This window comes from Tachypleus tridentatus, chromosome 10 (assembly GCF_004210375.1).
Source record: "Tachypleus tridentatus isolate NWPU-2018 chromosome 10, ASM421037v1, whole genome shotgun sequence".
NCBI classification, from domain to species: domain Eukaryota; kingdom Metazoa; phylum Arthropoda; class Merostomata; order Xiphosura; family Limulidae; genus Tachypleus; species Tachypleus tridentatus.
The window spans coordinates 53951165-54239522 of NC_134834.1; the positions used below are offsets into that span (position 1 = coordinate 53951165).

The 288358-nt window shown below is 33.7% G+C and overlaps 3 protein-coding genes across 5 annotated transcripts; all 3 read right to left on the bottom strand.

Annotated features, from left to right (window-relative positions):
- Nucleotides 1–26399: 26399 nt before the first annotated feature.
- LOC143229297 (uncharacterized) lies at nt 26400–125742 on the bottom strand. 2 transcript variants are annotated; one of them, XM_076461429.1, is made up of 10 exons: nt 125275–125742; nt 105625–105700; nt 50848–50879; nt 47169–47256; nt 45359–45438; nt 39756–39802; nt 35216–35276; nt 32054–32100; nt 28060–28129; nt 26400–27728 (listed from the first exon to the last, which is right to left on the bottom strand). In XM_076461429.1, exons 1-10 carry the CDS (start codon nt 125298–125300, stop codon nt 26873–26875), a joined length of 1383 nt encoding a protein of 460 aa, XP_076317544.1. In that variant the 5' UTR covers nt 125301–125742; the 3' UTR covers nt 26400–26872. The 2 variants fall into 2 exon arrangements, with proteins under 2 accessions (XP_076317544.1, XP_076317545.1); XM_076461430.1 differs by lacking the exon at nt 50848–50879 and having other exon boundaries at nt 125275–125336.
- A 36522-nt stretch (nt 125743–162264) lies between these two features.
- On the bottom strand, nt 162265–196166 carry LOC143229298 (lysyl oxidase homolog 2-like). Of its 2 annotated transcripts, XM_076461432.1 has the most exons (9): nt 195455–196166; nt 181453–181652; nt 179169–179348; nt 177638–177794; nt 175103–175246; nt 167943–168060; nt 167012–167264; nt 164488–164626; nt 162265–162604 (listed from the first exon to the last, which is right to left on the bottom strand). In XM_076461432.1, exons 1-8 carry the CDS (start codon nt 195825–195827, stop codon nt 164504–164506), a joined length of 1548 nt encoding a protein of 515 aa, XP_076317547.1. In that variant the 5' UTR covers nt 195828–196166; the 3' UTR covers nt 162265–162604; nt 164488–164503. The 2 variants fall into 2 exon arrangements, with proteins under 2 accessions (XP_076317547.1, XP_076317546.1); XM_076461431.1 differs by having other exon boundaries at nt 162265–164626.
- A 52722-nt stretch (nt 196167–248888) lies between these two features.
- Nucleotides 248889–271910, bottom strand: LOC143229299 (homeobox protein notochord-like). The gene is made up of 3 exons (XM_076461434.1): nt 271380–271910; nt 257633–257805; nt 248889–250726 (listed from the first exon to the last, which is right to left on the bottom strand). Exons 1-3 carry the CDS (start codon nt 271765–271767, stop codon nt 250469–250471), a joined length of 819 nt encoding a protein of 272 aa, XP_076317549.1. The 5' UTR covers nt 271768–271910; the 3' UTR covers nt 248889–250468.
- Nucleotides 271911–288358: the final 16448 nt, after the last annotated feature.

Genomic DNA, 288358 nt, shown 5'->3' on the forward strand with positions numbered 1-288358 from the left:
CATTGTTTCTTAGATCTGTTAGAAAAATATTTTGAAAACTAATGCGAGGATATTTGGATGGGTGGTAACTTATTTGTATGTTCTTCAGTTTTGTTTTAAGGCAGTGAACGAACAGAATATTTTTTAACTTTTTTTTAAGTTTAATATCGTTTGCTAACAAAACACTGCTCAAAAGTGTGACTAAAAGGTTTTTAAAGCGTTTCATGAAACTTCGCACAATTTGTAACCAGATAACAAAAGTGGAGCTGTAACGTCACAGTTTAGAGTTCTTGATCACTCTGTGTCAAACCTTATGATTCTTTAATTAGCAGTTAGGGTATAGTCTGACTTGATGTGAAGTTCCTAGATAAGAAAAACTGGTTTTAAGTTGTAACTCTAGTTTTAGATTGGCGTCTATGTTCACAGTGAAGCTTTTTATTCATACAAGAAGTTCTATATCAAACAGAAGATGCTGATCTAAGAACTCTTGAAGGATTGTTTCGGAAGGACATGAATGTTTTTTAAGTGTAACTGACAAAGTTTCTTTCTCTGGTGTTCGTTTTACTACGCGTGACAATAAATTTCCTGGTGTTGTTCTCCTGTCAACTTTTATTGACAAAACGTCTGAGTGCTCACTTTATTGAGGTGCCGTTGAAGCCTGGCTCCAGCAGAGATATCTTGGATGACTGTGGAAAGTGCAGACAGGCTAATAACCATGCATGTGCACGGTTAGCATCTGCGACATACGTGACGCATGCTGCGGTGGGTCGCATGTTTTTGATGAGGCGGCGGTGCTGACGCAGGGTCTCGCCGCAGCATTACTCACCCGGTCGGCAGTCTTCCTTGCTCCGCCTGGCCTGTTCAGATCTGACACCCCGTGCTCTGTAGGCCGACAGCCTGTCATCAAGCTTGAGAATGCCCTCTTTAATATGCACGTACTTGGTCCTGTATTTTCTAAAGGGGCTGACAGATCGAGGGGCACCTTATGACCGACAGTAGCCACAAATTCATCTCAGCTCCGAAAGATGGCCCCCAGTTGTGACGTATATAGCCCACCTGTGTAAGATGATGTTGAAAAACAGCATATTTATTTTTGGTGTTTCAGGTCTTTCTCCTGACAATGTTTTACCTAATCCCGCTGTTTCAACAGATATCGCTGAAGGTTACTCAATACTTAAAATTCCCTATCACTGAAGTTTGTTTTGATCTCTGGAATTTGATCCCTGATAACCTGACCTCGTTGATACATACATGTGGATGCATTTCCTACAGAACAGTCCACACTCAACTATTTTAACCTAGTCGTTAATCAGAGTTTGGTTCTCTTTAACGAATGTAAAAAATCCACCTTTGTTTTATCCTCCTTAATAACATCATTAATTTCTAGACCGAACAATTAAAAACTTCGCACATTCTACTCTCTTGAATAATAAATATTTATCAGCTTCGTTTATTTTAGCAAGTTATCATCCACCACCATCACCAAGAACATTGCGTTGACCTTTGTCATTATGTGATAATTTTATTGGCTAATTGATAGAGCATCATTACTTGTCGTATATGATAACTACGACATTTTCTTTTTAGTAATGGTTTATGATTGCTTTTAAATCTCGTATTATTTTCCTCTGTACAATGATATTCCTTGTTTATAAATACGACTACTTGTATGGTGATATTCAATTTTTAAAATTTTGACTTTCAAATTGAAATTTTCATTTAGTCTTCTTAGGTCTTCTACAAATCTTAAAAGTTGAGAATAAATACAAACAACATTTCGAATCTTTATAAAAAGTTATACAACATAGTGAGACGTAAACTGTCATAAGTACGAAATAATAATAAAATATATATACTGGAGGACTACCTGCGCTAGCTATCCATGATTTTGAAGTGATAAACTAAAGAGAATACAGATGGTCAACACTACCTACAACCAACTTTTGGACTTCTCTTTTACTAACGAACAATGGGATTGATCGTTAAATTACAGCGCCCCAACAGCTAGAGACGTTTTACACAAGTTTGGCGGTGCCTTGTGACAATATATGAACGTTTCGCAAAATTTGCACGTGTCATACATGTCGGATTATTAATAGGTGTATTGTTTCGTTAACATTTCCAGTTATGGTTGTAACTGAATGAAATATATATATATATGGTGGTAGTAGTCACTTGTTTCTTACAGAAATACATAGTACTAGAAATATTAAAAATATAAGAAACTGAACAACACACATACTCAAGTTGATTTCTACAGATTCGTAACGAAAATACGTTATTGGTAAAAGAGTAGATAATCCAATATACGTTCATGGAAAAAAAGGTTGTGGAAAATGAAGATCCTATTTTCAGTGCTCAAGTGATAATGAAAAACCCAGTGAGGTCCGTTATATTCATAAGTTGTGTGATCTTTTACTGGCATAATCAGCAATAGTTGCAACACCGTTGGTCGGCTGCATTCTTCATAGTTCTGGCAAAGATTGACGTTGCTTCCAGTAACTGACAGAATCGTATCTGGAAAGTCAGGATGATCATGTCTAGTGCAATGTATTATATTTGACTATTCCTGTTAAGACGTGGGATGACATGGATACGAAAAATGTCCTCCTACGATTCATATCGAACGTATGTATGGAATTAACAATATTCTGAGACTAGAAGGACAGTATCTAGCGTCATACTACTATCATTATGATTGACTATTATAAAAAGTAAAACAAATCACAAATATAGACTGGCTAACAAAAAGTCCCAGAGTAAATCCCACAGAGGCTCTGAAACCCCACTGAATGCCGCGGACGCCAACGCATGACGTCATTGACGTTACGTAGACTGAGAAATGAGTCAGTAACTTTCATAACACGTTTACCAAATGATAGCACGGATTCGGAGATATGTTAACTCTGATACTAGTAAATTTGAAAGTATCTGAGATAAGTTAAATTTTACACTAGTGAATTTGAGGGTATCTGAGATATGTTAAATCTGACTCTACTGAATTTGAGGGTATCTGAGATATGTTAAATCTGACACTAGTGAATTTCAGGGTATCTGAGATGTGTTAAATCTGACATTATTGAATTTGAGGTTATCTGACATATGTTAAATCTGACACTACTGAATTTGAAGGTATCTTACATGGGTTTGAAACTGATAGGATATTGTCAATAAAAACTAATTATCTGCACTCAACGAATAAACAATCGGGACTATCACATCAGCTCTTTAGTAACTTAATAATTTGTAAGATAATCAAAATCCAACAAAGTTTTAGGTTGTAACCATGGGCTTCCTCATAAAGTTTCCACGGGTGGGTAAGGATAAAGCAGAAATCAAGGAACATTGGACCCACTTTCAAAGTTTTACAGTCAAGAGAACTGGCAAACTCCCAAGGTCAGATTGGGTGTGTTTAATATTTGTTACACTAGTTTAAGCCATACTGCAGACTTGTATCTATTTATATATATATGCTCCATAACAGAAAATTCTGGTTTGGTATTTTTAGGTTCTTAACCCTATAGAGTAATTTCGCCTGATATAAAACAACTGCTTATATGAATACAGTAATTTGATGTTACATAAAGTGCAATATTTCGATGGCATTAATTTCTCTGAGAGATTCTAAGGTCCTCAGTGTACCAGTAAAGTGTTTCCTTTATTTTAATTACTTCTATAGCTACCCCAAAACACCAATTCTTTAACTGATTTGTCTGTTGCCTTTTCCCGTACTTTATTCAACTCTTTTTTTAAAAAAAATAGCTTCTCAGATTCCTTTTTCCTGTGTTTTCATTTAAATTTTTTCATTCTCCAATATTCTCTGATTCATATTTTTGTTCTCCTTTTCTGTTGCCGTTTCCCAAACGTAATTGAATTCAACTCTTTTTAGATTCTCAGATCTTACAGGTTTGCACTTGAATTCTTTTCACGTGCCAATATTATTTAACTGTTTTGTTTGATACCTTTCGCAAATGTACAAACTACTAAAGCCTTACTTTTTAAACCAACTATTTTTATTTTTTCATTTTTTTCTGTCTGAACTCTTATTAAAAATTATCAATACTTTTCCACTGTTTTATTTGCAGCCTTTTCCCAATCTTAATTTAATTTAAGATTTGGAAAATAATAATAACAATTTTAGCTTTTAAGATCTATTTTTTCTTACTTTCTCTTTTTCGCTAATGCATATGTAAAGTAATTTCAACTTTATTTTCTAATTTTATGACCCAATTGGCCTGAGGCTGGCACCGTTGCAGTTGTCATTTGTTGAATTTAAACAATAATGTAAAGTTACATATTCAGAATTCGTAAAACAAACTCTGTTTTTTGAGTGTTCGTATACAATCTGAGACCGATAGGCTGAGAATTGCATGAATGAAAGAAAAATTAAAAATTTTCATCACTTTGTCTTTTCATGCGCCAAAATTCTTTAACTGTTTCGTTTGATGTCATTTCCCGAATTGTTTTTTATTTAAGCCTTTTTATTATCCTGAAGGTCAGTTCCATGAATTTTGGGAGGTCCTGATGCCTTGTTTTCCTCCATCTTGCGTTTGAAAGGCTAAGAAATATTTTATCCCATATTGTGTTGAATTGTGTTTATTTTTAGTAAAATATGTCTATTTTCTCCCAATTTTGTAAGTTTTTTACCATTTTGTTCTTTTAAACAGTATTTGTTCATTCAGAAAGTGAGAATTTGGAATCAGGAAGCAGAATTATGGGGCTTAAGAGAAAAAAAATCACCAAAATTTTTTGAGCAAAATAATTCTCAGGTACACACCCCCAGAACCTTCTTAGTATTTGTGCAAAATTTCAGGTCTCTAAGTTCTTTCCTCTTAGAGGTATGGCGGTCACACACACGTACACAAGGACAGGCTTTTTTATTATTATAGACGTTTAGTAATACCAACATTTAAGATTACTACACTAATCTACACATTATTTAGTGTCTATAGTAAACACAAAATTTAAGGCTGACAGACCTTAATCTAGAAAAAATAAAATAAAAATCCTTTTTTAGAACGTAAGTAACAGCAAGTTGTTTCCTCTGTTGAATATGAATTAAATCGAACTTGATGTAAGATTAAGTCTGAGTGTTACATTAAAAACAGTATTAAATGTGTTTTTCTTGGATTTCAGAATAGTATTTCATTACAACTGAACCTCATTCATTTGATTTATCAGTTTCTCAAAGACAAACATGATCATGAATGGCATAACATGTTAACTGAAAATATACCATAATTACATAGAGGGATGCAAATTTAAAAGTCAGTATGTATTATAGGAAACTAAAATATTAACCTAACCAATGCTGTAATGAGTAGTGTGAAACTGTGAGGTGAATACAGGAACGCGTAAATTCATATACATGCGCTGAAAGAATTATGTTTCTCATTTTCCAGGGGTAAACAAGTTTATCCTTACCTCAGCCCCCTGGGGGCTCCAACGACTGTAACATTGAGCAGCTTGTTCATCTTCTCACGTCAAATTTCCCTCTAGACAGTATCAATGCAAACTTCTCAATTAAAAAGAAAATACCTAAAACAATATGGTTATGTTTAGTAAAAGCAATCAGTTGTACTGCTGTTTCAAGTCGTTGCAAGTCTTAATTTCCAAACCTGCTGTTTCGTGTTTGACACTAAGGCACTTCTGCCATTAGTCATTATAATTAAACGCTACGCTATTGTTGTTGGGGTTTTTTTTCAGTCTTTAAAGACTTATAATCTAAGATTAGAAAAGCGAATAAAAATGAATGGTAAAGATTCTGGTTAGTTTGGTTGTTGTTAAGCGCAAAGCTAAGCAATAGGCTATTTGTGTTCCACACACCCCAGGTATTAAAACCCCACTTTTAGCGTCGTAAGTCCACATACTTACACATTGTTTAGTCAACGAGGGACCAGGTTGTTGGAAGAAAAAAATGGTTCAACAATTGAAAAATACAGTATAATTATTAACAGTACTTTTCCCTAAATATAAATTCCAAAAACCAGTATTAAGGTCCTAACAATAATTCAGTTAAATTTACATTAAATATGACAAAAGGATTACACTTGGTATTCTTTCACTATTTGCTATTATTACGTTTATATTTTACGTTTTTTTAAACTCTATCGATTAGTTGAGCTGTGTTTTTAAGTGCCCTTTTTATGTAGTATCAGATTACTTATTTGACTTTAGCACTAACTTTTGCAGTGAGACAAAATGACTGACATTGTGCGGCACTGAGACTTTTTGTGACACACGAGAAATAAATGAGCTAGATAATGTGAATTAGTTAAACGTTTCTTTATAATTAGAAAATCATACGTTATATGAAATGGATTTTTTTATAATTTTTCGAAGATTGTCTTTCATCTTTCTGTTTTGTGTGTGTGTTTTTTTCTAACAATGATGTTAAGGTTATATTCTTCAGTCAAGAATGTTATTTTGTAGTAAGGTTTTGAAGTTTCAGTGTGTAATTTGTAAAAGTCTGGGTCAAAATTATTTTACGATCGTGAGTATATTCTCTCTTTTTAAGGTTTTAATAAATATTTATTTAATTAATGATGCTGGTAGTAACGATTTAGTTCTTGTCAACAATAATAAACGATCCGTTAGAAAGTCTATAGTAGCTATGATGTAGGTAAGGTTCCCCTACTTTCTGTACTCTAGGTAAGACCAAAACTTTAGGCCCGGAATGGCCAGGTGGGTTAAGGCGTGTGACTCGTAATCTGAGAGTCGCGGGTTCGCATCCCCGTCGCACCAAACATGCTTGCCCTTTCAGCCGTGGGGGCGTTATAATTTGACGGTCAATCCCACTATTCGTTGGTAAAAGAATAGCCCAAAAGTTGGCGGTGGGTGGTGATGACTAGATGCCTTCCCTCTAGTGACTCTAGTCTTACACTGCTAAATTAGGGACGGCTAGCGCAGATAGCCCTCGAGTAGCTTTGCGCGAAATTCAAAAAACAAACAAATAGACCAAAACTAATGTATTGTAGATTAGCTTAAAATCTCGCTACTTAAAATGAATCTTGGTTAGTCCAATAGAGTAGGATAAAAACTACATGCGTATCCTAATATAGGCCTAATTATTAACATGCATTTCTTAAATTAAAGCTTTTATTTTATTATTCATTAAAGTAATCACAACAGGAATATTGTAACAAATTGCAACAATTTATATTGAAAATTAATCATGTAATGATGACATTGACAGTCTCAGAGCAATTAGAAATATTTTGGAAACGTATAACCTTTTGAATTAAATCGTCATTTTGCGATTTGTAGAGATACTTTCAATCTAAGTTCCTTTTCAATTTCCTTTTCTCATTAAGGCATTTGAATGAATTGTTGTTATTTTCCATGAATAATTACTGCGGGAACATAAATTTCGTTATTTTACATGTATTCAAAAATAAAGATTTTTGTTACTGACAAAGATGTTACTAAAGATTTGATCGCACAAATCATCTAACATTTAGATTCTAAATGTTTAATGTATTAATATATAGTGTATTTTTGAGCATCTAAGACGGAGATTTTACTGTTGAAACAAAATTAATGTGGTATACTCAGATCAACTGAATACACGTTTGAGTTATCAGATATGTCTGATTAATAACAGGAGATTCGTTAAGATATTAATAACGAAGTTTGGCTAAAACCGAGTCTGTGTGAAATGAAACAACAATACAGGAAACAAGTAATACACAAAATGAACAGTTTTTACTAATACACAAATACAGTATATGTGTGTACTTCTTTATAGATCAAAGACAAATTAAGCAAGCTGCTGTGTCCACCATGGGAATTAAACTCCGGATTTTAGCATCGCTTTAAGCATATTTCTTTGGTCAAAACCCAATTCTAGACTATATAAATGCCAAATTGATAAGTTTTCAAAAGACTTCGCACGTACTCACAGAGTTATGCTTTACCTGCATGATTGGTCAATTCCATTACAGTATGAGTGGGGCCGTAACCTCTTGATGTCAACTGAACAACCCCTGAAGAGCAATTTCATATTAATTAAGCAATGTTATCCCTTGCCTGTAATAGGTATTACCTATCTCAAAAATAAACAAACAAACAACCATAGCTTGAAACAAGATCCATTTAATGGATTTTTGACCATGTGTTACGTGAAACCTACACATATACTGAACAAATAATCAATTCAAGAAGACAGAAAATAAAAGGTAGAACTTTCAAATACCACAGCAGTATATAAAAGTGCTAGAGATAGTGACAGATTAATTTAACAGACTCAGTAATCTCATTCTTATCTTCTTCACCTTGTTTGACTCACAACCTGAGGTTTGAATCCCCGACGCCGAACGTGCTCGACTGTTCAGCCATGAGGGCGTTATAATGTGATGATCAATCCTATTATTCATTGGTAAAATAGTAGCTGAGGAGTTAACTGTGGATGGTGTTGACTAGATGTCTTCCCTCTGGTCTATCACTGCTAAATCAGGAACACTAACACAAATAGTTCTTGAGAAGTCAAAGCAAATCGAACCGAAATTTCCATTTGTAGCTAAACAAGTAATACTTTCGCTGTTCCTATCAGGCTAAAAAATATATGCTTCACGCTTTGTTACCGTGGAAACGTTATAAGAATGACTGTAAAATATCGGTATTCATTCTTACAAAATTAGCTCAAGAGTTGGCAGTGATGGCTAAACGCTTTTTTTTCTTCTAGTCTGTTTCTTCAAATCGGGAAAAGACGAGCCCGTAGATATTCATCATGTAGCAGAATTCAAAACAAAACGGCATTCCTTCTGCTTCTCTGATTAGTTTATTTCTTGAGTCGATTGCAACAAAAAACAAAGTTATATTCACTTGAGTTTAGAACGACTGTAACAGGACAGGATTTAATTAATTATCTCAATGCTGCTTAAACGAAAAAAAAAAGAGTCTGGAAACAAAATACACTGACCAGAGTTTATCTGCTCTAATATTAAGTGTAATTTTTGTTATATAAAAAAGTAGACTTTTATTTTTCTTATTCTCGTTTTATCCATACGCATTTCATACCTTTATAATACTGATGTTACTATGTCTTGATATCTATCAGAACACACTAAATACCTTTGTAATACTGATGTTACTATGTCTTGATATCTATCAGAACACACTAAATACCTTTGTAATACTGATGTTACTATATCTTAATACCCATCAGAACGTACTGAATACCTTTATAATACTGATGTTACTATATCTTGATATACATAAAAATGATACACATTAAAAACTTTTTGTAATACTGATGCTACTATATCTTGATACCTCTTGCCCACTCAATAAACAGACGTTGCTGTAATTCTCATGACAAAATTTAGCTTATTTATTACCTATGTACAATACTATTTATGTGGGGTTTTATAACCATTTCAAACGAAATGTTGTTAAGAAATATAATGCTTTTCCATTTACTATCTAAATCGTTCCAAATTTTGACTATTATAATGAGGTAAATCTTATAATTAGATTTTTTTCATTAACGTCATTACTTGCTACAGCTTTTGTGGTTAAAAAACGTGTTAGAGCTTCGTTTGAAGTCTCTTTACCTTCACTGAAACCATGCCAAATTCTTTCAGCGCTTTATTTTCTGGATCAGAAAATTAACATACCCGCTAAAACTGATTTTAGAACTTTGTTAGATAACCAAGTTAACTTTTTTACGAGTTCTCCTGTAAACTGTTAACTAACTTTATTATTATTTTCTAAGTCTTATGACAATGTTTATTTCCTGCAAAATATTTCATTGTTCCCATTTTTATTTCAGAAATTTTAATAAATGTATTTAACTAAATTAAATTTTGGTTACACTCATTTTTATTCTAAAAAAACTGTGCGTAATGTACTGGACACGATAAATACCAAACAAATATTCATGCAATTTCACACACTGACGCTATTAAAATGTTTAATTCTATACTTTTTTTTAGGAGGGTGTGGGCGTTGTAGGTTATAAATCAGTACTAATTAGTTCCCTTTTTATTCTTCTTTTGCACTTTTGTAAACATTCACGTTTGCAAAAAGAATGCATCTTAAAAGCAGTTTACAAATTACGTGACATTTAACGAAAAACTTTAATTTTAACGATGTTGGCATACAATATTGAACTGCATCGTTTACAAGAACATTGCCTCATAAATTGAGATCACTGGATTGAGGCTGGCGTCAATATATTGCTTTGTAATAACATATTACAAAAATCCATTAATCAAGACTTAAAAAATAACATTATGTACCATCTTGCAATTACTGCGAACGGGAGCTCTGAATAACTACAGGTTTTTATATGAATAGTGCTTTAAGACGGTAAAGAGAACTTTTACTTCTCAAATGTTGCAAGCTCTTCGTCTCTACAGCTACGTGTGGACTGCATGAAACCTGCAATCAACAAACTTCTAAGCTTCGCCGAAGATTAGATAAAAATCTTTCCATTCGAATGATTACTAGGATTGGTGGTTTGTCTAAGTCTCTATCAGGCTGTCCGTGGTACACATATGACAGGTTGGTACTGAATGTTGCTGTTGGACATTTACTTCGTATGATAATAAAGAAGAAAATTTATTTACGGAGCTCTGTTCTTATATCGAGACCAAACAAAAGTAGCAGCATTTTCAGATAAGGAATTTCTGGGTGAACGTTTCTGATGGTTGTTAATTAGAAACTAAATGTTATTTAAGAACAACAAATAAAACTGTTTTAACAATATGCAATATAGAAGTATTTATAAGACTCGACATACAGCAATCTCTCAACTTGTCTTGACCCCACCCTTAAAACTTGAATGCTCTGAACTGTAAAAGAAAAATTATCATCAGCTAGTCAAGGCCAGTCTATTCCTTTTCGTTTGTAGATGTAGTGAGCAATAAGTGTGTGTTTTCTATGTTGTAAAGCAGTCATAATCACGTTTTAAAATTGTCAACCTTTGAATAAGTATTATTTGTTATTTTATTTTCATAATATGAATCTATTTTTAAAAAAAATTGACTGCCGTTAATTTGGATGTTTTTCTTTCGGTGTATTAATTTTTTCATCTTATTTTAGACATAAAGGCGTTGGATTTCAATACTTAGCAACTTATTCTGCATTTTAAACATTTGTTGTTATTAAACAGCAATGAACAAACATTAATGGTAGCAATACAATTCCACTGAATTAAAGTATTACCAGTATAATTCGTATATTTAAATATATATACATATTCTAAACAAACAGCTAATTAACAGAAACACTTCTCTACTTAGGAAACAAACAAATAGCTGATTCCTTGCTGCAGACACAACGAAAACAGTCCAATTTTTAGCTCTGTGCTTAAAAAAGTATTAACCAACAAATTTTCTGCTTGAATTGGTCTCATAGACGCTTAAACTTCCACATCAACAGATACGCATAAAAACAATGCAGCCTAAATATAATTTTTAGTATTTGAAGCAAAACTACACTACATACTGACAATGAAAAGAGTATACTTTGTTCTTTATTATGCATTTTTTGCTGAAGGCACATTTAGCTTGCGTGAGACAAGTGTATTGTCTTCGGTGTGATAAAATTATGAGCTGACATACCTTCCAAACATCAGATAACCTGACCCTTCTTTTAGTTCTTAATAAAATCTATTAACATTAGCATTCCAGAAGAATATTTATTTTTTGTATAACTTTTGTATACTCGTATTATACAACTCCATTGAAGTAAGTTGAATGAAAAAATCGGAAGTAGTATATTCATAATGATTGAACGGATTCAATGCGCTAGATTTCCATTCCAAAAGTAAATGCATTGGAAAACATACTATACTCGTGCAAGTTAATTTTCAGCAGGTTCAACTTTAAAAAAATGGTCATATATATTCATGTTGAAATTACATTGGATGTTAGAAAACAAAATATATTTAATATAAAACAACAATAAAAACATGTTCTAAAATAGGGGAAACAAGATTTAAAATATGAAGTTAAGGTGTAAAATATTTTAGTGCCCTGGAAAAAATAAAATTTTCTGACATAAAATACTAAAAAAAAAAAAACGAAGAAAGAAACAAACTAGAAAGCATAACGCTAAGTCTAGTCAAACATTATTTTATAATTAACTACTGTTGTTTTCTCAGAGCTAGAGCAATGAAGTTTAACGTTGTGAGTCCGTAAACTTGTCTCATTAGACTTTAATAATGTTCAATGAATACCTCTAATCTATGATTCACCGATATTACCCATGTAAATTAAAATAAGTGCATAATATTGGAAACCTTTAACTTTCACACTAAGATAATATAGAAATAGTGATTAAAAAGATTGTTAACTTATGATAACACTTCAGTGAGTAGCGTGAAATTCAATATGCAGTAGTTCAAAGGGTCACCTAATGAATAACTATTGCAAAAGGTGTACGAATTTTACTCAGTACAAAAATCCGTTTTTTTAGAAAATGACAGTTGTGTTTCTCTCTGTGTTATCTACACTCGTTCCGATGGCTCAAAGCAAGCTTGAACTTATAACACTAAAATTATGGGTTTGATTCCTGTGATGGGCTTAGCACATGTAGCCTATTATGCATCTTTGTGTTTAACAAGAAACAACCAAATCCCCCTGTGTAATGTTGGCAAGGATTTGCCCAACTTTTAAACCCTGGAGCTATAAATATTCATTCTACATTGTTCAAGCCGTAGACTAATTAAAAACGGAACAAATCAAAATCAATTCTAAAGCACGTTATTACCAGAACTCAAATTGTGACTATGAATTTCCACAGAGTTCCATCTTTCGAGGTTTTTATCTTGTTATGCCACATAAGAACAATTTACTTTTGTTTTACACAACTTTGTTTGTTTGTTGCTATTAAGGACACATTAACTTGGGCTATGCATGCTCTACTGGTGCATTTGTTCTAGGGCCCGGCATGGCCTAGCGCGTTAAGGCGTGCGCTTCGTAATTTGAGGGTCGCGGGTTCGCGCCCGAGTCGCGTCAAACATGCTCGCCCTCCCAGCCGTGGGGGCGTTATAATGTGACGGTCAATCCCACTTTTCGTTGGTAAAAGAGTAGCCCAAGAGTTGGCGGTGGGTGGTGATGCCTTCCCTCTAGTCTTATACTACTAAATTAGGGACGGCTAGCACAGATAGCCCTCGAGTAGCTTTGTGCGAAATTCCAAAAAACAAACAAACAAAAAAGCATTTGTTCTAACAGTGTTCAGAAAGTGACCGTTCTCTGGCATATGTAATTATCGTGGTGGCTATGCCGTGCTTGCCTGCAGCAATATTTGACACACCAAGTCCTTCGCAATCATAAAAGTGATAATTAACCCCAAAAGAACTTGATAAGGTTGAGAGGAAGGGGAGTAGCCGTTATATTATATCTATCTAATTCTACAACACCCTTTCTACACGAGAGGGCACGCGAGCACGCGAGCATTGGTGCTTAACAACTATCGTATAAAATATCAGTAAATCAAAAATTCAAATCATATAACACGAAAATGGAATTATCAAACATATAATTTTTTAAATCAATATAAAACAGCCATAATAATATTAAAATAACGAAATTTAAGTAAACGTAAAAATATGAAATATAAATAAAATCCACTATAATTATAACCACTGGATAACTTTGCTACAATGCTTAAAAAGAATAATATTATTGAATTTGAATTTGTTCAGTCATTATGAATACACTAGTTCCTATGTTTTCATTCAACTTACTTCAAAGGAATTGTATAATACGAGTGTATATACAGTATTTCAAGAATAAAACTGCTACAAAAATCTGATTCACGTAAATACAATGAATACATCGTTAACAAAACTGTTTACAAACAACAACAAAATGAGGAAAAACTGAACTTATTAAAATGCATTTCGATCGTTTTAATAATATTATATTTTAATTTCATGGCATTATGTCTAAACAAAGATAACAATGAAAAACCTTCTTATGTTCAAGGCGTGGTGTGAAACTTTTGAAGTATATATTAGAGCATTAAACATTTTTTGCAACTAAAACACATGAAAGTACAGAAAGTTATCTCCAACGCCCTATACCAGTAAGAACGGTTTTTAAGAGTGATTTAACAGACCATTAGACTGCACTTAAACCGTTTTGTTATTGTTAAGATAGTTGTAGCTCAAAATACAAATTCTTTTTTCGGAATTCTTTTCCTTTAATTTATTCGTGGATTGTAATATTAAGAGAAGACCTTTAATCGCCACAATTAACCGCCGAATTTCATAGGCAGCAATCAACTAAATAATGATTACATTAGAAAAATAAAAACAATGTTGTGGTCTGGCATGATCTGGTGATTACGGCACTTGACTTGTAGTATGCGGGTCGCGCGATCGAAACTCGTCGCTGAATATGTTTGCTCCTACAGCCGTAGGGGCGTTATAAAGTGAGGAGAATCAACAGTAGTATTAGTTGGCGGTGGGTAATGTGAACTAACTGCCTTACCTCTAATTTATCACTTCAAAATGAGAGTCGGATAGCGTAGCTGGTCCTGAGAAGCAAGCAACGAGACATAACACCTGAATGTATAGTGATGTTTAACTTTGGTATTTTTCGATATTTTGTTTTCAAAACTGTCTTCACGTAATGATCTAAAAATGTTCAAATGAAAAAAACAATATAATTTGTTAGAAATACTGTAAATGTAACACATACAGACCAGTTTTCAAATTCACTACAATAACCAACAACCTGGAAACTACTTACTTCAGCCTTTCGTTTCCCCCTCCAGTGCAACAGAGGTATGTCTACAGACTAACAATGCTAGAAAATGGGTTTCGATACCCGTCATGAGCAGAGCAAAGATGGCCCATTGTGTAGCTTCGTGTTTAATTACGAACAAACAAAACAGCACTTTCATATTAAAATTACGCAAGAAAAATACTAAACAAATGTTATTAATTCATATATTCTCTCTTATTTAGCAAGTATGGAAACTATTTCGATTATCGATTTATGCATTACTGAGGAATTCTTAATGTGAATCGAGTGTCCTTCTTAAAAGGTATGAATATGGTTGTTACAGTTACTGACCTAGCATAAAAAAGCAAGTCTATAATCAACAGAAGGAGATCACCTCGAACACTTAAGACTAAATATCAATATAGTTAAAACTTTAATATAAAACACACAAGGATCAAAATATTCGGAGAAACGTGGCGCCAGGTAATTAACATTCACAGACGGAGTTATTGTTTGAGAAAGGTTATCATTAAGGAAATCTAATTATCGCTTTTATTTTGGATTTTAGTGACAAGTATGTAGACATACACATAATATTGAAGAGATCAGGTGACATGCAGTAAGAGTTAAAATGTGCTTTTCTGTTTATGTGACTGAAACAAAAGATTCCAGAGCATTTAATAATAATCATACTTAATTATTTCTCATCATATAATATAATATATTATAATGTAATATCATATAATATATTAGCGTAAGTTCTTCGCTTATAGAAAAAAAAAACTCTTTTATAGTAATCAAATATTTTTACCATATTTTAAGGTAGAAAAAAACAACGACACGTGAAATACATTAAAAAATTTAATAAAATAACATACAACTTGCTACCATTCAATTGATGCTCCGCAGTGGCACAGCCGTATGGCTACGGACTTCCAACGCTAGAATCCGGGTTTCAACACCCGTGGTGTTTCTTGGTACTTAACTTCAAAGAAACAAACCATGCAATTATAATATATATATATATAAAGCAAAAAATATGTGATAGAGCCAGAGATCATGTTGGATATTCAATACTAGAAAACTGTGTTGTTTTTATTATTATTCACATAATTCCAACTAAACACGTCAATGCAGTTAGTAGATTAATGCGTGTGTGTATGTTTTTCTTATAACGAAGTCACATCGGGCTATTTGCTGTGTCCAGCGACGGGAATCGAACCCCTGATTTTACTGTTGTAAATCCGTAGATCAGGGGGACTTGATAATACTAGCAAATGAACAAATCGCTTGTATTTATGGCAAACCTGCAAGGAAGAACTTTGCCGTGATTTACCAATTACAACTGTAAAAGGACTTATTAAAAGAATGTGAAAATAATGCATATTTTTACATTATTGTACTGTATGCGAGATATTATTATATAACAGTATCATATTGTAATCGGATATTTTACTCTAGTTCACTACAACGACGATGCATCCTTGCTGGCCTTAAATTGTGCTTCGCATGCTCATAATTGAAAATTGGTGTATTTGTTTCACCTAACAAGTATACTCTGATTAATTTCCATATTTAACAGGTTAAATATGCACTGACCACTTTCACACAACTGTGCTTTTAGTATCTCAAGTTAGACTGTGACTAAAATAAAATCAAAACCTTAGGTTTACGAGATATCACTCACACTAATTATACATCTAAAATTCTAACGTTTTCATTAGTGTGGCCCTAGGCTTACTCATAAGTCGTATATTTAAGTCTAGTCAATATAGGAGGTGCTGTATAGTTGGGTAACAGAAAATGCAAATAGCCTAATTTCACTCTCAGGCCTTGAAGTGAGATTGTAGGACAAATTAAATACATTGTTTGATAAATACAGCCTAAAATTAGTAAATTGTCAAGTTTAGGCTTAACAGTGTTAACAACTGTCTGCTGGTATTTAATCATAGTATCGAGTGTTTATTTTAAATCTACAAACAATAAAAATGTTTAAGACTAGTTTCAGGATTAAGCGTTCCTGTTTCTTAGATGCGATAGATGCAACAAATTGATTTTATTTGGGAACTCTGAACTACTATACACTTTTAAGGAAGCTAGAAGTGAAGATGTTCAATTTATATGTAGAGTTTGCAGGTTGGATAAAAAGGTGGAGGCTAAAGATGAGGAAGTAAATAAAGAGAAGTTTAAACTGTAGGAAATGGCAAGAGGAGTTCAAAAGGAACTTAAGCTTTCATGTAAGGGAGGCATCAGCTAATATTAACAATGACATTCAAGATGTTAGAAAGGGTAGTTTTAAGGTTAAGAATAGTGAACTTAATTGTAACGACCCTATTCTACTGACGAAAAGATTTCAGCCCTTGGCTTATGTAAACGAGGAACTATTGAAGGGAGGAAAAACAAAATGAATAGAGATGGACATGGATAAGGAACTTAAAGAGGTTATAGTTATAGGAAATTCCTTGACATGACATGTAGATAGAATAGTCTGAGGGGTAAATAGGAAGAAAAGAGTAACATTATGCTACCCTGAAGCATAGGTGGAAGACAACTGAAAGAGCAGGAGATATGATGAAGGGGGCTTGTAAAGATGCAGTCTTTATTATGCACGTAGGAGCTAACGATATAAGGCAGTAAATCAGAAGAGCTAATTAATAAGTACGAGGGCTGTTCAAAAAATACGCGGACTGTTTGAATTGCGCGGCTCCAGTTGGTTCCATGGGAATCCGCTTGGTGTCGCTAGGTTTGCACAGATCAGCTGATTACGACGCCATTTCCCGATTGCAGATATCTTTATTTGTGTATTAGCTACGCGGTTTTAAGTGAAGTGCGATTTTTTCGTTTGGCGGATTTCAGAATGAATGACCTGAAGGAGCAACGACTTGCTGTGAAATTTTGTGTTAAACTTGGAAAATCTGCGACTGAAACTTTTTGCTATGCTTAACACGGCTACGGTGATGTTGCTATGAAGCGTACGGCGTGTTTCAAGTGGCATGAACGTTTTAAGGATGGTCGACAGTCCATTGAAGATGATAAGCGTCCTGGACGTCCTTCCACGTCAACTGACGACCCACACGTCGACAAAATCAACACCCTGGTGCGGGCAAATCGACTTCTGACTGTCAGGGAGCTTGCTGAAGAGTGTGGAATATCAGTTGGATCTTGTTACGAGATTTTGACCGAAAAATTGAAGATGCACCGCGTTGCTGCGAAATTCAGCCCTCAGAACTCGTGAGTTTTTGGCCAAACACTCGATCACTGTTCTCCCCACCCCCCACCCCTACTCACCTGACCTTGCTCCTTGCGATTTTTTATTGTTCCCCAAACTCAAAAGACCCTTGAAAGGATGAAGATTTGAGACGATTCCCGAGATTAAGGCAAATGCGACGAAGGAGCTGGAGGACATTACAAAAGAAGCGTACTAGATCTGTTTCAACAAGTGGAAACACCGTTGGGATAAGTGTGTGCGTTGGGGAGGAGAGTACTTTGAAGGGGTCCCAGACCTGTAACTTCTAAATAAAGTACATTTCTTTTTATGACGTCAGTCCGCGTATTTTTTTTAACAGACCTCGTACAAGTGGTTAGCAAAAGCCTTTACAGATATATGCCACAAATTAATTTTGTCAGAGATACTGCCAAAAAATAATTGTGGAGATGAAATTTTGAGTAGGTCACTATATGCTAGGCTGAAATTAATATGTACGAATGAGCAGGTTAGCTGATTAGACTTGTGAGATAAGTTCAGTGGGTGGAGAGAACTTTTCGGAATGGATGGTTTACACTTTAGTAAATAAAAAGGGTCTGATATGCAATAGCTATTAACTCAGCTGTGAGATGAATCTTAAACTGGACTAGATAGTGATGAGGGCAAAGATAAACTAAATGAAACAAAACTGAGATGTAGAGGAAAGATTAGCATAGAAAATCTGTATGAATCTGTGAAGAATAGGCTTAATTGTTACTATGGTAATGCTAGAAATATAAGAAATAAAATAGATGAACTTAGGACATTGGTAGGAACAGAAGTTTTCGATATAATGGGAGTAACCAAAATATGTTTTATATTTTGATGATTATGAGGAAATTTCCTTGAAATACCTGGTTGTAAATTATTTAATAGAGACGGAATAGTCTGGAAGGAGTGGCTCTATATGTAAAGTGTGAGTTACATCCTGTTGAAGTTGAGAATATTAAGGATAACAGCAAGGAGACTGAATTCATTTGAGTTTCTGTTGGTGAATATCAAGGGGAAAAGCTTTTAGTAAAAATTTGTTATAGACCACCAACTAAAACTGATGAGATTAAGATTTCAGCTGTTGGTTAAGTCATAATTATGGGTGATTTTAATTTCACGTATATTGATCGGGAAACGCTGGAGTCAAACTATGAGGGAGAAAGGTTTCTGGAAACTGTTCAAGATGGACTTCTTCACCAAATTACCAAGAAACCTACTAGAAATAATGCTACTTTAGATTTATTGTTCACTTCTAATATAGAAATGGTTGAGAAAGTGGAAATTGGAAAACACTTGGGTACAAGTGATCATTTCTGTATTATATTTCATGTTTTCCTGCATGTGGAAATCAGGAATGATGATATATTTATTCCAAATTTGAAAAAAAAAAGTAAATTTTGAAGATATGCAACAAGAATTATCTATTGTGAGTTGGGCAGCTGAGCTATTTGGAAACATTGAGCAAATGCGGAAATTTTTTCTATATTGACAACAAATTTATCCCTTACAGAAAGAAAAGAGTAGTTGTAAGTAAAAAAATCTAGGTTGGCTTACAAATAGTACAAGAGATAAAAATTAAAGAAAAGCATCACAAATTTAAGAACTTTAAATTGACTGGTATTATAGTATTATAGAATATTTAGATCAAGAAAGTTGGTCAAACAGGAAATTAAGATATCTAAAAGGGATGTATGAAAAAATTGGCTGAAAACATAACAATTAATAGTAAGGATGTTTTAAGTACATTAGGAGTAAACAAAATGTTAGGATAGAGATAGAAGACTTGAAGGATGACAAAAGAAGGCTTGTTATATGATGATTATTAAATGCCTAGGTTATTAAATTCTGTTTTTTCTTTAGTTTTTATTAATGAAAACTTAAGTAGTATTCCTCATCTTACACAACTGTTTGTTCAAATAAAATTGGGAAGATTAAAGAATGATAAGATGCCTGGGCCAGATGACATTTCCTCGAGGGTTTTAAAAGAAATTAAAGATTGGATATGTGAGCTACATGCCACAATTTTTTTGTAAGTCTGTGATAGTCAATATTGTTTCATTAAGAGAAAGTCTTGCCTTACATATATTTTGATATGCTTTCAAAATGTTACTGCATATGTTGACATGGTTAAAGATGTGGATTTAGTGTATCTGGATTTTTAAAAAAGCATTTGAAAAAGTGCCACATAAAAGGCTTGTACAGAAACATATTTTTATAGGTGTAGGGATAAGTTGACTAATTGGGTAGAAGAGTGGCTTGAAAGAAAACAGAGGGTTGTTACAAATGAAGTTCAGTCAAATTGGTTGCAATTGGTGTACCTCATTTTTAGGATCATTGCTCTTTTTGATTTACATTAATGACGCAGGTGAAAGAATGGTAAATAAATTATCTAAATTTGCTAATTATCACAATTTTGAGAGTCGCTGGCTGTGAAGAGGATGCTGTTGCTTTGCAAGAGGATTTAGATCATTTAATGAGTTTAGCAAATAAATGACAGATAAAGTTTTAATTGCGATAAGTGCAATATATTGCATGTGAGTTATTGCAATTTGAATTATAATTATAATTTGGATGGGAATAACCTTAACAATGTCATAAAGAAAAAGTGAAATAGATAATCGGTCTCCTTAAGCCATCCAAGAAGTGTGCTGTTGCCAGTGGTAAGGCAAATAGGATTTTAAGTTGTATCTACAGAAATATTGATTACAAATGTTGGGAGGTTATAATTTCATTGTATATATCATTTTTCAGAACACAAAAAGAGCATTGTGTTCAGTCTTGAGATACTTACCTTAGGAGAGACATTGAATTGTTGGAAAGGGTTTAGAAAAGGTTTATTAAAATGGCACCTGGGATGGAACGGTTGTCATATCAGGAGAGATTAAGATTCTTAAAATTGTTTTATCTTGAAGAAAAAGAAGTTACATGTGATCTGATTGAAGTGTTTAAGATTGTAAAACGAATTTATAATGTTGATGATTTAACATTTTTCATACTTAACCACGAGAATTATAAAACGAGTGTACACAAACGTAATTTAGAAAAGGTGTAAGTCGTCTTCTGCTAAGACAATTTTATTTTTCAAGTAATGTGGTTGGTCTATAGAATAGGTAGGTATCCTTCGCATGTTCTGAAGGCAGTAAATTTGAGTGAGTTTAAATGAAAACTTAGTAGATATATAAATGATAAAGGCCAGCTCTTTTAAAATAGTTTTAGTTTGGCTTAGAGGATTGGACAGCCAAGATGAACTAGCAGGTCTCTTGTTGCCCCTAAACATTATGTTGTGTTAAATACACTGCTAGCCAAAATCTTAAGGCCAATAAACATAAAAAAATATGTATTTTGCGTTGTTAGATTCAACCAATTATTTGAGTAGATCTTCGAAAGATGAAAATACGAAAAGGAAAAATAAAACCTTTTTAGCATTTAATAGGGAAAATGTGAACACCATGAAATTAGCCTAAATACTAGGTAGTCAAAAGTTTAAAACCATATCGAAACGAAGCGTTAATCGGTAAATACGTAACAAAATTTAGTCATTTGTGTTCAAGCATTAGCATTGTCAACATCTCCTACTGACATTTCCTGTGTTACATTGGGTGAAAACATGGCAAAGGCTAAGAAGTTGACGGAGTTTGAACGTGGCAAAATTGTCGAGCTGCAAAAGCAAGGTCTCTCTCAACGTGCCATCGCTGGTGAGATTGGGCGTAGTAAAACTGCTGTTGCAAATTTCTCAAAAGACCCTGAGGGATATGCAACGAGAATTTCAAGTGGTCGGCCCAAGAAAATTTCGTCGGCGTTGAGCAGGAGGATTCAACAAGTTGTCCAGCAAGACACCAGTCGATGGTCCAACCAGATTAAGGCCCTTACGAATGCAGAATGCAGCTCAAGAACAATAAGACGGCAGCTAAGAGATAAAGGCTTTAAAAGCCGTAAACGTCTTCAAAGGCCGCGCCTCCTTCCACATCACGAAACAGCTAAGTTAAACGTTGCTGAGAAGCACCAAACATGGGAGGTGGACGAAGGTTTTGTTCTCTGATGAGAAAATGTAACCTGGATGGTCCAGATGGCTTCCTACGTTACTGGCACGATAAGGATATCCCACCAGAGACATTTTCTACACGACACAGTGGAGAAGGTTCCATCATAATCTGGGGTGCTTTCTCCTTCCATGGAACAATGGAGCTTCAGGTTATACAGGGGCGTCAAACAGCAGCTAGTTGCATTGGTATGTTGGAGAGAGCATCCTTATTGACTGAAGGCCCTCGCTTATGTGGAAATGGCTGGATCTTTCAGCAGGACAACGCTGAAATCCACAATGCCCGCAGGAAAAAGTACTTTTTCATGACGAATAACGTGACTCTTTTGGACCATCCAGCGTGTTCGCCCAAACTGAACCCCATTGAAAATGAGAAGTCTATAGAAATGAACGTCAATTTCAAACAGTGCATGATCTTCGTGAAGCCATCTTCATCACTTGGAATGACATTCCAGTCAGCCTTCTGCAAACGCTTATATCAACCATGCCAAAGCGAATGTTTGAAGTTATTCGCAATGACGGCCGTGCAACTTATTACTAAGACCTCTTGTTGGGCATTTTCTACCCTGTTTAGGACTTCTTTTATGGTCTTAAACTTTTGACCAGCTAGTATTTAGGCTAACTTCATAGTGTTCACATTTTCCCTATTAAATGCTAGAAAAAGTTTATTTTTATTTTCCCTTTTCTTATTTTCATCTTTTGAAGCTCTACTCAAATAAGTGGTTGAGTCTAACAACGCAAAATGCATATTTTTTCTTTACATTCACTGGCCTTAAGATTTTGGCTAGCAGTGTATATTACTTGGGACCTGACAATAGACATATCTTACAATAATACGGATAAGACTGCTTTTATGTAAATTATGGTGTGTTTTTCATTGATGATGTGTTGGATGATAGGCCCGAGTCTGATCGTAAAAACCGTTTTTTCTTATGGTAACCTTTGCAAATGTCGCCTCATTCCTCCTTAATTTTGAAGTAAGGTGATATATTTCCAGTATACAGCATAAATTTGCATAGATTAAAAAAGTAAAACGACATAGCCGAAATACAAATATATGCATTACAATTTGAATCATGATAATCACTTCTTCGCCTCAAATTTCTTACTATAAAAATAGTACTATTTGTATTTGTTTAATTACAAAGCACAAATTTGATTGCCATGGTACGCATATGAATTTCAATATAACGCCTTTAGAAAGCTGACGTTTTATTAAATAATTAGAATTTCATTTAAAGAAGAGGTAGAAACCTTTGAAAATGGCATTGAAAATGTGCTCATGTCAAAATGGGTGGTGGGTTCGTCATGGAGGAAACTTCCACCAGGTGCAGAGTATACTTAATTAGGCTTAAGACCTGTACCTCTTCTTTCATAATTACTGACTAGTAAACAGTATTTCTGAAGCATTATTATGTCAATGTGTACTCTTAGTTTTGATGTAACTCCTTGTTATAAGAAATGAGAGATGCACTAGAGTTAAAAACCTTTAAATAAATATAAAACACGTACGTAATTTGTAAGAACAAATTAGCATAATTTCAAGGTCTACATTCGAGTAGTACTAAAATTAATTTTCAATTGTGTTTTTAGGAGATATGATATTCACAAGTAAAAATATAAATGGTCAGCATCGAACAGTGTGTGGCTGTGGTTGCAAAAAGTTCGTTTGTCCATGGTTTACAGTGCTCTTCGCCATCTATTACGTGTTCAACCTACAATATCAGCCTGATGTGGAGACTACACTTGAATTTGTTCAAAGATATTTGTTTTTACAAATAAATTTCACCATAAAGAATCTTTTTAACTTCTTCCTTGTGATGAACAAGATACATTATTTTCTGAAATAAAATCACGATGAAGTATTTGAGCTTTAGTTGCTAGGTTTATTATAATAGTAATAACGTCAACTTTTTAATAAAAAAACTTCATTTTGCTTTACTCAGATTGTATATTCCCATAGAAAACAATAAAAGGACTTCGTTTTCTCTTCCACAAGATTTTATTACAGCTGGATCTCAATTATTATGAAATACAATAAACAAAATAGTTCACCTAAAATGTAATTTACTATAAATCACAGTGCTAATGACAGTTAAGCCAATACGCGTTCCAACATTGTACTTGACTACTATATCTACATATAAAGATAATTTTTAAAAAGGAAGTTAATGTATGGATGGTTAATACCAATCCTTCAAAAACAGCGCAAATTAGATACTATTTTTAAAAGATTGGTATTAGCTAACCCAACATGTACTTCCATTATTGAAATTTTTTCTTTACTTGTTCCTTTATTTTTAATGTAGTGTTTCAATAGACATAGGAAGGTCGTATTTATAACCAAGTTCTAAATACAGTGAGGTTTGTTTGTTTTTGAATTTCGCACAAAGCTACATGAGGGCTATCTGCATTAACTATCCATAATTTAGCAGTGTAAAACTAGAGGAAAGGCAGCTTGTCATCATCACCCACTGCCAACTCACTGACCAACGAATAGCGGAATTAACCGTTGAATTACAATACTCTTACGGCTGAAAGGACGCTCATGTTTGGTATGACGAAGATTCGAACTCGTGGCCCTCAGATTACGAGTCGAGTACCCTAACCACCTGGCCATACATGAGGTTACTACTGTAATATGTATCATCTATTATAAACTATAAATTCCCGTTTCACTCCGTACTTGAAATTTTTAAAGGAACACCTAATTTCTATATGAAAACTAATTTCAAGGTGTGATGAATACGTCGATTACACTAGAATTATGATTATTTTTTTAGTCATCACTAATTAATAATACTTATAAAAGCGAGTACTCCGAAATTATCACCTCAGTGAATTTGTGTGACAACTTGATTTGATTTTTGAGTTACCGTATAATAAAGAACAAGAAATTAAAACGTTTTACTACGATATTTAACAGTTCCAGAAACTCAATAATTACGTAGATACATATTGTTATAAAATAATATAATTACTGTATAATAAAGTTATGATGCCCTATTAAAGAGATATTTAAAATACCCATTCCTATGAACTACCTGCCTGATACATCTTTACTGTCTAATGTTTCAAGCTCATAAACTATGAGAGAAGAAATCAAAGAAGCTGTGTTAAAAGAAACCAAGCATAAACTGGTGCAATAACTGATTCTGTGCATCTACCACCTTCTTGAACACGTTGGCTGATTACAAGTGAAGAAACTGACCTCAGAGAACTATCAACCTAAAATACGTTCCTTTTTAAATATTTATTTTAATTTTTTTAGATATTTATTAGTTTGAGGCACGCATGAGGAATTGTAGCTTAAGATTCACACTTTGTTGGTTTCTTTATTGAAAGTTATTAGACGAAAAAAGATAAAACTGCATTGTTTAGAAGCATTTCAAAAACATTAAGTTCATTGTGTTTTTAAGATTATTATATTTCAATATTTCACTGAAAAGTAAGTATTAACTGTTAATTTGTATCCTAATAATTTTATGTTATGATGCTTTATACTGCTAGACTATTTTTTTTTTTTTTTTTGCGTAACAATTCTTACTTATAATATGAAATTTTATTTTCATACGAATAAGGACTTCGTGTGAATAAATCGACTGGAATTAGATGGACTGAAGTGAGTGCATTGTCTGATGCATTTACTAAACATTGTTATCGAACAAAAGTTGTGTTTTTTTGTGGTAGTTTACTGCAATTTACCCAAACTAATAAGTACCACTAGAAATCACTTAATTGCACGTATCTATTTTGCAGTATTATGAAATAACAATATTTCAAATTTATGGCAATAAATTTAAATACTGTGACATGATGGAGCGGGTGACCATATAATGTAAAGTACCATAGATAAAAACGGTAAAATCAGTGGCTATTGTCGACTTAACAGTAATTTACACACACACAAAAGACGGTAACCTACTTGCACTGATTATTTGCAATTAAGGAAGAAGCTACACAATCGAAACTCGGTTTATAGAAGTATGAGCCTGTAGACACGCCGCTGTGCCACTGAGGGCAGTTTACTGACAACCAATAAAACAGAAGTTCAACAGGATTGCTTTTTCACAGTAACTTACCGGCAATCAATATACCAATAAAATACCCTGAACCTTATGGTAAATTGCTGATGTAGCAACTGGCAATACATCACCAGGAAAAGCTATAAAAGTACTAAAACTATTTGCTATTGTCAATAATTTTCAGCTACTGACCAGAAGGAAAGCAGCCAGTAACCAGTAACGTATCACACACCACCGCGTTAAAAAATTGATTGTCTTTATTATAACACTCCCATAGTTTAAAATGCGAGAAATATTTTTATTTTATGTCTTTGAATGTTCAACAGCGAGACATTAAAAAATAAAATGGGTAATTAGTTTGTTGTTCATACTATAGATTAACAGTTTGTAAAGAGAGCCTCAAAAGTATTTTAGATTTAAAAAAACAACAAAAGAAAATATTTCATTCAGCTAAGTCTTTATTGTTGATAATGTACATGCGCAGAACATATCGTAAGTTAACGCCATTTTTGTCGCAAGTCATTGACAACGATAAAATATCTTCCATAATTTTAATTTCAATGTGGATTTCGAATACTATCACAATTTTTTCTCATAACAAAAAAAAAACTAAACATATATATAAAAGCAGAAAATTACTGCATTTGCCCTATCATTAATAATCATTTTACAAATAATTAAAGGCAAGCTATATTTTAAAACACTTTGAATGTTGTTGTTTTTTTCCCTTATTACAACCAGTAACTTATCATCATAATAAAATATCCATTCGTCAAAGATAACATTTTCAGTTTATTTGCTATACCTGCAAACTCTGTTCTCCAACAAATCAAGTTGGTCATCTGTTTTTCTTTTGGTCTTTATAAATTCGTGATAAGTATTTTATAAAGAAATATTATTTAAACCTGAACATTTATTTCCGTGGCCCTTCTGAGACACCTTTGTAAAATCTTCTATGTCTTCTGGTCTTCGTCGAATCGAATGAATTTTTCATTCTGTAAGTATCTTCATACAAACGGTCAAGAGTTGTCAGGAGTGGTTTATCTGTTTTTAAAATATCTTCATTTGATCTTCTTGACATAAATGAGTGCTGCATTTTGTTGACTGCCTCGCGTGATCCACTAGGTTGTTGATGAAAAAAATTCTGGTTGGTGTAATACTTTTCACGACTTCTGTGGGGTTGCCATTGTAAGGATTTCTGTATCCCGTATGTCACTTTACGTGACCCAAGATCTCCTGTACTCCTGTAGGTTATCTTAGATGATCCACTAGGTCGTTGTAGTGTGGAGTTTTGTGTTATATACTGTTGCATATCTGACTTAACGGGGTGGCGAGAAAACGACTCCTGTATTCCATAAATTATCTTAGATGATCCACTAGGTCGCTGTAGTGTGGAGTTTTGTGTTATATACTGTTGCATATCTGACTTAACGGGGTGGCGAGGTAACGACTTCTGTTTTCCATAAATTATCTTAGATGATTCACTAGGTCGCTGTAGTGTGGAGTTTTGTGTTATATACTGTTGCATATCTAATTCAGCAGGTTGCCCAAATAACGACTCCTGCAGTCCAGATGTTTTCTCACGCGGTCTACTAAATTTTCCATAATAAGAGTCTTGCACACAGTTTGGAATTCCAAAATATTTTTGCTTTATTTCAATTGGCCACTTTGATGGCTTAGGTTTTGAATAGTGATTTTGAAATTGTGCAGACGGGATTTCTAAGCATTTGCCATTTTTGGTATTTAGATTTAGATTTTGGTCATCAGCACTAAGGATATAAAAATGTATGAGCTGATTACATTTCCACACATTCTTTTTAAACACAAGTGATTTATTAGTTATGATACACATTTAAACATTTCACTAAATAGACAAAATTTTTTTCATGAAAGTTCAATAATTAGAATATGAATTTTAATCGAATATTTAGTATTAAATATTTACGTTATGTCCTTAATGACACACACATACAATATCTTTTCATTTTATTGCGATGCATGAGAATTTTACAAACAAACCGAAGATCCGTGTGAACACAAGATATCAATATTATTATAAAATTAAAAGAATGAAGTTACTATATGTGGTAGGTAACTTACAAACTGTTTCCAAGCAAGCTGTTCACGTACTCTTTTCTTTCAATTGGATAACCTCTGGCTAATTGAAAAGCTATAAACAGAGGTCAAAGGAAATGAAAACTTTCGAAATGTATAAAGTTCGTATAATTAACAACAGTAAAAACGATCATTCACCTTCAATACAGGAAGGTTCGACGTTAAGAGTGAGTTGAGATCCACAATTTATTTCACTTGATAAAAACATTTCCTTTGTTTCGTAAACCGAAATCCCACAAAAAACTATTCCAATCCAAACTTATAAACAGATGTTACATCAGACACCTTAGAAAACACAATGTTTCTCACTCTAAAACTAATACTGTATTCACGCTATAGACTATACCCTTATAATTAGCGAAATCAATTGCTAAGTACTTAACATCTCTACTTTTTTTCAGCAACTTATTATTTTTCAACGTAGACGTGTTGAAATACAGACAAAATTAAATAAGTATTTATAGGATCAATTATTCCAAATTTAGATTTAGTTCTTTAATTTACATAAAAACTATTTTCAAGCTGAACATTATCTCTGAACCTAATATTTTCCTCTGTCACAAAATGTAATTTATTTCTGCCTACTGTTACACATATAACAACTTTGTCAAAACTTCAGTGCCTTAGTTTTCTTTTTAACAGTATTATTCGAAGATATGAACATTAGCATGAGTAACGTTAACATTTAAAATAAATAAAACTAGGACAGGCTGACTAACGTCTTATTTAAATCAATAAATCAGTTTTGGTGAAAAAATAATTGGGTTAATAGGATAGTTACCGTTTCAAGTATTAATGATAGCAAAGATTGTAAACTGGTGGAACAACGTGTAAGTATTATACAAAAACATATTTATTATTATTGGCTTCTTCATCCACACAGCTGGTGCGTCATAAACTCTAGATTTAATTGACCTGCTAAAAACGCTATGATAAACAACTTCACTTAGCAATACGTATACATTTTTATATTCCCAACAGCCGCTATGTGGTAACAAGTACAGCAAGCAGCAAACATGTTTGTACATGTATTGAAAATGCATACTTCTGATTGTACTTAATGTTTTGTTAGCCCCAATAAATCCTGTGAAATGACAAGACTCTCCAATAATTTTCTTTACTAAGGGCAAACAAGTGAGAAAAAGACATAACAGAATATAATAAAGAATTTGTTTCTTTATGTTTACATAATTATTTTGAACAAACATGAAATTGTGTTTACATCAAAAAGGAATGGCGGGATTCAGCGAGAGGGAGATTTTAAATGATTTAACCCGAGTCACAGATTCTATGAAAAACAGAAATTCAAAAGAAATGAAAATGAGAAATGATTTACTTAGTTTGATTTTTGCACAAAGTTACATGAGGGCTATCTGCGCTAGCAGTCCTTAATGTTTCAGTAATAGACTAGAGGAAGAGCTGCTAGTCAGTACCATCCTCCACCAACTCTTGGGCTACTTACTTCTTTACCACTGAATCGACCGTCACATTAAAATGCCCCCACATATAACAATTGACCCAATGAAAAATATTTTGAAATCCAAACCGAAAAAATAATCAGAGATTGAAAAGAGGTCTCTCTTTGTCTTGAGTAAGTACTGGAGACCAGCTTACCAGTTATCGGTTAAAGTGAGTTTAACACTCTAGGTTTACCTGAACATATCCACTAAATTCTACGATTTCACAAGACAGACTGACCTTAAGTGAATTATCTATCTATTCATTTACAGATGAAAATTCCAAATACCTAAAACATTATAAAATATGGTATGCTCCACTCTATTAATAGAGGATTCTTAGCAGGTTGAAACGCTAATGTGCTGGATTTCATTACGGAGTTCAAAATCCTTTGCTAGCTTTTCTTGTGATTACCTTCAGATTTGACAATAATAAAAGAATAATATTTATATTCGTTACTTGCAAAAGTTTCATACAATGTTTACGATGAATCATTACGTTGGTCAAGCTTACTATTATTTGTTTACAATGTTGATACTTTTAACAGTACAGGACTTAAGGTTTGTGACACCTTTGACAAAACATGTTATTGGGTAATTGCAAACTAAAGCTAAGCGAAAATTACAGCATTAAAGATAAGACGGACTTATTTGCTCTTTTAACACTGCAATTTTTGTTCAAAAATTAAACGTCCATTATAGTGGGGTAACATTTATAAAGGTAAAAAAATTGTAAAACAGTCATTTAAAGTTCAATCGGTATGATAGTGAGGACAGTAAAACTATCTATTAAACGCTCTAATGTCATCTTGGATCTTACTTAACTTTACAGTAGGTTTGGTTGTGATAAGCTTTTCTTTCCACAACCAACGTGAGTGACATCATAAAAATCCTCAATGCATAATATAAATATAACAATACAATGATTTCGTTGTTAAGCAAAAAGCTATACAATTTGCCAATATCCACTCAGGGTATCTAAACTCAATGTTTGCTGTTATAAGCCCTCAAAGATAGAGCTGACCCATCGAAGTGTTAGCACAGATATAATATTATTCTCTACTGGATATTCTATTTTAGAGTTTCTTAACCAATGGATCACGACCCAAAACTGGGTCCTCAGAATGTGTGTGAACTAGTTGCAAACAGACTCTGAAAACATATTTAATTAGCAAGTATTTTGTAAGCTAGATAATTTTGTAATTAAAGCTATTTAATAGGTCATGAATAGCAATTAATTTGTACAAATGGATCTTGATCCAAAAAAAGAAAGGTTAAGAACCACTGTTGTATTGCATTAATTGGAGTCACTCCAGTTGGGATGTTTCCTGCCAATGTTTTAACAGACAACAGTAAATAAAGATAGGAAATTAAACATACTGTTAACAGATGTCAGAATGTGTCTTATCTAACCAGATCCTTTAACAATGGACAAGATTTTATTATCTATAGTAGTACCATATGAAAAACCTTATAAAATATGTTATATGACAGACACCTACTAATACAATTGGGAAAGAAATGGCTTCTGTTGTGGTTATAATGCAAAATATAGATGGTGAATTACTACAAGCATGTAATGCTGTGTAATATATTGTATTCACCCTTAAGTAAAAATTTAGAGAAAAACAGATATACAAAGCACTTCACTCTGTTTATCCTGTCCTAAGATTTTAAGTGTTTGGAAGTGAAGTAATGGTGTAGAAATTCAGTTGTTTGATTAATTTACAAGAGGACAAGTATCAAGCTGAGTGTTATTACTGCTCAATATGGAAACAATACATTCATATTATCTGAAACTAGGTTGAACAACACAATAGTGATTTGTAAGTTCATTGTTTATCTGGAGGATAAATAAATGTGAACCTGCTATAGACTATACTTCTTGATAAGTTGGATGTTGATATCTTATGCAATCTATATCACAAGAACCAAAACTCTTTAATGAGATGAATAATGATCAAAACATAGATTCACTAAAGTTGGATCCTAATAAAGTAGCCAGTTGAGGCAAGTCAACTCAATGATACTCTTGTGATAAACAGAGAAAAATAAAACAGTGAATATTTTTCCAAGGGTGAATATTATAAACTGAAGATAGATTTATCAAAGCTAGATTGAAACAACCAGTTATTTGTATTAATATGAATATATCAGTGGCAACTGGTAGACTGTTAAGCTATAGGTCAAAACATAGATTCACTAAAGTTGGATCCTAATAAAGTAGCCAGTTGAGGCAAGTCAACTCAATGATACTCTTGTGATAAACAGAGAAAAATAAAATAGTGAATATTTTTCCAAGGGTGAATATTATAAACTGAAGATAGATTTATCAAAGCTAGATTGAAACAACCAGTTATTTGTATTAATATGAATATATCAGTGGCAACTGGTAGACTGTTAAGCTATACTTTATTACCACAGAAAATATTATAATTAAAATAAATATGAATAAAAGAATATTTACTACCATAATGATATTCTGTAAAATATTATGAAGTAGGATACATGAAGAAACTTACCTTGAATAGCTTCGTGTGGAGAGAAATTCATCCGATCAATCATATATCTGTAGAAAAATGTATCTGGTGCTTAAAAAACAAAATTTATCTTTTGGTCATAAAATTAATAGTTCACTCAATACAAGGTTGAAATTTATAGGTGTTATATAAATGTACTACATAATGTAACTTAATGTTGGTGGTTTTTGTGTTTCTTAAACTTTTCATCCCTAATCTTCAACTGAAAGACAAGAAAGAACATAGCTAGTCAACAACTACCACCAGAAATTCTAGGGTTAATCTAAGCTAAATGAATAGGGGAGTTTCAGTTATCAATCTGATAGTGTCATTTAATGTAATTTGAAATTTTTCTTACTAACCATGGCAGAAGCCTAGGGAAATGATTAAAAACATACAAGTCATAACTTTTATTTATCATTTTTATTGTGTATCACTCATATATTTTTATTTTTATTAACCAAGTTAACTATATATTCATTTCTGTCTTTCAGTCATTCTCTGAAGTTTATTTGGATGTTCAGTTTTCAAACAAATGGACCTACAAACATTAGATTAACATTTGTTAGGATGCATAAAACACTTGAAGGTTATAGTTTTCTTTCTTTATGAAGCTTAATGTCACATTTTTGAATGTCAGGAATTTAAACCCTATACGATTATCCGGTTATCCACATATGTTGGAAAAATAGTGTCTATGATGACCTATATAAAGAAGTTCATTTCCATACGCATAGTTTTCACGAGATACTTTATTGATTAAAAACATATGTATGTATATGTTTTCTTATAGCAGAGCCACGTCCAGCTATCTGCTGAGCCCACCAAGGGGAATCGAACCCCTCATTTTAAAGTTGTAAATATGTAAACTTACCACTGTACTAGTGATGGAGCAGACACGTGTATAATGCATTCTTTTTTCTCCACAGACAGACTAGAATGTTAGATCACCTGTTTAACATTGCAAAATGTCCATAATTTAACTCAAAGCTACCACAGAACTATCTGCTAGACATCCCCAATTATGAACTAATACAATAGATAAAAACCAATTAATCAACACCACCTGCTGCCAGTTTTGAGCTATTCTTTTACCAACAAATAGTTTATTGACTGTCACATTATAAAACCCTTCAACATAAAGGGTGAGCACATTTGGCTGTGGGTTATGGTCCCACAATACACAAATTGTGAGTCAAGTGCCCCAATTACCAGCCATGTCAGGCCTGTAAAGTGTTCTTTATAAAAAAAACAAGAACACTTGAATTTTAAATTGCATGTCTTTTTCAATTACAGTAATAGGAGATTAATCTGAGAAGGGTACTTAAAACATCTTTATTGAAAGTATGTTAATAAGTTAACATCCATTTAGTATACAGTGAGATACAAGTTCATCTGACAATTATGCACACTAATACAACACACCCTCATAGCTAGTTTCAGACTTTTAACTTTGAACAGACAGAAATTAAATAAAGCTGGTCAATATGTTTTCCATGGAAACAAAAGTGAAACTGAAACTACATGTTGTCTGTTGAGGAAAAAAAGTAGAATAATAAGCCATTTCAAAGGGAGAACCCTTGGTTCTCTATTGAATAATATAGATAATATATGATTAAAAGTCAGAGAAAACTCTTGGCAAGTTCTGAAAGTGAAAATTGACAAAAGTGTTAAAAAGATCTAGATCTTTCTTTCTCAGAAACATTGATGAATAGTTCAAACCAATTTTACAGTAAGCAGTTGTGACAAGCACAAGTTATTCATTCAATATTTTCGTATGCCTGACTGAAGCTTGAGGTCATATCGATAATGAATTGTGTAAAAGAAGAAAACTAAAGCTAGATATACACTTCTAAAATATTATGATGTGCAGAGAAATGTGAAATTTTGAAAAAAGATTCTATCTCCTATAGCTTTTAATATTTCGTTAATTAATAATACAATACAAAACTCAAAACATTCTCTCTTGTTATGCTGTTTCAACATAAAAAACTGTGTATTATGATCACAATTGTTCCATTTGCTTGATTTATTAGCTCTACAAACTGGTTAAACATATATAACAATGCTCCATAAAGCTAATCAAATTTCATAGTACATTTCCTAGAACAAATGGATAATTGCATATATCCATCAGTTTCTCTTAAGTAATTAAAGTACATTTTATTCCAAATGGACACTTAAAGCTGAGTGATCACACTGAGTATCTCACAACACTCATTTATCTGTATATGTTTACAGAAGTTACACATTAAAGATGACAAATAATAAATTTAGTTTTATGCCAAGTTTAGTATAAGGACATCTGTGATTCAATGTTTTTTATTTATTTATTCATAATGAAATATTTATTCAAACTGCTTGATTTTCCTAATCTTAATGCTAATCTATAAAGTAAAAATTTTATTATTTAAAGATATTCTCACACACAAAGTTCATAAATTTCCAAATGCACGACTTCCTACCGGACTACAATTATTTATTATTTTTTTTAACATGTGATTCAAGAAAATTTTTGACTTTATTTTAACATCATTATTTCAAATAACTATTGCTGAAAAAGTAAAATTTTATGAAGGAATGTGAAACAGCAGAAAACCAAGTTTAAGCCTATTAAGCTCACAAACACATTCTATACACAAAATGATAATAAGCAGACTAGAGCATTTACTTAAAATATCCTGAAATAGTTGAAAAAAATATTTTAACCACTTTTGTTTATCCTATTTACCATTATATGTACTTCCACTGAATCAGTGTTTTTTTTTTAATAATTAAGAAAATGTATATGACTTTTTGTTAGTCTTTTAGAATTGTTATAAGTTCTAGGTTTCTAAAAAATCAAAATTTGATTGTCAATAAATATTCTTTACTATTGTAAGAATACAATTTATAAAAATATGTACATGAAAACAAAGAAGAATCATACACAGGTAATTTATAATTTAACTTTGTCATCAGATTACTGTAAATTTAAAAATATATAAGTTTTTACAATTACTCTGCTGTGTTTATATAAACACATACAGGTGACTAGATACGTTAATAACCTTTACACAATACATTAGCATAAATGATGCCATTATTATTTTCTAAATCCATATTTCATGAAAATTCAAGCTTACATAACTCACATCAATATGAAAAACTAACAACAACACATACCGACAAATTAAATAACCAGTCCTATTTAGACCATGGGTACAATGGACTCCAATCAGTTTACCTTTGTGGAAGAAACATTAAGTAATAATACCATATTATAGTGAAAATCAGAGTGTAAATTTCATAAACACAAATCTAATAAAATATAACATACATACATATATATATATATATATGTAAATAAATGTTAATATATTTCAGTATATTGAAAGGAAAATATATAATCAATAAAGAGAAAGTAGAGATCATTTATATAATTCACAATATAAACACTTATTGTTGAATGGCTGTTTACTAATATACCAATAAAGTCCAAGTCTAAAATGTCATGGTTGCTATACAATTAATGATGCCAAAATCAAAACATTATCACAACAGTATTATATTATATGTATGCACAACTAAAAAATGCAACAAATAAAAACTAATCATAATCAAATATAATATATTATTGTGAACTGACACACAAGAAAGACAACAACTAGTTAATAGCACCTACTACCCTCTCTTCAGCTATTTTAATCGTATATACTTCCTGAGTATGGCATTAAATTGCATCCAACTGCAGAATAATGAAATGTCAAAATAACAAGCAAAGTATAACTCCCAACAGCCTCCCTTAAGACAACATCAAAGGAGACCTATTCAAGTTAATTGAGCAACAGGAAATAGCAACCTATTACAGTATTTTACCAAGCATAATCCACCATCTTTCAGAAATCACGGTAAAACCACAATGGCATGAAGGTGGTCCCCATTAGAAGGAGGGAGGACACCCAATCCAGTAAGAAAAGTCATGTGTGACAAATGATTCCTGACTGACATTGCACCCAGAAGAGAATAGGCCAAATGGAAACAAGGAATGTAAAAACTATACATCGTATTGAAAAACTGTTTAATGTCAAACATAAGATGAAAATATTAAAGATAAATATTGTAGGCCTGTATAAAATGTACTGTAAAGATGTTGAAACTACTGTTTCAGAATATATGAAGATCATTTATTCAGGAGGTCAGATGCACACAAGAGTTGGGTTGATTATAGATGAGGAAATCTTAAAGAAGTTGTATAGATTTTGGACAACATCTGATAAAGTAACTCTTATGAAAATACAGGTTAAACCTTTCAACATTGTCATAATACAAATCTATGCACAGACAGTTGAAACTGAGGAAGAGGACACTGATTGTTTCTACAACACTTTGATAAAGCAAAAATCAGTGAAAACCTCAAAAAATTGTCATACTGATAGGAAATCTAAATGCAAAACTTAGTTGTAAGCAAGTGGATAATATTGTTAGACCACATGGACTTGGAGAGGAAAAATAAAAGAACATAGAAATGGTTTGGTAAGGTGTTGCAAATGATTAAGTTATTATAAACAAATTGTTTGAGCACCACCAGAAAAGAAAGTATACAAGGAAAAATACTGAACATAATGTAAGAATTCAAAGTGATTACATGACCATTATTAGAAGATTCAAAAAATGAGGTACAGAATCTTACCCAGAAGTTGACTGTGAAAATTACCATGTCCCTTTAGGTTATATTAAGGTTAAAAAAACTTAAGAAGCCAAAAGCAAAAAAGAAGCCAATTGTACAATTCTAACAGAAAACCTTCTGATGTGAGAAAAGTATACAGTTGCAGTTTAAAGCCATTTTGAAATATATGAAGGTAAAGAAAATATGTCAAAATGGGAAATTTTTTAAAGAAGCATCAGCCAAGAAGGCTGTTCCATTAAAATTGAGGCAACAGGATATTGGAGGAAATCCTTGAACCAATAGGAGACAAAAGGAAGATGAAAACCCATAGTATTGAAGAGTATAAGAAACTTGACAAAAGATTTTGATCAACATGAAATGAACAAAAGGAAAAGTGGCTTAATGAAAAATGTACAGAAACAGAAAAACAAAAGGACAAAAATATTACATTAATGTATAGGAATGTCAGAGACATCACAGGTAAAGGAGGATGCACTGCTTGAGGATGTATAAAAGCTAAGAATGGTGATGTAATTATGAAATGAGAACAAATATTGAAAAGATGAATAGAGTATATCAAACACTTATTTCATGACTGTCCTGAAGATAAGCTATGTGCTGAGAACATGGATAAATTGAAAATTGAGCCAAAAGCACAAATAGTTATCAAGAGAATGAAAGCTAATAAAGTTACAAGATCAAATAACATTAGTGTAGAACAAACAGAATGTTTTTAAGAATTTTGTATAAAAAGTTAATAACTATTATGAAAGAAGTTTATGGAATTGGTGAAACATCTGAATATCTCAGTGAATCAAACTTTCTTGCACTCCCCAAAAGACTTGGAGCCACTGAATGTGAACAAGGTTGAGCCATCAGTTTAATAAGCCATGCAACAAAAAATATATTAAAGCTGTTGATATTGAAAATTAGAGGTAGAATAAAACTGTAGACTGCAGAAGCTCAATGTTGTTCGATCAAAGATCCTGGTACAAGAAATGCTATCATCATAGTACAAATGATTTCAAAGAGGGCAACAGGAATAAAGAATTATTTCTTGAATTTTTTTATGCTTTTCATAAAGTCTGGTGTACAGAGTTAATGAAAAGGCCAGAAGAATTGGACAATGATGGTAAAAACTTGAGAATTTTAAGAAACCTCTATTGAGACCAAACTGCAGCAGTGAAGATAAAAAATGAATTAAGTGATTTTATCTAAATTAAGAGAGGCTTGAGGCAAGGCTATGTCTTTTCACTCAACATGTTCAACTTTTACAGTGAGAAAATCCTGAGGGAGATTGATGATATACCAGGACTGAACAATGGCACACAGAATTTGAACACACTGTATTATATTGATGGCACAGTTTTAACAGTTGATACAGAAAAGAAACTGAAAAAAAAATTTAGATGAAATTGTTAGTGAAAATGAAAAGAAGGATTTAAGTATTAACTGTAGGAAAACATAATACATGGTAATGATATAAAAGATCATTATTGTAAGCATTGTCAAAGTAAATAAGAAACAGATGAGGGAGGTCAATAAATTCAACAAACCAGAAAGCTGAATAACATCAGATGCTAAATGTGATTAAAAAATGAAATTGAAAATAGAGATGACAAAAGACACATTTCTTAAAATGTAAAAAATACTGAAAAATAGTAAACTTTCTAAGGCGATGAAGTTAAGAGTTTTGGATTGCTATGTTATACCAATTTTCTTGTATGCAACAGAATGTTGGACAATATCATTCAGTATGGGAACAAAAAAGGTTTAAGCAGGTGAGTTGTGGTTTTTAAGCACTTCTTAAATGTGTGTTGGTCAAATCATACTTCAAATGAAGATATTTTGTCAAGAGCTGGTTAAAGATTGAAGCTACTAATTAACATCAGTAACAGATTGATGGAATTCATTATACACATTATGAGGAAAGAAGAAACTGAAAGTTGGTTTGTAAATGGAAAAACTTAAGGAAGAAGAGATAGCAGAAGTCTATGGCTGACTTATGCCAAGAGTCTATCTAAATGGAAAAAACATAACAATGGGAATTCCGTAAAATAATGGTTAACAACATCCTGTTTGGATTTGGTACACAAAGAGATATATATAGAAGACCATGCTCACTAATGTCCTGTTTGGATATGTTACATAAAGATATCTGTGGAAGACAATCACCAATGTCCTGTTTCTATATGCCACATAAAGGTATCTGTGAAAGATCATAGTCCCAAATTCCTGTTTGTACATGCTACATTAAGATATCTGTGGAAGACCATGGTCACCAACATCCAGTTTGTATATGCTACATAAAGATATCTGTGGAAGACAACAGTCACAACATCCTGTTTGGATATTGTACTTAAAGATATCTGTGGAAGACCATAGTTCAAACGTCCTGTTTGGGTATGATACAGAAAGAGAGTAGGATGACCATCACTTATAAAACGCACACATGGACCAGAAGTGGAAAGTGCAATTTTGCGACAACAGGACATGAACCATCGATCCTCAGATTCACAGTCCAGTGCACAAACCACTGGGCTATGTCTTACTCAGCAACAAGCCTATACAAAAACCTATTATATCATCTTTTTACAAGTATCTGCAATCATAATTGCGTAAATATATTATTTAAACGATTCACAGGTTGGTGAATTTTGCACAAAGCCATACGAGAGTACTATGCGCTAGCTATTTACAATTTTCAAGTGATAGAAGAAGGGGAAGAGAGTCAACACCACCCACCATCAACTTTTGTGAGAATCAAGGGTGGGATTGATAGTCATTTATATAATGCACCCATGCCCGAAAGTGGGGAGCACAATTTTTTCTATTGGTGATAACGGAAAGTGAATCATGGGATATCTGCTAAACCGTTCAGTACGCTAACCACTAGATCCAAGAATTCACGGATACTAATTAAAAGTTTCATCACTTTCTCCACCTCCAAACCTTGATTTAAGGCACAGTAACTAGCAATAAATAAAATAACGTCAGTCACAAACCACCCATTTATTTACATTTTATAAATAATATAATAATTAAAGTGCTTCTTACCTATTTCGCCTTCGGTCTTTTGAAAATCTTCAACAGCCTTGAAGAAACTAAACGGTAACATATATGATATTAACGAATTTATCGTCCGTGAACTATCAATAATCAATCTCACACTCTTTTAAAACTATACGATAACGCTAATAGTTTCGATAAAGCCTCTACAAATCGTGTAGAACACTTAACACATCAAAGACTGATATCAATTTAATATTTGTTTGTTTTAAAGTAATGGTTAGAAATTAAAATATGTTCTGAATGAAACTTTGGTAGAAATTTCCGCCCCACCTTGCATATGTACTTTGCTTTATTCTCACCGGTAGATTTGTTACAAGCGCAACAGTGCTGCTACCTGACGATGTTCGCTTATTTACACGTCAGTTGATCGTAACATACTTTATTTAATTTACTGTAAGCATTATACAACACACACACACACACACACTTGCGGCCGTTTTAATCCACATACACCAGTCAATCGTTTAAGCATGCGCCTACCCCGCATAATATTTGTTTAAAAGCATTAAGAGCTGTTTATATTAATAAAAAGGTAAATGAAGAGAAATAATTCATGAATTATTCAACAATACGGAGATACTGACTGGTTTCTAGTGGAAGGTGTTGATAACTATCACTTCCCTCAATTTCTTAAGCGTGGGGTTTATTTTCTTTTTAATGTTTTTAAAGATTATCGCGTACCATAGGGCAAAAACCAGTGTTTCATACTGTAATACACACACAGTGAGTCGTAATTTAGAATTAATAAATAAACGTCAAGATTTAAAATGACTCATGAAAATTAAACACAGCTGAGTTCAGTCAGATATTTTAATAAATTTGTAAAAACAGTTTTAATGTTTTCTTCCCCGACTCCAAAATTTCTTACTTTACATGTCATAAGTTAACGTTTAAGAAAAGCCACATTTTATTAAAATATAGCAATTTGACTTCGCTGTTGATTTCTAAAACTATACAGCGGGTTAACCACACTGTCCACTCACTCGGCGTTGAAAGTAGGTGAAGTTTCTGTTAATCTTTCTAACACAACTACGACCAGTAGCAACGAAAATCACAGTTAATACTTTTCTATGACCTTCAAGAACCTATATAAATTCCTTATAAATTAATATGCACAATATTCCAACAATAAATAGTTTAAACGTACAGATACAAGCATATATATCCACCATTCATTATACCACTTGCTTTGAAGGAATTTTCTGATAGGCGCGTAATGTTTCATGTTTGTGAACATTTGACTCCTTTAAATAAATTAACACTGTAACGATTACATTATCCAGTACCACAATTTACTATACAGATCCCGCGAAGGAAGGCTGAAGAATGAAATTCTCTCGGCATGTCCGAATATACATATCTATAATTTAATTCAGTAACACATCATTAAAAACAAATATCTTCTCCTGACATTCGGTTCCGTTTCTTTGTAATCACTATAGCACCTCAAAACAAATTTGAATGCAATTTGGGAGAATAGCCTTTTTTTCCAAAAAACACATTTGTTAATAACTCAGACTCACTTCAATATCAATGTGACTTTTGGTCTGTATGTTTCAGAATCTTCTCAAAAAGGTACAAAAAAATAAAACCAAACCAAAAGGCTACTCGATTGTAGCCGTCCCTACTTTTGAAGAAATGCATTAGAAGGACGGCATTTAGTCAACGGCACCACTGCCAACTCTTGGGCTAATTTTATCTGACTGAACAGTGCAATTTCACCGTCATTTTTGTAGCGCATACATTCACGGCCCTAAAGTGAGAAGCGCATTTTTTGCGGTAATGGGTCATGAACAAGGAATCATCACATTCACATTCCATGCACGCTAACCATTAGGCCATGAAACTTTAGATTATAATAATGAGTATGTTGGAATGAATTTCACAGGAACCTAGACGTATTTAATATATACACACATTGAATTATGGTAAAATAATTAGATCGAATTTACGTACACTGAAGCACATTGGTAACAAAAAATTTGTAGTTAAAATTCTGTTAAGAGTTTCTCGAGCTTCATATATATTATCATTACGACGCAAGCTCTACAAAAACAAGGTAATGTCTCATTCAAAAATGGTTAATACGTTTTCAGCCTACATTATGTAATACATTATAATAGTATGGTAAGAAAGGTGGAAGATAAAAATAAATAAATATATATATATATATATGTTTATAGGTTGAAGATACCAGAGCATCTTAAATCAAGTTACATGTCGCTTGCTGAGGGTCTAGACAGTTATGAATTATGGTTCAGACAGTACTGAATCAGGCGTTATCAACACGAAGAAATATTGTACACTTTGTTTGCTGCCCGTCTTAAAGAGGTCACAGGGTCGAGCTCGGATAGACGCCGGTACACTGTGATGATTATCACCACGTTTTTCTTAAGGGGCTCCTGTCACCCACGAAACCTTAAGAGATCAATAAGGAACCCCCTCTCTCTAGTACCACAACGTCCCCATAGAACCCCTACCATGAATCAAAGAACTCAAAGATCAGTCTTCGGAAAAAACACAAAATAAAAAGTATCTCCGGCATCATATAAATCAAACGAAGGAGAACCATCAGGCCCTGACCATTCATACAATTACATAACATGCAAAGTTTGCAACTTCAGGCCCATATACTCCTGCAATGCTAAAATAAGAAAAATGTCTCCCATAACAAATGATAATGACCAGATTTATACTCTCCACAACAGCTGTACTACGGTGACCGATATTTTGGTATCTTCCGTGGTTGACAAATTCAAGAGATTTCCTATAACGTTTACCCACCAAACTACAGCTGTCGTTCTGAAAACTGTAAATGTAATGTCACCCTTACACAATTTATAACACTGCATCAGACACAGCTTTATAGACTAATGAAATAGACATTTGACTGGTCATTTACTGCAGCAATGGCTAAATGTCCATAATACCAAATACAGTAATTCTTGATATAACTTAGACACCGTATTGTATATATTATTGTAATTAAAGGTGATAAATAAATTATAGAAAATGATATATATTTACTTTCTGCTCACCTGTAATGTTAATATACTTTTATGAATTCCATGTAGGCTTAGACTGAGTGTAACTATATACAGATACCATTTTTAGTTCTATAAGATGTGAACAAATTTCTTAGCAGCTTTGACAGCAAGTGTTTTGCTATTAGCATACAAAGGGGACAAAAATGTAGTTTTGTATGAAGTAATATATTGCATGTATTTCATAAACTTGGAATTCGCAAATATAATGAGAGAAAATAGATAACGTTATAGTTTGTATTAGGATATTAAAGAGGAGGTGGGTTGAATTATCGTCTTTCACTTATATAATGACTTAATAATACGTAATGAATAAAGTAAACCTCAAATATTGCACAAAAGTAAAGAAAAAGAAGTACAATGCTCACCGAGACACATGGCTGTTATTAAGGGGCTGGAATGTCACCGTATCACCCATGATAGTTTATTATTATAAATCTGTTTTACCAGGAGCAAATATCTTTCCACAACTGGTTGCGCACAGCGAATGATAGATTTAGGTATCCACATATGGTCCTATATTTGTATTATAAATTTGAGAATAAAGGTTAACCCTGACAGCGAGCATCCACTGCTCTGTATGCGTGTGCTGCACCCGCAGATACACTTGCTAATATGGCACATTATAACACTCCTAATTGATTGATTTAGTGTTTTATGGCACAAAGCAGCGAGGCTATCTGCGCCTAACACTCCTAAACCGGAAGTTTTAATCAAGCTGTAATTTCGTTGTTCTAGTTCATTTAATTTATAGATATATTATCGATGGTAAAATATGTTATCCTATACCACTATTTACTATTTAATTATTCAGAGTTAATTTTTGTTTACACACAGATATACAATTCTAATAAATCTCTTTCCCTCAAGTGTCAGCCAATAAAAGCTCGTAATCGCAACATCAATACGTTGCTAAGTGATGAAACAAAGAGATTACTTCTCATTAGTAATGTACGTGAGGGACACCAAAACGGTCACAAGAAATACACAGATAGGGAGATGGACATACGATTGAACAGAGACACATAGATCATTCACTTCACTACAATAGCAATTTTTATTCTGGGTGGTAATAAATAGTATATTTTGTCAACGGTTTGTCTACCGCAGGCTAAGTTGCCTGACAAGCATAATTTACAGAACGCTCTTCGTCAAGTGGATTACCACCCAGTTTAGAACGGCACTTAGCGATAACGGTAGCAGAGTTTTCTCTTGTGGAACAGCAAGTAAACGCAAGTTTCTGTGGCGATAAACTGTACAATGAGTGACGTCAACTTTTCCTAAATAAACATTACGCAATCAAACACTTTATGAGTATCAGCTACTTACAAGCTGATTGTTTAATTTTACAGGGCATTTTAAGTTCAAAATACACTAAACACTCAATGTTCTCTAAGAAACGCTGAATATTAAATGTATGTCACACGGACATTTCTTTAAGCAGTTTGTAAAATAACGAGAATTTATCTTGTAATCAGTTAAGACAACATACAATAAATTTTAATCAACATATATTTTAATATATAAACATAACATTCTAAACCACTAAATAATCAATCGTACCTAAAGGCAGACAGAAATCTAATACTTAGACACTTCAATTTATTCAAACATATACGTATTAGTGCGACATAAAAGTTTTAGCACTTCAAGAATACGTTCTTCCCTCTTTACGCAATAAAAAAAAATTGTTTAAACTTCTTCGTTTAACATTTATTCGTAGTTTCTGTTGCCTATCTGAAAGCATTTCTCAAGAGGCTGTCTTAAAAGTTCGAACTCACGCTGAGCAGCTTACGAGCCGTGCATACAAAAGCGCTCAGTCCACGAGCAAGCACGTCAACAATAAACACATCCCGACAAATTTTTCCCTGACAAAAGAATCAAAACAGCAAACTTTCAACGTGTTAGTTGTGTCTACAGACCGCGGGAGATTCTTCGTGACTGGTATACAACAGACCCAGAACTAACGAATTTTGTCGCTAAGTCTTTGTAAAAACATTTTAATGAAGGAACTTTTATTTGTGTACCTAAGAAAAATACGTAGAATATACATAAAAAAAAGTTTCAATCAGAGTTTCAGTCACACAAAGAATCGCCTCAAGAGCAGAACTGGGAAATTTGAACTTCATGAAAAGACTAGAATATTGTTGAACGTATACATTTCACAACAAAAACATGTAATCCGTCATATATTTTGTGGTTAAAAATATACAGCACCTTAATCTGAAGATGACCCAAATTGAAACGTTGTTCTCTGCTTATCAATAAAAGTGTTAATACCCATACCAGCCGTTCTGAGATACACTTTTATTTCAAGTGGGTTTCTCGTCGTGATGAAGGGCAGCACAAAACCATCTTTACCTATAGAAGTTGTTAGATACGAACAAAACTGCAAACAAATTAATATACAATTACTATCAAAAACCACATATTTTAAATGTTTAAATGGCAGTTACACAGCCACAAAGTGTAATAGTTTATAATAAGATAGTAGAACCCGTTGAAATTTTCTATCAAACGTAATGAAAATAGTTACGACCATACCTTGTTGTAACCGTACTGCTGGGTATCTGTCGTCCTTCACAAAATATCTTAAAATACTTTATGTTCTTTCTCTCTAGTTCCTAATGTGAAAATTAAACAGATTAGTTCACATTAAAACTTACATCTAACTCATTTTTATGATATTGAGATAAGATTCCCTTAGAATCTAAATACCCCAAAACTTTTGTACAGGGTGTCCATGTATAAAACTCCACATCTGAAAGAACTGTATCGCAAAAGTTAGTGGTTACAGAAGAGCTGAAATCTATCGTAAGTATATTAAGAATTGTAACTTCACACACAGTGTTAAGTATTTCAACATCACACTTTCTGGACACTTCCATCTTACACTCTTACTTTCAAAACAATATTCCGTTAAAGGAAACCTCACAGCCAAATACATTTAATTTTATAACATTCTTAGTGAGACTTTCTTCTCTCAGTAACTAAATTTTGATGAAGTATTAATTGTTTTTGCACAGACATCTCCAATCTCGTGCCGTCAAAAGAAAAGTCAATGCTAGCTTAGGAGTAAACTACATAGGCATTTTGAGCTGTGAAACACCTTACGTATGTCAAACCTTTTTCAAGTAAAACCCACATTACCACTGATGAAATTGTTCCCTGAAACAAGTAGTTTTTAAAATATCATTGCGTGTTTTCCTCTCTTGATGTTAAACTTATAAACGTGATTGCTAGAAGATGAATATTCCGCAAAATTTAAGTTTTTAAACATAAATGAATAATATTTAAACCATTCAGTCAGTCAGTGCACTGGCTTTTACTACACATTAAAACAATACATAGCTACACTTCTTTCAGTTTATTTTCTTATAATTTTAATACCCAACCTTAAGGTTCTTGCTGTGAAAAGCTGCAGTTTTCCAAACGTTCATATATTATTGACACTCAACAAGAAATAATTATTATTCTGCCTTAATTTTTAATAATTAAATATATATATATATATATGTGTGTGTGTGTATATAGAAGATTAATTTTCAACAATCAAGTAAAATGAAATATAATCAAAAGGAAGGACTGCATTAAACACAAGTCCAAACCTCTAACTAATAACATTTTTAATCTAATTGTTTTTGTTTATTGGAATATATACATAAAAGTTATATGAAGTTAACTCAGTGACGAGTTTAGGAATTTTTATCAACTACTTAAAAATAACTTAATAAACAATAACAGTGGTTGCTTTTTGTTCATTTGTTTCTAATATTCGTACAAAACTACACAATAGCTATTTCCTCTGAATGTCCTAATTTTAAATTTGTAAACTAAAATAAATGAAGCCAGGCAATGAAGCCTACCATCAAACATTGGGCTGACGTGGGTTTTGATACTCACTCTTGTAAGACACTAACGGCTCTAAATTTCTGACCGCGATTTTGGAGCAACGAATCGTAATTAACGGACCTTCAGATCTACAGTAAGTCACGCTAACAACTAGGCCAGGTCAACCTGATATTAACTCTGCAAAATACTCTTCTTATTTACGAAACAAGTTTTGAAAAGGCTACTGGCCTTATTTCCCCGTGTATCCTAGGCCTGTATGATGTCTGCTGATGTGCACTTTTCATATTTTATGCGTTACATTAGTGTTATCACACCACTACTAATCATCATCACGATAAAAAACGAAAGAATAGCAATATGCATTCACAATAAACGTTCATAAGTGTTACACTGTTTCTGTTTTACAGCGTCCTTTTACTTTGCCTTATGTTTAATATGTTATATATTAAGATGAAATCTTCTTAAATATATATATATATATACACACACACACGTAACTTACCTTAGAGTTGTAATACCGTCTTGTGTTCGTCAGATCTATGACCAGACCTAAGTCTTTCACATTCTCAGTCAACATGCTAGGCGTAAACCTTTAGAGAAGAAAGGATCAGATATTTCCTGACTTTCACATAGTTCTTATATCTGGTTAGATTTTTGTAACATATCGATGCAGTATCAATATTTATAAACAACAAAAGAAAACGTGTAGTAAAACAATACATACGGTTATCCTTAACACGAGAAGAATTCTAATGTAAAAACAAGAATGAATTATGAATGAGCCACATTTGGAAATATAAGATGTTTGAACATCACCAACTTAAAAATTCAAATTTATGTAAATATCGTTCAATACAACAACTAACGTATCAAGATCAACTTTACTATTAAAAATCGTTTATCGTACATTAACGAAACGTCACGATTACTTATTTTTATCAAAAGCAAAGAAAACTACTGAAACTTGTTAAACCCAAAAAATCACGAGAGGGTTGGTTTAAGCAAAGCATTTTAAAATAGTTAAAAAACATCGATAACAGCATTAGACACACGATTTTTTAAAATTATAATCATAGCAAAGATAAGGTGACAGAACAGTAGACGGTCATAAACATTTCTCAAATATTTATCATGGAAATTTTGATTTTTTTCAGTGCAATTTAACGTACGTGACATAATAATTTTAAATGTTTAGTTTGATTTGGTTCTCTAAATTTTGCGCTAAGCCACAGGAGGGCTATTTGCGCAGCCGTCTCCAATTTAGCTGCGTAAGACTACAGGGAAGGCAGCTAGTCATCACCACTCATCGCTAACTCTTGGACTACTCTTTTACCAAAGAATAGTGGGATTGACCGTCACGTTATAATGCCTTCACGGCTAACAGGGCGAACATGTTTAGTGTGACGAGGATTTGAACCCGCGACCCTCGGATTACGAGTCGAGTGGCTTAATCACCTGGCCATGCCGCCCCTTTATATGTTTAAGTACTCTGTTATTATAACATCAGTTCAGTACTCTTCGGCCCGGCATGGCTAGGTGGTTAAGGCACTCGAGTTGTAGTCTGAAGGTCGCAGGTTCAAATCCTCGTCACACTAAACATGTTCGCCCTGTTAGCCGTGACCGTCAATCCCACTATTCGTTAGTAAAAGAGTAACGTAAAAGTCGGCGATGGACGGTGATGACTAGCTGCTTTCCCTCTACTCTTACACTGCTAAATTAGGGACGGCTAGGGCAGATAGGCCTCGTGTAGCTTTGCGCGAAATTCAAAACAAACCAAACCAATACTATTCCTAAAATTCTTTGAAAATACAATTACTGAAACAGTAGCATATGCCCCTGGAAACAATTTAACAGTAAGTTTCCTAAAACCACTAGTAAAGAAATAAAACAATGTGTTGCCTTGGTTCATAGCAAATATGTAATCTGATTATACAGTGGATTTTTTACAGCCAAAGGAGACCGACTACAACGTATTACTGTTAAAAATGTTCCGTTTTCGATGCAATGGTTAAATTTAGCACGACAGAGTGCCCAAGGTTCGCCAGGTAGCCGCGAGGATTTTATTTTGGTAGATATCACCGTTCCTTGTCATTTTACTGAGTGCAATAAAAGACCGTTATCGGAGTAATCGTTTTTTGGCAGTTGTCATTTTTTTTCTACAAGATCTTCCAAAGGAGGGGTATTCAATAAATTCAAACCAATTTATTCGAGATGGTACAATCAAATCACACACACACACACACATATTAACGAGAAAAACTCACCTAAACTGAGCAACAAGAAATGTATTCTCAGACAGGAGCGCCTTATGCGTTTTTACTTTCGTGCTCCTATTTTCGAAATATTTCTTTCAATCAGACGGCAAAATTCCTGTTTGTTGTTTTTTTTTTCATGAAATTCCCTCAAGAAAATATATTTTTATTTTCAATAAGTTTGTTTTTTTTCAGCAGCTTAACAATTCCACCCAGATGAACACTGGCGGATCCATGTTGATATCAATACGAAATTTTATGAATTGCAAAAATTCAGTAAACTTCTAGTAATGTACTCTTTCTGATATATATAGACAAACAGGCGAACACTTGGGTATTGTGTGTGTGTGTGTATACATATATACATACTTATTTATACATGTTTTTAGCCGCCTGTAAAATTATCTTTTCTGCATAACAGTGGGGTAATGATGGAAAATTCAAAGGCAGGGGAGATTAAACCATTCTTGCATACAATATTTTTTCTTAACACTGGGAATTCAACCTACATTATGATAAGTTACTTTTTTGTGTGTTTTATGATTTACAATGCTTTTAAATTTTAACTCATTCATTTTAGGAGGACTAATAAAAGTCTAATGGATAAAAACAAAAAAGAAGAAAAATTCTAGAGTGAACTTAATATTCTACCAACCACAAGTGCTTTTTAAGTGCTGTTTACGACAATATACATGATACTTTAGTAACATACTCGACAGCGATTTTCTTCCTGTGAATAACTGACACTGTAGTTTAGTCGTCATCTTTCATTTGTATGGATTAGCCTTTAGCTATATCAGTCAAACTTAAGTAAAGCCAAACGTTTGAATCAGTAACAACAACATTAAAAAATAAGCTATAAGAACTTAAACTTCTTATCCATGTTTAATAAGTGAGGAAAATGACTAAAAATAAAATCGATATATGATTGTTCATCGTTACTTTTAGAAATAACTTTTCACAGTGATACTAATGATGCAAATTAAAGAAACATAAGACAAATATTTCTAAACAAAGTACCTTTTACAAATCACAAATAAAAAATACTGACAATCTACGTCTGATGGAATGTTTTACTCTAGTATTCCTCATGGCGTGTGGTGAATAAATATAGGAATTTTTATCAAATAAACAAATCACTACCACAAATACAATGATGAGTATATTAATCTGGTAAATTAACTGTTACACATCACATAGTTTTGTAAATAAAAAGCACCCAATACAAGAAAAACAGCAACGCAAAATATTCACATACACTGAACATTTTCCTTGTAAATACTGACTGGAGACAGCTTTACGTTATTTTCCTCATAAACCATTCTGAATTGTGACTATTTCATGATTATTTCTCGCCCAAATGTACTACATTCATGCAAACAATAGTAAAAATAAGACTTCACAAAAAACCTAAAGTATTTGATATAATACAAGATGCATATATATTCATTTTAAAAAGACCATTTTGCAAATAAATTAAAAAGTTTAGTTATACATGTATAACTAAAATGGTATGAACAACTGTCGTACTACAAGAGTTTAAATTCGCTTTGAGTATCTGTACTTACTCAAGAGTTGTGTATATCACTTGAGTGACATTAAAATCGAATCGCGTAAAGCTATTAATTGTCACTGAAAAATGCGTAAGTGTCCATGTATAAAATGTTCTAAACAAATCAAAATTTCAACTAACAAAACATAGTTTTTTGTTTGTATATTATAAAATGAATGAAAAGTCGTCATTTTGTTTATTCAGATGAACTGGAACTTTTAACGTTAAATGTCGATTTCAAAATTGGGCACACGACGCTTCAAACTTTACTTCTCTCTGGATAACTACTTAAGACAACTCAGTTGACTTCATACCTTTAACATAAAACGTTACAAAATTATAAAAATAATTAAAATGTATATAAATGTTTTCCTTACCAGCGATCATGTGGTAACTTTCGACATATCGCCTGCAATAAGTAAAAAATAAAATTAAAACTTTAAAAAATAACAGTACACGATCGTTGTCTCTAAGTGTAATCACACATTTAAAAACCTTCTGTCTTTACTTCTTAGATTCATACAGTTAGCAAAATAAACAATATTTTCTTCACAGTCACTTTGAAAGTCAAACTGCACCAAAAAATAGTTTTAACCCAGAAACCTATACTACTGTATTTTAAATCTTCAAATACTTCAACTGTATAGGTTTTGTTTCTTTTTCTTCTTCGGTTTACATAATTATAAATGTGATCCTTCATACGAGTCTATTTTATTTTTCGTATAATGACATATTCTAGGGCATATTCTACGTTAAACACAATATTTTCTTTAAGTACCTGGGTTGTAAAATTCCTCATGTTACGAATAAGGCCATGAGCAATAAATGAAAACAAAAGGAAAAGCTCTGTTTATAACCTGGATATTTTAATATATGAATAATAATTTCAAGCACCATTTTAGAGAAAATTAGTCAAGTATTCATGAAGATCATGATTCAAAATGAAGACGTAGAATGTTTATAACTGACGCTACAAAATAAAATCTATACTTTTTTTTAAATATAAAAAAAATGTCACAACAAAAATATTGAAAATCTGAAACTTCAATGAATCGATCACACAACTGAACAAATGGTTTTCAACCTATTTCGTTTCACAAAACCGACAAAATGTTTGTAAGGTAAACTATAATAGTTTGTTGGTTCGTCAGCTGTTTCTGATTGCACTGTACAACAAAGATTTTGCTTCTTGAACACTGTTGTGTGTTCCTTATAGATTTTTGGCTGCTGATCACGAAAATCACATCCAAATTTGCCCATCACGTACAGTTTCATCAAAATCTTCAGTTTCACCAAGACACTGCTACAATGGAAAAACGATATCAGGGCAACTGGAATCCGTCAATGGTTGCTGACTACAGTTGGACACTGCCACATGATGCACCGGACATTGAATACAAATGAAAATCAGGAGCAAAATACTTTTAATTATATTAAACTTAATGGCGTATTAGAAACATAAACCTAATTTAACACGTTATTGTCGGTAGTAATTTAACTGTCTATTTCTCAGAGTTCCTACGTGATGAAGCAAAACCAAAACTATATTTGTGCATAACCACCAGATCACAATCAGCAAAAACTTTTCAGGAAGCAAAACTTTTCAAAAACATTGTTTTGCAGTGTTTTTTGTTTTATAATTTCGCGCAAAGCTACACGAGGGCAATCTGCGCTACCATACTAATTTAACAGTGTAAGACAAGACTAGAGGGAAGCCAACTAGTCATCACCACCCAACTCCGTTAACTCTTGGGTTACTCTTTTACCAACGATTAGCAGGATTGACCATCCCATTATAACGCTCCCACGGCTAAATGGGCGAGCATGTTTGGTGTGACGGAGATTCCAACCCAATATCCTCAGTTTACGAGTCGAGTGCTTTGTCCACCTGGCCCCAGTTTTCCTGAATGAATATTTTAATCCAAGTAAAATTAACAAGCAACAGTAAGAATCAACTTGGAGTTCAATAAATAATGTCTTTTTAAAAATTCCTTATCTTAATTTTGGCGTGTAATGGGTTAAATAAATTAAAAACGATATAGTTGTTGTCAAGCAGTTTGCTGATTTTAATAGCATCTCACCTAATACTACGTTTTTCATACTCCAATCGACTTGAAGAGTCTTGATATTGAGAAAGGCTTGTTTGTTTGTTTATTGAATTTCGCACAAAGCTACTCGAGGGCCACCTGTGCTAACCGTCCCTAATTTAGCAGTGCAAGATTAGAGGGAAGGCAGCTAGTCATCACCACCCACCGCCAACTCTTGGGCTACTCTTTTACCAACGAATAGTGGGATTGACCGTCACATTATAACGCTCCACGGCTGAAAGGGCGAGCATGTTTGGCACGACGGGGATGCGAACCCGCGACCCTCAGGTTACGAGTCGCACGCCTTAACACGCTTGGCCATGCCGGGCCTATCGAGAAAGGCCTCGTTAACATTGAATATAGGAGATAAACTGTAGTTGTCTCAGTATTATACACTTCAATGTCACTCAGACAATTTTATTAATAACAGCACATGACCTATAGGTATGAAGTACACAAAATGTAGATAGTTCAGTTTTGTAAGTTTGAACTATTTAGATTTTTAATAACACGAAAGCTTACTTAGAAATAACTACACGTATTTTTTTAATTATTACAATTTTTTTTTTCCACTTGGTGCTTCTAGAGACTGACAAACCGTTCACATCGATTTTTAAATACGCTTCATCAAAAATACTGGTAGAAAAATAAGCTAAAAACTGCATAATCTCGCAGACTCTGTAATGTAACAAATGTAAATATATGGTTCCTAAGATAAAATTCATTTTGAGCACATGGTTATTAGTTTACAGTTACACTACGACACCCAGCACCGTACTTCAGTAGAACAGTGACACTACGGAAAACCAGCTTTTCTATATCTTACAGTAATGGAGCCATACCAATTTTTATTCATAATTATGGCTTCAAATTTTAAAGAAAGTTATTGAATTTTTGTAGCAAAGATGTCAATTAATAATTTTGTCCTATCTTTGTTCAAAAATTCTATAAAACTGTGTCAGTGGAGTAAACCTTTAAAAACTAGTACTCACTTTTTGACCTAAGCCGTGTCATGAAGAATTAACCCACACAGAGGGCAAGTATTTAAATATTCATGCAAGAGACTAACTAACATGGTACACATTTTATATGCTTTAAGCTCATATATTACATTTCATGTACAGTCGTGACGATGTTCTGTTAGATAGCTTTTGATCCAAGCACGGTTACTATCGAGTTGGCGCCATAAAGGTCACTCAAGGTCTCCATACACTTTTCAAATGATTATTTTTATTCTCACTAGTACAATCACTGAAAACATTAATAATCGTTATATAAAACATACGTTAATTTTACCTAAGTATAGATGTTTATACTTTTTAAGTTTCATATCGAGTGCCAACAACCAAGGTGAGGCAGTTACTGAGTACCGATAAACATACGTTAATTTTATTTTAAATCTATGTGCTGATACTTGTTGAGTTTCACACTACCTCCTATTATAAATTTGACACAGTTTGACCACAAACAAGTGATTCATTCCATAACGCAGATACAAACTATATAAGGGAACAGTATATTTGTATTTCAATAACATCTGTTTTCTCTGTAAGTAATCTATGTTCGAAAAGTCAATAATTTTGAAACAACTAAAGAAAATAAGACTTGTTGCAATATTGAATAGAGACGTATCTTCATCTTGTAACGATACGGAACACATGGAAATCGTATTTTTGTAAAACACTGGAGGCAAACTACGTTATCTAACACAGCGCAGGAAAAACAAGGAACAGGTCTTCATGTCGACACTTGAGATTTAAATGTAGTAATTTTCTTGTTTTCAGTTTTCCCTCTGTTATTTATGTATTTAAGGAAAAACTATGTCTTCGTTTTATGACTTGAATCACTATATCGTCACGTTTATGTCCTGACCTCTGGTTTTTGAACCGAACGTGACATCGTTGAACAAGCTGTGTCAGTAACCAAGGTGAGGCAGTCGCCAAATATCGAGAAAATAAGTCTGGCTTATATATATAAAAAAATGAGATTGAAGAGAAAATATTAAGAGGCCGTTGAACCGCAAACTACATACTTTCCCGCCTTATTAGGGCAATTTATTTAATACTTGTTATTACTAAGCCTTAAGAAACACTTGTACTTCCATACACAAGGCACTGTTTCATACGTGAACTAGCACATTTCAGCAAGAAGAGTGGAGATGATGCGTGATCAAAAACACTGAAGAAAAAAGAACACCTCTAATTTGTCACGAAGGGTATATGCTGGAAATGTACAATAATACAGATATTTGGAATATATTTTCGTAAATGTAGTTTTTTCAAGCAAGCATATACCAACTGAAAGAGCCCGGCAGGGCCAAGCGTGTTAAGGCGTGCGACTTGTAATCTGAGGGTCGCAGGTTCGCATCCCGGTCGCGCCAAACATGCTCGCCCTTTCAGCCGTGGGGGCGTTATAATGTTACGGTCAATCCCACTATTCGTTGGTAAAATAGTAGCTCAAGAGTTGGCGGTGGGTGGCGATGACTAGCTGTCTTCCCTCTAGTCTTAGACTGCTATATTAGGGGCGGCTAGCGCAGATAGACCTCGAGTAGCTTTGCGCGAAATTAAAAAAACAACCCAAAAAACAAACCAACTGAAAATATTCTAAATACGTCAGTGTTTTACTTTCTATACTATGTTTTAAAACACTGTGATGGTTTATTACTGACAACAAATCTAGATTATCATTAGAAGGACTAACGTTAAATTATCAAAGTAAATGTTTTATGAATACCCAGGTTAAAGACTTGTAAATTTACGAGTTCTCGAATGAGAACTATTGCCGCAATTAATAGATCCTTGGAAATAAAGTAAAAAAAAAACGGTTTGTTGATGAAATACGGTTAAGAAATCAACTGACAGTGAACATTTATTATCGGAGAGTACTCTTAGAGAGTACTAAATGTGGGAATGATACAAACGCCTTTATTAAATCAATACAAAAGTCATTTGGATTTTCTTCTCTACAGATCATCAGAAGCGAGATATGAATAACTACCTGGCATAGCCCTTCTATTTCCAGGTATATGCTGTCTTTAGTTATTCAAAGTGGCAAATAATCAAACAGAGATTTTTTTGTTTGTTTTCGTCCTCTTCCTTCAATAGGCTTAGCGTTTACCTGGTTCTATCAGTAACTATAATTTTATAATCATTTGATAAAGTAAAACATTCTTCATCACCGCGGACTATTTACTTTATTATTATTATATGCAACATTTATCAAGCTTTAGCATACACACTATAACCTAGTAACCCACGTACGCCATCTAATGAGAAAAATGAACAAGTATAAGGAAAAACAGTTTATCGCTAAGTAAAAACGCTATGCAGGGCTGGCTGCTCAATAATAATAATAAAAAAATCCAAATGAGATAGGGATAGAAGTGGACATATCACTTAGTCAGCTGATGATCAGATAACAGACTTAGTTGTCTCGACTTTACATAGAGAATAAAATCCTACATTACTGACTTCTTCACTGTCAAAACAAATAGGACAAGGTTTTCCAACACTAAAAAACTACAGTATTGTATAATAGTCATAAAAGTAGTATTCTAAATTTAATTAAAGAAAAGGTACAGTGTGTGTGCGTGTGTTTTCTTATAGCAAAGCCACATGGTCAATCTGCTCAGTCCACAGAGTCGAATCGAACCCCTGATTTTAGCGCTGTATATACGTAGACTTACCGCTGTACCGGCGGGGAACGGAAAGGTACAATGACGAAAGCTGAAATTATATTCAAACACCACGTTTTCAATAAAAAAAATGTAGAACCTAGTAATGTAGGAATTTGATTCTCCGCGTAAAGTCGAGACAGCTTAGGCTGCTATCAGATCAGTAGCTGTATCAAGTTATACGTCCACTTGACCCTCTCTCCGGTTTGGTTCCCAATTCAGTATAAAGACAAACGGTAGTGTTTTCGAGGTCCAGAACAACCTCCAGGACACCCTGTTTGTTAGTAACCAGAATGATAGTTTAGTAATTTTCTGTAGCTAGGACTTTAGCAATCCAAACTATCACATATTTTCGGTATATGTATACTGCCGGACCATTACCACATATAAAAAAAAAAAAAAAAAAAACTTTAAGGCAATCCATTACGAAATACACGATATAAAATCTTAAATTTTGATTACAATTCTTATTAATTTTTTCTTAGCACCGAAAGTACGGAACGTTTATTTGATAGAAAAACACTTAATATTCATAATCTGTTTATACCATAGAACTTTACAACCTACAGTTAGGGGTAAAATATAGGTTAAATATGAGCCGCATGTGCACAGTTATTCAACAAGTAGCCCTCAAATTTGATCAAACGATTTAGGTAAGCCTACGCAGAAAGTCACGTGAGCTTTGGGTATGAATTTTTTCACTGAGAATAACGTTGGACCGTTTTAACTTTTTTTCCTGTCATCGAGTTAAAGTTGGCTGATCTACGGCAGTAAAACTATACGGTGAAATCACGAACAGATACGTAAGTGTCGGTTAGGCCAGGCAAACTAGATTAGCAGTTTCTAGCTCAAAATCTTAAAAGAAGGGTGGACGGTTATTACTCGCCGCCTACTTTTTAAGAACCACTTTGCTAAATGTTATAAAATTCTCCTAAATAAAGAAATATTAATGTCACATGATATTAGCTTAAGCAATTACAGCAAATATTCATTCATTAGTTAGCTAGGCCGTGTATTGTGTTTTACCAACCATTATGTCCAAAGTTGAACAAAAATTGCGACATAAGAACTAATGAAAGGATATTTGCTATAAAATATTCATCAATGCTTTAAGTGTAGTTGCTAGTTTACCCACCAATTTTGATTTTATCGCTTTAAGTCACACGCTTAACACTTTTCTGGACGCAGTTTTGGTTTTTTTCTCACACATATAGCGCTTCTGATCAGATTTACCGATAAAGGTTTGTTTTAGAATTTCGCGCAAAGCTACACTAAGGCTATATGCGTTAGCCGTCCCTAACTTAGCAGTATAAGACTAGAGGAAAGGCAGCTAGTCATCTACAACCACCGCGAACTCTTGAGCTAATCTCTTACCAACGAATAGTGGCATTGACCGTGATATTATAATGCCCCCACGGCTGAGAGGGTGAGCATGTTGGTGCGACGGAGATTCGAACCCGCGACCCTCAGATTAAGAGTTGAGTGCCTTAGCCACCTGGCCATGCTGGGCCGACTGAAAGAGCTCCACCACAGGGCTTACTCGCGTACCAGTAGTAGTATTGGTAGTATTTTAGTTTAGAAAAGTCCATGAAATTGCAGAAATATTTATTTTTTCTATTCCTTTTATCCAATATTAAAAAAAAAAAAAATGGGAAGGGAATTGGACTTAGAAATAATCTGCGTGGGTACACTTTATAGTTAACAGTTCCACTGCCGAGTTTTCCAATACGACAAAAATTAACGAATACATACATTTTACACCTTGACAAAATATGAAGGACATCTGTGCGTGCGTGTTTATAGTATATTAGGTTAAAAAACAGACGAGCTTTAAAAGATCTGTTTGTGTTTTCTTATAGCAAAGCCACATCGGGCTATCTGCTGAGCCCACCGAATGAAATCGAACCCCTGATTTTAGCGTTCAAATCTGCTATACCAGTGAGGGGCTAAAATATCTGTATAAAATGTAATAGATGATAGAGAAAAGGCTAGGATAAGTACAGAATATATATGAAATTTAGGAGAATAATCTGAGAGAAACAGAGAGAGAAAAAAAGGCAATTTGTTGGGCAAGCAGAAAACGTTGGAAGTTCCATGTCGCACACGACCTAAAGAAGTCTAGCTTGCATTGGAACAGATATGGAACTTCACGAATCGGAATTTCAAGACCTAAGTAAAATGTGACAGTTCCGTTAAAATAAGAACACTTCATGCTGTATAAGAGGTTGTTTGTTTGTAATTAAGCACAAACCAGCACAATGGGTAACCTGTGCTCTGTACACCACGGGTATCGAAATCCGGATTCTAGCGTTGTATAAAAGTAGAGTAAGAATTAAAATTTAAAAGCAGGTGGCTATACGATGTTTCAACGACAAAGTAAAAACGTGTAATAATTTACTGTTTTGTTTCAGAATTATGATATATGATCAATTTCAAGTATCTAAAAAAAAGCTATAAAACTTCAGTAAAAGGTGAAAGAATATGTTAGGGATCAAAAGTCAAGTGGAGAAAACAAGTATTCCCTGAAAATTATACTTATTGGTGGTCTTATATCATAAAGTAAATTAAATGTCACAGGAGATTCTTCAGTAGAACCTCTTCTTACTGTTAATAGATAATAACAACCTAGGGTGGCCTTTCTGACACTGCGCGGTTGGCGCAAGTGTATGATATGTGTTTAAATCAGACCTTGGAAACACGATGTACCTGTGCTCTTCCCGAGTAGCTTTTGAAGTCCGGGAAACTTTAGAAGGCCTAAGTAAAGCACGGAAACCCGCCAGTAAGAAGTGGGTGGCTGGATTGTACGTGTCAGCCCTTGGCTGACCCTATATACTGTTCCAGTCAAGTCGGAGCCGATCTTTTGCTGAAAAGTCAGTGGGTGGCTCCGAGAATCCCTCTACTTATATTGACTTTATAAGGAGATCTTAGTGTGCATAATGCTTGAACTTAAAAAATAAATAAACAATAAAATATAATAACAGCCCCTACTAACACCTACTATATGAATACTAAATAAAATTTGTACGCTTGATAAAAATAAATTACACCACAGAAGAGCCGACATTTCTAAACCAGAAGAATATAAATAAATAGCGTTCTCAGTCCCACACGCAAGATAATACATACCAACGTAAATCTTATTTATATATACAAATTATCTGCTCAGAATCCATCTTATATGCAAAACCTTAGAAAGAACGGCAGCACATAAAACAGAACATATAGAAACAAAGGCTCAGGGAATTACAATTTTGCGTCATTCAAGCCTTTCGTTATGGAATTCAAATAGCAATTAATTTAGGTAGTATTTCAAATTGTTTAGGTAATGGAATGCTACAAGATGGTAAAGCAAACTGCAGTCACAGTCTCCTGAAGCTTATTCGAGCAACATTTTGAACTGTAACCTCGCGGAGCTTCAAGTCTTAATAAAGGCATAAACTAACAGATAAAGTCGTTCTTCAATACATTTTTAGAACAGAATATTATAAGACTGATTAAACTTTGTGACTAATTAATTATACCTAGTTTCAATTTAAATATTTCATTAATAGCTAATGGTGTAAAATTTCATTTGTTAAACTTTTATGTAATGCATGTGCAGCATAAGTGTTTACGCAAAATGTATGAAATTCGCACTAAAACATGAGATGTCGAACGTTATTCGACCGCACAAGCATGCTTTGGTATCAAATTTTGAGGTTAATCTATACGGATTTTCTTTATAATTAAACATTAAAAAAAACTAAGTTTAAATGTTAAAAACATCAAATTTGCTAGTTCTTACGCTTTGCAGAAAACCACAACTGTAATGTAATGATAAAACGTTTAACGAATTGTTGATTAAAAACCGAAGATCGATGTCACATATTAAACAATCGGAGAAGTTTGTGTTTCGCATATTTTTAATCTGAAAAGCACTTAGGAAAAAAACGAAATGGCCAGGTGAAAGGCCACAAGAACTATTAACCGAATAACGGAATTAAGTGTTAAGAGTAAGAACTCCACATCAGAAAGTGTGGAGCTTGTTGTATAGCATGCAAACGCTCAGGATGGTCAGATGTTTAGGGCACTTGATTTGTATTCCGATGGTCGCGGGTTCGAATCCCCGTCATACCAAACATGCTCGCCCTTTTAGCCATGGGGGTTTTTTATGTTACGGTCTTTCCCACTGTTTGTTGGTAAAAGAATAGCCCAAGAGTTGGCAATGGGTGGTGATAACTAGCTGCCTTCCATCTTGTCTTACACTGCTAATACGAGAACGGTTAGCGCAGATAGCCCTCGTAAAGCTTTGCGGGAAATTCAAAACAAACAAACAAGCATGTAGAGGTGGGAGGAAAAAACACAAGAAAACGAATGGAAATATTGAAAAAAAAAACTTTAAATAATGAAAAAAAGGTTAATCAAGACTATACATGGACATTGTCTTGAAAAGAGCTTGAGTACTGGGTAATACTCTGGCCCAAAGTCTACCTAATAACACACTCCAACAAGTAGACGACATGAAAGTTAGGGATGGAGAAAGAGGTCTCGTGCACCTGATCCTCCTGGGTATTCAAAAATTAGCCTACCCAAATACCCACACAGAAGAAGCGAAGGCTCGGATCTTGAGCTTTTCGGCATCCTGCCAAGCACGCTAGCCATAAAGACAAGTTAGGCCTGAAATTTGTTAAAATACCGAGTATTAGCAGGGCTGTCAGCATTTAGTGCATTTTCTGTTTACATGTTTGCAATTTGTATTGATGCAAAGCTACTAGGATTATCTGTCAACGTTCTAAATTTTAAACTATTGACCGAAAAAGGCGGCTAATAAGTAACATCTTACCACCGACTACTCAAACAGAGGTACTGAGTGTCACTCTTATAATGCACCCAAAATTTAAAGCGCGGGGAATATTTTGTGGTGTTTCACGGGTTTGAATCCGGTTCATTAGCTCTGAAATGCAGAACACAACAACAGGGTTAACCCGCGCCCTGCAAGCCAGGATTCTCCTGTACGAAAAAATGGATTTTATGTCAAAATATCTCTACACTGTTTAACATATAGTAGTTATTCAGAAAAATAGCTATACTTAACCCTCATACACACGGTGGGGGTCAAAAATGGGCCCACTTGTGTTTAAGTTGTTATAGAAATATCAAAGGTGTGACTTTCGGGCCTAAAAATGTACCTAATTTAATCTATACTAATAACATACTATACTAATACGTTTAACATGTATTTTATGCAAATGGGGTATTACACCCCTTGTCTAATGTCAAAATTCACGTTTTCCACATCGGGGGTCATTTTTGACCCCCGTTTAAAAAAACTCAATTACATTTCTGGTAAACAATCAAATAATATATTGATATGAAATTTTGTGTTCTAGAACATTCTAGAACACTCTATAAATGTTCTCGAGCATTCTAGAATATTCATATCTACGTTGCAAAGAGAGCCCTCAATCGATGATGAATCAGGAAAACCTGAAATAATATCATACTATAACTCCACCAAAGGAGGAGTCGATACACTAAACCAAATAGTTAGATTATTTTCCACAAAAAGAAAGACCAGAAGGTGGCCAATGGCACTATTTTATAACATTCTTGATGCTGCCGCATACAATGCTTACCTTCTCTATCCCCAGCGCCATCCAGAATTCGCATCAAAGTACCAAAAAAGAGCAAGACGTGAATTTCTGAAGTTGCTTACTGATGAATTACTGCCTGAAGAAGATACAAATGAAGTGATCCCTCCAAAAAGACAAAAAGTTGCTGAAGAGAACGTTAGGAAATGGTGTCAAATATGCGCACGTGATTCAAGGAAAAAAACCTTTTTCAAAGTGTATCAAATGTAGTAAAATGGCTTGCAATGACCATAAAGTTACCCAGAGTGTATGCATAAATTGTATAGAATAAATATTGTGTCCAAATATATACTTTGCTTATATGAAAATAATTTTTTTTAAATATTTTTGGCGGGGGTCAAAAATGACCCCCAGTGTGAGCAACGTAATTTTTTTGAGTGTGTGTACTAGGGTTAATGAAATACATGCATTGTTATATTTCCGACTTGAATTCTCAAATAGTTGATGTAGCTGAGACACTTTTGATTTCTTGATTAACTAAATTATAAACTGATAAAAATAAAAACCCTAAAAGATTTTTAAAGATAGATTTAACCATAAATTTATAAGCTGATTTACTATTACAATGATTTAACTTTCCGTATCTATGTCCACATAACTTATCATTTTGTGCGCTTTACTGTGACTTAATTTAAAATAATGCTCGTAAAAACTCTTTCCTAAAATGTCCATAAAAACAAAAGTAAAGGGTCAGAATTGTTTAACCCAAAGGTCTTGAACTTTTCATTAACTTATAGGAATAAAAACATTTTTTGCTGAATAATTAGTTACTCAAGTAATTTTCGGCATCACACACTGGACTGTCTCGGCAGGCGGTCAACAGGTCAAGATATCATTGGTCCTTGTAAGACTATATACTCTACAAGCCACCTGGATTATTGGAGACTTTAACGGTAGGGGGTTCTGCCTCATGAGGGGGGCCATCTGTTGTAGTCAACTGCACCCAAACGGTTATATTTCATTGTCAAAAAGGACTAATTTCTTAAGTGCTTTGAGTTCAAGGTCAGTACGCTAATGTTTCTATCCATACAGCGGGAATCCAATGAGTCACGAGAAACCTATTCTCAATTCCACGTTCATAGTAGTTTTGACATTGAACTGAGCTATTTATACAAACATATATATATATAATATATTTTATAAGTAAAAGCCTGAATAATGATTTGCATAATGTTGAAATCAGTCTGGCAGTTCATGGATATTAAAAAAAGTGACAGCTGATCTGTCAGGGAAAAAAACAGGAATAGTACAATTGGCGTACTGGACTTTTCTTCATATATTCGGAAAACCAATCATTTCTTAAGTTCAAAAGTCATTAAACGTAGTATACAGGCACTTTTTTTATATATTCTAGAATTTTTAAACTCTTAACGTAAAAATAGAATGTATAACAGAATTTTCTTTGAATGTTTTAGAAATAGGTTACACTTCAAAATAAAAATATCATCATATATTTTTTCACGTGTTTTGGAAATTGAATATTTTGATCTGTTCAGCCCAAAGACGTGAATAATACAGGCCTGCGAATTTAAACTTCATAAAAGTTGTTTCGGTTTTAATAACGGATTCTCCACAATTCAACTACGCAGACGTCAAAAAATATTTTTAAGCACGTAAGGATGTTTTTATAAACCAGTAATAAAAAAATTAATACCTAGGTCAAATTATTTTTGGGTTCTAGAACGGTCGATAAGATTCACGTCGCGATTTGTCTAGAGAAATTTATATCCAGCAGCTGCCACATTTTAAGCATAACAAAATGTGACCAGATTTCAATGAAAATTATTCATTTACGTAAAAGTACATAAGGCGTTTGGTGAAAAAATCTGTACTTGATAGAATACAATGTATATTAATTTCGGATTCAGCGTACAGAAATTACTGTAGAAATTTCAAGACAATAAAACCATCGCAGGTCTATGTAATAGTTGCAGACATCAAAATTATTGATAAATACAATCAAATGTATAACAAAAAATAAATAAAAAACAGTTTCAGAGTTCAAAAGTTTGTACAAGGTAAAACTATATTACCAACATATGGTTCGATACATTGTTTCGCGTATTTTCATTAACAGTCCCTGGTTTTAACATATTGTTTACAGGTTTGTAATAACATACAGTAAAATATTGTATAAACATAATATTAACAACAACTTAAACATTTACGTCTGAAACAGATTAAATAAGACAGCTAATAATGTAAGATGCAAGCTTCAACACATCTTGTATAAAACTGTTCTTTACAGTAAAATACATATTTTTGTGGTAGGAAAGTTTCAGATGAGAAACGTCATAGTCCTCGGCACCCATACCTTCAACTCTTTTAATACACGTAAGGCTTGAGTGCAGATTAAAACATGTCGCATAACTCCACGGAATGTGTTTATACTGTTTTTTACTATGAATACCTTCTCATTCACAAATAGTATCAACCCTCTGTCTTTTCATACGCGAGTCTTCTTCGTTCGCTGTAGTTGTCCAAGAATTTAATAAATCTGGTAGTGTAACCACATGTTGTTGAATTGCACTCTCTTTTCTTCAGATTCTAAAATTAGCGCAATCGTTGCGTTAAAAAAACAAAACTTACTCAGGTTAACAATAACCTAAGCTCACTTAAGTACATTTAAAAGGTTTATCTCTGCGGATTGAAAACGAATTAAACTAATAGCGCAGGGTTTTATTCATTGTTTGTACACGTAGCTTTAGAATTAGAAACTACAAACTTTACGTCTACACAATAACCATGAATATAGAGTACAGACACAGAAACCACGCCGCCACATACCCCTGCTGGTAAAGGGTTACAGCACCACATACTTAGCTTTTCACCCCATGCAGCTTCGGTTAATGTTATGGTGGTCGTATATATCAAGCTTGACACTTCATTCATCATCTGTGGCATAAGAAACAGATGTTGTCACTTTAAAAATGACACAAAATGCGAAGGTAGAATTGTTCTAGCACTATACAAAATCAATTAATAAATGTAGCACTTATAGTTATCCACAAAGATTAAGTACTATTCCACAAATACAAATTATTAAAAAACAGCGAAAAAACATGTTGCTTAAAACAGCTGTAAAGGAAAGCGTGCGAGCAAGGTTATGGCCATACAATTGACCTAATCATTGACCATATACCTCTTTCCTTTACGGTGATTTATATTTCGTTGCATTTTCTGCCTGGAAAATATTAAATTTTATGTTTCAAAATAACGTTAATACGAACAACGCGAAATAAGATCTTAAAACACGTTCACAAAATATTACACACAACATTAGTTTACACTAACAAACAATGTACGTTAAATATTTCAAAACATCAATAAGCATTCTGGTGATATTAGATGACTATCAAAGAAGTTATTAAATACTGGACATAATGAAGACGTTTGTAACACACAACGTTCAGTGAGAAAGAAGACTTCACATTCGGACATTTATAAATCTAATGGTACATTTTCCTTGTTTTTTTTATGTTTTATAGCAAGCATATATGTAATTATATCCCTATTTGTGAGCAACATAAACAAATGACAACAGCTAATATCTGGTCTCATTAACCACCAAAAAAAATAAACTAACATTTGTTAACCTTGACATTGATACATGCACAATATATCCACTGTAAAGAGAAATGTAAGAAAAGAAAAAAAGAAGCGATTTTTACGATTTGTGAAGGAATTTTTTCCTATGATTTTCGTAACAACACAAACCACAGTGATGTTGGAGAAAAATAGCCCATTGTCCGCTGCAGGTATCGAAACCAATTTTTAAAAGTTATAAGCTCTTAACACTAACTATTGAGCCACTGTGGATCCACGAAAACAGAAAGTACAACTTATCATTTTACAGAGCACAGGTTTACTACTCCCAGCTTCATTTTCTAAATATTTTTTTAAATGAAACAAAATCATAAATATAATTCGGTATATCAAATGCTTATTAGTTTGCTGTACACAGTTTGGATTTACAATTTTGCCAATTAAAACTTTCAAACAAACATAAAAACTGAAATTCATGTACCCTATGCCATATTTTAATTCTCCTAACTGAAAGTTTTGAAATAAGCGATATTGCGATTTTGCAGCTTCTAGAACACTTATAATGTGATTTCACTGTAGTCCATATATTCGTTTTTTTATTTACACCTTTGTTTTAATACTGCTTTATACCACATTTTAGTCATTTTCGTTTACCTTGAAATACACGTTAACACTTATTTGTATATTACGTTATAACTTATAAATGACGGTAGTATGACAACTTATATTTTGCCAATTTAACTTAGACTAACGTTTGACTGCTTTTTAAGTTAATTATTTGTTAGCAAAATCACATGCACTTTGCAGCAATCTGTGTGTTTTAGGATATTCGCACAGCTACCCAAGGGTTGTAAACACTTTCCATTCCTCATTTTGAACTGACACATTAGTGAGGGAGAAGGCAGCAACCACAGCGAACTCTCGTCTCGTCTAATAGTTGATATTTGACCGTCACCCTTATAACGCGCCCAAAGTGCAGCGTGCAATTTTTTTTTTTTTTATTTTACAGTAAAGGAACGTGGACATTGGATTCACATATACTAATCACTTTGTAAGTAAATATTCAAATTGAATTAAAATATTTTAGAAATGTAGCACCTGAATTCTCATTCAACCAAACCTGTGTGATTAGTTAACTTTTGTCAAATTTCAAATGTAATATGACCAACACTTGATGCTTACAGATTCTACCTCAATAATTACTTACTCATGAATAAATTTGTCTTGAAGATCATGATTCCCACCTGCTGTGTTTCTAAAACAACTGCCCCCCCTATTCCTTATGGAATGCTATATTCCTACACAATTCTAGATTTCATTTCTCTGCTGTAAAGCATGAAACTTTCATAATTGGGCAACTGACATACAAAATGCCATAAAATCAGCATACTGTACTAAGGTACAATATCCTTAGACATAACAGTGGCAATGACATAAGTGAATACTAAGTGTGAAATAACTATTTTATTTGTGTGTACATGATATATATATCTTAAGAGATTGCAAGCAAAATGAGTACTAAAACCTGTGTTTTAAAATGTGGTTTTATGCCTATAACTGTAATAATGAAAATTGTTATGCTCTACATTATTATTGTTGAAATAGTTATCAGCTTCTTTATATAAGTAAAAACTTGATTTTTTAACAACTAAGACTCCAAAAAGTTGAAACTGTCTCAAATAATAAGTAAGGTAGTTTTGGACATTTACCAGATTATTAGAAAATAAGTTAAAACAGTTGTGTATATCACAGAACATAATTTTAAGCAGTATTCCAAATATTAAGCCTACCGTAAGTTTCCCTGGTTAATAATATATTGTATATATATACATGTCACATATGACCACTAATCAATAACTTTCTTTTGATTATTTGATAAGTGTTTTGTTTACTACAGAAGTGTATATGATTACATACCAATATTTCTTAACCAATATGTACAGTATTATTGGCTTCATGCAAAAATCAATAATAACTATTTTTCCATGTGGAGTTGTACTAGAAATTACAAGCCTATAATTCATTTCAAATCTACATGATACTTGTTAAAACAGTAAGACAAGTTGGACAACTAAGAACGACCCACTAGTGTACTGACTTGACTTTTGTGAACAATTCTGCTAAGACTTAAGTTTGTTTGTCACTAAAAGTCTCAAAATGATAACAGCAACCTTTTTTAATTTGAACACAATAAAATCATCTTTTCATATAACAATCCTCAATTTTTCTCAAAACATGGATATGTTTATGTCCATCCTTCAAATGAATTTCAAGAGTGTGAAGAAATTAATGAAAATTGTACACAAAATATTATAGAAGTGTATATGTACTAACAGTGAAAGCAACAATAATGATAGCATAAGATATTAACGAGCTAAGACTGTTTTGGTATTTGTACAATATGGCTTTATTTTATGCAAAGCTGTAAGAGGAACACCACGTTCATACTTCTATCATTAAAATCAGGGTTGATGAGCTAATATTATTATGTAACTCAGAACCATTTTGTCTTAGAACAAGTATGAAAAAAGTTAATGAATGTAGAACTGACAAATGAAACTACAGAACACTTACAAGATGAGATTAAAAATCAGGATATATTTTTAAATGTTCACAAAAACTGAATACAGATGCATTGTGTTCAGCTCACTGAAGATTGAAATTCTACAAGAAAAAAGTGTATTAAGTAGAACTCATAAAAAACCAATAAACTTGACATAGAGGAATCTAACACCTACAGACACTATTACCACACTTAAATGAAAGAATCCTTATAAACTCTTTTTACTGATATACTAGTAATGTAACAGTACATTAATGCACTAAAAGAAAAGATCAACATATGTGATTTTACTAATACAAGTGTGTATATATTGTGTTTAGGGATATAAATTCCTGAAGTTCAGCAGAAAAAAAAAACACAACCAAAAATTTATAACAAATTACAAAATTTGCAACCTTTCAATAGATCCAGAACTGAATCTATACAGTTAATTAGTCTTTATACAGAAATAATTCTCAGTACTTTGGTTAGAATCTTTTTCCTTTTAATGATAAACTTCAATGGCATTGAAAACAATGGTTCTAATTACTAAACTCAGACAGAAGTGTTACAGATATTTTTGAGTAACACTCTGGAGAGCCAATGTGCTGGCAAATTCATAGGAAACTTCAGCAGTACACACTATCTGTGCAGATTATGCTTCAGTCAAAAGCCTACTATAAGACAAGGATATAACAATGCTGAACACAGAACACCAAAAAAGTATATGGCTGTAACAATAAATCTGAAATAAGAAAATACAATGATTTTTTAAGAAAACATTAAGATGTACTCTGAATTCAATGAAGTATGCTAATTCCATGTATGAAGTACAGGATTACATACTTGCCTTAGATGTGGTCTTTTGGAAGGCACTGTGCAATATGAACAAAACTTTATATTCGGTACTTGGTAAACACAAAAAAGTGGTTTACTTATGAATATAGTTTTTGAGAACAATGATAGCTTGGAAGTTATAGGTTTGAGAAAGCAAATGATATCAGAAATTCAGGACTTAATTAGGTGGTCATGCTGTCCAAAACTGGAGCATGTTGCAAATGTTTCCTTGGGGTATCTTCTAGCTCCACATTTTTGAAGTTCATTACTCCAACAAAGGATGGGTACCTGATATGAAAATGATTTGAAACCTGTACGCTTTCAAATATCTTTAATACATCTTATTCCTTGGAAATGACTGTATAATAACACAACCAATATCATCATGAAAGAATCTAGAAATGGCTCTCCAGGATCATCAATCTTTTATGTAAAGAGAGAGCAAAAGATTGGAAGTTGCAGAATTATAATTATTACAGCATCTGAAAGAAAGTGGGAGAACCTGCAGAAAATGATCAGTAGGTGAGTAGGAAAGCACTCAAAAATAAATCATTGAGGTAGCCAAAAACAGCTTTTATATAAAATTATTTCAGGAACCAAACTTTCCAAAAGATGAGACTGAACTTTCTCAAGAAATTAAAAAAATACAGATTGTGACGTACAACTAAATTATAATAAGCACATTGTAAATGACAACATGAGAGCCACATATGCCTCTCAAACAAATGTTATTTCAGAATTAAAAAAAAAACACTAATTGGGAAAGTAATCAGAAATTGACCATTTCTAATAAAATTACAATGGTTTCTTCATCATTTCCATAATCCAAAAAATGTAAATCCATCATTCAAGCTCCAGGATGTAATTACACAAAAAAAAACAGCTTGAAATGTTCATCACTACTGTTGTATACATAGGAAAGAAAGAGCCAATTCTCAAAAACTCCTGTATCTCTTAGTATTATCTATTAGAGAGAATAGTAATTACTTGGTCTGTTGTAATCTATTTGATTGTTGTTGTTTTTCTCTGAAAAGATTTATTTTAGATCATTCAAATATAAATGTTTTGTTACCCACACATTTCTAAAGATCAAATGCTTACAAACAAGCATATTATTTTTACTAATATTTCTAGATAACTAATCTTCTTCCATGTCAATTTACAATATTTTTCCTTTATTTAAATTATTTCCATTACTAATAATCCATTGTATTTTACATTTCATGCTAACAAACATGAAAGAATATTAAAATGGATATTATACAAATCTGTGTGTTTTTAAGTATTTTTCTAATAATCCTAAACTAAAAGCATTCTAAAGATACAAAGAACCTAAATAAACAGCCAAGGTTAAATTTACCAATGAAATCACTATAATAATCACTTATGTTTTTGTTAGACATACATATATTTGTAACTACTTGTGGCAAATACACTGTTTATTTTTTAATGTAATTATCAACCTAACAGCAATTTTCAATACCTGCCAAATATAAAACACTTTTGTGTAATAAGTATTCTTCTTTATGACAGAAGAACTACAGTTATGAAGAATGTTCATAACAATGGGACAGAATGTATATAAAAAACATATAAGTACATACTTCTGCTATGAAATCCTAACCCAGCTGCCAGACAACTGGGAAATTAAAGTTCACTGCATTCATACTACTAAATTAATACAACAGTGTGAAAATTATAGCCTTGCCACAGGCTATCAGTATTTAGCTAATCTGTTAAGCATTCACATTTTGATATTTTCTTTATTTATAACTAAAGATGTTTCCTTGAGACCATCCAGATGATTTACTATCCAAGATTTTTGGATTAAACATGCTGAAAAAGTGCTAGTTTCTAAGGTCCATGTAGCACTATGTCAAGCAATCTGACAAATAGCAAATTAAGTTGAAGGATAATGACACTGTTTCAGAGAAACATATCTTACAAAAAATAATATAACCATTATATTATTTAAGTTTGAGTAATAGGACCTGGTATAGATTAACCACAATGCAGGAATCCAAGTTTTTATAGAAGCTACACATGAAAAAGTGCCACAGTAGTGTGTTGTTTCAGGATGTAAAAATATAACAAACATATTTTCTTCAGCTTCATTTCTCTTAACTGCCCTTCCACAACAAATGTCAGTTTGTACTTGTAATTTAACTGGCAATATGATACCCTTTATGTTATATGTATACGTATGTGTAAGTTAGAAAGTATTTTATTTTACGGTACTAGATAAAAAGTAACTCCGAGATAACCGAAAGTTTTTTCAAACTGTCTTATTTATCATTCTAAAATGCACAATGAAACACGAGTAGGTTAAAGAACTTTGTGACACATCCTTTGTGACAAAGAATACGACATGAAACCCAACGAATTATTTTGCCAAGTATTTATAGGCAGTTGCCAGGCAACCTTCGCCTTCGTAAGTACATGATAAATGGTCCTCTACATTAGAAACACAGATGGTCGTCACGATACTAAGTAGCCTAGTTTAGATTAGAAGGGAATGACGTTACCGTGTGCTCCATGTTTGAAATATTTTATATCCTTACTGTAAAATGAAATATAACACAAATTAAAAGTACATTCTGCCGTATATTTTGATTTAAAAAAAATATTTTTTGTCGTTAGATAGGAGGGTAAACCAATGATGTCCTTAACAAATACTCTTAAGTCTTTTCATGTTAACAAAAAGTCGCCTGTAATCTATTCCTTGATCTAAGCATGAGGCATGCAGGGAGATCTGGTCAGTTTCTTTAAAGCATTTCTTGTTTAAATTGATATATGAAGTTGTTACAACACACGGTGAAAAACAAAACTTTCTGAATTGCTTCAGAAGTCCATTTTACAACAATCATGGTAGGTAGGCTACTACGTGAATTAAGACACTTCTTTAAATAATCACTAATATCGCGAAACTTAAAAAACAAGCCACAAAGAAAAACATATTTTAATAAAATTATGAGTCGTCATAAATTAGATTTCTTCGTGTTTTATACGATTATAGGAAATTGCGTTCGCTTATTGTCTAAATTATAATTACAACTACTGTCACAACGTACCAAACAGAGCACAAACAACACAAACATGTCTTAAAATGCCATATGTTGATCAGAGTACACAAATGTTATAAAAAAAAAACTATACAAAAACAATATTACACTATAACAGCTACGAAACAAGAATTAAGGTTCAAGACAATGTCGTATAAGCCTTCCACTAAATGTTATTTTATATGTACATTGGCAGTCAATGAAAATGCATAATGTTTTGCTTCAAAAATTCTCCCCACGATTGAAAATATCAGCTTTCTATTCCACGTGTAAACGCCTGAGGTCCATCCAATATGAAATTACTACCCCTTTACACTTTTAGCTCCCTGCATTGAATCCTGATCACCATATGCCAAATCAGCCCATTTCTGTGGTCTACTATTGGGCGTTGTCATGCGTATCGCCCGTAGGGATGGAAATGGGAGTTTTATACTTGCGCAACCTGAATACCGTTTGACATAGTGATTACAGAAGATCATGCCATGTTTATCATGTAATGAACGTCACCCTGCTGTCGATATGATGAAAAGTGATGGGAGCAAGCAACAAGTTGCACAGAAGATGGAGTGCAATCAGTCGACCATTATGACTCTGGTTCACCTACACAATTTGACAGGCTAAGTTGTTAACCGATAGCGTCCAAGATGGCAAAGCGTAATTACGCAAGGTCAAGATAGAGCTATTCACCTGATACAACTATGTGACAGATTCCGGACTGCCAGTCAGACTACATGTGATTCACCAGGACTACTTGACCACGGTATAAGCAGTCCGACTTTACGTCGTCGCCTACCCCAAGAGACGTTTGACACACGTAGAACTGTTAGGGTCCCAGACCTCACTCCAACACGTCGCCAAACCAGACTAAAGTTGTGTAGGCAGCATGAGGGATGGACTCGGAAAGGTTGGAACATGATTATTACCTGAAGATCATCACAGAACACGATTCTGTTTTGTACTGACGGGATGGGGCTGAAGGACGTCAACATGTCTGAAGAAGAAGATGGGATGAACGTTATGCCAACTGCTGCATCAAAAAGACCAATGCTGTGTCGATCCTGGTGTCATGGAACGTTGAGGCATTTCAGGCAACCACAGAATACCTCTGATAGTTATTAAGGGCAACTTCAATGCATAATACTAAGTCAACAACGTCTTAATACCCCGAGTGGTCCCCTTCCTCAGAAACCACTGTAACACTGCACGTGTTACCATGGTCTATCTTCAGGCAAAATACGTTGATTAACGCCATGACCACCAAACTCATCCGGCCACAACGTCTCCAGAAGTTATCAGAGAATAGACATCGGTTGGTCCAGGCACTGCAAGGTTAGTGGCAGGGAATTTCCCAACACAGGATCAGACGTCTTGTAGCAAGACGAAAGACCACAGCATGCTTTGTAGCAAGAGGTGTACACACCCGTTATTAAAGGACATGATAACCTAATTTGGTGGGCTTAAGTGCTTGTTACAAACACTTTAGCTCTGGGGCATCGTAGTGATCATTTGTCCCAAGTCTCCTTATCCATTAATAACCACATACATCTAAACGTAATACGTGCTTCTTAATTAATACTAATAAACTGAAAATTAAAAAAAAAGAAATAACATAACAAATTATACGTTTTCAATGACTGTCAGTGTATTTACTATAAAAAATCAGTGGAGTGTACCAAATAATCGGTTGTGAGTTAACTACTCTTTGTTGAAATATTAAAGTTTAATCAACTGTGCAACTTGCTGTTTGGCTATGTACAAGTACACAAACAGTTGAAATCATTGAAACTTGAAAAACAAAAATTCACGTTACCGAATTCGGTAGTATGACCAATGATACTTAGTTTTCCGAATCGTTTTTTTTTTCATTTTGTATTAGTGAAAAACCATTTTTGTTAATCTCCGGCTGAACTTTGAACAAAGAGGTTTCCCTCTCTGTGTTCAAAGTCCAGCCGCGAAAGTGTTTGAATATTCTTCTTGCAGAATTTTTCTGGATTGTCGATTTTCCTAGTTTTTGACGTTCTATATATCTGCTGTAACGTTTAAGCTTTCTATATAGCATTTGAAACCCACCTATATTCAATTAGGAATGGATTCCTTTCTAGGCCATATATATTTTTGTTACCTGAAGTTCTAAGGCTTAATTTTATCGTCTACTTTGTTTGGTTGATAACTTAAATTTATAAGTATTTTCAAGACTCGAATGGGCATTTTAAGCTAAATTATTGGAAATATTATCTTAATAAAATAACGTATTCTACTAATTTTTTGGCAAGTAATTCAGCTGTTTATTATATCATTGTTCAGACCAAGAATGATTTTTATGCAGTGTGATGAATGCCATAAGTCTTCCATTGAATCTATCCAGGAAAAAGAAACGCATCCTTATAGTTTAACTTCTCACTTGGAGGGTTGAGGGTATTCATGAGCTATTCAATGGAAAAGAACTAAAGATATATTAGCATTGCATCTATATGCAAAGGAAGTTTGAAATGATCATACTGTGATATGCCTTATCCTTAAAAAACACAAAAAATCAAGGGTTAAATGTGAAGGATCTCACTGTGATCAGTTTTGGCAATGCATGGCGATCTGGAACATGATGAGGCCAGACGTACATACATTATGTCATCAGTGATGAAGCCATGAAATTACTTTTCTTTTCCAACAATTGATGAGTATTTTATACAATGTTTCTTTCCGAAATTTACCAATATTTTCCATAGTTTCTCCTGTGTTGTACTTCTTCTGATTAATAAACTTACAAATCCATTGGTGCTGGTTGATATTTTGTTGATCAAAGCACTCGCACCGAATTATTGTAACCTTCTAAGGCATTTGACCCTGTGGCTTCCATTGCAAAAGTTATCAATGTGTGCATTTCGGTTTTCACACATTCCCAACGTATCAATGTCATTTTGTTCAAAGCAACAGAAAATACCACCATTTAGAATGATTTTGCACATAAAAATTAGATTATTCAAAACAGTCTCGAACTGGTTAATACGTTTTAATATTTCAGTATTTATTGCTAAACGTGTTCAGACATCAAACCCAGAATTTCTATCACGTTTCTCTACAGACCTCCTTCGCGTATGAGTCTTGCTTTTGCGCTTCTCACAGCAACAGACTCTCAAAACAATTTGATGTACAGTGTTTTTAAATTGGGCTGTTTCCTTCTCACCGATTTATTTCAGAAATGTACACTTTTTGTTGAAGTTAAAAATTTCTTTAACATTATTACATGCAAAATTTGTGACACTTTTTAGCTATATAAGAATTGTGTCATTTCTTACTATTAATAATACCTACATTATATTCTGCGAGCCGTTTAATGTTTAGAGCGCTTTATGGAAATCATCTCACTCAGATTTGAACGTTTCGGAATTAGAATATTTTGTAGAGAGAAAGGAGGAATCTGTTCCTTCTTAATCAGCTCCAAATCAAAAGATCGGATCGTTCACGAGCCCCAGAGATAAAAAAAGTGCTTATTCCATACATTTATATTAATTCAGCTAAAGAGAAGAAAACATTTTCTTGTGATATTAGTAACCATTGATGTTTCATACTACCGTCTATAATCAGTATTTGTTTGTTCGGAATGAAGCACAAAGCTACACGCCTATCTGCACTCTCATCAAGAGTACAGAAACCTGGTTTCTTGCGCTGCAAGTCCACAGACATACCGCTGTGCCACGTTATGAACAATTTTACAGTCTAAAATTCACAATGAAGCACTTCAAATATTTATCCATTTTCGTACCTTTCACGCTCGTGCTCCAATGTCGTCTGACAGCAAGTCAAGGTCTAAATATGAAAATAACGATTACAGTACACGGAAAACAAAACTACCCGAAACACAGAGAAATCAAGAGTTAAGTACAACACACCCCTCAAATCTACTTTTTATTTAATGGGGAAACAACCATTCCTTCTTCCCATGCGTTAGTAGAAAATATGCTCACTACCTCAGATTCCTGCCTATTGAGCAGTAAATGCACAGCATCTACGTAATTTGATAATGACCACTTTTTAGATGTTACGCAAAACGCATATAAACCATTCTGGTATCCCGCTGATTTCGCAGCACAATGTTTCATGGTTATGCATAGGAGTGCCTATTTTTCTGAGGTAATATTCACCTTTCTATCCAACAATATATACCAGAGAACAGTCTTGTAGGCTCCTTTGAAGTACCACGTGCAGATGTGTGATTTAATAGCGTTGCAATGACACTGGTACATTAAATTTAGTTTTTACATTTCATGTGTACTTTCATAATTGTGTGTGAATATTCAGTGAAAATGTAATCACTTTTATCTTTTAATTTCTTATTATAATTTAAATGAAAACGACGACAAACACTTAATTTTTATTTAACATAAATCACAATTTCCATTGGTTCATGCTTACTTTTGGCTAAATCTTTGTGGTTTACGTTTATATTGTAGCAAGTCGAGTGAAATAGTACACAATTACAGATTCATCTCTGCATATTTTGTGTACGTGCGTATTTCTGTAAGCAAATCCTTACAATGTTTATGCCTCATTTATATTTAATAATGGACTAAGTATATTTTATCAAAAGTAAAATCAATGCGCAGTTTCCTACATTTGCGAACATTTAAATTATTTTTAAAAAATGCTTTCCAATATTCAGGTAAGGACGTTTAACTGTCCAATAAACATAACGCAAACAACGAATTAAAGAATGCTATTACAGCTTGGTAAAAACGGTAAAGCCTTTCGAAGCTACAAATAATAATAAGAAAGGATATAATTATTTTTCTAACATTACTAAGAAAGCTCACTTTGTTTTGAAAACATCTCAATCTGAATTTCTTGGTTTGGTTTGAATATCGCGCAAAGCTTCACATGGGCTATCTGCGCTAGCCATCTCTTATTCAGCAGTCTAAGACTAGAGGGAAGGCACCCAACTCTTGGGCTAGTCACCGCTACCCATCGCCAACTCTTTTTCCAACGAATAGTGGTATTGACCGTCATATTATAACGCCCAGACGGCTGAAAGGGTGAGCATGTTTGGTGTGACGAGGATTCGAACCCGTGACCCTCGGATTACGAGTCGAGTAGGTCAGAGTTTTGGCTCTGAATGAAAACAAGAGAGTTATAAAATTAACCTTTTTTCAATTCCTTAAAATAAGTTAAACTGATAGATTAACTTACAATTTTCCCATCACTGGGGACAAGTATTTGCTAAGTTGTCTTATACTTTCCCTTCACTTTGGATACGAGTATTTTGCTTTTAAAATATATCTCGATAAATTTTAAGTTGCAGTTTCAGCATGCCCTGCATGTAATAATTTGGTTGATATAGTGTTTTTAATAATAACAACTGTTCCTCAAATGAGCTAAAATAATATCATTATACACAGTTATATAATTTTGAAAACAAAAAGAGTACAATATTAAATTACTGATTCGTAAAGTAAAAGAGTTTGTTGGCTGGTGTGTCAACAAAACTATATATCTGTGTCGTTTAATAGAGGTTAATAGTTCTTTCTAAAGTTTTATAATTAAAATCTTTGGTGAGGCATTTGGTGTTTGTGTGTGTGTTTTCTTATAGCAAAGCCACATCAGGCTATCTGCTGTGTTCACCGAGGGAAATCGAACCCCTGATTTTAGCATCGTAAATCCGTAGACTTACCGCTGTCCCAGCGGGGAACATTTGGTGTTTGTAATTATTTAAAAAGTGCAATATTTAGCTTCATTTTATAATTTCTTCTGCGTTTACTGTAAATTACTGTAGTGATATTAGCAACAAAATTTGTTAACCTAAGAATGATATTATAAATATTGAAACAAGAAATATCTGTTACACATGAAGTACACATTGCAAATATATCATAAAACCATATTTTTACTTCTTCTAGAAACCGTAAAATAATATATTAAAACCAGCAAGATAAGATCACTTCACAAGTTGGTGGTGCATTAGAAAATTAGCTATGTCTAGAACAGGAAATATCAGGATAGGGTCTAACGAACACCGTTGTCCCTTAAATCTAGAAGATTTTAAAGAGCTCGATAATGAAATATTTCACTAATGTTCATGTGAAACCATTAATTTATATCTCAATGAGTCTTTAAATTGTTCATGGAAATACTAAAAGGCCAAAACAAACAAAAAACATTTTAGGCAAAAGAGCCATTGTTCTCCAACCTTTACAAGAAAAGAAAGAGGAATACAATTAGTTTTTCTTTTCTGTGGAGTACCGAAAGCAAACTTAAACTCATTTTAGTTATACATTTCATAAATCTGAATTATTGTAAATAAAATTCAAATGTATTATCACAAATATAGAGTTTTCTAAAGGCGTACATAATAAAACTTCACGTTTTGATACAAGATTATAAAAGCTATGCCTTTTCCCTTCCGTGTAACTTGTATGTGCTATCAGAAATTGATCTGGATGAAAACAATTACGAGTTATCAGAAGTTTCCTCATTAACCACAACTGGCGGAAGTTATTATTTTACTCCAATCGACGTTACATCCCTAAACCCTTCTTAAAGACACAGAGGGCTGTTGTTTGAAGACTGGATTTAATCAGAAACGTCGATATGAGAAAAGTAACAATTTTACTACGATTTGTTCGTGTTTTCATTAGTTTTTAAATGAATAGTTAATTGCTTTTGCATTATTGTTTTACGTCCAAACTTATCTTTTAACTCGGTTGCAGCTACACTATTAACTCAGCCAATGACAGCTCCGAAAAACACACGCGAAAGAATAGTATTAACATTAAAAACATTTATATTAGAACAAACAGACTTGAGGAGTGGAAATATAATAACACAATGTTAAAGCAATAAAACAGCTTAGAAAAAGCATACAAAAATATTGTTAGTGCGGAACCCAAAAATATCTAAGTTGGTTGTGCAGTTGTGGTACCACGTATGTACTATTAACACTACGTCACTGATAACTTATTATTATTTCATTTCCCTTCCTTGCTTACGTTAAACAATCTCATTACTATGATTAACTTGGTTGTAGAATTTTGTGCATCAGGCAATACCTTCAGATGATTTTATTCCAACTGGCTTGCGTTAGATTTTGTAAATCCAATGTCTACTACAATCAGCGTATTTCGGTTCTTAAAAACCGGGAACTGACCAGCCCTCTTTGGGAAATTCTACAACTAAATTTGAAAGAGGGAGAAAACCATATAACATAAAGACGTAAATAACGTACAAGAAAACACTGTTCAAGCTGTTTCAGTACAAATGTGTATTATTTAAGGAGTCTTGGACTTCTAAAACTGGTTTGATGGCATGATACCCATGCAATACATAGCAACCTATACTTCTATTTAAATTGTATTAACTACCTTAGTTTTACAAAAATAGTTTTAACATTGCTAATTTCATTATATGACGTTATAGTACGTTTAACTTAAAGAGTTTAGAAGGGCAAAAAAACAACAAAATTGATCCTAAGTATTTAAATGATATACTGTGGTTGTTTTCCCTTTAAGTTTTATATCACAATTTTATCAACTTAAGCTGTATACTTGATTTCAAAACGTTGTCAAATGTTGAAATAAAGAAAAAGTAATTTATATTAATATTCTACACATCAGTCAACTTTTGTGAAAAATAAAATATCAGTTCAGTATAGGAAAAAGGGCATGTTATTAAATAAACTGAAACGGTGCGAAGCAAGTGGTTTATTTACAGAGAATCCTAAACTTTGTTATATGTTTAGTGAAACCTAACATCTGACTTGGGGGGATAAACAATGGAATAGCTTACAATTTTAGATATTGATACGTTTAAGTAATAAAAACTGAAAAACCTTAGAAAATGTGAATATTTTCACACTTAAATCATATAAAGAAAACAGTAATACAGTACTGTTAAACTAAGCAAATTCGATTATTTTAGTGAGGTAAAATTACCTTGAATGCAAGAACTAAGATAGTTAAATCAGAATACTACTAAAACTAGAAAAGGTAAATTGAAATGACCTTTGTTAGATTTATAAAAGGGATATTATATTAAATCCACCATATTTAAATAATAAGACTGTCAAGAAGTTTTCCTTTAAATGTTTTCGTGGACTTCTTTAAGTTATATAAACATGTCAAATGAGTTTTGGTGTTTCAAACACTGGCACCTGTAATCATCCTCTAACGAGGTTCTTAATAAATAAGTTTTCGAAAAACTTTACTTAAGATGAATATCTCTGAACTTTCAGGTGATATACATGTATCAGTTTATGTAACTTTTTTATATGCTAACATCTATTCAGAGTAAATGACAACTATAAAGCTGACGTAATTTATAACGATAATAAAAAATACACATAAATCATTAAATGTTTTAAAACTCTCTAATTTATATTTTAAAAATAGGTCACGCTTTTCGTTTAATAGCATCCCATAGGATGAAACAGACGATGTGGTTGTAGGTTCGGGTTATTGAATCCCTTAGGTAAATTATTTCTTAGACATATTGTGATTTGGTGGCTTTGAATACTATAATGACGAAGGAAAAGGTTTTTTCATTTTTTATAATATATTAACAGTAAACACATTATATACAGTATGATATAAGCAGGATCATCAACTTCCACTTTTAAAATATTTTATATTTTAATATAATAGACGTAGCATGTATATATATCTACCTATGTAGGTGACCAAAATAATAAACACAACATGGCGCCATCTACAACCCAATTTCCATAACAAATTTTACACTTTGGGTATTAAAGATTCACACAATTAGAAAAATAACTACAATATGTAAAACTACCATTTCTTTATCAAAGAACATAATTTTAAATAAAATTAATCTCCTCACAATAATAATACGACTTTCACTGTGATTGTACGTGAGAATTTGATTATACATCTTTATTGATGTAATTTGTAAACATAGTATTAAAAATGGAATTCCTAAACAATTATTTTCAAAGGGTATAACTTTTAATATACAAAACCATTACAGTTTATATAAACACAATCCGAACACTTTTTTTTGTGCAATACTTCCAAGACAAATAATTTTTTCTGCATTTTTTTAAATGAAATGTCAATACCACGATTAATAATCACTAGTACAAACAGCCGCCTTAAGGTCGGTGTTTCTGCTAGTCCTAATAACAATAGTAAATTTTAGTGTGAACTTTACAAAGAAAAATTTTAAAAATCAAGTTCTATGTCTACGTTATTCAAGAAAATCCCAATGAAGACTTTGGATATATTATGGAGTGTTATGGGTTTTCGACATATAACGTGATATGACAGTATGATTAGTGATATGGATAATAGAAATAATAATGTAAAATGGGCAAAGTTTCACTACAACAATATATTAAGATTCAAATCGTTTTTGGTATTGTCTTATACAGACTCTTTGTGTAAAACAACAGCGTGAACGTGTGCATAGAGCATTAAGGCACATAGGAATTCTGGTAATAACACAAGGATAAGTGCCTATGCTTAATGAAGCCATATTTTACCATTCAATTTGTGTTATACCTTGCCGTATTGTTGTGTTAGAACTTTATCCTGATTATACGAACAGCTCATTTTGGTATTTATTCAATTTTATGAATGTTGAATTTTCCATAATAGCTGAAACTAAACACAAATAAACTTAAAAACACGACATGCTCTGTATTGTATACATAATGTCCTTCAACAACAAAACAATAAAAGTTGTCAGGACTTTTCTGAAATTTAAATTATAAAACGATTTAGTCAATATGATAAAATACTTCCATTTGTTACCATATTTACTCTTAAAACAATGCCTGATTTTAACCTTTGTCTTATACACAGGTTCAAAGAGAGAATTTCAGCAAAGAGCTATTCGGTTAATAAGATATTTAAAAACTTATTTATAAAGGCAACATCCTAGACTTTCTTGACAACAGTGGCCGTCCTACACACCGAATTGAAAAGATATACACTTATTAATTTAGTTAAATAATCTAGGGCCGTCTTATACACCGGCAAACAGGTCCTGCTAGTAGTACAGCTTTCCATTCGGCTATTACTTTTGGAGAAGACAGTAGCAATGCGTTTTTTATATCTAAATCCGTGATAATTGTATGTTTCTTACAGTTCTAACGAAGGCACCTGCTTTGCAATCACAATGACCAGCTGTATTTTAGTTAACTGTCACAACAAGCTATTTAACTTTTTCATTTCAGGGCTGAACATATCCAAGTAGTTATCATGCTAAACTTTTAATCTGAGGTACCGATACCCGTTAAGATAAAAGAGGAAAACAAAGCCCTGGATTTTTTACTTGTGGACAGATTGCAAGAGTAGCCGTCAAATCTAACTGTTCGATCTGACAAGAGCAGCCCAAGTGTTGGCGGTGAGTGGTGTTAACAAACTGGCTTCTCTTATGTTACTCTTTAAAACTGTGTACGACCATCGCAGCTAGACCTAAGATATCTTCATCCAACATTCAATGAACACAAATTCTAGTGTGTAATTGTTAATCACTCGTGGAGTGGCCTATTGTTTTCTCTGCTAAAATCATGCTATCTTTTGTTTTACCGATTTATCCAAAATTACAAATATTTATCTGTTTGAAATGCTGAGCTTTTCAGGCTTAACATGCTATAATAGCTGTGAAATAGGAAATCATCATGTCAGAAAACCATATATTGTAACCTTTCCAGAAGAAGTCAGCTTTACAGCCATCTTCATTTCCGATTCGCAACACTTTGCGTTAAAGCTAGACGGTGGGTCAGTGCACAAATAAGAATTCTAAAGTATTCAATTACTTTAATACGTTTGACCTGGAAGAATATATTATCACAAGTGAATCATGATCCCTTATTAATTGATTAGTAATCATGGTATTGCATAGAATAAGACATAACATGTTTTCACATTAAATTTTCACGGCTCAGTGATGGGTCTGCGTTACCATCAGTCTACAATAACATTTCAAAAACACCGTGTTTATTGTTTAACGGTGTTAACAAAGTTTACAAAGGACCGACAGACCAAACTGGTATACGATAAATCTTAATCGAAAAGCTATTTTTATCAGTTGTTTACGAAACACAGAAGCTTGTGACGTATAAAATACGATGTGCTGTTAGCATACGAAGTTCGTTATTTACCTAGCAGGTTCAACGAGGACTTCCGTTCATTGGTACATACTTTCATGGTAGTTACAAGAAATTTTTAAGTTATCATTATATCACAATTACTTAGTTTAACTTGTAGCTCGTGAAGCTGAATCCATTTAAAAAGTTTTGTCCTATGTGTAGTTGTACTACTATTAACAAGTTTTTTCGAGTTAAACATTAGCAGAGACCCGCAAAACATCTACGGTATCTTTACTGCAACCAGCAGTACTTCTACAAATACAGAATTTCTGAAATAATACAAAATAATTATAATAACAGACACCAAAATCTATAAGCTCACTTGTCTTAGGCCTAACATTAGTGAAGTCTTGATTATGTACGGCTCATATTCGATAGATGTTAACACTGTAACTTGTGTACATTTTCTGCTTTAGTTAGGGCTAAACGTTACCGTACTTAATATTATGAACTCGGTGTTATTCTACAACTTTTTTTTAAAATTTCGATAAGCTTTTAAAATGTTGTTACACAAAATGTCTACTAAAGTATATTTACATTCGCCTTTTATTTAAATCTGTTGAAATGATGTGTGCACACATTTAGAGAGCAAAGTGCACGTGCATTTCCAGGACAAAATTTGAGTATTATTACAATAAAACTGACCAATTTCCAGTATTACTTTCTACCATAACACCTTAAACAGTAATAATCAATATTAACTATATGCTAAGGTATACAAAGGCACATCAAAGCACAATTATTGGTTACGCATTCTACTATGTTCGTTTGTATACTACAAACATTTCAAGAAGCCATACATTTAATCAATACACAGAATCAGAACAGATTACCAAGGACGATAAAACTGATAGTGAAAAATATGGCATGCCACCCAGGAATTGTCCACGAACTATTCACTTGCATTAAACTCGCGAAAAGACTAACCTAGTTCCCCTTGAAAACTTTATAAACCACAGGAGAAGAGAGTCAAGATGTATTTTATCACTGAAGGTGCAGAAGTGTTTACAATGAAACTAGCCTATAACCTAAACATACAAATGAGACTGACTCTTCACGAAGTTCATGGAAAGTCATATTTATACAATTTTCCGTATGTATTACGCGTGTATGGCTCTTAAAGCAGTTTATTATTCTTTTCTGTCTGAGGAGTAGCAATAGGTTTTCAGTCCCACTAAACATATACACAGAATGCTCTTGAGAAATGTTATATTCCATCAAGTGATTCCAAACAAGAAACACATTGGAGACAGTTCTTTCAAATAAAACAAATAATGAAGATAACTCATAATGTTATTAACATTATTTACAGATAATAACGTTTATGTCAGATATAATTTGCTGTTCCTGATGACCATAATTCACAGCGGCGTAGGAAGGGAGAATGGGTGGGTGATGTAGGCTTCCCACTTTTCAATCTGCTTTTGTACAAATGCGTCAAAATTGAAAATTTACTCCAAGGTAAACAGGAGAATGCATAGAACTTAATCCAGAACCCAAAAGTTTCCAGACCCCTACGGTAAGCCCTGGACCCCGGCCGTAATGAATACTCCTGTGGTGAACATTCCTTCACTTCGCTCAGTTAAATAAAATCTCACCCCCCAACCCAATAATTTTAATTTGCATCTCACATCTCTGTTCTATGACAAATGACCAACTGTTTGCATTTCTAATCACATAACTAACCATCATATGTCCAGTTTGTATAAAAATTAAGTGAGATGGTGATAGATTTTATAACATTACAAATTATTAATACCCTATGGGAGAGACATCATAGAGTCATAAATATAGTACGAGAGTTCTCAGTAAATAACAACACAGCATGCAATAAATCCATACACACATACACACACATACATGTGGTTGTGTGTGTGTATTTTCAATGTAAACACTGTACAATCTACTGTACTTTTGACTTTCACAACAAAGTAATATCAAACACTGATTAAAGCAAAGCTATTTATGAAGCAAAAAACAACGACAATATTTAGGTTAACTGACGCTGAGAATCCCCTTCAGTTGAAACACTGACTATATCTTCCCTCAGTATCCATTCGTTTTCCTTTCTTTTTTCAGGCCCTTAGTTAAGTTTACTCTAAAGATGTTCATTGTTACTCAATAAGAAATGTCAACATTTGACATCATCTACACATCTGTGACAAGTTCCATGTTGATACAGGTACAAAATACTAAATACATTCGTAAGTATTTCTAATGCATTTTATATGTAAAAATATAAGAGTGGGAACTAAACTACCTACATTACCACGTGTGACAGTATGGAAAAATTCTAACAACAAGAGATGAAATATCTTTACTTTAATAAGTAAAGCATAAGTAGTTCCGAGAAAGTGAATAACGACAACAAGTCGAAAACAAGTTCAGAAGAACCAAACTTTCAGATATTCCTTCGAGATGAAATGTAGTACTTTAATTCAGTTATATTTAAATAAAGTTAAAAATGAAAAGATGAATGAAAAAATAACCAGTTATTGGCTCAGGACGCCATTTCAGATTTCAAAATGGAATGAAATTATGAAATTACTTTTTATTGAAGACCAAGCAATATTACCGCTCTTCATGATCATCCATATATATGTATATGCTGTTTTAAAAATAAGCAAATGTTAATTATGAAACACAAGGAATCATCAACCTATTAAAGCAAAATGGCTTCTTCACCACAAATTAAGACTTTTAATAGTAATTTAGTAATGTAGAATGCTCATAAACTATTGATCAATCACGAAGTAGCTTAGTAACTAAAATCAATAACGTTACATCTGCCAAGTGAGCTTGAGATTTTTTTTCAATAAAACATTTCATGCAAAGCAACACAAACGTTATCTACATATAACCTTCCATAATTTCGAACTGATAGGTTAAATGGAAGAAAATTATCAATAGCGTCTGTCGCCAACAACCGAGACACCGTTTTCTGATCAAACAGATTTGACAGTCATTTTTAAAATATATTCAAAGAACAAAAATGTAAAGTACGTATTGCCTACGAATTGTGAGCACCTGCGGCAACACTAAGATGCTTGCTAAAAATGATGTCCAAAGAAGTTAATTAAGTCGAATTTTATTTTTCATTCTACATAAAAAAGATGACTGCCTGATGTTTCTAAGCTCATATAATTTATGGCCAATTCATTAAAACTCTTGGGTATTATGATAATGAAATATACATTTTCGAAGGATTATGTGTGTGTTTATAATTAAGCACAAAGCTACACAATAGGTTATCTGCGCTCTAACCACTACAGGCATCGAAACCCGGTTTCTAGCGTTGTAGTCCGCAGACATATCTCTGTGCCAATGGAAGAGGCTTTCGAAAAAACAATACTGTAGTTTGTAGCAAATGTCTAAAGAAATACAAGTAATTATATTTAACCCAAACGACAGACGTGAATGAGATGAAATAAAGAACAATCGTGGGCAGTTCCTAAACCATAAACACGTATAAACATGTAGTAATACAAAACTGTACGTTGGTTCAAAGTATTCTTTTCACTCTTAAACCCTCGTAAATAATTACATCTTCCTGAAAAAATATATATATTTTAAAAATAGAGAAGATTTTTGTTTTGGTAAACAGTACTGCACCCTGTAAATTTCTTCTAAATGCAGAATTTACGGTTTTATCAGCTAAAACATCCGAAGAAAACACATACAAAACTAATATTTGAAGGTTTGAGACACAATAGAAACCAGTTAAAATACTACAAGTGGTGCTTTCACACCTACTCGTGAACATAATGATAAAACGCGCACCCCGCAGTGCGAGAGTAAAACAGTTAATATTTTAAGATAACATCAGATATCAAGAAGAACGAGGTACAAATAAAATACAATAAAAACCGAGCATTAAAAAGGGTGAGGTTTAATATCTTAACAGCTGAGCGAGAAAAGATGGATTCTTGGCCCAATAACCAGAACAAGCTTGCGAATCACACAAACAATACCATTTAAAGATGTCGACAATAAAGAATCCTAAACCACAGGAGGCTTCAAGTTCTTGCACGAATTCAAAATGAGAATTCCAGAACCACCACTGTTGCTTCATGACAATTACCAATGAAGAACATTTGTTGTCGGCTTGTCTGACAATAACTCTGTAGGGAGCTTACAACCACTGTTGGACAGTATGTTTTTTCTACGCATCATGCTGAAGTGTTCAAACTATAAAGTTTTGAAGGCCATCCAAATGCCATCCAAAAATTCCATATATCTTCTAACGCCATAGCATTCCATAGTGTAGTTTTCGAGGTATGGTAAACACATATGCTAAGGCATCGAACGTTTACTAATGTGGCTTACAACAGTACACGTCGAATCAGTTTAGTTGCGAAGTTATAATTAGGATATTACAGTCCTTTACAAAATGAAATTATAACACAAATAAAAGTTTTCTATCACTTTGTACTAAATAAATATAATATTTCGTACAAACAGTAGGAAACATTTTAACATTTAAACTGAGTTTGTTACCTTTTTATGTTTCGAAGTTAAGCACAAAGGGTTTGGTTTGATTTGATTTGAATTTCGTGCAGCTACACGAGGGGTATCTGTGCTAGCCGTCCCTAATTTAGCAGTGTAAGACTAGAGGGAAGGTAGCTAGTCATCACCACCCACCGCGAACTCTTGGGCTACTCTTTTACCAAAGAATAATGGGATTGACCGTCACATTACAACACCCCCACGTCTGGAAGGGGGAGCATGTTTGGTGCGACAGGGATTCGAACCTGCGACCATCGGATTACGAGTCGAGTACCTTAACCACCTGGCCATGCCTAGCCAAGCACAAAGGGACACAATGAGCTATCTGTGCTCTGCCCACCACGGATATCGAAACCCCATTTCTCGCGGTGCGAGTCCGCAGACATCCCGCTGTGCCACTGGGGGACTTTAAAGTGAGAAATACTTCACACGAAAAAAACAATTTCCACGCACACACACAATTTTAACTAAGTAATATGGTGATGTTTATTTTATAAAACGGCACAGCCTCAATGATAGCGCAAACGTGAAAAAAGTCGAATATATTCCAATTCCTTAATCTTTAGAAATAATCAGAAACTCAATTAACAAATTTTTTCATAGTAAATAGTACTTTCAAAAATTATAAGCCACACCTTTTATTATATTTTACTCTTGTGGAGAAGGAGAAAAAGTAATACTATTTATAATTTACAGATTTAAAGCTCTGTTTTTCGTTGCTTATTTACAAATATAATTGGTAAAAAAAAATCAATCTATGTGCATAATACCGCCGTACTGTTGTTATCTTTCAAATAAACACACATTTGACGAACATTCATCCCAATACAATACATAAAGAAATGTATAAGGAGTCAGAATTACACATGTCAGGGATGAGGTGATCCTACTCTTCTGTCCAGTCACACTTGAATTTATGCAACAAAACATTACTAAAATTTACATGTGTTGAATTTTTTTACAAGTTATTAATGCAACAATTGATGATTTTAATTACTTTTCATTATAAAGAGAAAAAAGAAGAGCAAGAACTTTTTCACACAAATAATTTTTCGTTAGACTTCAAGGAAGCTACACTGAACAGCTGTATATTTAAACTTAGATTTAACAGATACCACATCTTGCTGTTATGTTGATTAGTTCAAGAGTATATATATACACTTCTGTGTAAATGTTGCATTTTACTTATAATCACATATATGCTGTGATTTCAGACGATTTAGGAAATCAAAGTATAAAATAACTATTTATTGTACTTTCATATTGAAGTCACTAACTGATAGTGCTTTTTGAGCATATGATTTATTTCGATTTTATTTTTATAACACCAGATCGCCAAAAAAAGTAATAAAATCATTATTGCTAACCCGCCGGCGCCCTCTCGCGGAGGGAGTCCTAAATAATTTATAAAATAGGGTTGGCCACAAAATACAGGAGAGGAATAAGGAGTCTGCATGAGGTGCAGCAAGTTAACTTTGAAGTACTAGCCGAGTTTTAAAAGTTTACAAACGTTTTGCAAATTGGTCTCAGCGTGTGACTTACTGCATTCGAGGACAAGCAATTAAAGACGAACCAGGAAGAAACAGGCATGCTAGGTATAGTTCAAAACGAAAATTTATGCAGTTTGAGACAGAATACCTCTGACTGTGTAGGTAAACAGACGACCAACGGGGGTCATGACTTATGATCCCACAGTCAGACGCGAATGTTAGGCCTAATGTAAGTGAAGGAGACCGAAGCTATCACTATTTATTAAAAAAAAAAAATCCTAAAGTCTACGAAATGAAACCAGAAAATATTCTTAAAATAAAGAAAAACTTCAAATTTCAAACAAGTTCATAAAACATTTTAAAATACTTACACAACTTATACATGATATTTCTGTTCTCTGTACAACCGCATTTGCTGGTTTGGCGTATACATGGAACATTCATAATTGCGATTATTACTGTTTTAGTAACTAACATTTCTATTTTTCAATACAAACATTTTTAACACGTGAAATTCCTCGTGATGCATACAAAACATATCCAGTAGAAATCAAGCCCATAAGATTTCCAGTTTATAGTTACCATTGGAATGTCACGCTAGCTTTTTTTTACATGCCGAAAAAAGCCACAAACACAATCGCATATCTACAGTTAAATAGCATTCATTCTACACTTTTCTATGTGTAAGCATGTTAAACCATCTTGTATAAATAAACCACTTTCTATCTACAGTATAGATGAGAACGTCTTGCTCCGAGTTTCATGTACTTTTTACACCAAGTACATTTTATTGTGTAAAACTGCTGTTAAATATTTTGCATATCGGTTATTTGTCTATAGATTAAAAGCATAATACACTACGCTTCACTGTAAATCTGGTATGAGACGAAGACAGTAGAAGGAACGCTAAGCAATGAATAAATCTATATTATCTGTATATAAACTTTACTACTTACTTGCTGTGTGTGTGTACCAATCCGCTGATAGCATTACTATTAAATGATGCCAATTTATAACGATATTTTTTGCAGTTACAATATTTAGCGGCATTTGAACATTTTTCAGCAATGGAACATAATCTTATCATAGTTTATTTATTTCTACCTGTTTTAATGCGAAGCTACGTAACAGGTTGTCTGTGCTCTATCCACAACAAAGAATGGAGCCTCAGATTTTAGCATTTTAAGTAAGTAGATTTATCACTAACCCACCAGGAGGCACCTTATTAAGGATTTCGAGATGGGGTTATTGTATCGTAAGATTAAAATTATTATAACGATAAGTTTGAAGTCACTACAACGTAAACTTCTTTAGGTAGTTTCCAATAGGTTTAAACAGTTTTTGTAGATTGTTCAGGTGAAAGCCAGAAACAAAAACACGTGAGATTAAGAACATTTCAACGGTAACTTTCACAATTTTCAGGCGCAAAATATCTCCCTCATTAAATTTTAGTGTGGTACCACTAACTTCTCTCTGCAATATCAGTTATATTTAATGAAATTTTACGCTTTCTCACAGTAAATCTTTACAGCCATATTACTTCAGTTTCTGAATGAAAGTAAACCAGCTTGGAATAGTACCCTCAGCCAACTCTTTGGGCCATCAGTGGGATTCGACCGCGGCTCTTTTATAAAGCATCTACGGCTCCACATTGTTCAATGTGACTTGATGGCAACAAAACGCAAACCATGAATCCTCAGAGATTCACAGTCTGGCACGTGAACTCTTCGCCACACCAGGCCCTATTTTAAAGCAACAATTATAAGCTTAACTTTGTTGGTAAGTACAAAGTTACACAGTGGACCATCTATTTTCTCCCTATCACAGGTTTCAAACCTGACATTTAGTGTTACAAGCACTTTAACTTAACGCAGTATAACAAGTGCAGAAGAGAAGAACTTTTTTTAATTATGTAATGGTAAGCTTTAAAATCCCGCCACTTACCTTTAAGAGAGTTTAAAGATAACATTTAATGTTCTTATTGTTGTTTTTGTATATCTTAGCATTTATGCTTATTAAATTGCTAAATTACTCAATCGTAACAAATTTCATACTTATTGATACTTAATGTATTTTTTCTACTTAAAAGATAAGATGAAAGTCAATTCTAATAGCTAAACACTGAAAATAAAATTAAACGTAATTGTTTTTTGTTAAACACTAAAATTATCTTTCTAGTCAAAACTATTTAACGCACTCTATCCACACAACAGTTTATTTTTCTATTTTTGGTTTTGTCTCCGTGATCTAAACGTTTCAATACTTAATGATATAATACTAAAAAACTTTTTTTTAAATTCTGTTAAGCATAAAACACTGATAAAAATGTTGTTGTTAACCACAAAGCTACACAACGATCTATTTATGACGTATCCAACGAAGGAATAGAGCCCCGAATTTTAGCGTTATAAGCCCTCAATTTTACAGTTAAACAAGCAGAAGACCTACCGTAAAGCAAAATTAATCCTACATACCCAGCTCTCATGACATTAGCTATAATTATAAAATAATAATAACTACTGATTTACAATTTATCAAATAATGTTTCTTTTGTAACTGCAATATAGCATAAACCTAACACAACGTTTATAGTTTTGGCCACTAGAGAGTGCTACAATTATAGAAATTCAATTACATGTAGGCTTGAAATAAACACGTTTATTGATAAGCAAAATGCTGCACAATTGGCTACCTGTGCTCTGCCTACTGCGAGTATCGAAACCTGATGTTCAGCGTTATAAGACTTTGGATTTATCGCTTGTAATGTGAATTCAGGTTTAGAATTTTGTTACAAATTATACCACAGAGATATATCGAAAGGAAACAAACGCGGAATAATAAACTCATAAAAAAACGTTTACTCAGGTATGTTTATAAATATTTTAACAATAAATGGACAGACGGATAAGAGAATGATTGAATATGGTTGCAGTGAAGGTACATCAAAATACAAAAACTAATTTGAGCATTTACGTAGAGTTAGCACTCAAGGCATAATGACACAAAACTAAAGACTAAGAAATAACAATTAGTAAACAATAAATTAAAGGTTTAACAAACGGAGTGCATAAACTAAAAATTTGATACAACACAAATTGCAAATCGAAAAATACTCTATGTTGCCGAGGTTTTAAGAGTGGATTGTATAAGCAATTATTTCCAAATAAAGTAGAAGCAAAAACGTATACTTCATAATAAACATTTTATTTAAATGCTTCTAAAAGCATGATAAACAATTCTGAGGTTAGTGTTAATAAATCATATTAACAATAATATAAATTACATTAAGTGAACGCTACATCAAAAAATCCATTAACTGTTTTTGCAACCCAGAAAGTATTCTTTACTATTTTATTAACAATACTTCAATTAAATTGCTTTCTTATGAATATTGGTATAGCCCTAGCAACTATATTGTATGTAAAATTCTTGCAAATCATAAGAGTATTTTTAATTTTAAAAATGCTGTACATTCTTGTACACAAAATGAGATTACAGTGATACTTCGATACGTGTATGTGCTGCCATCTATTAATAACTTATTACATCAAACATAAAAAGAAACGAAAACAAAAGTGAATAAAAAGTTTAAAGTTTAAGAAAATGCAGTTAGAAGGTATTATAATAAAATGTAATAAATCTTTAATAAGAACATACATTTAACTTTAATATTTCCGTATAATTATATAAAAACCTTTTACAGTAAGCAAAAAGTATCTTATTTTTAATAAACTAAATGAATTGTAATTATTCAATTACATAAGTGTAAATGTTTTTATATGCATTTCAAAATAATACTTTAAGTGTTACCTAAGAAAGTTTTTTTTAAATATTGTTTTCCACTGTTTTGTCAAACAATCTTCCTTTTCATCTGAGGCCCAGTATAGCAAGGTGGGTTAAGTCGTTTGATTCGTAATCTGAGGGTTGTAGGTTCGAATTCCCGTCGCATTAAACATGCTTGCCCTTTCAGCTGTGGGGGCGTTATAATGTCACAATCAATCCCACTTTTCGTTCGTAAAAAAAATAGTCCAAGAGATTTTAGCAATATTTTCTGAAGATCAATTCGAAAAACAAAACCTTTTCATCTGTAAAAATGAATAGTAACTGCCAAATTGTGTTTTTCCAAAACATTGTTTGCATATGTGTTTTGTCATAATTTTAATTATGACAGTTTTCTTTATGAAAAATTCTTTATTAATGTAATAATTTCTGCTGTATTGTTAGGCTTACATATAAAACCATGTCAAATTTAAATTTACTGAGTGATTCAATAATATACAAGTTGTATGAATAACCATGACAAATATACCAAACCAGTGTTAATGTTTTGTAAAATGAGTTCCATATGGAAAACATTATGAAGGAATGAAAAACTCAAGGTATCTTTTCATAATTTTTTAAATTTTATTCCTTAAACTTTAAATAACTGTCAAATAATGTTTATTATTTCATTCTAGAACAGATATTATACTAATTAAAATGCTTAAAAATAATACTTAAATGATTTTAGTTCTATATAAATTAAAACATTCATTTTAAGTTTTGCTTAAATGTCAAGATGAGCCTAGACTATGATATGAAAAGCTTTTACAAACTTGATTTTCAGAAAAACATTTCTAAATAAAACCCAAGTACATGAAAGAACCATAAAGATATTTGATGACATATTGTAGTTATATGTTTTTCTACAATTCTGTAAACCATGTGTAACAAAATTCAAGAGAAAATTTCAAGTGAAATTACAGAAATATCTGCTGATAATGTAGTTGTCTGTGAAGCAAACAGTTTACTTGAAAGCATCCAGTATGTGCCTATCATCATTTCATTACATGTTTGGTATGACTTAAGTATCATAATAAAATTACATTGGGAAACTGCAAAATTTTTGATAAATATTGTTAGACTACAAATTGAAAAACTGTGACAAACCAGATTTGACTCTGTAGTACAAGAAGTGAAGGCAACTGTTGAGGAAGTTAGTGGCAACCCTAATTTTCCAACTAAGATACTATACAGAAGAAAAAGACAGTATGATGAAATTTCTGATGACCCAGAACAGCACTTCAAATTTACATTCTTCAATGAGCTAGTTGACAAAATATGGATGCAAAAATGATTTACTAACATTCCAAAAACAATGGATAACTTCACATTTTTTTCAGGATTTAATAGAACTGTTTTGTTGTTTTACTTCAATAAAAAGTTAGAACCAAATTATTTTCAATTTTCCTTCAGAGACATTTGTCTTAAAATTATAATGGAGTTAAAAATTCTAAAAAACATTATGAAAGAAAAGACCTATACTGAGACCCAAACCAAAGAGTTAGTAATGAGTTAATTATGAATATAATGTAGTTTTCTAAAATTTGTTGTTGTTCTTTGAGTTTTCCTAACTTTGTCAGTTATTGTGGCTAGTGCTGAATGCTCTTTCAGTAAAATGAAGTTAATAAAGTCATAATTGCAATAAAAATGCATTAAGATGGTCTCATTTCCTTGGCTGTCTTGTCAATTGATTGATTGATTCAGTGTTTTATGGCACAAAGCAGCTAGACTATCTGCGCCAAATGTTTGGTAAAAAGGTAAAAATAAATTAAATGTAGTAAAACACAGAAAAGAAAACAAAACATGATTGAAAAACAGAAAAAGTATAAAACCAATGTTGACACCTAGTCTACAATGTCAAGAGAGAAAGCAGAGTAAAGGAAGTTGTAAAGTACTTACTCTAGCAAAATGGTAATGATCATAACCCACCAGCAAGACTAACAGGTAAGCTCAAGAACCACCATCAGTCACCTGAAGTTGGCCTTTCCAGTCCTGGTTCTGGGTTATGTGTCATAGCAGCCATTATCAGAATGTAAAATAATAGAAGTTTTAAAAGACATATAGCAAAATTGTAATAATGAGTAGCCAAATGTCCAGTAAAAAGGTAAAAGTCAAGTAAATGTAGTAAAATTTGTAAAAGTAAATGAAGGTAAAAACAAAACAGCAATTAAAAACAGAAAATTGCATAAAACCAATGTTGACATCCAATCTATAAAGTTGTAAAGAACATCTGTAGCAGAATGGTAATGATCATAACCCACCAGGAGGACTAACAGGCAAGTACCAGAACCACCGTCAGTCACCTGAAGTTGGTCTTTCCAGTCCTGGTTCCCGGGTTTTGTGTCATTATGGCCAGTACCAAAGGGTAAAGTAATAAAAGTTTAAAAGACATGCAGCAAAATTGGAATAATAACTTGCTAGGACGACTAACGGGTAGTTCAAACAGCAGCATTAGTCACCTGAAGTTGGCCTTTCCAGTCCTGGTGTTGAGTTATTTAATGTTCTGGCCATTTTCCAATTTCAAACTGAACTAGAGAAATTGAAACTTTGAAAAGGGAACCAGAATTAAAAAGGTGTAATGAATAAATATCCAACACTTAAATGAGATTAAAAAGATTAATGGCCATTAAAAAACTAAACACTTTATCAAGGTGGACAGCATCACCATCACCAATAACACTATCCAATATTACAGATAAACCCTGGGAAAAAACATGTTTAAAATAGTGCCGTCATTGAAAATCGTAATGATGGCAAGAAAGTAAAATGTGGCTTATAGTGATTTGAGTGTTACACAAACTACACATTGGTGCATCAGTTCCAGATAAAAGAAAACGATGAGTTAAAAAACTGTGACCAATGCGTAGTCTAGTTAGAACAACTTCCTCCTTCCGAACCTTACGGAAGCTAGATGGCCAAAGCCCAATATAGGGTTTTATTTGAAAAAGCTTTTTGTCGCATTGCTCACTCCAAGTGGACTGCCAGCTGGCATGGAGTCAAGCCTTGAATACAAGACCATAGTCCATGTATGGAACAGGCACAACAGTGATAGTGCCAGAGCAGATAGATTTAGCTACCGTGTCTGCAAGCACATTCCCACGAATACCAACATGGCCTGGTATCCAGAAAAACTGGATGGAAGTAGCAGTTAATGAGAAATGGGCCAGTCGGTTTTGAAAATCAGCGAGAACAGGGTGTGAGCCAACGTGAAGCAATTCCAGGGCAAGTATAGAACTAAGCGAATCAGTATAAATAGTGCAGTTGGAGTACTGCTCAGCTGTAATATGATCCAGGGCAAGAGATATGGCATACAGTTCAGCAGTGAACACAGAAGCTGTAGAAGGGATTCTGCACGCAACTACTGACCCATAGCAAACCATAGCAGAGCCCACTGAATCACCTGATTTGGAACCATCTGTATAAATGGGAACGGAATGATTGTTTGAAAGATGTTCATGAAATAAATGACGGTACTTCCAATCTGGAGTATCTGCCTTTTTCAGATGACTTAAGAAAAGGTCACATTTTGGGGCTGTAATAAGCCATGGTGGGGTGGGCTGACCTGTGGATTCTGCAATGTTATCCAAGGACAGACCCAAGTCATCCAATTGCGCCTGGATGACGAAGGCCAAACGAAGCAATGGAAGATCGTCTGTTCTGAAAAAAAGTACGACCCACTGAGGAAGGAAAACACATCCCCAGGTGGGATGCTTTGGTAAGGAATGAAGTTTCGAAGAATATAATAAAGACAGTTGCAAACAGCAAAGGTGCAGAGAAGGTTCATGAGATTCAATGTATAAGCTTTGAACTGGAGAGGTGCGAAAAGCCCCAGTGCAAAGTCGAAGTCCTTGGTGATGAATGGGGTCTAGCATCTTTAAGGCCGAGGGTCTGGCAGAGCCATAGACCATTGATCCATAGTCAAGTTTTGATCGAATAAGAGCACGATATACCTTTAACATAGAACACTGATCTGCTCCCCAACTGGTAGTAGAGAGGACAAGGAGGATGTTCAGTGCTCTTGTGCATTTGACCCATAGCTGCTTTAAGTGTGGTATAAAGGTCAGCTTACGGTCAAAGATAAGCCCCAAGAACTTGGTCTCAGAGACCACTGGCAGCGAAACTTCACCAATATGAAGTTCAGGATCAGGGTGAATACCCCATTGGCAGCAAAATTGAAATGCAAACGGTTATAGAGAGAGAGAAATTAAAGCCGTTCGCCATAGTTCACTTCAGTACATGATTGAGGGCAGTTTGTAGTTGCCACTCAATATATCTCATGTTTGACAACTGACATGAGATGTGGAAGTCATCGATATACAACCCATTCGGAATAGTGAGAGGGAGTTGTTCAGTGATGGCATTTATCTTTATACTGAAAAGTGTGACACTCAAAACACAGCCCTGAGGGACTCCAAGTTCCTGTACAAAAGAACGGGAAAGTGTCAAACCCACACGAACTTGGAATCTCCTGTCCATTAAAAAATTTTTAATAAACATGGGTAAATTGCCACGTAACCCATATGTATGGAGGTCTTGCAAAATGCCATACCTCCATGTTATGTCATAAGCCTTCTCAATGTCAAAGAATATTCATACAAGATGTTGGCATTTGAGAAAGGCATCTCTGATTGATGTTTCAAGATGAATTAGGTGGTCTGTGGTGGAGTGCTGTCGTCAGAACCCACACTGGGTGGGCGAGAGAAGGTTGTTTGATTCGAGAAACCAAACAAGACGAGCATTAACCATCCTTTCTTAGGTCTTACAGAGACAGCTCGTCAAAGCAATTGGACGGTAGTTTAAAGGAATCTTGGGATCTTTCCCTGGCTTAGAGAAAGGTAAAATAATAGCCTGGTGCCAGGCATCAGGAAAAATTCTCCTGCCAGATCTGGTTAAAGACAATTAGAAGGACATCAAGAGAAGCAGGAGATAAATGATGCAGCATGTCATAGTGTACATCATCAGGTCCAACAGATGTGTAAAGGGACAATTATAGTCAAAGAGAGAGTCAGTTTGAAAGGAAAGAGGTGAACACTCTGCCCGAGTCTTGATGACCAAAAAGGTGGAGGAACAAGCAGAAGTGCTAAATACCTGGCAAATGCTTTCACCTAGATTATCAGCAATGCTCCGGACATCAGCTACCTCCTGACCATCAGAGAGTAAGATCGAGAGGGGGACAGAATTGTAGTGCCCACTGACCTTTCGAATCCTGTCCCATATGACCTTGAAACTGGTGGTAGAAGATATCCTAGTTGTAAACTTAATCCAAGATTCCTTCTGGCTTTGACGTCTTACCCACCTAGCATGTGCACGGGCCCATTGGAAAGCGATGTGGTTTGAAAGTGTGGGATATCTACGGAAAGTGTCCCAGGCCCATTTTTTGAGCCTTCCGTGCCAAGTGGCAAGCAGGATTCCACCACGGATGAGGATATCATGGAAAACGTGTCAAGGTTTTAGGAATACACTGAGCAGCTGCTTGTATAATACAGTCAGTTAATGCTGCCACACAGTCATCTATTTGATGGCTGATTCACGATAGCAGGATCAAGTTCTGAGAGAGCAGTGAAAGTGGACCAGTCTGCCTGATCCAGCTTCCTCCGGGGCACGTGGGTAGGGTGGCATCGACCACGGCCAGTCTCTCTCAAAAGTATAGGAAAATGATCACAGCCTAGTGGATTATTGTCAACCCTCCATGAAAAATGGGAAAATAATGAAGGGGAGCAAACCCAGAGATCAATAGAGGTAAAGGACTGACTAGGTGCATGAAAATAAGTGGAAGAACCAGTATTGAAAAAAGAAAGATTGTGATCAGAGAGCATACGCTCTACAGAGCAACCCCTCCTATCAATAACAGCACTTCCCCAGAGGGGATGATATCCATTAAAGTCCCTCAGGATTAGAAATGGAAATGGCAACTGTTCAATGAGAGCATCAAGGTCTGATTGATCATATGTCTCTCCAGGGCACAGGTAGAGAGAACAAACAGTGATGGTATGACCCAAGGAAACACGGATGGCTACAGCCTCCAAGGGTGTGTTGAGTGACAAAGACAGAGTGGGCACATGCTGATCAACCAATAGTGCCACCCCTCCATGTACTCGATCATCACACAGCCTGTCATTTCTGTACAGAGAAAATTGCCGAATGGTGATTGTATCAGCAGGTTTTAGAAATATTTCTTGTAAGGAAAGACATACAGGATGGTAGGAAGCAATCAGTGTTTTGATATCATCCAGATTATAACGTAAACCTTGACAGTTCCATTGTATCAAGGTGGCCATTTTTAGTGACGAGTAGGCAAAGTGGCTGGAGAACCCTTCTGTTTACGACCACATCTTTTTTCTTTACTGTCCTCACTCGGAGGAAGTCTATTGACCTCCATAGATCCTGCCCTGGGTCAATGGGGCAGGTCTTTGTTGTTGGAAGGGGATTCCAGTGACTGAAGATGCAAACGAATGATTGTTTTGCATCGTGGGGTTGGAGAAAAGATGTATCAGAAGAAATTCCTGTATTTGAAACTGAAGGATGTGGATCTTGAGGTGTGTTGGAATGTATTGGAGGAACAGAGATGGGTGTGGAAGTCGATTCATTAATCTTTTTAACCATGGAGGTCAAAAGGATTTTCATTTGTTATGAAAACGATTCTCTTGGAGGCACAGAGAGATCTGTCTGCACTCACACTATAGTTGTGGAATGAAGTGCAGCAGCATATATCCGAGATGGAGTGGCAGGCGCAATTTCCGAGCCTCAGGATAACTAATGTTATGAATCGTTTTCAAATGCTGCACCTCTTTTTCCTTCAACCATTTTGGGCAAGAACGAAAGTAGGAAGGGTGAGAACCATTGCAGTTGACGCAATGTGGGTCCATGTCACATTTATAGGCATCGTGGTCCTTGCCACCACAATGAGCACATGTCAGGGAACCACGACATGATGTCTTTGAGTGGCCGAACCTCTGACATTGGAAACATTGGAGAGGGCTTGGAATGTATGGCCATACCCTGCAAATTAGATAACCTGCCTTGATAGTGGCAGGTGCACGTGATGATGTAAATGTCAAAATGAAGGTATTTGTTGGCAGTGTAACTCCATCTTTGCGAGTGGAGATGCGCCTCACTGCAGAAACTCCTTGAGTGAAGAGACCAGCGAGAATCTCTGACTCAGGGACATTCTTCAAATCCCTCTCAACAATAAATCCTCGTGATGAATTCAAGGTAGCACGAGGGGTAACCTCAATAGGTATATCCCCAATTGCCGTTGAATTCAAAAGGAGTTCACTGTGGTGGGTTGTGGATGTTTCAACTAATATGTCTCCAGATCGAAGCTTCTTTACTGACTTTGGAGAGCCAGCAAGACCCTCTAGTCCCTTCTAAATAAAAAATGGGGACAATTGCCCTGAAGGTTTTTCTAAAAGAGAATGTAATATAAGAAAATGAGGTACATGTGTTACAGATGTTGAAGATTGCTGCTCAGTTAATTGCATTTGTGTCCTTTTTGTTTTCATGTTTCAAAACTGGATAATTCATTACCAAGATAGAGTTTCAGATACATCATTATATGGTGATATATTTTTTGTCTTTAATCTACCCCAGACTCGTGTGTGTGTATGTATATATATATATATCTTGGGATCCTTACCAGGTTTAAAGAAAGGTAGGACAATAGCCTGGCACCAGGCATCAGGAAAAACATTCTCCTGCCAGATCTGGTTAAAAACAATCAGAAGAATAGCAAGAGAAGCAGGAGATAGATGGTGCAGCATTTCATAGTGTACACCATCAGGTCCAACTGATGTGTTGCCAGACCGAAGAAGGGCCAGTTTCAGTTCCACCATTGTAAAGGGAAGATTATAGCCATAGAGACAATCAGCTCAAAAGGAAAGAGGTGATTGCCCTGCCTGAGTCTTGATGGCTAAGAAGGTGGAGAAAGAAGCAGAAGAACTTGATACCTGGCAAAAGCTTTCCCCTGGAGTATCGATGATGCTCCAAGTATCAGCTACTTCCTGGCCAACAGAGATCAAGATTGAGAGGGGACAGAATTATATTGCCCACTGACCTTTCGAATCTTGTCCCATATGACTTTGGAACTGGTGGTAGAAGATATGCCAGTTGTGAACTTAATCTAACACTCCTTCTGGCTTTGATGAAAATGCAGTCAACAATTTTTTTTCTTCCAAAATAAACATGACCAAAAGTTGGACTTTCATCATCAAATTTTGGCTATTCCTTCATCATAACAATAACATGTTGAAATAACTAAACAAATTACTCTTTTTGAAATAATTATTTTTGTCTTTTTTGAGAATTTTCATCATAACCCATAAATTCCCCAGCACTGAAAGTTAATTTGAATGACCAGTAATTATTTGAGGTCTTCCTATCTGGCCTCTGGTTAAAAGTAAGCATACATTTAACTTGTTTCCAGTCTTCTAAAAACTTCTTTCTGAAGTGACTTTACAGACACTTGAAAATGTAGAAAATTTCCTGACTCAACTTTGCATACTTAAGCATATATTTGAATTTGGAAAATTAAAACTTTCCATGTCAGGAAATGTATTTCTAATGGATACTCACCTCTGTACAGACATAGCTAATTTCATATTTAAAAGTAGAAACTTGCATGCCACTAACCTTGTGAAAATGCAAATGGTATCAAGATGAAACTCCTTCTGAAAGTGCATAAAAGAAATCTAGCAGTGTGACACCTGATGGCTCGGACCCTATAGGGGTAAACCTGTGGAAGATTGCATTTCTTCTCACCCAGGGTATACTCTTTGTCCATGTATATGAAAAGATTAAAGTAAAAAATTGAAATGTGTCACAATGATGGGCAGAGAAAGAACACTTTGAAACACCCCAGACCCACTTCTTATCACAAATGGACCCCTTGATCTAGCCCAAGTGGATAGATCCCAATTTGTCCACCACTCCAGCATCTGGGAACTGGTAAGTGAGGAGGGCCTTCCACATTCCAATCAAAGAGGGAGAGAATGTGTACAGTAGGAACCTGGAAATGTGTCTGAATCCCCATCACTCTCTCGTCCCAGAAAGATCTTTTACTGGAAATAGTACAATGAGGGATTAACACAAAAGCCTATTTTAAAATGCTGGCAAATAACAGTTAGAGAAGTGGAAAGAGACACAACTCTGTTGCTGGCTTTTTCCATGATAGTCCATGGAATGGGTACAGTCTAGATTGGATTTGAAATATATTATAGAAATACCACAAACCTCCAGTGGTCTTTTAGAACACTCCCTCTTACAATGAGCAGTAAGAGTAAGGGTGAATGGTATGAGCATTTTCCATTATTCTGAAAAATGTGGCAAGCATACCCTGGGAGGCAACACCAGCCAACTAGTAGGATTCTAAAATAGACTAATGGTGAGTAGAAATAAGGGCATTCAATTGGTAAAAGGCATAGGATGGACTGAAGAATCGTAATGTGTAAAAGTCAAAATTCTTTTGAAGATGAGGTAGTCAGATACAGTCATGTGAAAAAGTTAGGGCACCCTATGAAAGCCTGTGCATTTTTGTAACATTTTTGGACATATAGATATTTAATCTCAATATTTAAAATAATGAGAGATTATAGGAATATAACTAAACAATTAAAACTGAAGAAAAGACTTTTCAAGATCTTCTGTAAATGTAATTCTATAAAAATGTATATTCTAACTGAGGAAAAAAAGTTAGGACACTGCCACATTTATTCCCACTTAAAATGGCTCAACTCACACACAGGTGTATCACATCAGTTGCACATGATTAGAAGATGGTTACTCAGCATTTTGAATGAGGCTTGCCCTAATTAAACTTCAAACATTTAGTTTGGTGTGCTCCTGACTGTTGAAGTGAGAGTGAGAGCTAAAGAGCTGTCTGAGGTCTTCAGAAAAAAAATTGTAGCAGCTTATAAGTCTGGTAAGAGATTTAAAAAGATCCACTGTCCACTGTCTGAAAAATAGTCAACAAGTGGAGGGCTTTCTAAACAACTGCCAACATGCCCAGGTCTGGTTCCAAGCAAGTTCACCCTGAGAGCAGAGCGCAAGATGCTAGAAGAGGTCTCCAAACACCCTGACATGTCATTACAGGACCTACAGCAGGCTCTGGCTACTGTTGATGTGAAAGTGCATGCCTCTATAATCAGAAAGACACTGCACAAGTTTAACTTGCATAGGAGGTGTGCAAGGAGGAAACTTTTGCTCTGTAAGAGAAACATCAAAGCCAGACTGAAGTTTGCCAGAGAGAATGTAGACAAAGACCAGGACTTCTGGAATAATGTTCTTTGGACAAATGAGTCCAAAATTGAATTATTTGGACACCAGAACAGAGGACATGTTTGGTGTAAACCAAATACGGCATTCCAGGAAAAGAACCTCATACCAACTGTGACGCATGGAGCTGGAAGTGTCATAGTTTGGGGCTGCTTTGCTGTAGCAGGACCTGGACAGCTCACAATCATAGAATCCACCATGAATTCTACCGTGTATCAGAGGGTGCTTCCATCTGTAAGAAAAGTAAAGCTGAAGCAGAACTGGACCCTGCAACATGACAAGGACCCAAAACATACCAGTAAATCAACTAAGGAATGGCTGAAAACTAAGAAATGGAGAGTCAAAGCCCAGATATTAATCCAGTGAGTTGCTGTGGGGTGACTTGAAATGGGCTGTACATGCAAGAAACCCCTCAAATATCTCACAGCTGAAAGAATTCTGCATTGAGGAGTGAGGCAAACTTTCTTCAGACCGATGTCAGAGACTGGTAGATGGCTACAAGAAGCATCTTACTGCAGTTATTTCAGCCAAAGGGGATAACACTAGCTGTTAGGGGGTAGGGTGTCCTAACTTTTTCCTCAGTTAGAATATGCATTTTTGTAGAAATGTCATAAAACAAAATGTACTTTATTTAGAAGTTACAGGTCTGGGACCCTTTCAAAGTACTCTCCTCCACAATGCACACACTTATCCCAACGGTGTTTCCACTTGTTGAAACAGTCCTGGTACGCTTCTTTTGTAATGTCCTCCAGCTCCTTTGTCGCATTTGCCTTAATCTCAGGAATCGTCTCAAATCTTCTTCCTTTCAAGGATCTTTTGAGTTTGGGGAACAAGAAAAATTGCGTGAGTAGGGGGGGGAAGAACAGTGATCGAGTGTTTGGCCAAAAACTCACAAGTTCTGAGGGCTGAATGGGCTGGAGCGTTGTCATGATGGAAAAACCAGTCGCCACTCCTCCACATTTCTGGCCTTTTGCGACGGATGGCGTCCCTCAGACGTTTCAGAACTTCAATGTAGTAAGTCTGGTTCATCATCTTCAATGGACTGTCAACCATCCTTAAAACATTCATGCCACTTGAAATATGCCGTACACTTCATAGCAGCATCACTGTAAGCCATGTTAAGCATAGCAAAAGTTTCAGTCGCAGATTTTCCAAGTTTAACAACAAGTTGTTGCTCCTGCAGGTCATTCATTCTGAAATCCGTCAAACGAAAAAATCGCACTTCACTTAAAACTGCGTAGCTAATACACAAATGAAGATATCTGTAATCGGGAAATGGCATCGTAATCAGCTGATCTGTGCGAACCTAGCGACACCAAGCGGATTCCCCTGGAACCAACTGGAGCCGCGCAATTCAAACAGTCCGCGTATTTTTTTAACAGATCTCGTATTTGATTTACACATTGCTTTCTCAGATCACCTTTCTAATCAGCTTGTATCATATGTAGATATTCTTGTAGTTGTCATTCTTTAAATCTTAACCCTTTCAACATTTTTAACTATATGTATCTAGCTCTTAATTTTAAAGGTCTCCAATCTTACTTTACTTTAACCAACTCATTCTCTCTAACACCGCTATAAAATACGTTCATGTTTTCCAGAAATGTTTAAAATGAATCACAACATCTTTCCTCATTTCTGCATAACTTCATTTACAGAAATAACAACAGAAATGTGATTAGCACTACTGATAAATTTCTTATACTTTTATTTCACTGTTAACATCCTTGTGTAATGACACTACAATATTTTCTGCTAATTTTTAATAAACTCATAATTTTTGTCAAAATAAGCATTAAATTTGGTAAATATGTTTCTTTTCATTTTATCTACTTTTCATAAAAAAAAGCTTTCACCTAATTCTTCCCAAGTCTTCTTCTCCACTACCAACTCAAGAAATCTTGACACTGATTACAGTTCCACCTACTTTATATTACTAATACTAACAAAATTTGGATTTGGGGCTAATTAGCATGGTACACTTTAAAACAAATATGGATTTATTCTTGATACAAAGAGTAACAAGTTAGCTTTCAGTCTTATAAGATCTTAGAAGTTAATTCATGTTAATCACATAATTTCTACATTACAGTATCAACAGTATTTTCACTGTTAACCCCAGACAATTCTTGCTAACCACATACTCATTTTCATTGCAATTGTAAACAGAAACAATACATCTCTAGACCTTTTGTTCAGATCATAATTATAAGCAAAGATAAAATGGAAGCATAATACTAATGAAATTACAAGTTTTAAAAAACATTTAAGCTTCTTCACAAAGTGGGTCCTAAGGGCATTTGTAATGAACCTTAAAATGCATAAGATTTTTAATCATAAATATAACCTTTATGGTAAAATGATGAATTTTTTTAGCAGATATAATAGTACTCTAGCAAATCAAAACATTTTTCTAGCAAATCTGAAAGTTTCACTATTTCTATCAATTAGAATAGTTGCAGCTTACATATTAATAGCCAAATGATTTTATTTCTAACAACCAAAAAGCATATGTCACAGATATAATTATTTAACCACAGGTTTTTAACAAAAACTTACAAAAACATAAATATCTTTTGATAGACTAACCTCTTTTAAGGGAACCTTAAATGGAATGAACTGAGTTCCAGTAATGATCTTCCCTATTGCTGAATATGCTTCCCACCTATGAAATGTAAAATATTACATGATCAAAAATTTCTTATCTCATACAAGCATTCCATAATAACTAGTTGCTTTCATTGGAGAAACAAAATGAATATTTTTTGCTAATGGTTATATATGTTAATAACAATATAGTATTGCACCTAATTTATTACTTGATGTTATACAGGAGCCAACTGTTTAACGATTATATTACAGATTTCTTTCTTTTCTTTTTCATAATAGGTGTGTAGGTTGAAGAACAATGACTAAGGGGAGTTAAAATCCTACAGAAAACAAAACAGCCAGATAACGTACATAAATGTGTATGGTTTCATCCAGTCTGAAGGATCTCATCAAGAGTTGACAAAATTCTGATTCAAGAGAGTGAGACAGTTCACAAAATTGATGTGATGAAATGTGAAAGAACAATTATCTTCCCAAACAGGTAAAAACTATGAAAAAAAAAACACAAAACAGTCTGAGTAGAAAAGTATAGTGAAAGAATGATAGAAGTACCAATAACATGTATATCTAAATGACAATAGGGAAAAACAAGATATAGAAATACATCTTCAGAAAAAATAATATAATAAACACAGAGCCAACAGCTTGAACAAAGCACATAAAACATCATTAAGGTCCCAATCAGGCATGTGAGTAGGATAAATGGCTCAGTAGATGCTGTCTGTATTTCTGTCTGGCTGTTGTTGCATTCTCTAGGAGAGCTGGTGTTACTTTGAAAGTTAGGCATTCCATCAGTCAAATCAGTATATCCTACCACTCTCCTTTGAGCAACTAGAGAAATCTGTCTCTTTGACAGTGAGATATGACTGGCTAGAAAGTTCATTCTTCTTTCCTTGCATAGCTTTAATATATTTAATTAAACTTGGCTGTATCTCAATAGCTCTTGCAACAACAGGTTGTTTCTCAAACCAACAATAGCCACAAAACTGAAATGGGAAGACTGATGATCCAGTAATAATTATGTAGTCACCCCCTTTGTACTGGACTATCTTTGAATAACCAGAATAGGGCTTTAACCAATTTAGCTGCACCAAACTGCAACTTTTCACAACCATTTTAAAAGGAGTTGTGAAATGTATAAAGGCCACAGCTTCCAATGTTTATTAAATCATGTGATGCAGTCTACGACTTCTTTACTTTATCACATACTAAGGAATGCAACTTCCCACTCACTGCTGGTTCATTCATAAAAAGTTGGATAATATTGGTTATTCCAATGTTTGAAATAGATTCAATAACACAGGCAGCAGATCATCAGCCCTGTTATGACCTATGAAAGCAGAGGTAAAATAATGTGATACAATGCAATCATCAACAGGATCCCAGTATCTAACATGAATATCCTCTTGCTTCTTGTTGAAGCTGCTGTTGTACGATTCATCGAACATGAGCACAATAATACAAACCAAATCCAAAGACTACAAGGTAAGCACATTTGTCTTTACCACATGTGAATTTCTGAGAAATAATGCTGTCAGAAAACATTTGTTTGAATACTTCAGAAATGTTATTACAACTATTGTAGCTGAAATGGGATGTCATACATTTTACAGTCCAAATAATTTTGGCTCTCAGTACATCTGTTGATTAAATATTCTCAGTTATGTTAGCATGTGCATGCTTACTTGTACTGGTACTTGGATTGTCCTGACTTAAGAATGAACTAATGTGTAGATTGCTGTTCATATGCTTTATGTTGTTTTTACATTTTTACCCATCCATGCATGACTTAATGGCAGGTTTACCCACATTCCCAAGGCTGAAAGTTATTTTACATACACTGCAGCATGCCATATATATATATATATATATATATATTTGTAGGCATAGTCTCAAGCCATGTTCTATAGAGTTCGTTCTTTTTGCAGTTCTCCTGATATTTATATTTTTCTGACATGGCATGAAAATAATTCAAAAAACAGGATCAAAATGATTATCATACTATGCCAGGAATTGCAGAACTACAAGCAGTTCTTTCCACATATTTTAACCATTTTCATACATTTTGAACAGTGCATGGCAAAATAAGCCTGACAAAATGGTGAATGCAACTATAAAACCAAACTGTTCTATATAAGCTTATCTCTGATTGGTCAGATTGATGAAATCATGCACTTCATGGATATTTGGCTCACTTTCATTCAGAAATTAACTAAATAAAAGCATGGTAAATTCTGACTGGCCAAACATGATAGAAAAATACCATGTTACCACATTTACATTTCAGCTTTACCTGGAAAGATTAATGCTAAATGTTGTCAATGTTTTTAATGATATTTACTGACTTTTATTGTTAAAACATAAAATTTAATGACTTTCCATGACTTAAAAATACCATTTTCAAACTCCGTAATTTTTCAGGTTTCTCAGGGTTCCCATGGGTTTTGGGTTAGAAGGTGGACCACCACAGAATGGTCTCCAGGTTGGGAGTAGCTGATAAATCAATGTCAAAAAACTGCTACTTCCATTGATAAATAACTGGAAATGTGTATGTTGGAGCAAGATAGCAAGAACTGGTAAGAGAAGAGGGTGACCTGGTGAAGCAGAAGATACCAAAATCAAACTAGCCAATAAGGTACCATCAACAGAATCTGATAAGTGTATCAATGCCAAAACACAAAGGAAAAGATGAAGAGAAAGATAAATATACAGAAAAAGATGAGACCAGTCCTGGTTGAAAACACTGACCATCAAGGCTAAAGGACAAGGAACTAAAAACCAACAGTTTGGTATCAAAAGATGTAAGAAAGGCATTGAAGATAGGCATACCCAACTGATAGAAAACTCAACAAAAACTGCAGGTCTACTACATGGAAGCAATGTGTCCTGGGATGGGTACTACCACAGTAGCTGTTATAAGCAACAAACATGAAACTGCTGGTGTGGGTCATGACCAATCAATCTACAAGAAAAAGAGGAAATGGGAATATGGAAGCAAAGCATCCTGGAATTAGTACACCTATTATAGTTGATATAAGCAACAACCATGAAAATGCTGGTTTGGATCATGATGAATCAGTCCAGAAGAAGAAAACATGGGAACATGGATGGTGAGATGTTTGAGTACAATGATGTGGAGTCAATGCTCCTTTCAAGTTCGTATGCCTGAAATCATGTTATTCAGAGATGTATCCCAACTTGACAGAAAAGCATCTGTGAAGAGATGGAAATCCAAATAAAACAAAAAGGTCCCACCATGGTATTGGCACAGTTAGGCTCTCAAAACAAGCCCAAAAGATGATGAGAGAAGAAGTGAACAGTTGAGGACCATAAATCTTGAAAAGAGTTCCACAAATAATAATTTCTACCAAAAAAGATGCAACCTAAAAAATGAGTAGTTCAAGGGAAGCTAGTTTCCAAAACCAAAAGTACTTCTCTTGTATAATGTTGAAGAAAAACAAATCTTGGTGAAAAGACATTCCATTGCTAGTAAGCAAAATGATGAAGGGTGAGTTGAAGAACACAACTAGATGTACCAAATATATGATAGGTGTGAGAAAAACTTGGAAGGATTGATAAGACAGGCCAACAGAGCAACATTCTGCAGAAGAACTCTACATCATTGTACTCAAACATCTCACCATCCATATTCCCATGTTTTCTTCTTCTGGATTGATTCGTCATGATCCAAACCAGCATTTTCATGGTTGTTGTTTATATCAACTATAATGGATGTACTATTAGAAAATAATTAGTCAATAATTAATGTAATATGGAACCATAACTCCAATCTATGACAGCATTAGGCAAATTCTCCAATGACTCAACTGAAAACCTCAATATATGCAATGCCAAAAGAAAGAGCATTAAACTAGAAGATCTGATCCCAATAAACAAAAGAAAAAAACATTTGTATAACAGGGTCACTGAAATGGTGAAAATCATCAAAAACATTGGCCTCAGTTATCCACATTCCATAAGAACAGAGCCATCAGAGAAAAAAAAAGAAACCTTCCATCTGGAACTGAGGGATAATAAGAAACTAGTCAAGAGATGAAAGGTCCACAGTCTTTTTGAGGACTGCAAAAAAATGACAGAAATAATTTGGTGCAAAAGGTAAATACACTGTAAAAAGCATTCTTGTCCAAGAGGTCTGAATGAAAAAAAAATGAAAAACAAGCAGACCCCCACACAACAAGAACCAATTGAATAGCCATTGAGGAGACAAATGGTGGTTGGGAAAGAGAAGATAGACAGGAAGCTAGAATGGGAAGGGGAGATGTGAATTCTGCCAGCCTATGGATAAGGGCAGAATGGCATAACTGAGAAAGACAAGAAATCAAAGCAAACAATGAGTCAGATGCATCAAAAAAGACTTCAGAGTAAAGAATTAGAGTTTGACTAAGACCACAGAGATGAGCATGATAGAGGCCTAGTTTAACTACAAGGCTTCAAAGTAAAGAATTATAGATTGATTAAGATCATGGAGATAAGCATGATGGAGATCTAGTTTAACCACAAGAGCATTTCATTCCAAGTTCCAGTAGCAGTAGAATCAATTAAGGAAGGAGTGAGCAGGAGAAGAGCCTAAACAGTGAAAATAATGGTATGAACCTTTCCAGAGCATGATAAAGCAGATGTAAGGAGAAATTACAAGAAATAATGTAGGAAGGTTAAAATAAAGAAATAAAGGTGCAAAAATTGGGCACTAGTAAGAAAACAAAAGTTAAAAAATCTGCTCCCAAAGCAGGTAAAGGAGATTCCAATGACTGGGAACAGAAATTAAGAAAGGTTGTAATCCTTGATGAAAGTCATGTAGACAAGAATAATGAAACATGTTAGTATGGATGTGCAGTTTTTTGAGAAATAAGTCTGCATTACCAGGTGAAGGAGAGAAGAGAAAGAAGGCTTGAGAGTGTGTTTTATGTAGTAAAGCACAGGATAAATCAAAAGGCATAGACATACCTGTAAAATTATGGAAAGGAAGAGATTAGAAGCATGATGTTTTCTTCTCCAAATAAACTGTGCCTATATTATGGTCATGTTCAACTTGAAAAGAAGGAAAATCAGCTAAATGGAAACAAAGAACAAAAAAGTACATGAAAAAACCCACAAGATGTTAAACAATGACTGTTACATCCTCCACAAACTAGCCACAGTATACACTGGTCCCATGTCAGAAGCATTACCACAAAGAAGGAAACATCATTATGTAAAACATGAACACTAAATTGGAAAAAAAAATTTAAAATACTTAAAATTTAATTCAGTTGGAAACAAACCTCACATAATTAATTTACAATTTTGAAATGTTTATTATTGACATTGCTGAGTAAAATAAAGAAATTATTTTGAACGCAAATGCTTAGGGCAATCTAGATGTTTTTAGGTAAAAAATAGCTCATAGCTAGTGGCATACAACTTTCTAAGAGGCTGCTTGAAAACATCTGTGTTGAAAGATGAGTTTGTCTTTACAAATATTTTTCCCTGGGTGTTAATTACTCTTAATATTTTGTGAGTCTTTTAATAGTTGGCATGTAATATGAGACTGAGGGTTGATTTACATTACATTTGTTTCTAAAGAGGGTAACAAGCATTGTCCATGTCTTACTTCTGTGTTGATAAAAGTTTTAGAAACTAATTAAGTTTTATATTTTTAAAATTAAAATGAATTTCAAATGGGTACTTAACTCATAAATACTGAAAGTAATTTCTTGTTGAATTTGAACTTGTACTGCCAACTAAATGTGATTAAAAGGCAAATTGTTTATTTTGAACTGCATAACTTACCCATAATTCTTCACTTCATCCTTGATTTATTATTATTAAGGGTTCTTTACATAAGTTCTGATATTCCATCACGTGTTAACATTTTCCGACACTGAAAATACATTTCCACTAGATTCTTACATCCCCCTCATGTAACAGCTTTTCTCAACTTGAATTCCCCTATCTATATACAAATTTTAGCTTGACACTGGCCTTGGCATTCCCACTTATCTTCATGTAAATACCCATGAAGCAGTTGCACAATAACATGAGCATGCAACAATAGAAGTGCAACACAACCTTGAGCACAGCTTAACTTCCTCTATGATGTTTCACTCAACTTCATTTTGAAATTGAGCAACTTAAAAGGAAAAGACAAAGAAAGTAGGTAAGAATGATGGGAAGTAGAGGTAAGAATTTAATGTTAACCTCTGCTATATCATCTTACTTCCACTCACAACACAGCTAAAACTACACATTTCTCTGGTGGAGAGACCAGTGTAACATTACTGAGAGAAATTCCCTTCAGAAAGTGTCCAATGGAAGCCCATGGAGTGTGTATATAAATAAAAAGCAAGTAAAACACATCTGTGGGAGACCACACCACTTCTGAACCAGGTATACTCTTCACACATCAAAATTATGTGTCATAAGAATGGCAGAAAAATAGGAGGGAGCCCAGAAATTAACTTAACAGACAGTATAGAGTGGCTACGGTGCAGTGACCACAATGGGAGATCAAGAACAACAAAACTGTAATAGGAATAGGTCCTCTATCATTGGACCTAGAAAGGAAGATTTCCCATTCAAAGGATGCACATCATCACGTGTACATGTCCAACTAAACCCCCAGGAACCAACATCCAGACAATGGTAGGAGAGCAGACAGAAATGTAGTGGTTTAACTTCAGTCCAAAATCAGGCAGCATTGAATATGAATTGCCCAATCTGCAGCAGAAGAATGGTATCTGGACCATTAACATGTGAGAACTTACTTGGTTGACCCAGCTACAGCAGACACCAGTACCACCCTAAAATGACATTTGGGTGAAGGTAAGAAGGAGTGTGCCCAACTGCAGGGATAGACTACATAGTGGTGAAAAGAATAAAGTGGCATATGGAACATTACATCAGGTCTATGGTAGAAGCAGTGTCTATACAAATCTATACTAGCAAAATACACATGCCCTACTCCAACTAAGTGAACTGAGTACATGCAGAAAAAAGCCTCCATGGTCCAACACCCCAGTGGGTAGAAAACAGTAAATGGTAGACCCTCACACTCTACTAGAATAATGTGGGGGTTACACACTTTAAAGAGTCTGGAGGAACTCATTACCAAAAACATGCAATGGGTGAATGCAAAACTTAATTTGAAAAAGCAAACCATTCTTGATATAGTCAAACAAAAACAGCAGAGATAGTCAACAATCCTCTTCTGCTTTACCTGTGTTAGTCCAAGAGTGTACAATCGGGGGCAAAAACAATTATGGTGCAAAACTCTGAAGAAAAACCTACAAGTAGCCTTGCAGAGTGTTCCATCTCAAATTTGGGTTATTGACCTTAATGACCATACAGTGTGCAGTTAAGACTAAGTGTACCTGGTCAGGACTTACCAGTGGACAGAATTCATATACTTGAAAAAGGTCCCATATGAAGAGAATATGAAAAAATAATCTACTCCCTCACAGACAAACTGTGGGGTTCAAGCTGATATCAGGAGGTAAATGCTAACCTGTTTGAAGAGGAAACAGAAATATGATAAATATGAGATAAATGTATGGGAAGTGATCTCACGCCAGCATGGCCAATTTCCTCTAAAGGAATTAGTCAGCCAAGGATAAGGAAAGGTGATAGTTTTGATGTGAAGAAACCTGGAAGATGGGTTAATCATCAGCAGTCAAGAAACAGTACACTAAGCATGTCACCTTTCAAATCGACAAAGAGGAATACAAACCTGGATAAAAAGCAGGGCTCACGCTGTCGCTCGCCATATTCGCCAATGGCGATTACTTTTGTTTTTTGCCAAAGAAAAATTGTAATTGGCAAAACACTGTTTGTTTACAAAATGCTAGACTGGTTCACTACATCAACGTTTTTTTAATGCAAGTATGCGGTAAGCAGATAAAAATCAATAACCCGTCTACCTTCATGCAAGGTCATGGTCAGGATCGATAAACGTGTGAAAAATCGTTCAATCAACAGCGACCTAACGGCTTGACACAAATAACTCATTTATATGTGGTTGATTAGCGAAAAGTTATCTTATACAGATTATATTATAGAAGAAAAGAATGCTATTGACTGCAAACTTTTCCATAATTTTGTAAAATTAGAGCAAAACTTCTCCCTGGTTTGCAAGTCTAGAGAGACCCCTGTTTAGCAGCATGTAATAACAGTTACTTTTAATTTAGTGACTCATCTTCCCATGTCATTATTGTAATGATTTGTGTGTGAAAAACATTGAACTTTGTAACTGTGAAACTGTTGTTTTATAATAAATTTGATAAATGATAAATTCATTGAAATAAAATGTATGATAAGAACTTAGTTGTCATTTATTCTTTGACTGTATTATCGTATGTGACTGGCTGAAGGGTTGGATACAAATCAAACCTATCCGAAAAAAGTTAAATTAACAGGCAAATATAAGACTTAAAGGTTAACAGGAAGTACATCATCAATATGAAGTTCTGGACCTGGATGAATACCCTGTTGGCAGCAAAAATGTACACAAAGAGTTTTAAGGAGAGAAAGTTGAAAACCATTTGCTGTAGTCCACTTAAGTATATGATTGATTGCAGTTTGTAGCTGCCCATCAATAACCCTCATATTTGATGACTGACATGAGATGTGAAAGTCATTAATGAAAAGACCATTTGCAACTGTTGGGGGTAGCTGTTCACTGATGGCATTAATCTTTGTAATGCAATGCAGTTAGTAAGCATGGGATATCTATGAAATTTATCCCAAGCACATTTCTGAGCTTTTCGTTTTATAGAACAAGCAGAATTCCACCAAAGGCAGGGATGCTGTGGGAAAACTGTTGAGGTTTTGGGGATGCACTGAATAGCTGCTTGGACAATATAGTTAGTCACTGCTGCTACACAATCATCTATCAATTTACATAAGATGGCAGGATCAAGTTCCAAGACAGCAGTGAAAGAGGACCAGTTGGCCAGGTCCAACTTCCACTGAGGCACTCAGGTCAGGTAGCACTGACCACTGCCAATCTCTCTTAATATGATAGGAAACTGATCACTACCCTGTGAATTGATGTCAACCTCCCAAGAGATGCAAATGAAAAGCAAAGGGGAGCAGATAGAAAGATGACTGACTGGGTGCATGAAAATAAGTATAAGAGCCAGTATTGAAGAGAGACAGATTGTTATTCAGGAGCATATGCTCTATAGCATGACCCCTCACATCAATACTAGAACTACCCCAGAGGGGATTATGCTCATTAAGATCCCCCAAAATTAAAAAGGGGGTTGGCAATTGCTCAATCTGAGCATCAAGGTCTGAGGGATGACAATTTTTTCCAGGGGTGAAGTACATAGAGCAAACAGTGATGGTATGATCCAAGGAGATATGGATAGCTACAGCCTCCAAGGGCATATTCAATGACAAGGACCAGGTGGGCACATGTTGATCAACTAGCAGTGCTACTCCTCCATGTTCTTGTCCTACACATAACCTGTCATTTCAGTATCAGGAGTATTGGTGAATTGTGGCTGTATTAGTAGGTCTTAAAAATGTTTCCCGTAAAGAAAGACATTTGGAATGATAAAAGTTAATAAAATCCAAAATGTCATTCACATTTGATTGAAAACCTCAACAGTTCCATTGGATTAGCATGACCATTTTTCTTTATTTTGAAGAAGAATATGGCACAGAGACCTTCTGCTTGCAACCTCACATTTTTCTTTACCAGATGTGAGTCGGTCATTCTCTAGTGATCTTGCTCTGGATTGAGTAGGCAGGTCAGAGTTTGTAGACATATGTTCCAGTGACTGAGAACATGAACAAATGGGTTGTTTAATTTTTGGAGTGTCAAGAAAGGAAGACCTCATGGAAACACCTGGGCTTAAACAAGGTGAAGTTGGGCAATGACTGGAAAATGTGGTAGGGACAGAGATAGAAGTAGCTACTGATTCATTAACTTTGTTGATTTTAGAGGGTACTAGATTATGATGCACCGTTAAGGTTTCTGTAGGAGGCTTGGAAAGGTCTGTCTGGACTCCTACTGTCGTAGTGGATTGGATTACAACAGCACAAGTCCAAGATGGATTTGGGTTCTTGCAAATTCCTGAGCCTCTGGGAAAGTAATATTATCAACTGTCTTGAGATGTTGTACTTCTTTCTCTTCCCCCATTTAGGGCAAGAAGTAAAATAGGAAGGATGTGGACCATTACAGTTAATGCAATGCAGTTCTAGTTGGCATTCAAAAGCATCATGGTCTTTACCAGCACAATGGACACATGTCAAGGAATCACAGCAAGATGTGTTCAAGTGACCAAATTGTTGATAATGAAAACATCTAACAGGATTAGGAATATAAAGCCATACCTTACAAGTCAGATACACTGCCTTGATTGTGGTAGGAGGACGTTATGCTGTAAATATTAATATTAGAACATTTGTAGGCTCCATTATCTTGTCTCTACGAGTAGAAATTCAGTCCACAGCTGTAACACCTTGCCTGGTGAAACCTGCAAGGATCTCTAACTCTGGAATGGTCTTTCAATCCCTCTCAACTATAATTCCTCTGGAAGAATTCAAAGTAAAATGAGGAGTAACCTCAATGGGTATATCCCCAATGGCTTTCGATTTCAAGAGGAGTTTGGAATATTGTGATGAAGCTGTTCCGACTAAAATGTCCCCAGACCATAATTTTTTACCAATTTAGGTGAGCCAGCAAGCCCTTCTAAACCCTTCTGAATAAAAAATGGAGACGTCTGCCATGAGGGTTTTTCAGTTAAAGAATGTATAATTAAAAATCACAGGACAGATTCAAATTGTGAGTTTGACTGTACAGAGTCATCAATGGGCAGTCATTTGCCAGTAGTTAGATTTTTCCTATGCTGTCATGCTTGTTTATTTTTTTCATTTGAGGATATCCATAATAAAAAATAGAATATTTCAGTACCCATTGACCCCACCCACCATGGAGCCTGATGATGGGATGCACTACAGTGCCATATAAGGTCACTGCAGCGACACCAGGGTTTCATGAGCACTACACCCAAACATCAGTATCAGACATAATGTCTACTACACCTGATGAGGGCATCCTATGCTGGCACACAGTTGACCCTGGCCCAAATGTATTAAGTGATCAATGTTGGGGGGGCACCCCAAGACTGCCCATCTATAGGAATTCAAGACCAAAGTTGTGTTGTAGTTGGACCCCTCAACCACCAGAATCCTCTTTCCCCTTCACGGGTCACCACACACAGTGAACACACAGGTGGATGTTTAGATCCCAGAGGAAGTAAACTGAAAGTACAGAACCTTCTCTGGGAGGTCCCCTCACCACATACAGGAATCCACATTGAGGGGAGGAGGAGGGAGGGGGGAGGAGACATGAAAACAGGGTTAGGAGGTTGTTGAGACAAATGAGAAGTGAATGAAGAAAGAGAGGTTTGAAAGTGAGCAGACTTTACTCAGGACTCCAATGAATCAGGAAGACCACAAAGACATCTTGCCATAAAAAAGCATATGCAGGTCCCATAATGGGGTTAGGGTAAATGTACCTAAAACAAGAGAGCATCCCAACCTAAAAGATCCCAACAACACAAAAACTATGTTTGGAAGTAAAATGTGGAAGAGGAAAATCATGTAAAAGTGGAAAACAACAGGGTGCAAAAACCTTTTATGGGAATGAAAAAGAACCTCAGACAGAAGATAAAATAAGGAAAGATAGAAGATAGGATAAAATGAGACAGATAAAGAAATGTGAGGTTTGAGGTGAAAAAGGAAAAGTACAGGTATCTGAATGCTGCAGAGAAGAAGAGAATGAAACTGCAGAGAGTTCATAAAAAAAAACAGACCTACAGTATTCCAAATCATGAACTTTGATAGAATGTGGAGATCAAGACATACCAACTCCCAAATTTAATTGGTCTATCAATCAAATGGCATGAACTCCAATACCTGTTGAGGGGAAAACAAAATAGTAGTCCATATGCGTCTCACATAAGAGGAAAGAGGAGGAATCAAAGGAAACGGGATATAAAGGCAAAACAAAAAAAACATGGATGATCAACTCCAGAAAAGGAGGAGGCCTGGGCACATACATTGACTTGAAATGTGAAATAGAAATAAAAAGATTGAATTTTCCATGTTAGAAGCATTTAACATGTGACTAATGTTCAAACACTATCAAATGTTTCAGTTAGCAAGAAAAAAAAATGACTTTACCTGAATGCTACCTGAGGAGCTTTCAAATGTTTAGAACAGTCTTTAAATTCCTAACTAGCAAACAAACCTTCAAAGACAGCATTAACTGATATTAAAGTTTTGAGTATAGCTGGCTGTGAGAATGCTGCTATTATAGTAAATAAATAACCAAATAAAACGTAAGGTATAAATGTTAGTCAAAAAACCAACAAGTAAATGGAACATTCTGTCAGAAACATAAGTATTAGAGGAACTAGTTTATACACATTCATTTTTACTATTTAATCTCAAAGAGTCTTTTGGAAATAAGCATGAATGTGTCTAAACTAGTTTCTTTAATACCAAGACTTCTGACAGATTGTTTGATTGACTGGTTTTGTTTCATCAATACAACTGTTGTTTTAAAATGTATTTAGATTATTTCACAAATAAATAGCAGATGCCATTTAATTATGCAAAGTGCAGAATAATGCATCTAGGCTACCTTAATCTAAAATACAACTACCACTTTAATGGAAGTAAACCCAGTAGTGTCATGGAACAAAATTATTTTCATATTTTGGTCATTCAGTTTCTTAGTCTTCTAGGCAGTGTTTGTTTGTCAATGGAAAATAAAATATCAGATGTATCTACAACAATGTTGAATGTTAAAACACAAAGGGTAAAACTTTCTTTTGAGACCTCATTTGGGTGCAATTTTAGGTTCTTACTTTAAAAATGGCAATGAATTGGTGAAAAAAAATCAAAGGACTTAGAACAAACCTGGAATGGATAGGCTTTCAGCATAAAGACTGATTAAGGTCCTACACATTATTTTGTCTTGAGAAAGGTTAATGGTGATATGACTGAAATGTTCCAAATTATAAAGGGAATAGACAGAATTGATGCATTGGCTTTTATGTCTTAAATATTAAAAGTGGTAGGACAAGAATTACCTCTGGTTAGGCCTAATACAAATATTTGAGTTCATTCTTGAATTTGTTATAATAATAAGAACACTGAATTGCTAAAAATGGTTCTAAGGAAGGTTGCTAGGGGTTTTCAAAAAGGGCAGATTAAGGTTCTTTAAATTATTTTATCTTGATAAAAAGTGTAGTCATAGCTATAAGAGTTCACTGATTACGATTTTATTGGGCAATAGTAATAGTCAATGATTACACTGCACAACAAAGTTTTTGCTTCTTGAACACTGTTGGGTGTTCCTTATAGATTTTTGGCTAATGATCATGAAAATCACATCCAAGTTTGCCCATCACGTACTGTTTCATCGAAATCTTCAGTTTCACCAGGACATTGCTACAATGGAAAAATGATATCAGGGCAACTGGAATCCGTCAATGCTTGCTGACTACTGTTGGACACTGCAATGTGATGCACTAGATATTGAATACAAATGAACATCAGGTGCAAAACACTTTTAATTATGTTGAACTTAACAGCGTATTAGAAACATAAACGTAATTAAATACATTATTGCTGGTAAACAGTTAACTGTCTATTTCTCAGAGTTCCTACGTGATGAAGCAAAACCAAAATTATATTTGTGCATACCCACCAGGTCACAATCAGCAAAACCTTTTCAAAAAAATTGTTATGCAGTGTTACCAAACCATATTGACTCATACCAATATCTAGTATTGGTTCAGCTAAGGTGCTTTACACTACTGAAACAAGATAAAAACATTTAACCTACTAGTAAATTTTTTGGGGTGCATCTATGATAAAAAGTTAAATATCTTTTGGTGTATTTAATCCAGATATTAAATAGAAAGAATAACAGTTGCAAAGGAGTTAAAAAAAGTACTTTGCTTTAGTGCTCCAAGAAGCACTTAGTACAAACAAAAATGTACACATATTAACTTCTGAATTTTAACTGTAATTTAACTAAATTTAACTGAATTAACTGTATTATTTATTAGTTTATAGTAGCAATTTTATACACAAACATGCTACTAACCTCTCCATAAAAAATTAGCATAAAAGAATTCTATTTATTTTAATTCTGCCTAACAGGTTTGCTACTTCAGATTAAAAAAAAAAAGCTTTTTGCTTCAAAACACAATGCAAATACAAATACAAGCAATGTAAATTAAAATGGGAGAAAATATAAAAATTAAATTGACATGATACCTATCCTAAAAGCAATAATACACCTAAAACTAGCCAAGATAATAACATTTAAGCAAGCTTCAATTTATTAAAATTAATGGCAAAAAAAGTAAATAGCCTTAACGAAATTAATGCATAAAAATGTAATTTAAAATTTGAATATATAACATGAAGTGGAGCAATTCTTCTCAGAGTGGGAATTTAAAGATTCAGTTAAAATAATCTTACTGTGAGAGAATGGGAATACCCCAAGAAAACTCACTTTCACTGAACAGGTGCCAAGTATTACATTTGATTAGTGTCTGAATTATTAACTCTTAACTGACAAATACAAATGTTTTTCCAAAGTTTATATATTTTCCTAAACAATGGCTGTGGCATGAGAATTGAATAGATTGATAGCCACACACCATTTGTTGCATCATTCTGACACTGCACTGAGTGATATTTAGATCACATATCAAAACACAAGTGTATGATTTAAGGAAGGAGATGGGATATCATTCACAAACATGCTGTATAATGTTGGGCTTAATTTAATACTGACCATTAGAGGACATCAGTTGCAAATGTGAAAGGTCTGGAGGTTACTTTATCGATCTCAATTGCAGCTGTTCTGTTTTTAAGGAGGTTGGACATCTAGTGTACAAAAGTCATGGGCTGTGTAATTATTTATTACTTTATAACAGTCTGTTATGCTATACAGCTGTTTTTATGTGTAGAGAGGCAGCTAAGGTTGCATGTTTTTTATAGAAACTGCAACAGAAGGTTTCAATAAGTCTAAGAAAATAATCAGTGGTTTGTCTATATTTTCTGCCTGAATTCCATATGTTATTATTAATGTTTTTAGTTTCTAAGTAAGCATTTAAGTTGTTCATGGTTAATTTTTTTCATCAATTTACCAAGGGTATTTAGCAAGCTTAAGGGTTTATAGCTGCCAAAATTAGTTATTATTTTTCTTGGGGATTACCTTAACACTGGCCTGCAAATTTAAACTTCATAAAAGTTGTTTTGGTTTTAATAACAGATTATAAATAATTCAGCTATGCAAGTTTCAAAAAAAAATTTTCATCATGTAAGTATCGTGTAATTTTTTTACAAATGGGGGAAAAAACTCTTACATAAGTTATTATTTCTTTTATCACAATGAACATTTTTTATTATTAGGTTGTCCAGAATTCTGGCATGTTGCCTTGGGGGTTGCAAAACTTACTCTGAATAGAGTTGAAACAGCAAACAATTAAAACTTTCATCTGATTTTCCTCTACAACTTCAAATTTTGACAAAGAGCTACCGAAACTACATGGAACATCAACCAGGCATTCAGCCATGGATCTGTTACTGAACGTACAGTTCAACATTGGTTTCAAAGGTTTTGACATGGAGATGAAAGTGTTGAAGACCACAAAGGTTGTGGAATAAAGTCATCCTTAGATGAAAACACATTAAGGGAAGCAGTTGAGACAGATCCTCATACAACAGTAAGTGAACCTGAAGTGAAGCTAAACAGAAGCAAATCAAGCATTGCCAACCACCTGAGTAGAAAGATGAAACAAATGGATAAGTGGGTTCTACATGAGCTAACTGAAGATCAACAAAATCAGCTTTATGAGATTTGTCAAGAAAAATGCTCCAAAAATTAAAGGAATGGAGAATCAAGAGTCTGCCTCATCCATCTTGTTTCCTTACAGATTTTCATTTTTTCAAGCACTTTGACCAATTTTTGAAAAATAAATGCTTTCAAAACCATGAAGCTGCAAAAAAAGCTTTAAAGGTGTTTACTGACCACAGAAACAAAAGTGTGTTGAAGCAAATGGTGCTTATTTTGATTAAAGCATGTTTTACACTTTTCCAAACCTAATAAAACTCCCTAGCCAAAATATACAACACAAACATCAAGAACTTCACATTGAAATGTGTTCTTTAAAATTACACATTCAAACACGTACATAAAACGAGTACTTTTAATTACATTATTCTTTTGATTTTTAATATATCTGGACACCAGGGATTTCCTAACATAGACTGCAAAACTATATGAGCCAAATCTAACCTCATCTCTAAATTTTCTCTTCAAGTATATTCTGAATAAGTACATTTCCTTTATGTCAATAATTTGTACATCTTGTGCAAAGAGTTTTTCTACATTGAAGGCGACTTCTATATTTCTTTGGCTGAAATTCTGTGGTTACTTGCTGTTCACAACACTCCATCCTCTTTTTTCCTTTTTTATGTTTGTCACACCACAACTGGTCTGAATGAATCTATAGCCAGTGGTTGTCAACATTTTAAGCACAACCAAATGTGACCCCATTTCAGCAAAAATGATTCACTTATGTAAAAATACATATGTTTTATGAAAAATCTGTACACAGTGAATTTAAAAATTCTGTGTACAGGTATTACTGTAGAACACATAAAAATTTCAAGACAACAAAACCATTGCAGGTCTGTGTAATTGTTAATTTCCAAATAAATGGGTAATATCCTTACAACAACAATATATTACAAATTGTCAATAAATGGTTTATGATTTTGTTGGATAGGTTTTTCAGGATTCAATTGTTAATTCCATCCTCTCTTGGGGCTTTATGTTTCATTTTCTCAAGGTTAATTTTGATTTCTGCCAAAGTAATAGAGCAGGTAAACAGATCAATAAAACTGGAAATCTGTGATATAGAAACCAGAAAATTTGGTGAATCATGTTGATCAGTTAATTATTACAAATGTATTGATTTACACTGTTCAAATTATGTGTGTCAAACAAGGTGAGATTATAAAGGTGTTTTAAAAATATTGGGTGAAAAGTTCAGATTGTTTGTCATTAGTAGTTAAAGTGTTGTTATTATACTGAATTTTATTTGTGTTGTTTGTAATAGATAAAAATCCACCAGCATTTGTAAGGGTTGGGTTTGGATTTATCTGTTGGTAAGTAGAAGAATACCCAGTTATTATTATGTTGTTGTAATATAAGTTTCTTAATATTATTATATTCATGATATTAATGAGTGGTTTAAGCATAATATTACGGGTTCATATGAAGTCATGTCCGAGTTGTCTGTAGGTAATTATTAATGCATGAATTTTGGGAATAAGTTTCCATCATCATAGGTTAGGATTTGTTACTCTGATAGGGTTTATTTCCTTAATGGCTTAGGTTATTGCATTGATTACATAAGAGGCATAATTATCAATTTTGGTTTAGTTGTTCACAGCTGTGATGTGACTTATTTAAAGGCTTGGAGGTTCAGGACTCCATGGTTTGTAAACATGACCTGTATAAATGTTAGCTCACTCTGCACTGAACACCTGGAACACATTTTAAATAATAATAATAATAAATGGAAGAGGGAAGACACCTGTGGAAAGAAATGTTTCTATCCTATGGACAATTTGCTAGAATGTATTAGAAGTACTTTGTGAAGAGTAGGAAGGAGTTCCATGCACAAAACTTGGAATCTTGTTTCACCTAGCACAACCTTGTAATGATTGGATAAGTATATTTGCCAGTCACTTTGTGATTAAAAATTTAACATTTGCATTACATACACAGTTATTAAAAACATATACTGCACAATAAAAAAAATTGGCTCAAGAATCCAAAAATTATATCTGTTACTTCCAGCAACAGTATTGATCTTTTGATGATAAAAATTCTGCTATTTTTCAAAGATTTTCTAAATTTCTTGATACAGTATATTTCCTTTGGTTTGTGTTTTAAAAGACATGTTGTATTTTAAACAATTAATAACTCCAAAGCTGTGGAATTTTCATAAATTTTCTGCTATGGTGCAATATGAGTTGCATTAAATGAATGCCTGACAAAATATAAACAGATATGCAGCTACGACTAGCCAATCATTGAGGTATATCAAACTATATTGGTCTATTAGCAATAGGTGTGTTAATTGCTATGACAACAGATTTTTCAACTTGGTATACAAAACGTGTGTGGCTGTTCATTCCAATAAACTACTAATAGCACTTTATGATTCACATTTTCTTCATTGCTAGTATCCCACTAACAGTTTCCAGATTCACATTCCCTACTCAACATACCTTACAGAATATTATGCTGTTGTCTTCATCATAATGTAACCAGTTGTTGTCCTACTCCCACCCACCTCTATAAAAACACTTCCTCTTTTTCCTTTTCATAGTCACAGTCCCATCACCTTTTTTTTTTAATCAACATTTGATTCATTTAAGAAAATGTTTAATTTTGGGTAATTTTTATGTAATTTGTGTGACTTTTATGCCCTGTTCACCATGACTTTGACTAAATATCTTTTGGAAACAGTGGTCTGTTACAGGTAAGCAACAATCTGGTGATATCTATAAAATGCAAGTGATCCCAAAAATAAATTATTTAATTATTTATTTTGATACATTTAGCTCAACACCATTTAAGCCAATTTAAAGCATGTGCATGTTTTTCATATGTTGTCAATTTAAGGATATTCCTTATTGCAAATTCAAATTCATGAATGATTAATCAACAGCTGTTTTAGGATGTGAAGAAAACTGATTGCCATAAAGTTAGTGGTAATATAAATTGAATAATTTTTTCCATCTCTTCACCAAAAGTGTTTGACATTTTATTGACAAATATGTGACATCTAGATGGTAATGGATTATATAGGAAGAAAAGCTTATAACCAGATTTTGTCTTGATATCCAATTAGTGTCAAATAAACATGCTAGGCCAACATGTATTAGTATGATCAGTCCTACTACCATAAAATTACTGAAATCATAAGCAAAATAAGATTAAATGGTCTCTATCTAAACAATACCATAAGTCTGTTAGACGAATATCTTGAAAATTTATCAATGACAGCTCAACTTAAGGAACAAAATCAACTTTAAGTAGTTCGTTCAGTTTTTCTGAATTTACCGATATACGAATTACTACAATCACGCTGCGATGTCTTTAAAAGGTTACTACAAACTACAATATGGCAAACCCTTCATGATATATGTTTAAACTTAACAGTTTAAAGCTACAACCTCTCACAACCTAATGATAAATTTTAAATCGTTTTGTCATTTATTTTTTTAATTTTAGGCCATTATAACTGAGTAACAAAAGGTACGTGAAAACACAAGTACAGCGCTAAACTTACGACACATCGACAATTTGAAAATAAGATCGTTTTTATAAAATTACACTTTACAGGATAAATCTGCAAGTTACAAATTTTTCTTTCTTTGGAAGCTCAAACTGTTAACAATTTGTGTCTTTTTAAATCGCTTTTAAAACTAATATTAGTAGTACTAGTAGTAAGATTTCATGTTTCAAACTTATACCCAGAAAATTTGTAGAAAATACGTAAAACATATTCTTACCTGTCTGGTATATTTGTTGATGGCATGGTTGTTGTATGTTTTAAGGCCAAAACCACGAAAATAAGTATATTTAGATCTAAAAAAATTACTAAAACGTATGGAAACTAATAAATGAAAAAAGTTCAACAATATGTATCGTTAAGCCTAACTTTCATCAAACAAGATGCCAACAAACAACCACGAGATGTGCCATATTACTATATGCAGTTTGATTTTCTTTTTTCACATTTAGCTTAATATAATACTGAAATTTATTTATTGGTTCAAAACCAAAATTATTGACCTTTAATTCTGTAGATTAAAAAGTAAAAATATTTAATTAAAACAGAATTGACGATAAATTACAAGATTAAATCTTTGGACATAATTGCTTAGAGTTTGCACAAGCTCATAAAAGAAAGAAAGAAAAAGAACATCAAAACTTGGTCACAAAAAGGACTACTAAGATCAGGTCTTTTCCTATGAAAACTGCTTAGATTTCACGGGGAAGGAAGATAAAATTTGCCACTTTGTTAACGATTTTTTTATTAATACTGCTGGAATAAATAGCTCCTTTGTTATTTTTTTGTATTCCACACAAGTCAAAGTAATATCTTTGTTGAAATCAAAGGATTTGCACAAAACTTTGCAAGTAAATCTTGAAAAACAAGAATAAGTATAGAAGCTAAAATGTAAATACAATCAGTTATCTATAGTGGTAAATTGAAGAATTAAAGTTAGGTTGAATCAAAAAGAGAAACGCATATGTTTTGTTTTTCGAATAGGATATAACAATATTAGTAATGTAATAAGTATATTTTATTACAATTTATAACCTTTTCAATAGGTAAGATTAGTTTTTAGAACAGGTACGACGTTTCGACCACTGGTGTGATTATTATCATATACAAAAGATTTTACAGCAAATATTTGATAACAATAGCACAAGTGACTGAAACGTTGTACTTGTTCTAAGAACTAATCTTACTTACTTTAAAAGCTGTAAATTGTAATGAAGTATACTTTATTAGTAAGTAAACACAATACGAAACTAATGTAACAAGCATATTTTTGTTATAAGCACAACCCGAATTTGAGCTTTATAAACCATCTACTTTATCGTTGAATCACCGAGGAAGGGGTCAATGAGATAAAAACAAACACAACTTGAAGTTTGCAAGAATTTGACGTTTCTTGTTCACTGTACATACAGAAATCAGTTCCAAGCTATGGTCAGGGCAACCTGTGTTTCTAGAAATAATGGACCGATACTACATTTAAAGCTTCATAGCGATTGCGTCCCGGCAAGGCCAGGTGGCTTAGGCATTCGATTCGTAATCTGAGGGTCGTGGGTTCGAATCCCCGTCACACCAAATATGCTCGCCCATTCAGCCGTGAAGATGTTACCACTATTCATTGGTAAAAGAGTAGCCCAAGAGTTGGCAATGGGTGGTAATGACTGGCTGCCTTCCCTCTAGTTTCACACTGCTGAATTAGGGACGACTAGCACAGGTAGCTCTCATATAGCTTTGCGCGAAATTAAAAAACAAACAAACATAGCGATTTCAAATACGCAAGCTCTACTCGATACAGCTGTAACAGAAAATAAAAATAACAAACATTATATACTGTATGTAATTATATTTTTTTTATAATTTTATAATCATATAGTTTCATATATACATAAATAATTTGGCTTACTACCTAATACATCTAACTGATGCGATCTGTGGTGATGGCTTACTAGCTATCCGTGATGCAATATTATTTAATGTATTTAAAGTTTGTTTATTTTGAATTTTGTGCAAAGCTACACGAGGGCTAGCTGTACTAGCCGTCCCTAATTTAACAGTGAAAGACTAGAGGAGAGGCAACCAATCATAACCACACACCGCCAACTCTTGGGATACTTTTTACAAACGAATAGTGGGTCCCCCAGTAACTCAGCGGTATGTCTGCGGACTTACAATGCTAAAAACCGGGTTTCGATACCCGTGGTGGGCAGAGCACAAATAGCCCATTGTGTAGCTTTGTGCTTAATTCAAAACAACAACAACAACGAATAGTGGAATTAATTGTAACATTATAACACCACCACTGTTGTAGAAGCAAGCATGTTTAATGGGACGGAAATTCGAACCTTCGACCCTCAGACTACGAGTCAAACGACATAACTACCTGGCCATGCAAAGCCTTCTTTGTATATATTTATAATATTGCTATATCTAATATTTACTGTTTATATGTTCAGTTTGATTTAATGTTAATGTGGAAAGTTCAATAACTTATTATTTCGTAAAATTTATTTTAGAGTTACTGTTAAATGTTTTATTCATTACCTGAGCTACACAATTTTATCAGAAACCTTTTTTGATTAACACGTTCCAACTGATAATACAATATATTCATATGAACCAGCTAGCTAGTTTATATTTCTTAAGAAAACTCCAGTCAATCATATTATAAATCCTAATATATAACATATATTACTGTTATATAATTCTGTACATTTCTCATTCGTCAAAGCAACATTTAGCACGATAATACATCGCTATGTTGTCCCCCGCTGGTACAGCGGTAAATCTATGGATTTACAACGTTAAAATCAACGGTTTGATTCCCCTCGGTGAGCTCAGCAGATAGCCCAATGTGACTTTGCTATATGAAAATACACACACATACATCGCCATGTACATAAGCTTATATCATAAAATATAATTTGGTAAAAAAAGATATAAAAAGTAGATGTTCCTGTTACAAAAGTTTTCAACGGTGAGTTTAATCATTGAAGCGGCCATCCTTAGCCTTATATAAAAGAATGTTTTAAATTTGTTGGAAATACAAGTGTAAGTGAATCCCAATCCAAAAGTGTTTTGTTGTAATGTAAGTTGTGTTTGCCCTAAAAGGATATTTACAGTTTCAGTAACAAATCAATTTTTAATCTAAAGGAACACATTAGTTACAAACTTTCCAAATAAACTAAAAAAATAAAATTGAATCTTGCATCAAAAGAAGAATGAAAATAAAGAAGTCAAGCAAGTGGTCACTGAAACAACAGAGACAGAGCCTCATACTTCTATAAGATAAGCCCCCCAGTGGCTCAGCTGGTATGTCTGTGGACTTATAACGCTAAAAACCGGGTTTTGATACCCCTGGTGGACAGAGCACAAATAGCCAATTGTGTAGCTTTGTGCTTATTTCGAAACAACAACTATAAAAAAACTGGAAAAATAAAGTGGAACAACTAACTTTGGAGCTTTCGTTCCTGATAATACCGGAAAGACTAGCGATTACTATTAACCAGTGTAAAATAAATGCACTCGTAATTTATTTGGTCATTGAGGAAATGCTTCGTTTCAAATCTGTTGAATCACAAACTTTGAAAAGTTTATACAAACATTATAACCAAACAAAACAGTTTTCATCAGAAAAACCTAAATATGCGCAATTGCCCATAAACTTGAACAGATAAAAAGATGAGTTGACAAAGTTTCTCAATATAGTAGAACGGCTCTAGACTACAGCAGGTTGTTGGAACTGCCAAAGCAGATGAATTGTAATAAATTGTTTACATTTAACGGGAAATAAAAATTGTTGCTGCTTCTGGAATTTAAAATATCTGATAAGAGAATAAGACTTCAAATAAGCTTCAGCAAAGCATGTGTATTGAACAGGTATAGAGTACCATTAGGCATTTACTAGTTTAGCTTTGTATTGTTTTCTTTTATAAAACTTATCTGGGCATGCACTGGATTGGTCCAGAAAACTTAAAGAAGGAATGTGTAACGCTTGCTTGCCATCGTCTAACTGGCCATCACACCTACGATTTGATTACCAAGAAACTGGAACTAATTCATCTAAAATATTTCATTGAAAATAAGATCACCAAGACCTCTGCTGATAATGCGTCCAACTTTGTGAAGGCATTTATGGTAATTACAGTACTTTATTAGTGTATATTTTGTTTATTGACACACTTTATATCAATAAAAAATATACATAAATCGAGATCTATATAAATTAATAACAGAATGTTTATTCTAGATTTGTTAAGATTTAGGGATGGAAAAATATCAGAAACTAGAGATCATTTGGGATGGGAAGAAAATCTGCATTATCCATTCCTGCGCCTCCCCTAGTACAGCGGTATGTCTCCGGATTTACAACGTTAAAATCAGGGGCTCGAATCCCCTCGGTGGGCTGAGCAGATAGCCCGATGTAGCTTTGCTATAAGAAAACACACACCCATTCCTGCATTTTACCACTCATACTCTGCACCTACAGCATATCTGCGTTAGGTGGTTGAATGCTAGAATGAATAATACAAATTTTATGCACATTCCAAATGATGTCTAGTTTCTGATCCTTATTCGTCCGTACACATCAATAATTCTAGAATATATTTTTTTGTTACAAGTTTCAACACTTTTCACGAGTCGAAATCTACGCTTTCAATGGTAAGAGTAGAATCTTAGGTCGCGCCATCTGTTGGTTACTACATGTATTAAGCAATATTAAACAATTTGTATCATTACACACAATTTGTCAAGTAACTCACCCATTGTAGATCACTGGGGCTATAGGTATGAAAATGCACATCCCAGAAAGTATGGGAGTGCTTTGATATGCAGACTAGTTGTAAGCACACTGTGACTTATGAGTTGCAGCTGAAGGAGAAAAAGAAAATCGATGTTTTTGTGGCCTATTTTCACGAAAGGTTAGACGAGACTTAGGAGTAGTTTTGTCCTCGATTAGTGAAAGGCTTTTGACTGTATCCTTTTGGCTGGGTGTTATCGACGTCCTGATGTACGCTCTACCATATAAGAAGCAAAGGCTACCATTTTTAATTGAGATAAACCCTACTTATGGAATTCTACCTTCTTAATGACCCCCGCTGGAACAGCGATAAATCTTCGGATTTACAACACTAAAATTAGTGGCTCAATTTCCAGTGTGGTTTTACTATATAAGAAAAACACAAACACATACACCTGGATAATATTTTTCCATCTATATATCTATCCGGGATTTAATTCATAAATTTGTTGTTCAAACGCTACAAATGTCATATCGTTAGAAAAGCTTTTCTTCGAGGAGTGTGGATTGCATACTGGCTCGACAAAATTATACCGAGTAATTTACGTTGAACTTCATAAATACTGGAAGGACAGTGAGTAAATTAGAGAAGTGGGTATGTCTGGAGAGAAACTCTCACAATTTCTCACAAGGGAAAATTTATTTTAAAAAGATTGCCTTACAAGTAGAACTTAAAACATAAACGCATTAAAATATTGAGCATTAGCTACAATTTTATGCTATATTTATTAATACATCATGATAATAAAGTAGTTTAATTAAATTTTTAATTTCGTTCACTGTAACTTCCTTAAATGCGAATAAAAAGATGTCCGTGCTCTCCGCTAGTACAGTAGTATGTCTATGGATTTATAACCCTAAAATCAGGAGTTCGATTCTCCTCAGTGGGCTCAGCAAACAGCCCGATGTGGCTTTGCTGCAACGAAACACACACAAAGATGCCCGTGATGAAAGAGTTGAATAAATTTGCGTCTAAGTGAGTTTGTTTTAGATTGTAGATTTGTTTCCAGCTATAACAAAACGTGTTGATTTAACTCATAATGCTTGTAAGAAAGATCTATGATCCTAGGCATAAGAACACTCTCTCTGTCGAGCTGGAACGCTCAAGCTCTTTCAGATATTTTAAAAATATTTTGAAGTCATATTTCATTTACCTGACTTCAGACTAATGTGCAGATTGGTCAGCGACAGGTACTCTGAATGGCTGACAACAACTAGAAGAACACTATTAAATATTAAGTTATTATTATTATATCGCCCCCCGCTACTACACCGGTAAGTCTACGGCTCTACAAAATTAAAATTAGGGGTTCGATTCCCCTTGGTAGGCTCAACAGATAGCCCAATGTGGCTTTGCTATAAAAAAACAGGCAAACAATTATTTTCATATCTTGTCAATAAGGCAATGCTATATCAAAACGGTACTACTAAGTCATGCCACATGATATATGCACATCTCTTTTTATACTTTACTGTATCTTTTGGCAGGATTTTCTTTACTGAATCAAGAGCTGAGCCTATAAGTAGTGGTGTAGGTTATTCTGAAGCATCAGTTGCGGAGACAGAGCCCAGTGATGTTTGCTTTCTCCACGAGCATCTTCGATGTACGGTTCATACAACCAATTTAGTAGCAATCAATGATGTAGAAAATATCTTGATGATAGCACCTTCAAGAAAATGTTCTGATCGGCATTACGAAGGCTCAGATGTTTTGGAAAAATCACCACAGTAGCAGCTGGCTTTATACAGCAAGAACAAGGCGAATGTTTTCTTGTTTCGTGTGCTTCGTGGTGGAATTCGATTTACGATGCTTTCATTCGTATAATAATGAAGAGAGAGGGTTCAATCAATAACATATCTTATTAGATGGGCATCGCTCATTCCACTCTTTTGGATGTAAAAATTATTAAAAATACGTTGTTGTTATACAACCCGTAGTACGTGCACTGGATTTACTTCAAAGTAAAACTAAAGCTTAATGGGACTACTTCTGCCAAGACTTACCACATGTTTAATAAAACTGAAAGATATCTGTGGTAAATCACTCTAGGTTCGCAGATCACTTGTTAATGCTTTGAATTCAGGAATTAAGAATTGCTTTTAAGCTGCCTTTTCACACATTTTCCTAGATGCTTTTCACACATGGTTTAAATTGATTTGGTTTGGCTTGAACGTTAGGAAAAAGAAAACCCGTAAAACAAATGATGATTTAAAAACTTTTAGAACGGAAGTCAATAGTGATGAAAGTTCAGCAAATGCTAATTTAAATATTTTTTGGCCATTTTCAAGCACCGAGGGTGACGACGAAAAACATTTATTCATCTGCTTTAATTAAGCAACAAGAAGAATCTGTAAGTGATTTGTCCTAAAGTAAAAACGATCAAATAACACCTTTCCTGAGCAAAGAAACATTTACTTCAAAGGATATAGAATCAAGCTCGTTTCTTTCACCAGCTTTGAAATCTCTCTATTTACATCAGTTAGTTCGTTCCATCGAGTGAAACTGTAGAGTCCATTTTCTCAAAAAGGAAGGACATTTCGAGACCTAAAATGGCTGGATTGATGAATAAAAATTTCTAAAAGCTGATGCTACTGAAATTAAATGAAAAATGAAAACTAATAACATTGAACAAATAATAAGGGACGTAATATATTCTATTATTAGAGACTTATTATTTCATACTAGCAATGTATTATTATTATTACTTTCATCATAGTCATCTTTTATGTTGTGTAATTTAATTATTATTGAACGCATTAAAGACTGTATGTTATCAGCTTTTTCTTTTCGTCATTCAGAAGTTTGGACAGACTGTTCTGAGAAGTCTGTATTATGTTATTGAAGCGATAAAATAGTACTATATATTAATAAATCTGTGTTTATCATTTTTGCATTATTGAAAACATTGGCATGAAAAATGTCAGTTTTAAAAGTAGTCGTAGTGATAGTACAGCTGTGTTTATAAATTTATAACAACAACGGTAGAGCTGCTGTATTTTTTTTTTTTTTTTTTGCTGTGGCGTTAGCGATAGGAGTGCTCTATAAAAGAGGTAACACAATATTAATAAACACATAACAGTTTTATTTACCAAGTTTCACATCCTACAGCAAGGAGAAGTTAAAATTTAATTTTAAAATATCGATAAACTCATTATTTTTATAGTTTGAATATGCCTTTGATAAAAATTGTTGCTATAAATGTTTTAATAATGTCTTAATATCAGTTGTGTGAAAAGCCCAATTAACTACCATAATAAAAATGTTAAAGAGTAGTATGGTGTATTTTTAATACAATTTATTCAGTAATAATGCATCAAAACAAATATTCATTGGTGTACTTTATTTTAATATACAAATCTCATTTAACTTGGATTTACTTTTATTATTTATCAGTTTGCTCTCGACGAAGAAGGACCCACCTTCAGGAAGAACTGAGATTATAAGGTATCGTATTTTTGTGTTAAATTGATTTACTGAACTTACATATTTTCCTAAGATCATGAGTTGTTATAAGCTTTGTTTTCAATGCATTAATTTAAGCGTTCGCTAGAGGAAAGACGTCATTAAGATGGCGTCAAGATATAGAAAGGTCATAAAAGTTAAGAATCGAGAAACTTCCTAGACTATATAGTATTATGAATACGACATAAATCTAAGTATTTATTCATTGGATGAGTAAATTCAGTTATTCAGTCAGTTGCATGTTTGTTTATTGATCGAAACTAAGTTAGATCTAGATGCCATTAGTTTCGGAATTTGTGTTGCAACGTATTTGAAGCTAGGTTTACCAGTGAACGAAGTTGTAGCAAACGTTAAGCAGAAAATAATCTAAATTGTTTTTGTTACATGAATTAGAACTGGCATTACTTTTGAGAAATAATCCTAAGAACCTGTCCAACAGTAGAACACATTACAACATTGGGTCAGAAGTAGGATTATTTTGGCAAAAATAAAATAGCACTTTGACTAAGCTTCAAGATTAGAATCCAAGCAAGAAGGTTGGATCGAAAGTTTACTGGAAATGATGAAAAAAATAATAAAAAGAAAGGTATCAAACATTTGAATAATAAGACAGTAAATTAAAAATAAACAAGAAAAAAAGAGACAGAAAATTAGATGAACATCTTTTTCAGTGGGCCTTTTTACTTAAACCAAACAAATAATATACCTTATAAGATTAATACTGGATATGCAGCTTCAATGTGTCAACTAGCCAGACATTCCCCACTCACAAAACAGGCAGAAGGTTTAAAAATGATAAAAGCCCTGAAAAACAAGGACGAATAGACTGAGTATTAGTACTATTGTACTTATGAAGAAAAGAATAGATCCATAAGATTTTCATGGACTACCACAAAAATCAATGAAGTCACAAAGAAGTATGTCTCCTCCCTGTCAAGGTTTAACTCTACTTTGGATGCTTTATCTCACTTCAGTGGTTTTAATATTGGATCTTACAAGTGAATTTTAGCAAGTACAAGTCAATAGAGCAACAAATAAAAGATAGCTTCTATTGCAAAAGAATTGGTTAAAATAATCTATTACATTTACCTTGAATTATATAATGCATCTACAATATTTTAATGGCCAATAGAGTGAGCTCTCTCTGAACTACTCTGTAACATCATGTTTATCTACTTCGATGATATAATTTGGCATGTTAATGATGATATACAGAATGTTATGGACTTGTTGAGGAATGAGTACCTTAAGTTGAATTCAGAGAAGCGTGGATTGTCCAATCAATAGATAATTTCCCAGAGCATGTAGTCAGCAGAGAATACATGTCTACAGATTTATCTAAGAGTGAATCTGCTGAGAATAGGAAAGCACCAAAGATCTTACATGAAGTAAGAAGATTTCTTGGGCTATGTTCAGACAAAAGATAAGAGTTTAACCCCCATTATTCCATAGATCAAGAATTGTGCAGAACCTCCCATGTAAACAATCACTTCATATAGCCTGATTATAAAAAATGTACTGGTTACAGTGTGATTCATTTTACTTACAAGAAAACTTGCGATATTGAAAACAAAAATATACCAGTTGCCAAAAGCAGAAATTGCAGCTGATACTTCCATGGTTTCTATATTACGAAACACTCTATCATCTACACAACCTTTCAATAGCTGGAAACTGATGTGTTAAGAAGACAAAGAAGAGTTAGAGAAACGTTTTACCAGTTTGGACGTAAAAGACCTTGTATAGAGTTTGTGTAAATCTTGTGAACTACACTGTCAACAGAAAGGCCCATTAAGAAATCACATTGGCAGCTACATCAATATTTTGTTGGAGCATCTTTTAAGAAAGCTATTGTCAATGTACTTGGTCTTCTGACACATTCTGATAGTAGGAATAAATAAATCATGGTTGTGATGAACTATTTAACCAAATCATCTTAAACATATGCTATTTCTAATCAGAAAAGCAAAAATCCTAACACAAATGTTCATCAATGAATTAATTTTAAATTGTGAAACTTTGAATCACTCTTGTTTGTTAAGTATGTTATTTCTTTGTAATCGAGAATATCAGGATAATAGCCTTTTATTCATCTTTTGCCGTAATTATAAAATGGCATAGCCATACTCACTAAATTAATTGGCGATTTATGTTCCATTAGAAAACATGTATTTGTTAAAGATATTTCAATGTTACTTGTGAGTTTTCAAACAACAACATACAAAGTCACATGCAACATTGTATCATTACTGATGCTTGGAAGAGCTTAAATTGCCATAAGATTATTTTTACTTACATCCGAAAGATAACTCCAGCAGTCTTAAACAGAATATTTAGTACGACTAAGGAATGCCATTTATGTCATATATGCCTTTACCTAGAGACTTGGATGATATGGGACAAAAGGTCATTCCATCTACAAGTCATAAACTTCAAAGAAGAAACTACCAAAAAGACTTACCGAATGGAAAGTTTAGTGTATTGTTTTATTTGTGTATTAGAATTAATCAAGAACTTTGACAATTCAGGAAAAGGCAGTCTTGTAAGCTATGTTTTAGTCTAGTTGTTTGTTAGAGGGATCTCGTCATTATGATGATGTTAAGATCGGAAAGTTTAAGAAAATTAAGACTCCAAGAGTAGATAAGCTTCCTGGACTGTGAAGAAATAAACGTAGAATATAGATGTGATTAACCATTGATTACTTCAGTCAGTTCAGTGAAAGAAACTTTATTTAGTTTTAGTTGTGAGTTATTGCACATATTCTGCTATTTGGCTACTCGTTGAGTTGTTTCTTTATTGATCAAAACTAAGTAAATTAGGAATAGACACTATTCGTCTCAAATTTTCTGTTCAAACATCTTTGAAGTTAAGTCTACAAATGAGTATTGCTGTAACAAACGTAAATGAAGGAACAAACTCGTTAATTATTATTACATAGAATGGACGTGGAATCATCTTTACGAAATAATTAAATAAAACTAGGGTCGCGGGTTCGAATCCCCGTCGCGCCAAACATGATCACCCTTTCAGCCATGGGGGCGTTATAAGTGACGGTCAATCCCACTATTCATTGGTAAAAGAGTAGCCCAAGGGTTAGCAGTATGTGGTGATGACTAGCTGCCTTCCCTCTAGTCTTACACTGCTAAATTAGGGACGGAGAGCGCAGGTAGCCCTCGTTTAGCTTTGCGCGAAATTCAAAACAAGCTAAACCAAATGATAAAACACTTTATATAACTGCTTCAGACAGTGTACATGTTAAAAATGATAGGGGTTAGTTAAAGACTAGTTAGATACACCTCGTAGTATCTATATAAATATAATAGTACTGTATGTTATATGTCCACGTAGTTACTTCGCAAAATGTAAATGGATCTTCACCAAAATTAATGTGGAGGTTCATTAGGTTCATGTGGAGTACAAACAAATGCTCAATTATGCATTTTACATTTTGTGTTTTTTATGGGCGTTATTGCGTTTTCTACCACTACTTCTCCCACTGTAGATGGACCTTCATCAAATTTGGTATGAAGGGTCATTTGATTCATGGAAAAATACATGCAAATATTCAGTTTTGTGGTTTTATGGACGTAATTGCATTTTCGCGTTTTCTACCACTATTTCGCACCCTGTTGACAGATCTTCACCAAATTTGCATGAAAGCTCACTTTGCTCAACATAGCTATAGTCAAGTCAACAGACTTTTGGGACCAATTGAGCTTCATTTTTATTATCTTGTTAGTGAAGAATAGATTCTTTTATGGTCATCTTGCTGGGAGACACGCTGAACACAGGTAATTCTGGACAGAGCACGTGGTCACAGTGACCCCTGAAATTTTCTGCCATGCCCTTTTATATTTGTAGGTCCCAGTTGATTATTACACAGGCGCATACATTACAGAACATGATTGTAAGCTGCTATGGAAGTTTTTTCCTATTTCACCACTCGATACAGCCAATCTCTCGATATCTCTTCATCAAGCAGCTCACGGTAAACTGCTTGAATTTAATTCTAAAAATCGGCTTTGTCGAAAGTTCATTTTTGCTCACAGAAACAAAATGACTACCTCTTCCCGTGAAGATAACTCGTAACCATTAATCATGGAAGCATCACATACATGTAGCAGATAGATTTTTAAACTAATTTTCAGCAAAAGCATCTATTTATACATTGAAAAAAAAAGTTGTTTCAATAACCAGACAGCCTAATCTAGGCTGATCTAGTAATTAGACAGTATTGCATTATCAGTGAAATACATTTTCACCTACATGGATTAAAGCCTTAAAGTAGATGAAGAAAAGTGTGAAAAAAATGGATGGTGCAATAAATTTTTCCATCATTACAATTTCACAACCTTCTTTTCTCTATGTAACAATCTTAATATCAACAAGTTGGGGTCAGCAAGTAATGTTAGAAACCTAGACGTTTTAAATACAAATGACTTGGCAAAACAGTAACCGTTCGGTGACAATGATTCCAATTGAGTTTCCTAACCACCAGACCATGCCAGGCCCATAGTTTCACTATCTTTGACAATACGTAAGTGTAATACTACATTGCAAGTTCTTTTAAAATTGATGGGGCAAACTATCTCTGAGTTTCAGTGTATTACTGAGAAAGAGAGGAGTATTCAAACTTAATTATTTCAAATAATTAAAGTACTGATGGAAACATTAACAAGCATTTATATGTTTCCGATAATAGTATTTTAATGATCTACTTTTGTGAAACAACTGAAGATACTTATTTTCGTTGTAAGTTTTAATTACTGATTTTTTGTCTTTCTCTATTATTCTGTGATGTTCGTATTTTATAAAACTGCAAATGTTATCTTTTTTTTTAAGTTCAAAAACAACACATGCAGTTTCCCTCTGTTTATGATCAACGACCTAAAGTAACAATAACTTTATTATCACAATAAAATTGTAAGTAAGCCGACTTTCTTAAGATCATTAATCAAGAGGTTTTATTTAATACATGCAATAAGTGTTAAACTCTTTGTATATTCAACTATTTTTCTTTAGGTATACTTTTGAGGATTCATATCGCCTATTTAAATTTAAGCAATTTCTTAGGACAAAACAATCTAATTGAAACAAGGCCTACCACAGCGAAATGAAGTTCGAGTCGAGTGCAACATAATTTAACCAAGTGTATCTGATCTTAAGCCACACACACACTCAGAAACAGCATTTATTGTTTGTGTTTTTCTTATTGCAAAGCCACATCGGGCTATCTGATGAGCCCACCGAGGGGACTCGAACCCCTCATTATAAATTCGTAGACTTACCGCTGTACTGGCGGGGAGCAACATTTATTTTCATATAATGTTTCAACACCTTAACTCAAGAAAGATAAAATGTTAAATAATGCATTTTGTAATCCTTTAAAGAAATCACGATTGTAACTGCAGTGAAAGTTGTTTACAAGTACTTTTTAAGTCAAAAACTATAAGTTACGTTTGATTTCTACACCAAACCTTTTTGGTTTTACATTTAAAAAAGCGAAAAGAGATTTCATGGCATATTTTGCCCCAGTGGCATATCGCTGTGTCTGCTGATACAAGTAATCAGGTTTCGATACTGGTGGGAAAAGCACAAATACTCTATTGTATAGCGTCACTCTCAACTTTAAAAACATCATGACGAATTATTTATTAACCAACATGCCGGGTCCGAACATACAAATGTTTCCGAATGTGTTCATTTTATTGCAAAGGTTCACAATAACCTATCGGAACTTTGTAATGATGAGAAAACCCACTTGTAGAGAAAAATATATGTGTAAAAACGACTGGAATGGATAGAGAAACGTTGTTCGCTCCTCTACATAGAGTTTTCTTCATTCATACCAGCCATTTTTACATATATATCTGTCTGACCTTCGTCTATCACGGGTTACTGAACCACAGATTTTAGCAGTATGAGTTTGTAAAGGAACCGTTAAACCACTAAGAACGACTTGAAAACTAATATTGAAGCAAAGCAAACCAAGTTTGTTTGTTATTTTAAATCTTAGTTTGTTTCGTATTTCGTACAAGGCAACTCAAGAGCTATTTGCTCTATCCAGACCCTAACCACAAGGCGTCGTTTAAAATTTAACGAGATTTGCTCCACTTTCACATTGTTGTAATATAATCTAATGCCACATATTCCTTTTAAATATTACATTTCTTTAGTCCCTGAATACACAATAAAACATTTTTGTGACAAATTTGAAGGTCACTGATTTCATTTCCCGTTAATTCTGACTAATTCCTTTGATAAAGGTACTCGAATTATAATTATATTAAACACATTCGTTGCTCATTATCGTATTATTCTATTTTAAGCTTTATTCAACTGAAATTCAATAATATGTATAAAATTATCGCTTTCTTTTCGATTTACTTTAATTTAATTCTTTGTTTTTATTTCATATTATTCCATGCAATATATACTTTAGAGTCAATAACCATTACAAGTTGTTAGAAATAATTCGAAAACCCACGTCGTAATAAATATTTTGCTTCAACCACTGTCATTACGCTCTGACTACTACGACAAGGTTATTTATTATGCTTGTCTAATTCTTTAAACATAGGACAACTGAAAATTTTCTAATAGCTACAACAGGGGTAGCCAGCTCGAGTTTAGGAATAAACTTTTTCCATCATTTGACAGCGATGTTGACTGACTAATAAAATTCTAAACATTCTTAAAAGACTTTGCAAAGCATCTTGTTTTCAGACCTTCTAAAACTGTTCACACAACTGATGTATCTATGAAAGACCTATAATTGCTGGGATAAATTTTATCACTTCCCTTTAGAAAAGCATCATCAGCCAACTTTCGATCCTCTAACATCTGCTAATTACTCAAGGATCAAATGGATCACATATACTATTCTCAAACTCCTTCAAACTGTTGTGGAAATATTATCTGGCCCAAGAGCTTTGTGGCTTTTTAAATTTTCCAGTGTTTCTCAACAAGCTCAGAATTAATTAGATCGCCTTGATCAGTACTGTTTCCATGTATCAATATGTAGGAATATATTTTTTAATTTTCATTAGAAAACACTGAAAAAGGCAGAATTTAACAGCCCACCCTTCTCGTGATCATTAGATACGAAACTCATTTTTCCAAGGTTCTTTCCCCATTCCAAAATTCTGTTTACTTTTACTGTTACATTTTACATATCCTCCCAACCTTTTCTCATACACCCTTTCTGATGCCCTAATTTCCTGGTTGACCTGTTTTCTTTATTTTCTATAATCTTCTAAACATTCTATCAAATGAGTCAATTTAAATGTCTTAAATTTATGAAGGTTCCTTAATTTTATCCTTTATACCCTTTGTGAGCTAACTTGTTTTTACTTGCAGCCACTCTTTCGTTTCTATAACGAATATGTTTATCTTGAATATTTAAAATTTATCTTAATTTGTTTCACATTTTATCGATGTCTCCATATAATTCAGCTGCCCAATTAGCAACAGATTCTTGTTGCATCCCTTTAAAATGTGCGTTTTTTAACTTTGTAGCAAAAATATCATTAATCCTGATCTCCATATGCAGCAAAATATTGTACCTAATAGAGCCATGATTATTTGCACCCACGGTGTTCCCCAATTTTACCCCATAAGCCTTTTATATATTAAAAATTAAAAATAAATCTCAAATATCATTATTTATGGTAGGTCCCTTGATCAACTGGTGAGGAAAACCATTCTAAACAGTTTCTAAAAAATCATCCTTCCTCATGGTTTGTCTCTATCATTTCCCAATCTATGCCTGAAATTAAATTCACTTATAATCATTACTTCATTAACAGCTAAAATCTCTCACTGTAAAGCTTTTCATTAATTTTATCAGTATCATCTGACGGTCTGCAAGATATTCTTACTAAAAGCCTCCCCTTTGTATATGCTAATAGTAAATCAAATATATTAAATCTCCATGCCATTATCTTTAATATTGTCAACTTTAGGAGGAAGTAATTCACATGTTGCATCCTCCATGCTCTTTAGTTCTCTGTCCCTTTTATATAACCTTTAACTCTGTTCAAAGAAAATTTTGTCCTCAAAATCGCCTACATTTAACCATGTTTCATTTATTTCCATCGTATCAAAATCATACATTTCTAGTAGTGCTCTAAAGTAATCTATTTTATTTCTTATACTCTAACTTTAGAATAGTAATAATTAAATCTACTCTAAAAACTACGCCTGTGCTCACGAGGCGCATATTACTTTCGTGTTAACACACAGATATACTTTACTTGACGGTAATTCTCTATTCTTGTTTGGCCTAACGTGGTTTACAAGCTTACTTTCCACAGCTCCATTATTTTACTGGAGCTGACAACTTACAATAACTATCTCTTGGCGTCTTGTGATGGCTTGCTTTTATATACGATCACGTGAGATTCTCGAACGTTCAGCAATGTTTGAAGACACGCTAGTATTTTTAAACCACATATTGTCAATTTTTACTTTCGAGAAGCTTCTAAATCAGTTATTATGATTTATTTCAGGCAACTTGCTTTTGAACCAACGTTTTGATAAACCACAGCTTCTTCTCCGAAGCTGGTACATTTGATGGTCTCCATTCTCTCATGAGTGCATCGTTTTTGGAAAAGTAATCACTTGGAGCTTCGTCCAGTTCATTTTTTGGGAATTCATAATTAAATAGTAAAGAGATCTGTGGATCCTTTTAGTGGTTATCAATCAATTTGCTTTACGCAAACGGAATTTCACCAGTTGAACTAGATCCACATGTTCATATTTGTCACTCACCAATTAATTTTTAGTTGGAAAATTACTTACAAAATCCCGGTCAGATCTAAAAAATCTCTGAAACAAATATATATTGTCATTCTTTGAACACGTGTCTATCATCTTTTTTGACTTGATTCTTAGCTTGAGCTTGATTCATAACACATTAGGGAAACACGTTGGATTTTTCTCAACAATAACATTATCCATAGATGAAACAATGATCGGCTCGCTAACTATCCTGGGTTTAGGGCAACAACTTTTTCCCCAGCCAAATCGTTTCCCAACAATAATGATAGCCCTTAATTGGCAGAGTAGGTTTTACTACAACCACATGTGGTCCCGAAATTAGGTCTGGTTTTAAGTAAATGTTATGAAGAGGAACATTAGCAAAGCCACTCTCAATACCCTGAGCAATAACATACTTACCAGTGGCAGAAATTAAATCTAAAGGCAATACACCTTCTAATAACAATCACTAAGTTTTCCTAATGTCACATAAAATACGTATGGGTATGGGATTCGCAGTGCCATTTGTCAAAGACACAGATCCAACAGACACAAAAGGTCTCAGTTCCTTCCTAACTACATCAGCCTTCTTATAAATGGCCAAGTCAACAACGTCAGGTGATCTGATGAAACTACGTCCATTTGTGGACATGAATGCATTGGGCGTTGTCTCTTGTTTTTCCTTTTTCAGACTCCAACAATCGGGCATGACATGACCAGGTTTTTGCAATAGTAGCAGACAGGTCTTGATGATTTTGATGAAATGTTACCCCACTTGTAATAAGATTTCGAACTAAAGAAGCTGGATATTTTAAAAGAATCCTGAACTTTATTGAATTGAACAAGTAGGGTTTTTGTTGATCTGACAGGACTTCCTCTTTATGAAAGGTTGTTTTATGTTTTAAAATGTAATCATCGAAAAGAGCAGCTGCTTTCTGTAGTGTTTCAACTTTCTTTTCATTAAAGATAGTTTTCAGGTCATCACTTGTACAACAATTAAATTCTCCAGTTTGTCAAAATTATTACAAATATGCATAGAATCACACCATCGATCAAAATATAATTCTTTTTTATAGGTGAATTTCATATATTTATGATTATATTGCCTGCAATAACCTCGAAACTTCTGGCAATAAACCTCTGGTACCAACTCATATGCTTTGAGGATATCTGTTTTAACTTTGTCATAATTTGTACAATCTTCTAGAGTGAAAGCAACATAAGCTTCTTGTGATTTACTAGTCAAAGCACTTTGTAATAATAATGATTTTTTGGTGGGCCATTCCATGGTTAGGGCAACATTCTGAACAACATTCATTGAATGGTGGTATTTTAATGTTTTGATTGAGTTCAAATTTGAATTTTGCCTTGGCTTTGATGTGGGGTTGTTCGGCTTTCAGATGTCTACTTTCTATTTTTGCCTCGATATACGGGTGTCTCCACTAACCAGTCAGAGTTGAGTGATAAAGATAAATTAGAAATCTAGTTAAAATTCAAATAAATTGAGCTTGAGCAATTCTCACTCGAATTAACGTTAAAATATTCCAAAGGAAACTGATTGAAAATTATCTAGCATAAATATTTATAATTGATCTGTAGGTCTGTTTATTAACCAACTTCATGTTTGTAAATTAAGCTGAGATTTTTCTTTTTATAAAATACAGGACAACTGTATTGCGTTTCACTAAAGCATCTGAGAAACGGCAGTCATACATAAGCCGAAGAGGAATGTTTCAATAAGAATAAAGTGATTAGTGGGATCACATTTTGTATACGAACTTATGCCAAATTTTCATTCATGGAATATGTCTGATACATTGCCCTTAATCAACGCACCCTCTCTAATTATCGCTTCCTAATATTTTTATAAAGCTTACTTTGTGTGGTCCCCAGTGGCTCAGCGGTATGTCTGCGGACTTACAACGCTAAAAACCGGATTTCGATACCCGTGGTGGGGGCAGAACACAGATAGCCCATTGTGTAGCTTTGTGCTTAATTCAAAAAACAAACAAATACTTTGTGTGACAGCAATAGTTATCCAACATGCAATCTACTTTTGTTTTTTTTGTTTTTGGATTTCGCACAAAGCTACTCGAGGGCTATCGGTGCTAGCCGTCCCTAATTTAGCAGTGTAAGACTAGAGGGAAGGCAGCTAGTCATCACCACCCACCGCCAACTCTTGGGCTACTCTTTTAGCAACGAATAGTGGGATTGACCGTCACGTTATAACGTCCCCACGGCTGAAAGGGCGAGCATGTTTGGCGCGAACCCGCGACCCTCAGATTACGAGTTGCACGCCTTAACACGCTTAGCCATGCCGGGCCCTACAATCTACTTTTATTCCTGAAAATAAAAAGGAAAACAAACACACTCATACACACTTATTAACATTGAAATCAACAATACATACGTGAAAAATATAAACCGCAACCGTAAAAATACTACAATTAGTTCTTCCTTTGCAGTTTACACCGCCACTGGGGGCGTTAATTAGGGGCAATACGATATGTGGAATTTCAAAGAGTCAAAATCACTGCAACAAGTAAAAACAGTGTCAAGCATTCTATTAATAACAAGTCTAAAAGATGACAATATCTGTTTCAAGGGTCCGTATCTTCACAAAGATCAGGCAGCATAATTTAAAGCCCCACTTTAAAGTCCAAATAGGACCACTTCATCTAGTTTGGTTGCCTCAGGAAGGGAGGAAAGGGGAGAAACAAAAGTGTTATCTACTTTAACTACAATAAAGGTCAAAAGTTTGTTTTTAAACTTGACGTGCTGCCTTGTATATTTTCTAAAACCATGCTGAGCAGTGGCCATAAATACCAAACACATCAGACAGTGTCCAAGGTGAGTGTTGATTCATTTCTCTCTTCATTGATTGAAGCATGGACGATAATGATGTCAGTGTCCACACTGTGTGCATGTGATTTCCTTATAATGTTTTAGCATTAGACACTTTTAAAGTTTTATACAGCTTGTTATTTTAAATAATAGTGAAGATAAACAGTAAGCGGTTCATTTATTATTTTACTTGTCGCAAAATATAAGAAGATGAAAGTAAATTATTGGTTATAATAACTGTCTCATTCAAGTAATGTCTGTGTTTTACTTATAAAAATGAAACAGAAGGTGTCCTACAGAACATTGTCTGAAAGAAGCTATGAACAATTTGGAAATGTGTTCCATCTTTTCACAATATTTATGTAGACAAAGTGTTGAAATTCGTGTAAATATATACGAGAGCTATCTGTACTTAGCCAACCCTATTTAAACAACGAAAGACTAGAGGGAAGGTAGCTAGTCATCATCACCCACCGCCAACACTTGGGCTTCTCTTTTACCAACGAATAGTGGGATTTACCGTCACATTATAACATTCCCATGGTTAAAGGTACGATTATATTTGATGGGATGAGAATTTGGACTTGCGACTCTCAGACTGTGAGTTGAGCACTGTAACCACTTGGCTATGTTGGGATTATGCCCACAAATAAGTTTGAAGTAGCGTTTGCCAGTTATCGATTCCTAATGGTATGTGTCAGACAGGCCTAAAGTTATGCAATTTTAATCTTCAAGGGGATGTTTTATAGAAAACTGACTGATGAAAAGTCATTCATTTGTTAATTTTAGTTGCAGCAAAATAACTTAGCGCATATGTTAAAGTATGCAAAAGAATAGTTTTATTATAATTAAATCTAGATGATAACATAATCACATGTGGCAGTATAGTGTTTCCCTTTGTAAAACTCATGTAAGATGAAACTATAAAAGTTTCATGTGTAAAGTGAAAAAATTTGTTTTGCATACTCAATAAGTACCAAAAACTTTTGAAAGAATCGCCTGATTTATAATTCAAAAGTTAAACAGTACAATTTGACTATTTCATGGTCAGGAAATATAGAACTTATAATTTAATGGTAACCATTAATTTTAGGATAATTTCTATGTGCCTTGTCAGGAAATGTACTAAAGTAATAAATTAGTGCTAAACTTCCTTTTTTTGGACGATTTGAACATAAATGGTAAGGAAATGTGATTAAATAATGAATCAGTAATTTAAACTCACTGTATTAATTATAGCATGCTGAGACTTGTTGATCAAATTTGTGCTGACCTCACATCGTGCAAGTATGACATCAGAGTCATATGTCTGCTATAGAACTATAATTTTAATCCTACTTAAGTAAATCTTGTCCTCTAATGACACTTTATGGAACTATGACGTAATCATCTTTGGTAACATACTTGCACCTCCATTCTCTTATCCTCATCTCTTTCTGAGGCAGTTAATCAGCGTGAGGTGACGTCCTTTGGATGGTAAAGTATGACCATAACTACGTATGTTAACCAATAAATATTCAAAGAGAAAACACAAGAATAAAGAAAACAATTGAAACTTATTGATTCACAGTTCCAAGGGAAATTGAAAAATACTGGTGGTGTCTTCACTGTCAGTGTTATGTATAAAGAAATATTGTGAAACAGAAATGTGATTTTTAGTGTGAATAAAGTTTATGTTACTTACATTGAGTTTTCGTAACATCTATCATTTCTGATTGTTGAAGTTGTCAGTGTTAAGAAGGTATTTGATATTGATATTATTTATTGCTAGCAATAATCTTGGGTATTGACCTATTAAGTATTCAATAAGAAATCAAAGCCCTTCAGTGGCACAGATGTATGTCTGCGGACTCAAACCGCTAGAAACCTGGTTTCGATACTCGTCATGAACAGAGCACAGATAGCCCATTGTGTAGCTTTGTGCTCAATTCCAAAAAACAAGAAATCAAAACTTGATGAAAAATATTGGTAATAGTTTTGGGAATATTAAAACATCTATGTATTCCTTACCCTGTCTTGATGAAGATAAAAAGCTGAAACGTCAGAGTAGAGACAAATGCTTGCACATACATAAATATAAATATATATACATTCTGACAAAAGTAATTTTTAAACAATTACAGGAAGTGTTCAAAGTGTGCTTCGTGACTACACAACAACAAACTAAAGTAGGCGGCCAGTTTGAGAAAACTAGGCCATATATTAAGTATGCTTCAAATAAAGATATCAGTAGAGTTATCATTTAAGTGGCATGATATGTTACTACAAAGGTTCAATATTTGTAGCAAAAGAAACAAAAAAAAGGTTATTTCTTCGCCTTTATCATAAAAAAAAACGAAAAACAGGCTGTTGATCCTAATCTGTATATAGTTTATTTCTACACTTGTTCTTTAATTTCGTAAAATTATAGAAAATTTTATGTTAATCCGGCGATTTGAAATTTCAATCAGTATCTTATATAACATATTTTTATTTTAAATGGTTGTGTGTTAATTACTTTAAAAATCTTCTCTCAGATAAATTTATTTGCTTTGTGTTTAATACGAACGCTACCCAATGGGCAATCTGATAATGCTAACATTTGAACCCCGATTTTTAGTGTTATCAGCCCTTAAGATTACCGCTTAGCTACCGGGTGACGTCTAAAATAATGGATACATTATGCATACAAATATGAATTGGCAACACTGATGTTTAGATTTGAGAAGCTGAATTTAGAGCACACAGTATTTTAACATCTTAGGTTCGTTACAAATATCCTTTAAAGATAATCTACTACATATTTGTGGGTTTATTTTTTTTAATAGGGATTAAGACGTTTGCCGAAAATTTGTCAGCGAAAGACTGCTATGTTTTATGTAAATTTTAGCTACTTTGTTCTATTATTTCAATTATATTTTCACACACACACAAAGAGGTGCATATTGTGGAAAGACAGACGCTGTTAATTCGTTTTTAGGTCAGGGTTGAAAATACATGCAACAGATATCGTTCAGTTAGAGAGAAACCAGTTCAAATAAATTCAACTCTTCAAACGCGTCGGAACAAAATGCGATAATTGTATGTCGTAGACCTTGAAACTAAACAGGTTTGAAGCTTGAGTTCCTGGAGCCAAAGAATACTGATCTACTGATATAAGCTGAATACGGTAATAAATGTAAGACTAACTATTCAACGTATAATATTTTGAAAATTTTCAAGATTTTTACGAGCAATTGAGAAAACAACAAAACAGCATAATTTTAAAACAATTTCCTTTATCTGGCGTTCATTCTTCAGTACCAACTATTTCAACCAAGGATTGTAAAATGTGAAAAACGTTCAGTCGAAATTCTAAATAAATGCAGTTGAAAATGAATTAATGAAAACAAGTTATTTTCCACAGCAAATAATACAAGCTAAAAATACTAAAGTAACCTGTTTATTTTCGATAAATCTCAGCATATAATGTAAGCTTAGTAACTTAGAAAAAAATTTGCATTTGGAGGTATATTTTTTCGATACATTTGCACATTTACACGAACACTTCATTTAAACAATGAGCACAACAAAAATAATTAGTTAGAAATAAAAGCTTTCTGAAGCTAATTTTAAGTTCTTCTAGGATGTTTTATTTTTCTCAGATGGTCCAGCGATAAGTATGAGGGCTCACGTCGCTAAAATTCTGGCTTGGATGCCTTCAGTGGGCAGAAGATAAATAGCTCATTGTTTTGCTTTAAAGACTGGTTATAAATAGCTCTAAAATCATTCCTACTACATTTTGGCACAAACGTTACTTAAACTGTAAATTTTAAGGCCAAAATATATTTCAATTAAAACGAGAAACATAGAGAAAAATTGTATTTTTGTTGTAGTTAATAATAGTAGTGAACTGGAACAATCTTTTTTAAGGTAATAAGAAACACAATAAGAAACACAAACATGCGAAGCAAAAATTGAAGTCAAGTTGATACTTTCGAGAACACAGAAGGAGAAGATAACATTTTATGAACAAACAAATACACTAAATTATAATAATCAAAATGATGCAAATTGTATTACATTTGAATTTGCCTTTCGCGTTGTTTAAGGTAAATTAACTACAATCGTAAACGAATGATGATTTCTGCAGTATTCCAGTTTGAGAAAATATACAAATAAAATTATGATACTTTTAAAAATCTAAAAGATATCATATTATCGAGATTAAGATCCCTCAAATAGAGATTTGAAACTTTTGAATATTAATTAGGATACAGTTATTAAATTAAAATAAACTAATTTATAATAATCACTACAAGTACTTTTACAATTTTATTCTACTTTTAATATTTAAACAAAATAGTAAAATAATAATAAACGACAATTATTTCATAGGTGTCTCATCTCTTCTTGATATACCACAGAATTTGTCCGTTTTCCGTGGAAAATGGCTCTTGCAATAGTAGCGCCTGTAAAATTCCCTAGTGATACAAAACAGTACCGTTTCTTTTTAAAAAAAAGTGCAGTCAAAGTATGTGTTTTTTAATTTCATATAACCATCACAAAAATTTTTCATTTTACATTATTTAATACTTGACACAAAATTTTTGTATTGCTGACCAGCTGGAGAGAAGCTAATCAGTAACACCTGTTGACTACGTGGTGTCTTTTTAAGTGAACAGCGAGATTATCATTTTTATATACGTTCAGGGCAAAAAGTGTGGCGCATACTCAACGTTAACTGTTAAACCAGTCCTAGCATCGGTTTGTCATAACTGATGCAGTTTTCATAAGAACCATTATTACACAAGACATATTACCTCTGACATTTATAGAACGTCATGTTTTTTTTTTTCATTTTGCATCTTAGTAGTGCCAGTATTACAGCAATAAAAATATTAATAACGTTGACTAGATGTGTTTATTTTCTTAATTGTAATAATAAATTTAGAAACAGTAAAGCAACAATGGAATATCTGCTGTGTTCACCGCGAAGAATGGAACTTTAGATTTCATATTATAGTTGTAAATCCAGAAAGATTTAGGCTTTTATGATATCTCAAGTATTCCTGTAGGATGTAGAGACATAGTGCAATATAAAATGACAAAATGAGGGAGTTAATTAGTTCAGTGTCATTTAAATAGCTAATGTTGAAAAGTAATGTTACTAAATGCACTGGCTTTTTTAAGTATTAGAAGTTGTTCATCTAATTGATATTTACCAATAGTTAATCTATAAATACGCCTCAATTCATTACACGAACGACCTAAATCCTTCGAAAGATTTACCGACGTTTGACCATCTCGACTGCACTTTTTGTTTCTTTGTTGGTCAAAATTTGAATGTGTAAAATTTATTTCAATTAGCTATGAAACGGCCTCCCAGTGGCACAACAGTATGTCTATGGACTTAAACGTTAGAAACTGGGTTTAGACACCCGTGATGGGCAGAACAAGGTAAGAGTAGCCCTTTGTATAGCTTTGCGCTTAACTACAAACAAACAAAACTATGAAATGTGAGGTGAGAATGTACAATGGAGCTGGTGGTGATAGAGTGTACTATGGAGCTGGGGTGATAGAATGTACTATGGAGCTGGTGGTGATAGAGTGTACTATGGAGCTGGTGGTGATAGAATGTACTATGGAGTTGGTGGTGATAGAGTGTACTATGGAGCTGGTGGTGATAGAGTGTCCTATGGAGTTGGTGGTGATAGAATGTACTATGGAGCTGGTGGTGATAGAGTGTACTATGGAGCTGGTGGTGATAGAATGTACTATGGAGTTGGTGGTGATAGAGTGTACAATGGAGCTGGTGGTGATAGAGTGTACTATGGAGTTGGTGGTGATAGAGTGTACTATGGAGTTGGTGGTGATAGTACTTGCCCGACATTTTTGGCAGGCTATACGCTAATCATAAATAAACAAAGACGTGAGAGATCCTGGATAGATAAATAATTTAGCTGTTGTATCCAATATCGCGATAGGTAATATTACTGAAGTTCTTCAGAAACATTCAAAACACATGACTAAAAACTAAAAATTCGTCCATGGATCATACTTTAAATGATATTGAAGGTAAGTCATCAGTCATATATTTTTTATCGTGAACATTAGTCTAAAATTGTATATTTGAAAAGTCCTACATTCATTATTGTGGTTTTAATTTTATTTCGATAATTTATTATTAATTAATTAGTATTGCGTATGCAAATATGAGAAATAAAATACCACAGCAGTTTAAATACACAGTACTATATGTTTGGAGGGTAGGTGTGCTCCTTCTGTGCCTATGTATTCATAGGGAATTTAGGGAAACACTGAATATTTTCTAATCTATAATCAACAACAAAAACTTCTCTTATTATCAAACTTAGACTTAAAGCTGTTCACAAAGGTTTTTATTTATTATTTGGAACATTGTTGTAAATTGTTACAGTTTTGTAAAAGTGTTCTATATTAATAGCAAATGGTCTCACTTGAAATAGTCAAGAATGAAACAATCGTATACTGGAAAACCTGCAACCAATCTGATTTGTTGAGAAATTTATATGCAAAAAACGGCTCGTTTGGGCTGAGAAAACACTTTACATAGAAGAGCGAACAACGTTTCGACTTCTTCGGTCATCGTCAACACGAGCGTTTTGCCTGCAACCAATCTGATTCTTTTCGTACTTCAAACACCGTTCCCATTCTACCTAATCGGCTTAAACTACAGTGCTAACAAGTGACTTTGGGTTTTATTCACAACAATATTAATTTTTTTAAATGCAGATGTTATATCGATTATTTAGGACCATAAAATACAAATACCTATTTAGCACTATAATTCCTATATATGTTTAAAACTCCATATAAGCCCAAAACTAAGTTGCGTAAGACTTTGTTAATGCTAGAATAGATTTAGGTTAGGTCTATGTAAAGTTTAGTTGCACTATTTACTGAAAACAGATGTTCTTTATCACCATGGATCTTTACCAGTTACTGTTTCCTACTCTAGCATCTGTAGGAAATCTGTGGAATGAGAAGGATTGTTATATGATGCATATCAGAATACAACAGAGAAACTATTAAGTTGTTTTTAGTTTACGTTCAGATCCTCGTTCTCGATTTGTGATAGCTGTGACGGATTAACTATCATATATCTACTTTCATGTCGATATTTATTTAAGTTAAATTTATGTCTAGAAATGTGTATAATGGATACTGTTAAAATATGTTGCAAAATTTCTATATATTCAATAAATTATCAAGTGAAAGGATCAACAATATATATTTGTACGTAAATAATGATGTGACGTCTATATTGTTGCATAAGCTGAAATGTCGGGAACTCCCCTCACGCATACAAATATAACTAACGCAACACGCTAAAAGACCGTGAATATTACTGATTTGATATAGATGATGTGAGATAAACCTTGGAAACTATAAGTGATTATTGTAACGGATATTGATCAGGAACTTCAGTTTTATTGACAAGGAACGTCTATAGATGTCGAAGATTAGAAGATTATAAATCATTTATCTTCATTGAATTTACATCGTACATTAGTATTTTATGAAAATATTATATAACTTCAGCGGTGAGTAACTCGGTGTGTGGCCGGTGAAGAACACAGAACTAACTGGCTAACTCCCTATTATTTGAATTGTATCAATACCAATGCAAACTTAATTTACTCATCGTGAACCCACGATAAGGCATAAAGGAAGTTCCAGACTAGATTAAAGACATAATATTTTTTGCTTGTAAAACTTTTGTGTATAGATCATTATTCGTAATAATTGTTGTTATAAATTGTATTATTGCTTGTATATTAAAATATATTTGCATTATCAACTTTTAAGCACAAATTTGCTAGATGTTATGAAATTGACTAAACTAAAGAACGACTATCGTCTCATGATATTAGCTTAAACAATAAGCGTATATAATGATGCTTGATACGGCTTGACCGCGTGCATCGGACTGATGATAAGAAACTGTTCATTTAGTTTCCATGACGTTGCTATAAAAAAAGTATTAACACTGTTTTAGAGAGAAAAACTATCACCGTATAATTTAAAGAATCTGATTGGTTTTCTCGTTCTGAATAAAAGTGTTATGATCATAAAGCTAATGCTGGTTACTATCGAGTGTCACTTGTACTTACTTGCTGTGGTTTGTTGGTGTGTGTTGAGTAAGAGTTATGATACTTAATTGAAAACACCTTAACGTGTGAAAAATGGTGTTACAACTAAAGGACTGAGTGGAATACTTGAATGAATCAAATCAGGATTGGCGGCCAAATTAATAACTACACTTGTAAAATAAATGAGAACTTTACAGCAAATATTCATTCGTTAGTTCGCTAGGCCGTGTGTTTTTGCTCAAACTGAAACATGACGGTAGGTAAAACACAATACACGGCCAAGCTAACTAACGAATAAATATTTGCTGTAAAGTTCTCATTTATTTTACAAGTGTAAGCTACCTGTGTGGCTACCAGTTTTCACATTAATCCTTTAAATCGCATGCTCAATGCTCTTTAACCACACGTTTTCACACGTAAGGTGTTTTACATTATCTATGTGGTAGTAGTTGTACAGACAAGCAGACAAAGAATCCAGAGTTACAGTTTTACAGGTTTACAAAAGGGATAGTATATAGAGTTTAATAAACTGTCGTAGTAAATAACGGTCTGCAACCCGATCAACATTGACAAGGCTTGCATTTCCCACTTAATTTCTGGTAAGTACTAGTTGTACATACAAGGTACCTTGTCACAATTATATTGCACAGATCTTGATAAAATTTGTAGCTTCTAAATATTTGGTACTTCTCGTAAATACTAAGACAGACTTGCAAAAATTAAAATCTGTCCATTTTTACTCTTGTGTGAAGCTGTAGTAAAAGTTTGATCAAAATTGAGTGATTTTGTTGAATAGCTTTACACACATCATTGTTGATTGTAAAATCTATTAATGTTCCAAATCTGACATGTGTAACAGTGTTATAATATTTGTTTAGTTGAAATAGTAGTTTTGTTTGTAGCATTTTGAATTCAATTAAATGTGATGGCGTAATCACATATTCAAAAACTCTGTGATAAGATCGTCATAGTGACCTAGCAAAGCACCCTCTTATTCTACATTGTAGAACTATCAACACGTTTTCCGGACAACTTCCAATCTCATGACAACTTCTGCCTGTAATGGAGACCTAGCAGCACACCCACTTTTTCTGCTTCTTGAAATATGACGTCATCGTTTCTGGTGAATGGTATCATGACATCCATGTTTGTACCTCTATTTCTATTCTCGAAGTCTTGTACCGCCCTCTGATGATGTGATGTGCAACAAACAAGGTAACTGATTTTGAGCTTATACGACTATTAAAAATATCACTAAATTATTATAAGAAGAATTTGCACATTTAAAAATATTTTAGTTTATGGATATCATTAAAGATCTTGTAACACGTGAAACTTTAACTTTTGTATGCTTCCATTCAAAGTAAGTGAATCGAATACAACTTACTGACAAGCGTACCCGAACTTTGAATCTAAGAATTCATAGGTAGAGTCCTGTGGCAGGTAAAACACATTATGCATCCTAAGGTTGTAGATGTGCTATAAGATCATAAATAAAAATCATATAAATCCGACTATTCAATCAGACAAGAGTATTCAGAGAACTGGAGATGTGCAATGTTAACATATTGATTTCCTTCTAGTCTATCAGATCAAAATTAAGAACAACTATGCGCAAATAACCCTTGTGTAACTTTATAAAAATAGTCAAAAATAAACCAAATAAAATACATAAAAGCTTGCTACCGAACAATGCTAGGCAAACATGGCGCAACTTTATGTTATTTAACAATTTTTTTTTCCACATACAGTTTTTCTTTTCTATGAATAACAATAATATCACCAGCTTTTAACTTTTGCTTAAAATGAATAAAGATGAATAAATTATATAGTTAAATCCAGATAAACATATTAATGTTCTCATATTTAATAGTTTTTAACATCTATACCTTTGTGCTATTGGTTGCAATGTTTTAATTAGTATTTCTCTGGGTACTTTCTATCTGTAAACGACTTTGTCCTTCACCAGATAAGGCGTTCCTAAGTCGTCAGGTTCTTCACATCTTTTGTCATATGTTTTGATGTGTTTAATGTTCTTAAATGTTTTTCCCTGCTCATTCTCTAATAAAAGTTTCACCACATTCGCAACATTAGACGAAGCAATAAGAAAGGCTCATTCATACTGTTAGCTTCGCAACAACTCTGATCAGAGACGGTTGTAATCAAAAACAGAGACCACAGAAAATTGCAGCCAAAGGGCATAATATTTCGTATGCGAATGTGATCAAACACGTAATATTTGTAAATATTAAAAAAAAATAGAATGGCTCAATGCTACATGGACTAGTAAAACAAAAGCTGAGAATGTTTGTTTAGAAGCATGAGAAATTCAAGCAAAAGCATGTTAGAATTTGGCTGATTATATGTTGCGTTGTTTTATATTATTTCATGTTTAATTTGTGTTGGTTTTATACATACATGGAAGCGATTCTACAACAAAAATGAGATAAAATATTGTGAAACAGAAATGCTAAGTGTGTAAATATTTAAAGGTTTTCATGAAGTTTTTTAATTTATATAACGTATAGCATGGATACAGTAAGAGCTCGAAAATGTTAGAAGAAAAACGCAGTCACTAGCGAACCGTCTCCCCCCGCTGGTACAGCGGTAGGTCTTCGGATTTACAACGCTAAAATTATGGGTTCGATTTCCCTAGGTGGGCTCAGCAGATAGTCTGGTGTGGCTTTGCTATAAGAAAACACAAAGACACAGCCACGATACGAAACAATGAAGATGTAGGCTTGAAGTCCAGAACAGAATTTGATACTTGTACAGGATTACCTCAATAACATGTCGAGTGTTAGAGACGTATCCATCTGTAGTAGTTTAGTTCACAACTCAAGGATATTACAATTATGGATCATAATGCAAATTCAAGGATATTACAATTATGGATCATAATGCAAATTAGAATATCTTCAGCGTCAATATAGTTACACTTGTTTATGGATCAAGTAAGTAAAGAAATAAAAGTAAAATATTGAGTTACCAACTAAACTATTACAAATGGATGCGTCTCTAACACTCGATACGTTACTAGGGAAATTCTGTACAAGTACCAAAGACTTAGCACAGAACATTCTAGTCGTGACTTCAGAGGTGTAATACTTCACAGCTAAAAATATTTGCTACAGACACGGTGGGTCGAGAAAACTCCATTAGTTGCATAAAACATCCAATAAAAATCAATGCCATACAAAACAGCAGTTAACATGGTGGTGATGAAAGACCAAGGTGAACTACTTTTAGTGGAGAAATAAGAGCACCTGGATTGTTGCTATACACCCTAAGTTAATTATCTTCAATGATATCTCTAAGATATTAGATAAGGGACAGAAACAAGTTATTTAAGTAACAATAACAAAGTGGATTTTGGTTACAATCTGATGGAATTATCCACTTGTTGCTGGCAGATCCCACGTGAGCCAGTAGACTTAAAATTGTTACGTTTGAAAGTAGATATATTAAATTTCTTGAACAATCTGAAAACCAACAAAAAATTTATATGTAATTCCGTGTTTTCAACTCCAAACGTCGACTTCTACACACTTATCAAGTTGCTCTAAGAACCCGTTTTAACTAGTAGAAGACAGCAATGACCAAAAATCTACAAGAATTTTGCTACACAAAGTTCTTTTAAGTACGCTACACAGGATCTCTCAAAACCCACGGATTTTCCACACGCTCGTTACAGATGGTGCACTCAGCAGTACATGTTTTTATCATACCAATAGATTGTGAGGAATAAAGTATAGAGTGGAATAAGTTAAAGTAAGTAGATATACATAGTTTTACAACATAGTAGTAAGTAATTATAAATGGCTAACACTACAATAAGAGACGGCACACGACCGAGAAGTAGCGCAGGCTTAAAGGCTGCAGCAGATGCGGACCAATCTACCCAAACCAAGCCATGCATACTTAACAAGTACCATACCAAAGTCGAATCAGTAAAGACGTAGGAAGTTTAATAGATGCTGTAAACGAAACTGCTAGAATTTTGGAGTGGATTGACGTCACAAAAAGCTAATATACTCAGTTTTAGAAAAGCGGAACACAAAATGGTACATTTAGGTTTACGCCAAACTCGGAGAAGTTACTAATTTTCAGTACTTATCTCGTAGGCAGTACAGGAATATAAAAAACAAGAGACACCAAACACCACCGCCAATTCTTAGACTACTCTTTTACCAACGAATAGTGGGAATGATCGTCACATTATAACGCCCTCACGGCTGAAAGGGCGATCATGTTTGGTGCGACAAGGATTCAAACTCGTGACCCTCAGATTACGAATCGAGCGCTTTAACCCACCTAGCCATGCTGGGCACCATTAGAACGGGGAAGATGTGTGATCTAAGCGACTTGTTGGTGCCAGACGTGGTGATTCCGGCATCTCAGAAACTGCTGACATCCTGAAACTTTCACGCACTACAGATTCTAGAGTTTACAGAGAATGATGTGAAAAAAACATCCAGTAAGTGGTAGTTCTGTTGACAAAAACACCTTGTTACTGAGTAACGTTAGAGGAGAGTGGCTAGACTCGTTCAAGCTGACAGGATATTCAAATAATTACTCCTTACAACAATGGTGTGCAGAATGGAATTTCTGAACGCACAATGTATCGAATCATGAAGTGGATGGGCTACAGCAACAGAAGACCACGCCAGGTTCCAATCTCGTCAGCTAAGAACACGAAGATGGGGCTATAGTGTGCATGAAATCACCAAAAATGGTCGCCTGGTCTGACGAATCTTAATATCTACTGCGACATCTGCTAGGGTCAGAATTTGGCGTAAACAGCATGAATCCATGGATCCATCTTGCCCTGAATCAACGGTACAGACTGCTGGTGGTGGTGTAATGGTGTGGATAATGTTTTCTGGCCATACATTAGGCCTTTTAATACCAATTGAGCTTCATGTGATTGCCACAGCATACCTGAGCATTGTTGCTGACCATGTGCATCACTTTATGGCCACAGTCTACTCATTTTCAATGGCTAGTTCCAGCAGGATAATGCGCCATGTCACAAAGCACTCATTATTTCAAGCTGGTTCCACGAACGTGACAGTGAATTCAGTGTATTATAATGGCATGCACAGTCCCAATATCTCAATCCAATGGAATACCTTTGGGATGAAGTAGAACGGGAGGTTCAAAACATGAATGTGTGGTTGACAAATTTGCAGGAACTGCATAATGCTATCGAGATAGCATGGACCAAAATCCCTAAGAAATATTTCCAGCACCTTTTTGAATCCATGCCGCAAAGAATTTAGGCTGATCAGGAGGCAAAAGTGGGTCCTATCCGGTACTAGATAGGTATACGTAATGAAATGGTCACTGAGTGTACATCTGAATGAATTACGAAGTTATACCAGTAGTTGTAATTGAAATAGGTGATGCAGAATGTTATTCTTAATTGACACTGATGTTTGATGTTCTTTACTAAGTGCAGATTTAGTATATAAAAATCCGACATTAATAACCAATGCTTGGAAAAAAAAAAATTCAAAAGTGTATTAACTGTTAAGATGCTAAGCAAGTATCGTGTTCAGTTAAAAATGGGGAATTTGGAACTTCAACACTCATTTTGCATCTTTAAGCCGATAGATTTAAAGACAGGTGATATCATATTTCATGGCAAGACTTTTTTAGGAGATTACAACACTTAATATCTCTTACCAGAGGTAAGATGCACATAGAAACAGATCTTAAGTTTTGGAGGAGTTGTGCCTTTAGACTTATGTACTAAGTGCCTACAACCGATACCTTCTCACTGACTAAAGCTAAAAGTTAGAAGCCAAATGGTAACATTAACAAAGCTAAAGATCAACTGTCAATGCACAAAAGCACTGATACACGACAGAGTCGGCATGTAAAGATATGATGTGTTTAAAAAGAAATCAAGTCAAAAAACATAAAAATAAAAGCCGTAAGCCTAACAAAAAGATCAGTAGTAATGTACTAATAACACTAATTCCAGGAATGGTAAGAAGAAAGTGGGTGAAATTAAAGTAATTAAAATAATATTAGCAAATTGAAACAAGGAAGGCCTGGCATGGCCGAGCGCGTAAGGCGTGCGACTCGTAATCCGAGGGTCGCGGGTTCGCGCCCGCGTCGCGCTAAACATGCTCGCCCTCCCAGCCGTGGGGGTGTATAATGTGACGGTCAATCCCACTATTCGTTGGTAAAAGAGTAGCCCAAGAGTTGGCGGTGGGTGGTGATGATTAGCTGCCTTCCCTCTAGTCTTACACTGCTAAATTAGGGACGGCTAGCACAGATAGCCCTCGAGTAGCTTTGTGCGAAATTCCAAAAAAACAAAACAAAAACAAACGAAACAAGGAAATAGTAAACAATATTTTCAGGTGACTACACTTATGCATGATGTAAGTAAGAAATCATCCCAACAGGATAATCTCATGGAAAGATTACCTGATTATATAAAGTAACAGACGTGCCTGCCGGAAGTTAGTTTATTAATGATGCTAAAGTAGAAGACTTTAAACAAAATGAACTATTACTTGAGTCTGTAGAATTAGGAGAACCAGTAATTTACCTATATGGTTGTAACAGTAAAGTGTCTAAAGGAGACTCTATGCTAATTGAAGTATTAAACGTAAATGAGAAAAAGTTCCACCTAAGCACATCGTGGTAGGTAAAACTAGTAGTAAAAAGAAAATAACCACTGGAGAACAGCATATTAGAGAATAATATCAGAATGGGCATCACATAGTAAAATAGATTAACACTATATTTCAGTAAATGTAGAAGTACAAACGTAAGTTAATAAGGTTTAATTGAGTTTCATACTAGTATTTTGATACGATGTTATTTGAAAACGTTATGTAAAGCAGGAACACTTAACTTATGGACATTAAAACTAATTATTCCGTGAGAATAATTAATAATCAGAGTAATTCAAGGAATGGCATTGCTAAACGCCTTGATAGAGGTAAATGAAGGATATTGTGTGGTGAAATATTTATAAAAGATACAAATTTCCTAAGGAGGGAAGCTTGAAGTATCGTGAATACAAATACTAAGTAAGAATATAAAGGTTTTTAAAAAGGTGCATTATATTTTTAAACGTATATAACGTATTGTATGGAGGAAGCAGCAGATCGAAAATATAATAAAAAAAATTTGGAAACTAGTGAGTCAGAATACGAAACAGAGAAGATAAAGGCTTGAACCCCATCACAGGAGCTAGTCTGAAACATTCCTGTAGTGACCTTAGATGTGCAGGAATTCACAGCTTCCAGTTCTCTCACCAGACAGACGTTGTATGTTGAGAAATTGGATAAAACACACAACGAAAAGAACCATTGTCACACAAAAAGAGCAGTTAATGGAACGGTGATGAAAGAAAATGGTGAAATACTTTTAGTGAAAAGACTGGAGAACATGTTTTGTCTCTATATGTTCTAAGTTAATTACCTTGGATGATTTTTGTTAAGAGATATTAGATTAGAAACCAATAACAAAAGGCAGAAATAAATTCTGTAAAGACCAGTAAGAAAGTGGATTTTGGTTACAATATGATGGAATAGTCTACTTGTTGCTAAAAGATCTCACTTGTACCAAACGAGTTAAAAGAACTACTTTTAAAAGTAGATCTGCTAAACGTCTTAAACAATCGAAAAAAAGTGTATTTAATTCCGTGTTCCCGGCTACAATATCAACTTCTCTGCACTTATCAAGCTGCTCCAACCACATAATCCGACTCCAGAAGACAGAGGCAGTAATCAAGAATCTTTAAGAAGTTAGCCACACAAGTTTTTGTGAGGATGCTATTTCTGATTTAGTGTAACATTGTTTCACTTAAGATTCAGTAATGTATAAAGAGAGATGAAAGTAAAAAAATACTAGATGTATTAAAGAAATAGTATATTTGATCACTTATACTGGAACTATTGAGAGCTATCTTAAAAAAATTGTTAATGCAGTTATGCAGATTATGAATAAGAAAAATTATCGCGTTAACTTAACTAATTATATGTCTATGTTATTGAACGTAATAGATCTTAGCCATGATCGTAAGACTTTCAAAGTGAATAATTCAATGATTTAGAAATTTTAGTTAACGATGATTTCGATAGTTTGACATAAATGAATTATTCAGTTGTATATAAGTAAAAAACTTATTTGATTTGTATTCAGCTGTTCCTGTGTGAATTCTTTATTCTACACTTAAACGTTCTTGGGCTGATGACTTGGGTACTCCATTCGCAACAGCACGACCCAAAAGCCAAATAAATTTCTTTGTAACGAGTGTAAACTCTAACCCAATGATATGTCCACACGCTTGGTACAGAAATATATCGTCAAAATTAATGATCTTTGTAAAAAGAATAACCATGGTACTCTGTTTCATTATACAATGGTTAGAAAACAGCATTTAACTGGCCATGACTTTTAATGTCAGCATAATAACGATTCAAAACATACTAATCTGTTGAATGTATAACATTTGGTGCAGAAAAAAGGCGTTGGAGTTATGAAAGTTATATAATAGCTTCCATGAAGTACAAGTATTAAATCCATTTGAAACCTTTTGTACTAATCAATAATAACAAATAATTATGCAAAAGATAAGTATACAAGTGTACGTGAACGTTGGGAAGTTGGACAATGTAAATGAAAGAAAATAGTAATTTCAAAATATGGTAGCATCAATTCCGGATCGATGAGCTTCTTAAATTTAGTAAATCAATATTGAATACTAATGTCAGTTACTAAAAAGGCAACTATTTGCTCTTTACAGTTTTTTTTATGAAAACGTGATGATGATACCTTACATACTATTGATTAGTACTGTAGTTTTTGAAAAGAAAACTTACTATTGCAATCTCTTTTATTTAATACAAGATGCAACAGAGATATATTTATATATTCACAGCTACTGAAATTATTTTTCTAAATTTTAGACTTTTGAAAAAATAAAATACAGGGCGTTCGGAAAGTCACTGTGCAGTTTTGTAATCATATTTTATTCAGTCTATTTCAAGCCAGCAACTGATAGCGGAGTTTAGAAACAAAATAAGAAGGATCCATGCCTGTATTGATGCCAACGGGGTTCACTTTCAACATTGTTTATAATTGTCATTCATATTTACCTCCTGTATTCTATATTGAAACATGTCTGTTAATAAACATATAAGTGCACAGTGACTTTCCAAACACCCTGCATACACAAGTTAAAGATTATTTGATACAATTATATAAACGAGGAAATGCAAATAAACCTAGTTTATAAAAAAAAACGCATAATGTTTATTTTCCGTTTTTAAGATACGTTGTAAAACCATATCCACAAATCACATCCACGTTGATTTTAAAACAAAAACAATCTTATTTAAGACTAAAAGAATATGAATATTTGTCATTTTTCTGTGATTTCAAAACAATTTCAAAAATAAATTTTAAAAATACTTACAAACTTCTTGTACAAAAATATAAATTTGCAAGCAAATAAACTTTCTGATGTCTCTAAATCTCCTTAAAGAGAAAATCATTGCAGTAAGATTCGTAGTGTCCTTGATATCAACATATGCTAGCCACAGTTTCATTTATAAAATAACTTCTTCAGCTAAGGAAAACAAAATTAAGTCGTCTACTGGAAAAATAATTATAAAATAAGGTACAGTTTTTAAAATAACACATCATATTGTCATATCTGGTAAAAGGTTAAATTTTGTTTAGCTGAAATAGATCCAACTTTTAGTTCTATAAATACAACCATTACTCAAATGAACGTATTTATGCTTAACAAATGATTATACAAATTTAAAATTACTTTAACAATAATCATTAAATGTAAAAAGTTCAAATCTTTATAATGGTCCAATTTTTATTTTGTTTTGAAAATGCACAGACATGAAATAAGTAAAACATTTTCTATAAACCATATATAAAGGAAACTAACATAAATAACACACGAAAACTAACTGTGAGTGCCAAAGACTTTCAGTACACATTTTAGTGTCACAATGTCTTACGAGTACAAGTTCAGAATAAAAGATAAAGAGGTGTAAGAAAATTTAATAAAAACGCGTATAAATTTAAATTTTATGTAAGGAGTAAATAAGCATAAAAACCCTTCCAGTAATTTTTTTCTATCAGTACTAACTTAAAGCTAGTTCTCTACTAAAATTCGATTTATTTCTCGATATATTTTTCACAGAAAAATGTTACGAAGTTGACAATATACTTTTCATACAACTGAATGATAATTAATAATTACTATGCTCATCGCATATGCATATTACATTAGACATAAATTTTATATTAAATCACTCATGGTCATATTCAACTCACTGGAGTGGAAGAGAAAAAATTGAAATAAAAGGTAAAAATGCAAACATGTAACAAAATATAAAGAAAATAAAGTGTTTTCTATTTTAAATAGGCATTTCAAAAAGGAAACTTGTTAGACCTGATTTTCTTAAATTTCAAATTTATTACATTTTATAGTCTGTGTTTTATTTTACGTTTCACCAATTAATACTTCAAACACTTTTCTGTCATTATTGTAAAATTATTAGGTACAGTATATATATATATAATGATAAAAATGTTCGTATCTTGAAAAATGGGGAACAAATGTTGTATTTTCTTATTTATACATCATGCCATTTGTTTTATCATCCTATGAAAATTCATGACAAATTTTACACCATTAAAGAATTAAATGTTTGCTGACAAAATTATAATTGATTAAACCAGTTAATATACTACCATTAACATTTTATCTTGATTTACTTTACCCACAGTTCTTGACAGTTTTCATCCGATCTTCTTTTTTAGATTATTAGTTGAATATCTGTGTTGTTTATAAATGCATCACAAATTCTACAGTTCAGCTATTTCATCCTTTGCAATGATATTCTACTATATCAGGTTGTTTAAAACTTTATGATTTAGACTTCTAAACATAATTAGCTTATAGGAATTTCACATATGTTTCGATTAAAATAAATATATATTAATGTTGTTTATAGTCTATAGTTTATATATATATATAGATAGATCAATTACTGAATAGAATTGATCAAACATGTTTCATTACTTACACATTGTTTCTAAAGGTTTATCTAATTTCGTTTTATTTGCTGTTGGAATTTATTCTTTAACTGTAGGGGAAAAGCTTGTTTGTTAACACTTTTATTCGCTGTTTGTTTTATTCATAGATACCAACAAATCTGTTCACATAATTTAAGAAACAGATTAATAAAAACTTCAGAAATTAATTTATTGTTAAGTTTTATGAATTCAAATAAGTATAACGTTTTAAAATTAGCGATTCAGTGATTTTTTATCTTTATAGCTGAATTATAAGAACATTTACTTTTAATTTATATGCTGTTTTTGCAACTTTAAATAATTGGTATCTGTACCATTATTATTTACTATTTATTTAAAGTCATTAATTTGTTGTTTTTCATGGTACTGTATAAAAAGACGAATTCTCACCCTGGGGCAACCTTTTTCATGGTCGTGTCAGAGTGCAATTACTGACTTTTGCATAGGAAGTGCCATAATCCAAATTGCATACGGCAGCATTATTATCAAAGGTCATTTCTGCAACTTTAAATTCCGGGTTTATAGATACCTAGGCAAAAATTAGAAAATGCTTCATATTAACTACATTTAGTAATCAGGTTTAATATTTCAAGTTAGGTTAATCAGATTAACTCACTAATGTTGTGATTTACTATTTATGATTGAAATGCAATTAGGTAAAAAAATAAGGCGAAGTTAAGGAAATTACTTATGAGATTTAACTATTAGTCAACCTGAAAATAAACACTTTTATACAATGAATATCTATAAAATATATCATTTATAATAACAGCTTTCAGAAAAAATTCATAAAAAGAAAATGAATGAAAGGTTAGTGGTTTTTCGAGAGAAAAACCAACAAAAATATTTTAATACTCCATTCGTCATCTATTCCCTTAGGAACCCCCGAAAATTAGAAGAATGTGTAATCTCCACCACACTGCTTTTGCCATGTAAATAACCGCCAACAGGATTCGTTCAATCCAGAGCTCCTCAGGCTGGCTAGGACACAACACATTAGTGGTCAGAACACTATATAAAAAGGCGTTCACATCATAACAAAAACTATTCTGAGTGTAACTTTATCCTTTCTTAACGTTGAAATACAACTAATGTTTTATTAACGTGACTCAGTAAAACAAAATTTGAGAACGAAGTTGTCCTTCTTACTGAAAGGTTATTATTACACTCACAATTAATACTCTAACTTTGCCCCTTGTCATGATGAAACGTAAACAACATTGTCAAATCATGGGTATCTTAGTCTTAACGTTTCAGTATTTATGAAAACAGAAGTACAACTTAAAATGACCATTACCTTTGCATAAAATAGTTCATATAGAGGCTACTATATGACAGTAATAATATTAATAGTGTTGCCGCACCCAACGTAGTTAGCGAGTCGATCACTGTTTCATCTATGGATGCTGTTGTTGTTGAAGAGCTCATATAAGTGCTTCTTTCATGTGCTATCACTCAAACTCAGGGTGAGAAATTAAGCCGAAAACGAATGATAGACATGACTAGAGGATGATATTATAGATTTGGAACAGAAAGGGATCTGGTGAATAATTGTCCTACTGACAATTCTTGGGTGAGTCGCAATGATGAACGTAAGGTTCAGCTGGTGAAGTTCTATTTGCTAGAAGTAAACTGATCACCGAGCAAGAAAAGAATCCACAGATCTCTTCACTATTTAAATGTGCACTTCCAAAAGGTGAACTTGAGAAAGTTTGAAATGGTTACTTTTTCAAAAATGGTATGCTCATGAAAAATTGGAGACCATCAAATGTGTCAGCTTTAGAGGACTGGGCTGAAGTTTATTAAATTGTTTCAAAAGCATATTATTCCTACATATTGAAAGTGGCCCGTGAACTCCCAACTTTGAGGTCATTTAAGCGGCAATAACGTATGTGACAAAATTATGAGACATTTATTTTGACAACAACGCAAGATGTTTATCAGTTTTGTAAAACTTGTCATACATGCCAATTGGTTGGAAACCTAACCATAGAATTCTCATTACTCATTTGAAACCTATCCCAGCTTTTGAATAACATCTCAATCGTGTTATTATTGACAAAAAGAACATTTATGTTTAAACACTTTCATGCGCTATGTAATTTTATGATCATAAGATTATTTGTATTGATTGTGTTATGTACGGTTATGATTAGTGAAATTGTATAATTCTTTGATGGTGTATTATATTTTGTGTGTGTATGTGATATCTAACGCCAATTTTTATTTCTCTAAGGAGGGAGGTGTGATGGATCTAATAAAATTTATTCATATTAATATATATTTCTTTTAGTTTAATAAATATTTAGAAATATGTAACTTATATTGTTAAATGTGTCTTGCGAAAGTTCCTCCTGTTCTATAAAATTTTAGAAAATTCTCGAGCGTAAGAATCTACAATGTACAATGTTTCTATGCAAAATACTAGTACTGTTGCGGTATCTAAAATTTCTAGAAAACCTGTTCTCAAGTTTATTAAAAGGTTACCAACGCAACACGCGATTAGACTGTTTAACAATACTGTTGGTCTGCTTCAGTCGGTATGCTATAAACCTCAGAAGCTTATTGATCAGAAAGCTACAGATATTTGACCAGACACGTTTATGGGTTTTGAGCATTATAAAACGCACAACTTCAAAGAATTAACTTTAGACATTAGATATCTTCCTCGGTGAAAAGTGAGCTTATAAACCGCATGAGGTCAGTCAAAAGAAGTGTACCTGTGTATAAACGTAGAAATAACGTAACGTAATAAATCTGAGACCGTTTGGGATAAATTATAATACGTAACAATAGTAATAAGATCACAATATAACTTCACATCACAGAAAATATGCATAGATTCGAATAGAGGCCGATTTGATTTTTTCGATTTCGGTCCAAAGATAATAAATAAACATAAATAAAAACTTACTTTGAAATAATAATTTCCGGGTTTTACATCAGTTACATCAACCCACTGGCAGTCAATATCATGCATGTAGTTGTCCGTACATCCGACAGTAATTCCCTGATCCCCGTAGTTAGCACATACGTATTTTTTCTGAGATCCTGTTTTGCAGAAGTTGTCTTCAAGACAAAAACTAGCTTTGTGACCCTCAGCAATTTTATTGCCTCTTGCGTCGATAACATCGAAATGTGCAAATACTTCCATACTGTGATAATGTCTGTGTATATATATTTATATATATAAGTGTAAGAAAAAATCAAACAGAAATTAATTGAAATGAGTAAAAGTTTCAGCAAATTAATATTAATATTCAGATGTTATGAGTTTATATTAAAGAAATAACTCACTAATACGATTTAAGTTGTCCATGTACCTTAAATATGTTTATTTTAAAGAAGTTGAAATTAATTAATTACGGAGCAAGCAAAATACGTCAAGAACATTTAGTTCAAGAAAATTTGCGTTTTACTGCACTCCGAACTATATTTTGAGAAACAACAGAATGCCTGATGGCTCAGCAAAAATATTCTAAAAGTAAAAATAAGATCTTTACCCTAGTGGAGTAACTTTGATTTTAAAAGTGATAGGGGAGAGTTACTGTATCTGTGGTACGTATGAAAGTGTTTTATAACAAAAAAAAGCATTCTATTCTTGAAAAAGTTCAGGGGAACATGTCACGTGAAAATTTCTTCACGTTTTGTCTTTGCGGTGGACAACAGATTTGAGCTCAAAGACAAATAATAAATAAATCGAAACAAAAATGTAACTTAGTTTTCTAAAACTCGAGAATTTTATAACGTAAAATATGAACTCATAAAGTGGCAGAAAAATAAAATGTAATACATTAAATATATAAATATTGGCAAAATTATTTTTTCTTCTGACACAAACGTACTTGTGACATGCGTGCCATTCCCAATCTTTCTTCGATAAAAATGGCAGGAAGTCGGCTGTTCCAATATTTCCTATTCTAGCTGTGAATCTTAGCAATTTCCTCGTTGCAAATATGTTAGCTGAAATTTTGAGAAAGAAACAAATTGAAACACACCATTGAAGTTTTCTAACATAAGAACAGACACTAAATACACAGCTTCAACCGAAATTTATCTACGTGCAATGTCTCTGTTATATTAGGCTCATGTTGTTATGCGTTACAGGTTCTACCAATAACCTTATGTTTATACCAAACACTTTCTGTAATAAATGTCATAATAGCTGTCATTAGACATTTATACTTAAGTGCAACATATTCATCGAAAGATGAATCATCGTAAACCATTTAAGATTATCTTATGATAAATTAAAGTTAGTGTTAGGAAATGAAGAAAACTTTATACTAATTACTAAAAAGTCACATATCATATCTTATATTTGCAATTTATTTTGTTTTTCTTTGCACCCTTTTAAAGCAGGTTGAAAGGCAAATAATCTGTGACAGCAATTGGATTATAAGCCTTAAAACTGGGGAATTTTTTCCGAGTTTTACAATAACATGTCCAACCCAACTTTTAAAGTATCATCAGAATATACTGATAACGTTTCATAGAATCTTTTGTAGTGGGTAGGCGATGAGAAAGAGAAGCGAAGTTGTTTTGTGATGTAGGACGTTCTCAAAGGGTTTGCGTTAGTGTTGATTGTTATTTTGGATAAAAAGACTGGATTATATTTGAGTATTATGTTTTCTACGCATTGCGTACATTCATCGTGTATTCTATTAATTTAAAGTTGACTAGCTACCAACCTCTGCAATGAGTTTGTATGCACTGTTGGTTCCTATCTGACTGCCTGCCTCCAAACTGTTCCACATATCCTAATAATCTTAGTTCGTCTGTGTCTACCTTGCCTCTATGTCTTCTAAAATAAGCTGGTTATATACATTTTCTTCGAATACATTTGTCTACAAGTTTTCTTAAGCAGAACACTATCTTTCTAAACACATTATTTTACCTTCGAATTGTGATCGACTTACTTCACAAAATTGTGTCGGCACTTCTATTTTATTCTTCGGCAAATTTCATGTTGAAAGTTGGACCGTATTCTGCTCTTCCAACGAGTATTGTGACAAATCTAGATTCCAAATACACACATCGCACTAACATTATACAGAAAACGTCAAAATTTTGCCCTGGCGATAAACAAATTAATCTGACTACACTTGAAGTAAAATGAAAATTTCAAAATGTTTAGCTCTTTCTCTAAAACAGCAGCCTCTCTCTCACAGAGTTCTTTGTCTCTCACGTGATATTCATGGTGCTGGTCCTTGATATCACCGATAATTAGATCATTTCTAAACTTGTTAATACTTTTTTCTATTCAACATGCGATTTGAATTATGAATTTTAATTTTTTTGTTCTTATTCATGTTTTTCTAGAGAGCTGTCATGTTGTCGACTATCTGCTAGTTTATGGTTATTATATTCACAAACAACATAATTGTGTCGAAGTACTTTCGAAAACCTCAGCTTTAGCCACTGTTTTGTGTAAAGTGTCTTTCTTTTAACACTCATTCTACTCTGCAATGTCCCAAGTAACGATGTTTTTCTTGCAAGGGTCAGAATTGGTCTTGTCATTGTGATCAACTTAATTCCACTCCTGTGTACGATAATTGTTTTCGGAGTCATCTTACATATTATTGTAAATGTGAAGGTAAGTTTGCACCAACCCAATAATTCAACCTCATTTGCTGCTATTGAAGAAAGGCACTACATTATTCTTCCAACTAATCCGATTACTACATCCCTACCATAGGGAATGTTTTTGTTTTGTTATTTTTACTTTGTAAAATATCTACCCATTTTATTCACCTTTCGTTTTCTGGAAAACCATCAAACTTGTCGCCAGTTCTGTCTATGATATCAAGCTGTATGCAACGTAATATTCGCCTCTACTTTCAAAATTTCCAAAACCAAGGATGGCCAGATCCCATAGAAACAGTCTGTGTGATGTCTTCTTTTCAAATTAGGTCACTTTCAACTAGCTTGACTCTTTTCTAACATGTCTTACCTACCTAATATATTAACTGCATCATGCTGAATGATATGTTCTCCAAACTTGCAAAGTTTGTAAGAGTTTCATATTACAACTCACAGCTGTTTTCACTTGGAAATGTGTAGATATCTTATGCAAACCATTTATTGTTGCTTGAATGCGCAGTTTATTTCAAGAAAGGTTTCCTGAAAACCTTAAATTCATCTGTATTTTCCATTTTATATTGGAGTATTGCTCTAGTAATAATGTATGTTGATTCAGGCTCGGGCCAGGCAAATCCAGATGGTTAGGACGTTCGAATCGTAATCTGAGGGTCACGAGTTCAAATCCCCGTCACACCAAACATGCTCGCCCTTTCAGTCGTAGGAGTGTTATAATGTGATGGTCAATCCCGCTATTCGTTGGTCAGTGAGTTGGCAATGAGTGATGATGACTAGCTGCCTTCCCTCTAGTTTTGCACTGTTAAATTATGGATAGTTAATGCAGATAGCCCTCATGTAGCTTTGTGCGAAATTCAAAAAACAAACAAACCTCACTGTATTTAGAACTTGGTTATAAAAACGACCTTCCTATGTCTATTGAAACACTACATTAAAAATAAAGGAACAAGTAAAGAAAAAATTTCAATAATAAAAGTACATGTAGGGATAGCTAATACCAATCTTTTAAAAATAGTATCTAATTTGCGCTGTTTTTGAATGATTGGTATTAACCATCCATACATTTACTTCCTTTTTAAAAAGTATCTTTATATGTAGATATAGTAGTCAAGTACAATGTTGGAACGCTTATTGGCTTAACTGTCATTAGCACTGTGATTTATAGTAAATTACATTTTAGGTGAACTATTTTGTTTATTGTATTTCATAATAATTGAGATCCAACTATTAGTTGGTAAAAGAGTAGCCTAAAAGTTGGTGGTAGGTGATGATAACTAACTGCTTTCCCTCTAGCCTTACACTACTAATTTAGGGACGGCTGGGGCAGGTCGCCATCGTGTAGCTTTACAAACAAACAAACAAATCGTTCTGGCTCTTCCCTACTCTTTTATTTCCTTTTCTACTTAGATCAATATTTCTAAAGTTCTATTAGTTTTGCCGATATCAGTTGTCATAGCAAATCTGTTTTTGAATTAAGTTGCTTTCATTCAACTGTCAATAATATTTCTGTTTTTTTAACCTATCATCTCAAACACAACCAAAATCAAATACAACTCAAAATATTGTGAGACTCTTCAACTTTTACCATTACCCAATCTTCTAATTCTTCAGCTCAATAAATAGCTGTTCACATTTAAAGAAACAAAACGAGATCATTTCTTACTTCAAACCCGTAATGCGTTATCATTATAAAACATAGATAAACAAATCTGCTTTGGAACATATAAACTCGTACGCAAACAATCTCCAATTGATTCTTTCGCCAGCTAGTTTTCTACATATTCCTTCGCAACTACCAACTACCCCTAGTCTCCTTGCTTTGAGAATTAAACAAGTATCGAGAACCCTTTTTTCGCAGTGTTACAGAAGCATTCAGAAGGCAGGATGTAACTTTACTGCACATGCAAAGCAACTGTATTGGAATAGTGCGTGTGAAAGTTCACAGTGCCTCTTACATTTGGTGTAGGTTTTGTCTCATGACTTGGTATTCAGAAGCTGTTCTAGAGAATAAATAAAAAGCAAATATTTTTGTCACATTCAAAGAGTTGTTTGAGCCAAAGATCATATACCTAGTACTGCCGAAACGTTTTCTTCATCCCATTACATTTGAGCTATCTTCACACTTTCCACACGAACTGAGTACAAATTATATGGACGCCCCAATAACAGTATCTGATAATTCAACTAGCATTTAAACATAAGTATAATAATGATCCAGAACAAAATGATACCACTTGCTTCCATTTACCACAGACACCAAAAAGTGTCTTTCTTTTACTGGCTTTACTTGACAATGTGATTACCACTGTCTTGAAGTCCCTGTTATTTCGCTGTTCTTAAAGCCTAATAATATTTATGTTGTCGTTGGCTCTTACCACTAGTTATTAGCCTCACTAGTTTGTCTGTTTTTTCAGTAAGACCTATGAACACATTCTTGTCACACGACTGCGTCATTCTAATCCCGAAGTTGCTTTACACCCTTAAACCAGACTGGTTTCCAGCCTAATTTTTTTTCTTTTCATGCTAGAGTATTTACTCAGGCTTTCTGATACATCGTCAATCATTTAGGCACAAAGTGATTATCCCCTATGATTGCATCTGACTTAAGAAACTTTCGATTCAGTCTGGCACCAAGGTCTGTTCTATAAAGTTTAGAAAAATATCTCTTCCACTATGTTATGACAGATTTATCAATTCCTTCCTTCGGCGATAATGAAACGTTTGTTCTGTAGAAGGCATTCTTTAGAGCAGATGTTGAACAAAGATGAGTACTCTTACCACTCTTATGTAGCAGATGTATGGCGACCGTTGGATATTTATGTTTTTCAACATTCTGATGAAAATGTCCTTGTTGCATCTATGATTACTGTAAAGAACTCTCTACAACTTGCTATCAATCAATTTTTTACATGGTGTCGTCAATGGCGTCTAACTACCACTTTCATCAAAAATTAAAGCAACCTTATTAAGTTCTAGTTTTAAAAAAATTAGACTGTATCGCAACTCTGAACTTTTTAATGTCCACATCTATGGCATTGTCATTGATATTTTTTTTCCACTGGCAAAAAAAACTTAGTTATACGTGTAAAACACACTTAGTTTGGAAAATTCATTCATCCACACGTAATCGAAAAGCTTCATAGCAGCATCCCTTCCTGAAAAGCTTGTCTTGATTAACCTTGGGACCAAATCAACCTTTATTACTTTATACGTACAAAACTTTCATCTACTTCAAATGTCACACTTTCTCTATTTCAGCTATTTTTTTCTGTTTTGGTCGTCTAAAGATCCTGAAATACCATTATATTTTCTGTTTTGGTCGTCTAAAGATCCTGAAGTACCATTATATTTTCTGTTTTGGTCGTCTAAAGATCCTGAAGTACCATTATATTTTCTGTTTTGGTCGTCTAAAGATCCTGAAGTACCATTATATTTTCTGTTTTGGTCGTCTAAAGATCCTAAAGTACCATTATATTTTCTGTTTTGATCGTCTAAAGATCCTGAAGTACCATTATATTTTCTGTTTTGGTCGTCTAAAGATCCTGAAGTACCATTATATTTTCTGTTTTGGTCGTCTAAAGATCCTAAAGTACCATTATATTTTCTGTTTTGATCGTCTAAAGATCCTGAAGTACCATTATATTTTCTGTTTTGGTCGTCTAAAGATCCTGAAGTACCATTATATTTTCTATTTTGGTCGTCTAAAGATCCTGAAGTACCATTATATTTTCTATTTTGGTCGTCTAAAGATCCTGAAGTACCATTATCTCCTTTTATATCAAATTGTATAGTCCTGCTTCTCATCGAGCAGTTTTTCTGGCTTCTTACGTAATATATCATTCGTGGTTTTAAAACTACAAGCGTTATTATTGACGACTTGATTAGGAAAAGTTCATCTTCCAACATATTTACTTTCACCACTTCTAATCCTGATCATGATGGCGTGACACTAATTAAGTAGTATATTCGAAATAACTACATAGTTTCAAGGATATAGAATATTTACTTCTTGTACTCTTATTTATCAAACACTGCCCAGTTTATATAATTCACACCTTAACCAATTTCATTCTCTTGGTTGAAGAGAGGACGTACCCTTCTCTTGAGGTACTGAAATAGCACTAAAAAACATTAAGATTCATTTATGCCTCGTTGTCCAGCCTGACTGACGAATTCTGGCATTGGACGAAAGCCTCTTATGCACTGACTTGTTGGGAGGCAGAAGATGGATCTAAACTTCTAATTTTACATGTCTCTGAGTTTTAATACGAAACAGCAAAGTAAGAGTAATGTGAAAAACACATCTTCAAATTTCACAATTTTTGTTTAGGTCTACTGACTTTTAATGTTTCCCCAGCTTTCGGCATTTAAACCCTAACTTGTAAAGTATAGTCTAGTACTATCTGCACGATTATTTGGTATTGAAAACAAATGCGACCTTGACAATAACCTGCTGGGGACAGTGAATGGTAATAGAACTCAGCACGTTGGTGATACATTTTCAATTTATATTGTAATCCCACCGATTCTTAAAACGTTTATGGAGATACAAATGAAATATATTTTCAATGCTATTACAGCAGTCACTTAATTTCAGGGCACTCTTTTTACATTTTTTTCGTGCATTTTCTATAATTCATTATTATTTTTTTTTGTTCTATGTACATTTTATACACTAATTTAAATCTGAGGACGGTTGGTCATCAACTGGTCACACATCTGTGAATTGTAATAAGACTGGGGACATTTTGGGGTTTTATATTTTGTATTTCTGATGTTTTTCGTATTCGTTTGTAAATACTGGTGCAATGAGATATTCTCAACGTGTTTTGGATGCTATTATTACAGTTATCTACCTAAAACGTTATATCTTTTTCAATTTCTGCCTTACTCTGATTATTATTTTTGAACAATATCTACTCATAGGATTTGCTATTTTATATTTCATTTAATTGTTATTTTGATATAAGTACAGCATTTTAACCTTAACTTGCTAATAAAAACTTATTGTTTCTTGAAGGCAATGCTTTCAGCTAATTAACTGGAAATGTCTGCAAGTTATTGTGACTATCTATTGGTGGGTTCGTCATGGACAGGTGATTAAGGCGCGTTACTCGGATTCTAAAGGTCGCTGGTTCAATCCCCAAATATGCTCTCCGTTTTACCCGTGGAGTCGTTATAATGTGACGGTCAATCTCACTATTCGTTGGTAAAAGAGTAGCCTAAAAGTTGGCTGCCTTCCCTCTAGTCTTACACTGCTAAATTAGGGATGGCTAGCGCAGATAACCCTCGTGTAGCTTTGCGTGAAATTCAAAAACAAACCTAAAACTATTTTAAGGGTTAACACTTTATAAAATTAATAATTATGTTTTATTACAGCAACACAAATTTTACTTAGTGATCTTACCATCTTTGTTCTCCTTCAGTAATTGATAAGCTGAGCTGGAGACGCAGTTTTCCTCCATAGCGCATTGAAGTTGGAACAGCTGTTTCTCTTGCAAATAAGCAGATCTTTCAATCTCCTTTTCGTCAGGAATGAGATCAGGCATGGCTGAAAAACCAAGTGTTAAGCAACCAGAGTTAATACGTCAGTCTTATGTTTTAGAAAAAAATCAACTTGAAGTTAAATGGTCATTCTTTTCTTTTTTACAAACATCACCCTGATAGATCATAAAGTAAGAGAGGCTTCTCAGTACATAAAGGAACTATGTTCGATAAACAATAACTACTGCTACATAAAAGATATTATAAATGTTTTCTTAGAAGATCAAAAATTTAAATCATGCCTAGTAGCAGTCCTAAAATGTTTAGAAGAAATATAGAGCAATATTGTATGTTTTTAAACCTTTTATATCCTACATTTCTTTAGGCTGAGTTTTTTATTCGTCTTAAAGTAATAGTCAATAGTAGTCTTGTGTCCAGACCGACATGTATTGTAACATTTATTTTTGGTATTTATAAATTAACTAATCATTTATGGAACAAATAGACAGATCTCTTCAACTACAACTGGTAAAAATTTTATAATATTTGTAAGTCTGGCATGGCCTGGGGGTTAGGGCGCTCGTCTTGCAATATGCAGGTCTTGTGTTCGAATCTCCGTTGTCTAACATGCTTTCTATTTTAGCTGTGGAAAAGCTATAATGTAACGGTCAGTCGTTGGGAAGAGATAAACCCTTGTAGTGTCGACCAACTGCCTTTTCTCTAGTTCATCACTATTAAATCACAGATGGCTGGTGTCAACATCCTTCGAGTATCATTACACGAAAGTTAAAAACAAAAATAGTGTTTGCTGAAGCCGTCTTCCAACTTTCTTTCAGAGAATTGTATTGTAATACACTAGTGTGTGTGTTTTTCTTATAGCAAAGCCATATCGGGCTATTTGCTGAGTCCACCGAGGGAATCGGACCTCAGATTTTAGCTTTGTAAATCCGTAGACTTATCGCTGTACCAGCAGGGGACAATACACTAATGTACAAACGTTAAAGAAAACACTCATTTTGAACATCAACTACCCACAAATCACAAATAAAATCTTAAATGAGAATTCATAAATGATATACGTGTAGCTTGTAAACATACTAATTACTCACGCGCCTTACAGAAAAAAGCACTCAACTTCAGCTGTTCCTAATCCATTGTTTTCAGCTTACTATGTAGAGATTCATCTAGTGGATTTTAAGAATGCGCCTTTTGAATAACATTTTGAAGTGAAGTTTAATTGAATGAATGTAAGATGAAGTTGAAAAGAGGCTCAATGCTTCTAGATTCATGGTATCCAGGATTTGCAGACAGTACGAGATAGAAAGGATGCTGCTTGGAGACGTTTTTAAGGTCATGTAAGGCCACGAATTTGATAGCGACGGTTATTTGGCTCTAGCTGCCAAACGCTATTGAGCCATTACTGCTAATCAACTCACACAGGAGCTTCCCGCAGTCACTGGTAGGCGACCATCAAGAAAGACCACAGGGAAAAGACTTCATTAGAGTCTTAAGTTATATGTAGAGTACTTTGTGGTCCACTAACATCATCCTAGATACAAGCCCTTATATCCTTGTGCGTCAACACTTGAATTAAGAAAATTGATGTTCTCTCCACGGATGAATCAAGATCATGCTTAGAGACCGGTCTAAATGAAGATGGAAAGCCAATATCAACCCTCAAACACCAGAGAATGAAACTATTACATAGGTTATGGTGTCCGATCTGGACAAATATCATGATCAATGGCCATACAGACTTCTACGTCTTTGAAAGTGGGATCCTTGAATGGTCTGTAATACAGAAATGAAATTCTCTGATAGCATGTCAGTATTTTTCAGAGGTGCTGTTGGCCCTGATTTAATTTTATCGGATGATAACGCACTCCCACATAGAGATGATACAAATACCTTGAAAATGAATATTTCACCCGTATGGTGTTGCCAGCGAGACCACCGGATCTTGACACCTTAAAGTATGCTTGGGACCTTCTATAAAAATGGGTTTTTATTTGCCAAACTCCTGCAAGAAATACCTAGGTACTCAGACGTGTCTTTGTACAAAAGTAAAACTTGTTTTCTTTGTATTTGTTGAACAACCTTATTTTCAGCATGAGACGATTCTGTTTCAACACACATGTGTGAAAGGATCAACTGTTGATCTAAATTAAGTTGTTGGAAAATGTGTAGAATGATATTTTTATACACGATAATGTTTTCATATTTTATACCAGTTAGCTTTTTTGTAAATATTTACAAAGCTTATATTTTATTTTGTTTGGGACATTGAAATGAACGAAAAACAAATTTCTAGATTTAAAAAAAAATATATGAAGAAAGTTAACTTCAGTTTATTGCTCGCTCTTCGTCAAACATTATTTGTAAAAGATATTGTAGATACTAGATATTATAAAGTAAACATGAAGATTATTTCTGTTGCATAAATCAGGCAAATGTTTACCTTTTGCACAAATAACGCCAGCAATGTTTCCATCTCTTCCAGGACAATCGACTTTCCCAACACTGTCATGGCGACAATATGCAATGGACTTTTCATTTCCCGTACACTTTACACCACTCAAGATCATTTTCTCTTGCTGGCCCCCAAAGTAGGAATCCTAGAAGATAAGAATGACATACATATTACTTTTCTATCTCTGCTACGTATGTAATTTTTTCATGGTGTAAAGCAACTTAAGAATTCTCCAGTGTTTATAGCCCAAAATCATAGCCTATGAAAGAAAGATTGGGAGTAATATAGCAACCTATTACCATATCAGACACTTACTCTCTGAACCGACATGGTAGCACTGAATAAATTGAGTGGGAGTGAGTGTGGATCTTCTCTAAATAAAGTTGTAACATTGAACGAATGAGCTAGAATATAAAACTATCATGACTAGAAAACTCCAAATTTATTGGCCTTGTACTCTTAAAGACCTGTTTTCTATCAGTTTTGTGTATGCCACCGACACCTTTGGCCAAGATGCAGCCTAAACTTGTAATTATCTCATCATGTTTTCTGTAGATCTTTTATGACACTTTTAGTTCTAACGCTTTTCTCCTCTCCAACGTAGAGCAAACTATCGTTGGTTGTTATCCAGTCGGTTCGAATTTTAAAATTAGTCAATAACACAAAAAAGTTTCATTTCGCATAATGAAAACATATTTGATGGAACCAATCCACGGTCAGCACTAAAAATAATGGTTTTACGTCCACTTCGGAATCATTTTCAGTAAAAACATAAAATCATTGTGCAAATTCGAATGTTATCTGCACTATTTATTGATTTCAAACCTTTTACAAAACTGTCAGAATACAATACGAAAGAAATCTAATTTGGATTCCTTAGTAAGAGCATATATCTTAGATGTCTATTTCAGCCCTAACTATCTGTTTTCAGAAACAGTTTTTGAGCATCTTCCACCTTCATCTAAACTTTTTCGTGGTAGCGCGTGCCTTACTTTCTCAAGATTCTATTTACTCAAGGTTGTTAGCAAGATCTGTAATCGATCGTCATATGTCTCGCAAAGAACAAACATTGAGATACGTAACATCACCTTTGAAATTCTTATTTTAACTACCAGTGTCAGTTTCACCAATCCTCTTGAGAGCTCTACATAAAACCTCTAATGAAATATGAAGTATTCTGAGCCAACTTTCCATAACGCATGTCAGTCTCTGAATCTGCACTGTGTATTGTCCGTATATAAACTTTATATTGTTGTATCACTTTCTGAGTGTTTGATTTGCAATAAGTCACAACGTAAGCTATTAACCACCAAGTTTACTCTGATTTAATGTATTTTCACATGGTAAAAAGATAGTACTACCACAACATATGTATTTTATAATTTTCCCAACATTGTCACGATAAGGATATACAAGAATCTTTCTGTTTCCTGTACTCTTTAAGCCACTCAAAATTAATTTGTCTTCCTATATATAAATATATCTAGTAGAGCTAACATGCAGCATTTTACGCATTTACCTGAAGGGCTTCTTGTGCATATCCTTGTCCTAGTTGTTTGCAAACAACGTTCGCCTCTAGAATTTCCCAACCATCACCACACACTGTTCCCCATCCGAAATCTGGAACGTACACCTCCAAACGTCCTTCAGAAGACGAGCGCCCTCCAGCGAGCCGGATAAGAAGATTACGTGGGTCAAGCTGAAAAAAAAAAGCATTACTTATTTCGGTACAAGAAGAGTGCTACGAGAACACAAGGAATTACAAGATATTTTCAGTACTACGAAAACACTAGAAACTACAAGGTCTTCTCAGCACCAGGGCAACAATAGGAACTACAAGATTTTCTCAATACCACGAGAACACTGGGAACTATAGGATCTTCTCAGTATTACGAGAACATTAGCAGAATCTTCTCAATACCACGAGAACACTGGGAACTACAGGATCTTCTCAGTATTACGAGAACATTAGCAGGATCTTCTCAATACCAAAAGAACACTGGGAACTAAAGAATCTTCTCAGAACCACGAGAAGATTAGAAACCGTAGGATCTTGATACCACGAGAATACTAAAAACTATCGGATCTTCTCAGTGCTACAAGAACAATAGGAACTACAGGAACTTCTCAGTACTATGAGACACTGGGAACTACAGGAGCTTAGTACTACTAGAACACTGGGAACTACAGGATCTTCTCAGTATCACGAGAATATTAAGAATTACAAGATTTTTTCAGTAGTACGAGAACACTGGAAACTATAGGATCTTCTCAGTACCACAAGAACACTAGGAACTACAGGATCTCTTCAATACTATGAGAACAATAAGAACTATAGGATGTCCTCAATACTACGACAACAATAGGAACTATAGGATCTTCCTAGTACTTTGAGAATGTGACTACAGGAACTTGTCGGTATTATGAGAACACTAGGAACTATAAGATCTCTCCAATACTACGAGAACATTTAGAACTACACGATCTTCCAAGTACTACGAGAACACAAGGAACTACAGAGTCTTTTCAGTAATACGATAATACTGGGAGCTACAAGGTCTTCTCAGAATTACGAGAACACTAAGAACTACAGGAACTTCTTAGTACTATAAGAACACTAGGAACTAAAAGATCTTCTCAGTACTACTAGAATACTAGGAACTACAGGATCTTTCGAACAATATCATGCATAGACCAAGTTTGAACAATTTACCTTCCCACTTTTAATACGTGAGTGATTGGGTGAACGTGTGTCAAAAGATTTTAAACGAATAATTTAAAAATTTACCAGAGGTTCAAAGTTATATCACAAAAAATGAAACAGGGACCGACACAAGACCATTTATTGTGAACATTCTTGTTATTATGACTCGGACTGGCCAAGTGGTTAGGGCGCTTTATTCGTAATCTACGGGCCGCGGGTTTGAATCGCATCACAACATGTTTGCTCGCTCTTTCAGCAGTGTGTGCGTTATAATGTGCGGTCAGTCCCACTATTCGTTGGAAAAAGAATAGCCCAAGAGTTTGTGGTGGATATTGATGACTAGCTGCATTCTTTCTAGTCTTTTAACAGCTACATTAGGCACTGCTAACGCAAATAGCCCTCGTGTAGCTTTCCGCGAAAATGCAAAACAAACAAAACCTGCTTATTATACTATTTATTCAAAGACAATACAGAGTCAATGAAAACTGTTCAAGAAGTGTCATCATTACACATGGGAACTATTAATGAACTTGAAATGTTAGAAAGTAATTTTAAATATTTCAAATGAATATACAAAGATTGTTTGTTTATTTGTTTGTTGAATTTCGCGCAAAGCTACACGGAGGCTATCTGGGTTAATCATCCCCAATATAGCAGTGTGAGATTAGATGGAAGGCAACTAGTCACCATAACCCACCGCCAACTCTAGGGCTACTCTTTTTACCAAGGAATAGTGGAATTGACCGTCCGTCACATTATAATAACCCAATGCTGAAAGGACGAGCATGTTTGGTGTAACGAGGATTCGAACCCAAATCATCTGGCCATGCTTAGCTGAATATACAAAGAAGTTAATAAATTATTTCTTAAATACGGCAGATGAATAATGTGCAATTAAACATTTAATGTTAATTATTTTAATTTTTGCACGCTTACTTGCTTCTTATATTTACTTATTTATACACAGCAAGGAATTATAACTTTCTAATGGAGTAGAACATCACATGTGTTGAAATAATATTAACAGTTTACTATGCGATTCGATACTTTTTCTTTTAACACCTTCTGGTCTATATCTGCGTTATGTCAATCAAATTACCTTTCTTGGCCTGGTTTGGATTGGCGCTTGGTTGTAGAAATAGTTTGCCGAAGACTCAACAGATGGGAGATATCTTTCTTGGCAAACGACGCCAGCGGCCTCTTTGCTATTACAATCTGTTAACCCCCAGCCATCAAATGGACATTCATCTAGTCTCTTTTCATGCCCAAAACAGAATAAGTTGTCCATCCATATTGTAGCTAGAATATGTGGAAACATTGTCAGAAGTCAATCTCAAATATATTTCACTTCTCTGACGAAAAATGGCTCGTATTTTATGTTCCATGCACGCCAACCCAGTTATTTAAAGTTAGTAATAACTTGAAATAAATAAAAAATCAAAAAAATATTTTCTTCTATCAGACCAAACAAAAAGAAGGATTTTGGTTATTAATATAAAACTTCTACATATTTGTAAATAAAAGTTTGAAACATTTTGACACTACAGATAAACTAATGTTTCAATATTTGAAAGTTTTGTATAATGTGGTTGAATTAAGATAAAACATTCATCACAATATGAAATACATAAATATATTTACTTACTTAACACAATAATTGCTCAGTCATATTTTTGCACAGCCATCCAGTTCTTTGTATAAACAGACTTATCATGCAATGTGTTAAATTACTGTTTGTTTGTTTGTTTGTTTGGGAATTTCGCACAAAGCTACTCGAGGGCTATCTGTGCTAGCCGTCCCTAATTTAGCAGTGTAAGACTAGAGGGAAGGCAGCTAGTCATCACCACCCACCGCCAACTCTTGGGCTACTCTTTTACCAGTTAAATTACTGTTTGAATCCTATAAACGCTGATATGTAATTATATCTTATAATGCGAGGCACGGCAAGGTGGTTAGGGCGCTCCATTAATGATCTGAGTGTTGCAGGTGGTTCGAATCCTAATTCATTAATTATGGTGGCTTTTTCAGCCGTGGGTAAGTTATATAGTGACGGTCTATTCTACTATTCTTTAGTAAAATAGTCCAAGAGCTTGCGGTGGGTGATGATGACTAACAGCTTTCTCTCTAGTCTTACTCTACTAAATTAGAGACGGTTAGCGCAGATAGCCCTCGTGTAGTCTTGCGTCAAATTCAAAACAAAAAACAAATTATAATATGCAAAACAACGAATAAGAATGATCTCTCCAAGTTTAAAAGCGGATTGATATAAATAGATTTTTTTGAATTTCGCGATAAGCTACTTGAGGGCTTTATGCGCTAGCCGTCCCTAATTTAGCAGCGTAAGACTAGAAGGAAGGCAACTAGTCATCATAACCCACCGCCAACTCTTGGGCTGTTCTTTTATCAACGATTAGTGGGACTGATTGCACATTATAACGCCCCCAAAACTAAAAGGGCGAGTATGTTTGGTGCTACGAGGATTCGAACCCATATTAACTGGCCATGCCGGACTAACTGGCCATGCCGGACGAGATAAATGGAACGTCTGACATATGGGTGTCGTTGTCAAGTACCGTTTCTTTCACCTGCTATCAGCTTAGGGCCCCCAAATATTTTCTGTCGATCCTTTTATTTATCATTTTTAAACTAAACTAAGATTTAAAGGTCCACAGGAAATCTAGTGCCAGACTTCGTTGAAAAATAAACAAGCGATAAAATATGTCCCAATTGACCAAATCCCTTAAATGGAATATTTCTAACAGTAACACGTAAAGAATTTTATAAAAATGGCTTATTACAATCAATAATCACCTTTCAAACTACTTTAGTAAGATGCCAACAAAAAGCACGACTCCAGCGATGCTTAGATTGCAAACTGTGGAAAAAGATCATTAGAAGCATAGGAGTAATCTAATAAAGAGGTGTTTCCCCTTTCAGCTGAATATAAAAACAAGTTACAATTTTGTTTCAACATACAGTGATATGGAAAATGTTACTTAGCAATAATTAGAACATCTTATTCTTTTAGAAAGGTAAAATTATATACAATCACAGTGTGCTTGAACGTCATCGCTAAACAGGTCCACTCCGAAAGCTGTATTTCTATCTTGATGAATAAAAACTCTCTTTTTAAAACAATCTTACAAGAATCTACTGTATACTTGTAAGGTTCGAACTTAGTTCAAAAAGCTTGTTAGTAATTTCAGCCATCTTCCTCAGCCACCAAAATCACTGTCCACAGGTCCACTCCGAAAGCTGTATTTCTATCTTGATGAATAAAAACTCTCTTTTTAAAACAATCTTACAAGAATCTACTGTATACTTGTAAGGTTCGAACTTAGTTCAAAAAGCTTGTTAGTAATTTCAGCCATCTTCCTCAGCCACCAAAATCACTGTATCATGGTCTCGTTGAACATGAAATTAAACATAGTATTCAAATGTAATTGTTTTCCAACATGTCTAGATAAACTATACGAACCTCATTTCTCGATGAATAAACTGTAATTTTGGTTAATACTAATTAACCAACAGATAGTTATGCTCGCAGATAAGAGATGATATTGAATCAAGTTGTTGAAAACGAGCTAAAAGGTTTATAGGAGGAATCAAACAACAGACGAAATCAGTTGTGCAAGAGGAAGATATAACTATTAATAGAAACTAACTTGTGAATTGAGCTAAATAAAATAAATCTGTAAAAGAGCATATTGATTGGTTAGCTTTATGCTCTGAGAACGTATATTATGCAATTCGCTTTCATTATGGAAATTAGTACAAGTTTATTTGTTTGTAAATAAACTCAAAGCTATACAATGAGATACCTGTGCTATGCTCACAGTATCGAAACCAGGTTACTAGCGTTATAACTCTGCAGTCTTACTGCTATACCATCCGAGAACAACAGGACAAGAAGTGAAACAAAAAACAAAATACGTAATTTGCCAGCAAAACACCAGGTTCGTAGTTTGACCAAAAAGCACAGGGGATCTAGCAAGTAATTCGTCTTTCTGTATGTTGTGAATATTGTATGAAAATATAAATATCAGTCCACAAAATGGCCAATATTCACTACTAAACCTTTAAACCTGGAGAAATGTTTCAAGCTGTCTACAACATGACGAAAACAAAAATATTGCATAGCTTAAAATATTTAATTGCTACTATTTCTAGAGAAAGTAGGCTTATGGAGGAAAGTACTGTGCTATAATTAAACAAGATAACTTTCAGAATCTTGTAAGTATAACGTCCAGTTTAGCCTAGGAAATATAAACCAGATGAGAGATGTTATAATCTGATATTAGGTGAAAGTCATAATACTATATATTCCGGTCAGTGTATTTGGTGAAGCATAGCAGTCCAATTGATACTGAATCCTGAAGTAGAGTTATAGCGATATTTAACCTTACCTAATACATATCTATCTTATAAAATGCAAATACTTCTTTTGCATTTTACTCAGTATAAGTACTTGCTTTCTGTTGGTACTTATTGAATATGTAATAAAATCTAGTAAATTAAAACGTCTCCCTTGTCTTTAAGATTTACAAGTACAGTTTTCTAATTGGCTTTATATTTTAATATTGATATGGTTTATTATCGAAGTGACTACAAAAAACAGCTGATAGAGTTAGTGTTGTGGAATCTTGGATAGCTTACAACGAATTCTACTAAAGCACTATACAAAGTTTCGAAAATTCCACGAGACAGGGCTATAGCTGAAATATCCATGTGTTCAATTGACTGTTAGATGTTAAACATAAAGCTACACACTTGTCAACCTTTGCTCTGCCCACAATGGTTATCGAAATCCAGTGATTATTGTTTCAAAGCTCTTGTTAATTCAAATCTTGGTTACTTTAGACAGTTATTTTATTTATTTATGTTAAATAAGTCAATTATTGCAAGAGGTTATGATAAGCAAGAAACTTGCTACAATCTTACTTCGCGTAATAAATAAACAAAAACAAAATAAATAAAGAACTTTCTGAGAACTTTTTATACCAGCTTTGTGGCCTTGCACACCACAACTGGTGAATCACATCAAAGTAAACTTTTAAATAATATGTAAAATGGCCACTCGCCAACATTTTGGCACCCATCATCCATAACTAATGAATGACTGTCACTCTTAAAATTCACCCATCTCTCAAAGTACAGAAAACAATTTGCGATATTGCACGAACTCAAACCTGGCTCCTAATTCTATCATAGGGACAACACTCAACAAACCAAAAAGGTACCGTTTGGTCTCTCATTCTGGTGATGTTTATGTTGCATTTGTGTGTACGAATAATTTCATGGCCTTGCGTATAATTTATCATTCGATATTATATAGCGGACCAACTGTTTAATGGTTATATAATAATTTCAATAATATAATACATAATCTCACCAAATTAATCTATGCTACTAAATAGTGAGCTAAAATGCACCTAAAACCACGTAAATTTTATATACACACTGCTGTTATGAGAAAATTAACTGTATTTCTTTGCGTTGCTTACCCAAGCTGTGCTGATGAGCCTTGAATAAGCAAGGCCACAGTCCACAGCACATGAAATAACGTTTTAAGCTTCTACGTCACAGAATCTGTTTTCAGTTTTACCTTTGGTGAAAGGCAGAATCTGTAGTATAATCATCGAAAGGTAATCCATTGCTGAATATATCTACAGGTTGATTAGTTTAGTGCATGGAGTATGAAATTATTACTGAAGTATTGTGAAATAGAACTATAAAAGTTTTCTTCAAAAATATTTACCAAGTTAAAACAAAAATTCATTTTCTTGAGATTGATTTACTTGAGATTACTTGATTTTGATTACTTCTAGTTTGATAAGAATGACTAGTGTTATAATTTGTTTATTTGAAGTTAAACACAAAGCTATCAAATGAGGCACCTGTACTCTGCCCATCATGCGGTATCAAAACCCGGTTTCTGACGTTTTAAGCCTGTAGGCATACATACCGCTGTGCCAATGGAGGGCGACTAGTACTATGAAGAAATATTTATATGCCTAATGATTGCAACTAAATTCATTTTCTTCAGTTATAATACAAAGTAAATCACGAATAGGTTAAGTTTTAGAAATCAAGCTAGGGTAAGACATTATTGAGATAAATGTATAATGTTTTATTTTAGAAACTAGACAAAGCTATCATTAGTCAAGTATAAATTCGATGAGTCATTGGAGATGAGTAATTTCGAATAAGAAAGAGAAGATTTTAAAGGCACAACCAAACGTAAGCTAAAATCCTTATATTTGTTACTGAGTGGTAGGAAAAATGTGATAATTCACAATAAGATACAAATGGTTTATTTTCGATATAACTTTGGGATATTTTGTAATATTGAGAATAAAATCTTTACCTTAATATAAACTCATTGTTTGCAAACCAATTTTGAGTTTCAACCACAGACAGTTTTACTCTTAGAAAAACAGAATTGAGTAAAGAAAGACAGTGTACGTTCACAAACATTTCACTTATTAATGACCGTGGTATCGCCAGTAAAGAAATCACAACTGAACTTTTGTGAAACGTACAACTGTTTTCGTTTCTTTCTCAATTCTGTAATAATGGAGTTTCCCAAAGCACCGACGTTTTTAAGTATCGCTTATCTTAGAACAAATTGTATGCATATGTTGATATTTCCCGTTTTTGAGGTTTAGACTAATTCTATAAACATCATTAAGTTCTGTTACTATTCACAATATATGAGCTTCATAAATCTGCATTGGTCTAAAAAAATAAACATACCACCACATTCAGAGTTAAACAACATAAAAGCATATTTATTCACGTATAACAACAGTTAGAAATCAATTCGACAGTTGCCAAAAGTTACAAAATGCGTGCCTGGCCATGAGTTAGCACTAATGTTAATTAATAATCTAGTATAAATATCAATATTATTTCAAATAATGGAAGCAAGAAAATGATCAGAAAGAAAAACTTAATTCCAAAAATTAAATTACAGCAACACAAAAATACCTTTCAATATTAATAACAGTATCGAGCAATAATTCACTAGCTGCAACGTTCACTATCTCGTGACTCTCTCTTTTAGTGAGCCATCTGACAGAACATTTATTCACTGAGTTGATCACGAGAGAACATCTCATATGATCATATATTTAGGCAATTTTATGCTACATGAATAGTATCTTCATGTCACCACTAGGAAAGCTGGTGTCAGCTTCATCATACATACGTATTTACTCAAAATACAAGTCATTAGCTAGTAGGTTAGTTAGCGTTTTAATGCAACTAAAAATTCATAGATAAGCTAACTGGTAGAAAAAAAAAGTGAATGTACGATAAGCCCAACCATAACCATAAAAGAATAGAAATTCCTATCTCACAAACGATATAAAACTCAGAGGCTTTTGTATACCTAGATACTTAAGATAACTAAAGAACCTACCAGTTTATTAAAGAAATGATAACAAATGACGTCAACGATCTTATTTTATATTTTTACAGAATTACAAATGAAATATTTATCAAATCTAATTACAACAAGTTCTAAGTTGCGAAAAACAAATCACTCAACAAGACTATATGCCACAAAGCCAATCACAAGGTCATCTTCTTCGACTGTTCCGTATGCTTATTTTAATGCTTAAAAAATAACCTTATAATTACTCATATCCACTGAATAAGAGAATTTCTTGAAAGAGTATCAGTGAAATACTGGGAATCCATTTTAAATTACATCGAGAGAAGCGCTCATAAAAAACATGAGAGTATGCTGAAAAAAAACTTCAGAAGGAACATTTGCGGAGGTGTACTAGACAACCAAATACAACGTTTAGGGTTTATGGTTGTGTAACGTACATGCATTTCACTTGGCTTAGAAAATGGTAAAATGTAACGAAAATGTTATTTTTTAGTTAAATATTTTAATTGTGGTGTCTTACAAGGTAATTTCATGCTTTGATAAGAAATTACGGTTAGTGTTTAACAACGAAATTGTTGATATTATGCTATTACATTCCCTACTACATCAAAGGATGCTTAATACAGCATATATCAAGGTATAACTACTGTCATACCAGTATAACCGAGGGTTTTAAATGAAATTAAAAATATTGTAGCATTAACACTAGTACGAGAAGTTTCTGGATCCATCAGTAATGTGGAAAGTTTCTGGATGTTCTACTAATGCTGGGCATTTCTAACTTGGGAAGTAGCGTGACAAAATGGTTGATATGGAGTTATCAGTAATGCGGGGGTTTCTGGGAGCAGTAATGATTTGGGTTGGTTTGTTTTGAATTTCGCGCAAAGCTACGCTAGCCGTTCCTAATTTAGCAGTGTAAGACTAGAAAGAAGACAGCTAGTCATCATCACCCACCGCCAGCTCTTTGGCTACTCAATCAACGAATAGTGGGATTGAGAGTCACATTATAACGTTCCCATGGCTGAAAGGACAAACATGTTTGGTGTGACGGTGATTCGGACCCACGACCCTCAGATTACGAGTCGAGTGCCTTAATCACCTGGTCATGCCAGGCCGAGCAGTAATGCGAAAGGAAATGTTCTATATATATACTCTTCAAAACAAGAAACGCAAAAGGGTTATTTTTGTTATTTTAAAGAGAAATATATGTAATAACGTTACAAGCTCAGAATATGTGGTGTTACACGTGTTAAGGCACTGATTGTCAGACCAAAATGACAATAAAAGTTGTGCACTTTGAAAACGGAGGAAAACATCGGATTTTTCGCCAAAACGCATGCGTTTCCAATAAATTTGTTTGAGAGATCTGCATGTTCTGCAAGTGCAACATGTGCAAAATCCCTATAAAAGTGACGGGTTCTCGGTTTCCATAGCTCAGTGTTAAGCCACCGACACGCAATACAGTTACGCCAAGACTAACTGAAGCACAACGCAACAACGCTATTGGCCGATTGGAAGCAGGCGAATCTCGATCATATGTTGCCAGAGCTGTGAATGTCCACCCAAGCACCATCACATGGCTATGGAATCGTCACCAACAACATGGATCAACTCGTGACCGTCCACGATCTGGCAGACCTCGTGTGACCACGCCTGCACAAGATCGCAACATCCGGTTACGTCACCTTCGGGATAGGACCACCACTGCGACGTCTACTGCCTCAACCATACCAGGGCTGCATAGGATTTCCGATCAGACCGTACGCAACCGTCTACGAGATACAGGAATCCGACCTCGACTTCCAGTCAGAGGCGTCATCCTCACCCAGCAACATCGTCAAGCACGGCTGCAGTGGACTCGGGCACATCGGGTATGGCCTCATCGACGATGGAGGCATGTTTGGTTCATCAATGAATCACGTTTTATGCTTCGTAGGCAGGATGGAAGGACCCGTGTTTACCGTCGCCGAGGTGAACGCTTTGCAGCAAACTGTGTGCAGGATGTTGACATATTTGGTGGTAGCAGCGTCATGATGTGGGCTGTCATCGCCTACAATGCCAGAACAGACCTTTTGCACATTCGAGGGAATCTTACGGCTCAACGATACGTCGACGAGATTCTTAGGCCCCATGTGCAATCCATCATGGTGAACGTCAACGACGTTTTTCAACATGACAACGCCCGTCCTCACACAGCCCGACTCACCACTATCTTCTTGAGACACCACAACATCAACGTTCTTCCCTGGCCCTCCAGATCACCAGATTTAAACCCCATCGAACATCTTTAGGACGAGTTGGACCGACGTCTGCGACGGCAACAACCTCAACCGCAGACTCTACTTTGCAGGCTGAGTGGACAGCCATTTCACAGGATGTGATTCGTCATCTCATCGCTTCCATGGGCAGGAGATGCCAAGCAGTTATTGATGCTCACGGGGGGCATACTCGTTATTGACGTTGAGTGACGTTAAACTTCACCTAGTGAGCGTGGATTTCGCCTTTGCAGACTTTGGATGTTCAGCAGTGAATGTGCAAAGTTTCACACATGTCATACAGAACTACCCGGAATAAACTTGTTAACAATTTGTCTCATATTTTGCCTTTTGCGTTTCTTTTTTTGAAGAGTATAGTACCAAATCTTAAGAGCCTTTATTACTATTACTTTACCTAGATCGTTATAAAAGTGAGAACTTCTTCACGGAGCTTATAATCTAACGAGCAGACTAGTCAATGGAAGGATTAGCTGAATAGCACAAGTCAGAAAGTCACCCTGACTTAAAGAATAGATATTTGTTGGACACCTCATATTTGTTGAGAATTTTACCCTCTCTTTCTAAGTTTACAACGCTAAAATCAGGGGTTCGATTCCCCTCGGTGGGCTGAGCAGATACCCCTTTGTGGCTTTGCTATACGAAAAACACACAAACACACTTTCTAAGTAGGTGTTTTGTATCTTGTTTCCTGCCTACGTTCCAGTGCACACCCTACCTGTACGCGTTTGGTTGTCGAAAATGCCTACTGACTCAGTTGCTTTGGAAGTTTTAATCATAAGATACAAGTTTTCCTTATACAGTCACAATAACCACAGACGTATGACAAATAATATCAAGTCCAACTAATGACATCATTATTCAACAGCTTACCCTGATTTTTAAGATTAATTTCTGAGAAAACGTAAAGTGTCAATCGTGTTGTTATATCCGTTAGTTATTTAACTCGATTGTTTATGTGTGTTTTTTTCTTATAGCAAAGCCACATTAGGCTATCTGCTGAGCCCACCAGCCCTCGTGTAGTTTTGCGCGAAATCCAAACCAAATCAAACTGAGCCCACCGAGGGGAGTCGAGCCCCTGATTTTAGCGTTATAAATTTGTAGATTTACCAAGGGGTAACTCGATTGTTAATGTTATAAATTCACAGACTTACTGCTATGCAGCTGGGAGGGGGAATAAAAACAAGAAAGGAAATATCTTTATTCCTTTATTTATTAAACAGTATAATAAATTATCTGTTTATTATTAAACAAAAAGTTACATAATCGGTTATGTGTGCTGTGGTTAACAAGGGTAGAGAAACTGAAATTTTAGTGTCTTAAGCCCTTTCACTGGGGGGCTGAACAAATGATTTCGAAAAACGAGCTCACTAATTTTTCCTTTAAGTGTGAAATATGTTCACATAAACCCAACAATAAGTCATCAATGGATTTTATAAGTATATCCAATTATAGCTCATCAATGGATTCTGTAAGTGTATCCAATTATAGCTCATCAATGGATTCTATAAGTGTATCCAATTATAGCTCATCAATGGATTTTATAAGTATATCCAATTATAGCTCATCAATGGATTCTGTAAGTGTATCCAATTATAACACATCAATGGATTCTATAAGTAAATATGTGTGTTGTAAATTATTCTTCAGATTTGCTTTCAAATGTTCCGAAGTAAATAAAATAGACACAAGAGAGAAAGAAAAATCAAAACGAACCACAAAACACATCCAAAATATTTAATTTATGTTTCAATTTCCTTTTGTTTTGCCAGATATTTTCCATCACGAAAAATGTACATGCGCAGTCTGTGTAACAAAGGCTAAAAAGGATTTTCGTTTCATTAAGTATAAAAAAACTGATTGTGTTGTCATTACTCTATACAGCGTCTTTAAAGTTTGTTATAAAGGTAGAACAATAAATTACTTACTTATTCACCATAGTCAAATATCTTTATATATGAATTACTCATTTTAGATTTTTTTTTCTTTTGCACACAAACAAGTACGTGGGCTGAACGTAGTCTAGTGATTAGTGTGTTGGAGTGTGAACCCGAGGGTCCATGGTTCATGTTACGTTGCCGAAAATTCACTCTTCACACTTTGTGGTTGAGGGTGTTTTATAAGAGTAACGGTCAAACTCTAAAATTCGGTCAGATGATAGTAGCTCAAGATTTGAAGGTTCCCTTCCCTCTAAGCTGTTGGTCAATTAAGGACGGCCATCGAGTACCTTTACACGAATACTCAAGCCAAAGAAATAAACAAACCATTAGGCTTTTATTCTTAACGACGGATCAGAAATAAGAATGTTATATATGTAAAAATGGCTGGTTAGGGTTGAGAAATTTTTTATGTAGAGGAGCGAACAACGTTTCGACCTTCTTCGGTCATCATCAAGTTCACAAAGAAAGAAACAGGTAACTGACCGATAGCTGACCACATGTTTGAAGGTGGTTGTGTAACTGAGTGTAGGAATGTAGAGGGTGTGCTCAGATGTTTGATTATTAATATAGGTATAAAGGTGTTCCTTTGTGTTGGTTTATTTTGGGCTTGAGTTGCTGCATAAGTAAGGCTTTTTTAATTTTGCGTTTGTTTGTTGGTTTCTTTATTTAGTATTTGGTGTTTTTTTATATGATTATATTGTGTATTTGATTCGAAAACGTGTGAAGGTGACCTTTTATGTTCTTTTAATCTGGTTTCCATTTTTCTACTTGTTTCTCTAAAATAGAAGTCGTGGCAGTTATCACATTGTATTTTATAAATAATGTTAATGTGGTGTTTGTCAGTGTAGTTTTTACATAGTATAGACCTCAGTTTTATGCCTGATTTTTGAATAAATTTGGTATTAACTGGAATGTTGGCAAAAAACTAGTAACAAAATATGATATTCCAGTTAATACCTATCACAGATAGGCGTACATTATTTCATAATTCTTAGCATCTGTACAGTGACGGGAGTTACTTACCATTAAAACTTTCTATTAGGTTCAATATTCATCATTCAATAAAAGTGCATAATAAAACCTATATTTTTAAGAAATAACTGGGAACAAGCGTTTCAATTCATGCAAATAAGTAATGAATTAGTATTTTGTTGCTATTTGACAAAATCAGGCTTCTGATATTAATATCGGCTGATATCCATCTGCTGCTAATTTTTCCCTAATATGATGAAGCCAGGTTCCTAATGTAAATATAAGTTAATATTGGTCAATATCTCTCTGCTACTTCTGTCAAAATACGATAGCGCCAAGCTCCATAATGGTTATAGTGTGACAGCAAATGAAAAAGTTAAACGGATATTTATTTCCCATCCTATACAGTTTTAACCCAGGGTAATATGAACTGTCATTTTGTTCTTCTCAATAATAGCCCACATGACTTCCAGACAGCTGGTGTTCTTAAAGCAGTTCTAAGTAGCAATATTTATTAAGCTTCACCTCTCTTTTACTGAGTTAGTGTCATGAAAATTACAGAATGATGAAAAAAGCGTCATGCTGAAAAGTGATGCCTAGTTACCCATATCATCAGCATCATCAGTTAACGTTTGCTTGTTGTAATCGGATGAGTTTGGAAAACAAGAAGAAATATGCTATCACTTTCTAAATATCCCTCGCAATAATATCCAAAGGTATTATGATAAAACCACTCTGAGAGATTGTTATAAGGACAAGTAAATGGGTTTTCAAAAGTTACACGTAAAATTAAGTCATGATCACAGCATTCTCAGCATCTTGATATCATATCCTTGCAAGAATATCCCAGTAAGTGATATAATCATTCTTAGACGATAATCTTTACGAAATATCAGGAATATGATTTATTTTCTTTGACAATTGGGTATTTTTAATCGTTAATTTTCTGACTCTAACCCTAATACATAAAGTTTTAACTCAGCTATGTTTCGTTTGATTTTTATATATATATATATCAAGGATAAAGTCAAATAACCTTAAAATATCTGCATTGACTTCTGTTAAATAGTGACGTCAGAGTGACACAAAGGAACGATTATGAATTCATCATAATATTATTGTCTCATAACAAATTATTATTATACCCCTTCTGAAAACAAAGAACACGAAAGATGGACAAATTCCACCCTATTTTCGAAGACTCTAATTTGGATTTTAGCCTTGAAAATAAGGATCACATTAACTGCAAACATTATATTCGTAAAACGTTAACCTCTCTTACACGATTCAAAATTTGTTTTAGTACATTTATCATTCCTAAGCCTCATCCTCTGATCACATTTGCATAAAATGGTTTAGGTTTACGTAATGGTTTGTTTGTTTTTTTAATAGATATATGAAATAAAATTAAACATGTCAACATTTACAATGAGTTTCAAGAAAATGGCTTTTTCATAATTTTCTTTTAAACGAGAAACCTTCTTTGGCTGTAGTAACACTATTTTGACGAATTAACTTTAGCTCAATGGTTTCTTTGGGTTGTTTTTTTTCAATTTCGCACAAAGCTACTCGAGAGCTATCTGTGCTAGCCGTCCCTAATTTAGCAGTGTAAGACTAGAGAGAAGGCAACTAGTCATCACCACCCACCGCCAACTCTTGGGCTACTCTTTTACTAATGAATAGTGGGATTGACCGTCACATTATAACGCCCCAACGGCTAAAATGGGCGAGCATGTTTGGCGCGACAAAGATGTGAACCCGCGACCCTCAAATTACGAGTCGCTCGCCTTAACACGCTTGGCCATGCCGGGTAGCTCAATGGCATCAATGAAAATAGTTTCAAAAAGCTATTACTATAAAACTCCTTGAACGAAGATAGTTCCTGCAGCTAAAAACACAACATGAATAACTGTTCACTGTCCACCAGATTTTTATTTTTTAAAACCTAAAACAACACAACTTTCTGAATTACGAACTTTGATACTTGCTAGGCTGTTGCATGATGTCATTTCTGAGACTTTAAAATAATAGTATATGTTTTAATTTGTAATATTCTATTATTATTAAATATTTAATATTGCTTCTGTGATTTCCAAGAATTTGATTTTATTGTAATCAAAATTACTCCACCTTCAAACAAATAATATTGAAAATAACATTTTAATAGTTCAATGGATATTTGCATCAATCATAAGTATTTCTCTTCTATAAAGGGTATTTGTGTTATTTTAGTATCAATTTTTTTTCGATATCATTCAGATTTATTTGCATTTTTATTGCAGGATAATTTCTAAAATTACCTCTTGTTTGCACAAAAGCGCCATATTTTTATTTAAAGGTTTTTATCTACCTTACGTCCTTTATCTTATTATAAAATCTTGTAAGTTAGATTTTAAGGAAAGTCAAAGCAATCTTATTTATCAATCATTTCGATATTTTACAGTTGATGATAAAACATTATATATATATATATCGTTTAATAAATTTATTTCAGATAAAACTTATTGTCAAACTTACGTCGTGCATGACCATAGAGAGAGTCGGTGGTAGGCCTCTGAGCGGATGGATATCCTAGTTGACGACAAACGATATCCGCTTCTCGTTGGTCCCACTCATCGTCACAGATGGATCCCCACTCACCAAAATGGTAGATCTCCACGTTCCCTTGATTTGCTGTGCGGCCTCCCACCAAGCGGATCGAGCTCTCAGGTATTTCACGTGTACTACGGTGAAGTGTAGACTTTAGAGGTCTGTTCCAAGGAAGTTGACGTTCAGACGACCGAATTACTTTTTTGCCCTCTGCAATGGGCAATAGGTTCATCACGACGATGAACACTGCTATTAGAAGAATCACTTTAGTAAGACTGATCTTGGCTGACAAATTAGACATTGTTGATGAATATTTTATTGAAATCAACTGATTTTTGTTTCTTATATTTTAAAAAAACAACAACTATATTTGAACTTATAAATAGTGGTTCAGAAATACGCTTCAACAAAACAACTTAAGAACGAACGGACCAAACTAGGGGTTGTAGAATGTGAACAGTATTGAGAAGTTTATTAAACGACTTGCTGGAAAGGAAGGCTTAACTAATTATTTAACTGATTTTACTTGGTATCGCTTCTTCTTCTACTGTCCCTTTTACTAGAACTGAAGTATTATAACAATCAAGTCGTAAATACTCTTAAGATGTCCAATGATACGTTCCACTCGGGTTTTATTTGCATTCTGTTGATGCCACTCCCTCAAGCCTACTCCAGAAACTCCGTGTCCAATGTTTGTCACATCACGAGCCGAAGCATGATGACGTCAGGAAGAAGAGATGGAAAACTTAGCACGTGACGAGCATTCTGACGAACTATGTTGAATAACTTTTCTCCATGTTTCTTTGTTTTTCTTTTTTTTTACGTTCCGTTATGTAGGTCAATTAGATCTTTGATATTCAGATCAAGGCTTACCTATAATATCATTCTATAAACTCTTTCTTATGACAACATACAGTGAGAACACAATAAACCCGTTTTTACTGTACCAAATATTCTTCCAATTACATTATATCTTATAACTATAATATTCTTAAAAATAAAAATATACTTTCACATTGTTTGCAAGTAAACGTTCATTTCAGGTGGTTCTCGATAAATGATAAGTAAAAATAGGGCAAATATTTTCTTAGTGAGCACCTGTTGATCTCAGGCACTAAAACAAGGATTAATGGATATTTCAGAAATTTAAAGATTTTCATGGAAATTTTGTGTAGTGTGAGAATAGCATTTAGTATAATAAAAATATTGATATTTATTTTAAATAACAATTTGTGTGTGATGAAAGATCGAATTAATCTTTCAAATGATCTACAACACGGCGTACTTGCAGGTCTAACTACTTACTCGTATGATCTGCTCTACGTCTTTAGACTAATTGATATCATAGAGAAGTTAAAGGTCCAGTTGTGTAAACCATTCTAAACACTTATCATAATTAATAGCACAGAGCAAACTAGGGAGTCGAAAGTGTAATCCATAGTTAGTATAATAGAACAATCAAAAGAATCAACTGTTTAGTCCATTCTAAATATTTACCATTTAAAGTATCTACAATCTAAAGAGTCAATCATGAATATATTATAAGTACTTACCATAATAGATATCACAGAGAAACCTAAAGTTAACCATCTAATCCACTCTAACCACCATATTTGATATCACAGAACAGTCTAATGCATCACCTATGTAATCGATTCATAATACTTACTATAGTTGATACCACACAGAACAATACAGCAAGTTAACTTGCTCGATTACAAGCGTGAAATACAATATACAAGTGTAAATACTTGTCTTTTGTCCGGAGTATGAAATATAAAAAAATATGGAGTGGATGCTATGATAAATAACACAAACTCTAACGTTCACACAGTTTATTTATAACATTTTATTACAGTATTCATTATTACCTCACCAAACGTTTTATATAAGCTTTAAGAACTAACTATGTATATATTTTTAAAAACGTGTTATTCACTGCGAGATAGTTATCCGATCTCGACACCCAGCTCTTATTGTATTTTCACACTGTTTCATCTTATTTATTAATTGACTGTCATTCACCGTAATTGTCTTACGGGATGAATTTGTAAGGTCATATCAGTTTTGTGGTAGCCGATATAGTGTAAACTTCATCTGACTTTACGTGGTATTGCAATAATAGCGGCAAATATTTTCATTGGGTTATTCCATAGAAAGTGCTAGAGCACAACCTTGAGATACAAAGAACGTTTGTGTGCTCTTCCACAACACTGTGTGTATGTTGTGTTACATAAAATTTATTTATTTTTTGTTAGGTGTAAGAACATAGAGCCGTCTATGAATGTACTTAAGAATAACGTAAATATAATGTAAATATTTAGCTTCACTTTATAGTGTAAAGTGAAACATATATCATCACCGATCACGTTATTTGATGTTCCTGACAAAGCACGACAATAAAGTAAAGTTAAAACATACAAAAGGCGTATAAACATTAGTAAAATTACCATAAAATAATTTATCTTTTGAACACAGCTCGTGTAAACCACTATTTTAACTCTACCAATAGTTTTCAAGCGTGATGAATTAAGCACGACAGCTCTGTCACAAATATTAATAAAAAAAAAACTAAGTTGGTCTCAATCGTTTTATGAACACAGCAGACAAACAGCATCCATTAAATTTTTGCAGGATAAAAACATGCGGACCGTAATATCCATAACAAAATAAATCCCTGAAGCTGTGCAAGTCTTACACATGTTTTGTAAGACAGTAAATTGTACTTAAAGAACATGTAGTAACGTTTTTACTTCAAATTAAAACAAACTATTAGAGTTTGTGTATTATTTACTGTGTTAGTTTATTCAAAACACATTTTTTGTGGTTTCTTCTTTGCATTTTAATCGTAATCTCTCTACAAACTGAACACAAAACTTAGTATATTCTTTCGTGCGAGCCTCGCGTCTACGACTGAACGTGGGGTTTGGTTTTATTTGTTTTGAATTTCGCGCAAAGCTACATGAAAACTATCTGCGCTAGCCTCCCTAATTTAGCAGTGTAAGACAAGACAGCTACTCATTACCAACCACCGCCAACTCTCAGGCTACTCTTTTACTAACGAATAGTGGGATTGACCGTCACATTATAATGTCCCCATGGCTGAAAGAGGGAGCATATTGGGTACGACGGGGATTCAAACCCGCGACCCTCAGATTACGAATCGAATGCCTTAACCATCTGGCCTTGCCGGGCCGCAATCGTTATGAATTTTTAAATGTAGCATCGGTCCATTATTTATTTCTAGAAACACAGGGGTCCTAACAAGGTAAGATACAAGCTTTGAAAATGTTTTCTGTTTAATTCAACATAGATTACTTTATAACCATTGTGACTCATACAGACAACTTGTGTCATATTGAAATTTACTGTAGATCAAGTTGTCACGTACAACGTTCAAAACTAAAACCAGTACCTAACTAGTTCCCGACAAAGACAGCAGCTGCTTTCTCTATTTTTTAGCTCATTGAGTAGTAGTAACTGTTAAGATGTTACACAACTTATATTACGCTGTAGAGTTTATAACACCAAAAATGGCGAAGTGTCTGGTAGAGACTCGTGATATTTGAAACACCTGCCACACGTTCAACTAGTTTAGTACACGTTTTCGCTAAAAATATGAACAATCGCATTTGGGCTGCATATTATACATTGGAACTATTGTAGGCGAGTGACAAATCGCTTACTAATGAGTTAACTCCCTAGAAAAACATTTTCATAGATACACATTTCATTTTACTGGTGCTTTGTATGCATTCGTGAATTATGCCATTAATTATCACAAGGTTGTATTTTTCCAATTGACTGGTAGTGGCCTGTATAACCCCATTTACCACTTTATTTTGTTCACAAACACGGGTATAAAAACACACGTAGTGTAAATTTTGTCGGGTTTTGATCTTGTCTCTCTAGGTTTAAAAGTTTAGAATTAATACATAGAAGTTTCAAGTTCTGAGTTCCTGTTTCAAACGTGGGAACGTTTTGTTTTGAATTTCGCCCAAAATTACTCAAGGGCTATCCACGCTAACCGTCCCTAATTTAGCAGTGCAAGACTAGAAGGAAGGCAGCTTGTCATCACCTTCCACAGCAGACTTTTAGGCTACTCTTTTACCAGCGAATAGTGAGATTGATCGTCACTTATAACGCCCCCACGGATAAAAGGGCGAGTATGTTTGGTGTGACGGGGTTTCGAACCCATAACCCTCGGATTACCAGTCGAACGTCTTAACCTACCTGGCAAACGAGCTTTTGCCTGTAGTAATTCGTCTCTAGACGTTTGCTACTTCAGACAAGCATCCTGAATCAACAGCCAGGTTTAGTTTAGCTGAAACAGTTCCTTCTTTATAGCATTAAAGTTATCTGTTTCAAGATTTTGGAACTAATAATTACTAGCCTAGGGTTTAACAGACATTCAAACCTCAAACTAATTACACAGCGGCCTCTATAAACGAGAATGTTCCCCGCCTCAATTTGCTAAAAAATATTTTCATCAGTAGTTAATATTAACTCAAAGTTATCATTGCTTCCAGTTGATTCCCGAACTAACCATCATTGCTCTTTCATTGACGCAGACACTCTCTTTATATCGATTATCTCAAAATCACCACTCATCATGATTAGTAGAAATCTTCTTGTACAAATAATTATATAAATCAATATCCTCTGGAAAACAATCGTGTATTTTTCTATTTGCAAATGTAGATAATACGTTACTTTTGTTTCTATTTTCAACTTCGAAATCTCATACAGTCATACTTGAAAGTGGTTTCAAATAATGCATATGTTTTAAACTATAATTTATCCTCGTGATGATGAGAAACCCACTTAAAGTAAAAAAGTATTTTCAAGACTGCTGGAATGGGCATTGGCACTTTAATTAAAATAAAGTGCAGAACAACATTTAGACCTTCTTAGGTCATCTTCAGGTTAACAAAATGTAATGGTTTAAAATAAACACAATTAGGGTTCAACAACAAAAACATAATTTATTCACATCATGAACACTTAGATATACATTCAACAGTTAATAAACAAATGCCTGGCAAAGACTTTACATCAATATTAATAAACACTTTATCACAAATATTAATACACCAATAGTGATAAAATCAGCAAAACGAACCATAAAGACAAAATAACCATTAAAATAAATATAGCAAATACAGTATTCAACAATACCTTTCAATATGGGTAACACTCACTATACACTATCTCATGGCCCTCTCTATCCCTTAGTGAACCTTCTGGCAGGATATTTATTCACAGAAGACATCACGAGTGTACATCCTCATGTGATCATAACTTTACATACTCTTTTCTTACAGTAATAGTACCTGTAGGTCACCGTTAAGGAAGCTGGTGTCAGTTTAATCATACACACATATATTTACATAAAATACACATAATTATGCAAAAGGTGAGTTACCATTCTAATGCACTTAAAAATTCATAGCACAACTAACGATGAAAGTAGATAATAAATGAAAGATAAACACAACCACAACAATAAAAGAAATAGAACTTGCTATTTAAAAAACCTACTTAGAACCTCTTCACTACAATTAAATATTGGCAACGCCCACAATGAAATAACCCTGTGATCATTAGAGTGATATATATATCAATCACTTGCCTATACTGTAAAAATGGCTCATTCTTCGTTATTGTGATTCAAACATAGCGGCCTTACTAGAGCTTTTAAAAATATATCCTTACACTACATTATTGACTCTAGTCCCTGAATAACATACCCTAAGCCCGGCAAGACCAGGTGGTTAGGGCGCTCGACTCGTAACCTGAAGGTCGCGGGTTCGAATCCACGTCACACCAAATACGCTCGCCCTTACAGCCGTGGAGAAGTTATAATATTACGGTCAATACCACTATTCGTTGGTAAGAGATTAGCTCAATAGTTGGCGGTGGTTGTAGATGACTAATTGCCTTTCCTCTAGTCTTACACTGATAAGTTAGGGACGGCTAGTGCATATAGCCTTAGTGTAGCTTTGCGCGAAATTCAAAAACAAAAACAAAACCACACATTTTATTGGCTCAATTCGTCATTACATTAGACACTGCAAGTTAAATCAAGTTGTCCGAAAATCCTTGTCTGAAATCTTACCGAAATTAGCAAACTACAAGTTTTGAATGAGATGAGCCATTGATTTATAATGTTATTTATTGATTTTTTCCAAATTTTTTGTATGGTGAATAATACAAATCAACCACCATACACAAATGTATGTATTAGTTTATCATTAGTTCAATGCTTATTTATATAAATGCCGACATTTGTTGTGAACCAACTTATTATATGTTGCATCCTTATAAAATAAAAATGCACACTACGGATTTACAACGCTAAAATCTGGGGTTCGATTCCCTTCAGTGGGGTCAGCAGGTAGCCCGATCTGGCTTTGCTATAAGAAAACGCACACAAACACATACACCCTAAAAAATGCACCAACCCCTGTGTTTAAACGTTTCAGTTATTCACAAATTTAGTCAACGTGATTTTATGTATTCAGATAATTAATGTATATAATAAAAATCCAATCGGTCAAAATAATTTTACATCTGTGGATTTACAAAGCTAGAATATGGGATTCTCTACCTGTGGTGGCTAGAGCACAGATAATCCCCTTGTGTTGATTTGTGCTCAACTTCAAACAGACAAAGAATATTTTGAGTTATTCAAAATCAAACCTCTCTAAACTCTTAGAAACATAGAGCTTTAAAAAATTCCATTCTTCTTTTTTTTTAACGGCAACGACAAACATTTTGTTTGTCCATGCAGGTGTAAAACTACAGTGAATGTGTGAATATAAAAATAAACCTAAGTTAATTAATTTTGTTTTGTTTTCACTGAAATTTCAATATTCCATTTAACATTTGTCATATCAAGTAGAATGGAAGTTCTAATCATCTGAAATGTGTTCGATAAAAACTATTTTGGAAGATAAAATTATATACCAACTAATTCTTTCAAGGTCAATATACAGGCTTCTGTAAAAGAGAAAACACCTTGGTATATCGTACCGTGAAGGGAAGCACGTTAACCAGCTTGGATAACAAACCCATACATTTTGACCTGCGTGAAACTAAAACGAAAAAAAGTAAAGGTGTAATTAAATCACAAATGTGACAACGTATTTTCAAGTATAGACTGAAGGACGCGTTACACTGACGAGAGTTCGAGCTTGATACCCGTACCTCTAATCTTACCGGGAAAAACTGAAGGCCAGTGTGCTGGTGTTGGTTGAAAGTCGTTAACCTTGAGAATCATCCCTGACCACAAATACCGAAAAGAATCTCGAACAAGATCTAACGTACAGCGATAAAGCGATTTCCTGATTCTGTTTATTTGTTATTATAACTATTTTGTTTTATTGTTATAATCAAAATGAAAAAAAAACCAAACGAAACCGTTTACCAGAATAATAACGGTAATAAAATTTATTTATAATAACTGAAAATCTATCTTACGTAAGATCCACGCTAGTACAGTGATAAGTCTACGGATTTACAACTCTACATTCAGGCGTTCGAGTCAGGTCGGTGGGCTCCAGCGATAGCCCGATGTGTCTTTGCTCTAAGAAAACTCGCACTCTTTGCTAATTAAAAACAAAGTTGATATGAGAAACTTCTTCAATCTTTAGACCCTGTTAAGAAACAATTAAATTTTACTTCACCACTTACAAATTTTCTCGGAGGGAAGACCTATGTACTGTTTTATTACAACTAATACGTAACTAGTCTGACGTTTTTTTTGACACATTTTAAATTATTCTACGACTGTTCTCGTATTATTTGCTTATTAGCATGTCTATCAGCTATTATCTCTTTGTTTGTTTTGAATTTCGCGCAAAGCCACATGAGAGATATTTGCGCCAGTCGTCTATAATTTAGCAGTGTAAGACTAGATGGAAGGCACTCAGTCATCACCACCCACCGCTGGCTCTTAGACTATTCTTTTACCAACAAATAGTGGAATAGACCGTGACATTATATCACCGCCATGGCTCAACGAGCAAGCTTGTTTGGTGTGACGGAGATTTAAACCAGCAACTCTCAGTATACGAGTCGAGTGCCTTAGCCACCTGGCGACGCTACTATTTAATAAAACGATTTTGTTCTCTGCTTGAGCTTGCATAAAAAGAGGATAGTGTGTGATATGAAGAGAGAGAGAAAAATATTGTGCAGCCATACACGTAACTATCTTTGTGTAAAACAATACATTTTTATCAAATCGTTTTTTTCTAAACCTTTTACTAAGAGAGAGCTTTTGATAAGACAATGAACATAAACACTGATGCAAATATCTAGAGATTAGCCAAGTTGACGATCTTTTATCGAAAAACACTTTGAAATTTTAAAAATTAACAACTGGTGAGAAAAGCAAATGTATGAAAATCAGTCATCATATGTTATGCTTGTTTTTTCAAGACTTCAACTCGGAACCTTAGATGGTAATTATGAAACTGATTAGCTATTTACACACATACACACTACACAAGTCTGTTTATTTATAATACCACTATGCTATAAGTCTGTTTATCTATAATACCACTATGCTATAAGTCTGTTTATCTATAATACCACTATGCTATAAGTCTGTTTATCTATAATACCACTATGCTATAAGTCTGTTTATCTATAATACCACTATGCTATAAGTCTGTTTATCTATAATACCACTATGCTATAAGTCTGTTTATCTATAATACCGCTATGCTATAAGTCTGTTTATCTATAATACCACTGTGCTATAAGTCTGTTTATCTATAATACCACTATGCTATAAGTCTGTTTATCTATAATACCACTATGCTATAAGTCTGTTTATCTATAATACCAATTTGCTATAAGTCTGTTTATCTATAATACCACTATGCGATAAGTCTGTTTATCTATAATACCACTATGCTATACTTTTACTGTTTAACACAAGCCCTAAGTTTTATTCACAAAAAAAATTCTCTTAAAGTGTGAAATTGCAATCTAGTTATTCGACATTTCAACCGGTTATTTGCAATGAAGTTTTGGACTTAAAAGTATTAAAAAACAAACAATCTGTGATTTATAAAAATCAAATCCGCAGAACTGGTGAACGAATGGGTTAACATCACAAATCATCAATTTCACTTAGTTTACTCACAAATCTGTCTGTGGAGACTCACTTCCACATGTAAGTAACAAAACAATAATTGTGGGAAACACTATATTGATAGGTTTGGTTTGTCAAGCACTGTCAAGGCTGGTTGTATTTATAAAAACTTGTAGAGATAACTAGTTGTTACCTCAGTGTTTTAAGATCACGTGATTCACGTATGATAGACGTGAACAAAAGCACGTTCACCATACGAATATAGAATATAAAACACTCGATAAACTGGATCAGATCATGCTACAGAAAATTATTATCGAAATATCAGTAGAAGAAAATAGAATTTTGGAAACAATTATTCATATTTTAGAGAACAAATACAGTGTTTACTTTATGCGAAATTAAACATAAAAGTTAGTACAATACGTTTGTCATAGGTGTCTGTTATGAGTTAATTCTTGCTAGAAACATTGTGTTTGCCTAGTAGGTTTTTCCTTGATGTTACTTCGTTTGACAACAAAGTATGGTGTTTCTTATTCGTTTGTCATGAAGCACTAATCCGTACAATGAGCAATCTGCAACGTGCCACAGATATCGAAACTCAAGTTTTTAGCATTATAAACTCGCAGACATACCGCTGAACCACTATGATGCTAAATAGAGTAGAACTAGTGTTAATTATAATATTTTATCTTAAACAACTTGGTATTAAGTTTTTCCCTTTTGTTGACTGCTGAATGATAAACAGAATAACAACTAAATAAGACATATAAACAAAATGTTTTATTTCCGAATGAAGCGGAAAACAAACAACCTCAACTAATGAAACCTGTGGCAACTGAAATTGCACAAATAAACAAACTCTAACTTTGTAACAGTTTCGACGAATGTGGCACCAAGCACTATACGTTCAATATGATATCAACTACTATACGTTCAATATGGCACCAAGCACTATACTTTCAACATGATATCAAGCACTATAAGTTCAATATGGCACCAAGCACTATACTTTCAACATGATATCAAGCACTATAAGTTCAATATGACACCAAGCACTATACTTTCAACATGATATCAAGCACTATAAGTTCAATATGATATCAAGCACTATAAGTTCAATATGGCACCAAGCACTATACTTTCAACATGATATCAAGCACTATAAGTTCAATATGGCACCAAGCACTATACTTTCAACATGATATCAAGCATTATAAGTTCAATATGGCACCAAGTACTATACTTTCAACATGATATTAAGCACTGTAAGTTCAATATGATATCAAACACTATAAGTTCAATATGGCACCAGCCATTATAAGTTCTTTCAAGCCGAACTATTTAAAATGTAGGAAGAATTTCCTCTATTGGAGCTAATCTATATCTTTATGTGTGGAGAATCTTCCAAATATAGGCTAAACAATGGTGAAGAAACGGAACCGATTGGGAACCCACATTTTCAATCTGTCCCAGCAAAAACGCTTCAAAATTAGGAAAATTACTCTTAGATAAAGCAAGAGAATGCTTTAATAGTAATCTAAAATCCGAAAGATCCAGGGTCATAAAACAAGCCTAGACACTAATATATTATGTATGCTTGTAGGGCACATTCCCTCGTTTCGTTTAGTGAAATAAACTTTATCTTCTTCCACTTTTAATTCGTCTCCTATATGCCTGCTAAGGTAATATGCCCATTATAATAGGTTTTTTTTTTATTTATTTGTTTTAAACTTTGGCGCAAACTCACGAGGGTTGTCTGCGTTAACTATCCCTAATTTAGCAGTGTAAGACAAGAGGGAAGGCAGCTAGTCATCACCAACCACCGCTAACTCTTGGGTTAATCTTTTATCAACAAATAGTAGGATTGACTGTCACGTTATAACGCCCCACGACTGAAAGGGCGAGCATATTTGATTTCACGGGGATCGAACCCGCGAACCTCAGATTACGAGTTGAGCGCTATAACCACCTGGCCATGCCATGCCGGGACAGTTTTCTTTTTACTGACTAATTAATCTGTTCTAAAGTGATCGGTAAAAAGAAGTTTTTCTATTAATAACTCTTATCTATGTATTATTAAAGACATGACTAATAGTAAGTTCTCTTTGAAAATAATGACAACAGGAAATTAATCAATCACAATAACTTTTATGCTCTTAAAAGCATATGGCATATGGCTAATGTGCTTGGCTGCGGATTGAAGAGTTCATGTTTCCAGAAATAATGATATTAAACACTATCCACACTTTAAATCGTGAACTCTTTATAAAAGTCACATTTTAAAACCCCATTTTTGATCATGAAACCTCTCGTTTGTTTACTTTTTCTGTGATTGCATTTTTTTTTTAAACTACCTTCCTTTTTTGTATGATTTTTTTGAAGATCTCTATTACCCATGTTTTAATTTGCATCCTTTAATAACATTGTTTCATTATATTTTATGTCCACCATGGACATGAATGTATATGATAACAATACTGTCATATCTGAAACAGTTTAGTTTACTGAAATACGTAGTTCATGTATGATGCTCTCTCGGGAAACAATGACAACCTTTGGATTGGTTCATGCAGGTTAGATGGTTAATGCTCCTGATATTATTGCTACATATTATATTTTATAGTGATATTGTGCGTGTGGTCACTATAATCATGATGATTAACATACCATATGTTATTTATATGATTGTGAAATATACATAGCTAGTATATTTATACTCTCTAACTATATGAGAAGTCTGTAAGCACTGGATTGAAAGGCCCAATGACCTATACTGGAACGGTACCTTATCTGGATATTATAACCGCTTAACTTTTATATATCTATGTACATCCAATTCACATTAGCTAATGTTTAAATATATACATTTCTTGCTTGAACGATTCTTTCAACTTTCTATAATCGGCTTGAACTATGACTGCTCTGTCTACAATGTGTACAAAATTCGCAATCAGGCAGTGTGGGCTGTAATTCGACGCTAAAGATCAGCAATCACTGTTACTGACGATCTGATGCTTGAAACTGAGCGTGATGCGAACCTTTAAATTATGGCTTAAAGTTATTTGTTGTTGGAAACTAGCTGATGAGGTTCGTGATGATTTACTGTAGCTGTTGACTATTTGATCACATTAGTTCAAAATGTACAAATTTAAGCTGCACATGGAGATTTCTTTAGAAATATATTGAGCATGTTAGCTTCTGTGTAACTACATTTTCTACATATAACGTATAGCAAAGGATAGATAGATGCCTAGACGAAAACACAACACTTCCCATCAAGCGTGTATAAAATTTATCAGTAGAAAAGCAGCCTTTTCAAATAAAACATACAGTCATGTGGAACAGTTAGAACACCCTATGAAAGCCAATGTATTTTTGTAATATTTTTGGATATAAAGATATTTAATCTCAATTTTAACAATACTGAGAGATTATAAGAATATAACTAAACAATTAAAACTGAAGAAAAGACTTTTCAAGATCTTCTTTAAATGTAATTCTATAAAAGTGCATATTGTAACTGAGGAAAAAGTTAGGACACCCTACCCCCTAATAGCTAGTGTTACCCCCTTTGGCTGAAATAACTGCAGTGAGACGCTTCTTGTAGTCATCTACCAGTCTCTGACATCAGTATGAAGAAAGTTTGCCCCACTCCTCAATGCAGAATTCTTTCAGCTGTGAGATATTTGAGGGGTTTCTTGCATGTACAGCCCGTTTCAAGTCACCCCACAGCATCTCAATGGGATTAAGATCTAAGCTTTGACACGGCCATTCCAAGGCTCTCCATTTCTTAGTTTTTAGCCAGTCTTTGGTGGATTTACTGGTATGTTTTGGGTCATTGTCGTGTTGCAGGGTCCAGTTCCGCTTCAGCTTTAATTTTCGTACAGATGGTCTCACATGATCTTCAAGCACTCTCTGATACACAGTAGAATTCATAGTGGATTCTATGATTGTGAACTGTCCAGGTCCTGCTGCAGCAAAGCAGCCCCAAACCATGACACTTCCACCTCCATGCTTCACAGTTGGTATGAGGTTCTTTTCCTGGAATGCTGTATTTGGTGTACGCCAAACATGTCCTCTGTTCTGGTATCCAAATAATTCAATTTTGGACTCATCTGTCCAAATAACATTATTCCAGAAGTCCTGGTCTTTGTCTACATTCTCTCTGGCATACGTTAGTCTGGCCTTGATGTTTCTCTTAGAGAGCAAAGGTTTCCTGCTTGCACACCTCCCATGCAAGTGAAACTTGTGCAGTCTCTTTCTGATTGTAGAGACATGCACTTTCACATCAACAGTAGCCAGAACCTGCTGTAGGTCCCGTGATCACATGTTAGGGTGTTTGGAGACCTCTTTTAATATCTAGCGGTCTGCTCTCGAGGTGAACTTGCTTGGACGACCAGACCTGGGCATGTTGTTTTGAAAGCCCTCCACTTGTTGACTATTTTCCGGACAGTGGAATGGCTGATTTCAAAATTTTTTGGGGTCTTTTTTAAATCCCTTAACAGACTCATAAGCTGCTACAATTTTCTTTCTGAAGGCGTCAGACAACTCTTTCGCTCTCACCATGGTGCTCACTCTCACTTCAACAGTCAGGAGCACACCAAACTAAATGTCTGAGGTTTAAATATTGCAAGCCTCATTCAAAATGCTGAGTAACGATCTTCTAATCATATGCACTTGGTGTGATACACCTGTGTGTGAGGTGAGCCATTTTAAGTGGGAATAAATGTGGGATTATCCTAACTTTTCCTCACTTAGAATATGCATTTTTTGTAGAATTACATTTACAGAAAATATTGAAAAGTCTTTTCTTCAGTGTTAATTGTTTAGTTATATTTTAATAATCTCTCAGTATTGTTAACATTGAGATTAAATATCTATATATCCAAAAATGTTACAAAAATACACAGGCTTTCATAGGGTGTCCTAACTTTTTCACATGTCTGTATGTGTTTAAAACATTACTTTAAATAAACCTTTATGTATTTTAAAGTAATTATTCTATGAATATTTGTAATAAAACTTAATATTACATATATTATTTTGTATTTTTGACTTCATACATATTATAAGGGTTGGATCCCTAAAGACACTATAGTGTACAAAGCATCGAGTATTTACGCGTTACAATAGTCTTAATGAGTAACTAATACTGGCTAATAATTTCTGTTTCAATTTGTACTTAAGCTTCTTAATGGAACAGTAGATATTTATACTAAAACAGAGCTAATTACAAGTGGTCATGATAACATCGTTTCTACTTGAATTTTGATTTTTTTTTAATTTATGAAAAATATCTATATAACTTAAAGAGTACCCTTTCCAATGCGCAATAATCCGTTTAGCAATATTGACCAGCTTTACTTGTGATATCCGCGTCCGTGTTCTTTGTAAGTGGACGGAACAGTAGTAATACCATGTTTTATAATTTATCACTTAGCGAATGGATGAATGGTTTCGTTCCCATTCGTTTATCTGTTGAAACAACAAGCGATATTTCATTCAACGATTTCTCTGTTATTTCTACAGGATCTTCAGACCTTGGAATTTTCACTAAAGAAAATTTATTCATAGTTAAAGACCATCCTATTCTTAAAGACTTACAAATCTCTTTAGATCTAAAAGTATTCTAAATTTATACACCCAAAACTCAACTGTTTCCAATATATTTATAATCTTTTTTATTTCAGTTTACATTTAAAACTTAATAACTAGTTATTAACAATATATATTTTGTTGAAGATGAAATAAGTATATTCCGTTCGATTCTTTGAAAACAAAATATTTTGCGTTTTGTCAATCGTTTTCATCTTTATTATTAGACATCGTTTTCTCCATCATGAAACATTCATTTTAAGATTCACGTAACTAATTCAACTGTAGCGCCATCTAGTCGCTATTTGTCTCATTAAAATGAGCAATCAAATAGAAATAATATATTAAATGACCCCGTTTTGTTATATTATGGTGTTGTAATTTTACGAATAATAGTATTTAATGTAAAGTAAAATAAACAGTGAAAAATACAAAACAACTGAGCAGATGAAAAGCATTTTTAAAAATATTTCTTGAGGACTAGATTATATTCAAAATTGTTTGTTTCTTTAAATTTTGCACAAAGCTACCCCAACGGCTGTTTGCGCTAGCCGTCCCTGATTTAGCAATTTAAGACTAGATGGAAGGCAGCTAGTCATCACCATCTACCGTCGACTTTTGGGCTACTCTTTTACCAACGAATAGTGAGATTATCGTCATATTATAACGCCTCCACGCTTGAAAGGGCGAGCATGTTTAGTGTGACGACGCTTCGAACCCGTGACCCTCTGATTACGAGTCGAATGCCTTAACCCACCTGACCATGCCAGGCCCTCAAATTTCTTCTGACTAACTTATAGAAGGTTCAGTTAAGGTATGCTCAACCTCTAGTGAGAAAAACTTTATATGTGAGCTATATTTACAAACTTGGTTGACACATGTCTATAAAACAAAGCATTATTTACTTCATCAAATACTTGAAACACATTCATCTTAATTTTTAAGACGTGTGTACAGACATTCGGTAGTATATTGCTCTGTAGAATATTTAAATGTGAATGTGCTTGAAATTAAATATAAAATAGTCAATTTATATCATATGGCTATGATAATTAGCTTACTAATATTACTGCGATGAAAACGGACTGTAAAAAACAAAAGCTACATATAACATTTAAATTTGTCAAGGTTTCACACTGTTGTTTTTTTGTAGCAAATTTAATTTTAATGCCTATATAGATTAGCAATTGTAGTTTTGCTTACTGGAAATTTTAATAAATCATTAAGATTTCATGGTCATTAATTGGACTAGTTTTCTGATACCAATCATGAAGGAGCAACAGCATAATAATTATTCAAGTTATGCTTCAAACTTTGCTACGTTCAGTAAAAAAGTGTGGTTTTTATTTATTGAGCATAGAATATTTCAGAATAAATAATAACAAGATAAGCTTATTAAGTGTGTTTTATTCATGTTAATAATATTTATCTAGTTTTCACACCTGTTACAACCTTGTCAACTCTCAATACAGAATAATATATATAATAATTACCAGTCATATAGCTTGAATAGTTTTTGAAGTTTTGGCAATATTAAAATACAAAATTTTATATGAGTGTGCTTGTACACAATAACAGATAATAATTACAAGTGGTCTTTCTTGTCAAAAATACTCTGAAGTTTATTAAATAAATATGAGGGAATACAATAACAATAATAGTGTTTTACTTTGCCAATAGATGGCAGGTATTATTCATTTATGAGCTTGACTATTTTGTAGTTTATATACACTACTCAGATAAGTTCCATAACAGAAAATAAAAATTAATTACAGGTTTCACTAGGTCGTCAATACTCTATGATTGTCATGATTTATATTAATATTACTTATGCTTCTCTTTAAATAGACTAAGTTTGAATCTTACAATGTTAAACATTAACCTCTGTTTTGGTTTTCAGATTCATATATTTACATTTCTTTTTAACTGTGCTACCACGAGCACTGCTACTCGATCTTTAGCATCATAAACCTTCAAGTTTATCGCTGAACTATCAGAAAGCCAAATATCTAGTTGCCAGAACAGTGTTAGTTTTTTCTTATTTGCTGTTAAACACAAAGCTACTCGTTGGGCTACCTGTGCTGTGCCCAGTGGAGGTATATAAATCTGATTTCTAGTTTAATAAGCTCTCATACTTTCCGTTGAGCATTTAAGCCACAATATTAGTCATATCAACTTAGAGCAAATATTTTTTCTTCTTCCAGAACTTCGATAATAATCTTTATTCATCATCAGAAAACAATGTTGAAAGTAAAACAATAAAAGTGTTAGAAATGAAAGGAAAGGTAGTGTTTTCTTTTCATACACTTCTAAATATAAACTTTTTTGAAGATATTCTATTATGAAACCAAATTAGTTATGTGATAAACCTTTCTGACATGTTTTTATTTTTTTCAGATAGACTTGGTGGGCTTCAATTTATCTATATTTATCATTCAAAAATCTTGACGTTATATTTTCTTCATCAAAGAACGGAAAATGCTAAATGAAATATGTTACTAGTAGTGCCCTCTGTAGTGGAAACAACATACTATCGCTATCTGCGGTATTTTGTATAAAGTCCGGGTGTAATGAATATTTGATTATTCTAATACATGTACCACTTTATCGAAAGAAACTGCTATTGTCGATTTAATAGTATCTTTGATAGAGATCAGCAGTAGCCATGGTGATGAAACCGAACGTTTGCGCCCCCTAAGCCATCCGGATGCTGCTATACAAAAGATCCAATTGAAAAGGGCAGTGATGTTTTTACAGCGGAGTGTGAAGTTGTTTGATGAGAAATTTTCAACGTTCCGAACCACACTGTTAACAATAAAGTGGCCTCCTTGTTTGATGGCCTAACAACTCAAAGCTGCTCAAACAGACACGAATCATAATCTTAATTCACACGGAGATTTAGGTCAGGCGTTTGCCATGAAACGCTGCACTTCTGTACTCCCCGATAGTCTGTAATCCCATCATAGCATTTGGTAACGGTCGCTGTCTTCAACATTATATTGAGACGTGCTGCCGGGTGGTAGTCCCCTGCGGCAGTAGAAACACCAACTTGCTTATTTGATGGATACGACAAAGTTTCAAAAGTTTCCGGATCTGCCAGTGTACACGACTATTGATCCTCTTGATGTAAGAAGGACTCATTCAAGAAAATAAAGCTGTGAGCTCACAAGGACAACTCAATATAGCCATGACTTCACATTTACTTACTAGCAATTTGCAAGCTCATTTACATTTAAGTGTAAGTAATTCAATTAACACACTTTTTTATTGTTGTTACAAATGTTCTCCCAATATTTCTAAATAATATTTATCCACAGAAGTCATATGATAAAAATACTGTTTTAAAAGGCGTACGAACTCACATCCATCTTAGCTTAATGTTGTAGCGTAATATTATTATATTATTGCTCAATTTTTTCTTTGTTTAAGGTTAATCTCAAAGCTACACAATGAGCTATCTGTGCTCTATCCACCATGGGTATCGAAACCCGTTTTAAGGCGTTGTAAGTCTGCACACATACTGCTGTGCCAATTGGAAAAGGGGCTACTGTGGGGAGGAAAAAACTTGGTTGGGATTTAGAACTCTCACGTTACGTTGTAATTTGTAGTCATTCTTAGCTTATTATTTTCAATCTGAACGACATATTATGCGACACCTGGACCAAACAACCATATCAGAGACCCCAAGATTTATGCATCGCTGTCATTAACTTAAAACTGCTACTGCTAAACAGACAGAGGGTAGAAAGCTAGCAGCACCCGCTTGGCTACACAGCTACTCTTAAACGAATCTCGAAATTGTCAATACATCTTATAACACACTCTTAGTTGAAAATACGGTTTGTGTTCAGAGGCAGATGTAGTCTCAAACCTCGGAGGTTTGGATACGCAGTCCAGCACGTTAACAACATGACTGTACCATACTTGAATTTGCACCTATATAGCTGCGGTAAAACACTGTGACACGTTAACATTCGTTCGTAGCAATATTGTTTTTCATGTTTACTAAACAAGACACACTTGGTGTAGCTTAGTGGAATTAAGGCGCTCAATTTGTTGAATCTTGTGCAAATCTATTCGAGGGTTATCTGAGTTAATTGTCCCCAGTTTAGAGGTAGAAGACAAGAGAAAAGACAGCTAGTTAACCTTTACCCACCTTCAACTCTTGGGCTATTCACTCTTTTACTAACCGAAAGTGCAACTGACTGTCACATTATAATGGCCTGACAGCCGAATGAACGAAAAGTCGAGTTTTCTAATTACCAAATCACATCAGACCTTTCGTAAAATGATAAACTACTGCTTGTGGATCAAAATACGGCTGAAAAACTTTTATTTTATAATATCCAGAAAATTGTTATAAATGAACAATAAATATTGTAATCTTGTTGTTATTTTTTGTAAATTTCTCTTAAAAATGCCAGATTAAAAACCAAATTAAAGTCTTAATGGTGTTTAGATTCTGATACGAAATTATAAAAATTAGAATCGTTTCTGTTGTATTTAAATAATTTTGTAAAAAAGTTAATAAATATTCACAACAAAAAATCTTAAAATCTAGCGTATAGGTATGATACACAAAGCATATTTTATGCCCACAATAACCTCTAACAAAATTATTGTTTGAACCATACGTGAATTTCGTTTGTTAAGTTTAAGACTACACAGTGGGCTATCTGTGTTATACTCATATGTATTGAAATTCTGTTTTTAGTCACTTAAGCCTTTAGATTTGCCGCTGAGCCACTGTGTGAAAGTAAATTTTTCTTTGTTTAAATAATATAAAATTAGAAATGTTGTTTTAAATCATACAGCTACACAACTGGATCAAACCTCTAATTTTAGCGTTATAAGCTTTTGTGCTCGGCGGAAGAACATAAAAATAGAATAGAAACACAGGATTAGAGACAATGGTCTGAAAGTTGCTGTCACGTGGTTGATTGACGTCAGCTGATTCAAAACTTTCACGAAGCTTATAGTCGTTCAAGTGATAACTCACTGGTAGCGAAACTAAGCTACGAATGAAACTTATTTACATTTTAATTGATTTTCTTTCTTCGAGTAAGGGGCATTTGCTCGACTTCCGTAAGTAATAATACCGTATTAACGTCACGCTTCTTAAGCTGACACATGTTTAGATTAGTTTGAATCTCTAGTGTATAGCAGCGTGTCAACTTGACCCCTCTTACAAGGAAGTCTGCTGACCTGAAAACCTAATGCAATTTTCCACTGCATTGAGCAATTCGCAAGCTGTAGTTTAGATAAAAAAGAAAGCCAATTTAGCAAGCGATATCAGAGGTTAAAATTTTAATGGGTTTAACAGACAAGCTTGACAAAGCATGTAATTTTCTAATGTTTTTTACAAAAGACTGTAAAATATTTGTAATTTCTTTTAAGGCCGAATATCCAGAAATGACAAGGTCTCAGATGGCACTTAGTTTAATTGGGACATGAATAAAATGTTTTTGCTATAATGTAAGTGTATTAAAATAAATCGAATTATTTTAAATAAAGCATTTAAAAATACTATGTTTACATCTGGTCATCTTACTCGAACTATATTTTTATATATGGAAAGAAAAAACGTTACAAGGTCAACTGACCAAGTAATAGCTTCTATAACAAATTTAAAGTTCAGTTTCCTTTAATCGGTAGTTGCTTTTTTATGTTTTTAGAAAGAGGTACTCATCTGATTAAATGTCGTCACTGACATTATTGGAAAGTATTGATTTACGGTACAATTCCTGAAAAGCTGTCGTACAGTTAAATAATTTTTTAAAAAGTTTTGATTTCGTTTGTTTGAATTTTGCGCAAAAGACTATCTGCGCAGCTGTATCTAATTTACCAATGTAAGACTAGAAGGAAGGTAGTTTGTCATTGCCATTCACCGTTAAATCTTGGGTTACTCTTTTACCAATGAATAGTGGAACTGACGGCACATTATAACGTCCTCACAGCTGAAAGAGCGAGCATATTTGGTGGGACGGAGATTTGAACCTATGACCCACAGAGTGCACTAACCATAAAAAAAAGGTTGTTAACCTCTAAAAATTTCTCTCGCAACAATATTTTTTTGAATCAATTTCTTAATTATTTTAATTATTTCCTGTTTTTCTTTGCTTTTATTTAACGTTTTGTGAGTGTAGACCATTAAATGTTTGTTTGTTTTTTGAATTTCGCGCAAAGCTATACGAGGACTATCTGCGCTAGCCGTCCCTAATTTAACAGTGTAAGACTAGAGGGGAGGCAGCTAGTCATCACCACCCACCGCCAACTCTTGAGCTACTCTTTTACCAACGAATAGTGGAATTGACCGTCACATTATAACGCCCCCACAGCTGAAAGGGCGAGCATATTTGGTGTGACGGGATTAAACGATGAAACTTTTATCCCAGTTACGCATAAAATATGATAATATTTTTATGAGTTCATATTGCTTCAAATGAGTGGAATAATTTTGTTTCAACTCGAATATACCAAAGTTTCCATTTGACAAAGTTAAAATTAATTAGTCAATTTCTTTCAATAGTGACGTAGTGCCAGAATCTTTCATTTATGAGATATTCCTCAAAATACCTCAGTTAACATTAGTTTCATAAGCTCGCATATTTATGTTGTTAGCATGGAAAGTAATGTTTCCATAAAAAAGGTTCCAATCCCCGTCGCACCAAACATGCTCGCCCTTTTAGCCGTGGGGACGTTATAATGTGTCGGTCAATTCCACTATTCGTTCGTAAAAGAGTAGTCCAAGAGTTGGCGGTGGGTGGTGATTACTAGCTTACACTGCTAAATTAGGAACGGGTAGAGCAGATATCCCTCGTGTAGCTTTGCACAAATTTAAAAACAAACGAACAATCATCGCTTAATGCTCATTTAAAATCATTTTGAAACGCAATGTTTAGATACGTGTTCAAAGTGGATTACTCATGACTTTAGACAAGGTAATCGCTGAGGTCAAAAAGTAAGTGAAGTTTTTCTTTGAAATTTAGAGGTGTTTGTTTTTGTTCTTTTTTTCCAACTCTGTAATAACTTTTGTACACCCGGGTCCCTTTACTAAACATGATAACAAAAAATATTCCTCGTATACAATGGTGTTTTATCACAATAAAAACTACTTTTGAAACGTAACGTTTTGACAGACATGTTTAAAGATGGTGTCACAAAGTTCAAATCGTGAACGGAAGTTGGAACTCCACCCATGTGTAAACAATCATAGTTCATGGAGAGATAGAAATAAGCAAAACAGTAAAAAACGAAAAAAATCTTACATTCAAGGTATCCAAAACTTTTATAAATTGTGTTATGTTACGTTACTTTCTTTGTTTCTTTATTGTTCATCTGAACTTATGCTTAAAAATCTTTCAGCAAAGAAACGTTCTTTGAAACTAGCGTGTTCCTGTGGGTCCTGTGTAATGTGAGCAAGAAAAGCAGTATTACCATAAGGATAAATAATGGACTGACAATGACAAAAGCACTTTCATGAGAAGGACTGGGATAAGATACACAACTGGAAATGTATTATCAAGGAATACTGACCTTCAAATTTGAGCCTTTCCGGACTTGAAGTCACATTTAATGGAAAAGGAGAACGAAAAGGGTCGAGTTAGAAAGTACTGGTTTGTTAAAGTACGTATACTTTAATTATATTTTTTTCATGTTTGTGTCGTTTCTTCCAGTTGCAATGAAAAACGATCCCAATTTTCCCTAAAATATATTCTTGCTTAATTATCCAGTTTATAAAAATGTATCAGAGGGTTTACCCTTTATATAACTTTTTGATATCACGTTATTATTATACGGCTGACTTGTTTTTTGGACAGGACATGTAAAATAATTCGATCAGACGTTCGTACTCTCTGTTGTCACAAAATGCTATAGACACAAATACAGCAATTTAAATCGCTGAACAACTCTCTTATTTCGATTTTTCCATCTACCCCTAGGCTATTAAATCACCAGCTTAATCCAGTAGTTGTTGAGTGAATTTAACTATTGAAATTATGAAAAGAATAATTAATTAAAATACTGTCAAAACCCAGTTTGGATTAATATCTATAAGTTTGTTTCATGCCGGCTCTCCTTTGTTTACTGGCCCCCAGTAGCATAACGGTATGCCTGCGGACTTACAACATTAGAACTCGAGTTTCGATACCTGTGGTGAGCACAGCATCCACACTGTGTAGCTTTGTGCTTAATTAATAACAAACAAAAATTTGTTTAACGTACGCTTGCCTCTTCCATAAGGAAAAGAGCAATTATTTAGTTAGACTTAGATTTCTTATTCTTTTTATATAAAATAGAAATAATTTATTTATAAAGAACACGTCACATATATACCACACATAAAATTTTCAATTATTTATATTACTATTAGGTTATTAATTTCCTGTGTAGAAGATAAATGACACACAGCCCAGTTTAGCATTTGATATAAACATTGGTGATTTATTCTTATAGTAACTATTATTGTGTATACGTTGAGTATTTGGTATGAAAAGATGTATAGACGTTTATTTTACGTATTATTTTCTAGGAGAACCAACAAGTCTCATTATTCCAGATATCAAAACAATTTCCAATAGAATTTGAGATAAAAACACGTTATTGTTAGTGAAGGCACGATGTCCACTCATTGTTTGCTCAACTCTCAGGTCTCTGACGAAGAGAGATTGTTTGTTGTTGTTTTTTTTGTATAGCGTAGCGTTGACATTGGGAAGACCTCGTTCATAGACCCTATCACTGTGATGAGTTTAGCTCAAACTCTTCTCGTTTACAATGCACTCCAAACAGTCAAGTTGTGAGGCTTAGTTCTCAGATGACACTTCCCTTAGCATTCATAGAAGTTCAATCTCATTGGAAAGGATCGTAATCTGTTAGGTGTTTCTTTTGCAAACACTCTCTTTGTGAGCGGCCTCAAGTGAAGTAGGTTTTTGTTAGGGTATCGCTTGGGTTTGAAAAGAAACTTACGAGAGACAGGCTTGGTGTATTTATTGACGTATTTTTCACTACGGGCGATACAAGCAGACAAGACTGACGTCGACCTTCTGAGTCTTGTTTGAAAGGCTTAGGGGTCTTTGGTCATCAAAATTGTTTCATTATGATTTCAGATAAAGTAAGTAGTTTGCTGCCGTCTAGAAAAAAGTCCGATATGTCTGATATATAGATATAACCAAGACAAACGTCTTTAAATCCTAGCGAACAAAAAGTAATACCGTGACCATTCCTTGTTTAGCCGAACCTGCGAACAATCACGCTTTAAACTGAAGTAACCTTCTACGATTTCAGACACCAGTCATAATTTGTACGTATGTATAACGCGCACATACAGATAATCTCTATAAATGTCACTTGATTTCAATCTGTTTTTATTTGTTTTTTAAATATAACCGTTTACAAAAAAATATATATTTGGAACATAAATCAAACTGTCACCTTTACAGTAGAAACTAATACTTGATTATAATATTATTACAATTTGATGCAGTCCACTACTAACGCCCCCGCTAGTATAGCGGTAAGTCTACAGATTTACAACACTAAAAACAGGGATTCAATTCCCCTCGGTTGGCTCAGCAGATAGTCCGTAGTGGCTTTGCTATAAGAAAAACACACTCCAATACTAACGTAACTCTATAAATGTTCGGTAAAATATTTGACAAAAGCTAAATGATACTAGGTGGAGTACCCGTACCCTCGACGATAGTTACTTAAATTCATGATTAATGAAAGTTTATCTTAAGACATAAAAAGTTGTTTCCTTTATATATGTATACTTTTAAAAAAACACCATTAAAACAACAAAACACAAAATGTGAAACCATAAATATAAATGTATCTCCTCATAAACTCAACAAGCCTTCATGCCAGATTTGGTGAAGACCAATCAATAGGGGCGAAGTAGTAGTAAAAAAAAACACTCGTAAAAAATGCAAAATTGAAACTTTTGGACCTAGTGAACCCCCATACCAATTTTGATGAAGATCCATCCACATCTTGCGAAGTATTTACATGGACATACAACAGACAGTACTACTATATTGAGATAGATGGCGCAAGTGCATTAGATGGGCATTGATTTATTCATGACGTTACACCTGCACGGCGAGAATGAAGATAAACAAAGTTATCCGTGACAACAAACGGAGGTAAAGCAGGAAATCGTGACCCCTATTGCAAATCTTCATGCACACGGGATAAAAATTTCGCGAAGTTGGGGGTTGCCCATCGCGTAATAATAAAGTTTTTTTCAGTATCATTCAAGCAAGAGTTCCATTATGGTATGATGTCATCGTCCTGAGAGTGAACAGGAAAAAGCTAAACTTTCTTGTTATTTACTGTGAGATATAATATGGAGATAGAATATACTTTTGTAGGATTAAACCATGTATTTAACAAATGTTTAATAGTTCTCTGCTTCTAGCAATAACAGTTAATATTCATGGATTTAAATATGTATTTGATCAAATCCCTTTGTATTTCAAAAAGAATACATGTATATATTGTTTAACAGAATAACAGCTTACTTATCTAGAAATACATGGGCCTATTCTAAAAGACCTAATAAAGTGACAAACATATTCACGTAAAACCTTCTGAAAGCTATTTATTGACTCATATTTTAAACAGTATTGTGTTGCTTAATAAGGGGAAAGGTTTGGCTCTGTTATAAATCTTTGGAGTGCGAACCCTCAAATTTTCACAAATATTCCCACACTTTAGGTTGTGGGTAAATGATAAGAGTAACAATCAATTCCTTAACATGGATGATGGGTGGTAATGTACCACTGATCGACTATCTTCATTATTTGGTCAGTAGTTCAAAATTAGGGACGGCAACAGTCTAGCCTTTGTAACTTTGCATTTAACGCAAATGTATAACAATACGATATACTAAGACTAAACACCAAATTATTTTTTTTTTCTTAAATATACTTTTTTGGTTTTTAAAATGAGAATCAAAACAGAGGAAATTAATAATATGAATGTCGTTTGTGTTATCTCGACTTCTAAAATCACTAAATATATTTTGAGTGTAAGATCTACTATTAGCATGAATATCTGCCCATTGCATTAACAGACCTATATTCAGTTTACTCGCTCTGCAGTGGCGAGATGACTTCTTGACAAGAGCTCTTTTCTTTCTAGACATCCATCTAGTACATAATAAATCAGCCTTCCCGAAACATCGCTGTAGTTGACACTAGACCTGATTGATGAAGTAGTATATTTTTCGCAGTAGTTGGACGAAGACGTCTTTACTCAGCAATATATACTGAAGCAATCTCATCTCATTACTTAACGCAGCTACAGGAGGTTTCGTGTTAGTGATGCCAGACCAGGTAATGGACAAGCAGTAGACTCAAAGAACCCAGAACTGGAGGACTCGAGTCACAGCCTTCGCGGACTTGAATACACAATGGTTAAATGAGAGTCAATTGTTCGAGTTAAGGGGAGGAGAAATCTACACTTGAAGCTGTAAGTTGCTGGCGCCGGTTGCCTGCAGTAAACCGAAAACTATTCACGTACAATGTTGAGCTCCAACAGAGTTTTGTTCTTCCACAAACAAGGAAAAGACAGACGGTTTACAAAAGTTACTTATACTTGAAGAAATAACAAAACAACCAAAGTATAACAGTATTTTAAATGAGACAAGGGAAACCAGGTTAGTTTTTATCAAATAACTTTACAAAATAGGTTCGGGGAGAATGTTTGTCTTATCAAAGAATTTCACAAAAAGGCTTCCTTTACAAAAGGAGTTCAGATAACAGGTATATGTTATCAAAGAAGTTCAAAAAGAGGTTATGTCTTATTAAATAATTCCAAGAACGAACTTATCTTATGAGAGCAATTCAGAAAGAAGACATATCTTATCAAATAAGTTCATATAAGGCGTTTGTCCCATTAAAGAAATTCATAAAGAAGGTTTGTTTTTTCAAAGACGTTCGGATATCGGGTTTGTCTTATTACAATTAACTACAATTTTCCATCAAAACAACGTTAATTAGGTGGTAGTATCAAAGCCACATGTTTTTTAATAAGAAGAACGTTAACAATAATGTAGGGAGGACAAAGAGCTTTTGCTACCAAAACAGTGTTAACTACTAGATACGAAATACAGTTTTTATTTATAAAAATTAATAAGCATGTTTTTTATACAGAGACTAGTGACGTAATACAAGTTGTTGTATTACTATAAGCTAAGCATACTGTAAGTTTACGGATTTAAAATGCTAAAATGACGGATTCGATTACCTTCGGTGGACACAGCTGATACTCCAATGAGACTTTGATATAAGAAAAACAAATACACATTTTTTACCATAGAAAAATTAACTGCAATACTATGTACTTGATAAATTAAAATTTCAAACGTATTTTCTCTTCCATAAATTTACCCAGAAGTATCTTGATATTATACCTTGAAATTTCTCTCTTTACCACTTTGAACTAGTATCTTTTAAATGCAACGTTTTTTAACATGTTGCCAAATTCAGATTTCCTCTACGTTTCTATTGAGCTGTTTGGAAATAGTAATGTGAAAGTTAATTTTTCAGGCTATAATTCTCGCATTCACGTAGATTGGTCATTTAATGATACATTTTTCTGATAGGTGTAGACCAGAAGAAGTTCTCTCTTATTTGACGATCTGCGGTTTTGTACAGGAGGTCCCGCATAGCCAGGTGGTTAAGGCACTTGACCTGTAATCTCAGGGTCAAGGGCTCGAATCCCCGTCACATCAAATATTCTCGGCCTTTCAACTGTCGGGGAGTTATAATATGACGGTCAATTCCACTATTCGTTGGTAAAAAGAGTTGGCGATGGGTAGCGGTGACTAGTTGCCTTACCTCTAGTCTTACACTGCTAAATTAGGAACGGCGAACGCAGACAGCCCACCATCGTGTAGCTTTACGCAAAGTTCAAAACAAACAAAATCTGTACAGGAAATTTGATCTGTTTGTTTCCATTTGTCGAGTAGTTTAGTTTAACGTTAGTTCTGGTCTTCAAGTTTTTCTTTCTTTAGAATCAGAATGAAAATGATTGGGACAATAAAACTAATAATTTAGTTGAAGCTGTTACTGTAGTAATCAGTAGTGTCTGTAACTGTCCTGTTCTACTTTTTGCAAATGTGTTATTAATGTGTGCTTCTTTTAAGAGAAGTACGTTGTCGTGTTTGTTGTAAACTAGAATTTTATTTCTTCGTTTCTAATCCCAGTAGGAGACCCGAGGACGTTATAATGTAACGTTCAATCCCAATATTCGTTGCTAAAAGAGTAGACTAAGACTTGATGGTGGTTGGTGATGATTACCTGTCTTTCCTCTAGTCTTACACTGCTAAATTACAGACGGCTAGCACAGATAGCCCTCATGTAGCTTTGCGCGAAATTCAAAACAAACAAACAAATCGTAGGAAGAAAAATCATAATTAATTTTACTTTAATCACCAGTTACTGACTGGTCAGTCAAATCCTGCTGTTCTATTCCTGTGGCAGGTGGTGACTTACTTATTTTTTAAGTTGGTGCTGAAGACCACAGAGTAATTTACAAAGGTAGGTCTAGTGCTAAGATCAATTTTGTTCTATTATTGTGGTTAAGTGAAGGTTTGGTCTGGTGGAAAACGTACAGGACAAAATAAATGAAAGGTGCTTAGTGTCCCTCGGTATGGAGTATGTTTACATGGCATGGTAGGAACTCCATATATTTACCACTTGTCTACTTTGTTATGGTAATGCAACGTTATGGAAAAATCAAATCATAGTTTCGCATCCTCATAACATGTTAGATAATTTGACATACATATATATATATTTAATTTTTAGACTTTTAGTTGTTGTATTTATACAGAAAAGTTAAGAATCTGTTTTTGATGGAAATCGTCTCCTCTTTTTTCACCTATATTTTGTATTTCGTACTTATTATTATCCTTTCACCTATCTACCTATTTTTACGAGAGTGGAGAGTTTTAGTTTTGTTTTTTTCTATAATTTCTTTATTTCCCACGTAAAGCCCTTGCATTTGTTTTCAGGACTTAAGGGATTGTCTCTGGTTCCTTGTCGTTATACCAATACATATGTTGTTCTTATTGCATCTTGTCTTATTTACAGAATCAATATATATCACCAAACATCTTAGTTCCTTAACTTTGTCCCTGTGACTTTGTTATAAGAACACACACAGAGACACTTAATTATAGATTTATTTATCTCTACTTTCGTTAATTGTTATTTAATCACTTATAACTTCACATTTTCTTATGGTAACGTCTGATATGTTTCATCAAAAAAATTTTTGTACTAACTATAAAATAGGGACATGTTTTAGTGTTAAAAGTCTGGTTTAGTTTATTCGGTTTCAATATTCTATTTTTTAATTTCTTTCTTCGAATCAAACTTTCAAATTCTCGATTACTTCTGGTAAGCATCTATGGTCTGATTATTCTTACCACAATGGCAAAGAGTGTGAAATTTTTGTTGTTGTTGTTGTTGGAGTCGTGAACTGAAATAAGTCTGAATAGGAAAATAAAAACGGTGTTTAGTATACCTTAACAAAGTCGCCATAGAATAACGATGCGTTGGAGGTGGGGACTGATAATTCAGATGGATCTCTTTAAACATTGCTGAACAATCAAATCATCCAGATCTTTCCATATTTTTGGATGAATATAGCTGTGGTGCAGAATAAAGATATAGCTGGAGACATACTTAACAACACTATTTACCCACTCAATTTTCATGTGAGGGAGTCTTTTTCCCTAACTGGAGACACTTTGGTGACATCATTTAGACCATTTACTTCATCAACGTTTATGGTGAATCTATAGGTTTATATCTTGTAAGGTGATTAGTATATAAACAAAACCTTCTTTTTTAAAAGAGAATTTTTCCTATTGTGAGGCCTAGGTTCTTCATCCATTGTAGCTATAAGGTGTAACCATGTCTTAATCTTTTTCGGGTAGGATTGAGATTTCAGTAAGAGCTGTTGGTATGGATAAAAATACGTGATCATTTCACATAAATCTGCTACCTAAGATGACAGAATTATTCCTACAGTGTTAAGGCAGGTACTCGTATTGAAATTTGAGGAAATGGAATATCCAGCCCAGGTGTTTAAAAACATTCGTTCAACCCTGTGCTAAATTCTTCTACTTGAGTTTCTGCCATCAGGATATCAAACTCTTTCAATCCTGATAGAATGACTGACAGAAAGGTGACAAAAAACTTCAGCAACAGGTGAAGCAAGTGGCATGAAAAGTGTTGTCAACTTGAAATAATAATTTTCAAATGACTATTGAACAAAAATTTTTAGCAATACTACAGCATAAATAAAAATAAGATAAACCAGATTCTATACAGGAAGTCTTGCAGTGCTTTAGATAACCAACCAGATTCTATACAAGAAGTCTTCCAGTGCTTTGGATAACCCTATTCATTCTTTGGAGCTTACTGCTGTCGTGCTTTTGTTACATTTTCTGTATCTATTAACTACATACGTGTGTTTGTGCTGCAGAGATTTAGTCCTATATATCCTGAACCTTGTCATGCCTGTTAAATAGCCTATATCATCCACGCTTATGGTGATGGAGTGTTTGATATTCCCCACGAGTCAATTAATGGTCAACTATTTATGAATTTATATTTTCAATTAAATTAATTATATTTTTATTAATTAAGCAGACATAATTAACTAATCTTGATACAGAATTGTTACATTGCTGTTATTAGATTTTATGTTTCGGAGAAAAATAATATTATTAAAACATTATGATAGAATGAATATAATATAATATATATAGTATAATATAATATAGGTATTTCAGCAAAGGAATTCCGTAAGTAATATCTGTGCATCAGAAAAAAGAGATTTAACCTCTTTTTCATATGAAATTTTAGTTATAAGACACTATTTGTTTTATAACATCATACAATACAGTACTGTTAATTATGTTTAATTACAGTTGTATGTATTCAATAAAATTTATCCAGTTATTGTAAGATAAAATACCTTTATACTTAGTTGCAAGGCTGTACTAATAATAAGATATTTAGAACTACTGTAAATTAATTCTATTCAGTGATTGTCAAATGAAACAATTTATAACTTTTAGTTAGTTATTTATGTAAGAAAATTTGGTAAACGTGGTGTAAAACAAGGTTGCATACTTTCGCCAAAGTTGTTCACCCTTTGTATAAAACAGATATTTATAGAAATAGAAGAGTTACCAAGAATAAGAATCGGTTGTCTTATGTTTACAGTTACTGATGAGGAATGGAATTCTCTAAAACTAGTTTAACTCAATAACATACAACGATCAAAGTGTAGGATGAATTGGACCTTCCTTGAATTTATACTTCAGAATGAAACACTTTTTCGGAATACCAAGTTTATTTACTATACATCGTTGTTTAGGAACAAAACTATTATGATGTTGTTATTGGGCCAAAATATTTATGTTGAACGCATAAGTTACATCTAAATTTGTGGGTTGTTTTTATTTTCTAAGTTTTTAACTATCTTCAATAATATAAAAACAAACAGTTTAATTTAGAACCTTTTTCTTAAGTTAATGTTGAAAAGTATCCAATCAACGAATCAAACAACTATATTACTATTCCAGACAAATATGGTAAGGTATTTAACGATTCAGAAGAGCTAAATAAAAATATATTCTCTAATATTTATCCAAATTATAAATATTATTAACAATTGTGTAAGAGAGCAATTCTTGCACCAATTACAGCAAAACGTTCCAAGACAGAAATTTACTCACAGTTCAATTATAAATTTTCCAGTTCAGTTACAGCTGACAAATGAATTCCTAAATTATCTTGAGCCACCAGGGATGTAAGGTCACATTATAAAATATAGTTTGGTTCACAAAAACATGTTATTGGGAAATCGTGATCCTCCAAAATTAGTTAATGGTACAAGTTAGTTGTTAAGACTTTGCTGTCACATGTTATAGAAACAACAATTATAACTGATCGTGCCAAAGATGGAGATGCCTTCATTCCAAGAACTATTTTGCTACCAAGGGATTACTCCTTTAAATTGAGAAGGCTCCAGTTCCCAGTTACAAATTGTTTTACAATTTCAATCAATAACGCTCAAGGACAAAGATTGTTAAATTCTTCCTAAAACAGCTTTGCTTTTCAGATGGTCAGTTTAATGTAGGATATTCAAATTATTGAAACAAAATAATATCTCTTGGTTTTGTTTATACTGTCAGAAAAAGGAACAATAGTCAATGTGGTATATCAAGAAACTTTACATTAAATTTTGTAATTTTTGTTTTCAAAGGCAAAAGCAAAAGCAAAATGTTAATAAAAATTGATTTTTCAGAAAAATGTTCTTAAAGGTAATTTCACTCTGTTTTTAAATACCCTTTTCAAGTAATTTGGACACTTGTGCAGAGAACAAGTAATTCATGTAAAAACTAATATATCCCACTTTGAAACAGAAGCACCAGGCAACAAAATTACTCGTTTGGTAAAGTTGGCAAGCGTATTAAAATAAAAAATCTCCTTGAGATCCTAACATTTATGGCTCTGAATGTTATAAATGCTATGTCTGCTACTCGTCCCATTTCTACTTTATTTACTGTCTAAGAATGGAAGGCAATCTGTTTTTATTTTACTTTCGCTGTTGTCATTTTCTGTAAAATCTCAGTGCAAACCAATTGAACAGGAATACCTTGAACAGGGCTTGGTACCTATACGAGAGCCACAACTTCATTTCATTCTGAATAGTATTGTCTCTTTTAATCATTCATACAGGTTGATGTAGCTGATTTTCATTAATCAGATGTTAAGTCCAACTTTAACAGCTTGGCTATCTCCTAACTGTTGTGGTCAATATTTACTGATAATGTCTCAGACAGCATTTTTTCTCAGGACTTATTCTTAATTATTTCACTTAAAATGTTTGCTCTTAAGTTCATCCACATATACTATGCATGTCTGATCAAGCACAAGTTTAAGTTATCTGCCTGTATCCTGACCAGTGCAAATATTAAACAGAAACTATAGGAATGAATCATACAGCTGTCAAACAATGTGTATAACTCAACTGTTGGATCATCACAAGAACAATATGGTAATTTGGGTTGAACTTTCTTATTGACAAGCACAGAATGATGTCTCCATACCCTTAGAGATGTTTACGCTGTTCTCTTCCTTCAGGCTGGCTTTAGGGTGTTCGCAAGTTGAACTAGATGACAACAACCATTTCAAGACCATTTTTAATATTAACTAAAAGTTTGTTTTCAATTTTGTGTTATGCTACTTGGTTTGAGCATTCAGCAGTGACCACGGAAAGACTCGTGGAACCTGAAATGTGTGATCTAAAATGGAAAAGTAGGCAGGCTAACGCTTACACAGTAACTAATAACACGGTTGAGACAGTAGCGTATGCATGGTTGGATCAATGGATCATATTCACATCAACCTTTAACAGTAAATGGTTCACAGAGATTTCAAACATCATAACTGATGAAGACTCAGATTTCTTCTTATTAGCCACATTTAACTGATTTATTAAGATGACCAAGTTTCCAATCGTGGATTTAAAATTGCTTTGTTTTTCCAACTTACATTGTAGTATTATTGTTTGAAACATTTTCTACAAATAAACCACTATATAAAAACGTTCCCTATCTGAGAAATATCTGGCAAGAAAGTAGTAATAATATGAAAATAATAATGGCTTGGTCATTTATCAGAATAATTGTTTTTGTAAAAGAAAGTGTATGTTGAAAGTTAAAAAAAAATCTTCGTATAACTGTAGTAAGTGACTTTAAACCATCAATAACTTAAAATGTTTGTTTATTACATCAATTATTTCCTTCTTTAATCCCTGGAATTAAGAATATCAAGTATTTTGACACCATTGTTAGATTTATGTATCAATTTGAATAGAAGTATGAGAAAAGAAAACCCCTAGAAAAGACTTGAGCAGGGAATGTGATTAGGAAAAAGCCTGATTTCAATATCAGGAGAAGATATTTAAGAACCATGAAAACGACATCTTACTTCAACCTTCAGAGATTCATTACAATCTGAAAATGCAGACTTTCATACAATAAGTCCAATTAAGAATCTAGTACACCTTTAGGGACACTAAATGATTTTTATTATAATTTTTGAATCAAGATGTATGTGGATGTATGTTTTTCAATTTGGAATATAGTTTCGGTCATGTTGTGCTTTAATTTCATAACTAGTTAAATTACAGTTATAGGGTTCTAGGTTTTAATTTCCCTCCCGTGTAAATTCTGTTGTAAGTACTTGTGAAGTTTCCTAGCTTAATTAGCTATTTTCGACCGTTCTCTATATTTTTTTCCCAGTTCTAATCAGTTCACTATTATTTACTATATTTAGATTTGCAATTTTAATTTTTTTTTACTTCTTCTTCAGTTGTTTTCATTTCATATTTTAGCTGAAGCGTGGTTCATATTGTAGTTGTATAAGGCTCTGTTGTGGTTATTGGAAGTTTTTATCATGATTGATATAAACTGTATATTGGTACATATGACCCTTTAAAGATATATTTGTCTATGTTTCTATAATACTGCGAATTGTACTTTGATCATTTTTATTACTATCATGCGTCATCATTATGGTTATTATTCAGTTGAAATCATTTTCAACAATGTTTAAATATGTTCGAATTGAGTTGTGGATCCCCTTTAATTATATCTTATCAGTTGTATAAACGTCATATATAAAAGCAGAAATTTCCACTATCGTACATGGATCAGTTTTGACTTTATATTAAAGTTTTATTTTTCTGTGTTTAACAGAACGATGCGTTTTAGTTATTAATATTTGCCATTATATTTGCCTTATCTAATTTCGACGAGATCTTTCGTTCAGTACCAGGATTTTTCAAACTGGTTGTAATACAACAGATGAAATAGTGATTAATAAGCTGTTTAAATTAACAAATTACTCAGCAACATTTGTTACAGTGGAACTAGATTATATTAATATAATCTAATTTTTCATCAAATTTATTTATGTTGCAACACATCAGAGTTAACAAGTATTGGTTCAGTCAGTCATGAAAAATACACAAGAAAGTGTAAAAATCATTTCGTTCATTAATTTAAAATTTACTGAAAAATATATGAGAAATAAAAGAAGAGATGTAAGGTTGTTGAATATCAAACCTTTATGTAATTTCATTAATCTAAGTAGCAAATTTCAAATATATCTCGACACTTTGTTTATTTAAGAAGTGACTTTTTTATTATTGTACGAAGAAGTATTTCATGAGAATACAGAGTTGTAGCATAACAATAACATTCAGTGGAAGTGGGAACGCAAGAATAAGCGAATATATGTTTCTTCTTATATTTGTCATAAGACCTTGGTATCAGGTCTATTACGTTTTTAAACCATAGTCATGAAACAATCCATTTTAATAACACGTAAAAACGTAAGAAAAGTATATTTAGTTACATGCATTCGTTACCAGGTTCCTTTTAGTTGCTCTCTAAAGACCCAGCATGGCCAGGCGGTTAAGACACTCGACTCGTAATCTGAGGGTCGCGGATTCGAATCCCTATCACACCAAATATGCTTACCCTTTCAGTATTATAATATGACAGTCAATCCCACTGTTCGTTGGTAAAAGAGTAGCCCAAGAGTTGGCGGTGGGTGGTGATGACTATCTGCCTTCTCTCTAGTTTTAGATTGCTCTTTAACTTGGTAGCTTGCTCTGAAATGAAGTTTTGTTTGTTTCTTCATTTGTTTTTCTATCTTAACGCCACGAATACCGGCGTTTATAGCCCCGTTAAGTACTCCGTATGAAGTTATTTCAACAGCCCAGTCGGTTTGCTTTTATATGCATAACATAATAATATTTCAACCACACTACATTTGTCATATTAATTGCTAACGACACATTTTGCTCAATCCATAGTTCTTCAAGCAGGCTGAGATATAAGCATAGCAGCTGTCACAACATTATTCATAATAAGCCATTTGATAAGATAATGTGGTTAGAATACTATTATTATACACTTCTAATTCTGGAAAATTTCTAAGCGCTTAAAATAAGAATGTTGTGTTTTAAAATATAATAGGCTTAATACTAATGTTTTTAACAAAGATAATTATAATTATTCTTTGCCGGCTTGTAAAAGGCATACACATCACAACAACTGTTATTGTAATGTTTAGTCTCTAGTCTTCCACATGTATTCAATTATTCTGATTACAGTAGTTGTTTAGTTGTATTGTCCGACGTTGCACTTTTGGTTTACAATTCGTTGAATAACAGCACATCATAAGGGCGTTAATGAGTAATAAATGTTTATTATTTCAATTTAAACTTTAAATACTCAACCAAAGTGTCATTTAATCGTCAATCATTTTTACAGCCATTCAGTACAATTGGCTGTAAGCATGTTCCACTTGCATGTTGTCCATTCGTATATTTGTTAGTAAATATATTGTTCTATACCTCGTATATTCCGTCTTATGTATTTTCTTCCAGAGTATATTCATGGCCCAACTAGATCTACTTGAATAAATAAATATATATACGTGTACTATTTTCCAAGGTAACTGGGATTTATAGTGTAATCTTTCTTATTACGTTAACTGAGCACATCTACTGCATGTAGCCCTGAGAGATCAAGTATAAAGCATTCTGTTTCGTTTCTTTGTTTTTCAGAAATATCGTAAAGAATTATATATATATGCCTCAAAATTGCTATAGTATTCTTGAAACTAAGTCACTATAAGCAAAGATAAGTTTACCAAATTACATTGTTTTCGAGAAGCATGTAGAATAGAATATTTTTTACAAAACTACGTTTTCACAAGTTGCAAAACTGAAGAAATAGGAAATAATTGAAAATAAAAAATGATAACATAAAAGTAATTAAACATTTAACTTAAGAAAAGCGTTGCTTATAAAAATTACCATCTTTCTGGTACTCGACATTGAAAGAGAAAAGCAAAACAAGAGAAAAGTTTGGAAAAACGAAAAGGACCTTTTTTCTCGTGACTTTGTGTTATGAAGCACATGAAAATAAAGTGAAGAAATTCCCATTCATAACATGAGAAACTTCTACTGCTAGATCAAGTAAAAATACGGGTGGTACAACATCTTGGTCTGTTATTTGGAAAGCATAATTTACTATAACAAAGACAATTCTAACGAGTGAAAAACAAACAGAAATATATATGGACGATCTTGTTGAATACCCAAACATTGACAGAATGGTGAAATAAGAGTTAGCTGAAGCTGATTCACTACAAGTACAGAAATTTGACTTTTCCAAGTACGATATACGAAGAAACTTATAAAAATAATTACATGTAATAACTTAATAATCAAGAAGTTCCAATTCATTTTTTCTATAATCAGTCAGATGTGAGTCAGTGTTTTGTTCTTGCTGCAAAGTCTTTGAAATATTTGATTTTCCAGTTTTGTTCACTGTTTCACTGGCAAAGTTTGTGTGGATTTGTAAATTAATTGTCGGTAAATCATTTGGAAGTATTTTAACAATAGAAATAATTTGTGTTGGCTCAATATGAACCAAACAATTGAAATGAAAAATCCCTGGTTGATAGAACAAGAAACATAGCATTGGGAACCTATGTTCGAAAGTATTATTTTATTAATTAGAATTTATGGATTTTAGAATATTATTCTTTTTGGAAACCTTGATAAGTTCTTCAACCTGAAAATGTACATGTAAATGTCTTCCAAAATATTTTGAATATGTGGCCGTATATGATCTTATCATGAAATGATGCTCTAGCAGAAATATCATATAAAAAAATCCATAAACATTGTTTTGGAAAGTATGCTCACGGAATGAGCTGACTTGCTTTCCAGCTATATTCAGACTCATGTTTCGGATGGTGCTAATAGTACCAAGTATTTATCTTGGGATTGGCTGCACTACAAACACATGCCATGTGAGAACGATCATTCGGTCTGTTTCAGCTACTGAAACATCTTCAAATGGGATGATGAAATAAGTATGTATGATCATATTTCCTTGTACCTTTGTCGCTGAAAGGTATTGGTTGCATTGGTATGATTGAACATTTCCTGAACAATTTGAAGAAATGGCACTGTTTCTGGATGTGTTAAGAGGCCAAAAGCTTGAAGACAATAAAGTCAGTATCAAAGCCAAGAATAACGACCTTAAATAAATAACAATAAAATAGTTTTAAATCTAATATTTTTCTGTTGCATTTAATGAACGTTATTTAAATCTCATATTGAAATGAAATTTACTTGTTATACAGAACCAGGGAAGTGTTTTTACTTGATTCAAAATATATGCGTCTATTTCTTGCTTTAACACATCAATGACAAGTGTTTCTTGCTACAAAGTGCCTCTTGGTAAAGTGTAAAGACAATGAGCGAAACGACATGGAAAAAATCAAAATCATAACCCTAACGTTCATCCACATGAAAATTTAAAAGTCGATTTTTATTTAGTTTCCTTTATTATAATACTGATTTTCAGACATGAGCAACAAATACCTGTTTAAAGACTCCATCATTTCCAAATCAGCTACCAGAAGGTAAGTATTTTCAATGACAGACTATCATGATAACTTTTGTCAATCTGTTGGTTTTCTCCTTAACAGTTGTTAATAAAGGAAACACTTTGCAAAACTTAGATTGACTCACACTGAGATTTGTTTGTTGTTAAGCACGAAGTTACAGAATGGGCTCCCTGCTCACCACGGATATGTCAAAATCCGCTTTTTAGCGTTATAACCCTTCAGATTTATATAACTGACATAAACCATGGTACAAACTATTTCTATAGGATCAGTTTTGGTGCCTATTTCATAAAAATGTATCTTTAAGAAAACTGCGTAAGGGTGAAACCTTCTTTTGTACTGTTTAAAGATGTCTCATAGTTTGTTCAAGCATTTTCTGTACAACATTTTTTATTTGATCAGAACACTATTAAAAAGATGCCTCGCATAAATTATTATTTGTCTTGCAGCAGAAGCATGTAAACATATGTTTCTGATCTTTAATAAATTCATTATTTGTCATGCGATTTGGGATATCAAATAAATCTTTTTCTTTTAATAAATTACTAAAAATAAAAACTTTTGCTACGTGTTAAAGTTGTCACCAAGAGGTGACGAATTATTAGATGCTTAGAGGAACTGTATAACTCATTGTGAATTATGACCTTTAGTGAATAATTCTCACAAATACGAACTTCGCTGTGGGAATGTCTCTACATGGATATATCTGTAGCTAAAACAAACTTCTTTCAGTAATAGATAGTGACAGATAGACCCTTTAGCCTCCCCCACCTGTTCCGACTAGGGGGGTTACGTGCAGGTATTTATCTCTACGTGAATCTACACAAAAATTTGAAAGAAAAATTCAGCTCTGTTGGATAGGAAAGTTTGGTACTAGCTGCTACTAACAAATGGGAGGAGATTAGACTCATGAAGGCCGCTTCACAATTACTTGTTGGCGTTCTGTATTGTCATTTTTGTATATCTTAGACAGAGTTCGTTACAGTCCCCTGCCGAGAAAGAACTAGAACCTACTACTAGACCTGCAGAAACTGTGGTCATGTTTAGAATTAGCACCGAGATCTAACAATATTGGTTTTCCAGCTACATTACTATACACACTTACCCAAACTGGTGCGCTTCTAGTTTAGATCAATTTTCTTCGTATTGTTGACTTGCTGCCTAGCCGGTTAACTAAATCACATTAAGTTAAGTCTCATTTATATGTGAAAAGTATATGTATATGTGTGGTTAGTCTGGTTGTACTCGAACATGGGTTCTTGTCCAATTATTCTGAGCTCTCTATACATTCCAACAAACTAAAGTTATGGTAATTTATACTTTACCATTTGTTGCCCCATTGATAAATCTTGTAAACTAATTCTTGGATTCCGGGTTTCACGCCTGGGCACGTGAAATGATAGTCGGTATATTCTAAAGGCGCAAAATAAAAACGAGCTCTTGTGATATAGTATGGAGAGTTTTCCCTCGCGACTTCTGACATGTTCTTCTGTAAATGGGGTTACAGCTGTACTTAACAGATGGAGTTACAGTTGTAGTTAATGATTGTTTGTTTTTAAATTTCGCGCAAAGCTACACGAGGGCTATCAGCTTTAGTCGTCCCTAATTTAGCAGTGTAAGACTAGTGGGAAGGCAGCTAGTCATCACCCCTCACTGCCAACTCTTGGGCTACTCTTTTACCGATGAATAGTGAAATTGGCCGTCACATTATGACGCCCCCACGGCTGAAAGGGCGAGCATGTTTAGTGTGACAGGGATTTGAACCCGCAACCCTTAGATTACGAGTCGATCGCCTTAACCACTTGGCCATGCCGGGGCCCTGTATTTAATGAAGGAAAGAAAGACAAATGAAATACTTGTATAGAACTGTACAAGATATTATTGTGTCGGAATATACAACAATTCTATGTTAAAATACGAACACACAGATATTTGGCCAAATATGCGTGATTTGACAAACGAGATGCAGATCATAACGTTTATGTTAAGTGTTCGATAAATGTTTTTTTTCAACAAATCTGTAGACACTCACATAAATTGGTGTCTATGTTTACTTCTCATTACACCGAATAACAGCGAACATTTTCCTGTTTCTGTTTTAGGTGAGAATGTGATAAGATATCTGCAGTGGACAACAGAGTAGAGATATACCAAAAATACAAGCTATTATGTGTAACATACTCACATGCGAACACCACACCGTTATATGAATAAGAAATTAATACGTGAATATGCACACTGGTACAATAATTCACCCACTTACATATAAAAAACACATCGTTATATGAAAAACATTTACACGTACGACATTCATGTTTGGGTAATATACCGAAATTATTAGGCATAACCGATTGAGATAATTACATTAAGAAATAGAGAATCTAAAAACTATCTTCAATAAATATATTTGTTAGTTTTCCTCATTAACAACATAAATAATATTTTGAATTAGATTAAAATTTTATCTTCCGTTTTTTCCATGATAAACATAAAGCTGTTTTCATTTAAATGACCCTTATATTAGTATCTGAACTGTAAAGTAATATTTGTTGTTTGGTTAAAAATATTTCTACACTTCAGCCCTCTAGGTTGTTTTTTGTTTTCCACTTTATTCTTGCTAGGTTCAAACTAAGTGATTGAAAGTCCAAAATACGTTATATGTCTCAGCTCTTCTAAGTACTAAACAATGGCAAATGTATGTGTCTCATATCCTTATAAATGCAAAATGTTCACAATGTCAACTCTTTGTAGATGCTATATATGAGTAACAATAATGCCTCAGCTTCTTGTAAATACTGGAAAGTCGCAATACTAAATGTCTCTCTTACTTATGAATACAAAATGGTGATACAACTGTATATCTCTTTACCATGTAAATAATGGTAACAATTTCTGCTTCAGTTCTTTTAAATACAAAATAACAATAACAATATATGTATATGTGTGTCTCATCTTCTTCAAACAAAACAAAAATGTGTATTAATTACTGTCTTAGGTATTGAGTTAACGATGTATAACTTTGGTATTTAAATAATGTTTCCCACATAATGTTTTAGAAAGGATGGCCCATGAAAACTGCGCAGTTCTACATGACATGTAATAGTTATTCTAGTCTGCCGCATTGGCCCTGGTATTACAGACAGATTTCGTCTGTAGCAGATGTGACTGACGTAGTAAGGTTGACACGTTATAAAATACTGTCTTGTACTTTCACTCATAAGGTTTTAAAATGAAGCGGTTTTAAAACCACAGTTTCGATTGAGAAATGTGTTATTTATTTACAGATGTTCTTATCTTTACACAGATGTCTGAAACCCTTCAACTTTTTTTTCTGTTACAAGTTATTAATTTTTTTCTAGGTATTATTTAGATGAAGTATTTTTTTAGATATAACTAGCACAAGAACAATACAATATATACTTTAACAATATTTTATAATACTTTGTTTATTGTTAATTACGATTCCACTTTTTAATTCACAAAAAAGTGTATGCAGTAAGGAACATTACTGTCTAGAAGGCAGTGTTCAATTCAATATACTTTCAACATTTACAATTACAATAATTATATACTTTAGTAATAAACTACTCTTTTGATTTAAGGTAAGTTTTCTGTTCACTTTATCTAATGCACTAATAATTCGTAAATTTCTTTGAATATCAGCCTTAAAAGATGAACTGAAACACCAGTTGGTGAGCCACGTCACTTTATCAAAGAGAGTGTCGCTGCAGTTATTGTTTTTAAGGATATTCACACAAAGCTATACAAAGAGCTATCTGCACATAGTCGTTCCTCATTATGAGCTGAGATACTAGAGGGATGGCTGCTCGTTAACAGAACCTACCCATCAGCTCTTGGGCTACTCTTGTCTGTTAAAATAACAAGATATGACTGTCACTGTTATAACTCATCCACTTTTCCAAAGTGCAGAATACGTTTCTTTTTCTTTGACAGCGGGATACAAACCATGAACCCTCGGACTCATAGCAGAAGTACGCCAACCACTAGGCCACAGTAAGGTAACTAGCTTTAAAGTAAGGATTTAATTAGCCTTTGATTCTTAAAATTCCACTGTCTATCACATACATTGGAGAAGAACCCAAGATTCATTATTACTCTCTCTACACTATGAGATAAGCATTTTGATAACAATTTGTTTCAGATTGAACAGAAGTAAGTTTTCCAAATGTCAGTATAAACCCGTAAAAGTCGGTTTGAGTTAGAGGGAATAAAAGAACGGAAATCTATTGTTAACAGGTCGGTCTGTTATAAATGTAATATTGGTATATTAATTATTCAAATACTTTTTTTTAGTATGAAGTGCTATATTGAAATACTTTAAGTGAACATATTTTAAGCTCTTTTTATTTCTTTGTAACAAACCGGAAACTACCATCTATCTAACAATGTATATTATTATAAATATATTTTTCTATATATAATAGCCTACGTGAAACTATAACCATCATACGTTACAGTGTAGGCTGTTTACGTCGACCCTCTGGTGGTCTTGTTTAATTAGGGTTACCTGACCTTAACTTGTCTGCTTGTAGTTGGTTTGTTGGAGAAATGTCCACCTCATGTCGTCCATCATGAAGCTCGTTACCTCGTGCAGAGTACGAGCCCATGTGGGAAGATAATTTATTAACTACCCGACCAATCAGAGACCTTTGTTTCCATGACAACCTTATCCCTCGTGACGAACCAATCCTAGTTCCTAGGGCGTTTGCTGGTTGCGCGCCCTGGTGGGCAGTTCGCTTCACGCACTGCACGAGGTACACGTGCCTACGGCATTGAAAACGCCTCCTAGACAAGAAGTGTCAAAAACTACGTTCATGCCAGCTTTAGTAATCTGTATGGTTAAAAATGTGACAAAGATACCACGCCGTATTGAACGATTGTTTAACGTCATAAGTTTCCGTCAGGGGTGATACTCTAACGCAACTCGTAAAACGTTCTCCATTTTAGTTGAGTAGAGAACGAAATCGTTTAATATAAGATTAAAAAAATTAAACATCCGTTAATTTGAGTTTAACATTTCTACACGGAGAAACTTTAAAATATAAAACTCACGTATTGATACAAGGTTATATTTTTAAAACATTAAAATATAAGTGAGACATTAGAAAATTCAAAATATTTTTTTTTTATCCTGTTTGTTTTAAATTTCGCGCAAAGCTACACAAGGGCTACCCGTCCTTAATTTAGCAGTTTACGGTTAGAGGGAAGGCAGTTTGTCATCACCGCTAACTCTTGGAATAATCTTTTAGGTACGAATGGTGGGATTGACCGTGACATTATAACGTCCCCATGGCTCAAAGGGCGAGCATATTTGGTGCGGCGGGGATTGGAACTCGCGACCCTCAGATTACGGGTCGAACACCTTAACTTAACCCACCTGACCATGTCGTTGCCAGATCAAGAGAAATAATACATACGTAAATATATATAAATTTATATATAGGTAGAATAGATACTATCATAAAAATAATAGTGGTTCTGCTCTTTTATTGAAAATAAAAAGTGGAAATATATGTAAAAATAATATGATAAATATTCGTCGTTTTTGTGTTTTAGAGTAAGTTTACTTTGTGGCTCCATCTAGTGTTAATAACCTTATGTACATAATAATTGATATGATTTCCTCCTTTATTCCCCGTTGAAAAGAAACAGTGTCAGCCGTCTACTAAATGAGTTTATAATATTGTTCTTTTCTTCTTACTAGTATCTCCTTTATATTTTAAAGAATAACACGTTTTTAGTGTCTTGCATGTCCTAACTACACTGGCCTGCTACATATTATGCAGTACTTCTTGTACATTGAAGCCAAAAATGATATCCCTGTTTCTTCATCAGGTACTGATTTTTCACAAACCATTATATACAATTTTACCCAAGTGAACCACTGGCTATAGATTTCTCTAGACCAGTCGCGACGTAAGGGTCTTGTTGTTCGTTCTAGAACTCGAAAATAATAATAAAAAATGTTCATTGTTGTACACGAAATAATAACATGATTTAAGTAAAAAAAAAATTCTGATTTGTAACAAAAATATATCTTTTCATTTGATTACAAAAAACGAATGTTATTTTCGAAATATGCGTAACCGTATTACGGAAAAATCTGTTACTAAAAATAAAACAACTTTTATGAAGTTTAAATTTGCAGGCCCGTGCTACAAGTCACATGTATGTGAAATTTAAACAGAATCTTAAAAATTTAAATAATTGTTTTATTCCTTTAAAACTAAACATACATTTGTTTACTCTATATGTAGTTTACTTTAACAAATATAAACTTTCTTTGTTACCTTAATTTTTTGTATAAAAATTGCCGAAGATCGGATGAAAATATTTTAGAAAAAGTTCTTTAGACATGTTTTTCCCCATTATTTTGATACTGTTGCCCGGCATGGCCAAGCGGTTATTCGCGGGAAAAAGAGTAGCCCATGAGTTGGCGGTGGGTGATGATGACTATCTGTCTTCCCTCTAGTCTTACGCTGCTAAATTAGGGACGGTTAGCGCAAATAGCCCTCGTGTAGTTTTGCGCGATATTCAAACCAAACTAAACCGATACTGTTGTTCCGTATCAAATGTAGATCCCCGCCTTATGAAAAAAAAACTGAAATATAAATTATCCTAACTTATTTTTCTATGTTCAACAATTTTAAGTGTCCAAATGAAACACAGCTACGTTTGTGTCACGCTTTACTAGTTGTAATATCTTTACAAATATTGAATAAGATTTAACCTGTATAATAGGATTCTTAGAGCATTCAGGATTTCACTGTTCCTTATTTCTTAAATGTAATAGAATTCACAAAATTATTTCGTTGAATTTTCAAAAGTCCGTTATAAATAACCGTGCTTTATATTTAACAAAGTGTTTGCGATAAATACTTAACTTCTTATTTTTTGAGATTTATCAGACAACAGTTGTGTAAGTTTGTATCAGGGTGTCTGCTTGGTATGGTTAGGTCAGAAACGTTTGTTACATTGTTAGGTCAAACACTCGAGTTATTTGACAGAAAGACAGAAATAATATAAAGAAATAGTTATTGTTTGTTTTTGAATTTCACGCAAAGCTACACAATGGTTATCTGCATTAGCCATCCCTAATTTAGCAGTGTAAGATTAGAGGAAGGCAGTTAGTCATCACCACCCACCGACAACTCTTGGGCTACTCTTTTACCAGCGAATAGTGGGATTGGTCGCCACGTTATAACGCCCCCACGGCTGAAAAGACGAGCAATGTTGGTGTGACGGGGATTCGAACCCGTGATCTTCGGATTACGAGTCGAATTTCTTAACCACCTGACCATGCCGGGTCTGACACATATGAAGATAAACTTCTAACATGTCTCTTGAGTCTTTTAATCATGGATGCCTAAAGAACTATGCTATTTCATGAATCGAATAAAATAACAACGATGTGGCTTTGTCCCTCTACACTAATCAGTATTCTTAACCCCTGACAACACACACATCTCAAAACTACCATCGCATATAAAATAAAAAAATAATAACAACAGTTTCCTGAAAGTCAAGAACTGAAAAGATGTGGTTTAGATTAACATACCACTAACGCTATTAAATTTTACACAGGTTAGTTAACATGCATTTCAAGATAATGTTGGATATATAAGTGCGGTGTTTATGTATTATTTACAATAATGTAAACACAGTTTACACGCACATTCTTGAAACAACGCATTCATTAAAAGTAGACGCACAAATATCAATGACATTGTAAGATACTATCATAGTTTATAGTGAAAAGTCAGTACGTTACGATCCCTAATTTTATAAGTTCAGTCGGTATTAACTGTGTCTATTAAAGCAATGGAGGAAACACGAAGAGGGACAATGATCAATAATGTATCAATATCGATATGATTACTTTTCAACACACTGACCCGACGAGAGAGACATCAGTGAATTCTCGATGAAAACACCTTTAGCAGATGGCCGATTTATGAGCTATAGGAACTGAACAAAGCCTTAGCGCCTGTCTGAATCGACTTTCCGTTGTAGAAGAGGACAATAGTGCTTTGTACGTGGCTACTTGTTTGGGTTATAGATAGGCTTAGTTGAAAATAGACGTGAAGAGGCTGCGTCCAGTCGGTTACTAACAGCGTATGTAGAACGGGTCTGGTCCGTCTTTTAATATGAGAATAAGATTTACTCCCAACAAATTGGCTGGAGCCAATCATTTTTCCATTGACAACAATACGCATATGAGTCTGAGTTCGGCCTTCTGAACCTATCTCTTATGTCTACACTGGCAACGCGTCCGGGCCGCGTCTTTGTCATTCGGCAAGTGTGTGTCGCGCCCACCGAAGCATATCGCAGTAGTCTGTTAGGCCTAACAGCATTACCCTGCTGTGTTTGACGCCATAAAATGGCATCTGATAACCGAGCACTACGAGGAACCTTGCTAACTTTCTGAACACGTTGTCGTTTATCTTAGCGAGACTTTTGTTCCCTTTCCAAACCATGACATTAAACCATCTGTAACGTGTAGCTCTTTTAACTCCTTATGACAATATTAGCTAGCGCAGTTTGATATGCTGGTTTCTGTGAGAAACATTCCACCACATATATATAGTCATTACTGGTAACACAGAAAACTTACTTCTATCACATTACATTTCGTAAAGAGCAAAAAAAAAAAATTTCAGTCGGTTTATGAATGTAAGTTGTGAAGTAAATTCAATAGTTGTGCACAAATGAGCTTAAAGTTAATTTACATAATTTACACATTTTCTGAAGATATTGCAAATTAAAATTTGTCAAAACTATAAAACATCAAACGATTAAAAAATTTGTTTGAGTATTTACAACAATGTTCAAATTGATATCAGTTTTCGATATGTAACTAATACTTCAGTTCCTGCACTCCTATACAGTCAAGAATGAAAGCTGTCTATAACTATATAACTTACATACGTGTGAACCAACAACGATTTAATTACAATCTTTCATAAAGCGAATGCATTACTTCATTTCTTTTTAAACAATGGAAGACCCTTAGAGGGTTATGTTTGTCTTTTCCTGGATAATTAACACACACGCGCATATAACCCTATTTATTTAGCTCAAGCAATATTTTTATTTACTTATTTGGAAAACATTTTTCGCTTTGATTTGAGGGTCAGACTATAAAACTGCTGCTCAATTAAAATGATGTATAGATTACTACATTTTACTAACAGTGTATTTACAGAAATAACATCTGAACGAAGCGTAAGCTTAAACAATACATTACCTTTACTTGTAGACGATTTTTGTCATATTCGCGGACTCTAGTCGGATGTGATTTGACTAGTTCGTAAGTTGTTTCCTGTTCATTTATATTTACTGATAAGAGGTGTGAGAGGAAACTCAAAAACTATCCCATTCACACATAACTGAAAATTGGACCAAGTAATCGATGTATCGAGTTCTATATAAACCTTTCAAATGAAAATAAAAACAAGTTTTCAAATAATAAAAAAATATGAATTATTTATAAAATTATATATAATTTATTGGGTCATGTATCCTTAATGTGACGGGTAATACGTTGTTTTAACTTTTGTGTAAATATATTTTATTTGTTCTATTATTAACCTGTTCGTCCAATTTTGACCTGTAATAGTATTCAGTTAATTTATTTTATTCAAATACTTCAGAAGCAAAAACATTTCTTGACTTTTTTTTTCTTAGTAAACCATTAATTATCTTTTCTTTACTTTTTTAGCTCCGAGGGTCGCGGGTTCGAATCCCGGTCGCACCAAACATGCTCGCCCTTTCAGCCGTGGGGGCGTTATAATGTGACGGTTAATCCCACTATTCGTTGGTAAAAGAGTAGCCCAAGAGTTGGCTTTGGGTGGTGATGAATAGCTGCTTTCCCTGTAGTCTTACACTGCTGATAACCCTCGAGTAGCTTTGAGAGAACTTAAAAAAATATATATATTTTAGCAAAATATATTCATAATATACTGGCATTTAACTTGTAATATTCTATGACTTGCTTAAAGGTCATGTGATTAAATAGTTAATTAATATTTGGATAGACTGAATACTATATGATGATCTTATATGCCTACAGTTTGTTCTTTTATTTTTAAGAATTATAGTATTTGATGCTATAATAGTTAAAAATGAAATTGTGAACCATAAATATGAAACCAAACCACAATTCTAGTATGTGTGACAGCTCACAATCTTGCATTTTGAAATAGTTATTGTGTTACTTATGAGCCCCACTTGGTTCCATTTGGAGATGCTTAATTTTGGAGCTTGGCTATAATTTTGTAACTAAGCAAAAAGCCTAAACAATGGACTATTTGTGTTGTGCCACCAAGGTTATCGAAACCCAGATTCTAGCGTTGAAAGTCCACAGACATGCCGCTGTGTCAATGGGGAGCATGGAGATTGGCGATCCGGATTGAAATTCGCATGATAAAACAAAATATTTCCCATCACTCTAAACGGCAGAGTGGGTGCTTTATAAGAGTAACAGTGTGAATGACTGGTAGGCTGGGTTCTCTGACTGACTGCCTTCTCTCTGGTCAATAATTTAAATTTAGATAGGACGACAGATAACTTTACTAGCTTTGCTGCAAAAACAAATGTTATTCATTCTCTTGTAACTTATTTGAACTCCACTTATGGGCTTTAAACATCCTATGCAAAATCACATTATTAAAACTAAAATATTGAAAATAAACGGGTTATGGGCAACATATTGTAATGTTTTAAATACAACGTACAGCTGTTGATATCTTTATTTGTCACCCTGCGTGAGTACGCCCATTTAAAGCGGCCCATCTTCTTTATCGATATCGTGGGCGTGGCCAATAGTGTGACGTGATCTTATAAGAAGTAGGCGGGGAATAAAATCAAAAGATGCTTGGAGCCAATTTGCTCATATAGCATGTCTAGTATTTTTCTTCGTTATTCTGTAATCGAATCTTAATATAGATCTTTATAAATAATATATTTTCATTAATATTATACTAATTAAATTCCACGTTTTTTTTCCTTGTTTACGTGATTTGCACAATGTTCATATTGATGTTGAGTGGATATCACAAAGAATTTGTTTTCTTACCAAATTAGATAAAATGTATCCGTATAATATATTATTTGACGAGCTGTGCCTTCAAAGACGAGATATGAACTGTAAAGAATCTCACATCGCTAGAAACCGGGTTTCGATACCCATGATTGGCAGAGCACAGATTCCAAATAAACAAACATAAAATTATGAATTCCAAATAAACAAACATAAAATTATAAGTTATCTCTATTTGACTATGTTTTGAATTCTTTTACATCAGTAGCTTATAACATAATTATTTTTACAACAAATTAGAATAATAATCATAAAATGAGCAAGTGTATGTAAGAAAGGACTGGAAACCTATATATGATCTTTAGAGAATGTATGTAAAAAATAAGGACATTTTTGAGGACCACAATCATGTAGTGTTGGCCGAGTGAAATCCTTTGAAAATATACTATATTTAAAATAGTACGAAATATGGTAAAACGGGATATTTAATAGTTAAATATGGGAAATGTACGTTTTATTCAGATATCATGTATGTTGAATATTCGTCCGTTGTATGTGTTAATATTTATGCGTGTTTAATAGGTTAATATCTGGCGTTGTTACAATCAGTATATACAAGGTCTAATCAAAAAGTTCTAAGACTCCTACTGTTACAGGTATCAGTACAGAAGCTTCACTGAGGTGTGTACAAAGTACAAATAATGATCTGCCTCACGAACAAGTTATTTCTACAGACCTTATACCCGCGTTGCAAAAAAACGTATCTCTTCTTCCGTTTAATAAAAATGGACAGAAGCGAAGAGCAAGGTGTTTGCATCAAGTTTTGTGTGAAAAATAGTAAAGGAGGAACAGAAATCCCCGAAATGTTAAGAACTGCCTTTGGTGATGACTGCTTAAGTAAGGCTATCGTTTATCAATTGATCAAACGCTTCCAAGATGTCCGAGAATTGGTCAAAGATGACCCACGTTCTGGGAGACCGACCGTCGACATCGTCCATTGATGAAACGGTCGCTAAGGTGAAAGAAAAAAATCGAAGTGGTCGATAATTAACTATCCATGAAATTTCTGATGAACTGGACATTTCATTTGAATCATGTCAGGTGATTTTACCTAAAAAACTCTGCATACGTCGAGTGTCTGAAAAAGTTGTTCCAAGACTGTTGACGGATGACAAAATTTTCACCGTCGACAAGTGTGCGAAGATCTGAAAAGAAGGCTAGAAACTAATCTTAATTTTATCAACGTCATTATTACTGGTGATGAATCATGAATATACGGTTATGACCCTGAAACGAAACTTCAGTCGTCCCAGTGAAAGTCTCTATCATCACCAAGTCCGTAAAAGGCAAGAGGTCTTAATTCGCTTGAGGGAGAAAGAAGAAACCATCGCGAGCTGTGGGAGAATGGTCACCGGTTTCTTCATCGTAACAATGCGCCTTAACATACTGCTTTGTGTGTTCAAGATTTTTTGGCGAAGTAAAAACATTCTATGATACCACACTCCCCGTATTCTCCCTATCTTGCCCCATGTGATTTTGTTGTTTTTTTCTTCCCAAAATTCAAAATTAAGTTGAAAGGAAAGAGATTTGATGACATTCCAACCATCCATGATAATATGAATGCAGAACTTAGTCGCATAATAGTTGAAGACTTCCAGCATTGCTTCCGAAAATGGTAGGAACATTGGGATAAGTGTGTATCAGTTGGGGGAGATTACTTTGAATGGGATAACATATAACAATGACGTAGGTACATTATTCTTCGGAATAAAAGTGAAGTCTTATAACTTTCTTAGCACACCTCGTACATATATATATATATGTATGTGTTCATGTACATGCGTACTGTTAACTTAATGTTTGAATATGTTGCAGGCGTTAATACCATGAATGATGAAAGTGTTAATATTCGTTTGTTGTGTGTTAATATTCATACATTTTTAATGTGTTGACATCTGGTATTGTTACAATAAATATACATGTCTGCGTTACATATATGTTACTATGGATATGTATGTTGAGAGTTAATATACGTCTATACTTGATGTGTTAATATCTTTGTTTTTGTATGTTTCCGTATTCACATAAGTATGTGTGTGCATATTAATTATACTTCCTTGTGATTATTCATGTTGATATCTATCTGTTTTCTTAAGTATTCCTATAAGATTCTCTCTGTCTGATATTCTGCAAAGCTACACACGGGCCATCTGTGCAAGGTGTTCCTAATTTTGAATTGATGGTTAACACCACTCATCCCCAACTATTGAGCTACTCTAATCGAATAACGGAATATATATATCTTTCTTAAAGAATATTCGTAGTTCGAAAATGTGGAGCTCAAATTTCCAGAAACGGGATACAAACCATTAACCCTTAGATACACATTTTAATCGTTACGTCATTCTCGGTTTATTTTTATAAGACATTATGAAAATGTCAATATGTATATGTTTTCTTTCTTATTTACCGTTATGCTGTTATTTTCTTCCTAACTTTAGCGAATGTTCCAGTTATTAATCGTTATTATGACGAGGGAATCTCTTTTATAAGTTAGAGTGGCACGTGTTAGTTTTTAAATAACTTTAAAGATGATAGCGTTTTGGCATAAAGTCATTTGTATGTTGACAAACCACACATAAGAGGGAATAACATGTTTACAATAAAGTATATAGGTTAGCTTAATTAACCATGTCTTTAATTATCAAAATACTATGTAATGAAAAGTAAGGTTCAAGTTACGTTAGGAAAGAAATCTAATTAAATGTCACAAAAACCCTAAAGTATAGGTAATTTTAATTTGAACGGCACTCAAAGTGACAAATGAGCTGAACGACCAGGTCAGTGACCTGCAAAATCAGACTACAAACAGTTCCCTAATATAAAACTACTGGTAAAATGGAAGTAAGCCAACTAAAAGCATCCACCGCCTAAGGGTTTATTTCGAAAAGAATAGCGAAATTAAATGTCACGGTTGTAAATGAAAGTGTGAAGTGTTTTCTATGACATATTGTGGCTTACACACTGGATTGTTCTACTAGATTCTAAGTAAGAAACACAATTAAATATGAAGAATCTAGTGGAACATAAATATGTATAAACTACGCTATTAAGTGGAGCAGGTAAAAGGCATATTAGTTAGAAAAGATAAAACTAAGATAAACTTACCCGCATACAAAAGTTCGTGTAATAATAATATTTCATATTTTACTCTGCTATTTTTTCACATGGTAGCTTTTCTATTCTCTTTAACACACTAGAAATGAACCGATGGAACGTTTACACAGAGGAACGTATATCTGACTTGTACTCCTAATAAATTCAAACTAATCCCAATCGAAAAAAAAAATTCTTTAAGGAAGTTAGCTTAATAAATTAGATAGAGACTACTCTTACTTAAAAAAAGGAAATGATAATGAAATATGTCATTGAGAGCATGCGAGTTAAAGAACATAAATAGGATGTGTTGCATCTCTTATGACTCGCAATATAGTGATAAGCTAAAGCAACACAAAGTACAGAAAGTGTAAGAAACAGCGAAAATGTGTGACAGGATATTCACTGTGTTTACGTCGTTTTTATTCAGGACTTTTACCATTTTGTGACATTGTAGGATTTTAATTTGAAGTAACTTTAGCTTGATGAACTTTTTTGACCAATTTCAAATACATTTAGTTTTAAAACAAAATAGGTATTAGGCGTACAATTGCTATAGGTAATTGAATACTATATTTATTACTTAATTAGCTTTACTTAATTGGTTTGATGGAATCTTGAAAGGAGAAAGCGGTTGGTGGCATAGAAGAGGAAAATACTTAGACTGAAAACGAGATTTTGTAAAGGTAACGTTGATATTTAATCAGAAAAATGAATAAATGCTTCGAAATATTAAAGATAGACGGAACGACTATGTAACAAAAGAAAGACGAGAAACTGTAATACCATCTCTTCAAAGTTTAAGGTAAATATATGCAAGTCATCTTATTTGTACGCTGACAAATAAGTTATCAAGAAGATAACTTCTCTTCGTTATTATAGGTCAAAGCAATACACAGGTGACACTAATGCCATAGTAATATTTTATTTTCAATAAATAATTACAAGATCCTACACAACTCTATAACTGTCTGTAGTTATTCTAAAACTACAGTGACGTACTCAGATTAATGAAGCAGGACGTAATGGACTAAAGACACGACATGCAATCAGAGTTCTGCATTAATCACATTTCTTAAGCATTAAATTAAAAAAGAAATATTTTTCAATACATTTTAAACAGCCAGAACCAATAATAAATACTTTAGAATATTATGTCGTTTTTAAAAAAAACAAAACAGATAACCGTCTTTTTCCAATAACCAAAATGTATTAAAGGTAAAACGAAGCTGTCTACTAGCATTCACAAAACTTATGAAAAGTTACAACAATCTAACCAATTTAGTTAAAATGCAACACGTTTCATTGTAAGTGAAAATTATGACCACACCACGTAGAAGTGGGCAGTAACCACAAATACTCCTTACATGAGATATATTAACAGAATGATTCGAGGGAAACGCAAATTTGTATTAGAAACAGACATTAGAAAAATATTAATTTGTTACGCTAAGTTTTGTTATAATTACACACTGAGGTTCTATTTTTATTGTTTGTTTTTGTTTTGGCACATGAGTAGAGATTTAGTTTATTGATTGTGATCCTAAGGAAGGATATTAATAAAACATAATTTAATATTTAGTGTATGGACAACATTAAACAAAAAACAAAAAGTTAATGTGAACTTACTGTCGCATACTGGATATATACAAGTCATGCAAGCACGGCATATTTACATTATAAGCTTCTACAATATATATATATATATAAACAACATAGAATATAATACAAAGGAACAGTGATTAAGTGTGAAACTTAACACACACAGTATATACCTTCAATTGTTCAGTAACAATACACCTAGGAACTCTTGCTAGACAATATTTCATGAGTTTATTAAGAAAATCTTTGGTACTGAAGTCAGCCAAGAAATCCATCTGTAGAGAAACAATTTCAACCTGGATATTTCACATCTGTTGACATAATAATTTCAGTTCTGAGGACACTCATCACAGCACATCTTTCCCTTACCCTTTTGAACCTAAAGGACACTAGTGTGTAGTACTTTTGTGATCCATTTCGGAGAACACTCGTCAGAGTACATCTTTATCTTCTTGAGCCTAACGAACACTAGTGTGTAGTACTTTTGTGGTCCATTTCGGAGAACATTCGTCACAGTACGTCTTTATCTTCTTGAATTCAACTAACACTAGTGTGTAACACTCATAATTACTGTTTGAGAAACCGTTATTAACAGATGTCTTCCACTCGTTGAGTTAAATCAGCAGTAGGTTTTTACGCTCTAGGTTCACATGTGCTCATTTTCTAAGAAACAAACTAATACCTTTTGCATCTCAATTTTGTACACCGCATGACATCGATTCAAAAGAGGAACTTTTCTTCTTTTCGTGGTACAAAATCCTTCGCTAAAAAGTATGATCTGCTTATTCAGCTGTTAAAGGTGGTTTATTATGATATAGTTCGGAGTTTGTGTACGTATATCTGTTATGAAAACAACATTATATGTACGTTAATCTTAAAATTTGACATTACAACATATTGTGAGATGTCATCGTTGACGATGGTTCTGAATAGAGGTCGGAGGTCATACCTTCGGGGTGCTGATCTTCAACCTTCCATTGTTCCATATGTGGAGACAGTTTCCAGTGAGGGGACATCGGAGAACCTGGAGGACTTGCAGGGGATGAAGGTGGGGACATTTGCTCAGCACGGTGCTCGCCTCCTTGTCCCTCTTCTTGCTTTTGTCTCTTGTGTTTTGTTCTTCTATTTTGGAACCACACCTTAACCTAGTGAGAAACGTAACAATTACTACAAATCACAGCGTAGGTTTATAAAGCTTTGTAACTACTTTGTTGTAGTCAGTGACATGTCATTAACACCACTGAGGTTTACTCCTTGAGGACAAACACGTTCACAAGTTCCTAACTATATATACTAGGATTGGTGAACTTTCACTCAGCGCTAATGAAGCCATATATAGCAAAAATTCTTTAAGTTATAAAATAAACTTAGCAACAGCTGTAGTAAAAAGTTTTTAAATAAAGTATACTGCGTGATGTGAAGTGAAGAAACGTTTCATCGGTTAGCAAAGATGAAAGATTTTTCTATTTCACAACAATTTTCAAGGTTTGTCTGTACGTTTTAGTGCACAAGAACGTAAATTAATTTTTGTAAAAACTATCTGTTGATTTTTTCAAAGAAATGCTATACAGCATGATGTGTGTAAATTTCTGCCAATGTATATCACAAAATATTTAACTCTCACTGTTAGTTTTGTCACTGTTATTTTTAGATATCGTCCACTTCTTGTTGTTATACATTTGTACCAAGGATAACTTTTCTGTTACCTTTAATCGTACATGTTTTGCATTGTATTAAACTATTATTTTAAGTATGTAAATATGTATATGGTATATATATATATACATTTTATTTAATAAAAACAACTCAGAAAAACCAAATGACTGAGAAAGTGAAGTAGAAACTAGAAGATAATACATCCGTGTAAATATACGTAGCTGAGAAGAATTACATTTGTTTTGGTATTTTTTAATGTCTTTCTACAATTAAAACCGTTTACGATTCTTAAAACTGATAGATATGTATTTCTGTATAGGTAATATTTAACTAGAATTATCTTGTAGTCTTCAGTTATGTAAATTTATAGTTACTACAAATTGGCATAAGAATCACGTTGCTAAGTGCACGATTAGGCCCGGTATGGCCAGGTTGTTAAGGCATTCAACTCATAATCTGAGGGTCGCGGATTTGAATCCCCGTCAGATAAAACATAATATGACGGCCAATCCTACTATTCGTTGGTAAAAAGAGTAGCCCAACAGTTGGCGGCGGGTGGTGATCATTAGTTGCCTTCCTTCTAGTCTCACACTGCTAATTTGGGGACTGCTAGCGCAGATAGCCCTTGTGTAGTTTTTCGCGAAATTAAAAAAACAAAACAAGTGCATGGTTTAACAACCAAGTAAGAATTCTAAAATGCCATTTCATCATCAAATCTACTAAATTTTTAACGTAGGGAATACAATTTTCCTACAAATGGAAATGATCAGTTTTTAGTAAGATACTTCAAGAATAATTACTAACATTGAATCATATACGACAAACCTCTGGATATAAAAAATAATAAGTAAACTTATTTAACTATTCAATGCTTGTGTTAATTTAGAGAAAGAGGAACTTAGTTTTCAACTGATAATTTTAGCATCTTTCGGTGGAATAATCGATACAATGTTAGATGAAAACGAAACTCCTATGTTTATCATTATTATGATACGTTTTCCAAATTTTAGCATCGTGTGTATAGTAAAAATCTGATCGTTTCTCTCCATTCAGTTAGTTTATGTCCACATATAACGTATTCATCAATCTGACGTCTCACGCTGCACGAGCACGATCGGAAAAGGATCATATTTTTCTTTTATCTCGTGTAGCATCGAGGTTACTTCCGCCGTTTTTAGATCACCAGCAATTACTGTCTTTGTGGTCGAAGTCTGTGCTTGTGGTTTTGGTGTTAGTCACTTAAGAAGAGGCTAATGGACTTCCTGCGAAGATCTCCTGGTCAAACTTCCTATCTCGATACAGTTAATGGCTACAGGATTAGTACAGTTTGATTATTGGACAAATCTGTTTTCAGGAACTTGTTGTCCTTGTAGCTTCGTTTCAGTTTGACTGATTAATAACTATTGGAAACCGTTTCGATGCGTCAGACAAAATTTCACGAATGATGGCTTGACTATAAGATCAGTTCGTGCTTCTCGTTTCAGCTTCACGCATAGGTCATAAGATTATCAAACCATGTGGCACTCTGCCTTCTTCCTACACAGACTTGAGACTTGGTAGAACGTTGTCCTTGGAATGATAGGGTCTGGTGATTGGTTTATTTTAAGTTTTCTGATCTAGGGGTCATCGTTTTATTTAATTTTAAAAGAGGCAGATGACTGCTTCACGAAATAAATTCTTCTTTGAATAAAACAATGTAAATTTTGCTCATTTTAAGAATGAACATTAGCTGTTCATGAAAAATGAAATTCATTAATTTTAAATTGGCACAGGACAAATTAATTTCAATCAAATCGTAATGAACATACTGCTGCAGGTCGTATACTAAATCTAAATAAAATTCAGTGAAACTAATTTTGTAATTTCCATCCTTTCCCCATTTTAAGAGTGATATACGCTAAATGTAAATGTCAGCCACAATATAAAACAATATGTTTTTAACTCAAAACGCTAGACATCTACAAAAAGTTTAATTGTTGATGCTACAAACTACATCATGAAGTAACAAGGGACCAGCATGTCCAGGTGGTTAAGGCACTCGACTTGTGATCCGAGGGTCGCGGGTTCGAATCCCCGTCACACCAAATATGCTCGCTCTTTCAGCCATGGGAGCATTATAATGTAACAGTCAATCCCACTATTCGTTGGTAAAAGAGAAGCCTAAGAATTGGCGGTGGGTGGTGATGACTAGCTGCCTTCACTCTAGTCTTACATTACTAAATTAGGGAAGGCTAGCGGAGATAGCCCTCATGTGGCTTTGCACAAAATTCAAACAAAATTGTGAAAAGAAACGCCAGCTTCTCAGGTACTGCAAGAGTTAATCATGCTTGTTAAAAAAAATTAACAGCGCATCTGAAATAAATAAAATCATGTTCAGGCTTGGGCTCGCTTTTTCTGAGTACATGTGTAGAATATTATTCTTAATTAGGATTTGGACTAATTGTCAATTAGTAATTTCATCTTATTTAGAAAACAAGATATAGATAATATATATATATAAGAACATCTGAATTACACAGAAATTAAAGATGACAAGAAAACAAACATTATGTTCCCAAACATATTTGCCATATATAGAACAAGTTGAACATTTGTACGAAATAAGAAATAATTTGGTTGAAGTAATTAATACAAATAGGTCTACCACTTCTGATGTTATTTTTAACATTTTCTACTTACACTGGTATATGCTATAATCAAATATTTACATTACAGCTATACCCATTCCGATCAGTTTTGAACAACTCTGATAAAAATGACAAACTGTTGTGTTTTATAATTATTGGTCACGTGAGAAGATTTTTCCAAGCTTGCTACAGCTCTAAGAACGTGTAATAACATCACGGCACAACAATGTACACTGTCGATTTGTCTGTATATCTATTATTTACCGAAACGTCAAAGGAAAGCAGTTTAAAGTTTTCTGGGTTTTCTTGAAAAAAAAAAAAAGTGAAATTTGTTTCTGGGGGAAGTTTTGTTGAATTCGTGTAGTAGTAGGATTAATGTTTATTAATAAAGCAGACGCACCCCTCTGTATATGAAAATGAATTACTTTCTTTTTTCGAAACAGATTCACCCTTTTACAGAATTGTGTTGAAACTAATTTAGATAATTGGAGTCTTAAGATGTTTTTGTATTTTCACGTTATAGGAAACTGTAAATATTCAGTTTTAAGCTTAAAGAATACGCATATCTGCAACACATTCACTCATGTTTTATAAACTAAAGCATATATATATATAGCTTAACAGTGGCAGGAAAAAAAAAACTCGAAAATTCCTTAATATAGCTTGCTAATTTTGAAATAATTTAACCATGGGTTATATCAGTTTGAATATCGGTCAGAATAACGTAAAATATTGTCTTTAGGAATATTTAACATCTAACTTATTCTAACATGTCATACAAAACAGGCGAAGGCTTAACTGTATTTAGTATAAACTTAGAAGAAAAGAAACACCAAACATACACAAAAAAGTAAAATCTGCAGAAAAAAAAATGGAAGTCAAAACAAGAGTTCAATAAAGAATCTGTTCTCGGTTTAACAGTAGGACTGTAACATGTTCTTAATATAGTTTACTTTAAACTATACACAGATGACGTAAGTTTGATTGGGAAATAAAGTTTTGAGACAAGTAAACAAAGAACACGTGTTAGAAATGACAGAACTAGGATAATATATATCGACAGAGCCGATTCCAGATTCTGTTCTCACTATTGACAAGTTTGGGCTATTCAACATTCACCAACCATTACTGCTACTTCTTGCAAAATTATTCGCAGATTCCCTTTCGGGGCAGATTTTTAAAACCATTTCTCACTCTCGTTCCGCTTGTTAACTAACCAACAAGTTTCTTCATGTGTTATCGGCACTAAAGTGAATTATTTTCTTGTTTCTGCACTCTCTCCGGCCGCAGTCTGAAACCTTACACCCTGCCCGGCCTTCGATGACATGCCGACACTTCCCAGAGATTCTGTGCTATATTGTCGGAGTCGGATCGTTAGGGCTACGCTAGGAAGTAATCACTTCCAAGCACTGATATTTCTCCGCTTGATTTCTGTATCAAAGAATAGAAATTCTCTGCTCTCTGACCTGAGGAAGTCTGGTGTTTCTATTCTACGGTGGGCGACAGTCGAGTTGACTTTTTAAGTTTGGATTGTAATGACGTCTCGTCCCATTGTTTGTTTGAATCTTGATTTGCTGAATTGTATAAAATATTAACATTTCTTCTTTTTTCCCGGTCAGACCCATACGCTGTTCTTAGAGATGTCCTTAACGCTGTCGTTGTCATTATAGGCTACACAGAGTGATCATTTCACCATATTTTTAGGTCGGTAAAGAAATAATGTGATCTGAAGCGTTACCTATTACATTGTGAGTCAAAATATATGACAGGCGTTTCCATATTAATGTACCGCTACATTTAGTCAGTAGACTTCTAAGGTTAAAAATAGTTAAAGATCAAGATAATTGCTACGGTTTTGCTTTGCTGCTATGTTTCTACTGTATATTTATAAATGTTAACAATACGACAGTTACCAGGATGCTAATGTTGCTGCTAAGGTTCTTCTTCGTATTTAAAAAGAGGAAAATAGATTATAAACTTCTTGACCTGCTTCTAGTTACCCACTGATTTTCCCCAGTGATAAGTCTGCGGACTTAAAACGCTAAATTCAGGAGTTCGTTTCCTCTTGGAGGACTCAGCAGATAGCCCGATGTGGCTTTGCTATGAGAAAACACACACGCACATACCTAATGCTTTTTAAACATCGCAGTTAGGCCTTGATTCTAATAAGAAAATAAGCTTTTCAATGGAAGAAACGTAAACAGTAAGTATTTAAAGAAGGGAAATGTCTGGAAAATACAAACAGAAATATTTGAAAAGAGGATGATTCTTCTATAACAGCTGATCAGTTTCAAACTAACTATGACTTCGATGTGTCACTCGTGAAAATTAAAAAACAGAAACTAAAGAGATGTCATGCTTCATCTAAAGAGATGCCATGCTTCACCTAGACAAAGCGGTATTATAGTTGTCGTAGCACCAACACTTAAAATGCATTGCGGCAGTTTGACCATAAACCACGTGGTTTATCTCAACGAAATCGTTTAGCATAGTACACGTACAGTGATTATATCGCCTCCTGACTTTGTACACACCATATCCATCGGCGCGCTGCTGAGAGGTAGAGGGGATAGGGGTTACCAGTCGCCTGGGATGAAGAAGAGTGTTGGAAGATGGGTGGGGAAGATATGCCAGAGTAGGGCCACCCACAACCACCAAACAGGGTGATCGCTTCAAAGAAAGAAGAGATACTAGTATGGAGAGGAGGAAGTGCTATAAGCTAGTTTTCAGTGAAAAGACGAATTAAAATGTGTTAAAATATCAATATTGTTTGTTTTAGACAGAAGTACATCCGTCTTTTGTTAAAAATCTAATCTTCTTTTTTAACGATTATCATAAGGACTGGCATCATAACTTGAAACTATTTTCGATAAAAAGGTAAACACTTATCACGAAACCAGACTGTCTATCATGTATTTTTGTATAATTAAAAATGGTTGAGTTCTAGCCTACACATTGGCTCTAAATACCACTAACCTATTATTCCTTCTACGATTATCCAATGAAAACATGGCCATATAGGATATAGAGACTTGTAGAAATAAGTTTACATGTTATCACACGAACAGTCAGTTTAGAATCAAGCCATTTTATCATAAGATATCTAAGTCATTAAAAAAAAAACATTTACAATTGTTCATAAGAAAAACGTACTAATAAGATCGTGAATACACGACACTAAAGCTTTGTCATAAAGAATCATTAAAGTATAGTTAATATAGGAATTAGGCTAAAACAAGTACAGTTTGCCTTTGTAGAAATGACACTGGATGAAAAAAACTCTCAAGTTTTAAAGTTGTACTGTTTTGTGAGAATATGCAGCTTATTCGAATCAAATCATTACTTATGGTATCCTTTTATTTATTGTAGGATGCATATTCTGTCTTTATTTAGAATGATTTATCAAGATAACAGAACTTCTCAGATGAGTGACATAACTAATATGATATATACTTACTTACCACTCTACCGTTGTTGTACTGACACCAAGGTAAGAAAAAAAAAACGGAGTCGAATATGAGAAGGCTAGTTGTATTTCTCTGTAGTTATAATACCTGTGCAATATTCTAATAACTCGAATTTTTAATGAGGCTGAGCCAATAACTCATTTAATTTGTGAAAGGTTTGAGTTAATAATTCACCTGAGTTTCTTTAAAGCCAACGTAGAGGTTCCTCTAAAATAGTGTGAATTTAAGATATTATCTGAGTTTCTATGATAATAAACTTGTATCTTACTGAAACTTTTGTAAGAGCAAATGATTTACTCACCTGAGTTTCTGTGAGACTAAGACTCTGAGCTAACTGTTTCCTCTCGGTTCCTACCACGTAATGATTCTTTTCAAACGAATGTTCTAATTTCAGAAGCTGGGCAGGAGAAAAAGCGGTTCGGATTCTCTTCGGTTTTCTGAACGGGTGAAGTAGAAATCCAGGAACATCCGGAACTACGAATATGAGGATCAAACACTTAACATACAATCTATTAAACATTCTTTATTTTCAGTTGATAGTTAACTTTACTTGGAGAGCACATTTTTGGGGTGATTTGTTTGTTTGTTTTAAACTTTCGCGCAAAACTACGCGAGGGCTACCTGCGCTGGCCGTTCCTAATTTAGTAGTGTAATACTAGAGGGAAGGTAGCTGTTGATCACTATCCACCGCCAACTCTTGGACTATTATTTTACTAACGAATACTGGAATTGACCGTCACATTATAACACCACCACAGCTGAAAGGACAAGCATGTTTGATGTGACGGGAATTCGATTCCGTGACCCTCAGGTTACGAGTCTAGGGCCCTAACCGCCTGGCTAAGCTGAGTCCTTTTTTGGTGAATATATCCATTCTTAGTGTATCGCTTTAAACGTTTATATAGTTTTGTTGCGGATAATTTATCTTCAGGTTTAAGTAACCAACGGACTAAATCTAGTAGTTCATGTGTTTATTATCGTTGTTTGTGTGATTGTATTATCCTTTCCATAGCTAACAATCAGTCGTCTTGATTTGTTTAAAGGTAAGCACAAAGCTATACAACGACCTATCTGTTCACTGCCTACCACTAGTACTCAAGCCTGTGTTCTAGCATTGTAAATCCGCAAACATACATGCTACTGTGCCACTGGAGAGCCTAACAATCGAATTGAGAAATAAAGGAAACTTCTTTGTGGTTTTCAGTTTCTCTAAATATCTGCTAAACTGACAATTATACTACTGTAAATATAAAGTGGGGAAAATTTAATCACATTTCTCATAACACTGTATTTGAAATCAAATGTTTCAAACATTTATCGATGTATTTTTTTATTCTTTGCTTATATTTAGAGCAAAGCCCCATTGAGTTGTCTGTTATGTCCAATGTTGGAAATCGAGCCCCGGTTTTTAACGTTATAAATCCGTAAACGTACAAATGTCCCAACGGAGGCCCACTTTTTATTAATTTGATGTTATTGTTTTTTATGCAGTTTCTAGTCTCATAAACATCATGAGGCTTAAAGTTTTGATAAATATTTACTGTGTGTGTTGGGCCCTGATAAAATAATGAGCATCTATATTGTCAATAGTTCTATATATACACACACACACAGATATACTGTGAGCAGGATTTTCCTTTTAAAAAAAAACTATGACCTATAACTAGCTCGTTATTTCTTACATGCTGAAAAAAATACTGGACATGAGTTTAAAGTGATGCGAGGTTCTTCCTGTAAAATCAGTTAACTTTAAGATTTTACGTGAGGTCTGGAGAGTGGGCTGGTGTATTAAGGAGGTCTGGAAGAAGGCCCCTAAAAGTTAGTGGGTTATATTGAGCCATGAGGGTCGGTTCAAAAATCAAGGATTTTATGTGAAATCTAGATACAGAGACAGAATAGTAAAGATTAACGCTGAGCCAAATGTAAGCCATAGAACTCCTATGACATAGTAACAGCAAACTCTCCCTTCATTATTTTGCACTATGCGCTTCAGTTATATCAGATCGAATATGGCCTAGGGATTCGCGTGTCGGGCTACCAACCATGGGGCCCATGGTTTGAGGCATAATTTCTAGGAACACGGTTCTCACTTTCAGCTGTAGATGCATTACAAACTTAGCAGTCAACCACGCTATTTCCTTCAAAGATCCAGACAAACCTCTTGCAATGACGAGATCAGCTGGCTGGCTACTGTCCTACTGGGCAGCAATTTAAACTTTAGAACGGCTTATTCTGAGCTGTTTGAGTCTTTAACTTAGTTTTTTAACGCATGTGTTACATAACTTCCTGTTAAAAGTTCTCAATTCTAGTCACGTTAATTACAAAACATTAACTATGTTTTTTTTTGCAATTCATGATACTTGAATTTTTTAATATCACTTAAAAACTAATGCAACTGATCTCCAAATGTAAATATAATTAAGGTTTAAAAAGTAAAAAAAAAATATCCATAAACAGAATACTCTTAATTAACCTTGTATAAGATTCTTTATCGAGTATGACAAATATCGTAATAATCTAACTCCTAAGTCTTGAGTATGTGTTTTTTCTCAATCATTAAATGTTTAGATTTTCTTATGTTTAAAAACTTCAACTTGTCTATTGCTGATGCTCACTGCTTATACTAGATCTAATTCAAATTCACAGAATGCTGTTTCTCTTTTTGTAAACACATATACACACAGCTACAGATAAGCATAGAAAAAAATATAGTCCCCATCCACGAGAGAAAAGTTTGGATTTGAATTTCGCACAAAGCTACACAAAAGCTATCTGCGCTAGCCGTCCCTAATTTAGCAGGATAAGGCAACTAGTTATCACCATCCACCACTAACTCTTGAGCTACTCGTGAGATTAACCGTCACATTATAAATCCCAACGGCTAAAAGGGCGGGTGTATTCGGTGCGACGGGACTTTGAACCCACGACACTCATACTATGAGTCGAGTGCCTTAGCTATCTGGCCATGCCGGGCCTCTTGAGAAACGTGTAGCAGGTAAAAATATGTTAAATTTTGTATCGTGTATAATATCAATAATAAAGAGTGTTAGATATTGCAGTACTGTAATTATTGGGGAAGGGAGAAATAGTTCGAAAGTAGGTGGCTAATGGAGATTTAATAATTTTATAGACATGTTTAAAGGCTGTAGTATCTTTATTAGGCCTACTGAACAGGAATAATAGTTAATAATTCTTCATTTATTTTTAAGTAAACACTCAACACATATTGGAGAGAAGTTAATTTATCATCAATCCAAATATTCAGAGTTCTCGTCTCTTTGGCGCAAAAATACGTTCCGTGAAAGAGTTACAAGAATGACAGTCAAATACAAATATTTAGTCACAAGAGTCACCCTCAACTGATGGTGGGTGCTCTTGTCCAGTTATTTTCTCCTGGTTTATCCATGAGATGCTAACCCACGTGTTGGTCGGCGTGAAAATTATCAAACAAATGTCTTCCTGCCTTAGCGGCTTGGTATGACGTGTTAAAATTTGTAAATATTAAGTAATTTGAAAATCTCTAAGACATGTACTATTGGTGATATCCATATTACAATTTTCTAAAATGAACGAGTATAATAAGATAACTTTAAAAGCACCTATTAATATCAGTAACCTTTGAACTTGTGCTTGATCAGAGAACGGAAACTGAAAGTCAACTTACACATGTATATGTTATAAAATATTTATTATTATAAGGAAGATAGCACATAGAGAGAAAGTAGTTTACAAAAGTTTAGCGTGTAAGGAACGAGTTTGTTTAATTAGATTGTGTTAGGGAAATATGTTTTTTTTAACTTTTAATGATCCAAATTGACATGAACCACTCTGTTCAGATCTAGTTATTGTGTTGCTCAACGAACCGTTTGATTTATTATTTTACAAGAAATGACAGTTGTATGTCTTGTTAACGTTTGATGTTATTTAAAAACATGTGGCTTTTAGTGGATATAAGTTCATCAACAACAGATCATTATTTTTCCGGCTATTGTCTTGGTTTTTACATTCTCTTTGTGGCATCATTACCTCAACCCTAAAGTTTTAATAGTATATGTGTGTATATGTGTGATACGTTTTATTATTTAACATATTTTTACTTGCGAATAACTAAAAGTTTAACGGAGTTAAAATTAAATGTAAAATATGTATGTCTATTAACGAACAGAACACAAGAAATAGAAGAGATATACAACATTTTATCATTAATTAATTAAAGCCAGCGGTTCGAAATTTTTCTAATCTTCTGTCTTTCAAACAATTAGATGTTAGCTATGATAACCAGTAAATTATCCCTGTCAAAAAAGTAACAAGGCATTATAAACAACATTTAAAAAAAAGGACATTAACATTGTTAGAAATACTATGAACTGTTACAGTTTTCATAAATACTGGCGACAGAACGACTTAATGTCGTTACTTTTATGAGGAAGAGACCCATTTGTCTAAAGAAATCTTCCCAGCAGGCACTTGGGCATAAATTTTGTTTTAATTAGGTACTGAATCTTTGATGATCATTGTTAGCTTAAAAAAGTTTACGTTTTAAACTTGACACAACAGATGACAAAAAATATCATAAATATTTTGTATTTTTTAACCTAATGAAAAAATGTTCTAAAGAAGTTCTTTATTTTCTCTTTAAATTTCAATCTGATATTTTGTAGAAAGACACTTCTTTATTTCTGCTTTTTTTAACAAAATTAATTACGTGTTAATTAATTCCCACCTACTAGCAAACGCAAGTATTTCGATACACGTTCGAATTTACGCTTTAAATTAACCCCTATCCGAAAATTAGCTTTAACATTTCATGAACAATAGACATTTGTATTCTGCGCTCGTAGAGTATAATGTATTATTAAATTTAAATTTACACTCAAGACACTATAAGGAGTTTTGTTCAGTGTTAGAACAATATTGAAGTTGTAAGTTGGATAATGAAATTATTATTACAGAATGGTCTTTAGCGAAGATTGTTTATTTTATTCTTATGCAAAGCTTACAATGAGTTATGTGCACTGTGGCCATTGTGGAAAATAAATTCTCAGGAAATTCAACACAGTTTACATGAATAAATATCAGGTTTCTCTGCGGCCTGTTTAAATATAATTTATTTCCTTGCATTACTAGGATTTTATCGGATAAGCTATTTAAATAAACTAGCTTTACTTTCTATTAATTTCATCTAACTGAAATACGTTTGTTCACTGTTTCCTCAACAGTTAAAATCAACAGCGAACAAGTGTGATAGTCGCGCTGTATATCGCTCTCTAAGCTAAAAGAAAACCTGGTTATCTAATTTTAGCAACTGCTGAATGGATTAATTAAGTATATATATATTTGTATCATGTGAAACAAACATTTGTGGAACGATTTTTTTTTATATGATCTTGTTTACGTCAAGCGTGTTTTACTTCAACATTTGTACTGCATTTGCAATGTTTACCACAATTTTCAAAAATAAAGAACAAACCACATTAACAGAAGAGTCACGGCATTTGATTAAGAAAATAAGCGAAGTTTATACGTGTTTTATAATTACACTTAAATACAAAACGTATGTTTATTACCTGTCATTATCTTCACCTGGGCAAAGTTTCATATGGTGGCACATTAACAGCTTCCACAAAGTTTATATGCAAAAACGGCTCGTTTGGGCTGAGAAAACACTTTACATAACTCTATACATCCCAACATCAACTTCACATGTGAACAGGAAGAAAACAATCAAATATCATTTCTTAACCTCAAAATTACAAGAACTGATACACAATTTCAAACAGAAATCCACCGAAAAATCACCCATACTGGACTATACATTCCTTGGGACTCAGCACATGAAACAAAACAAAAACTCAACATACTAAGAAACCAAATAAACACAGCCATAAAACTATGCTCACCAGATAAAATTAACGATGAATTAGACAAAATAAAACAATACTTCACCAAGATCAATAAGTTTCCTCCACAAACCGTAGAAAACATTATACGCACACACCTAGACAGAAAGCAAAATCAACCAACTAAAGTAAATACAGCTCACGAATCAAAAACCACGAAACCATATACTGCTGTATACCATATATCCCGACATCAGCAAACAAATAACCAACATTTGGCAAAATTAGTAACAAAATATGACATTCCAATTAATACCAAATTTATTCAAAACCCGGCACAAAACTGAGGTCTATACTATGTAAAACTACACTGACAAACACCACACCAACATTATTTATAAAATACAATGTGATAACTGCCACGACTTCTATATTGAGAAACAAGTAGAAAAATGGAAACCAGATTCAAAGAACATAAAAGTCACCTTCACACGTTTTCGAACACTGCAAGTCAAATAAACACAACATAACCATAGAAAACACTCAAATACTAAATAAAGAAACAAACATAAACAAACGTAAAATTAAAGAAGCCTTACTTATACAACAACTTAAACCCAAAATAAACCAATATAAAGGAACGCCTTTATACCTATATTAATATAATAAATAAAATTATATATTCAAACATCTAATACCGCCCTCTACATTTCGACACACAGTTACACAACCCCTTTCAAACATGTGGTCAGCTTCCGGTTAGTTACCTCTTTCTTTGTGAACCTGACGATGACCGAAGAAGGTCGAAACGTTGTTCGCTCTTCTATGTAAAGTGTTTTCTCAGCCCAAACGAGCCGTTTTTGCATATAAATTTCTCAACAAGTGGGTTTCTCGTCATCACTGATTATTCCACAAAGTTTGTTAAAACCTTTAAGTGATTCATAATGTAACCTGGAACTGGTTTCATTGAAATTGGTTTAAATACGTACTACACGCACTAACAATAGTTCATGTGTTTTTGGCAAACCTGTTAGATATTTGCGTAACGTTGATATCGATGAAAAGTGTTGTTAGTTAAATGTGATTCGTAACGCACACACGTTTTCCTTTATATGTAATGAATTTAATATATACACGATAAGAACTAAAGTTGTAATGAAACATTACATAAATATGTTAACCGCAAATAAGAAGGTAACCAAACACGTTACGCACTAGTGATATCCACAAAATAAGCTATAAAAACGTGAGTTATAGAATAGCGATAAACAAGGTGTAAGCTATAATAAAATAGGTTACACGCTAATGGTAACTCTTTTATAAACTATAAAGCAAAGTATTTACACTGTAATAATAATAATGACATAATACGTTCTTGCTACAAACTAATAGTAGTTTTAACATGAGCTTTAATGGCACTTATTACATACTAAGCATAACGTAAGCGTAGTATTATCTATAAATTTATAATTTTGAAAGTCATTTGACGTTTTGGTTTGAATCTGTGTGAATGTAACAATAAACAATAAACGAAAGTAAACAGTATTTACCTTAAAATTCATTGGTGAAAAATATTAGTGTAAGTAACATGCTGAATATTGGTGTAACGAAATATACTATTCAATTTCTGACGTTTATTGGTCTCTAAAGAATCTCGACTTAGTGCAGTTTAATCGTTTCCTTTTATTTGGCGGTTCCAAGGTGTATAAGCGGAAATGAAGGACTTACAACGCTCAGATTAGGGGTTTGATTCTCCGTGGTGACAGAGCGAATACTGTCCATTGCGTAGCTTTTCACTAAATAAATAGAAAAATAAGCAATTGAATTTGAAGACGTAGAGGAAAATTGTGATTCTAGAAGGAAACGTATAATTACCCGTGTAATTAATTACACGATAGAGTTGTTGTTTTTTCTTAATACGTCTTACTCTATTATGATCATGTTATTGGTTCAGCAGGCCTTTCAGGACATACAATGTATCAAAGTTAACATTATGGGTGGATGAAAGAAATAAAATATTTATATACAAATCCATTTAAAATTGTGAACTATAAAGCAGTATCCAGAAAAAAACTGCTCTAAAAATAGCAAAACTGTATTTTTTTAACTAACCATGCCATTTAAGTGACAAATTTGAAGCCGTTTCGTTACCTATCAGAATTGTTATTTTAATATTTAGGTATAAAAACAAAAGATGTTAAAATCTAAAGAGCGAACTGACGTAGAAGTAAAATCCAGAATAATACTTTGGCTGCCGGCTGTTTGTAGACGTCAGAACGATTCATTTTCGTGAAATTGACTTGAAAATCTTACTACAGTTTTCAAGGATAAAGGGGACGATACAGCTGAAAGACAAACAAATCTCATAAGCTGACAGAGACAGTTAGAGTTAGGAACTGAAGGGCGAAACGAGTTTCCTGGTAATGAAACCATTTCATGTAACACTGGAAATTTGTAACTGTAAGCCATTCATATATATTTTAAAATCGTCATGCAAAAACTGCAATTATATTTTTGCTCATAATAGTAATAATAGGTATTTTCCAACCTCAGTGATTTATGATTTTCTAGACACTAAACAATTATCCTTGAGGCTAAAGAGACCGTTAATGAACTGTTTTCGCTAGATAATTTACATTTAGTGAGAAAGGTTAATACCCTAAGGCATTTTAAATATTCAAGAAAGTATATTTCAGGAACTCTTATTTCAACAAGAAGAGACACGTCAGGCGTGTTTCCCATTTCTATGTCCCTCTAACAAGTTGAACCGGCTATAAAAATGTCGACAAGCAAGTTTAGCCCCTTTGACCTATAACCTTGGATTTTCTAAACTATGGACAACCCTCGATTGGACTTAGCGAGAGGTCCCCTGGGCTAGTAGAGCACGACCCTATTCCAGTCACGTGGTTATACACTAAGCTGGATACTTTATATCTGTCGGTGGTTTTTAACGTTACACTTAATGACTGGTTTTCGGTTCGTTAACAGTTTCCCGCTAGAACGGCTTAGTTTATATGCCCTCGTTACTTTTCACACCTGCTGCGGCCGGAAAACACAGCTTGAAGACGACGTTTAGAGAACCACTCCTATAGAGACAGCGTACTTATCTGTGCAATATTAGCTTAAAAAGCTAAATACTTGAACACAGATTTAGTTTTACTTCCATCATCACGAAAACTACCACAAACTAATCAGAAAACTAAACATTAGGTTACATTTTATATTGGCCCTCATCTTACTCTTGAACACAAACCTCCTTCTCTTTGCATCTCGTATTAAAATAACTGACCTTCCCACAAATATTCTACAGCCTGACATCAATATATTACATCATTCAACTGAATTTTATATCTTTTGTATTGTACATATATTACACAACATATCTCAACATCCCATACTTCATATTCTAACATCGATATACTGCACCATACAGTTATCACATCTCATGTCCTACATATTACATCGCAGTTACCACATCCTATGTTTTACATGCATGTTACACAGTACAGTTACGACAATATTCTATATTTTACATGTATATATTACATTGTACAGTTACCAAAACATCTTATGTAATATATTAATATATTACACCACACAGCTACCACAACATCCTATATAATACATTCATACATTACAGCATACATTTAGCACAACATCCCATATGCTACATGCAGATATTATACCGTACAGTTGCCACAACATCCTTTATCTTACATTGAACAGTTACCATAACATTCTATATCTTAAATACAGACATTATATCGGAGCTACCACAACATCCATATCCTATATGTACATATTACACTGTACAGTTCCCATAACATCCTATATCTTAAAGGACGTGCTTTGCAATTTGTATTATAATTCTAATTATTTTATGTATAAAAATAATACTTATATTTTACATCTTATAATTATCTTTTACACTTATAAAATAAAAATGGCACATCATGTTTTTCTCTTTATGTGAAAATGTGAATAACACTATATATATACACACAAAATCTTCAACATAATGACCCTTTAAACATTTCGTACAAATCCACGAGTCTCAATAATTGTACTAATAATTGTGTCGATTAAGTAAAGAAGTAATGGTTTTATTACGGTTTGTGATAACATTTGTGAAAACTTTATCATTGCACTCTATGTTTTTTAAAGAGCAGCCTTTAAGTCAGCTACAGCTACGGTCTGATTGCAAACTAATGTTAACTCTGGAAGCAGGGCTAAGCAGCTAAACCTCTATTTTACAAATGTTACGTATCTGTGTTATGCAGGACTTCGTAGCCAAACCGGTTATTGGGGAATCATTTATTTTTTTAAACAATTTCTATAGTGTGCTAGTACTATTAAACACGGTGTCCTAAAAACCTCTGGAAGCACAGGTGAGTTTCAGCTTTCAATAATTTAAGATATGTGACTGACGAAAGCTATCAAAGCACAAATATTGGTTCCAGCGAAATAATACTGCCGAATTTAATACACCCATCCAGAGAGAGAGAAAGAGCACTCACAGTGCTGTTGGGAAGTTACTAGCTAAATCTAAAAAGTATGGCAGTGTAGACCGTTGACAATTACATGAATATGCTTCGCAGCGTTCAGAAATAATAAAAACAGCGGCTATAAACGTGTTTTGAAATACAAGAACAGCTCGTGGAACACGCTCCATAAAATTAATTAAAAAGTCAGTGATTCCAGTCTTTTTGGACATCCTATAGTATTATAAATGGACTTTAAAACCCATAGGTTAACTTCTGAAGTAATAGGTTGCTACTAATGGAATTAGTCTCCACATGAATTTTCTGTAATCAGATTTGATCAATGTATTTTAGGTAAATTATTGTACATCATAAGATCATTTTGATCAAAGCATTAAATACTATTAATTAAGACCTGAAATTAAATCATCTTAACAGTTAAGTAGTATCTCGCGTGTACGAAACGGAAGCACTAATATTAAATGTTAGAACCATCAAATTTATATTTATTCGTATAAATAGCTCCTTATAACTCTAGCGAATTCAAACTTAATCACAAGAACAATCAATATGGAAACCAACATACGTATAAACTTTATAAGACAGCAAGATATAAGATTTAAAGTTCGTATTTTATTTTTATAGTAGTAAATGAAAGCCATTTTTTGGAAATCTTAATATATTATATGTTATTCTACTTTGATTAGCCTGACAACCAAACTCTGTCATATAGGCAAAAGTTGTATGTTAGTATATGAACATCCTAACGACTCCAAATCAACAACAAACATGTAAACTTGGAATGGAAAACAAAAAAGGTATGAAGTTGTACACCACATCAATATACAAGTTAGGATATATAAAAACTAAAGTCGTATTAGTTTTTAAAATCAGCTTTAACGAGCCAATAAGCATCCTAATAATTCTAACAAAACAAAATCATCAAAATAACATTGGTAGAACATGCCAACATGGTTTATGACGTAATTAGAGTTTATGTATAGATGGTATTACCGACAAAGAGTTCTTACTTTAAACATTTTCAATACCAAGGTAAGTGTCATCTTTCGTCATTATTTTTTGAAATACTGGAGACATTAGAAAATCAGCACCTAATTTTTATTCCATTACGTGATGTTTAAGAAACAGTTTCATTGGTTTCTTTCAAATATGAGTAGTCACGTTTACCAAGAACGTGTAGAGAATAATTTAGAAATTTACGATTTGTTTTTCATGTGTATCCGTATATTTTCAGCGTAAAGTGAGAGAATTCTCTGCACGTACGATGTTATTTGTTCATAAGACATTTCCAATATTTGTTTCGATAGCAAGCTTTGTTTGGCTAGAAAATAAATTCTTGAAACTGTAAAATACAAGTTTCAAGAAATCGAAAAATACGGCAATTTATGGTTGAATCCTAAATCATCTGCTTAGGAAGAAGAAGTGTGTAGAAAGGTAATTTATTTATCCTTCTATAAGAAGGAAACATTACCGGACTGCTGCTCTCTGACTGCATTACCTATAGCGACTACTTTTAGAGTTTGTTTGTGAAAATTGTTTTTGTTTGTTTACAAAGTCAAAGTTGGGAGATAATTAGGACTGAATGTTTACTGAATGTTTACTGAATGTCAATGCCTTACGAAAATGACTACATGAACACAGAATTTGTTGAAACGATTAAAAGCTATAGGGAAAAATTAGAGTTCATTAAGATATAAAAGTCATGTTTAGCAAGTTAGTCCGAGAAACTGAAAATAATGAGAATGACAAAATGAACTTCTTTTAAAAAAGGTTTTCGTCTTCGATCAGGAGGTAAAAGGTTAAAAGGTCATTCTTCCTAATACTCTCAGTTTTTCAAGTCTAGTTCATTGTTACTTGCTGTTTTTTGTTGTGTGTGTTATTCTTCATGGTTTAAATAACAAGGATAAACCTAACTCGATACTCAGTGATGTCGAGAAAACCCACTTGTAGAGAAATATATATGTAAAAACGGCTCGTTTGGGTTGAGAAAATATTTTACGTAGAAGAGCGAACAACGTTTCGACCTTCTTCGGTCAACGTTGTTCGCTCTTCTACGTAAAATATTTTCTCAACCCAAACGAACCGTTTTTACATATATACTAACTCGATACTGTTTTCAAGAATGATTTAATTTAAAATAAGTCGGCAGATGGCACTGTTATCCACCAGAGTTGTTGTACAAGGTAACAGTTTGTATTATTTCAAAGTCTGGTGAAGTGTTTGTCACCTGAAAAATTACACTGAACTTTTTATGCAGAATCTTTTTAATTTGTAACGAAGAGAGATGTGATAACTGATTTAACTGTAAGTTTATATTCCTTGTGACATTTTAGTTTGAGGAGCATAATTTCTTCTGCAAGGCTTACCTTTCTTTTTTAATGACGCCCAAATATCTTGACACGGAAAGAAAATTTTCGTAGCTTACATTTTGAACTCTTGGTGCAACAATATTTGCGTATGCCTAAATGAAACGTGACAATGTAGCACTCTTATTTAGAGAGGAACTCAGCTTCGTATGTCTAAATGAAACGTAACAATGTCAACAATGTAAACAGTTTCTATTTAGAGAAGTACTTAATTTCATACGTCTAAATAAAACGTAACAATGCAAACAATGTAACACTCTTCTAGTCGGAGAGGTATACTTATAGAAAATAAAATGGTTTGACAAAACCGTCTCGGAAAGGGAAGTTCACGTGAAGTCGTAACCCTCACCAACAGAGTTTCTTGTTTTGCCGATCCTTCTAGAGAGGCCCGGCATGGCCTAGCGCGTAAGGCGTGCGACTCGTAATCCGAGGGTCGCGGGTTCGCGCCCGCGTCGCGCTAAACATGCTCGCCCTCCCAGCCGTGGGGTGTATAATGTGACGGTCAATCCCACTATTCGTTGGTAAAAGAGTAGCCCAAGAGTTGGCGGTGGGTGGTGATGACTAGCTGCCTTCCCTCTAGTCTTACACTGCTAAATTAGGGACGGCTAGCACAGATAGCCCTCGAGTAGCTTTGTGCGAAATTCCCAAAACAAACAAACAAACAAACAAACAAACCTTCTAGAGAACACAAGAGTGTAAAATCCAAAATAGAGAAAACAAACTCCAAAAACTGTCAAAATCTAGTACTCAAACACAAGAACAATAAGGAAATACATTTGTTCATTTGGTAACTGTTGACGACAGAAATCATCATAAAAAAACAATTTAGTTCCATATCATTTTATTTGTCATCTGCACCAAAACGTCTCTAATTTGTTTTCACAATACTGAAAGAAATATGTATGCTTATTCAGCTCTTAGTTATAAGGGGTAACAGCACGAGAATTTTTGCTACATTTTTAAGTAAAAAAAATACAATTTTTCTTTTAATTATTCACCTTTTTCATAAATTGTGGTTTGTCTGGTTTTGGTTTTTTTACCCATTTTACAAAATTTATAGCTCTTCATTGATGTACTTATTATCTTTAGAATGTTTTAGAATTTCACTAGTCGTCGACCTTATAAAGAGTAAAATCGTTTTGTTCACTGTCTTCTCAATTACAATGATAATACCTGACAAGTATTATGTATTTTCACGTGACACATAGAAACAAAGATTACAGAGTAAATAAGTTAGTGGAAAAGCAGAACAAAACTTGATATTTAAGCCTAGTTATAAGTAAAATGTATTACGTTATGTGTGAACTGTTTGTTTTTATAAATCTTTTTCCTGTACTGACCTGCTAATCTTGGTGGAAAAAATCTTTGCTGTCTCGCCGCTAGTAACCAGGGATACACAGGATATTGGGACTCCCGACCGACGAAGAACGAGGATATCGGAGGATATGCGGGTGAAACCGGTGAGTAAAGGTATGGTGAGAGCGGTTCTCCGTGACCTAGACAAACCGTAACAGGCCGAGCTGGAGGAAATGTTCCAGGAAATGTTGGAACAGAATGCGTAAGCAACGATTCAGGAATAGAGGTCCGAATATGAGTTGTTTGTGGTGTAGCAGTGTTGATGTCCGCTCCAGATTCATCAGTGTCCTTCCCCACCAGCGACTCGATAGAGAACGGTAACTTCGGTTTAGTCGAGACGGGCATTATTGGGGTCGGAGCTTGAGGCATCATGCTGACATGGGAACCGACCCCTATGACTGCTGGTCAACTTGATATGCTTTTAGCGTTCTTACGCTCCAGTTGCACCTGAAGACGTTAATCTCTACTGAGGTCAGACTTTAACGTGTTTCAGCGTAAGTTACTTTACAACCCTTAACAAAATCGGAAGGTCGCTAATTTTGTCTGTTTCGCCAGCATTTTGATCGACTAATTATCTCTCTTAAACGTTATTGGTAGTAATACTTGTTCCTGATTGGTCAGGATGATTCTAAAACGTGTTCTCTGAAACGTCCCATTTGCTGTACAGAAAGAATAATTGAGAATAATAGAATGGCTCAAGTATAGAGAGCAACGCTGCGTCTGATTGGTCATGGCAGCATAATATTATTGATGCGTGGCGCCCTCTATTTAAACTGAAGTTTAGATTAGGAGACTTTTAACGACAAACCGAAATGTTAGGCAAGTATTTTTTTCCCCCAAATTACGATGTATTGTCTGTCAAAATTGATATACACCACTTTCTTCCAATGAATATGTATTGTAAATTCATATCAGACTTCTAGATACAATTATTAAACGTTTGTTATCTATCATTCTACAACAATGATTTCTGTTTGCTCTAGTAAATCTACAAGCCTGATGCTATTTATATAACATCCAAACCAATGTGTTAAGAGCATTTACAAAATATCAAGCCAAGCTAATTATTTGCCTAAGTTTATTTCTTAATGTTTGGACCTCTAATCATCACACGATCTTTCTAACTTGAATCATTTAAATAATTTGATAATGCCTACTTTTTTGTTGAACGGGTTTACCTTGTTATTATTCAATTTCCTCTTTCAACTAAATTCATTTTGCTGTTTTCAATTCCGTTTACCAAATTCATAACGTAGTCAACATAACATACCCAATCAATCACAAGTATCTTTCAATTATTGTCTTATCATTCAAAGCAACGAAGTTAACGTTTACTTATTTGAGCAGAGTAGCCTACATTCTCGAAATTTCATCTGCTAAACTTCTAACTGTACTACGTCTCAGCGATACTCCAAAACCCTGAATATTGATAATACAAGTATAACCTTCATAAGGAACAAAACATTCCGTTCCTACTTCACCTCGGCGATACTCCAAAACCCTGAATATTGATAATACAAGTACAACCTTCAGAAGGAACAAAACATTCCGTTTCTACTTCACCTTGGCGGTACTCCAAAACCCTGAATATTGATAATACAAGTATAACCTTCATAAGGAATAAAACATTCCATTCCTAGTTCCTTGACGATTGCTTTAAATGTATCAAAACTCGTATCAAAGAAGAAGTTGGCTCAACTTGTTAGTATTTTCAGTTCGAAACAAATAGCACGTGTATTCGTATACACTGGACTTTTGTAAATTAATGACATTTGAACAGTTTGCTCAGGATGAACATTTTTCGGCTTTTGTAACTGTGGCAGTTTTTTAATTATTATTATGATCAAGTAGTTACTTAATACAATTAACGTTATTACTAGATTATTATTATAATTATATAACGATTGTCTTCGGGCAGTTAAGTGTTCAATCCCAAGGAAAGACCAGACATAAACTTAAGATGTTTTAATTTCAGTCAACAAAGAATCCATCCTGAAGTGTCATTATAACTTAGCAATGATAGGGACAATACATCAAAATAAACAGGACTATTATTCTTTAACCGATTTCAGGAGGATGTGTAAATACACATATTGTTGTACCAAAAACAAACAAGGCTTATTTGCTTTATCATTTACACACCTAATTGTAATGGTCTATTTATTATTGGCCCAAGGTATTTTAAACTTTTAGGAAATTACGAGATGTAAAAAATACATTATAAATACTATAACACGTTCTTAATTAAATAACTGTTCACGATAACTTATCGAAATATTCGTATTACTGATTAGCAGTATAAATATTCTCACGCACATGCGCACTTTTTTGAGATACTAATTGGATGCTGGTTTGTGTTGTAGAATAATTTTGTGTTGACTGTGCAAAACACATAAACAAAGCGCTATATCAAAACACCAAGATGTACATATGTTTATTAATATTTGGCAATTATTATGGAATCGTATTAAAATTGTAAGTTTTTTACTATTTTAAATGCTGATTATAGAGTTGTATTAAAAAATAAGGTTAGTCTGCGTGTTTAATATTTAACGTAAATGAAGCGTATTATTTCAAAATTGCTGTTAAAGTGTAAATGTATTATGTACAAAATTATGATTAAAGTATAAGTGTTATTTCGAGAATATATTAGAGTAAGTAAAACTTATATTTGAAGTTCATGTGTTTTATATTAATATTAATGTTAAACGTTTATATTAAAATGTTATACGTGAGAACATTAAGAGATACTTTTAGGTTTAGACCACCGCAAGTGAAACGAACAACTACCAAAATTAGATCAAGACAAAGCACTTGGTGCACCGGCTGTACGGCGTTATTCTCGACGAAATAACCACTGTGTGTGGCCGGCCAGCTGGGGGGATATATCTGTATGTCTCGAATTTTATTTGGTCGTGATAATTGATGACTTTACGGCCTATTAGAAAAACGTGCGTAATTACAAAACCAAATCGCAGCACCCGTAGCTGTAAAACTGTACCCGGAGTTGTGTAGAAGAATGTTACCAGTCAGAGAATTTCTTACTTCTCTGTGAAAGGTAATATGAGCATTTAGGCCTAACTTTCGACTTTGGCCAGTTTTTGTACCGCTTTATTGACACCCAACCAATTACCCTCCACAGAATCACACTGTGCAGAAAGACTAAAGGCAACCTTGTTAATGGGGTTGTAGGGGCGTTCAACCGAAAATTTGTTCTGAAATGTATATCTTCGTTTCTATTTGTGATTTGATCTGTTTTCACACAAGTTACCGATATTGTTACTGCACACATACTTGTAACACGTTTAAAAGCAAGGCCAAGCTTGTAGCGTAAGGTCTTTGTTATATATAAAGCTTTACTTTTTTGAAGACCAAATAAACTACAGTTACTGAGATAAAAAACATTTTCTTAGAAGAAATTTAAAAGCTGGTAAATCTTATTTCACCGTCACTAAATCAACTGTAACTTTGCTATAACGTACTAATGTTTTATTAAGTACCATTTCAACAGTATAAGTTAAGTCACTAAATCAACTGTAACTTTGCTATAACGTACTAATGTTTTATTAAGTACCATTTCAACAGTATAAGTTAAGTCACTAAAATCAACTGTAATTTTGCTATAACGTACTAATGTTTTATTAAGTACCATTTTAACAGTATAAGTTAAGTCACTAAATCAACTGTAATTTTGCTATAACGTACTAATGTTTTATTAAGTACCATTTCAACAGTATAAGTTAAGTCACTAAATCAACTGTAATTTTGCTATAACGTACTAATGTTTTTTTAAGTACCATTTCAACAGTATAAGTTAAGTCACTAAAATCAACATCCTGTCCACTTTATTCCTAGATGCGATTGTTAAATCTCTTTTTTAAATGTTTTTATTCGTACAGTTCAACCATTACGCACGTGGAATATATTTTAATTATTTAATATATTAATATTATTTTAAAATTTAACATATGAATGGACATTTTTTGCATTGGGTGTAATTATGAACTTTAGAAAAATTCCTTAATAAAGCCTAATTATTAAATATTATTTGCTATTATATAAATGAGTGTATTACCACAAAAAACAAACTTACAGGCTCTAAACTATCACATTATACAATGGTTTTATTAACCTAAAATCTTTTCAGCTCCTTAAACAGCTCTACGTCAGGTGGAGCTACAACACTAATTGAAAAAAAAACAACAAACAATAAACAATAGAAACTAATCGTGTTAGAAAATCAGGAGATTATACACATATTGTTGCTAAGATACGCGTCAAAAATATTGTTTCAACCTGATTTTAATCTATTTACCTGCTACATGTGAAGTCACGAATTTGTTACATCTAATGAAATAGGATAATGAATTCAATTAATGTACACACAGTTAATACATATACTACTGAAATCAGTATAATAAGTAATAAATAAAAAGATGATTAGATATTGAGGATATAAAATAATGTCATGTAATATACAATGTCTATTACGTCACAGTCCACTAAGCTTTACTATTGCCGATAGGATAAAAATTATTATATGAACGTTACTGTGACTTGTTCTGTGTTTGAATTGGTTCCATTTTTCGGACCTGTGTTTCTAGTTTTTATTTGAAAGCGTTTTTTTTTACGCTACTTATATTGTTAGACTCTCGACCCAGGTCTGTAGCACTTTCCCAGTCTATGTTTTTGGTATATAGCATTTTGAGTTCCATGATAGCTGTTGGTGGCTGAGAGTCAAGGGTGGTTGATATTGCGGGCGTTTTCTTTGTTTAGCCTTTAAAGGCATTTTTTAACTCGATATACGACGTGTTTCAGCTCAAAGATGGTATATGTTCTTTATTTTTTAATTTTACCAAAATTAATTTACGTGTTCTGTCTTGTTTGAAAACACGTCGATTTTTGATGAAACTCCTGGTACTTATGACTGAATAGTTGCTTTTCAGCCTGGGTTTTTTTTGTGCAGAATGATCTCGTTTCCTGCTGTGGTAGGTGTTAATTTGTTTGAGTTTGGTGTTGAGAAACTTGAGATTATAAGTTTCAATTTTCATTTTATTAATCAGTTCAAGTTACAAAGTCTTACTGATGATGAGTGGTATGAGATTTAAGTGAGATGCTGGTCGCTGTGAAATGGTTTGTTATAAGCTCTGACGAAAAGATTTGGGCCATTTTTTAACTGGGGTGTCAAAAAAGGTTAGTTTATCTTCGTTTTTGACATCTATTGTGCACTAACTAGAGGAGTACTTTTTATTAAGATGGTTCAGTAAAGCGTTAAATTCTGTATGATCATGGTCAAAAAATCAAAACGTGTCATCATCATACCACCAACCAGTGTGATACTTAATGTAGTACTGTTCTCTAATTCTTGGACGTAGATTCTACAGAAAGGATAGGGGAGGCAGAGTAAAAACCCAGAGGTGTTCCATCAGTTATATTGTATACATGATCATTTCAAATGAAATTCGGTGCTGAAAGACAAATTAATTACTTGGTAGCACATAATTATTTCAATATTTCTGGGTAGTTAATAAAATACAATCATTCGTTGGTACTTTTATGAACAAAGAATTCATGTTCAAACGTATGTTTGTGTGAAGTTGATTCTTGAAGCTTTTTTTTGACAAAATCCTTTGAACCTTTGATAGTGCAAATGCTATCATTGATTAAAGGAATCAGGAACGTGGTAATATATTTCAGAGCATCATAGCTGATAAAGCTGGTTATGTGTGTGAGTGGGATATGATTTGATTTTATTTTGTTATATAATGTCTTATCTATTTCCTCTTTGTGTTTGAAGTGTTTTTATCAGCGTATTCAGTTTTTTTTCTCGAAACTTGCTGTATGGTCTTCGGTACGCTGTTTATGACAAGGTTCATTTAATGCGAGTGTCATTTTGTTGTCACAACCTTGCTTATGTGAAATCGCAGCCCTTCAGTGGAACAGCAGTATGTCTTACATTGCTAGAAACCGGGTTGCAATACCCTTGGTGGGTAGAGTACAAATATCCGTTAAGAAGTGTTGTGCTTAACTTCAAACAAACCGAAATTATAACAGCATATCCTTTGTCAAGTGATAATGTTCGGATGCCTGGGTTTGTTTTTAACTCTGTTTTTAACAGGGCTCTCCTTTCAGTCTTAGATAGATTAGACTTATGGTTGTGTAGTTTAGTTTTAGAAAGAGTTGGGTTGATTTTCACTTTAGATTCCAAAGAGTTGTTGGTTTCTTTTAGTTTTATGAAACTTCTTGTAATTTGAAGTATCAGAAGAACATGAGAAGTAATGGTAAATATTAATGTTGTGTTTTAAGACAGAAAACTTGTCACTGGTAAGATTCTTACTTGAAAGTTTAATAAAGGTTAGATGTTGTGTCATTATTGGATGTAGATTCTATAACATTTATTGAAATGTTTCTTTCTTTTTTCAACTGCTATTCTTTCTCTCTCTCTCTCTTTCTGTTTGCCAGTTTTTGATATTTTCACGTATTTTAAAAAATGTGGAATTATGTATATATATATATATATACATATTATAGCTATCTTCATTCACCCAGTCAGCAGGTTCAATTGTTTCTCAAAGCTTACTACTCAGTAAAAGGAATTAGTCTCTCTATGTTGTTGGATAAGATAACGGACATTTTTACTTTCAGTTTTTTTGAGTAATATTTTAGTGTAAATTATACAGTTTTGAAATGGAGGTCTTGTGGAATAATACCTTCATTGCGACATCGTATAAGGAAACTCGGCGATTTCTTACTTGCCTAGGTGACAACGAATTTTCCAAATTGGTCTGAAGGGACTGTAGTTAGCTGGTCCGTATATGTTTTCTGAATATTTATTTAATGTCGTTTATTATATTATACAAACGGAAGCGCCACATTAAGAAACAAAAGGTTTTATCGATCCACAAACATGCCAGCTCTTTAAAGATTGTGAATTAATAAAACCTTATATTTCAAAGAGATTACTTACTCTTTTATGTTAAATGAGCGTTGACTGAAAGTTCACGTACAATGTTCTTCTAAACTGTAAAAGACGAGAGAGAATTAAATTACAATATATCGACTGTACCAAATACACTGATCTACAGAATTTATCAAGAAGCGCTGTTGTGATTCATAATGGATAGCGCAATAAATTGCACGAAACCTAATAGAACGTTTGAGTAAAATAGTACCTTAAACGGGTAAGATTCAGTTTCAACAACATTTTAAAAACTTTGCTATTGGTTGCTAAGACTGTGCATATATATGTTTGCAAGGGGAAGAAAATCCGCTCAAAACGACGCATTTGTAATTCCTCTTTTTATTGTTATTTTCTTTCCAGCCTGCAACAAAATGGGCTTGGTATATTATACCCCAACTTTTCCATAATACTAAATAAAGTTCTGCAAAAGTCGTAGAGATATTGAAAAGTCACTTTGTTTCCTATATATTTAATATAAAAAACATATTAATTTTATGTAAACGATGCTGTCATTACTACTTAAGTTTGTTTGTTCTGTTTAGTTTTGTTTTTGCAAACATCGAATGTCCTTTAAAACGCTTAAGTACGCTGTGAAATAGGAAGTACCAGCCAATAATAGATGAACATTGGATGACTGTAGCACGTAAATACTCAATGCTTTGTACACTATACAATCAATGTCTTTAGGGACCCAACCCCTATATCATGTATGAAGTGAAGGAGTGCAAAAACATTATACGTAATATTAGATTCTATTACACTCATTTGTAAAATAATTACTTTAAAACACACGAAGGTTTATTCAAAGTGATGTTTTAGACGTACATGTTTTATATAAAAAGACTAGTAAAATTTTATATTCACTTCGTGGGGGTTGAGTTTTAGAATAACCATATATTTGCCCATTAATATGCATTATATATAGAGAGAGAAACTATGCACAGAAACTATAAATACCCACAAATCGTCTTAGCAATATTCAGCTGGAGTTTAACATTTTACATCTTAAACTAACCCAGTCAGATATTCAATATCTATAGTAAATCATAACCGTATTAGCTAGCTAACTACTAGTACTGTTTATTATTATTATTACAATATAAAAATATTAGCTATCATATAAAATTATCTATTACAATAAAAAGCATTTTTCAGTTGTTTAACAGTTCTACTAACAGGTGTAGTTATCTAATTAAATAGAAACCATGAATAAACAATCTATCCAGACTAGCACCACCCAGCGGCTATTCGCATTATTGTACGTTCATTACGTTCAGTATGTTCGTGTTCTGTGTAGTCTGGGTTTTAATTGCCTGTCATTTTTATTATGAACAACCCCTATATTGTTATTAAAAATAAGATCGTAATTACCTGTTATTGTTTTAACTTCAACATGTTAGTAATTATGATTAAATGAATATTGTTACACAATAAAAGTTTCATGAAAACTACTATAATAGTTTACAGCTGTCGTATGTCTGATGAGCAGTTAATTTTATAAGAAAAACTATGAAACAAACTCAAAGGTTGGAAAAGTTTTCCTAAGTTACTAAAATCAACAAATCCTGTGGTAGTGTTTGTTTACGTATATACTTTATACTTAATATTAAAAACACTAACAAACTTTGAAATCATAAAATGGATTTTCTCAAGATTTGAGAGTAGAAACAATAATAAAGGTTAAGTTTTATTGGCGAGTGATGAATAAGCATGGTTAAGATTTCCTTAGTAGTCCAGTGTCGTCTTATAACCTTGATTTTTTATTTGTTTTTTGAATTTTGCACAAATCTACTCGAGAGCTATCTGTACTAGCCGTCCCTAATTTAGCAGTGTAAGACTAGAGAGAAGGCAGCTAGTCATCACCACCCACCGCCAACTCTTGGGCTACTGTTTTAACAACGAATAGTGGGATTGACCGTCACATTATAACGCCCCCACGGCTTGGAGGGCGAGCATGTTTGGCGCGACGGGGATGCGAACCCGCGACCCTCAGATTACGAGTCGCACGCCTTAACACGCTTGGCCATGCCAGGCCCCTGTACATCAAACCTACTTTTCATAATTTAGTACATAAAATTAATTACATTGTTTGTAGAATACTAAGCTGTTTACTGAAATATAGGAAACTAGAAACTCAAAGTAAAATTTTCTGGGCACACCATTGTCAGTTATTGACAGTTTATGTTAGAAAGAAGAGTTTCTTTATTTTAGAATTTTGCGCGAATCTGCACGAGGACTATCTACTCTAGCCGTCCCTACTTTAGCAGTGTAAGAAAGACTAGAGGAAAGAAAGCTGTTCATCATCACCCACTGCCAACTCTTTGACCAACGAATATAACGCATCCACGGCTAAAAGTGCGAGCGTGTTTCTTTTGATGGGGATTCGAACCCGCGACCATCAGATTGCGAGTCGAGCGCCCTAACCACCTGGCCATGCCGGGTGTTGGAAAGATCACATCTACTTTGAAAATTATTTTAGGAAATGTTAGGCTAGTGATTTAACCAGACAAAGAACGGAAGCTGAACATGCATATTAATTTATAAAAAAAAAAAAACGTAATATCAACTTTTAGCTATTTACAGCATAATGTGCAATCCGATCCGCAATAAAAGAAAAATGCACGGTTCCGCCAATTCTGCGATACAAATTGCTTTTTGTTTATGTGGTAAGAAACCTTGCTGAGTAATTTTTTCTTTTTTTATCTCACCAAACGCATCCTTGATCATGCAAAGAAGAAATTTATCATAAAACAAGACGTTTGAAAGTACGTAGCGCCTTTTTGGATACTAGAAGAAAATACGTCAAATTTAACACTTGTGATAATTGTGTTCAGGCTGTGTGCTGCTGATTTTCATACTGAGTAAAGCAAGTCTTGCTAGCTGTGATTTTATTTTTATTAATTTATTCACTGGTTTATGATCCAGTAGATATTTCAAATTTGATTATTCTAAGCATGCGCTGAATATGGTGAAACTGAACGCATTGCGGACAGCCATATGTATACACGTTTTCTAAAAAATCTATTATATTTGAAAATAATTCAGTTCTTATTCCAAGTTGTCTTTCTCAAGGCTTGTTTCCTAGTATTTGGTAAAAAATAAGATTGGCTAGAACTTGAACTATAAGGTAACATAAATATATGTACTATACATATATGTATGCTAGTATTTTATTTTACTCACGTGTAACTGCAGGTATTTGGGCAAATCCACAAGTTCAAGTAGTACATAAAGTGGCAAAACTGAATATGAGAAGCAGACAAGTTCCTTATTTGTGTTCTAAAACTTTTAAGCTTTTCTTCGTAGGGAGGAAGAGCAGTTTTTAGATTTTCTCCATTTGGTGTTTAAACCACGTGTGCATCACGATTTCATGTGGATTTGATATATTTTCAGTTGCTTTACACAAGACTCTAATCAGTAAAGTTCCAATATGATAAATACGTTTCAGTTGAGCCCATTCAATCAAGGTTAACATTTTCATTACAGTAGTCACACTCACGTTTGGATGTTTCCTTTAATAATCCCAAATATCTAAAATACGTAGTTGTTATTAATTTATATTGCAGAGCAAACACTATTTGGAATTAAGTTGTAAAAAATGACAATAGATTATGTTCTACTACAAAGAGTGGATTTAAAAGCGCGCAGTTCTACTTAAATACCAAAACCAAAATCGATTTTAGGAAACTAAATCACTTTATCTTACATCCAAGAATAAAGCGAAAAACATACTAGAAGTTTTGCTTATATTAGAACTAATATTTCATTTAATATTAGGGCCTGGCATGGCCAAGCGCGTAAAGCGTGCGACTGGTAATCTGAGGGTCGCGGGTTCGCGCCCGCGTCGCGCTAAACATGCTCGCCCTCCCAGCCGTGGGGACGTTATAATGTGACGGTCAATTCCACTATTCGTTGATAAAAGAGTAGCCCAAGAGTTGGCAGTGGGTGGTGATGACTAGCTGCCTTCCCTCTAGTCTTACACTGCTAAATTAGGGACGGCTAGCACAGATAGCCCTCGAGTAGCTTTGTGCGAAATCCCAAAAACAAACAAACAATTTAATATTAGTTTCTTCTAAACCACGTTCGTCACGTAACCAGATGTTAAAGCGTGCAAAAAATAAAAGAAATTTCCGGACAGAAGTAGGAAAGAAAATATAGGTATTGTGACCTTAAGTACATCAGAGAAAGTGTACGATATGAGTAAAGTAAGAAATGGAGAACATAAACATTTAGTACAGAAAGAAAAATAATATAGTCTAGCTGAATTCATATCATCAATGGATAATTCCATCAAATGGCAGAATAATAAAGTTTTGGACACTGAACAAAACACGGTTGGGGACTCTTAGGAAGAATGGTTTATTACTAAATTAAGCACACATTTAGTAAATGTGGAAGTAGGCTGACATTTCCTTGCCTTTACTAACGATTACAGATAAACCAATAGATGGCGCAAAACAAAATTTAAATGCTGGAACATCTGAACAAAACCAATGCTCGTAAAAAGACTTCCGTTGAAAGTCGAAACGTCGAGCTCTTATGTTTTATTTCTCTTAACTGGTGTGTTTTAAAACAATTTATGCTTAAAATGCATAACTTATCATAATAGCGCTTACGTACATGAGATGTATAAGTAATGAGAGCTGTCAACAATATGTTTTTTATGTTTGTAATATATATATTACATCATACAGAGCCTTAAAGATTATATGTGTAGCTTATCTTGTAATCGTGACCCTTTTCTCTTCCCTTACTAAAATCGAGTTGTAGCACTCGAGGTAGCAATCAACTTTTAAAATATTTTAGTACACTAAGCCACTCTGCAGAAATTACGTTTTTGCCGTAACTGAAATACTCCGGTATCGGATGCAACAACTCTCTCAGAGGAGCCGATCGTGATAAGTCACTTATGAACTGGGAAAAGTAATAGATCCACACGTCGGAGCTTGACAATGTATTATTATGTAGGGTATTGTTATCAACTTGTTAGACAACGTTTTGTTTTACCCCTATATAATATAAAGTTACAGAATTAGAAAAATTAAATTTATTATATTAGAAAACAACAACACAACAGTGTGAATTTGAGCCTATCAGGTTTGCAAATTAATTTGTTTTATATTTAACGCGATGATTGAGCAATGCAAATCTCAAAACAAAAATGTTCTCTTTCTGTGGTTACATACAATAAATCCAACAAGAGGTGAGGGACAGACTTGTATATTCACAACAGTATTTTGTGAAGCAAAGAAAATTAACAGTAAAGAAGAATTCGGTGACTTGATATACTGTCTGTTCTGATAAAGAACCACATGTTTGATAAAATGTAAGTTTTTTTTTAATTTATTGAGGTTTTAAATACTTTTTAAGTTGTAATGCCAAAAAACAATATAGAGCGACAAATAAAAATTTGAAAATAATTATAATGTTAGGAAACTCGTTAAGACGCACGACTTACGACTTATGAGTTCGAGTCCAGTCACTGAATACGTTCACCCTATCATCAGTACGGACATTATTATGTATTGGCCAAACCCATTTCTCGTTGTCAAAGAGTAGCTTAAGAGTTGTCAGTGGGTGATGTTGGCTAGTGCTTTCCCTCTAATCTTTTAATTCAACATTTGGGACGGCTAACAGTGCGCTAAATTCAACAAGAAAAAACACAAGACAATTGTAATCTTAACAATAACTGGAGATGTTTAAATGTCAGTCAGAAAGACAAAAACAAAGTTTGCGCTAAGTAATCGACTCCTAAAATTACCCTGAGGTCATCAAACGGTTCTTGTCACGAAGAATGATAACAAAACTTTCCAAGTTATTTCCAAGATATATATACACGTTTCGTTTTAAGCTAAGCTTCAACTTTTTGAAATGAAAACCAATATTCCTGTAAATTTGTAATAGATTTGTCTAGTTAGATATTAAAATAACATGTATAATCGCCTACTACAAATTTTTTTATTTTTCACATAATATAATCTGTACTTTGTTGCTATAGTATCCTATTTTTTTACATATTTATCTAATATGTAACTTGAAAGATTATTTGTTCGAAGTTAAGCAAAAAGCAACAGAATGGCCTATCTATGCTCTGTCCACCACTGGTATCGAAACCCGGTTTCTAGTCTGCTTACATACCACTGTGCCACTAGGGGACCGTAAACAAATAAATAAAAATTATGTTCTATTGTTCAAATGTTAAATTTTGGTGTTGTTTGTACTCACACACTTTTCTACACATTCAGAAACAATAAAAGAGAAGGACGTTTTCTAGCTTTGCAACCGTAGGTTTAAACAAACTCTAAATCAAATTGTTTCTTACAATTTAAAATATATATAATGAACATTTGTATATAAATTTTGTCTCTTATTAACCTAGCTGGATGAAAGAGCTGGAATAAGTAAAATTTGTGATTGTTTATTTCACGAAAATTGTGATTCAATTTAAGCGAGCATATTTCCCGTTTCAATATTAATATTGTTAGTCTACCAAATTTGATATAGGCCCGGCATGGCCATGTGGGTTAAGGCGTTCGACTTGTAATTTGAGGGTCGCGGGTTCGAATCCCCGTCGCACCAAATACACTCGACCTTTCAGCCGTTATATAGTTACGGCCAATCCCACTATTCGTTGATAAGAAAGTGGCATAAGATTTGGCAGTGGGTGGTGATGACTAGCTAGCTGCCTTCTCTCTAGTCTTACACTGCTAAATTAGGGACGGCTAGCACAGATAGCGTAGCTTTGCGCGAAATTAATAAACAACAACCAAATTTGAAGAAATTTCGTTAACTGTATTAGCTGTGTTAATCTTCATGCTCCTACATTTTTTATCGTTAGATATCTTATGAAAATGTACCAAAGCGCGCATGTCTAGGTTCAGTCTGTTTCCAACCATAAAAAATAAGTTTCAATTATATTTTTATTTGTATTGTCCACAGATGGTTCGTTAATCCGTTTTTCCGCCTGAGATATATACAATTACAGTTTAATTTCAATACAAATGTTTGCAAATATCAAGCTAAACAATCACATCTCTGAACAGTGCTCACCGCTGGTATCGAACCAAACATTATAGGGCTATAGACATTCATGCTTCCTACTGAGCTACTGAAAGCCAGAATTTATCTATTTTATGAAATATATTTTTGTCTTTTAATTTGCACGAAGACATCATATTATACACATCTAACCTCAAGAAATTTTTAACTGTGGTGATAAAAATTTTGCTTACTTTAATTCTTCACGTTTAAAAATAGATCAATCCAAGTTTTTGATAGATTTGTTTATAAACAAATATATTTTTAAGTTTTAATTTCATTCCAGAAAACAAAACCTAAAAAATTTAACATCAGATATTAAAAAGTAAGTATTAAATCTTTATACACCATTCGTATGATAAACAGCGAAATAAAAATTGATTATATCCATTTTCTAGTATTTTGATAACCCCCTGTAGCAGAGCGGGACGTCTGCGGATTCACACCGCAAGAAACCGGGTTTTGATACCGTGTTAGGCAAGGATAAATAGCCCATTGTGTAGCTTTATGCTTAATTTGGTAAAGAAATGTGATTTTTTTTATCAAATTAAAATATTTTTCGAAGTACGTTTCACTATCCTGAAGGTAGTGAATATGAAAATTGGTGCAAGTGCATAAAGTTCTATTATACATCTATCACATTAAAATGAAATAGTACAAATGAACCATTTTATAATGAAATTAAACATCTGCGATTAATGCAAATTGGATATTTATATATGTATAGTTTGTTTGTTTTTTCTAATAAGTACTACATGAAATGTTTCGACAAACAGTTATTTAATGATGTAGATAAAATCGTGATGTTCGTCAGTAATAATAATCATAAGAACAAGTCAGATCGTTGAGAAACGGTTACTTTCAGTGTCAGAGTGATTAATGATCAGAATGCAAGATTAATAGCGTATCTAACCAGCTCTATGTCATGTTCAGTAAGAGTAGAAAAAACAAAACTCAGGAGAACTAGATCCACAGGCAAAATAAGAATAAGCTGCGATCTATTATTTACTTATTTTTTGGTTAGGCGTAAAGCTTCAAAATTAGCCAATAGTGCTCTGCCCATCTCGAGTATTGAAACTAGATTTTTAGACTTATAAGCCCTCAGACTTACCACTGAGCCACAAAAGGACGTGATCTTTATGAGTTTGGTTTGTTTTGAATTTCGCGCAAAGCTACACGAGGGCTATCTGCGCTAGCCGTCCCTAATTTAGCAGTGTAAGACTATATGGAAAGCAGCTAGCCATCACCATCCACCGCCAACTCTTTAGCTACTCTTTTACCAACGAATAGTGAGATTGATCGTAAGTTATAACGCCCCAACGGCTGAAAGGGAGAGCATGTTTGGTGTGACAGAGATTCGAGCCCACAACCCTCGGATTACGAGTCGAGTGCCTTAACCATCTGGCCATGCCGGGCCCTAGGAGTTAGGAGATTGGCGACCTTCGGATTGTTTGCATGCAGAGCGCATAGCTAGTATGCTACACTACGATTTAAATATGAAAAGTAAATAATAAGATGCAATTACATCTTGTACAGACTGTTTAATTAGTTATTTGACTAACACATTTTCTCAGGCCAAGATCTTTGGTGCCTTTAGTAGGATTATATTAAATAAAGAGTAAACTGTATGCGGCTTGTTATATACTCGCTTATTTGGACTCTGGTTTTGTTGCTATTAGTATGAGTTGTGAGAAACTCTACCTCTCTTTTAATAGAAGATGCAGCCAAGAAAAGGAAGAACATGCTGTTCTGAGGTTAAAATCAGAAAAGGTAGGTGAGTCTATCCTTATAACCGAGACCTGTATACTAAGTGTCTTATGGAACTCTTGCAGACATTTTACAGATTGACTTTTCATTTTCAAATGGAATATTATCCTGGCCACCAACACCTTTAGCAGACTAGCTTTTGAAGTTAATGATAGTAGAAGGCTAATGCTCATTGAGAGATCTCCATTCTCACTAAAAGATGGTGAACAAAAACATGTCATTTTGCAGACTTTATTATTGCGGCTAAGAAGAACTTAGCGAGAGCAGGAAGTTCCATCAATTTATTTTACGGAATACGAATACAAATCACAAGTCTGTAATGGAAAACATCAACGGAAACCTTTAATGTCCTATTGTTTAATGCTGTAAGTATGTCAAAGATAATCACGTAGGAGATGACATTTTATTACTGAATAATTCTGCCAGAAGTTTAACCAAGTTGAGAATAAATCTCTATACAAAAGTGAATTTAAAACTTATAATTATATACCAGATAAAAATTGTGCCATATGCAAAAGATCTGAGTTGACTTGATGCCAAGGTTTACCCAATCATCTCTACAAGTAGATCATGAGGTCGTTACCTAAAAGTAGATGAGACATATCTTCATTTTAATCTAAAGTAAAAGTGAGGGAACTTTAAATAAAATACTAGAGGAAAAATGTGGCAGCACTAAAAAATGTAGTTTCACCAAATCTCAGCTTACAGAATAAAGGGAATTATCACAGGTAACTCAGCACTTAACAAAGTTCTCAAATCAGATGGGGTGAGAAACACCCCAAATACAAGTTATTTTTACTGCATCTTGTACTGACTACACCAAAGTTGTAAGCAGATTGTTTCTCCCATAAAATATTGAGCTATCTCGAGATGTGTGATTTCAATTTGAATAGTTGGAACGGCTGTTGCATTTGTTGATCTTATGATGAGAAGTAAAGTTTTGATACCCTTTCTATTGCTTAAGCACAGTAGTAAAGTGTGTTTTAGAAATTTCATTTTTTTTCAAACTGTCACCATTTGTTTTACATTTTCACCTGTTGAAGGCTTATGTAGAGCTGAAGAATTTAGATAAGCTTTCAGCTTTGGCTCCATCACCATTAATTTTACTTAAACCGTACTTTAGGAATATTATCTTCTCCACTTGCCTTCTAGCAGTGGGAAGGGGGGTAACTATGTCAGTGCTATAGATTCCATCAA

Excerpts from the sequence above, each read along its gene's own strand:
- LOC143229298 (XM_076461432.1), bottom strand. The coding sequence starts at position 195,827 with ATGTCTAATTTGTCAGCCAAGATCAGTCTTACTAAAGTGATTCTTCTA. Across the intron at positions 179,349-181,452 it reads TCCAAACCAGGCCAAGAAAG|CTTGACCCACGTAATCTTCT; the intron begins GTAATTTGATTG and ends TTTTTTTTTCAG. Across the intron at positions 167,265-167,942 it reads GAATGGCACGCATGTCACAA|ACATTATCACAGTATGGAAG; the intron begins GTACGTTTGTGT and ends ATATATACACAG.
- LOC143229299 (XM_076461434.1), bottom strand. The coding sequence starts at position 271,767 with ATGATGCCTCAAGCTCCGACCCCAATAATGCCCGTCTCGACTAAACCG. Across the intron at positions 257,806-271,379 it reads TTTTCCACCAAGATTAGCAG|TTCCGGATGTTCCTGGATTT; the intron begins GTCAGTACAGGA and ends TCATATTCGTAG. Across the intron at positions 250,727-257,632 it reads TTAGTCTCACAGAAACTCAG|GTTAAGGTGTGGTTCCAAAA; the intron begins GTGAGTAAATCA and ends GTTTCTCACTAG.
- LOC143229297 (XM_076461429.1), bottom strand. The coding sequence starts at position 125,300 with ATGCCATCAACAAATATACCAGACAG. Across the intron at positions 47,257-50,847 it reads AAGTTACCACATGATCGCTG|GTTTACGCCTAGCATGTTGA; the intron begins GTAAGGAAAACA and ends TCTTCTCTAAAG. Across the intron at positions 27,729-28,059 it reads AGCTTGCTTGGAAACAGTTT|TGCTGATGACCAAAATCTAA; the intron begins GTAAGTTACCTA and ends TTATATCCTTAG.